The 240,842-nt window shown below is 44.9% G+C and overlaps 3 protein-coding genes and 2 long non-coding RNA genes across 7 annotated transcripts; 3 read left to right on the forward strand and 2 right to left on the reverse strand.

The window, feature by feature from the left end:
- Nucleotides 1–3,260: 3,260 nt before the first annotated feature.
- LOC127594601 (uncharacterized) lies at nucleotides 3,261–4,469 on the reverse strand. Its single transcript, XM_052056483.1, has 2 exons — nucleotides 4,300–4,469; nucleotides 3,261–4,222 (listed from the first exon to the last, which is right to left on the reverse strand). The coding sequence occupies exons 1-2, from the start codon at nucleotides 4,319–4,321 to the stop codon at nucleotides 3,420–3,422; spliced, it is 825 nt and encodes a 274-aa protein (XP_051912443.1). The 5' UTR covers nucleotides 4,322–4,469; the 3' UTR covers nucleotides 3,261–3,419.
- A 23,615-nt stretch (nucleotides 4,470–28,084) lies between these two features.
- On the forward strand, nucleotides 28,085–54,247 carry LOC127594590 (tubulin--tyrosine ligase-like protein 12). The gene is made up of 14 exons (XM_052056453.1): nucleotides 28,085–28,318; nucleotides 28,759–28,919; nucleotides 32,190–32,388; nucleotides 33,287–33,446; nucleotides 34,225–34,358; nucleotides 34,484–34,560; nucleotides 34,682–34,798; nucleotides 35,878–36,066; nucleotides 37,521–37,632; nucleotides 37,750–37,901; nucleotides 38,071–38,152; nucleotides 38,237–38,305; nucleotides 43,555–43,693; nucleotides 53,990–54,247. Exons 1-14 carry the CDS (start codon nucleotides 28,175–28,177, stop codon nucleotides 54,139–54,141), a joined length of 1,887 nt encoding a protein of 628 aa, XP_051912413.1. The 5' UTR covers nucleotides 28,085–28,174; the 3' UTR covers nucleotides 54,142–54,247.
- Nucleotides 54,248–67,272: 13,025 nt separating this feature from the next.
- Nucleotides 67,273–80,452, forward strand: LOC127594605 (uncharacterized). 2 transcript variants are annotated; one of them, XR_007960836.1, is made up of 3 exons: nucleotides 67,273–67,580; nucleotides 79,886–80,053; nucleotides 80,374–80,452. It is a non-coding gene; the product is annotated as an uncharacterized LOC127594605 (long non-coding RNA). The 2 variants fall into 2 exon arrangements; XR_007960837.1 differs by having other exon boundaries at nucleotides 67,274–67,588; nucleotides 79,893–80,053.
- Nucleotides 80,453–85,008: 4,556 nt separating this feature from the next.
- Nucleotides 85,009–204,212, reverse strand: LOC127594583 (transmembrane protein 94-like). Of its 2 annotated transcripts, none has more exons than XM_052056427.1 (32): nucleotides 203,969–204,212; nucleotides 197,228–197,377; nucleotides 191,724–191,843; nucleotides 190,539–190,666; nucleotides 188,850–188,986; nucleotides 180,539–180,744; nucleotides 172,722–172,873; nucleotides 162,295–162,397; nucleotides 162,121–162,207; nucleotides 160,540–160,656; nucleotides 143,801–143,857; nucleotides 135,574–135,678; nucleotides 124,597–124,770; nucleotides 120,870–121,088; nucleotides 120,413–120,725; nucleotides 120,124–120,297; nucleotides 111,066–111,168; nucleotides 108,989–109,197; nucleotides 104,702–104,883; nucleotides 102,135–102,267; nucleotides 101,905–102,023; nucleotides 101,143–101,242; nucleotides 96,657–96,765; nucleotides 95,485–95,671; nucleotides 95,294–95,371; nucleotides 95,123–95,208; nucleotides 94,941–95,022; nucleotides 91,770–91,933; nucleotides 91,310–91,404; nucleotides 88,829–88,922; nucleotides 86,711–86,881; nucleotides 85,009–86,325 (listed from the first exon to the last, which is right to left on the reverse strand). In XM_052056427.1, exons 2-32 carry the CDS (start codon nucleotides 197,249–197,251, stop codon nucleotides 86,253–86,255), a joined length of 4,101 nt encoding a protein of 1,366 aa, XP_051912387.1. In that variant the 5' UTR covers nucleotides 197,252–197,377; nucleotides 203,969–204,212; the 3' UTR covers nucleotides 85,009–86,252. The 2 variants fall into 2 exon arrangements, with proteins under 2 accessions (XP_051912387.1, XP_051912388.1); XM_052056428.1 differs by having other exon boundaries at nucleotides 101,905–102,020; nucleotides 203,969–204,211.
- Nucleotides 147,770–159,193, forward strand: LOC127594617 (uncharacterized). Its single transcript, XR_007960852.1, has 2 exons — nucleotides 147,770–147,985; nucleotides 159,139–159,193. It is a non-coding gene; the product is annotated as an uncharacterized LOC127594617 (long non-coding RNA).
- Nucleotides 204,213–240,842: the final 36,630 nt, after the last annotated feature.

Here is a 240,842-nt window from a genome sequence, read left to right on the forward strand (position 1 = left end):
GCAGCCTAATCATCCTATCAGTCTAATTTTCACAAAATAAATATTTCAAAAACAAAATAAAGCAGGTAAATCTTGAATTTACGGTGGCGCGTGATTACGTCACCAGAAGTTGTTAGCACTCAGCAGGCTGCAATTGCAGCTTGTAATAAAAGCTGTTGCACTTTATCTTTTATCGTCATTATTCTCATTCAGAGTTTGCTTCGTGACAGAAAGAGACTCGAGCGACTGGTCAGGAAGGCCAGTTCTGTCCTGGGTTGCTCCCTTGACACTCTGGAGGAGGTGGGCAACAGAAGGATGCTAACTAAGCTAAAAGCTATGATGGCCAGTCCCTCCCACCCCCTCCAGCCCGCCCTGACAGCACTTGGTAGCTCCTTCAGCCAGAGACTGTTACACCCGCGCTGCAAGAAGGAGAGATACCGACGCTCGTTCCTACCGACTGCTGTCAGGCTGATGAATAAAAAATAACAATCATAATAATAATAATAATTAAATTATGTGAAGTAAAATTGTAAATAGTACTGCGATTTATCCATTGTGTTCATATTGTATTTAATTGAAAGATGTTTGTTGTTTTTTTTTTCTCTTTCTCCTTTCTTCTTTCTACATACATTCTTGCTGCTGGAGGCTGTAAATTTCCCCAGTGTGGGACGAATAAAGGATATCTTATCTTACAGTTCACCGAGGGCACGGGCAAAGAATATGAACACTGTGTGTGTGTGCGTGTGTGTGCGTGTGTGTGTGTGTGTGTGTGTATGTGTGTGTGTGTGTGTGTGTGTGTGTGTGTGTGTGCGCGCGCGCGTGCCGGTAAGGGTAGATCCCGTGAGGTTAGTTGATCGAAAAGTAGATCTTCGGTCCAAAACGTTTGGGCACCCCTGAACTAGGAGATCCGGAGATCCGAGTTCCTCGGTCGGAAAAAAACGCCACTGAGTTCACCGACTTTCACGTGAGGTCACTTGACAACGATGATTCCATGGAGACGTGAAAAAGGGCCATTGATGTAAATTGCGTTTTTTGTGGAAACAAACTTTTTCAACACAACTTATCCTGAACAGAGTCGCGGTGGCTGCTGACTTCGGGCGGAAGGCGAACTTCACTGCAAACTAGTCGCCAGTCAGTCGCAGGGAACAAACATAAAGAGACGAACACACCCACATCCACACCGTCACAAAGGGGGAACTGATTCAGTGTTGCCCACTCACAAGTTATGCCACTACTTTACACCCTCAGCTACAATTCAACACCCTCTCTGGATCTCCTCATGGGTATTTTGGAAAGATTTCAGTAAATTTGTCGATACATTTCTTTACAAAGACTTGTCTTTAAAAAAAAAGCAAGTACTGTATGTGGAAGATGCTTTTTTTCGGCTTTTTTTCATAATTAATTTGTGAATTTTTGTTGTTCTTGATGTTGTACACTTGTATACTGCTACTTAAAGTTCTGTATTTGATGATCATTGTACACCAGGGGTCCCCAAACAATGTCAAATGTGGTCAAGGTCAAATGTGCCATCCGGCCGCGCTGGCCCTCTAACCCTCCTGTTGTCCTCAGGTCAAAATGACCCATCACTGTGTTAAAAACGCCCCAAAAAAACCCTAAATTATAAATTTTTAACTTGAAATTTTATGACTTTTCCTAGATTGTCCCCAACTGCAAAAAAATTGAAATGGAAGCTGTATAAAAAAAAGTACAAAGGTGGTCTTCGGGGCAAAATGACCCATGACGCAAATAGGGTTGAAATCAAGGTCACAAAGTTATTTACACACCATAGAATGTTTCAGTGTTTTAGTTGTGTCTCAGATCAATTAGTAGAACACGTGAACAAGACGGTAGCAGACATAAACAAGACAAGATAGGTGGCGTTCTCGTAGATGGCAGAACTCTTTTTTTGTGGCTTTCAAGGGGCTATAAAGAGAGAGAGTTGTTTAGTTATTATTTATTTCCTGTTTTTTCTGTGAAGAACTCAGAGAGGGTTATTTAGTTATTATTTATTTCCTAAATAGTGTTATTATTTGTTTCCTGACTTTTTTTCTGTAAAGAACCTGGAAAGCGTTATTTGGTTATGTGTGGCTTTCTGGGAAACAATAAAATTTTTAAGCTCCCCTACGATCGTTGATGTTATAAACTTGACACCGGCCCCCCATTAGAGAAGGGAAAAGTTATGTGACCCTCACAGGAAAAAGTTTGGGGACCCCTGTAGTACACTGTCTTGTACTTACTGTAGTTTTTGCCATGAAAAAAAGATTAAAACAAAGTAGGAAAAGACAGATTGAATTGAAAAGACAGTGAATTGCAAAACATAACTTACAATAGTATACATAAATATTATGCGTTATTTATTATTAATTTAATTATTGGATATAACGTGACAAGTGATTTGTACTGACTGGGTGAAGATACGTCGTTATCTACATTTGTCAAAGGAATTATATGCTTTGAAAACCACACGTTAATTGATTTATACAAATTATTAAAACTATAAAGATGTTTGATGTCGTCACAGGTCGGCCATCTTGGGACGGGACTGCTAGAATCGAGCGATGAGTGGTGATCGTCACCCATAACGTTTAAGTCAACGGAACACGGACTTTAAAATAAAACATTGCTCAACGCTACTGTGGTGTCTTCGATCACGAGGCAGACACACGCGTGTTCTGTAGTATATTATTGACCGTGAGTTTTATCTTGATATGTGTTTGTGAAACATATAGCCAACAGAGGGCGCTGTAGGATTAGAGTGGATAGCATATGACAAGGCTTCCGGTAACCAGGGGGGTTCACCTGAGATCACCATACGTGCTGGATAATAAAGTTGAGCTCAGGCTCATTTGTTCATAAAATGATGGCTAAAAATTTAAAAGAAGAACAACACAAGTTGCATGCATCAGCAACGTGGCGAAAGAGACTGAACATTCTAGAACATTCTCACACATGCGCAGTCGATGGCTATGCAAGGTACGGCAAGTCTGTGCATCCAAACAACATACATACAAGTACAGTATAACTATCGTGCAGTGGTTATTAACCCGGGTTCGGTATCAGGGGTTCGACAGAGCTATGCCATAGAGGTTAAGACAAATCCGACTCACCAAGTTATGACTTCCCCGCTTGGTTCATTTTGTGCACAAATAAAAAACGTATACTTATTCTTAGACTAATTGTGTTTAATGTTTTGTGTTATTACTAAATGCAGTTTTTTATGCCTTGAATTTGTAAAAACAGAAAATTATATATATATATATTACATTATTAAAAATCCTCGTCTCACCGCCCCTCGGGTGGTGTCCGTCCCTCATTCAGCTCAGGTCCTCTACCAGAGGCCAGGAAGCTTGAAGGTTCTGCGCAGTATCCTTGCTGTTCCCAGCACTGCACATTTCTGGACTGAGATGTCCGATGTTGTTCCCGGGATCTGTTGCAACCACTCATCTAGTTTGGGGGTCACTGCCCAGAGTGCTCTGACCACCACAGGCACGACTGTGGTTGTGGTCGAGGACAGAGCGGTCCTCACCACCAACCTCAAGCTGTGGTGGGAGCCCCCGAGCCAGCCACAGGGCCATCGGTTTTCCCTCATGGAGTGTGCAGAAGTTTCGGACAGTCTTGGGCACTTTGCTCATGAAGGAAGTGTGACCGTACACCGCCTGTTGTGGGTGGCCACACTTTCCGCACGTTGTGGCTTTCCGCTCTGTCGACTGCTCCCGCCCCTCGGTCTGGTGTTTGTGTTGCCGCCACGCAGTGGTACGGGGAGTTTTTAGCGGCAGCGCAGACAACTGCTTTTGCAGCCATGTCGAAATGCTCACCGCACTGTCCTCCCCGCAATCCTCGTTTAATTGGCAGAAATAGCTGCCTTTGTGAAAAGCATGCCCCCCCCCCGCCAAAGTACGAGCCTGGCCACACCACAGGCAGTCCTCCCTAGGTTCGCTGCCCCATGTGAATCGTTCGTTGGCATCGAGTAGCTGCTGGTCCTGCAGGGCTCTGCTTTTCCTCCTGCGAACGGTACACCTGGCAGGCGTATCACCGCTGCCGTCGGGCTCGCCGCTGGCACGGCACCTCCTCCTCCTCCTCCTGCTCGTGACCAGACCACCGCACGTATCGCATCTTCCTCGCCACTCCAAGCAAACGATGGGGGTGCTCGCGGTTGCGGCAGACAATGAACTGCATCTTCCTCGGCGCTCCAGGCAAACGTCGGGGGCGCTCGCGGTTGCAGCAGACGATGAACTGCTGACCCCTGCAAAAACATCAAGCAAAGTTGGGTGGGCCGGAGGTCTTCCACCAAAGCGAAATTGAGCATTGCTTAGCACTTACCTTGCTGCTCCATGGACGCCATGTCTGGTTGGTGGGCTGGCTGCTGAGAGAAATGAAGCCGAGTGCAAGAAGTGGGAGCTATTTATTTAAAGTGCATGGGGAGGGGGGATGGTTAAGTGGTGCTTTTCAAGTGCTATCTCCCTCGATTGTTGGGGCAGCTGCCCTTGGTCGTTAGTTTGGGGGGGGGGGGGGGGGGTGGCGGGGGGCCATCTCCCTCGGCCGTCGGAGCAGCGGGGCCGTCGTCGGGGGGTGCCGGAAGCAAACGACGCAGTCGGGAAGGGGCAGGCCGGGGCTGAGCGTACGGCGGTAAGCGTGGGGGTGCGGGTCCGCTCTGTGGGAGGTCACATTGAATCGTCATGTTAAGTACCAGTCGGTTGGGTGCGAAAACAAAGCAAGAGTGAGCAGTGACAACAACGAAGCAACAAGTGTGAAGGTGGCATGGGCTGCCAGGTAGCTGTCAAGAGCAGCTCTCAAAAAGAAGGAGCAAGTGGAGAGCTTGACACCCGCCCGACGCCGACATCTCAGGCCTGCCGAAAAGGGACGGGGAGACGGCAGAACATAAAGGGAGATCACCTTTCTGGCCGTGTCCTGGCTCCTCTTCTCTTCCAGCCACTCCTCCACCGAACGACCCTCCGCCTGTGAGCAAAAGTGCTTGTTCCTGTAGCGGCTATGGCCAAACTCCTTGGTTTTGGGGTTGCCGCAGCGCTTGCAGCGGAAATGAGCGACCTTCGGCAGTCTCACCCGGTGCGCGACATTCCACGCGATTAGGCCCCCCTTGCCGGACGGCGGAGTCGGGGCCGGCGCCGAAGTGGAGGCTCCGGGACTGGCAGAGGCGGCCGGCGAAGGGGTGGAGGCGGCCGGCAAAGGGGTGGAGGCGGCCGGCAAAGGGGTGGAGCGCTCGTCTTGGAGCGCGGGCAGGGCCTTGAAAACATCCAGCAGGACGGGGCCCCTGTGAGTCACCGCTGTACCGGAGCTCTCCACCGGGTGCTCGTAAGCCGCCTCCCCCAGGGGCTGCTGATTCATCAGGGGCCTGGCCTCAGCCAGCGCGTCCGCAGTCGTCGCTTTGCTGTTGGGGGCTGGGATCACCACACACATTGCTTGCACGCTGTCGTGCTTGCTTCTCTGGTTGTGCCTGCAAAGAAAACAAACGAGGTTGGTTGGTTGTTGAAAAAGGCTCGTCGTCCTCGGCGCGGCGGCGAGCGAGCCTTACGCACCACTGAGTAAGGGTCCGGTGGTTAACCGCAAAAAGGTGGATGGGGGCTGCGGCCAGGAGCTGTCTGGTCCTGCACAGGTCTCTGATTCGGCCGTAGTCACGCATGACCAGGCCCCAGCGACTGATGCGCACACCGGCGAGGCTGTGGCCCTGGCTGTGGATGTTGGACAGGTCCGAGAAGATGGCCTCCACCAGCCTGCTGGCACCCGGAGCGCGTGCCACTTCATTCCCCTTCCCGATAAAGAGACTGCGCAGAGATCGTGTCATGTTAGAGGACCAGATACTTGGCAAAGCCGCCGTCGGCCGGCGATGAAATTTCACTCGTACCGTTTGGTAGCCTCCATGCTCGGCACATGGCGACCCTTGGAGGCCTTGAAGTGGCCCTGGACCAGCGGCTTACCGCGCGGCGGAAGGGCTGGCGGAGGAGCCTTGTCGTGGTCGGGCAGCTTCTCCCACAGGTCTTTTATCCGCAACACCTGAGACGGTCTCACGAACGCGTTGCCGCGCAGCTGCACCAGCGCGTCAGCCAGCCGGCAGACGTGCTGGTAGCCCCCATGGCCGTCCGGTCCCACGACATCCTCCTCCTCCTTCTCCTGGGTTCAATGAAGGGCTTGAGGCGCCGTACGCGCGACGGTGTGCGGAGACGGGTCAAAATCGAGACCGAGGGTCAGACGTACCTCTTGCGCCCCCCGCTCCTGCCCCGGCTCATCTCCTAGGAGAACCTCAGTCAGTGCCGACATGGCCAACAGGCAGTGGAATTCCAGCCCCTCGTCTTCCTCCTCCTCCTCCTCCTCTTCCTCCTGCTCGTTTGCCTGCCCGTCCGTCACATGGTCTTGCCAGTCGCCCGCGTCTTCCCCGTCCCCTCTCGGGCAGGATTGGAGCACGGCGCCGGTCTGCGCTAGCAGGTACTCCACCCCGATGAGCTCCCCTTGAATGAAAGTCGGGGTCAGCGCTCGGCACGTCAGAGGATGCGTGAGAATCTCTCTCAATCTCACCCGTGTATTTTCCCGGCACGGTGTAATTGCGCAAGGGGGGGGGGAGTTCTGGCGCATCCGCACCACCTCCTGGAAGGGATCCACCAAACGTGCGTTATAGCAGCGTACTTCCTCACTGCCGCCGCCCACCACGGCCGTCCTGCCCCTGTCCTCGTTCCACTGGATCAAGCCCTCCAGCAGGTACACCTGAAAGTGGAGGGCGTTGGCCGATGTGCCTGCAGAGTGTCGGAAATGAGAAGGAATTCAGACTTTGGCACGAACGCATGGGCAATATACGCACACGCTTTTAACTCACCCGGAATGAATCGGCACTGATGGAGGTGGAAGGACTCCAGGGAGGAGGACCCCCGCGCGCAGCGGAACACCGGGAGCGTGACCCCGCCTTTCGTGACCTCCCCGGTTTTGGTGTAGAGGGCCACACCCGGCGGGTCCTGGATGCAGCGCATGTGGCGACGCTGCGTCCTCCAGATCTCTGTCATACGCTCCCGGTTGATGAGAGGGTTGCCCATCGTGTCCTTGGCATCCCAAAAGTGGTCAAGCAAAATAAAATCAATGGAATAAAATCGAATAAAACCGCCTACTATGCTCTTCCCGGCGATGGAGCAACAGTCACGGTCGATGTACAACACCTCCGGGGTTGGCTTTCCCGCGTCCCCGTACCGCCGGACCAGTCCGTCCGCCATGGCCGAAAGGCCCTCTCCCTCCGCGGCCGTGAGCACGGACATGAGCACCTGCCCGTACTCATTGCCCACGTTGGTCACCCAGGCGGCCGTCCCGGCGGATTCCCCTGCCAGCTTCTTGGTCAACTGCGGGTGAGAAGGCAACACCCGTGTCATTTCAAGTGATTAATGAACTGTGACTTCATATGATTGATGAACTGCGCACCTTCTTGGTGGAGTCCATCATCAGGATGTTTCCAAAGATGGAGGAGAGACGGCCCTTGTTGTCCTCCAGGCGGGGGATCACGTCCCTCACGTAGGCCGCGAGGAACCAGGGCACGAGGGGGAGCGGGCGCATGGGCGGGATTTCGTCCCGCCCGCTGACCGGGACACCCAGCTGCGTGAGGATGGACAGGTAGCTGGTGCACCTGGCCATCCACTCCTCACTGTGGATCTCCATCAGCACACGGCGCAACAGGGTGGCACTGTTGCCCAGCGAGCGCGTCCTCATCAGAGAGATGACCGCTTTGTCGCAAGCCAGTCTAAAGAGGTGAGGAGAGAGGCGGGGAATCGTCAGTGCCGCACGCAAAATGGCAAATGAACGAGAAGGCCGACCGACCGGCTCTTCATCACTCACTGGTAAGTCAGGATTGCCGGGAAAAGCAACTGCTTGGAGATGTGCAGTTGCTTCCGGATGCTCTCTTCCCAGGCCGAGAACTTCCTGTTGCACTTGAGGCACTCGAGGCTCTCTGTGCCCATGAAGTACCAGCCCCTCAGATCCAGCACCCGGCGAACGGTCCTGTACAGCACCCCCCCCCCCGGTCAGGCGGTCATGGCCGCAACCGGAACCGGGGCAGGCCAGTTTCACCCCCCACATCTTGTACGCCGCCCACAAGAAGAACTTCGAGTGGAAGAACTGCCTGTTTGAAGCGGGGGGCTGCGTTAAATAGGCGGGCGGGCTCGGGGGCTCCCACCACAGCTTGAGGTTGGTGGTGAGGACCGCTCTACCACCGGCCGTTCTCTCGAACAGCGCTCGGCCTACCCACGCGTGCTCGCTCTCGGGTAGTGTGCCGAGCCAGCCCTTTGGGAGCACGCTCTGCTGCTTTGGCGCCGGCAGCTGTGGCAGCGTGTCGCCACGGGTCCAGACCACGGGGGGAGGGCGAGTTGCAGGGAAGGGCGCTGTGACGGCAGACGAAGTGGAAGCCTGGGACGACGACGCTGGCGCAACACGAGATGAAATAAAGTCACTTCTCACTTTAATTTTTTTTTCTGTGCATTTTTTTACAACTGACACGATAAAGTCACTCACGCTGCTGAGACTCCACCTCTATGGCAGCTGCAAAGAGGACGTAGTCCGATGGCTCAGACGGTGCAGACGGCCGCTCACTTGTGGCTGTACGGAGATGCAAATTGGCACAATTATGCGGCCGTTCGAGGTCAGTCGTTGGAGATACAGAGATGCAAATTGGCACAATACGGGGCCGTTTGGACCCATGAGTCGTTTACCTGGACGAGACCTTTTGTAATTTGCCTCATTGTCTCTCCCAACGATGTAGGAGTTCAGGGTGTGGAAGAAGGAGCCCGCCATACCAGCTTTCCCTGCGCGTATACGACAAACATACCTACACACAGAAACCACCAACAAAAATACACAAGTTAAGCAATGTCAAGTTTTCACCTTCCCATACATAACAAACACTATTTACGCTCGATGCCGCTCATCAGTTGACTCGTAGAGAGAACGGTAGGTTTCGTTGGGGAACTGTCCCATTGTCAGTAGTTGCTCATCCAGCTCCCTGACCAACGGTGCTCCCATGACCATCAGCCGATGCTGCACGACAGCGGCCATCTTCGGGAAGACGTGTGTGTGTACGATGCCAGGGAATCTTTATTCACGGCCAGGGGTGACTGCGACGTGTCGCCGTTTTCGCGCTCCTTCTGGTGGGAAGCCACGACCATGGCACAGTAGCCCACATCGTTCTCAAGGAGCCATTTGAATGTTTGGCCCCGGTACTGGCCAAACTGGAGCGTCGTCTCGCTGAGCACCAGTTGCCAGCACTCGGGGTCTCCGCCGCCTTGAACAACGCGGGCCACGGCCTCCTCCTTCACCACGGAAGCGCTCTTGCAGGTGGTAGCTGCGGGTTTCGCTCTATAACAATAAATAAGGTGTATTAGCCTACTTTGACGCTTTTGAAATGAAAGCGTGGACGTACCTACCTGTATGCTTGGGCCAGCTTTGTTGCCTGAGCCGTGCACTGCAGCCGTAAATGCTTCATACCAGGCGGCATGAACACTAAGTCGGGCTTGAAATCCATTGCCTACCACACACACACACCAGTTAGTCCCCCCCCCCCTCTCAATTATACATATCAGGTAAAAAAATGTTTGTAAAATGTATTCGACTGGGGTAATTGCTACATATGTGGCTTTTCTTTTTTTTAAGCCATCGCATTCTCACACACACCAGTATGCCCCCCCCCTCAATTATATATGCCCCCCACACTCAATTATACATATCAGGGCAAAAAAATGCCTGAAAAATGTGTTCGGCTCGGGTATTTGCGATATATGTGGCCTTTCTTTTTTTTGAAATCCATCGCATTCATTCGCGCATGAAAAAAACACCTCCTCCTTTTTATTTACTTTCAAACAGGTACATCGGTAATGTGTTCGGCTGGGGTAATTGTCTCGTCTTCTCCTTGAAAGTATTCCAGCGATATATATTAGTGTTGAAGTTACATGCCCGCCATTACAACTTTTGGAGGGGGAGAGAGCAGAAAATGTGAAAATACAGTAACTGAACATACGTTCGCCTATTTTTTACTATATATTCACGCCCGAAACAGACATACCCGAACGAAGCTGAAAGAGTATTCAAGCAAACTTACCAGAAAGTGTTTTGGTGAGTTCGACGACGATGTCAATACGCACCACCAGCACTGGAGCCCCACAGGGATGTGTCATCTCGCCACTGCTCTTCTCTCTCTACACAAACGATTGCACCTCAACAGATCCAGCTGTCAAACTCATAAAGTTCGCAGACGACACCACGGTCATCGGTCTCATCAAAGACGGCGACGAGTCTGCGTACCGCCAACAAGTGGAGCAGCTGGAGCTCTGGTGCGGCCGACACAACCTCGGGCTGAACACCCTCAAGACTGTAGAGATGATCGTGGACTTCAGGAAACATTCTTCTCCTCAGTTGCCCCTCACACTATCCAACTGCCCTGTGTCAACCGTTGAGACCTTCAAGTTCCTGGGAATCACAGTCTCCCAGGACATGAAGTGGGAAGTCAACACCATCTCCATCCTGAAAAGGGCCCGGCAGCGGATGTACTTCCTGAGGCTGCTGAGGAAGCATGGCCTGCCACAGGAGGTGCTACAACAGTTCTACACGGCAGTCATCGAATCAATCCTGTGTTCTTCCATCACGGTTTGGTTTGGGGCCGCCACAAAAAAGGACAAAATCCGACTTCAACGGACAGTTAGGACGGCAGAAAAAATCGTTGGCACCGCCCTACCCACTCTTGAGGACTTGCACACTGCAAGAATCAAGACAAGGGCACGGAAAATCCTCCTGGATCCCCCGCACCCTGCCCACCACCTTTTTCAGCCACTCCCCTCAGGCAGACGCGACAGATCCATGCGCACCAAATCCAGTAGACACTTAAACAGCTTCTTCCCTCTAGCCATTAACTCCTTAAACAGTCACTGACATAGTCACTCTTCTTGCACCACAAAATGGTACTACAAAACTACTGGTATACTCTAAAATGGTTCAATGATTTTGTTGTTTACGATGATACTAGTGCAGCGTGTTATACCGGAGACAAATTCCTTGTGTGTTCTACATACTTGGCCAATAAAGATGATTCTGATTCTGATTCTGATGTGAGTTTAATTTTACGCCTGTAAATCTCGAGCAAATGTGAGAAGAATGAATCGCGGAGCGAGCGAAAGTGGTGAGGACATGAGCCAATGGGAGAAGCTAATTTCACTCTATATTAGGATTAGCATTTCGTTGTCGTCAGTGATTGGCCCGAGAGCACGAAGAGGCTGTCGACCAACGGGAGGGGTACGTGTGTGTGTGTTGTCCCGTTCGTTGTCGTCGGCAATTGGCTGAGGGCCTGGGTTAGCAACTTGCGATTTGAACCAACCACTGAGAGAAATGGTCGCCCGAACATGGCGCTGCGGTAGCACGCCTAAACCAAAGGATTTATGCACACTTTCAACATGTATTTAGTTCAGTTTGACCTCCTGAATCCTAAATGAGCATTAATTTGACCACACAACTCATTCCTATGAAGTGTTAAGGAATTATTCCGCTAGAAGTAGTAGTAGAACATTGTTGATGAATTTCATCTTGCTATGAGAACTATTGACACTAGTCTCTGTCCTGAACATCTGCTTGTACTTAAAACAAAGAGTGTAGGGTCACGTTGGGGTCCTATTTCCCCTTGAGTGATTAACAGTCCCCTGGCCGTCTTCTTTTGCGTCCCCCACATCGTAAAAGTCCCTGAAGGCTGTCAAGTGCCTTCGAAGAGGAAACCTAATCTCAAGATTTGTGGACCAGCAGATATTCTCTGTACTTTGTCAAAATGCCAAGATCGAACTTTGCTTGACTTTCTTTGTTTCAGATTTTTACATAAGGGAAAGGACTGCCTGCCCCTAATTAACATAATTAACATATTATGCCTATATGTACGTGTGACTGAAGTTGCTCAGGGCTTCCTGATGAAATCTGAGACTCACAGGAGCCCGAATCGATTCGTGTTGCGTTGTAATAAACTGAAGAAAAGATTACGTGGTGTTGGGTCTTCTTCCACCTTATAGAGAGATAAAAGAAACTGTAACCAAGGAGGGCCAAGAGCAAATTGACAGCTCCCAATCCTCAACAGAAGATACATTGAAACTCAGAAAAATGCATTTAAGCAATAAAAACTCAATTTGAGTATCACGCCTAAACCAAAGGACTTATGCACACATTTCAACATGTATTTTGTTCAGGATGATCCCCTGAAGCCTAAATCACCATTCATTTGATCACACAACTCATTCATATGAAGATACATTGAAACTCAGAAAACGTGCTCAACTCGGCCTGAAAAAGCATTTAAAGCAGTAAAAACTCAAATTGAGTGTCACGCCTAAACCAAAGGACTTATGCACACACTTCAAGATGTATTTTGTTCAGGATGACCCCCTGAAGCCTAAATGAGCATTAATTTGACTACACAACTCATGCCTATGAAGATACATTGAAACTCAGAAAACGTGCTCAACTCGGCCTGAAAATGCATTTAAAGCAGTAAAAACTCAAATTGAGTGTCACGCCTAAACCAAAGGACTTATGCACACATTTAGTTATCCACAATTGGCATCCACAAATACTGTTCTTCCGACATCTCCTTTTCCACCATTATTTTTTAATAAGTAATAATTCTAATAATAATTTCCCGTGACTGTCCCAAGAGTAAATTTGTAAGTGCACGACAAGACATTCCTGCTTCTCAGCAAAAGATAGCAACATTCGTTGTTGACTTCGTGATGGAAGGAAGTTTCCTTTTGAAGGAACACGGAAAGTGATAGCGGCTTGTTTGACAGTAAATTGATGGTGTATACTGTAGCGATATTTGGATGGGGTGACGTTTTCTCGCGGATGACAAAATTAAAAGTTTGGATGTGCTTCACTTGGTTGTGAGCGGTAGCAAGGTGAATATTTTGGTTTGTCTGTAGGGTTGTGTCTTGCGAATATGTGTTGGATTAGTCTTTGCGTGTGGGTGTGTAGATAAGCGTGACTCTTGGCGCGACTCATGGAGTCTTGTTTGTTTTGTTTTCTGGCTTTTGCAGTGTAGAAGGTTTGTATGGCATCTATTATAATTAATGGTACTTGTAATTGTAACTGTTTTTATTATAATTCCTAACGCCACTTCAGCTTCATTATTTCAACCGCCGCTACATGAAGTATGTGTAAATCAGGTAAAGAAATAAAATGGTTGAGTATGGGTGTGGTCACACAGAGAGTTTTGGATACTTATAGTGGGTGAAAGGCAAGTGAAAATATTGATGGTGAGACGTAAGGTGATGATGGAAGTTGAGTATGTTGAGAATAAAGAAAGGCACAGGCAGGTGAGGTTTGACACGGTGATGCTACGAATGAGGAGGTCACCGTGTGTTTAGGTTGAAAAGGGCCGGAAGGTCACGAGATGCTTAGATGGTTGTTTGTAAGTCGTAAACACAATTTTTTGTTTGTGTTGAGTGGTCGTCAGTGGACGTGTGTGGGACGTTGTTAACTTTCTGGGAGGAGTTAGAATGTGTAAGTATACAGTGAAGGCCTTGATCTGGATGATTTGTGAATGTTAATGTCTGTGGGTTTCAATTATCTTATTTGTTTTATAAATGCTTCTGTTATGCTGCTAATTGCCAGAATGTTCCGATTATGTTCCAATGTTTTTTTAGATTACGTTCATAAGATGCACATTTCTCTTGAAACATGAGAAGAGCCATCACGGCTCCTGATGTGGGAGAAATGATGGTCTTGTCTCATGAAATTTTGTAAATTCAGTTACAACTTTACTATCCGTGGATTGTGTTGTGCCTTCCGTCATTATGAAATTTAATGACTAGAGTTGAAGCTATCGTCGAACATACAAATTCTTGTTGGTTTGAGTCATAAAAAAACCCGTCAGATTTTAAGACATGTCTCATTTGTGCATACACGGGCTGGAGTTCTAATTTCGTTCGTCACAAGAGCAAAATCTTCTAGCTTTAATCAGCATGTTTCAGGGTCACGTGTGAATAATTTACAATTGGCTTCGTTAACTTAGTATGACTGCACGTTTTAAGGTCAACAGTGGCATTTTTGAGAATCACGCACCCTAGGTGGTGTTGACCAAAGACAGTTGTGGCATAGATAAGCCTTTTGGGAGCCTTGAGCAGTGTATGGTGCGAACTCTGCATGCTGGAAGAGTGCTAGGAAAAAAAAAAAAGAAAAGGGGATGAGCTGTTGCACAATAGCATGACGTTTTTTTTGTCGCCTGGTTGGCATTTATTTTGTGTGTCTATGTTGTTGTGTCGATCCCCTTTAACGCTGGAAAAATGAACAGTGCTTAACCGTGCTACTTTGTTATTGCTTCCTGATGGGTGTTTGTTTGTTTGTTTGTTGGAATGTAAACAGGTAATAGTGATTTGAGAGGTTGTAGGGGGAAGTACAACAAACTCATCTCATCTTATCTCCCGTTTTGTGTGTGTGTTGATTTGTTTCATATTAATATTGCGATAACATGCATGACGGCCTGATTGGAAACTCTAAATTGTCCCTAGGTGTGAGCATGGGCTTGGGTGGTTGTGCCTGTGTCTGTGTGCCCTGTAATTGGTTGGCGACCGGTTCGGGTTGTCCCCCTCCTACTGCCCGGAGATGGCTGGAATAAGCTCCACTCACCCCCGCGTACCTCGTGAGGATAAAAGCGGATCGGACATTGAATGACTGAATGTATTGCTTCATATAGTGATGGGTCGTTTTTTTGGGTACACCTCGGTTTAACGGGCGAAGGGAGGAATCTAGATATAAACAAGCGCGTTTTGCGGGCTATATTTAGGTAGGTTTGTGCGACTTTCGGTTTGTGCACGAACTGTTTGAGCATATACGGGAGCATATTTATGCGTCGCTTTTCAAAGTTGGTGCCCCGTTACATTACGGCATCTCATCAGTTAATTGGCTTAAAACTGATTTGTATAGTTATTTTGCGGTTTGCTTTTGAACCTCTTTTTGGACACAGCGGGTGGGTCGTACATTTTCTGGTCAGCATGGTGGCCAACGGCCATCTTGATGTCCAAGTCGTCAGGGTCCATACTGTCAAGCGACTCGAGGTTTGACGTGCGATGCCTGCAGCAGGAGCTCATTTGGCTTTTCTTTCTAATGCTTGAAGGTCTTTTTGACAAGGACATGGAAAATTTCTTTTTTCTTTCTTTGTTAAGGTCGCGGTTGTTGTGAATGTGCCTTGTGAAGTGGAGTATGTTGTATAACACGTGAAGTATTGTTAATTCAGTGTGACGAATGTTGTTCGTTTTTGTATCAAGTTGTGATATTTACGCGGCTCACACGGCAGCAATTTATTTTTTTAGGGGGGACTTGCTGACTAACAGCAACATGATAACGTTTTGGGTTCAGTTCACTTCTGTCTTATATGCGGCAACAAATTGGGCAGTGAACCCAAACTTCTTTTTTGTGTCATGGATTATCTCACGCATTGGCAGGGGGAATGGCGTCTCTGGTTTGGAAACATGATACAACCTATGGTTTTAACCAATGTTGGAATACAGTACATTTTGAACTACATCTCCATTTCTGATAATGTAGATGGTTTTCGTTGAATTAATGAGGGGATGCCATATTGCCGGGGTTTGGTTGAGGCTTTTCCAAAATGGGTCGAAAATATAGTTATCCTCTGCTGAAAGTTGAGCTATAGTTCATTCTTTTGTTATTTTATTTTTATTTTATGTTACTGCGGATACAGTGTGATGCAGTAGTGTACTTCTACTGATTTTGAAGGCAAATGATGGTTATCGCGGACGAGAGTTTTTCATTTTCTGGTGTCTGCGCATTGGTATCACTGCTTTTGCCAGTAACTGTGTTTCCATCAACAGCGGAGGATATACAGGGGGCTGCGTTATCGTCGATGACGGAGAGTAGCCTTCTCCGGTTCCGGCGTGACGCCTCCTGGAGGGATGGCGATCCCACCTACATAGACGCATTTGGGGTTCCTTGTGGCGTGCCAGATGAGTATAAGTTGGTTAACCAGATTGCTGCTGGTTGGGAATCCATTTTCATTTGGGTTACCCCTAATAAGAATGTTGACAGGATCAACTACCTCCACTACAATGTCCAGAAGCTCGGAAATTTTACTGAGGAAGCCGTTTTGGCTATAAAAGAGGAATTGGCGGCCACCTCCCCGATGGCGTTTCAGAACCGCATCGCGGTTGATATGCTCTTGGCAGAGACCAATGGAGTATGTGCGATGTTTGGTGACCAGTGTTGTACGTTCATACCTAACAACACCGCGCCTGATGGCGCCCTCACCAAGGCCATTGAAGGCCTCCGCACCCTGAATCACCAAATAAGGGCCCATTCCGGCGTGAATACGTCCTTCTGGGCGGAGTGGTGGCATAAGGCCTTCGGAGAGTACAAGGATTTGGTGTTTTATGTACTAATCTCTTTTGCTCTTTTTGCAGCTGTCTTGACGTTGTGTGGATGCTGTTGCATTCCCTGTATCAGAGTGCTGCTTATCCGGCTTATTACTACAGCTGTCGCGCCCACGATGTCTAAAGTGAATGAGATGTATCCTCTGTTGTTGTTTGATGGCAGTGATTCTGAGGTTGTTTATGCCTCTTCGGGTGATGACGTGATTTCGCTTCGGCATCAGGGGGTCATGGATGGTTTTTAGTCGTTTTGCTCCCTGCCCCTAGGTGTAACTAAGTTTTGCGTGAGCGGCATGACTCCAATGAATAAAGTCCGTCGGGAAGGTTCTGTGTGATGATACGAGCAAATGTAGGATGAACAGGGGGGAATGTTGGATTTATTATTTTTTAGTAATCATACATTCGCGTATTATTCGATCGTCAATTTATGCTCGCAAAGAAGAATGCTTCTGCCTGTCATGATAGTTTGATTTTGCTTGCAAAGAAGAACGCTTATGCTTGTAATGATTAGTTGGTTTTGCCTGCAATGAAGAACGCTTATGCTTTCAATAAAGATATATCCTTTATTATTTACTCACATCTATAATCATTATATATTCTTCATTGAAAGCATAAGCGTTCTTCATTGCAGGCAAAACCAACTAATGATTGCAAGCATAAGCGTTCTTCTTTGCAAGCAAAATCAAACTATCATGACAGGCAGAAGCATTCTTCTTTGCGAGCATAAATTGACGATCGAATAATACGCGAATGTATGATTACTAAAAAATAATAAATCCAACATGTATTTAGTTCAGATGACCCCCTGTAGCCTAAATGAGCATTAATTTGATCACACAACTCATTCCTATTAAAAAACATTCAAACTCAGAAAACGAGCTCAGCTCAGACTGAAACTGCACTTAAAGCAATAAAAACTGAAATTGAGTATTCATGTTACCCGCGTTGAGTTATAATTAGTTCAAGAACAAAGAGTCATGGAATAATTGGCTGAAGAGTACAGTTATACAGTCATATACTGTATTTTCACGACTATAAGGCGCCATTAAAAGTCTTAAATTTTCTCCAAAATGGACAGGACGCCTTATGGTGCGGAGCGTCCTTTATATGCGCTGAGTTCCAAAATCTGACTGACAGCCGACACGCTGTTTATATAGAGAAAAGGCGGAAGTGACTGTGGCCAGACATGCGGGAGAGAGTCGGCCAATCAGGGAAGGGTGGGCGTGTATATATACATATATGGAGAGGGAGAGAGAGGGAGAGAGAGGACAGGCAAGCTAGTCCACCAATGGTGAAGGGTGGGCGTGTAAGTGGACGCCTCAAGCCAGTACCAACACTTGTATAGAGTGTGGCAATGTGCATTGTTGCAAAACAACTCCGGTTTTGGTTTCTAAGAACCCCTGAAAATAAATTAGACAAAAAGACACGCCTACGAAGCTCAGTTCAAACTTAAAGCCACCGGTTATGCTTTTGGCATGCTTGCCCATCTCACAGCAGCGGTGAAAAAAACAAGTCAAGCAAATGAACTCTGAGCTTGCCATTAATCCCGGAGGGTTGACTAAAGAACTCCAACCGCTGGACATTGGCATCAACCGGGCGTTCAAAGTAAAGTTGCAAACGGCATGGGAACAATGGATGATCGGTGGCAAACACAACTTTACAAACGTTGGCCTCAAGAGAGAAAAACGTGAGAACATTGTACGATGGCTAAATAAAATACACCCGAACTCAGTTCTGCTTTCGTTGCCTTTTTAAAAACGTGTTTTTATCTTATCTGTATGTCTTGGCATGCTACCGTATGCTTCAAGCTAACGTGTTAGAGTGCGCGCATGCATGCCGTATGTTTAAGCTGGCGTATGTTTTACCACTGTAAAACTGCGGCTATTCGTACGATGCGTCCTGTGTATGTGTAAAATACAGAAATGTCACGCATTAATGAGACTGCGGCCATTAGTACGATGCGTCGAATAGTCGTGAAAATACGGTAATTTGATCACACAACTCATTCCTATGAAGATACATTCAAAGTGATAAAACGTGCTCAGCTCGGCCTGAAAATGCATTTAAGCAATAAAAACTCAAATTGAGTGTCACGCCTAAACCAAAGGACTTATGCACACGTTTCAACATGTATTTTGTTCAGAATGACCTCCTGAAGCCTAAATAAGCATTAATTTGACCACACAACTCATTCCTATGAAGATACATTCAAACTCAGAAAACGTGCTCAGCTTGGCCTGAAAATGCATTTAAAGCAATAAAAACTCAAATTGAGTGTCACGCCTAAACCAAAGGACTTATGCACACGTTTCAACATGTATTTTGTTCAGAATGACCTCCTGAAGCCTAAATAAGCATTAATTTGACCACACAACTCATTCCTATGAAGATACATTCAAACTCAGAAAACGTGCTCAGCTTGGCCTGAAAATGCATTTTAAGCAATAAAACTCAAATTGAGTGTCACACCTAAACTAAAGGAATTATGAACACACTTCAACATGTATTTAGTTCAGGTTTACCTCCTGTAGCCTAAATGAACATTAATTTGATCACACAACTCATTCCTATGAAGATACATTCGAACTCAGAAAATGTGCTCAGCTCGGCCTGAAAATGCATTTAAGGCAAAAAAAACTCAAATTGAGTGTCACGCCTAAACCAAAACATTATTTAAACATTTCAACATGTATTTAGTTCAGGTTGACCTCCTGAAGCCTAAATGACCATTAATTTGATCACACAACTAATTTCTATGAAGATACATTCAAAGTCAAAAAACGTGCTCAGCTCGGCCTGAAAATGCATTTAAAGCAATAAAAACTCAAATTGAGTGTCATGCCTAGACCAAAGGACTTATGCACACATTTAAACAAGTATTTTGTTCAGGATGACCTCCTGAAGCCTAAATAAGTATTAATTTGATCACACAACTCATTCCTATGAAGATACATTCAAACTCAGAAAACGCACTCAGCTCGGCCTGAAAATAAATTTAAAGCAATAAAAACTCAAATTGAGTGTCACGCCTAAACCGGAGGACTTATGCACACATTTCAACATGTATTTTGTTCAGGATGACCTCCTGAAGCCTAAATAAGCATTAATTTGATCACACAACTCCTTCCTATGAAGATACATTCAAAGTGATAAAACGTGCTCAGCTCGGCCTGAAAATGCATTTAAACCCCAATACTGCTGCAAGGTAAAGGACCATGTGGAGGGCCATTTTAACCGAGCAGTTTCACATGAAGGTAAGTTTGTTAGACATAATTTGTGTGAGTCACAGTATAGATCATTTTTATTTGGATGGCTCCTAACCAATCACTCAGTGACCTGTTGTAGCTTATTATTTGTAAAGATTTTGTCTATGATTATTGTAAATGATTATTTAAAACGTTTAAGATCTATTTTCTATTGCAGGGTATACCATTCCTAGATGTGGGCTACAATGCTGGCCAAAACTGCACTTTCATTGCATCCCTCCCTAAACATTCACTGGCGTAGTCACTCTTCTTGTACAACAAATACTGCTACTGGTCACTCTAAAATGGTTCAACGATTTTCTGAACCAACTGTACAAACTGTCAAAGTATTGTATTCTACCACTGATCACTTTAGTTCTGCTTGATACTTTGCACATTGTCTCACAGTTGTCACTGGGTGGTACCACCGCACTACAGTTCACTAACATTACGAAATGTCCTTCCATACCTATTTGTCATTTCCTTGTTTACGATGATACTAATGCAGCGTGTTATACCGGAGACAAATTCCTTGTGTGTTCTACATATTTGGCCAATAAAGATGATTCTGATTCTGATCTATTGCAGTGGAATAATAATGCGCCGGGTACCTGTTAGAGGAATCTATGAGCAAAATTGTATCATGTTTAAAGTTTCATTTAATCTGGGCACATCGTATCCAGCACCCCCAAATGCCTGTGCACAAAGGTGGAGGGCTGTTTAAGTCCACAAGTAGCACGTCGATGCAGGTGGGCGATCATGGGGGACAGGGCGAAACTCGGTCACAAAAGGGAAATTAATAATTTGGGAACAGCGGTTGGACAATAAAAGACGAGTTGAGAACACCCGTCGCGCCCAGGCGACATTGGCCATCCGCAAAGTCTGCAACATGTCAATTCGATGTAGACCAGACAGAAAAGGCGCCAACGTAATGGTGGTTCAATGTTTAAATCAGGTAACCAATCACTACCGAGGGGCCGGACTGGGGGTGCGGTATGCAAATATCGGGGCAGTGTTTTCCTTGAATGTTATAATAAAAGTCTGAATTGGTGACAAGGGAGCTCGAGTGTGTGATCGCGGAGCAACTAAACCGTCGTTCGCTCTCAGAGATCCGCTCCCGCCGATATTGAAGACAATTTTCCTGTGTGCCGAGTTATTTCTTTAACTTTGTCCGAGAAAATCTCTGACAGTACCCTTCATAAGTCACCTTCGCATGTGTAAGGAAAAGCATCCTGCTTTGATGGTCTCTGCTGCTGCTAAGGCGCCTGTATCCCCACGACCCACCGCTGTCTCACCTTTTGCTGCCCCACCCACCGCTGCCCATCCCTCTGCTTCCCCACCCTCTGCTTGACCTTCTACCGCTGGACCTTCTACTGCTACGCCACCTGCTGATGCACCACTGTCTGTGCTGCCTGATGTGGCTGCATCATCCATTGCCCCATCTGTTGCCCCACTCTCCACTGCACCTCTTGCTACTGCGCCATGTGCTGCTGCATCCTCTGTTCTGCCTGTTTCTGCCCCACACAGTGCCTCGCCACCTAGAGTGCCCATACCGCAAGGTGAACGGATGAAAAAAATCTGTCATCGACAGATTACTCAAAAATGTTCCATCTGTCGTATTATGTTCAATAAGAAAAACATTAAAAGGCATATTGAAAGAAAGCACACTAAAAGGCAAAAGGATGTGACGGCAATGCACCACGTCGAGAATGAGTGCATTGATCCCATTAATGAAATATATGCTGTTTCAAAGTCTCACTGTGGTACTTGTAGTGGTATTTTGCAAATGCCCTTTTTTTAACCTTAACTGATGATTTACATTGTATATTGAGGAATGTTATTAGCTACCAACAGAAAAATATGTAACTTGTTTATCAAGCTTTATCATTTCTAAATGGTTTAAACGGAACTGGCATTTGATGCCTATTTGAATTCACAAAATGACCACACAGGCCACTTATGCAATTTCCACAAAATTGTCAATAGGATGTACTCAACGGCAAACCAGGATATTTTAAACATGAGTGCCTGAAGGTGCCTGTCTACTTGGACACAGAGGAACACCGGGATGTCCTTTGTAGACATCTGAGGGGCATCGTGGATCGAGAAGGAACTCCCAACAACATTGTGAATGAGGTGGACTTTTTGATGGATGTTCTATTCCCAGAGATAATGTTATCCCCAGTTGCTCCACACCTTCCAAATAGATACAAAAATATAGATTTTTTTGTATTTGTAGATAGAAATATTTTAGAAAATATTCACACAATGTACAAATCCTTTTCTCTTAAAAGGCTATTTATGGTCTCGCCATGACCCACAAGGTCTCAGTGACACATGCCGAATACTTATTTATTGTTGGACAAACGTTACACACAAAGTAAGAGTAATCTGTCTAATTCTCTTTCAACTAAAATGCAATTAAATCCTTACTCCCTTTCTCGTGTCCCAAATAATACATTTCAAAACATTTCAGTTTCTGTTGTATTTCATGTTTTACAACCTTATTTGAGTGAAAGATATGAATTCGAGCAGAGGATCGAAAAGGAGTTGTGACAACAAGGGAAGTGAGTGCGTGAGCAATAAAGTGCTTTTTCAAAAATACTTTTTGTGTTTTATTTTTGAATCCTACAGTGCTTTATAAATGGACATGGATCATTTAGGGAATATACTGTAGGTATACATTTTGGCAGGGATACAGAATCTGGTTTTATTTTATCTATTTTTTGTTAAACTTAAGAACAGTTCCATCAAGCTTGATACATGCTGGTTTGAAGTTGTGTGATATTAATATTTTCAGAATTTGTTTTATTTATTATAATGCATAAAAAGCCAGGTGTTTTGTAATTATTGTAATATATTAAAACCTTATGAATTATTGATTCTACTCGTCACACCTGTTATGTTAACCACGGAGTCTAAGAGCTACTAATTTTAGTTGTACAGTATTGCAAAGTCGGTCAACAAGTAAGTCAAAGTAATTCTATCTCAAATGAGTTTGATAAAAAAATATTAATAATCTTAAATAAATTTTTAAAGAAAGATAAAATAATTTAAATTCCCTATTACAATTAATGAACATTTCACTTTAATTTGCAGTCGTATATACTTTGGGACTTTATTTTGAAAATCCATTTGTCTATACTTACCACAGCCACACCGGCGTTTGTCTACCATTGCCTGAAGCTACCTCCTCCGAGTGTGCAGCTGGATACGATTGGAGTCAATGCGTGTATTGATGACGTACATGATGACGTTGGATGCCCGTGAAACGGAAACCACGTGACTGATTCAGGAAAATATTCGTTTGGTTTGAGTGTATTTCGACATAAAAGCGACAAATAATTATTTAACTTCCTTATTTCACATTTTCACTTGTTGCACAAGCACAACATAGACAAAGTAACACAGAACAATTCATGTTAAATCGCTCTTCAAAAATATAGATTTTTTGGATTCAGAGCATGATTCACACCCCACCATTTTTGTGCATGCACTAAGCATGTTATGCATTTTTCTGTCCACATAACGGCGTAGTCGAGGAATCTTGAAACCCTTTGTGTATGAAATATAGTACAGTAAATATTCTCTAGTACGGACTCGTGTTTGCACTGTCCAATTTGTCCTGAGAACAGAAATTCCTCATTTGGGAAATGAGCATGGTACATGTCCTTTATGAACCTGCAAATATGTTGACAAAATGCACGTGTAACAACACAATCAATAAAATACAAAAATATACTGTCGAAAAAAAGTTTATATAACAAAAACTGCAATACAGGCGTATCCCAAAAAAATCACAACAGTAAAATACGACTGTTTATTTTTTCTGTCTTGGAGAAAAAATGTGTAGTGTATTTTGCATTGTTTTGTTGGATGCATTCTTTGGTTTATGACAATGTTTGCCTGCGTGTCATACAGTTTTCTTGCTAGTTGCAAGTAATTGTCCCTTTGATCACTGATGTCTGGTAATTCTTGTGCATACTGAAGGATTTTTGTTGCTATTTGTATTGCTTCCTTGCTGGATAGTGGCTTGTCATCAGGAGTTGAGTCGATGCCTTCTTTTTTAGAGTTTCGTAAATTTGCGTCTTTCCGACTCCAAGTGTCTGCTGGATCTTTTTAACTTTGTGTCCAGCCTGCTCAAACGGATGCATTTCACTCGCTCCGCTCCAGTCGTTACAGTTCTACGTTTCGATGCGATGATCTACACGACGTAAGTGAATAAAGTTAAAATCTTTCACAATTACAGTAAAACGCACAGCAATAAAAACTCACTTACACGTCGTCGTTTAGGATCTGATGATTGAAAAACACGAAGCGAAAACTTGTTTCAGCGTTGTGTCTTTTCCGTCGCATCGGGTGGGCGTTCCGTGTATTTAAGCTCCCACGGCATTACACCTCCATCCGGGTTACGGGTAGTGGAATTTCCGCTTATGCAAGTTCCGGTAACGCGTAATATTGTAGTCAAAATGTTAATGCATAGGTTTTTATTCCGGGTGAAGGATATTCCTTTCCATCGAATTCCGGGGATGGGAATATTTATTCTACTGTATTTACCTGCAGGGTTTGACTGCTTTCTGGGGCTTCATTTTGCCATCACTATCTGAACGGGAGATGTTACTCAGCCACTTCACTTGCCTTTTTTTTATTCATTCATTCATTTTCCGAACCGCTTAATCCTCACTAGAGTCGCGGGGGATGCTGGAGCCTATCCCAGCCGTCGTCGGTCAGTAGGCGGGTGACACCCTGAACCAGTTGCCAGCCAATCGCAGGGCACACAGAGACGAACAACGATGCACACTCACACCTATGGTTAATTTAGCGTGTTCAATCAGCCTGCCATGCATGTTTTTGGAACGTGGGAGAAACCGGAGTACCCAGAGAACCCACGCAGGCACGGGGGAGAACATGCAAACTCCACACAGGGAGGCCGAAGCTGGAATTGAACCTCTGCACTGTGAAGTCGACCTGCTAACCACTGGACTACCGGGCCGCCGTTTTTTTTTTTTTTTTAACATTTCTTCTGCCTATTCGTAAGCAGAAAGAAGTATCGATCTTTTTCTGTCTTGGCATTGTTATAACATGGGGAGCGAGTAAAAAAATACAAAGCGGAACGCACATTTTCTCATTCTGATTGCTGTTCTACTTAGCATCGGCAATCTTCTAATTACGGCAGCTCAACGTGTCATTATAGCTGTCATTTTGGAGATTCAAGGGGGGGGGGGACAACAACATTGCCATATATTGACAAGAATATTCACCCAAAATCCATTAAATCACCTGTTCTTTTCAACTATCGTAAACAGAATGGGAAAATGTGATTTATTGACTTTTGTTGAATACTTTTGTCAATTTGTGACAATTTTTGTCAAGAAAAGGTTTCCTACTTCGCCATTATGACAGATGTGATGAAACTTTGAACTGTAGTAGTTGACTACAATTGCCAACAACTAAAGCAACCGGAATATCTATCTATCTATCTATCTATCTATCTATCTATCTATCTATCTATCTATCTATCTATCTATCTATCTATCTATCTATCTATCTATCTATCTATCTATCTATCTATCTATCTATCTATCTATCTATCTATCTATCTATCTATCTATCTATCTATCTATCTATCTATCTATCTATCTATCTATCTATCTATCTATCTATCTATCTATCTATCTATCTATCTATCTATCATTCATTATATTTATTGATTTATTTCTTTGTTGTGGGTGAATATTTCGTCACAGAAATGTCTCCGAATCCTTCAAAAGAGAGATACTGTATCAGTATATTTTTTGGATGTGGTCAGTTGTCAGCCTGGAAAATGTAATTTCTGGACGGTCCCACGTTGCCATTTTTTCCCAACCGGCAAAACGACGTCATTTGAAAGCGACTTAACGGCCATCCAGCCAAAGATTCTTCATGTAGGAAACAGTCCACTTTCCATGCTAACGTTGCGGCCATATTGGCAAGGACGACTCTCCCCTATAAACGACATGGACATTGAGAATATACATCGTAACTCGGTCATTGTCCCAACCAGTTTTCACGAGGTTTACTTGTTTAACAATGCCGAAACGGCCACTATTCTTACGGAACAACAAAAAAATACATATTTATTATTATTATTATTGTTTTAGTTATTACCATGATATTGGTGTGTGCTTCTTCAAGCGTTTTTACAGTAGCCGTCAAGCATTGTACGCAAGCGTATGCAGTACAATCTGTCGGGATCCTTGTTCTCATCATTGTTTCGCTGACGTTGGCCCCTTCTTGCTTAGCGTCACTGTAGGCATGTATCTTGTAGTGATGGGAATTCCGGCTCCTTTTAGAGAGCCGGCTCTTTTGGATCGGCTCCCTAAAAAGAGCCGGCCCTTTCGGCTCCCAAATGGCTCCTCAGATTTTTTGTTGCTTAAATTAATTTAATACCAAAAATAACGTAATATCATGTGTAAAATGAAGTACTAATGCAAAAAATGGACATTTTATCAAATATTTATTATTTATATGGCTTTATTTATATTCTTCTGAACATACTTGTTAAGGAATTATTCCGCTAGAAGTAGTAGTAGAACATTGTTGAGGAATTTCATCTTGCTAAGAGAACTATTGATACTTGTCTCTGTCCTGAACATCTGCTGTAGTACTTAAAACAAAGAATGTACTGTGATGTTTAGAGCCTATTTCCCTTTGGTTAATTAACAGCCACCCAAGGGGTTTCTTGCCTCCACCACCTCATAAAAGTCCCTGAAGGCTGTCAAGTGCCCTCAAAGAGGAACCCTAATCTCAAGATCTGTGACCAGCAGCAGTGGTCTATACTTTGTCATCATATCAAGATCGAACTTTGCTTGATCTTCCTTATCTCTGCTTTTTACTTGGTTATGGTGTTGTTCCTTCCTGTTGGTTGTGTTTGTTCAGACACTGAAAGAAACAATGTACAATGCGGTTGAAGGTATTTCCTGCTCACTGTTATTACAATCAACTTTAGTGCCCTCAACCCCCACCACTTCTGGGGCCCCCCTCCACGGAACATGTTTTAGAGGAGCTGTTATCTCAGGTATCTGTGTTCCTGCCATCGCACCAAATGGGGGGTAGTGGTGGTCTGGTCTCACCTCACTGCTACTGGCTTCCTCCGGCCACACCAGGTCAGATGACATGTTACTTTCTTTGTTTCTGGATTTGCATGAGAGGCGTACCTCCCCGCCTCTCATTATCATATCGTCTCTATATAATCTCATGTTTCTTCGGGGCTTCCTGATGAAATCTGAGACTCACAGGAGCCCGAATCGATTCGTGTTGCGTTGTGATAAACTGAAGAAAAGACTACGTGGTGTTGGGTCTTCTTCCACCTTATAGAGAGATAAAAGAACCTGTAACCAAGGAAGGGCCAAGAGCAAATTGACAGCTCCCATTCCTCAACAATACTCAACATGGAGTGCTACAAAAATAAAAACAAAGTACAAAGACCCATCTCAAAACAAGGTCGTCAAAAAGTTCCAATCTCTGAATGTGTATATTTATAAGCTTTTAACTATTTACAGTAAAACAACATAAGTAAGCTTTGAATACCACACAACAAATTATAAATTAAAATTTGTAAAACAAAAAGAAAAAAAGCAGCATCCAGGTAAAGGTTTTAGCTTGTCTTTAGCGAAGATTGGCATGAAAAAAACCCAAGTGCCTCAGCTTTGAGGGGTTGATCCTCTTTCTCCTCTCTGTTAATATTTGCCCTGTTTTGGAGAAGATTCTCTCTGAGGGGACAGATGTTGCAACAACACACAGCCAACACAAAATGGATGAAAATCCCTTGCAATCATTGCACCCAGTTCCTCATCAATTGTGTTCTGTTTTGCTGGTTTTATAGCTTTTTGCATAAAGTGGCTCATAGAGCTCTGGGTTGTACATCTAGGCAGTTGTGACATTGCAGCAGCAGCAACAGTTGCAGACACACTAGCACCTTCATTAATAGCTGGTTCCCTTGCTTGTCTTTTCTCTTCAAATTGTACTGCTGGGTGGATATTTCTGATGTGCATGTGCAGGTTATTTGTGGAGCCTGATCTATGGGATGTTTTAACGTTGCACAGTCCACACGCTGCCTTTGAACTATCAATTAAATTGAAATGAGTCCATATTTCACTGCGTTTCCTATCCATTTTCTCACCTTTCCACTGTGTTGTTTTTTTTCACTAACTAGCTCTCTCGTCTCCTCGTCTGTCTTGTTCGCGAGCTGCTCAGTGTGCTGTTGTGTGTGTCTCTTCTCTAACCCCGCCCCCTTCTCTAAACTGCAGTGCGCGCGCGTGTGTGTGTGTGTGTGTGCGTGAGTGCGTGCGGGCGTGCGTAACCCTCCCCTTCCGGGCGTGCGTAACCCTCCCCTTCCGGCTCCCCAATGAGGTGGGAGCCGGCTCCCATCGTTCACTTCAAAGAGCCGGCTCTCGGAGCCGGCTCGTTCGCGAACGACATCACTAGTATCTTGAGAGCGCTCACGGGTTATAGCTATAGCCATGAGTGGAATTAATTCCATCTACTTCCGGGTTCTCGTAAAGTGAACAAGTTCAACGATCTAAAATGTCAACGATTGCTGGAGAATCCTTACAAATGGACGAAGAGGAGGAATTTAAGAAATTTGTAATTTTATACCGCAACGCATTACAAGGGTCGGTAATACCTGAAACATACTGGAGGAGTCTCCATCATAAGCTCACCAACGAGGTCAGTGACCATTTTTTTCCGCTGGACCACACGTGGCATCGTCACCAATCAATAATTCACTGCACCGCTGGACTTTGTAGGCATTTGGCAACCGCTCAAAGGGGAAAAAATGCTGTTTTGTTTTGCGTGTTATAATCAAATATAAGCGTGAATGAAGAAAGACTTTGATACACGTTACGTGTGTTGGTCCACATCTGCTGGGTACCTGCAGCCTGGTTAACACTATGTGCAAAGCATTCTTATATGCGGACTCGTCCCCAGAACTCAGACTTTTGAGGAGCACGTGAAAAGCATGTGGAGGGAGGGAGGGGGGCATCTTGCCGAGAACCACCTGGCTCCTATGATCAATGGGACGCATAAATCTCCCAGGATAAAAGGGAGGTCAATTTAAAAAAAATTAAAATTTACTTTAGTAATACCATCCATTCTTTTCCTGTCAGATTTATGATGCTGGGGAGGTGTTTACAATAATCCAAATTCAAGAAAATTATGATGATAGTGGAAAGACTGGTGAGTGCACAGACAAGGACAAGCCTGGAACGATGCGCTCCGAAGTGGTTGTTTCCTGCCAGAGTGGACTGCAAGCTTCACAGCCAACAAGGTATGGCCGAGAAGTCTTGTTAGTTTACATACTGTACAGTGTACAGTATGTAAACTATGAGGCCTCATGAGGCGTGTCGACACAATGACACACTGTGTTGATACTGTACTGATACTGTGTCGCTGACCACTGCCACCTACTGGACCTTCAAAATCCCTGCAGCCAACCCACCTGACAGACTGAACAAGCTGATTTGATGATGACATGTATACAATGCACTACCTCACTCTACCCAATGACTGGTACTGAATGAGTTAAAAGCTCAGTGTAGCTACAAGTGCCATTGTTTATGCTGTTGTTTATGCCGTTTATATTGTCTATACTGTTCAGATTACATGTCCTTTTTTATATAGTGTAGCTGCTATCCTTTCTTAGCTGCGTGTGTTTAATGCACAGCATGTTTACATGCATGTATGCACTGAGGATTGAGAGGAAGAAATTTCATCTATGCTGCATGTCATACATAAAGCATATTTGACAAAGATGACATTGACCCTTGTCAATATCATTCACATTCATATTGTATCATTCAATGTGTTTCAATAATGTGAAATTCATGTGAATTAGTATGCTTGTGGGCTTTGTCTTCACAAATTTTGATTTAGAAAAATAAGATGCTCCAGTGTTTTAAATTTCAGTCTGTTGCATTTAATGCATGCTATTTCCCCTGTTGTGGAGAAGACACACACACAATGGAATAAGACATGTCAAAAATCCGAGAGGCACTTGGTGAGACAAGGAGATTTTAATGAATACCTTATTCTCCAAAAGGAGATCAAAATGGCTCTACGTGGCGGAAAATTTGTATTTGTCCGGAAGCTGCTCCATAATATGCACGTACTGTAGCAACGTCACTCGAGTGAAGCGCGTCTCAGCAGTCGATAGTCTGCTGCTCTCAGCTGTGCGCGCGAGCACGTACTTGCGGCGCCGACCCAACCCACGCTCCATATTAAGCTTTGAACTACAACAACAGCTAAACTAGCCTAGCCGATGTAATGATGGTCAGCAGACAAGGTTTACGTTTTATGTGACTTTTAATAGCAACGTGGCAGAGTCATCAAACTTCTCATATAATAATAGCCTATTATATGACAGCCGACATGACGCTGGTAGTCAGACGGACACATTTTTTCTGATAATCAGTGTGTTTTCCGTATTGCCCAAACATATATTTTTATTTGAACGAGGGTGAGGTCTAGCTCGTTTCGGCAAATGGCATCGTGTCGCCAGACGCACTTCCTTAGGATACACTGTGCGGGCTTTTGCTGCGTCAACGCCCCCTGCACTGAGTCGACGCCCCCTGGACTAAGTGCCGCAGCTTGGACTGTGCCAAGCAGCCGATGCAGTCTAAACTGCACCGGTGCAGTTCACGTGTCAATTAGCAGCCTGGACTGTGTCAACGCAACCGATGTGTCAATTAGCAGCCTGGACTGTGTCAACGCAGCCGATGCAGTCTAAACTGCGCCGGTGCAGTTCATGTGTCAATCACGTGACGTAATGAAGCGGCACATGCACCGATACGTGGTTTGCTCTGTGAGCCCGGCGCATGCATCAACGCATCGTGTCGCTGGACCCATCACTACTGTACCACATTCTTCCTCAACTGGAGGACCGCGATCCACGACCGGACCGCCGACCTCCTCTGTCCGGACCCTCGGCAATTTGTAAAAAATAATAAATTATAGCAGGGCATGTCGGCGATAACGATGCGCTGATTGGCTCCTCTGAACTTAAGGTGTGCCCATACATAAGCGGCAGCATATACGATGCGCTGATTGGCTCCTCTGAACTTAAGGTGTGTAATCATAAGCGTCAGCATATATGATGATTGTGTCAGGAAACAGACGCATGCGCAACGCCACAGTGTGCTCACAGCTTCAGCCGAGGAGAGCCGCACACAGACAATTAGACAAGACGAATCGCGGGAGGTTTCGATTGTGTGCAGTTTTGCTCCCATCTACCCGGGGATCTTTGCAGCTGTTTAACAGCAGAACACCGCACCATGGTAAATGAACATCCCAATGGCGTCCTCAAATAATATTTGCATGCCTCAGACATTACATTCACCTTTAGTGGAAGAACAGCACTGCACATTCCTGTGCTCCCTTGTGTCAGTATTTAAAATGGTTCTTAACTCCTCTTCTCATATATTTTTCAGTGATTTCAGAGGGTATGTGAAAAGGGGAATTGTCCAAATGAAAAGGATATTTTTCTTTTCATGTCTGTGTGTGCCCTGCGATTGGCTGGCAACCGATTCAGGGTGTCCCCCGCCTACTGCCCAGAGACAGCTGGGATAGGCTCCAGCACCCCCCGCGACCCTAGTGAGGATCAAGCGGTTCGGAAGATGAATGAATGAATGAATGTTTAGTATTTATTTTGGTAAAATGAGTGTTTTGTTTTTGTTAAATTAAGGGTAAAAAATGACAACTACTGTTTAACAAAGTTAAAGTAAAAATGTCTTATTTCCCTAAAAGGGCTATTTCTATTATTAAGCAGGCACAACATAACAAAATAAAAGAGTTCCTGTGCCTCAACACAATACCTCTCATTATTTGCTGTGTACTGACTAAGTGATAATTGTTATTTTCATTGGTTGGTTGTGAGGAGTGTTGATTTGTATAAGCTTGGCTTGACCATACTAAATGGTCATATAGCCCTGCTCCCCATAACCGCCGTGCATGGGACCGGACCTTGGTCTTATTAAAAAAAAAAAGTGGACCTACAGCATTTCTAGTTGAGGACCACTGCTGTACACCATGCCCCAAGTTACTATGCAGTGAGATCAGCACTATAGTAATTCTTGATTTTTTTTTCATTATGGTTAGTTTTCATTTCTTTTTTTTTAAAATTCAGTTCGTTCTAATCGTTTCTCAGAGTGGATCTGTCATCGCTATTCGTAAATTGTCAATTTCAAATAATGTTCTTGTTTTGCCAGGATGGAAATTAAAACTGTTTTAATCGGTTGAGCATCAAAATTTAAAAAAAAGAACTGAGGGTACAATAAGAGAAACAAATATTGGTAAACGTGGTCAAATTTGCAGATGATTTTTTTTTTTACCAATATGACAGCGTCTAGTATGTGGGGTTTTTTTTGTGTGTTTTTTTTAAATCGTGTAGTCCTACCCTAATATTTGTCGGGGGGGGGGGGTTTAGTGGCAAAATCATTTTTGTCCACGACCATATATTTTTAAATTTATTTATTTTGTTTGTTTGTCGAGAGTTTTCAAGTTTTTCATGAGCTTTTAATGAAAACACGTTTTGTGTCTACAGTATTTTCCTGGTCGACCACGCTTGGACGTATCGTGTTGATCACGCTCGTCAGCAGCTGCAGCAGATTCCTGGCTTGCTGTCCAGAATGGCGTCCCTCATGGGGCTGGATTTGAGTGCGAAGAAGAACGATGCTGATGGAGTTGACTTAGTGATGGAGCACATGTGGCTCTACAACCAGACATATCAACTTTCGCAAGGGGTACATCAAAAATCACACACATTATAGGTCCCCAATCTTTTTTGGCCCCACGGACCGTAAATCGGTATTTTAAGTAGAACTCCTTATACTGTCTTATTAAATGTTGCCTTATTTTTCTTGGAAGTCATAGGCTCCTCTTCTATCCCCTGACTGGGCCTTTTCCTCTTCCCAAAGAAACTTTCCTTGACCGAGAAAACCTCCTTGAACTGCGTCAAGAGTGACATACTGTAGACCAGGGGGTGTCATGGAAGTTGACATGTTTGAGCTGCCTTCGCTGGCCAATTAAAATGATGTGGCGGGCCAGATCTGGCCCCCGGGCCTTAAGTTTGACACGTGCAGTAGACGGATATCACAGAGAATCCGGTAATTTTTAAAAATAAAACAATTTAGATTCCAAAATAAAACAAAAAATTTAAGTTCGTTCTGTGCGGCCCGGTTGGGGACCACTGGTGTAACTGACGTCACTTGTGGTTACCGGTATTCTTTTCCATGTGTCCCATTTTAAATTCAGTACCTGCAATTTGGACTCTTTTGTGTTTTCACCTTAACTCTTGAAAAAAATGGGGGAAAAAAAGTGCCTCGGATTGAATATGTAGAGTCTGAAAAGACGTGTAAATATGTCTTAGGGAGTGAATGAGTTTGAAGTGTAGTAGTACAGCTAAATAATTCTTTCTTTTAGAAATAAAAGTTACTACTTGCATCTAGATGAAAACCTCGAACACTGAAGACAAACCATGATTTTGTTTGTACAAAAAGAGCGATCAGTCACTGCTTCCAAAACTGTCACTCATGTCAATATATGAAGGAATGCTGTTGATACGGTGCTGAGAATGTTCACTGTACTCTACGGGTTGAATGACATGCTTCTTTTATAATCCTAATATGCTGCGACGTTCAGTGTGCGGAGGAGAAGATTCCAGTGTGGTACATAATGGATGAGTTTGGTTCCCAAGTGCGTCACTCGGACCAACCCAGCTGTGGCATGGCTCCCTTTTTCTTTGCCGAGGCCCAAGCGGCCTTCACTGTCCTCTGGCCTCTCAGAGATCTGCAAAAGGGAGGTGATGGCAAACGCGTATCCGGGACACAATTAAAAAAACGACCGACCCATGAATAACAAAATTCCATGTTTAACAGATGCCCATTGAAATTAGGAGAAAAATATTTTATGCATTCTAGATTTAATTATTTATTTATTTATTGGTAATCGCCTGAATTGGTAATCTGCCTTTTTTTTTTCATTCCCCCCCTCCATGCAAAGCTTGTCTTTCCTGAGCTCGCGACTGTGACCAAAATGGTCTCACATTCCACACGTTTTTTTTTAGTGTGCGCAAAAATGAACTTCATCTGGTTGTGTTTGTGTGAGTGGCTAACAACACAGTCAGGCACGGTGCATGGGGGCGCACAAAAAAAAAAATCAAGCTCGTAGAAAAATCATAATAATAGGAATTATTATAATAACCGTATCTAATATTTATTATTTTTGTGAAAGTTTTTCAAACATTAATATTGACCAGTTATTTTCTCAAATCAAGCAAAACTGAACAATACTCAGGTATTGTTCATTTTTGTTCGGGGTGGTGTGGGGTTTGTGGTCACCGAAGGTTTGTGACCAACCTTCAGTTGGCCCTGAACACGGTTATTGTATTAGACGTTGTGGTTGAAAGTCATCCTTTGCTTCAGCCTTCAATTTGAACCCCAATTTCTCCATTTTGTAATCCGAAGATGCGTTGATTTCTGAAAATCACACCATCCAAAAGCCAAAAGTCAAATTCACCCAGAATATTCATGCACTTGTATTTTCTTGAAACCAACTACTGAACAATTTTAATTTTACAGATGAAATAACCCGTGACTTTGCATACAGCGAAGCGGACCCGCTGGTTCGACAGTGCCGTTTGTTCCCGTGGATATCGGCTGACCTTCAAGGGGTGTGTCCAAAAATCACGGAGCCAGCAGATTCATACTATGAGGTGAGGACCATGACTGTATTCAGACATAATTTTTTTATTTTTTATTTTGGGAAAATCTTCTTTTCTCCAAGTCCCATTCTGTTGAATTCTAGGTTCCTCACTGTTGCGTCTGTGCCATAATCTAGGCTGTTTTACGGGAGAATAAAGAGCAACTTCCTGTGGAAATTCATCCCCCCGCACCACCCGAGGGCCAAATCCTAAAGTTTGTATTTTCATAAGATAAGATATCCTTTATTTGTCCCACAATATGAGAACACGGTTTGATTTTTGTTCCCCCCCCCCCCCCCCCGGCCTTTGTTTTTTACGTGGTTGTTTGTCTCCAGGGTGTACTCTGAAATGTCGCAAGTGATTAATCACTTGACGCATGCTGGTTTTGAACTGACGGAGAATGAGGAGGAGGCGGATGTCATTTGGAGCTACAACCACATCAAAGAGTACAGGTGAGGAGAGTAGTTCCCCCGATTTCATTGTGTACCCCAAAAATAGAAACTGGTGTACATTCTGGCAATTGGAGGCATTTTTTTTAAGTTGACAAATTTGTGACACCAGTAGCATGAATGGCACAGCACAATGCGTCACAATACAATATCCTAGTTGTCAATGACGATTATGTCAAAGTGATACTTTCGAGAAGCTTTCTCAAAGCTCGTAATTCCATTTGTGGTTGACATGAAGTCAGCCGAAGTCATAGTCGAAAGGCTGATAAACCCTCAGATTCCGACATGATACACACATGGACAAAATCATTGGGACTGCTCCACTTCATGAAATAACAATCCATCGTGGTCACCGTAATCTGACTAGAGTAGTCATATAACTGTAATGAAAATTAGCCACCCGGCATTGCTTTTGAATTGGGGTTCAACAGGAAAAAATAAATCAACTGAATGAAACAGACCTGGGAAAAAAAATGATGGCCCCCCTCAACTTAATATTTTACCGTTAGAAGCAATCCTTAATGAACATTGCAGTTTCTCCAAAGGAATTGTTTTGGCATATCACTATTTTACACGCAACCACAATCACGGTTTGTTTAAATAAAGTGGTAAATAGATAAATAAAGTTCCAGCTCGGCCAAAATGTAAGGTTATAATGAACAAAAGGTTTTACTTTTTAGTTTGAAATAGTTAACATAAACTAGAATCTCGCAGCACATTGTGGCCAAAGCTGGAATTCTGGTCGGTTCTTGCGTCTTTTGCTGGCTGTAATTTGGAATTTTCAAAACATTCCTCAGTACCACCCTTTAAGTTTTTGACAAGTCCGAGTCAGCCAGCTGTGATCCCCAATGTGTCCGTACACACACATTTTAGTGCCAGGGCTGCGAGGGCCCTTTAATTGCTTTTTACTGATGTCAGATTCAAGTTTTTCAGTGATCATTGTGGTTTTTCTTTGGGTGTCAATAATATGTCGTGGGTTATTAAAGGGAAACTTTTGACATACTCTGTGACTGTTGGAGTGATACATTTTCTATTGAAGGGCTTCCACAAAGAGCCTTACCAATAACATTATTTCCTGACAGAAAGTTCAGCATGGAGCGACCTCATGTGATGCTGAATCAGTTCCCCTGTGAGAACCTCATCACTGTGAAGGACTGCCTTGCTGCCTTATCCCGGAGAGTGACGAGAGCTTCTGATGTGATACCGATAACCTTCAACCTCCATACAGAGCTTCCACAATTCATAAGGCACTATCAAGAGAGACAACAAAGGTTTTTTGTTATTTTTTAAATAGCAATCAAATACCAACCAAAAAAATGCAGTGTTTAAACATCAGAATCTTCAACAAACATCTATCATTTTGAAAAGTAAGACCAAGTAAACCTAACTAGCTTAATGCCAACATATATAGGAAATATTCTCTAGTACGGACTCGTGTTTGCGCTGTCCAATTTGTCCTGATAACAGAAATTCCTCATTTGGGAAATGAGGATGGTACATGTCCTTTATGAACCTGCAAGTATGTTGACAAAATGCACGTGTAACAACACAATCAATAAAATACAAAAATATACTGTCCAAAAACTGTTTATATAACAAAAACTGCAAGACAGGTGTATCCCAAAAAAGTCACAACAGTAAAATACATACAGTATGTTTATTTTTCTTCTGTCTTGGGGAAAAAAAACATGTATTTTGGATTGTTTTGTTGGATGCATTCTTTGGTTTATGACAATGTTTGCCTGCGTGTCATACAGTTTTCTTGCTAGTTGCAAGTAACTGTCCCGTTGATCCCGATGTCTGGCGATTCGTGTGCATACTAAAGAATTTTTGTTGCCATTTGCATTGCTTCCCTGCTGGATGGTGGCTTGTCATCCATCAGGAGTTGAATCGATGCCTTGTTTTTTAAAGTTTCGTAGATTTGCGTCTTTCCGACTCCAAGTGTCTGCTGGATCTTTTTAACTTTGTGTCCAGCCTCGCTCAAACGGATCCATTTCACTCGCTCCGCTCCAATCGTTACAGTTCTTCTACGTTTCGATGCGATGATCTACACGACGTAAGTGAATAAAGTTAAAATCTTTCGCAATGACAGTAAAACGCACGGCAGTAAAAAGTCGCTTACACGTCGTCGTTTAAATCTGATGATCGAAAAACGCGAAGAGAAAACTTGTTTCAGCGTTGTGTCTTTTCCGTCGCATAGGGTGGGCGTTGCGTGTATTTAAGCTCCCGCGGCATTACACTTCCATCCGGGTTACGGGTAGTGGAATTTCCGCTTACGCAAGTTCCGGTAACACGTAATATCATAGTCAAAATGTTAATGCTTAGGTTTCTATTCCGGGTGAAGGATATTCCTTTCCATAGAATTCTGGGGATGAGACTATTTACTGTAACGTGAAACGCTATTGACGGACGAAGGGAAATAAGTGTTGATGTTACAGCGATGATAACCTTCAAATACTCACATGCATGTAGAACTGCATTGTCTCCCTTTGGGCACGACAAGTTTTATTATCGGTTAGTTGGGGACCTTCTCTGTCTCGCCTTCTTGTGGTTATTTATTTGTGCTTCGACTCTGCCTAGGAGACTTAAGTGGAAGTAGAATATTTCATTCACAAGACTCTTCCTAGCCGCTGGCGAATAACAAATAGGCGGTGATATTTTATTTCTTTCTTTATTTGTTTATTGGTATTATTAAAACCAATCTGAGATTTGTTTTTGACATTAGGGGCCAAGATAACCACTGGATATGTAAGCCGTGGAATCTGGCCCGTGGAATGGACATACACATCACAAACAACCTGAACTACATAATCCGACAGCGAGAGAGTACACCAAAGGTATTGTTTGGCCCCAAAATGTTATAATACAGAATATATTTCAGCAGACCTTTATTGTTCTATTTATCCTTCATGTTGCAACCTTATGCTAAACTCATGAACCCCTTTCTGCTTCAGGTTGTGTGTAAATACATCGAGGACCCGGTGCTGTTCAAGAGGGAGGACGTTGGACTGGTCAAGTTTGACATCCGCTACATGTTGATGCTACGCTCTGTCAACCCGCTGCGTCTCTACGCCTACAATGTCTTCTGGTTGCGCTTTGCAAATAGGTATTGCGCCGCCATCATAAAAATATCGATATTTTTTTTCTAAAGCATACAAGTTAGAGAGTCAGATACTGAATCTGACAGATTTGAAGCAAGAAGGACGGTTGTATAGATCTCCTCTATCTGCATTTTGTCAAGCCATCACACACACATTCTTCCTCACTCTCTTCAGACCTTTCTCGCTGGATCATTTTGATGACTACCAGAAACATTTTACGGTCATGAACTATACGGAGGGTGTGCAGCTAAAGCAGGTACTTTTGATTGCAGTATCACCGTCTTGATGGCCAGTTTGTATGATTGGTTGGTATCAAAACTGAACCGATGTCTGTCACCAGATTCACTTTGATGAGTTCATCTTGTTGTTTGAAAAACAGTACCCCCAATATACCTGGAAGGAAGTGGAAGTAAGTGACTTCGATCTACTTGAGTCAATTATGATGGAATGTGAAAATCATTTTTTTCTCAATTTAACACTTAAAGTTCCTCCCTGTGTAGCTGGCTGCAAAACCATATTGAGCGAATGACAATTTTTTTCCCACTCAGTGACGATAGATGTGAAATGTGTTTGCACCTATCATTGCCCTGAGCCTTCCATTGTTAGTTTGGGCTCATATGCCAACCCTTAGCCTCAAACGAATTTTTTTGTCCAGCGACTTAAGATGAAATTTGTGCATTTGTGGCAGCTTTGAAGATCATGCTGAGACTCGATAAATGGTCAGTGAGAACCTTCCCCCACTGTTGGTCAATGGTGACCGTAGTTTTCAACCAGTTTCGCTCAATCTGTAAACACCTGTGTGTGTCACACTCCGAAACCTGTTGACCAACTTTGGTACAAAGGGGTGTTGACTGAGTGAAAATAAAGCAAAATGAAAAGAATGAACTTTTTTTTGATAAAGGCAATGCTATTTTTCTACACATTCATCTGCAAAAAAAAAGACTGAACCATATCTTCATGTCAATCATGAGAGGTGAGAGGACGCAGGCCACTTTTCACTCCGAGCTCTAAAATTCAGATCTTCCTTTTGATTTTTCTTTTGCCCTTCTGCTTGGACTGTGGGTACGTGATTAATACAACTTGAATCATCACTCGTCCAATCAATCCAACCCCATCGTGGCTTAGTCCACGGGCTAACGCCGGTAGCTTGTGCTAGCTTATGCTAACGTGCTGTCACCACTTTTCCTCCCCCCGACATGGGACGCAAAAACCTCTTCGACCCACCTGCTCTTAAGTCCATACTCCCGACGTTCTGCCACTATCCACTGGCAGGACTGCTCCAGTATTCTGTTGCGGAGCTTCTCCGGATCCGGTGGATTGCACCGGAGCCTCCGCCACCAGAGCTGCACCATCATCCGGACATCACTCGCCTGCCTCAACGTCGCTACATCCACTGCGGGTCGAACAGACATGTCGAGCTCAATCAACTCAATCTGGTCCACTTCTCGACACCCTCCCAGAAACTCCGGCCGCAACATCAACAATCATGCATTAGCCCGCCTGGCTAGGTCGGTGAGCAGCACTGCTGCCGTCAAACATGACACCTCTGCCATCAACTTTGGTCTGCTCAACATCCGCTCACTCACGAGCAAAGGACCCCTCATCCAAGACGTCCTCGTCGACCACCAACTCGACTTTCTCGTTTTAACAGAAACCTGGCAACAGACGATCAACTTTTCTGCTTTGAATGAATCAACTGCTGCCGGCTTTGTTTACATCTGCCGTCCCCGTTGCAACAGCCGTAGAGGAGGTCTAGCGGTTATCCACCGCGAGAAATGAAAAGTCCTGCCCGTCTCCGTTTCTGCATCAAGCTCTTTTGAATGCCTGGTTTTTTAAGCTCCCTGGACCCTCGCCAACCATCATCGCTACAGTTTATCGCTCCCCCTCCAAGCCACATAGTGATTTTATCAGTGAATTTTCCAGCCTAATCACACATCTATTCACTCTCTCGCCAAATTTAATGTTGCTGGGAGATTTCAATATTCACATGGACAACCTCAACCGGCCACTCACCAGAGACTTGGTATCCTCTCTAGAGAGCCTTGGGATACATTGTCTCATCGCCTTTCCCACCCACATCAAAGGCCGCATTTTGGACTTGGTTTGCTGCTCTGGTCTCTCCCCCTCCAAGCCCACTGCTGATGCTCTTCCTGTAACTGACCATTTCCTCCTCACTTTTAACACCATACTCCGCCTTTCTTCAATCAAAACCCCCTGCCTCAATTCTTTTTGTAACACCAAAAATATCAACATTGACACCTTTTGCTCCATTATCGACCGTTCCATGCCCCCAGACACTGTTTCAAACCCGGACGACCTCATCACCCATTACAACACCTGACTCACCAATATTCTCAACTCGCTCCCCTGAAAAAAAGGACTTCATTCTCCACATCTGCCCCCTGGTTTACACCTGCTCTTAGGTCCATCAAATCAAAAAGCCGCCAACTTGAGCGTCTCTACAAGAAAACCGGTCTCACCATCCATAAGGACATGTACACCACCCATATCACTCAATATAAGGACCTAATTGCACAAAGCAGATCCAACTATTACTCTAGCCTCATCCCCTCCAATGAAGGAAACTCAAGAACTCTCTTCTCTGTCATGAACAAAATCCTGCAGCCACCAACCCCCCCCCCCCCCCCCCCCCTCACCTGTACTCCACAGCAACTCACAATTCCATAATGGAGTACTTCAATGACAAAATCAAGATTCATCATCACCTCCATCAAAACCTGCCAGCTCCCTCCCAACCTGAACCTTCTTCTCCTTGCCATCCCTTTTCCAGTTTAATTGCACCCACGACTGCTAAAATATCCAACCTCATCCACAAATCCAAACCCACCACATGCTAGCTTGATCCCCTCCCTTCATCCCTCGTTAAATCCTGTCTTCCTTCCCTGCTTCCCCTCATATCTGCCATTATTCACTCCTCACTTTCTTCTGGAATTGTCCCATCACATTTCAAAACCGCTGCTGTTACCCCCATACTAAAAAAACATGGTTCAGACCCCAACAACTTCGATAACCTCCGCCCCATCTCCAACCTTCCATTTATCTCTAAAATCCGTGAAAAAACTGTTGCTGCTCAACTCCACTCCCACCTATCCCTCCACTCCCTCTATGAACCGTTTCAATTTGGTTTCCGCCCCCGCCACAGCACAGAGACCGGCCAAATCCGAATTGTAAATGATCTTCTTATAGCAGTTTGAGACTTGGTTTAGTCTCCATTCTCCTAGCCTTTGACACCATTTCTCACACTGTCCTCCTCAATAGACTCTCCTTCATTGGTCTCTCCCACACTCCCCTCAGTTGGTTCCACTCCTACCTCACACTTCAAAGCCCTCCCCAGTCACCACAGGTGTACCCCAGGTATCTGTCTTAGGGCCCCTTCTCTTCATCATCTACCTCCTGCCTCTTGGTCATATCCTCCGCAAATTTAATATCCACTTTCACTGCTTTGCTGATGACACCCAGCTCTACCTTTCCTGCAAACAAACTCCATACTCCCATCCCCCTCCCTCACCTCTTGCCTCTCCGAACTCAAAACATGGTTCACAACAAACTTTCTTAAATTCTAATAAAACTGAAATTCTCCTTCTTGGAACCAAATCCACTCAATCTAAAGTTAACAGTTTCTCCCTCAACATTGACAGTTCCTCAGTGTCCCCCTCCCCTCACGTTAAGAGTCATCCTTGATAGTATGCTCACCCTCCAGTCACATATCAACACCATCACCTGCACTGTTTATTTCCATCTCCGCAATATTAACAGACTTCGCCCTTCCCTCAACCCCCGCACCACTGCTATTCTTGTTCACAGTCTTGTGACATCCCGTTTAGATTACTGCAACGCTCTCCTCTTCGGCCTACCTCAAAAGTCTCTCCATAAAATCTAGCTGGTTCAAAACGCCTCTGCTCGCATCTTTCCAAAAACACCCTCCCAGCAGCACATCACCCCCATCCTTCAGCAACTCCACTGGCTCCCTGTCCAATACCGCATCAACTACAAACTGCTCCTGTGTACATATATGGCCATCCACAATCTGGCCCCTCCCTACCTGTCCGATCTACTCCAGGTGCATACCCCCACTTGCTCCCTCAGATCCTCGTCCTCCCTCCGCCTGTCAGTGCCTCCTGCCCGCCTCAGCACAATGGGAGCCAGAGCCTTCAGTCACGCTGCTCCAAAGAAAGCTCTGGAACAATCTGCCTCGGATCTCCAAAACTGTACACCTCTCTCCACTTTCAAGTCCCGTCTAAAAACACACTTGTTAAGGACTGCCTACAATACATAACTCTTCCAATTCCTTTGTTTTGTGATTTTATGTCCTGTTTTTATATAATATTTCTTTTATTCATTTTTACATTGTATTGTCAGTACAGTGTCCTTGGATGGCAGTATGGCATGAAAGGCACTTTTAAATAAAATGTATTATTATTATTATTATAACAACAGTGGTCCACAGCTTGATCTTTCTGGCACGCCATTTACTTTTATCACTTTTATTATTAACTTTTAGATGCACAACAGTCATTCTTTACTTGTTTACAAAGAGTAAGAGACCTGAAAAGTGGGACTTGCACCAATTCAGTGCATTCCCTGAAATGCTCGTACCCTATTTTCAGCTTTGGAGTATAAGGCCACCTTCAATGAACATCCTATTTTAACTGTTCTTATATTATCTGTGTTTTACTATTGGTCTTGGCTGTACAGTGTCCTTGAGTGTTGTGAAAGGCGCTTACAAATGTGATGTATTATTATTATTATAGCGCACACCACATTATAATGCGCATAGAATAGAAGCTACAGTAGTGGATGCAGTTATATTATGCATCCACTAGAGGGAGCTACATTAAAGGAATACAGTCAAACGTCGTTTTTCGACCCAAAATTTTGAGTTTTTTGTGCCTTGCATACCGAACAAGTTTCGGTTCTCGAACAAACTAAGCGCACTTGAATGCACCATTTGACTCCTCTCGCCTTCCTTACACGAGGAAGTGACGCTTCCTCGGGTAGACGAGGAAGTGACGCTTCCTCGGGTAGACGAGGAAGTGACGCTTCCTTGTGTAGACGAGGAAGTGACGCTTCCTCGGGTAGACGAGGAAGTGATGCTTCCTCGGGTAGACGAGGAAGAGACGCTTCCTCGTGTTGCTTTCCATTGTGAGCCAACATGTTCATTTAACATTTTTATTTTAAAAAGAGCACGGCTTTGGTTTTTGAACAATTCGGTTTTCGAACAGCCTTCTGGAAAGGATTATGGACGAAAACCAAGGTTTGACTGTACAATACAATTAGGTGCATCGGATTATAAGGTGCAGTGTTGGGTTTTGAGAAAATGGAATGCTTTTAGGTGTGCCTTATTAGTGCGGAAAATACGGTAATATAACTCTGCGTCAAATACCGATCAGTGGATTCCAAAAGCAGCTCAACGCACTGCTGATGAACAAAGTGCAATAACACGCGTCTTTCTCAAATAAGATCACACAAATATTTGGCAACTGCTTTCTTGAGCATCTTCTATCACCACTTTAAGTGACAGTGCAACATCGCCTGTCAATCAAGACCTCTTAATCATTTTTAATGCAACGCTGGCCGACAGTTGTAGGGCAGTCTTAAGTATGATTTTTATCCACCATGCTTCTTTTCCTCTTTCAGGCCCAATTGTTCGAAGCATTCAAGAGGCTCTTCCAGGCCGCTTCATCTCGACCTGCCCCGTATGGCATTTGTCCATACCCGTCTTCCCGTGCAATCTACGCGGCAGACCTCATGCTGAAGTGGAGAACAGAAGACAATGGCAAGTATTCCATCCATTCTGATGTCTTGTTGCTCCTTGGACTGATCCATGAGTTGGCCATTTGGCTTCATCTATATAGTCCATTCTCTATGAGTACCGGGCTTTCCGCACTATGAGGTGCTTTGGAGTGTAAGGCACACTTTCAATGAATGGCCCATTTTAAAACTGTTTTCGTATACAGTAAACATTCTCTAGTACGGACTCATGTTGCGCTGCCCAATCTGTCCTGATAACAGAAATTCCTCATTTGGGAAATGAGCCTTTATGAACCTGCAAGTATGTTGACAAAATGCATGTGTAACAACACAATCAATAAAATACAAAAATATACTGTCTATAAAAAGTTTATATAACAAAAACTGCAATAGAGGCGTATCCAAAAAAATCACAACAGTACAATAAGTACAGTATTTTAATGTTTATTTTTTTCTGTCTTGGGGAAAAAACGTGTCTATTTTGGATTGTTTTGTTGGATGCATTCTTTGGTTTATGACAATGTTTGCCTGCGTGTCATACAGTTTTCTTTCTAGTTGCAAGTAACTGTTCCATTGATCACTGATGTCTGGTGATTCTTGTGCATACTGAAGGATTTTTGTTGCCATTTGCATTGCTTCCTTGCTGGATGGTGGCTTATCATCAGGAGTTGAATCGATGCTTTGTTTTTTAAAGTTTCGTAGAATTGCATCTTTCCGACTCCAAGTGTCTGCTGGATGCTTTTTACTTTGTGTCCAGCCTCGCTCAAACAGATGCATTTCACTCGCTGCGCTAGTCATTACAGTTCTTCTAACATTTCAATGTCATGATCTAGACGCAAGTGAATGAAGTTAAAATCTTTCGCAATTGCAGTAAAACGCATGCCAATAAAAAGTCACTTACACGTCGTCGTTTCGAATCTGATGAATGAAAACGGCGAAGCGAACACGTTTCTTCCGTCGTGTCGAGTGGGTGCTGCTTTTTAAGCTAGTGCCGAGATCTATGAGACGTAAGTGAATAAAGTTAAAATCATTCACAATTACAAAAAAATGCACGCCAATAAACACTCACTTACACATCATCGTTTCGGATCTGATGAATGAAAACGGCGAAGCGTACACGTTTCTTCAGTTGTGTCGAGTGGGCACTGCATTTTGAGCTAGTGCCGTGATCTAGGGACATAAGTGAATAAAGTTAAAATCTTTCGCAATTACAGTAAAACGCACGGCAATAAAAAGGCACTTACCCGTCGTCTTTTCGGATCTGATGATAGAAAAAGGCGAAGTGAAAACGTGTCTTCTGTCGCATCGGGTGGGCGTTCCATGTATTTAAGCTCCCCCGGCCTTCCGTCTCCATCCGGGTTTCGGCTAGTAGAATTTCCGCTTACGTAAGTTCCGATAACATGTAATATCGTAATCAAAATGTTAATGCATAGGTTTTTATTCCGGGTGAATTTTCATAGAATTCCAGAGATGGGAGTGTTTACTGTATAGGACGCACCAAATTATAAGGTAGTGGCTGCGGTTATGTTATGCATACAGCTTTATATACAGTATATGTATATACAGTGATCTCTTGCTATTTCGCGATTCGTTTATCGAGGATTCGGTGCATCGCAGATTTTTTTCAAACATGTTCATTAAAAAAAAATTTTAAACAAATTTCCATATACCGGTACATGGAGTACAGTACTGTATATGTTGCTCTATGTAACTCACTGTTGTTTTACAGCTTCTCCCGGACTGTTTGCGGACTTAAAAAATATATATGCCTGTATATATACTGTATATACAGTATATATATTCACGGCTGCATAGCTCAGTTGGTAAGGCATCGGTTTGGCGTATGGGAGACGGTGGTCCTTGGGCAAGATCCTTCACGCTAATGACTACCTCATACAATGATGACAGACAATAAAACGAATGACATGCTCAGATGTCGCCCGACCAAACAAGGTCTGTGTCAGGTGCTGGGGAACCAGAGCACCTTGATAAAAAATGTGCTTCTCAAGCAAAGCAGAGATGGGCGAGATGTGATAACATGGCTCTGTTGGAATGCGACTACTCAAGCAACCCTAGTCAGAGGGGTTACATGCAGAGAATGTGGGCTAAATGGTTACTTTGAAACCCACAGTCACGGTTGACCACGAAACAACTAGTAGCTCAGTGTTCCAACATCCACAAACGGAAACTGCTGTCACAACTTGAGATTGATGAAGTACAACGCAGGTTCCATGGTGAAGGTCCCCAGGCTGCCAGATAAGAGGAAGAGGTAATTCCAGAGATTGGGAGGCAAGCCCCAATGAATGCAGATGATGAGATTGGGAGGCCAGCCCCAATGAATGAAATGCTGAGCGAGGCAGCAACTGACCCGAAGGCTAAGATCATGGCGAGAATGAAAGCTGGGCAACCTAGAAACCGATTACAACGTCTATGTGAAGTACCACCTGAAAGTCTAATGGAAAGTGTGAATGCAGTACTGAAGGCGATCCCGACCGTAGCGATCAGAGAAACCAATGAGGTGATATACACTTCAGCATCAGTAATCCTAGAGATGCTTGGCTATAAGAGCAACCATGGGAGCCATGAGATACGTTACCCACCATGGAAAAGACTGTTGGAGGCTAAGATCAAGGCGGCTCGGAAAGATGTGAGTCAATTGACGGAGGCCCAGAGAGGTGTGATGAAAAGGCCAATAACCAAGAGGTACATCTAGATGACCATACCATGAGCACTCGAAACTGCCAAACAAAGGCTCCAAACAAAGCCTTGTCCAGCTGCCTAAAGCAGTACACGAAAGAGAATGAGGCCAGATGAATAAACAGGCTGTTCGCAACACAACCTGCGAAAGTGTATGCTCAGTGGCAGGGTCCTAACAACAACAGAGCTGACCCACCAAGACTGGAAACTGAAAGGTATTGGAGAGGCATATGGGAGAAGGAGGTTGCACATAACAGCAGTGCACAATGGCTGGTGACCCTGAGAGAGGAGCACAGCAACCTCCCTGAACAGAACCCAGTTACCATAATAGTGGCAGACATACAGGAAAGAGTCTCAGATGAGAACTGGACAGCACCAGGCCCGGACATGGTCCACACCTAGTGGCTAAAGAAACTCACAGCACTCCATGAGCGCCAAGCAGCACAAATGAACCAGCTGCTGAGGGATGGGACTCGCCCAGGATGGCTAACCGAAGGGAGAACTATCCTGATCATGAAGGATCCCTCAAAGGGTGCAGCCGCATCCAACTATCGGACAATAACCTGTCTCTCCACAACATGGAAGCTCATGTCAGGCATCATTGCGGCTAAGATAAGTGGACACATGGATCAATACATGAGCGAAGCACAGAAGGGCATTGGTACACATACCAGAGGAGCCAAACATCAGCTCCTGGATGACAGAACAGTCGCACAAGACTGCAGTTCCCGACATACCAACCTGTGCACAGCCTGGATTGATGACAAGAAAGCCTATGACTCAATGCCACAAACATGGATCACTGAATGCTTGGAGTTGTATAAGGTGAACAGGACCCTAAGAGCCTTCGTTGCGAACTCGATGAGGATGTAGAAAACCACACTTGAAGCCAATGGCAAGCCACTTACCCAAGTGTCCATCAATGTGACATATACCAAGGTGATGCACTCTCCCCACTGCTGTTCTGCATAGGACTGAACCCCCTAAGCCATGTAATAGCCAAGACAGGCTATGGATACCGCCACAGAAATGGAGCTACGATCAGTCACCTCCTCTACATGGATGACATAAAGCTGTATGCTAAGAGCGAAAGGGACATAGACTCCCGGATCCACACAACCAGGATCTACAGCAGCGACATCGGGATGTCATTCGGGCTTGAGAAATGTAGTCGGATCTGTGACTAAGAGAGGAAAGGTCGTCCGTACTGAAGGGGTCTCACTCCCTGAAGGAACAATAGCAGACATTGAGGACAGCTACAAGTGCCTTGGTATACCGCAAGCCAATGGCAACCTCGAACTGGCAACAAGGAAAGCGGCTACGGCCAAATACCTCCAGCGAGTGAGGCAAGTCCTAAGAAGCAGCTCAATGGCAATAAACAGCTATGCCCTGCCAGTGATCAGATACCCTGCAGGTAAGGCCATAAGGTGGCCAAAGGAAGAGATTGAGACCACGGACGTTAAGACCCGAAAGCTCCTAACCATGCATGGAGTGTTCCATCCCAAATCCAGCACTCTGAGACTATACGCAAGCCGAAAGGAAGGAGGCCGGGGACTTGTGATTGTGAGAGCCACTGTCCAGGGTGAAACATCCACGCTCCATGAATACATCAAAAAGAAGAATCCAACGGATGACGTACTCAGAGAATGTCTCAGACAATGGGGAACAGAGGATGAGGCGCTGGAAGAGGGACCATCATGGGAGGACAAGCCCCTACACGGGATGTAGCACCGGACCATAACCGAAGTGGCCGATCTCAAGAAGTCCTATTAGTGGCTAGAGAGAGCTGGTCTGAAGGACAACACAGAGGCACTCATCCTGCCTGCCCAGGAGCAGGCCCTGAGCACCAGAGCCATTGACACCCAGATATACCACACCAGACAAGACCCAAGGTGTAGGTTGTGCAAAGAGGCACCTGAGACGATCCAACACATAACTGCAGGGTGTAAGATGCTGGCAGGGAAAGCCTACATGGAACGCCATAACCAGGTGGCTGGCATAGTCTACCGAGACATCTGTGCGGAGTATGGACTGGAAACCCCAAGGTCATCTTATCTTGTCGCGCCAGTACTGGATCCATTGCTTGGCAACATCATTAGTGTCTAAGAGGTCTTGATCTGTGCAGGTGGCCCCAGTTCACAATCCCGAAGAATGTGCTCCATTGTTTGTATTGGGTGGCCACACGGACATTCACTGCTGAGTGAGAGTCCCCATTTATAGGGTGTAACTACCAGCTCACAGTAAAAGAGGCCAAAAGAGAATATCTGTCGGACCTTATTCTAGCTAACCGTCACAACCCACACATCTGGCTCCCCTTGCGACTCTCTTCCCCCGCACTTCTTTCAGGAGGTTCTCCCGAGTGTTGCCGCATCGGTCTTGGATATCATCAACAGCAGCCTTTCTTCTGGTGTAGTTCCCCAACAGTTTAAACATGCTGTTGTCCAACCCTTGATCAAGAAACCTGGTCTTGATCCAGATGTGCTGTCAAGTTTCAGGCCCATTTCCAAACTGCCTTTCATTTCCAAAATTCTGGAAAAAGTGGTGCACATGCAGTTGAAACTTTTCTTGGATAAACATAACATCTCGGAGGTCTTCCAGTCAGGTTTCAAGACGATGCATAGCACGGAGTCAGCCCTGTTACGCATTTCTAATGATATCCTCCTGGCAAATGACTCTGGATACCACATGTGTCTAGTTTTATTGGACTTAACTGCAGCATTTGATACAGTGGATCACAGTATTCTGCTGACTCGTTTGCAGCACTTGGTGGGCATTGGCGGCAGTGCTCTTGAGTGGTTTAGGTCCTATCTAGCTGACAGAACCTTTTGTGTCAGCCTTGGCTGCTCTGAGTCACGCACTGCTCCCGTCATGTGGTGTTCCACAGGGCTCAATTCTGGGGCCTCTGCTTTTCTCGATGTATCTGCTCCCATTGGGTTCCATCTTAAGGAAACATGGTATTCCCTTCCACTGCTATGCAGATGACTGCCAGATCTATGTCCCATTGAGCAAGAAAGATGCCTTCTCATTAAGGCTACTCCTATCCTTTCTGGAAGAAATCAAAACCTGGATGGCACAAAATTTCTTGAAATTCAACGAAAAGAAGACAGAGGTGATATTGTTTGGTCCCAGTGGCCCTTGTACATTCCATCCTGTAGAGTTGGGCCCCCTGTCTCCTTATCTGAAATCAACGGTCTCAAACTTGGGCCTTAAACTGGACAGTGATTTCAAACTCGATCGGCAAATTGGTGCCGTTGTTGAATCCAGCTTCTTTCACCTTAGACAGCTGGCCAAAATAAAACCTCTCCTCTCACATGAACACTTTGAGACAGTAATTCATGCCACTGTCAATATCCCGGCTCGATTACTGCAATGCCCTTTACTTTGGAGTCAGCCAGTCCTCCATTAAGCGCCTTCAGCTGGTCCAGAATGCCGCTGCTCGCCTCTTGACTGGTACTCGTAAGAGGGAGCACATAACTCATACTCTGGCATCCCTTCACTGGCTCCCCATTCATTTTAGAGTTATTTTCAAGATCCTCCTCTTTGTTTTCAAATCTCTGAATAATCTCGCGCCATCTTACCTCTCTGAGCTCATCCGCCCCTACACACCTGCCGAAACACGGCCCCTCAGGTCTGTGGACCAGACATTATTAGAAGTACCAAGAACTAAACTGAGGCTCAGAGGGCATCGAGCCTTTTCTGTTGCTGGTCCCTCTCTCTGGAAGGACCTCCCACTGAACATTCGGCAAGCCTCCTCGCTGCCCATCTTCAAAGCCATCCTCAAAACTCACTTGTATTCTTTGGCATTCGACTCAGCATGACTTAGATTTGTTCTTGATTTTACTGTTTGGTGCTTTCTACCGCCTTTATTACCGATTTGTCTTACTGTTTATTGTGCATGTTAAATTGTTCCATGTACAGCACTTTGTATGCAGCGATGGGTGTTTGAAAGTGCTCTATAAATACTGTTGACTTGACTTGACAGTCTTGCCTACTCTGGTTCTTTTTCATTCATTCATCTTCCGAGCCACTTGATCCTCACTAGGGTCACGGGGGGTGCTGGAGCCTATCCCAGCTGTCTTCGGGCAGTAGGCGAGGGACACCCTGAATCGGTTGCCAGCCAATCGCAGGGCACACAGAAACGAACAACCATTCGCACTCACACTCACACCTAGGGACAATTTAGAGTGTTCAACCAGCCTGCCACGCATGTTTTTGGAATGTGGGAGGAAACCGGAGCACCCGGAGAAAACCCACGTAGGCCCGGGGAGAACATGCAAACTCCACACAGGGATACTCTGGTTCTTGCTTTATCTAATGTCACCCAGTTCTTTCTTGAGAGGGCAGTTCCACTTGGAAGATGTTCGTTTGGGCTTTGGATTGCACCATTTAGTGCAGAGCTGTCCCATTTACTCCATTTTTCGAACCTGTGGTTTGATGACTGCTCAGGATCTAAACTTTGGACGGTCATAAAGCTCTTTCTGGACTTCAGTCTTCTTATTGAGTCACTATGACCATAGAGGGGGGGTGTCTTGTGTCATTTCCTTGACTATGCTTTTGTGTCCTTGCATGAATGTCTCTATGTGTGGTGGTGGGATGCCCGCCAATCTGTAGAGTGCTGGCAGTGGTGTTGGTTTTAGTGTGCCAGTAATTATTCTGCATGTGTTGTTCAGCTCAGGATCTATTTTATGAGCATGACACGATCTTGCCCATGCTGCTGAGCAATATTCAGCAGTCGAGTAGAATAGTGCTAGAGCTTTTGTTCTCAGAGTTTTAGGATCTGTTCCCCAGTTAGAGTTAGCAAGTTTAGCTAAGAGGTTGTTTCTTGTGGTAACTTTTGACTTGAGTTTCCTTACATGTTCTGCGAAGGAGAGCGTTTGATCTAACGTGACTCCAAGATAGACGGGATAGTCAACATGCTCAAGTCTCTCATTATTCCAGTGGATGCTTAATTTTCTATTTGCCTGGTGGTTATTTAGGTGGAAAACACACACCTGCGTATTTCCTGGATTGGCATTAAGTGAGTTTTGTTTATAATACTCTGTTAGATGTTGAAGAGCAGCTGATAGTCGCCTTTCGGTGGTTTCAAATGAGCGTGATTGGGTGGCAATACACAAATCATCGGCATATATACATCTTTGGATGTTTACAAACTCTGGCTGGTCATTTGTGTAGATGTTAAAAAGTACTGGAGCCAGAACAGAGCCTTGTGGGAGACCATTTTTTTTGTGTCCGGTATCTACTTTTCTTGCCATCCATTTCTACAAAGTAGCGTCTGTTTGTAAGCAGTGATTGTATGATTTTCACAATCGTATTAGGAACAGCTTTGGCAAGTTTCAGGAGAAGGATTCTGTGATTTACTGTGTCGTATGCAGCAGTCAGGTCTACAAAAACTGCACCAGTAATTTGCTTGGCCTCAAAACCATCCTCGATGTACTGAGTGAGGTTTAATATCTGGCTACAGCATGATCGCCCTGGACGAAATCCAGCCCAAGGTCAAAATGGGAAACGCCTCCGAAGGTGGTGGAGAATGACAGAACGAAGATCCTGTGGGACCTATTTCCAGATCCAGACTGACGAGATGGTAATGGCGAACCAACCAGATATCGTGATCATAGATAAAGGGCAGAAGAAAGCCGTTGTAGTGGATGTAGCGGTCCCAAGTGATGGAAACATCAGAAAGAAGGAACACGAGAAACTCGAGAAATACCAAGGGCTCAGAGAGGAGCTGGAGAGAGCCTGGAAGTAAAGGTGACAGTCGTGCCTGTGGTGGTCGGAGCACTCGGGGCAGTGAGCCCCAAACTAGATGAGTGGTTGCAACAGATCCCGGGAACAACGTCGGACATATCAGTCCAGAAATGTGCAGTGCTGGGAACAGCATGGATACTGCGCAGAACCCTCAAGCTTCCTGGCCTCTGGTAGAGGACCCGAGCTGAATGAGGGACAGACACCACCCGAGGGGTGAGATGAGGATTTTATTTATATAAATAGTGGCATTATGCATCCACTAGATGGAGCTAAGCTAAAGTTTGGTTTGATTTGGTTTGGTTTGTTGGTTTATTGAACATAAAACATATACAGTAATAATTTGACAGAAAATAAGGTAGATAAAAAAGTAAAAAGAACAGTTATGTTCAAGGGAGTAGGAGGAAGTAAAAAACTTATCTAGTCCTACCCAGTTATGTGTTTATATCTAATACATTTTTTATATCAATCAGAAAAGAAGAAAGAAGTCTCCATTAAGGCTCATACTTTACCCGCAACCGTGATATTTTTACAACTTTTGGTTTCTATCGGGATTATATACATCCACACCCTGGCACTCTTGTGTCAATTTTCTCTTGTATTCATAATGGATATTTCAATACCTTTCTCTATTTATCAACTTAGTTCTGATTTATCATTATATTTAATGTTTTGAAGTTATCATTTTAACTCTGATTTATGTAGGTTGTTTGTACTATTTTTTTGAATTTGTTTTTGAACTCAGCAAGCGATTTAGTCATTTTTAGGTCCGTTTCGAGATTATTCCACAGATTAACACCTTTGATAGATACACTTCTTTGCTTGATGTTTGTTGTTGTTTTGAATTTTTTTAATAAGTTGGTACCTCTTAAATCATAGCTGCTTTCTCGAATTTCGAAAAACTTCTGAATGTTTTGTCAGAGCAGGTTATTGTGTGCTTTGTACATTAATTGGGCGATTTTAAAGTCAACCAGGTCATAAAATTTCATCGTATTTAATTAGATAAATAGTGGATTTGTGGGTTCCGTATATTTTGATCTATTAATAATTCGAATTGCTTTTTTTTGTAGTTTGAGAATAGGGAGTGTGTTTGTTTTGCAGGCATTTCCCCATATTTCCACACAGTAGGTCATATATGGTAATAATAATGACGTGTATAATGTGTACAAAGATCTCTTATTTAGCACTTCCTTGGTTTTGTAGAGGATCCCTACGGTTTTGGCTATTTTTCTTTTTACGTTATCGATATGTGACTTCCAACATAGTTTTGAGTCTATTACTAATCCGAGAAACTTGGTTTCATACGCTCTTTCTATCTCAATTGAGTTTACCATAATTTTAGCTTGGTGTTTGATTGGTCTTGTCCAAAAACGGAAATGGAATATAATACATCTTTATTTATAATAGCGCATTCACAACTGCTGCAGCTGCAATAAAGCACCTTCCAAAACATTTCAAATGCTATGTCTACGAAATCAGAATATTGGTCCATATATAAAATTAGGTTATAAGGCACAACTGTCAGCTTTTGAGAAAATTGAATGCTTTTAGGTGCTCCTTATCGTGCTGAAAATAAGGTATATATGCAGTAAATTCCCTTTTGAGGATCTGGCACAGGGTGTTGCCTCTGTGGGACAAGGTCAGACTACACTAAAGGCTGTTAGCTCATACTGAGTCACAGTCACTCAGTATGAGTAAGAGTCACTTTTATTTCATGAGCACCTTTGAGAAGTTTCATCGTTAAATGCATTCGTACGATCCAAAAGAGAAGCCCAATGACTGGATTTGTTCTTCCCACTTGTTGTATTTATGATGACATCTAAATCCAGTGAGAGAAAAGTATGTGCAACATTATGTAACAAATACTTGTCTTGTGTGGCAGGTCAGAGAGTCATGATTCCTCAAATTCTTGAGTTCAACTTCAGCCCCGACTGCACCCGGGCGTGCCTCTACCACCCAGATTTTTACAATCACATGTTCCAGACGCTCTTCTTGGACCGGCCTGAAGATTGCCCTGTGACACAGATTGCATGATCACCTTATTTCTTCTTCTCCACCGACTTCCTTTGTTTGTAAAGCTGGAGAAAGTTTGGTTCTTTGTGCTTTTGGAAAGTAAAAATACAAATGAGGGTTCAGGTTATTTGTGCTTCTCAAGTCAATCTTTGTGAATTTAATCAAGATGTACATGCACAGCATGCCCAACAGCAGATTCAGAGAGCGACAGATGAAATGTTTAGAACAGGAGTGCCCAACCTTTTTTGTTCCAAGGGCTCCTTTCAAGGAGCCAACCTCCGGAGAGCTACCAGTCCAGTGTCAACATCTGACCCCTCACACACACACACACACACACACACACACACACACACACACACACACACACACACACACACACATACACACACATTAAAACACTAAAAGCCCCAGGGCCAAGCCATTTGGCATTCCAACATAGAACCAAATATGAACCAAACAGAAAAAAAACCCGCTACCAAACATGTCGCTCTCTGTTTGAAAAAAGGAAATCACTTCCAACCTCAGTGGGCTGGCTTTGATCCCAATGTCATTTTGCAATCTCAGAATATCATCCTCAAGTGGGGCTTCCAAAGTCGAAAAGTGATTTGACTTTGGCGGCAATGTCACGCAATATTTGTCACGTTACGCACAAAGCAGGGAAAGGAACTGCTTCGTACATAACATAGCAAACAACAATAAGTGGATCCGCGAAAGAGCAGACACCGACAAGGACTTAGTCAAAACAAAAAAATATTTATTACAAACAAAAACCCCGCCAAATAAACAACAGAAAGCACTGGTAAAAAACGAGAACCAGGAAATAAAGGAAAACGCGACAACAGAAAATGCTTGCCAAAAAACGACAAGGAAGATATGTTAAATACAAATACTATTTAACGCACGCTAATAATAATGATTCCCTTGGGACGACGAAAATATAACTAACCGCGAATGGTCTCGAATTATATTTACGATCATGAGCAACAGCAGTGGCACGGCATGCAATATTCCGGCGATGAGTCGAGCACCGGAGCGCTTAGATATAGCAGGTGCAATCCCCGACAAAATAGGCAGCAGGTGTGCAGGCGGCAGAAATTAAACGCTCGCCACCTGATGGCAAATACGGAACATGACAATATTTGCATTAAATGGATAACACCATCCATCCATCCATCCATCCATTTTCTGGACCGCTTAATCCTCACTAGGGTCGCGGGGGGTGCTGGAGCCTATCCCAGCCGTCTTCGGGCAGTAGGCGGGGGACACCCTGGATCAGTTGCCAGCCAATCGCAGGGCACACAGAGACGAACAACCATCCACGCTCACATTCACACCTAGGGACAATTTAGAGCGTCCAATCAGCCTACCATGCATGTTTTTGGAATGTGGGAGGAAACCGGAGCACCCGGAGAAAACCCACGCCAATAGCTGACTATAGGCTCGATGGATGCAAAGTCAGTAAAATACCTGTCAAACTCTGACGAGATGCTGTGAATAATGTGCACTGTCAAGCTATGTCACACCTTTCCCTTGACGTAGTTCTCCTTGCATGTGAGGGAAGTTACACAGGTTACCAAGTCGCTGCCGGTTGGACATCAGCTTTAGCTTGCTTTTAAATGTGCTCACTGGACTCATCATGTTCATCTTTACCTTTACCCTGCAGCTCTAAATTCAATTCATTGAGCTGGCCAGTGAGATCAGTGAGGAAAGATAAATCTAAAAGCCGCTTTTTTTGTCCCGCTAACAAATCCTATGAAAGCATTAAAAATATCCTCACCCCTGGTGTGTACTTGTAATGGCAAAATGGTGAGTAGCTCTTCATTGGTACTTCATTGGTGGAAAATTGTAGTTCTTGGATCATTTCCTCTCAGCAAGTGGTGTTGTACGATGTATTGGGCACCCGTGCCTTGACATCAGAGGTAATTCGCTGACTAGCTTAGCGTTTAGCGCCCTTGTTTGCGCATGAGTGGTGATTCAGTCATCTGGTTACCCTCTGTGTCAATCAAGTAACGGGATTGATGATTGACTGATGTAGTACGCCCTGTGTATTTAGTGCCGTTGTTTGAATGGCATTCCCACCACCGAGTCATTTTCAACGCTTGTCGTATGAAAGCCCGGGAGCCGCATTGAACCAGCCAAAGAACCGCTGTAATCACGAGCTGCGTGCTCCTGTTAACAGCGGTCAGCAGCGTTTCCAACTCATCGGTAAGAAACGTCGCTCAATGATGTCATCAGTGCGTGTGATTGACTTTGGGGGGTGTTTTTTTTTCTTCTCTCATTTTCTTTTGTAATTTTTATTTGTTGATTTTTTTTTTCAGACAAATAAAAGTTTTACATTTACATCTAGCCCAGATTGCTAACCTGGCGCAATCAGCCAGCAGCAGCTTCATTTGGGGGTGGGGCCACAACAGCTCCTGCCGCTGCTCATTGAGAACAACGTGCTTTCACCACACAAACTCCAAAAGCCTCCAATAACACCAGAAAAAGTCGCTAAAAAATTAATTTTTTAAAAAAGTGACGAGTACACTTTTTTAAAAAATTAATTTTTTAATGTCGCACCCTGTACCTTTTTCAAGGCGCCATTATCTACATTGATTGAAAGTGACCAGTATTGGTAAGCCATTCCTACCACTCCTCAAGAGAAAAAAAACGAGGCCTGCTCGATATTTCAGCACGAGAACTTACTGCCACCTGGTGACCTGAAGCTAGAGCTGCAAGTGGCTTTTAACTGGAACTTGGCACAGAGCCAACATGATACCATAAATCGAAGAAAATAATGAGGCCAGGGGTGGTGGGCATGGCCAGTGAGGTTTTCGGTTTGTGTCACAGTGTGTGTTGTTGTGTGGATGCTGCTGTGGGTTACATCATCTTCAGGGATGGGACAAGCTTGACAGTGGAAAACAGTAGGTTCTTTTTGGATATACTGTAGCTAGTATTTTCCGTCACTTATGCTGACGTCATTGCCTGCAAATGAACTAGCCTTTCTTTCGTCGCTCCATTCTTATTCTTGGATGAATGAGCTGCTTTCTTGTGCTTTCTTGAGCTCGTTTTCCTGCTAACGCCTCAGTGCCATTGCACCACATTGAGTGTGTTGACAAAAATCTACCAAGCGTTCACGGTATCATATAATAATAATAATAATACATTTTATTTATAAGTGCCTTTCAAGACACCCAAGGACACTTTGCAATAACAAAAAACACAAAACAATACGGGTTGAGCAGCGGCAGCCAAAACGCGCCAGCGTTCACTCAACCCGAAGGTCAGAAAGAAACCACAAGGGAGGGAGAGAGGGAGAAAAAAACCCACGTTCGAACTACCCTCATTTTGAGGATAATTTGAGTGAGCCAAAAAAATTCCTGCACAAGCATATGACAGTTACAACAGGTCACAAGACATAAACAATGAAGACGGTGAATCAAGGGAATGTATGAGGGAGGGTGTAATGGTGGGGGACTAGCTTCCGTGCATATTTTAATCAGGGGAAGGTCGAGATAGCAGATGTTGTTTTGGTAGCAGGCTGCCCAAGAATTTAAGACAGCCTTGAGTCCGTGGCTTATGTCTCTTTAGTGGCGTCGATCAGCCAAATCCATGATTTCAGTCAGTAATTGAACACGGATTCCAGTTTTCCCCAAGTTGTTGTCCATCCTGCTGTGACGCTCTAAACCCGCAACAGTTTGTGGTTGAGCACAGTCTGAGTCTGAGTGTTGGACATCCGCGTTATGCCATCCTTAGACCGGCAGCCTCGTCCAATAGAGCCGCTCCCGTCGGTTGAATTTTTGATAGATCAGGAAACTCCTCACACCAAACAGCAGCATATCTGTTATCGGAAGGCCAAAAATGTAGATGTCGTCCAAATCCTCAATGGACAGTGTTGACAGGCGCACCATTCTCCGCTTCCTCCAAGGATGTAGGGTGTACCCAGCAGCAAAAGTCCCAGAGGGGCAAGTAGGCTCCCCACTGCCTGCTCTTCTCATCGAGAAAATGTTGTCAATGGCATCGAGAGACCAGCCAACCAATTCCACGTTTGTTTTTAGGATGAAAATATGACAGAAGGCTAGGAAAAGTCAGACAAAAGACAGCACAAGGACTGAGTGGCGAGCAGGGAGGTGTGGGGGACAGCGCAGAAAGCAAAAGCATCCGCCTTCGTCGAGAGCCAAGCAAGAAGGAGCCCACATATGCACACGGGAAAGGGGGTGTCCACTCGACATGGACGTCATGTAAGTCAAGCGGGACGAGGAATGGTGCCCTGAGGAAATCCACTGTTAGGACAGGTGACATATAAGGGGGAAATGAATTTTAGATTGAGTGCAGCACCTGGAAATAGAACTCAATTGGTGCACAGATGACAAGGTGCTTACACACACTGTAATCATTCACCTGCTGACGATGCAGGTCCAATTGCGGTGTTATGCTGCTCAAAGGACTCTCGGGCTTAGAGATTTCGGATTGGACCCCCAGCCCATATGATAAACTAGACAAAGATTATGCAAAAGGAGGTTTGTGGAAAGGAAACAACAGAAGTGTGACCTGTAATTACAACAGGTTGTTTTTTGGAAGTGGGACTAGAGTGCCAGTGGAGGCCTGGAAGTGAAAACTAATATTAAAAAAAAAAGACAATTACTTTGTCATCATTAAAAGGCACACTTTATGTTTGGAGGTGGAACTAGAGTGAGTGTGTACTTAATTTGATAGAATCGCAGATGCTTTTACCACAAGTCACATCATGAAGGGGCTGTGTTTTGCATGTGGCATCAACTTAAATGTTTGGTGTTCTTTCTCACTAATTTTCATTTGAAAGTTATTTTAGTACAGTTCAAGCCAGACCTGCATCACTCTGAAAAGTTTAGAAATTTAATAAGACTTTGCAGCGCACCGTGAGAGCAGCTGAGAAGATCTTTGGTGTCTCTCTCCCCCCACTCGTGGACATCTACTACTCCCGTCTGACCCGCCAAGCCATCTGGATCGCAGGTGACCCCCCCCCCCCCTCCCACCCATCCCACAGCCTCTTCAGCCTGCTGCCGTCGGGAAGGAGATTGCAATGTCTCCGTGCCAGAACCAGCAGGCTCAAAGACAGTTTCTTCCACCTCAGCTCAGGAGACTCAACTCCCTCCCTGCTCTGCCCGCACTCCCCACCCTGTGCCTCTGCCCGACCCCTGCCCCCTGTCACAGACTATGACCGTACCCTCATTATCCGACATCTGCATATTGCGTTTTGCATTATGCACAACCCTTCCGTGAGCCGTCACCTTACCGTGGTGGAGGGGTTTGTGTGTCCCAATGATCCAAGGAGCTAAGTTGTCTGGGGCTTTATACCCTTGGCAGGTTCACGCATGGCAAACAGGTCCTCGGTGAGGGACCAGACAAAGCACGGCTCACAAGCCCCTTATGATAAATAAAATCGATAGCACTCAGTTTCCCTTGGCCGGACCGGGGCCCCCCTCTGGAGCCAGGCTCGTTGGCGAGCGCCTGGTGGCCGGGCCTACACCAGTGGGGCCCGGCCAGGCTCAGCACGAAGAGGCAACATGGGTCCCCCTTCTCATGGTCTCACCACCCGTGGGAGGGGTCAAAGGGGTCGGGTGCAATGCGAGCTGGTTGGCAGCCAAAGGCGGGGACCCTGGCGGTCCGATCCTCGGCTGCAGAAGCTAGCTCTTGGGACATGAAATGTCACCTCTCTGGCAGGGAAGGAGCCCGAGCTTTTGTGTGAGGCAGAGAAGTTCTGAATGGATATAGTCAGACTTGCCTCCACACACAGCCTGGGTTCTGGTACCAGTTCTCTCAAGAGGGGTTGGACTCTCTTCCACTCTGGAGTTGCTCACGGTGAGAGGCGCAGAGCAGGTGTGGGCATGCTCATTGCCCCCCGGCTCAGTGCCTGTACATTGGGGTTCACACCGGTAGACTCGGGTAGGGGGAGGGGTCCTGACTGTTGTTTGTGCATATGCACCAAACGGCAGCTCAGCATACCCACCCTTTTTGGAGTCCTTGGAGGGTGTGCTGGAGAGTACTCCTGCTGGGGACTCCCTTGTTCTACTGGGAGATTTCAATGCTCACGTGGGCAATGACAGTGAGACCTGGAAGGGCGTGGTTGGGAGGAACGGCACCCCCGATCAGAACTCGAGTGATGTTTTGTTATTGGACTTCTGTGCTCGTCACGGATTGTCCATAACGAACACCTTGTTCAAACATAAGGGTGTCCATATGTGCACTTGGCACCAGGACACCCTAGGCCGTAGTTCGATGATCGACTTTGTGGTTGTATCATCAGATTTGCAGCCGCATGTTTTGGACACTCGGGTGAAGAGAGGGGTGGAGCTGTCAACTGATCACCACCTGGTGGTGAGTAGGCTCCGATGGTGGGGGAAGATGCCGGTCCATCCTGGCAGAACCAAACGTATTGTGAGGGTTTGTTGGCGGAATCCCGTCAGAAGGAGTTTCAACTCCCACCTCCGACAGAGCTTTTCCCATTTTCTGGGGGAGGCGGGGGACATTGAGTCAGAGCGGACCATGTTCCGTGCCTCTATTGTTGAGGCGGCCAGGGCAGACGGGGTGGTAGTCCCTCTTTTCCTTTCGGCCGTGGAACAGTGGACCAGCTCTACACCCTTAGCAGGGTCCTCGAGGGTATGTGAGAATTCGCCCAACCAGTCTACATGTGTTTTGTGGACTTGGAGAAGGCGTTTGACTGTGTCCCTCGGGGAGTTCTGTGGGGGGTGCTTCGTGGGTATGGGGTACCGAACCCCCTGATACGGGCTGTTCGGTCACTATACCACCGATGTATATATCTAAAACATGTCTCGGTTCACAATCTTGGAGCAGCTCTCCTACTGGCATGTAAACCGTTACAGATTCCGTGGCAATTCTGAAGAGACGGCGTTTGTCTCCTTGAATTTATTGGAAGGATGTCCCTTCTAATGGGTGCGGGGAGTGTTGGGATTGTATGATTGTGTTTTTCGACTGAGCCAGTAGAGGGTAATATAGCTCTACTTTTGTCTCAGAGTGAGTGACGTGGTCGGCCCTATAAAAAGGCACACTCCTTTTCTCTTCTTTCCTCTCTCCACCAGTTCAATAAAACACACCGATACATGGCTGATGGAAACACCTCGCTCAACTTGTCATTCTTGGATGCTAGGCAGAAGGATGCCAATCTGCACATGCTTTGAAGCGACTCTGCTAACAGGTTATGGGCCCAGACCAGCAGACACGAGAATCCTGAAAGTTTGACAAGAGGTGTGCGGCGCTAGCAAGATGGGGGGTAAGCTACCACGTGAAGCTAGATAGCGGAGAGCGCAAAATGGCGAACGTAACGAAGACAAAATTGCCCACTTTCGATGGAAGGGCAGAAGAGTACGAACTCTGGGAAGAAAGAATGCTATGTTGCATGCATAGTGTTGGATTAAAGGCCTATTGGGCACCAGTCAGCGGACGCTTATTGCGCGCTGGCGCCATTACTGGACAATGTAAGTTTGAGTCTCGTATTCAGAAATATCAAAGACAATGGTCGTGAAAGCCTGAAAGTACTGAGAGAGCACTACATCGGGAAAAGTAGACCACGCATCGTCTCCATGTACATTACACTGACGTCATTGAAGAAAGCGGACACAGAGACTATAACTGAGTATATTATAAGGGCGGAGCAAATCATTACAGCACTCAAGGGCGCAGGCGAGGCACCAAGTGAAGAGTTAATTATGGCGATGGTTATGAGAGGTCTACCGGAAAAATACAAGCCATTTACACTGATGGTCACTCATGGCCCAACTGACATGAAGCTAGCAGAGTTCAAAGCCAAACTGAGAAACTTTGAAGCTTCAGAGGATTCCGCACCAGCTGCAGAAGAAACTGAGGAGAGAGCACTTAAAGCCAAATTTGTGTCAAAGAAAAAGAGCAACCCCCCCGACAGATCTGATGTGCTGGAGGTGTGGCGAAAAAGGACATCGGAAGGATGAATGTTCGAAGAAGACCTGGTGCAGCTCCTGCAAAAGCTCAAGCCACGCAGAAAAAGCATGTAGGAAGAAAGAGAGGGGCTCTCGGTGTGCTCGTGCTTAAGATGGCCATGTATCAAATCGCAGGCAAAGCCATGAGCAAGGAGCTGAAGGAGGAGACTACAGTTTTCGAGCAGAGACTGTGTTTGCCAGCGGAGCAACAACCTAACCCAAGGGCTTATGGTGGACACAGGCGCGTCATCTCACATCATCAACGAAAGGAGCAGGTTCAAGACCTTTGACAACTCATTCAAGTCGGAGCGGCACAGCATGGAGTTGGCGGATGGGAAACACACTTTCGAGTTGGCTCAAGGCAGAGGAGACGCGCGGGTGTGTCTCAAGGACAGCAGCGGACGGAGATGTTCAGTGACATTAAAGAATGCACTTTATATCCCCTCCTTTCCTCAAGCAATATTTTCAGTGAAGTGTGCCACTGGCAGCGGTGCCAAGGTCATCTTCAAGTAAGGTAAAGACAGTCTTGTGGTACCTGACGGCACAAAGTTTGACATTCATGTGTACAAACGAATGTATTATCTACAAACTGAACGTGATGAAAGTGATGTGTGTAATGTCAGTTATGACATCAAACATGGCACAAAATCATGGGCCACTGCAATTACAATGACATTCTTCGGTTGCAGGGTGTGACAGTGGGTATGAATATCAAAGGTGACAAACGTAGACCTGACAAAGAATGTACTGTTTGCATTGAAGGCAAGTTTGCCCAGACGAGAAATAGAGATGCAGTTGAGAAAGTGAACACCCCACTTGACTTGGTTACAATTGACTTAGCCGTTTGCCCAGACCGGACCGGTGAGCAATGGATCTATTGACGGTTTCAAATATATGCAGTCTTTCACAGGTGTATGTACAGGGGCAGTTTTTACTTACTTTCTCAAATTGAAAAGTGATACAGTACAGGCAACAGAAAAGTTTTTGGCGGATGTAGCGCCTTACGGCACTGTAAAATGTATTCGGTCTGACAATGGAACCGAATTCACAAGCAGAAAGTACAACCCAGACACAAGAGGTTGGCCTAGACTCCATTACAGATGAGATGGGTGGAAAACCGCAGCTGGGTACCATGAACAGAGACATGGAAACAAATGTGTCACTGCCAAAAGAGGTTGTTGGCGAGAAGCACCCTTGAGTGACGCCACAAACCTCAAGGTATCCCAAAAGAGAGCGTAAACCCCCGAGTTACCTCTCTGATTATATTCAAGATGGTAGTAGTGATGAAGACGGCATGCTCACTAGTGTAGATTACTACTACAGCGTAGTTTGTGGGATGCCATTGACCTTCAAGGAGGCCATGGCATCCACTGAGTCAAGAAAATGGAAACAGGCAATGGATGAAGAGATGAAGTCCCTTGAAGAAAACCAGACATTTACCCTGAATAGCCTACCAGAAGGCAGGAAAACAGTGGGAGATTTATTCAATCAAGGAGAACAATGAAGGACATGACCATTATAAAGCAAGGTTTGTAGCTAAAGGCTATAGTCAGAGGACAGGCATAGACTATGGTGAGGCCTTCTCACCCACAGTAAATTTGACTAGTGTGAGAGTGGTCATGCAGAAGGCAGCCGAAGAAAATTTGACATTACATTCACATTACAAATGGACGTAAAAACGGCCTACCTGCATGCACCCATTGACCGAGACATTTACATGGAACAGCCAGAGGGTTATGAAAAAGTGGGAGCAAAGTTGGTGTGTAAACTGCAGAAGTCTATTTACGGTTTGAAACAGTCGGGCCGCAATTGGAATGAAATGCTTCACAAATGCTTGACTGACAATGGCTTTACACCGAACCCGGCTGACCATTGTGTAAATTTTGTGAAGCGTTCACACGTTTAAAGCTGCTTACTAAAGAGAAGCATGTTAACCCCAGTGCAGCCCCACTTCTGTTCACACGGCAGTTTCTGCGGCCGTGCAATTCGATAGTAATAATATGGAAATAAAACATGCGTAAAGTGTACTTCCTTTTCCCCACCTTTTTTTAAGCTGTTTTCAGGGGCTACACCGGTATAACTTTGTACGTGTGAACGCTCTGCGAGGGGCAGACCCGGTGCTACACCGCAGTAAGGGTTGTGGCTGAGTGGGCACGGCCTTCACTTCCTTTTGCAATGACATCAACATGCACATTCTAAGACATATCGATCCTCGTCACAGCTCTGTACTGTGTCGTGTCACATGCCCATGACACAACCGGGCCCTTCAAAAATCACCATGACGTCTCTGAATGTTACTAGAACATGTACAGATCCCCCCCAAAAACTGTGGCGCTAATAACACTGCAGACGTCCTTTTCATCTTTGGCCCAGAGAACACAATGACCAAAAACAATTTGAAATGAGGGCTCCTCAGACCACAGCCCACTAGGGTAAAAAAAAGTATTTTGTTTTTATTTACATTTTGCACAACATCCAAACTTTCGAATTGGGCTTTGTATATCTACTGTAGGTAAGGTATTCCTCGAAAAAAGGTGAGTGTGATGAGTTCAGGAAATGTTTTTGTAACAAGAATGTGGCGTGTGTGTCACTGTGGGTGTCACAGCAAAGTAGTAAACTGCAGAGTGCTCAAGCGACACTTCCTCCAGTGCAGGTGAACTCGCTCCCTGTCACTTGCCATGCTGACTGACGATGCCCTTCAACGGTTTTCCGTTTCCTAAGTCAAGTCAAGTCAACAGTATTTATAGAGCACTTTCAAACAGCCATCGCTGCATACAAAGTGCTGTACATGGAGCGATTTAACATATACAATAAACAGTAAGACGAATCAGTAATAAGTAATAAGTAATAAGGCGGTAGAAAGCACCAAGCAGTAAAATTAAGAGCAAATCTAAGTCATGCTGAGTCAAACGCCAAAGAATACAAGTGAGTTTTGAGGAGGGCTTTAAAGATGGGCAGCGAGGAGGCTTGCCGAATGTTCAGTGGGAGGTCATTCCAGAGAGATGGACCAGCAACAGAAAAGGCTCGATCCCCTCTGAGCCTCAGTTTAGTTCTTGGTACGTCTAGCAAAGACTGGTCCACAGACCTGAGGCGCCGGGCAGGGGTGTAGGGGCGTATGAGCTCAGAGAGGTAAGGTGGCGCGAGATTATTCAGAGATTTGAAAACAAAGAGGAGGATCTTAAAAATAATTCTAAAATGAATGGGGAGCCAGTGAAGGGATGCCAAAGTAGGAGTTATTTGCTCCCTCTTACGAGTACCAGTCAAGAGGCGAGCAGCGGCATTCTGTACCAGCTGAAGGCGCTTGATGGAGGACTGGCTGACTCCAAAGTACAGGGCGTTGCAGTAATCGAGCCGGGATGTGACAAAGGCATGAATTACTGTCTCAAAGTGTTCATGTGAGAGGAAAGGTTTTATTTTGGCCAGCTGTCTAAGGTGAAAGAAGCTGGATTTAACAACGGCACCAATTTGCCGATCGAGTTTGAAATCACTGTCCAATGTGGTGCTTGTCCAGGAAGTTGTTTGTACCAGAAGAAATAATCACCACTAGTAGCCTTATTGCCGTAAACGTATGACAGTGTCACCCGACAGCCTTTTGATGCCAACATTTCAGTCGTGACTGCCACCAGCTCGCTGCTGATGCCTCAAGGATGAGACAAAAGCAGTTTCAGCATTCGGTTGAGTGACTCTTTGCTTCACTCATCTGCCACTGTCGTGATGAGCAGCAACCAAGCTGCTGCTCATCACTCAAGCTGCTCAAGCTAAAAAACATGGTTGGCCAACTTTCCTTCACACTTGGTCTTTAATGTTAGCAGTCGCTTCACAGCGCGTGCAGATTGGCATCCTTCTGCCTAACATCCAAGAATGACACAATGAGTGAGGTGCTTCCATCAGCCATTTATTGGCGTGTTTTATTGAACAGGTGGAGAGAAGAAGAGAGAAAATGAAAAGGCGTGTCCCTATTATAGGGCCGACCACGTCACCCACCACGAACAAAAGTAGGGTTATATTGCCCTCTACTGGCTCAGTCGTAAAAGGCAATCATACAATCTTAACAGTTAAATTAATATAAACCTGTTTTTATACTTGCCTTTCTTCGTTAAAGACAACAAACTTGATCAAGCTGCATTTCAATGTTGGCATTTCGATATTAAAAAATTTAAACAATGACTTGTTTTCTCCTTTTAATATCCAATGACAAAAACAGCATTTCGACTACACTCGGAACCCAGAGAGCCACTGTCCTGCCTGTTTTAGAATGCAGGTACGTCCAAATATTAAATAAGTCTATTCATTAACTGTTAAGACAATTAACGAAAATAGAACTTGGCACAAGACACAAATGGAAATACTGTAGGCTTCTTTTTCGATTCCCGGAAGTTGTCACGGCAGCATTTCTCCCACTGACCAGAGGAGGACGACAACGTAACGCCTGAAGACCATATCGTGACCTGTTCTGTCACGCTCCATTTCGATCCTAAAATCCAACAAACGAACTAGAGGTATTGAAAATTGTTGGTACCCTCTCTTACAGAAATAAAGAATAATGAAACAAACACAAACAAGAAAACTCATAATATGAATGAAAATCAGAAATTGTTGTTGAATTCTGGTTTGAATAATAATCATACCTCCAACACTAGACTAATAATAATAATAATAATAATAATAAATATTAGTAGAATTCCCGCTTGGGCAACAAAATAAACTTGGGTCACAAATGCCCCACCACCAAAATAAACTAAAATCACTTTCCTTGTTTTTTGCTCACAATATGTGGTCACTAATTTACAAATACATCGGGCCAATGTACATATGTGTGACATCAGTGATTTCTTCACAGAAATAAAATCACAGAAGCTGACCAAAGTTGTAATGACAGCAGTTTATTCCCTGTAGACTGACAGCAAAATGGGGCTGATTGTCATGTATGTGAGCAAATGTACCATCTTTCAATCGAAAGCATGCTAACATAAACATGAGCCATTTCCACAATGAATTTTAAAAAAGTCGAACAAAACATGTAAAATATTCATTTAGAGCAGCAGATTAACTCAACACGCACAAAATAATGACTTGAGCCTCGCTACACTTTCATTCATTCAATCACTGAGTTTGCAATATTTTGTCCACAGGCGGCCCAGTGGTTAGCGCGTCAAACTCACAGTGCAGAGGTCATGGATTCGATTCCGGCTCTGCCTCCCTGTGTGGAGCTCTTCATGTTCTCCCCGGGCCTGCGTGGGTTTTCTCCAGGTACTCCGCTTCCTCCCACATTCCCCAACCGAGGGACACTTTAGAGTCTAAAGCAGTGGTCCCCAAACTACGGCCCGCGGGCACATTTAACCCGGCCCTCTAACCCTCCTGTTGTCCTCGGGTCAAAATGACCCATCACTGTGTTAAAAACGCCCCAAAAAAACCCTAAATGATAATTTTTTAACTTGAAATTTTATTACTTTTCCTAGATTGTCCCCAACTGCAGAAAAATTGAAATGTTTTTATTCACATTTCCATGGAAGCTGTACAAAAAAAAAAGTACAAAGGTGGTCTTCGGGGCAAGATGACCCATGACGCAAATAGGGTTGAAATCAAGGTCACAAAGTTATTTACTCAACATTGAATGTTTCAGTGTTTTAGTTGTGTCTCAGATCAATTAGTAGAACACGTGAACAAGACGGTAGCAGACATAAACAAGACAAGATAGGTGGCGTTCTCGTAGATGGCAGAACTCTTTTTTGTGGATTTCAAGGGGCTATAAAGAGACAGGGGCGGCCCGGTAGTCTAGTGGTTAGCACGTCGGCTTCACAGTGCAGAGGTACTGGGTTCGATTCCAGCTCCGGCCTCCCTGTGTGGAGTTTGCATGTTCTCCCCGGGCCTGCGTGGGTTTTCGCCGGGTGCTCCGGTTTCCTCCCACATTCCAAAAATATGCATGGCAGGCTGATTGAACACTCTAAATTGTCCCTAGGTGTGAGCGTGAGCGTGGATGGTTGTTCGTCTATGTGTGCCCTGCGATTGGCTGGCAACCGATTCAGGGTGTCCCCCGCCTACTGCCCGGAGACGGCTGGGATGGTCTCCAGCACCCCCGCGACCCTAGTGAGGATCGACCGGTACGGAAGATGAATGAATGAATATAAAGAGAGAGTTGTTTAGTTATTATTTATTTCCTGTTTTTTCTGTGAAGAACTCAGAGAGGGTTATTTAGTTATTATTTATTTCATTAATAGTGTTATTACCGGTATTTGTTTCCTGACTTTTTTTTCCTGTAAAGAACCACGAAAGGGTTATTTGGTTATGTGTGGCTTTCTGGGAAACAATAAATTTTTTAAGCTCCCCTACGATCGTTGATGTTACAAACTGACACCGGCCCCCCATCATAGAAGGGAAAAGTTATGTGGCCATCACAGGAAAAAGTTTGGGGACCTCTGGTCTAAAGTGTGAGTGTGGATGATTGTTCGTCTGTGTGTGCCCTGCGATTAGTTGGCAACCAGTTCAGGGTGTTACCCGCCAACGGCCCAAAGATGGCTGGAATAGGCTCCAGCATGCCTGTGAGATTAATGTGGCTAGTACTATGCATTTGGATTGTACAAATGTAGTTTAGCTACTTTCATCATTTTATTGTAGCTTAACCTGCCACATCTCTGATCCACTGGTTAAAGGACACTTTGATTCTCTCCTCTTTCATCTCAAACAGCTTCAAACAACAAAGCGTGTGATGGAAAAGTGGTTAGAATTGCATGACTGTCCGTGTTTTATGTTATGTGTTGTGTTTATTATTTTACTTTATGTTAACTGTTTTGTAAAGCGCTTTGTTACAGCTGCCGCTGTTGTGAAAGCGCTATATAAATCAGCATGTATTGTATTGTATTGTATTGTATTTGCCAAGGAGCTTGCCCAACATCGCCCTCCGAATTGATGTCTGAGCTGCACTGCCAATAGATCAGTGTCATGTGATATATGCATACACCAAGTCTGGCTGCACGCGCATCATGGGGGAATCCTTATGGGGCGGAGGTGGTATTTTGGTCATTTTCCCAGCCTGAAGGGCTGATAGACCATGCCCAAGCGTTGTTGAGCAAGAAAACAGAACAAAATCGTGGCATCCTTATGCTGTGCCGTGTGTTTTCAGAAATATAAAGAGCACTAAGAAAGAGATCTAGTCTTTTCTAGAATTCATGCTGGTAAACACCCCTTTCAGAAAAAAACGGCGAAAGTTATGGTTACAAGCTTTGACGTGAAAATTGGAGTGAGGAGGAAATTCTGAATGCTCGTCTTTGCAGTGCTCACTTCATATCTGGTAAGTACTTGGGAGTTAGATCTCCCATTTCAAATTATATTCTATGTTGTGAAAGCCCAGAATAATGTTCAGTGAGTGAAAGGAACAATTGAGTGAAAATAATGAAGTATATTCACTCAAGGATATGAGTGATATGAGCATGAGTGAAGTTTAGTGAGCCTTCATTTACAAGTTACTTGGAAGTCGTCTGAAAAATAATGTCCACTCATTTGATAATCACAAAACAAAACAAAAAGTCCACAGGTAAAAAACTTATATATATGTATGTGATATGATTTATTTTACAGATGATCAACCTGTACCCGTTAATTCTGCAGCTGCCGCCATCGCAACAGAGCAATGTCTGATCAACTTTTGATGAAATTTCTTCAGGTATGAGATCACTTGCTGACTCTTCATTCAAAGTTGTAACTGGCTTAAGCAGATTGTCTTCGGGGGCGGAATAGCATGACAGTGGAAAACAGGATGATCTAAATACAGGTACCGGTATATACGGTAGCTTGTATTTTCCACCTCTTGTATTGACATCATTGTCCGTGAATACTTGTTTCTCTTTCTCCACTCTGTTTTTTTGCGGAAAGATTCACCTGCTTGCTTCTGCCACGAATCTTCCTTTCATTGCCTCAAGTGCTAATGGCAACATGAAACATTTACCGAGCTTTTTTGATGCAAATAACATGCTTTAAGATATCACAGACACTTGGAGAAGGGTGTCCAGTCGATATGGATGACATGAAATTCTAGTGGACAAGGAACGTTGCCCTGAGGGATGACGCTGCGAAGAGGGGGACCGCTGATGTGAAACTAGTTTGAGTGTCGCAACTGGTAAATTTTCCCATATATGCAGTTGGAACGAGCAGATAATGGGGACACTGACAATGCATTTTATTTGTGCGTGGATTTTGCTTGTATCATGCTTTTGAAAGGACTTTAACAATTCTCATCAGCATCAGGACCAAGTTGGGGCTTTGGTATTTTGCTCAAGAACGCTTGGGCATGGTCACTCAGCCATTCAGGCTGGGAAAATGACCAAAATACCACCTCAGCTCCATAAGGATTCCAATTGTGCTCTAGTTAAGTTTCACTTCAGGTTTTTGTTATGGGACCAACTGATGTGTGTCAGGAAACTGGAGATTATTTTTTGGAAGCGATACCATACTGACTGTGGAGACTCAAGTTTGGCTTTGATGTTTTGCAACCCAAATTAGAGATTAGAGAAGAGCTGGTATCATCTAAGGGGCACTAATCAATACAAAAAATCCAGAACAAGAACAAACATTAAGCAAAGGTGTGTATCAGTAATTGGTGTCAATCTATGGAATAAGCTTGAAACGGATCTGAAAATGAGTAAATCGTTGGAGGAGTTCAAAAACAAATTCAAAAGATTAGTGCAAAATAACTACATGAATCTGAATTAAAATAGATACATTTGATATACTTATATAATATAGTAATATAACTGTTTGTTCTTGTTTTGGATTTTGATCAACTTAACAGTTGTATTCAAGGAATGCTAATTATAATGAATATCAGAAAATTGAAATACAAAAGAAGAAAGAATAACAATATATATACAAACCAGAAGGTGTAGAAATAGAATAGCATAGTATACACAAGGGTAAAAATATTTAATGATATGTAGTTTTTCATTTCTTTGTTTTGAAAAATGAACAATCAGTTACATAATAAGGGGTAGGACTAGATAAGTTACTTACTTCCTCCTACTCCTTTGAGCATATAACTGTGATGTGTTTTTTTTTTTCTCTTTTAACTATTTCCAATTTTCCTTTTATAATTTTGTTTGACCTTTGTCAACCTGTTATTGCGTGTACTATATATGCTCAATAAAATAAAACAAACAAACAAACAAACAAATTGTGTCACTACCTCAAAAAGATGAGATAAAATACATTTTTTGTGTCCATTTATTTTACATTGCGAAGCCTGTAGAGTTTGCAGCTTCACAACAGATCTCAGGAGGTTCTTTTTAAGGAAGTAACTAATGTGTGTCAGGATCTGATTGACGGTGGAAACCTGTAAGTGGGATTTTTTTTTTTTTTGGAAGAGAATTACGTAGTTTTGTTTTAATTAAAATCAGAAACCACTGTACTTACAAAAAGGCCGGAGCTGGAATCTAACTCTGTACCTTTGTACTGTGAGGCCATTGTGCCGCCTGAGACAGCGTTTTAAACTTTGAAACGTATTTCCCTGCAAATTTCTTCCAGTAAATTCGATGGGCTCTTGGTCATATGATCACAACAGGGGTGACCATAACATTGAATGTAGGTAAGTCATAGTCAGTCCGTAACAAATCCTGAGGGATTCACGTGGACAGTACATGCGTTTATAATTCACTGTAGTTTTATGACTTGCACCATTTTATTCTAGCGTAGCCTGCGAATTTGCCAAGAAGCTTGCCCCACACTGGTGAGCAGCATCAGCTGTCGCTGGCCTCCTTATTGAAGTCTGAGCTGCACTGTCAACATAACTGAAGAATAAATGAGGAGGCGAAATCAAGATGTAGTATCTGATGAAATAAATTCAAGAGCACACACAGTATGAGGCCCACTACATAGCAAATTAAAAAAACGAGACAAGACAATATTATCCTCGAGCACGAAATCAGTCTGTTGACACGCTGAGTTGCAGCTCTGCCAGTCTTGGACTCCGGTGAGGCCACGCCCCCAATGTCATTCATGAGATGAGCCATCAACACCAGCTGCAACGTGATGTCTTTGTAACAATTGCACACATGTACGCAATTTACACTCACATAGTCAAACAGGTTCAGTGTGTGTTCAACAGCCCCCACCCTTTAGGTTGGACACACCTATGTAGTAGATTTCCCAATAAATGAGGAGGTGAAAGGGGAGATCGTTAGGGTGACGTGCCGAGAACTGAAACCGAACGCTTCTCCTCGTTCCCTACTGGTACCACAAATGAGTCTCCTCCTTGTGTTTTATTCCTGAGTGTCAAATTGGATAAACCTGACAATACAGTACAGGTAGGTGACAAAATATAACAAAGTTAGGACTACAGTATTTACTACAAAATGACACGAGTAAAAGACCTGCTGGTTTCTTTCCACTCACTCACTGTCTCGAACTTGACCTCTCCTCGATCACCACACAAGACAGCGTTGCTCAGCTGATGTCGTGCAATGGATTTTTGATGCCAGCCACGGGACGCTTCAAAGTCTTCGATGCCCATAGTTAGTGTTATGGAATTCGCTTTCTCTCTTATTAGCGGTCCAGTTTGTGGAAAGATTTTAGCACGATAACAGTCAAGCCATACCAGGAAACGTGTATTTACTCGACTGTCCGTCGAGCCGCACACAATTTACTCTGAGCATGGAAATAGCGAGAATCGGATTGAGCAAGAATCGCTTTGTCGTTTTTCAAAGTCTCGTAGATTTGAGACTTTCCAACTCCAAACGTCTCATGAATGTTTCGTACTCTGAAACCTGCTTCGTTTAATCAGATACATTTCACTTTCTCTTAGCGGCGCGGACAGCCGGACACACTTATTCCGTCGTATCGAGCAGGAGTTGCTTGAGTTGGCGCTACTGCGGGCTTCCGTGTCATCTCCACCTCCCTCGCTGTGCTCTGCAACTTCAAGTAACTGCGACACCTGCTGTTGAAATGCCTCTCATTACAAATCCAAATTAAATGAATGCAATCATTTACATCGAACCTTAATTGTGTACCAACCTTCGGCGGGCTGGACTAAAAAGACCAACGGGCCGTAGTTTGCCCACCCCTGGGTTAGGTGCTCCTGCGGCATGATCTGAAATTTTTTTTAGGGGCCTCAACATATATCAGTCCATGTGAAAAGGGAAGCGTACAGACCTAGAGCCTGGTGAGACGCACGAAGGTCCTACTCAGGAAGCACTCCACAGTACTGGAGTTTTCTCTGCACCTGCGTTACCCACATTTCACTCCCACAGATAATGAATGAACTGTTGACCAAAGACGAGTATCAATTGGCCAAAAATGTGTGACACAAAGGAGTGGGTGAAATTTGATGAAGACTTCAGCGGAGTCCTTGAATTTATGCTAACAGGAACAGTGGAGCAAAAGATTAATTCTCTCACCGAAATCACGTAAAATATAGGGAAATCATGATTTGGGGCAGTGAAGAGGAAGGTAACCACTAAAGCAACAAAACAACCAAATAGGTGAAACAGGGAGATCCAGAACCTGAGGAAGGAAATCAAGAACCAAAGCAGGCATCCCTGAGGACAGAGAAAGGCTAAAAGATCACACAAGTAGGCTCTGAGAGCGAATCACTCAGGTAAAAAGGGCCGAAAGGACAAGTAAACTGAGGAAGGAGAAAGAGAACCCAAAGATCCATACAAGGAATTTTGTGGGTTAAGCAAAATTTGGAATCTGAGCAGCCCCAAAGGACAATATGGGGACATTCGCAGGGCAATACACAGTGACCTTCACAACAGTCCACCCCTGGGCAATAATCCAGAAATTGGCAGAGTAGAATCATCCACGACCACACATGCCAAAAATGAACAAATTTGGAAGCAAGTACAGGGAGTGGTTAAAAAAAGCACCGGCTGCTTCAGCCCCAGGCCAAAGCGACTCACCCCATAAGGTCCATAAAAATGCCCAAAGCTTCTCAAGTGACTACGGAAACTGATTCACAGGATCTGGAAAAATGGCATTGGACCATCAAAGTGGCAGAGAGCGGAGGAATGCTTTGTCCCAAAAGGCAGTCGTTTTTTATGTAGCACATTCCATACAGAAGGGAAATGAATCCCTTGAAGCATTTACAAACACAGCAGTTAACAACATTTACAGGCAAAGCAGAGAAAACATGAGTTTAGAAAAATTAAAACAAAAACTGTAGGGTTCTAAAATAACAAAAAGAAAACCTGATTTTTAATTGTTTACAGTACTTTAATCAAAGGAATGGGGTTCGTTTTAAATATGGATTTAAAACCATTTACACTTGGAGATGCCCTAATTCTGTGAGCAGCATAACAGCATAATGCAGCTTCACCATGTTTGCTTTGAACTCTGGATTCCATGAGTTGACCCAACTTGGCAGATCCCGGAGCCATGCTACGTTTCTATTCAAACGGCATTTCTTTAATGTATTCAGGACCCAAACCAGTCAGTGATTTGTAGACCAGTCGCAGCATTTTAAAATCTACTCTATTGTTAATTGGGAACCAGTAAAAACGTTTTAAGATGGATTGGAGTAATCTGTTCTGATCTCTTTGTTGTGGTCAGAACCCAAGCTGCAACATTCTGAATGAGCTGCAGCTGTTTGATGTTCTTTTGCGAGAGTCAAGTAAAAAGACTTACAATAATTAAGTCTACTGGAGATAAAAGCATGGATTAGTTTCCTCCTGGTCTGCTAGAAACCCGTCAGTCTTGATATCTTTTGGTAAAAGGCTGTTTTAGGGATGCATTTGATATGACTGTTGAAAGGCATATTTCAAGACTCTAACAGCACCCCAAGTCTTTCATGCCTAACCTGTTTTCTGAAGCTGTGCCATGACTGGTTGTTTCTAAGCAACTGCGATATAATTTTTAGTTGACAGCAAGAGGCAAAATGGCTGCCCCCTAACGTAGACTAAAAAAGGTGGATTTTATTGCTCAACTTATATTAGAAAAATGCAGTATAAATCATAATTCCATATTTAGACTGGTAGGGGTGCATGGAACTTCGACCGCCGGTGAGCTTGTCACTGGACCCGCTGCAGTTTGCCTATCAGCCTGGCATCGGCGTGGAAGACGCTATTATCTACCTCCTCCACTCAGTGCCGTCACACCTGGAGAAGGCTGGGAGCACTGTGAGAATCATGTTCTTTGATTTCCGGCTGCCGTACGTGAGGGTGCAGAGCTGTTAGTCGGAGAGGCTTCTCTGCAGCATTGGAGCGCCGCAGGGGACTGTTCTGGCTCCATTCCTGTTCATCCTCTACACCTCGGAATTCAGACACGCCACTCCAAACTGCCACCTTCAGAAGTTCTCTGATGACTCTGCGATTGTTGGCCTCATTACAGAGGGGGCCGATCTGGAGTACAAGGGACTGACGAAGGACTTTGTGGACTGGTGCCAGCAGAATCAGCTCCAAATCAACCCCAAGAAAACTAAGGAGTTGGTTGTGGATTTCTGCAGGAAACTGTCCTCACCAGCACCGATGAACATCCAGGGTATGGACATAGAGAGGGTGACCCTCCTACAAGTACCTAGGTGTTCTTCTAAACAACAAACTGGACTGGTTTGCTAACACGGACACCCTGATTAGGAAAGGACAGAGCAGACTCTTCCTACTCAGGAAACTGAGGTCTTTTGGGGTCCAGGGGTCGCTCCTTAAGACTTTCTATAACTCGGTGGTGGCCTCGGCCATCCATTATGGCATTGTCTGCTGGTCAGGCAGCATCTCGGCCCGGGACAGAAAGAGACTGGAGCGACTGGTCAGGAAAGCCAGTTCTGTCCTGGGCTGCTCCCTCGACACTCTGGAGGAGGTGGGCAACAGGAGGATGCTAAAAGCTATGATGGACAATCCCCCCCACCTCCTCCAGCTCGCCCTGACAGCACTAGGTAGCTCCTTCAGCCAGAGACTGCTACACCCGCGCTGCAAGAAGGAGAGATACTGCCGCTCGTTCGTACCGACTGCTGTCAGGCTGCTGAAAAGAAAAAAAAAATTAAATGACATGAAAAAAAATTGTAAATAGCACTGCAATCTTATCCATATTTGTATTTATATTGCACTTAATTGAATGGTGTTTGTTTGTTTTTTTTTCTTCTTTCTACCCACAATCTTGCTGCTGTAGACTGTAGATTTCCCCAGTGTGGAACAAATAAAGGATATCTTCTCTTAATATTGTAAAGAATATTTTTGGGCTGACTTCCCCTTTAAGAATCAAAATCAGATTTATTGGACAAGTATGTAAAACACAAGGAATTTACCTTCCTAGTTCCAAACCGTCCAGAGAAACAAACAAAAACAATGACCAACAGAGAGTGTTTATCTTCGATATGAAAGGAAGACAACAGGGGGAACAACAGACTCCAACCATTCCCCTTAAGGCAGGGGTGTCCAAAGTCTGTCCTAAAGGGTCAAAAAAGGTCCTGTCTATTTTCCAGCTGTCTCGCCCAGCGCTGCCTCTCACTCTTTGTAAAGTTGTGTTTGCCATCGATCATACATTGTTCCCATGCCATTCGCAACTTTACTTTGAACGCCCGGTTGATGCCGATGTCCAGCGGTTGGAATTCTTTAGTCAAGCCTCCGGGAATAACGGCAAGCTCAGAGTTGATTTGCTTGACTTGGTTTTTCACTGCTGCTGTGAGATGGGCACACAGGCCAAAAGCATAACCGATGGCTTGAAGTTTGAAATGAGCTTCGTAGGCGTGTCTCTTTGTAGAATTTATTATCGGGGGTTCTTAGAAACCAAAACCGAAGTTGTTTTGCAACAATGCACATTGCCACACTCTATACAGGTGTTGGTACCTGCTTGCGGCGTCCCTTTAGCGTCCACTTACACGCCCACCCTTCACTCATTGGCGGATTTCTATCCCGCATGCCTTTCCTCTCTCATGTCTGCCTTCTCTCTCTCTCTCTCTCTCTCTCTCTCCATATATGTATATATACACGTCCACCCTTCCCTGATTGGCCGACTTCTTTCCCGCATGTCTGTCCACAGTCACTTCCGCCTTTTCTCTATATAAACAGCGTGTCGGCTGTCAGTCAGGTTTTGGAACTCAGCGCATACACAAGAAGACGCTCCGCATCATAAGGCGTCCTGTTTATTTTGGAGAAAATTTAAGACTTTTAATGGCGCCTTATAGTCGTGAAAATACTGCATTTCTGGATTGTAAGACGAATAAAGGTTTTCTGAATCCTCAATCAATTTTTCAAAGCCGGCCTGCATTTTGAGAAGAAGCTCCCAAAACCATATCCACTTTGCGATTGAGTTCGGTGAATGCATGACTTTGAGTATTGATCATCCGCCCCACTTAAGAAAAGTCCAGAATGACGGGAAGCTTATTCCCTTCCAATGAAGCTGCCCCATTGTATGAATTTTGCCATACATCGGAAAACTGCCAACTCCAAACAGCAGGATATGTTAGGGTTTGGATGTGACCCCAATAGCATGACAACAGGCAGGTATCGTGGAAGCCAACACTTGCTGTAGTTTATTTAAAAGTCTTCACAAAATCACTCAGGGAGAAGCATGAGGAGTCCACAAGGAAATGTCCGCACAAGGAACAAGAAGCTGCAGGAGACGGCAACAGAGTCCACTGGTGTGGTGACGGCACGAACTTGCACTGGGGAATGGTCTGTGAGTCAATTTTGTACCAGTCCAAACGAGCAGATAGGCAACACGTGGGTGATGATCTGATGAGTCTCAGGTGTGATGTGCAGAGCACCCTGGCTGAGGAGGCTGTCTGGCTGGCCCCTCCCTAACAGTACCCCCTCCCCTATGGGAGCCACCCAGCGAACTGCCAGGCCTGCCGGGATGGGCGCGATGAAACTCAGTGATCAGGGCATGGTCCATAATGAGCCGGGAAGAGACCCAGCTCCGATCCTCTATGCCGTAGCCCTCCCAGTCAACCAGATACTGGAAACCGCGCCCCCGGCCCCGGACATCTAGCAGGATCGCCACGGACCGTCCACTGGGGGTGCCCGTCCACAAACACGGAGGGAGGCGGGGCCGGGGTCTGAGGCAACAGGGGGTCGACAGACACAGGTTTAACCCAAGACACATGAAAAACAGGATGGATCTTGATAGAGTGGGGGAGCTTCAGACACACTGCTGCAGGACCGAGCACCTTCTGGATTATATAGGGTCCAACAAACCGGGGGTTGAGTTTCTTGTCACCCGACTGAAGAGGAAGATCCTTGGATTACAGCCACACCTTCTGCCCAGGTCGGTAAGCCGGTGCTGAACGACGACGACGGTTGGCACCACGACTGGCAGGTTCCGTCGCACGGAGCAGAGCGGATCGGGTGACCTCCCAGACGTGACGACAGCAATCTAGGTGGTTCTGCACTGATGGAACTGCCACTTCAGACTCCTGTGCAGAGAAGATGGGTGGCTGGTACCCCAGAGATACCTCGAAGGGGTGAGAAGCCGGTGGTGGAGCAGACCAGGGAGTTGATAGCATATTCAACCCAGGGAAGAAACCGGCTCCAGGAGGCAGACTTATTCGCGGCCACACAACCAAGGGCAGACGCCACGCTCTGGTTCATCCTCTCAGTCTGTCCGTTAGTCTGGGGATGATATCCTGAGGAGAGACTAACAGAAGCGCCAAACCCCTTGGAAAAAGGCCTGCCATACACGGGAGACGAATTGGGGTCCTCGATCCGAGACAACATCCTTGGGAAGACCATGCAGGCGGAACACATGGGCCATGAGGAGCTCCGCAGTCTCGGAGGCCGACGGTAGTTTAGGCAGGGCCACCAGGTGAACTCCCTTGCTGAAACAGTCCACCACCGTTAGGATCATAGTGTTACCTTCAGAAGGGGGAAGTCCAGACACAAAGTCCACTGCCACATGGGACCTGGGCCGACTGGGCCTAGGAAGTGGCTGCAGCAGGCCTGCAGGTGCCTGGTGGGAAGCCTTGCTGCGAGCGCAGACAGTGCCGGCCGTGACAAATCTCTTAACGTCTCTCCTCATGGTGGGCCACCAAAACCCCAGAGCCAGGAAGGTGTAGGTACGATGGACACCTGGGTGGCAAGCAAACCAGCTAGCATGGCCCCACTGGAGTACCCGAGAGCGAACAATGTTCGGAACATACAGACGGCGAGGAGGGGCGTCGCTTGGAGCAGGATGAGAGCGTAAAGCACGCTTGACAGCAGCCTCCAGGTGCATAGTTACCGTGCCTATCACCCTTGTCTCAGGGAGGATAGGGAGGGGTTCCTCTGTAGCAGGCTCCTGTGGGTGTTGTCAGGAAAGGGCGTCTGCCTTAGAGTTGCGAGAACCAGGACGAAAGGTAAGTGTAAAGTCGAACCGACTGAGGAAGTTGGCCCACCGCGCTTGTCGACCGTTGAAGCGCTTGGTAGCCTGGATAAATGTCAGGTTCTTATGGTCCGTCCAGATGGTAAATGGCTGCTCTGCTCCCTCCAGCCAGTGGCGCCACTCCCCCAAAGCAGCAAACACTGCCAGCAACTCACGGTCCCCAATGTCGTAGTTCACCTCAGCAGGAAGGAATCGGCGGGAGTAGAACGCACAGGGGTGAACCTTTTGGTCAGTCTCCGACCGTTGAGAGAGCACAGCCCCCACCCCGGTGTCGGAGGCATCCACTTCCACAATGAACTGTTTTTTGGGGTCAGGATGGAGAAGGACGAGGACACGACAAGGGTTTTATTTATAATTTTATCTGTGGTTTTATTGTTCTTGTTTTGGTTGTAAAGCAGTGGTCCCCAAACTACGGCCCGCGGGCCCCAAAACGCCCCAAAAATCCCCTAAATGATAATTTTTTTAACTTGAAATCTTATGACTTTTCCTAGACTGGCCCCAACTACAGAACAATTGAAATGTTTTTATTCACATTTCCATGGAAGCTGTACAAAAAAAAGTATAAAGGTGGTCTTCGGGTCAAAATGACCCATGACGCAAATAGGGTTGAAATCAAGGTCACAAAGTTATTTACACACCATAGAATGTTTCAGTGTTTTAGTTGTGTCTCAGTTCAATTAGTAGAACACGTGAACAAGACAGTAGCAGACATAAACAAGACAAGATAGGTGGCGTTCTCGTAGATGGCAGAACTCTTTTTTTGTGGATTCCAAGGGGCTATAAAGGTGCTACAGATGACAGGACTCCGAATTCTCTCTGTGCTGACGCCATGAGTGTGCATTATGACATTGAAGAGGCTCTAGAGCGGATTTTTTCTGCTGTCCATTTATTTCCTGTTTTTTCTGTGAAGAACTCAGAGAGGGTTATTTAGTTATTATTTATTTCATTAATAGTGTTATTATTTGTTTCCTGACTTTTTTTCTGTAGAGAACCTGGAAAGGGTTATTTGGTTATGTGTGGCTTTCTGGAAAACACTAAATTTTTTAAGCTCCCCTACGATCGTCACACTTTTTCTGTTACAAACTGACACCGGCCCCCCCATCAGAGACTGCCCCGAGTGCTCCGACCACCACAGGCACAACTGTCACCTTTACCTTCCAGGCTCTTGGTATTTCTCCAGTTTCTCGTGTTCCTTCTTTCTGATGTTTCCATCACTTGGGAGCGCTACATCCACTACAACGGCTTTCCTCTGCCCTTTATCTATGATCACGATATCTGGTTGGTTCGCCATTACCATCTTGTCAGTCTGGATCTGGAAGTCCCACAGGATCTTTGCTCTGTCATTCTCCACCACCTTCGGAGGTGTTTCCCATTTTGACCTTGGGGTTTCCAGTCCATACTCCGAACAGATGTTTCGGTAGACTATGCCAGACACCTGGTTATGGCGTTCCATGTAGGCTTTCCCTGCCAGCGTCTTACACCCTGCAGTTATGTGTTGGATTGTCTCAGGTGCCTCTTTGCACAACCTACACCTTGGGTCTTGTCTGGTGTGGTATATCTGGGACTCAATGGCTCTGGTGCTCAGGGCCTGCTACTGAGAAGCCAGGATGAGTGCCTCTGTGCTATCCTTCAGGCCAGCCCTCTCTATCCACTAATAGGACTTCTTGAGATCAGCCACTTCAGTTATGGTCCGGTGGTACATCCCGTGTAGGGGCTTGTCCTCCCATGATGGTCCCTCTTCCAGCGGCTCATCCTCTGTTCCCCATTGTCTGAGACATTCTCTGAGTACGTCATCCGTTGGAGCCTTCTCCTTGATGTATTCATGGAGCTTGGATGTTTCATCCTGGACAGTGGCTCTCACACTCACTAGTCCCCGCCTCCTTCCTTTCGGCTTGCGTACAGTCTCAGGGTGCTGGATTTGGGATGGAACCCTCCATGCATGGTTAGGAGCTTTCGGGTCTTAACGTCCGTGGTCTGAATCTCTTCCTTTGGCCACCTTATTATTCCTGCAGGGTATCTGATCACTGGCAGGGCATAGCTGTTTATTGCCCGGGTCTCATTCTTGCCACTGAGCTGGCTTCTTAGGACTTGCCTCACTCGCTGGAGGTATTTGGCCATAGCCGCTTTCCTTGTTGCCAGTTCGAGGTTGCCATTGGCTTGTGGTATACCAAGGTACTTGTAGCTGTCCTCAATGTCTGCTATTGTTCCTTCGGGGAGTGAGACCCCTTCAGTGCGGACTACCTTTCCAGTCTTAGTCACCATCCGACTACATTTCTCAAGCCCGAATGACATCCCGATGTCGCTGCTGTAGATCCTTGGTCGTGTGGATCAGGGAATCTATGTGCCTTTCGCTCTTAGCATACAGCTTTATGTCATCCATGTAGTGGAGGTGACTGATTGCAGCTCAATTTCTGAGGTGGTATCCATAGCCTGTCTTGGTGATTAATTGGCTTAGGGGGTTCAGTCCTAACATATCAACCCAGCTCAAAACCCACCTATTCAGACTTGCCTACCCGCCTTAAATCTTTTCTTTATTTATTATTTTATCTGTGTTTTACTATTGGTCTTGGCTGTAAAGTGTCCTTGAGTGTTGTGAAAGGCGCTTACAAATGTGATGTATTATTATTATTATTATATGTTATACAGTGCTGTTCAAAATAATAGCAGTGCAATGTGACTAACCAGAATATCCCTGGTTTTCAGTATATTTCTTATTGTTACATGCCAGACAAGTTACCAGTAGGTGCAGTAGATTCTCAGATAACAAACAAGAAACAGCATTCATAATAGGCATGCTCCGAAGGCTGTGCAATTGGGCAAATAGTTCAAAGCGGTGTGTTCAAAAAAATAGCAGTGTGGCAACCAATCTCTGAGTTCATCAATTTTGGGGAAGAAAAAAAACAAAAACAGGTGTGAATCAGGTGGTGCCTTTTTAAGGATGATGAAGCCAGCAAAGGTTGAACATGCATTTGAGGAAAATGGGGACTCATTTTCACACTGCTCCGAAGAACGGCGTTCTTTGATTAAAAAGTTGATTGGAGAGGGAAGAACCTATAAAGAGGTACAAAAAATTGTTAGCTGTTCAGCTAAAATGATCTCCAATTCCTTAAAATGAGGGGAAAAACCAGAGACACGTGGAAGAAAACAGAAAACAACTATTAAACCCTGGAGCCCCCACAGGGTCAAATTTGGCCCCTATAAATTATGCTACTCAAATGCTACCCTTAAATCCCAAAGGGTCAAATTTGGACCTAATCGTAAATTAGGATTAAAGCATTAAATATTTGAAAAAACATACAGTATATTTTGGTGTTCAGTGAACATATAGCAGACATTGAATGTATAATTCATCATTTTTCAAAGAAGAAAAGGGGACTTGGGTTCTCCAGGGTTAAAATGGACCGGAGAATAACCAGAATGGCAAAGGCTCAGCCAATGATCAGCTCCAGGATGATCAAACACAGTCTGCAGTTACCTGTAAGTGCTGTGACAATTAGAAGACGTCTGGGTGAAGCAAATTGATTTTCAAGAATTCCACGCAAAGTCCCTCTGTTACAAAAAAGGCATGTGCTGAGGAGATTACAATTCGCCAAAGAACACGTGAACTGGCCTAAAGAAAAACCAAGGAACATTTTGTGGACCGATGAAAGTAAAATGGTCCTTTTTGGGTCCAGGAGCCACAGACCGTGTGTGAGACGACCCCCAAACTCTGAATTCAAACCTCAGTACACATTGAAGACAGTGCAGCATGGTGGTGCAAGTATCATGTTTCTCCTACTCTGGTGTTGGGCCCATTTATCGCATACCAGGGATCATGGATAAGTTTGTGTATGTCAAGATACTTGAAGAGGTTATGTTGCCTTCTGCTGAAGAGGACATGCCCTTGAAATGGGTGTTTCAACAAGACAATGACCACAAACACACCAGTGGACGAGCAAAGTCTTGGTTCAAAAACCAATAAAATTAATGTTATGGAGTGGCCAGCCCAATACCCAGATCTCAATCCAAACGAGAACTTGTGGGGTGATATAAAAAATGCTGTTTGTGAAGCAAAACCAAGAAATGTAAATGAATTGTGGAATGTTGTTAAGCAATCATGGAGTGATATTGCTATGCCGCGGATAAACCGCGTTTGGGGGATCAAAAAAAACGTAGACAAAAACAAGGTCTCCGTAGGAAAAAAGACAATTTAATGTCTCAATCGGAACCGAAATAAGGCGAGAACATAAAGGGCTGGTCCACAATAAGGACCAGGAGGCAAATCCAAACGAGTAACAAAAAGCGCTTGCACAAAAGAGCAAGGAAGAAAAATAAAGACTGCAAAATACGAACGAAAAACAATGTAACACCAGTACACGCACAAAAGCCAGATAATCAAAACAAAATAGTACTTACTCAAAAATGGGTACCGAGAACTATAACGCGAAATCACGACGAGGTCAAAAGCCAATAAGTCAAAGAACAGCGAAAACAGCAATGCAATAGACAATACTCCCACAACAGGTGAATGGCGGAGGAGTCCTTAAATGTTGAGTCTAATGATTACAGATTGGCAGCAGGTGTGCCAGAAAGTCCGCTCATGCCACCTGCTGGCCAGACCGCAAAACCGAAACGTGACAGAAATAAAAACTGAAAGGTTGACTCTATGCCACACAGATGTGAAGCAGTTATAAAAAACTGTGGTCATGCAACTAAATATTAGGATTGCTGAAACATTTTTTTGGGAAATACAAAATAGTTTTGAGTTTGTACAGTCAACAGCAGACATGCTATTTTTTTGAACACACCCCTTTGAACTATTTGCCCAATTGCACAGCCTTTGGAGCGTGCCTATTATGAATGCTGGGTCTTGTTTGTTTTCTGAGAATCTACCGCGCCTACTGGTAACTTGTCTGGCATGTAACAAAAAAAATATACTGAAAACCAGGGATATTCTGGTTAGTCACATCGCACTGCTATTATTTTGAACAGCACTGTATATATAATTTGCCAACAAAGAAATAGCCGGCGTATTTTATTGAAGGGGTTTGACGGCAGGTACTTTCAGAGGTTGAGGAAAACTTGCCGGACTGAAGAGAGCAGTTAATTATTTGCTGCAATATGGTTTGAACAGATTTCACAATTGTTTTGAAAAAAAATCAGATGGTATTGAGTCACGTCAGTGACGTCAAGTCGGTGATGGTTTCAACTATTGAACCAAATCTGTTGACATTTTTTGATCCTCTGTAGCAAATTCTATCATGGTAATGACATTATTCATGGGTTATTTTTAGTGTTGTATCATTTTGTAATTTTGCTGGTTCACATTGATGTTTAACTTGATGAATTCTGCTTTTTCACAAAAGAAGCAGGCTAATTCATTACATTTACCTGTTGAGATGGGTTCTGGTGGTATTTTTGGGGGGGATTTGTAAGCTTGTCGACCACAGCAAATAGAGTGCATGTGTTGTTTCGGTTCTTAATAGTGATTTCAGAAAAGCATTGTTTAGCGTTTACAAACGCTTTGTTAAAATAAAAACAACATTGTCAGTACAGGTCAAATTAGGAGTTTAGTTTTTCTCTCCTCATGCTATTCTTTTCTGAACTTTGATTTTAAGTCAATATGTTGGTAGTGGACCTCAAAGGTGTTTTAGGTTGACAAGAAACGGTCTTGATTTCAATAGGAATACCAGCATCCAGGACATTTGAGCTTTTCCAGGTGAATTTATCCACAAGTTCATTAACAGACTGCGTGCATTCACAGTTAGAGCCACAGCCGTGATTTTCATAAACACAAATTGCTTGTGCTGTCGTTTACACATATATTTTTTAATAAACACACTGGTTGCCTGAGATCTGTCATGTAAAAAACACACAGAAATTATTTAGATGAAATGTCAACACCTTTAGAGGTAATGAGATCAACAAGGTGACCTTGAGAATGTGTTGAACTTTTTACATGTGGTGACAGACCAAAAGTACCATGATTATAGTATAGGACACAGCATTTCTTCAAATGCAAAAAGAGGTTGCCTCAGCAAACACGTCAGTTTCAAACTCTCTCTATACTCAGCGGTGAATGTAAAAATCTTTTTCTCAGTGCTGGCAAATCGGATGACTGTATACATGATTGGAAACGGATATCTCTAAAATCGGGGGATCCCAGACATCCAGCGGTCCTGATTCAGTTGATTCACGAAGCTTCGTTGAGGAAAGGCAATCTGACATTAGTCTGGATGGACCTGGCCAATGCCTTGGGATCATTTCCCCATGATCCAATAAGTACAGAGTTGAAGTACGACCACATTCCAGACCACATCACACAATAATCAGCACTTACTTAGGATGCATCAACAACTCTACTCTATCATTCTTTAGATTAGTTTTGAAAACCCCCCAAATAAATCCCCCACTTGCCCACAGGAATAAAGAAGTTCAGAAGTGTGTTATCAAACCAGTAGACCATCACATTAATCAGTACCGCAGAAGTAGCACTGAGATTCAAAAAAAGCTTCCGACCCCTGATTTAGATGACGTTCATGTTTGCTCGTAGCTTTAATAATCATTGCATTTCATCCCTACTGTAATTTGTGTCTGATTATAAGACATTTGGGAATGATCAAACTGATATCCAACAATGTGATGGGCAATCAATAATAGCCCTGTGTTGTCTCAGAATTCCTCAGGACAACAAGTGACTCGGAAAAAAGGGACCACATTGGAATGTTCAAGTCCACCACAAAAGACAATGTCTTTAAGTTTTTAAGAACAATTCAAATCTGATGACAAACCTGTTATGCTGCACGGGTCCTCAGCAAAAGTGAAAAAAAGACAACAAAGAGATGTCGTTCAACTGATAGTTGCGTTATTAAAAAGGGGTCAGTGCCCTTCTTTGGCTTTACATGATTTGGAGTAGTACAACTGGTTTTAAATCCCAAATGTCATTGATCAGAATGGAGAGTTCATTCCGAGCTTTGTTTCAAACTGGAGCTTCTGTCTCTTCTGGTAGCGAACTCGCACCCTGAAATTGAAAAAAAGACAAAGCAAAAAACCTTAGACATTCAGTGGCAATGATGGCCAATTTTTAAGCAACTCTGATTGAATGAAATTAACATTGCATTGCTCGTGGTTAATCTAAGTGGTTTAATGGGCCGCTTTCTCGTCATGCCTTCATTTTTGTGTCACATTTTGTCTCATGGCCCCCGATATTCTAACACATTAGTGGACTCAGTAACTAAATCCTATTCCAACAAAATGAGTGACGTGTGATGTTACTTTGTTACTGCCTAAACATCATATATTACACTGGAAACAACAAACACAAAAAGTCACTTTAAAAACGGAAATGCAAAAATTCTTGTTCAAATCAGATATGCAGCACTCGGATGACAGTGTGTACTTCTTACCTTATCTCATGTAGCTTCACCACCTCATTGACTACCACCACCAGGAGAAGAGACAGCGAGACAAGCAGCCACCCAACCAGAGGTATGTCACGGAGACCAAAATTCAGGAGGCTGTCCTGGTCATGCCACAACTGGTAATCCACAGTGGCTTGGACAATCTGACTTAGCAGACTAAAGGAGGGTGGCAATCAGTTACATCATGAAACCCAAAATGCAGGGTTGTTGACCATCTCATTTTTTAAATGATAATGTGTGTAAAATATTCCAAAAATCTACCAAACAAGTTGTGAAACAACACTTTCTTCCTTTTTACATACAAGAGAATGGCATGTTTTCTTCAATTTGTTGTTCATTTTAAAGGTCGAGTGTGAAGTAATTTCTGAAAATCCCAAATGAAATATTTCAACGTCACTTGGAATCAAACTAAATACATTAAATAAACCTGAAAAAAGTATTTCTATTTCATAAATTCGACAACATAATCGTTTTTCCGAAGTGAAATCCTGCCGAGCGATAAAATGATCAAATGTGACGCCATTTCAGAGATAATAATAGCTGGGCTCAATATGGAACGTGTACAAAGCCAGTTAGAAATCGATTTAGAAAGCGATGTTTGACATTCATCTGAGCGGATCTAGGTGTTTGGAGAGTTGGACGAAGAGGAGGTTGTTGTCAAGATGTATGCGCCAGATGCTCGGGATGCAGAAAATGTTGTGCCCGAACATCCGGATGTGGAGTGAAGACATAACCCATCGGGATTGGAAGTATGGTAGGCTATTGAGGCTGCGATTATTTATTAGCCTAGCATTATTGTTTGCAATTTGATCCTGTGCCGTGCTGTACATTGTGCATGATAAGATCGCCTACTTGGTCCAAGAACAGTATTCTGTATTCCCGCCAGCACTGGGAGCACACGTCATAGTGGGTTGGTGTCCTACATTATCATTGCTAAATTCTGTTGCGTTGTAGGCCACTCCACACATTATATCGGCAGCATTGTTAGTTGCAAACCATGCCAGAGGATTCCCTCTGTGCACTCATGTAGTTTGAATATTTGAATGTAGTTTGAACCCTTTGGACATCTAAAATGAAGATAGATTTACTTTTCCTTTTTATTCATGCAGCAGGCACCCATTGAACCACGTGACCCGTTCGAAGCTGCTGTATTTGTCAGAGCATCTACCATTTTGGATGTGTCCATCGTATTGGCTACCTAATTGCCTGTAATACTTGTAAAATTGAGTTAGAATGACAAAATACAATCAAAAGTAAAGGTTTGGTATGAATAATGAATTCTGACTTGATGACCCTGAGCATAATTAGTTTATTCAAATATAATAAAATTAAACATTTTTGGACTAAATTGGAGGTAGAATACTTTCAGTGTCCTTTTTAAAAACTATATTTTTATAAACTTCACAGAAGTATGCTTAAAACTCATTCAGTACCAGCCAATTCTAGACCAAGTCTGAAATGACGTTTAAAAACGTCTTTGGGAGTGAATGAGTTAAGTATACTTGACTTGTACTGAAAAGTGTACAGAGATCCTTGTATAGTTTCAAACTGAATGTGTTCCAATTCAGTACAATTTATTCAAGTATATTTAATGACTTAAACTTCATATATACTACTTTTTCGTCAGAGGATATACCTCAAAGGAGTAGATTATTGAGTCATCTTGGAAAATTGCTTCACTTTGTCACATCCAATATGGCTGCGTTGTCGATGTACTCAAGTTGCGTCAATGTAAATGTACAAGAAATGTTGTCTATGAAATACTTGTCAGCAGCTGTCGTACAGGGCGGCAATGAAGATTATGGGGAGGGGGTTTGAGTGGCAGTGCTGCACGAATAGAGTATGCTAGCATCTAATACATGTAGCAATATAAGTACTATGTGCCATGTATGAATAAATATTGCCACCCTCACACCCCCAATGCATTTCACGTGCGTCACTTATGTCTGCAGTCTGTTAACGTAATAATCAATGTGTGAGAAGCGTTCCAATTGCAGGAATGTAAAGGAAGTAAAGAAATTGACGTGCGATTTTACAAAGTAGATCAACATTTCATAACTGAGTGTCATTTTCACGAATGATGCAAAGAAGACTATGACTTACACCACAGGTACAGTGAGACACCACCAGAAATTGCTAAAAGGACTCTTTCGCCACAGAGACTGGGAACGGTGGACATAGCTGAGCGAGATGACCACTGAAAGGAGAGGGAGAAAAAGACCAAACGATTGCTGATGCCACTTCCAAACACGACTTTAAAAAACAAAGTCTTGGCCGAATAAATGTTTTACCTGATAAAACATAAGTCATAACAATAAATCAGGTACGGCAATAATAATGAGCAATATCATGATCTCATGAGGAGATCCTTGTGAAAGGATAATTATAGTTTGTCGAGTTTTCATTTTGCACCTGTGTGTGTAACTTACAACAAATTTTGCACCAATTGCTACACCTAGAAATATATATATATATATATATATATATATATATATATATATATATATATATATATATATATATATATATATATATATATATATATATATATATATATATATATATATATATCTGTGCGGAGTATGGACTGGAAACCCCAAGGTCAAAAAGGGAAACACCTCCGAAGGTGGTGGAGAATGACAGAGCGAAGATCCTGTGGGACTTCCAGGTCCAGACTGACAATATGGTAATGGCGAACCAACCAGATATCGTGATCATAGATAAAGGGCAGAGGAAAGCCGTTATAGTGGATGTAGCAGTCCCAAGTGATGGAAACATCAGGAAGAAGGAACATGAGAAACTCGAGAAATACCAAGGGCTCAGAGAGGAGCTGGAGAGAGCCTGGAAGGTAAAGGTGACAGTCGTGCATGTGGTGGTCGGAGCACTCGGGGCAGTGACCCCCAAACTAGATGAGTGGTTGCAACAGATCCCGGGAACAACATCGGACATCTCAGTCCAGAAATGTGCAGTGCTGGGAACAGCAAGGATACTGCGCAGAACCCTCAAGCTTCCTGGCCTCTGGTAGAGGACCCGAGCTGAATGAGGGACGGACACCACCCGAAGGGTGAGATGAGGATTTTTTTTTTATATATATAAAAAATAAATCCTCATCTCACCCACTTGTCCTTCATATCCTTGTCTTTCATATTTATTTATTGGCTCTGGAATTAATGTTGTTAATTTACCCCCTACATGGATAAACTTTATATATATCTATATATATTTAATATTCTCATTAATAAAATAAGATAATTTATTCTATTATTCTCTTATTTTATTACCCCGCATATTCTTAGCTTTTATGAAATATTCTGGCTAATTTATAAATTGGTTGTTTTTAGTGAAGCACAGTTTCAGCTATGCTGTGTGAGAGCAAAGATGAAGGGGAAGCTTAGAAGACTGACAAGGCTGATACCATAGACTGGTGAAAGAAAATACGTTGTGGGGAACTGCCGTCATAACAAAATGACGAATAATTAATTTGCTGAAATTCATTTGGCTTTGTTGGATTAATTCAAAGGATGATGAGTTCTAATAAGGTCAATTATTAAACCGGACAGATTAATTACTAGGCAAAAGAAACCCATCTGCTAGCGGGTATAAAAATCACAGACGATATAAAATAGTTTGACAGTTAATTGGTGAATGCAGCTCAATTTAACGTCTCTGTGTGTGCCCTGCGATTGGCTGGCAACCGGTTCAGGGTGTCCCCTGCCTACTGCCCGAAGACAGATTGGATAGGCTCCAGTACCCGTCACGACCCTTGTGAGGATAATGTCAATTGGAAAATGGATGGATGCAGTCAAGAGGTTTTGAACATGGCTGTATGCATGACTGGTTCGCAGCTCGACGTCGACCAATGACAGCACGAGTGGATTTATTTCATGAGCTGATTGGCTGTGCATCTTCACTGCCCCGCTCAGCACCTTCTCTTGTATCTCATCACATGGTTATTTCTCTGATCAGTGTCTCATCATGTGGTTGACTCTTTGATCATTGTTTGTCAGCTGTGGACTCTCTAATCAGTGTCTCGTCACACTGTTGTGAACAGGCTAGAGAGAGAGCATGTGTGAGAGCGAAAGCAAGTCAGCGCGAGCGAGCAAGTGAGAGAGAAAGAAAGGGGGTGATTGGGCTTATCTGAAAAAAGCAGCACTTTTCTCTTTGTCTCTTCCTCATCAATACAGATAAATTGTCTTATCATCTAAACATCGGCTGCACGGGGATAGCTGGCCAGCAGCTAGCTGTCAGAGCAGCGTAAAGTGAGAGTAACACATTGCATTGAGTGATGTTAAATGGTTAATCAAGCTTTGATGAGCAGTTAGGACGTGTGTTCACAATAGAGAGAAACAAGGGGAAAAAAGTAGGAACATGCATGACATTTGGAATTTGACTCCTTAGTATGACAAGTCATTGCCCAAAGTCATTGTAAGGAGGTTCTAACTTTGTTCATACATTCATACAAATATGAATGTATGAACGAATCACAGATTTGTACATCAAACATTAATACTTGATGACTTGGAACTGAAACAAAGTGTGATGTGATGTTAATGCTGTTGCCACACTGAAAGTGTGAGGACCAACCTTTATGTAAGACCAGAAACCCAGTCATGACTTTTTGTGTCAGCAGCAGGCCATTTGACAGATCACTGAACCAATGTGGAGCATGGTTTGAAGAGCTAAAGGAATCCAAACAACCAATGAATTTAATATATTTGCAATTGATACGAACGCACTGGCTAGTACATTTTATTTTGGTGTCAATTGATGCAGATATGATACCCTTTATAGTTGCATTTATGACAATGATTACCATGTCATTCAAAAACTTGTAATTACACAGTCTGAATTGAATGTCTGCTCAGGGTAGATGGACTTAGCATATTATTTTTATCATCACAGTCAAATGATTTACAGTATTTTTACACTTTTAAAGGAGTACTCAATCCATTGGCAATGTAAATATTGTTGCAATACACCATGGAGAACAAGAACAGTGACAAATTAACTGTCGGTTAATAATTGAATTTTTGACAACTCTTACCTGGCTATGAGTATATGCAGGCATTTTCCAGTGCCGTTGTCAAACGTGGTTAAGTTTGCACTTCTCAGACAGACCTCTTGGAGTGTGAATCCAAAGGCCAACAAATAGGCACACAACGTCACGCCAAATTTCAAAACAAAGCATCCAAGGAAGTAGTTTTGAGTCTAACACAAGGAAACAATAGGAAATGTTGAAATGCAAGGAAAAACGACTTAAAAGTATTTTTTTCCACCAGTGAAAACAGCTCACAGGTCAAGTATCTTAAACATGTTTGAGGGATGCACTTCTGAGAAACAATCCAAAAAAAATGTTTACAGCAAAAAATGGATGCATGGCTTGAGGAGCCAACGATGAGAAAAAAGGAGCGTCAGCGCAGTGCACCGATGCAGATGTTGAACTGGGCATCGCGAAATTGAAGTGGATTACGCGGGACAGGAGATGTGAGCCAATCTCTCTTTCGTCAATGGATTCTTCCTTTCATAGCTTTGCTGCTGTGAATTGGGAATGTTAGACTAAGACTAATAAATGGTTTCTCATCTTATCTTAAACTTTGCTTTGCTGCTTCCTGTTGCATTATGGCACCACTTTCTTATACACTTTGAGTCTTTCTTCTGATGGACCAGTCCAAGTAATTTTTTAATTACTCAACCAAATATTGGATCAGTATTGCTCAGCGAGCACCGTAGCTAACTGCTCAGCTGGTTACATTCCATTACAGCATTAATAAATTATTTTATATGTATTTTTATTCCTCAAAACATTACATACCACCACCTTCCTGAGCCTTATAATGGTGGAGGGTTTTTTTGCGTCCCAATGCTCCGAGGAGCCAAGTTGTCGAAGGCTTTTGACCGTGACAGGGTCAATCATGGTAAAAAGGTCCTAGGTGAAGGACCAGACAAAGCAGAGCCCTGGCTCAGTGACCCCAAATGGATGATTAAAAACATTGGTCCACGTTTTCCCATGTCCGAATACGAGTCATCGGGGACTCTTTCTGGAACCTGGGCTGGAGGTGGGGTGTGTGCTGGCAAGTGCCGAATGGCCCTGGAGCCCGCCCGAGCAGAGCCTGAAAAGGCAACGTGGGTCCCCCTTCCCATGAGCTCACCAAAAGTGGGAGGAGCCTAAGGGGTTGGGTGCCCTATGAGAGGGCCGGTGAAAAAAATGTGTTGACCTTGGCGATCTGATCCCGAGCAACATAAGTTAGCTCGAGGGACATGGAATAGTACCTCACTGGAAGCGAAGGAACTCCAGCTGATGTGTGAGGGAGAGAAATTCTGACTAGACAGTCTGGTTCATCTCCGGAACAGATTGGGGTTGGACTTTCTTCTCTAAGTTTAGACTCTCCAGCACCAATCAAAGGTTCCCTGTGCTCTTTACATTATATAACAACGACTGTATAGAAGTCCACCCTAATAATTACATCATCACATTTTCAGTGACACTGCCTTCCTGGGCTTGCTGCACAAAGATGACAGTTCAGCAGTTTACCATTCTGAGATCAGTACTTTTGTTCAGTAGTGTGACTATCTGACGCTTAATGTAAAGAACATTGAAGGTGATGGTGTTCAATTTTAAAGCTGTGGACGACTTGAGGGCGGTGTTCATCCACAATGAACCCATCATGCAGGTCCGTACTTAGAAGTACTTGGGAGTACATATTGATGATACACTCAGCTGCAAGGACTCATATTAAGTGCCTCTGCTCCAGACTGCAACATAGACTTTACTTTCTGCGCAAACAGTTTTTGGTTTGGGCAGAAAATCAATGCGTTCTATCAAACCACACTGGAGACTATTACTATTGCTAGTACTATAAACTACAAAATCACAACCTGGTACGGCCACCTATCTGTCCAGTTGAAGACACAGATTAATCGTCTGGTACAACATGCCATGAACAATCAACGTTCTCTCAAAACTACTGAAGAACAATCCATTATGAGACAGGCTCGAAAAGTACTGTCTGACTAAACTCACATTCTCAGCTTCTTCCTTCTGAAAGGAGATTTAGAGTTCCTCAGAGTGGGCTGAATCGTTATAAAGATTATTTTATTAATCCGTCTATTAAGATCATAAATGCAAATATGTAGGTAAGTGTGTAAATGGACTAAAACTATAGTTACCAGGGATTTTTTTTAAATGACCTTTGATTTATGTGCAATCAGTTTCTTGTGTGGTGTGTGTGGCCCCGGTGGTTATATTAAGCTGCTGATTGTAACCTGCAGAAGCAGTTGAGTGTCCATGGCAAATTTCCAATTGGGGACAATAAAGTACAGTGGTAGCTCTACTTATGAACGTTCGAATTCAAATTCAAAATTTTGTTACAAAATGTCTCAACAGGAAAATATTGCCTCTTGTTACGAAAGAAAGTTCAAAATACAAAAAATATAGTGTGGTCTGATACTCGCAGCTCCGTGTTTTCTGAATGCAACATACTTATAACTGCTTTGCCATTGGCTATGACCGAGGATCATGCTGGCATCTGATTGGCTAAGAGGGACTTCTACCGTATGTGTCTTTGTGTGTAGATAGACAGATATGTGTCTGTGCAGCATCCTCGTCATTCACTCCTCAGGCCACGAGGTGTTCCGATAGTTTGACGTCAATGTGAATCACCCAGAAAAAGTGTTCACCAGTCGGGCGAAGGACGCAGTTAAAAGTTAAATGACCATTGTTTTTATTCTTTATTCTTTATTTTTTGCATTATGCACAACTCTCATTTATTTTGTAATAATCTAACTGTAACATGTATTTGTTACATATTTTGATGCATTTTTATGCTGTATGAAACACTTATGTCAGATTTTTTTGGGGGGGGGTTGCGGGGGGTTGGAACGAATTAGGACATTTACATGGAAAAATGCGTCTCCACTTACAAAATTTTCTCATTAAGAAATTTCTTCCAGAACCAATTAATTTCGGAAGTAGAGGTACCACTGTACATTAAATGAAAATGAAATCAAATAATCCTTAAACACAGAAAATCAATTTCATTTCCTGCAGTAGGAGTGACACCACATATTTTCTGTTTGACTTGCAACAGCATTTACTAGCCAGCTGCACACACCGGAATTGGTAATTTGTGTTGAACCAACTCGGTTTAAAGTGGTCAGCATGAGACAAAAATCCCTAAAATGTTACAATTGCTCATCCCCCACTTTGAGAGCCTACCTTCTTTGGAATGGCATCAAGATTCTTGCCTGTGGCAACGGTCATGACTGAACTATCTCGAGGCTTTCCCAGAAGTGACAAGCTGTCAAAAGAAGATCAACTGATAATTCTGTTTTTTTTTTTTTTTTTTTTTAAATAGACATGTCAAAATAGTAATCTGAAGTCTTGTCAGGGGGTTCTACCTTAGCAGTGGGAAACTGAAGCATGAGAGCCAGAGGATGTCCGTGATGTTCATGGGAGGAGGGAGCTGAGCTAAACAGGCTAAAAACTGCAGAAAAAAACAACAGCTAATTTAAAGTGAACCCATATTTATTGTTTCGCAAAACAAAAGTATGTCAGGTCTCTCCGCTGACCTGTATGATTACCAGACTGAGCTGGCACTGCAGCAGAAAAAGGAAACACTTGCGAATGCCATATGTTGTATGCCGTGCCTGCAACAAATTCAAACCGAAGCCAAAACAGTCCAAATAAATGTAAAGCACTTGTCAAACCTTATTGTGTGTGCATGCGTGTGTGTGTGTGTGTGTGTGTGTGTGAGATGCACCTGTTCTATGAGCTTGGTCATGCTGACACTCTCTCCTTGGTGAAAGGCCACAGAGCAGCCAAGACTATTGAGTTGCCCCGACAGTCTCAGAGGAGACAGACCTTCAGAGCTCCTGTTGAATGCACTCCTGGTGAGACTGAAGGTTTCCCATGAACACTGGGATGGGTAAAGTGGATCCAGAGCAATACTATCAGAGGGAGAGCATACATTATACTGTTAACATGATAACAGTACTGTTTAACACATGTCAGAAAGTTGCATTGTTAAGATCAACCCTCCTATTATCCAAACTTCATATAGTCATGCCTGTTTTGACACAATATAAACACTCTCAATACTTATTTAATAGTTTTTAACTAATTTTTAGAGTTAAGATGTGCTGTTAAGTGGCATGCAAGGTATTTTCATGTCAGGGATGGGCAAGTTAAATGTGAGAGGGATCTAGAATTTTTCAGCAAGGATACCTGGGTGCCAAGGAGGACCATGGACCCAGTGATGACTTAAAAGCCATTTTAAATATAGACTAATACAGCTATGCTTACAAAATACATGCTGATAATACATTTTTCAATTCATGTATAAATGATCAACTGTCCGATCCCAACAGCAATGGGTCTGAGCAAAGGCAAAATAATAATATAAGCACATACCGTCCTTTTTTTTTTCCTGTGCAAAGGGCTCCCTTGCATAAAGTTACCATTCAAGGATGGCACAAAATTGCTGAACAAGAAACCAACATTACACTATTATGAGATACTTCGTTTGTTCTGCATATCATTCCAGATTCGCAAAAACAAAAAACAAAAAACAACAACAACAATTATTTGGCCCACTCACATTGCAATCAAGGCAATGTACGCGCAACTAAAAAACATATGCCATCTGGTGGTAATTGATTATATAATATACTGACTATATAAAAAAACACGGACAGTTCACCGCTGCATATGTGCAGTTTTCGGGAATTTTTTGTCCCAATTGCCCCATGTTTCTCATGGAAAAGGTATTTTGAATGTTTATCAGTGGACCACCAGTTGCCTATCCCTGTTTCGTGTATGCATGGACGTGAGGAAGTTGAAGGACAACTAAATCTTTCTCTCTCCCATGAACTTGGAAACACAATCATTTGTAGCATTTCGTGAAGCCAAACATCAACCCTTGTGTTCTCATACCTGAGGTCACTCTGCAGAAAAAGACGGCTGTTGCGGAAATTGGCAGCGCTTCCCAAACAGCATGTGACCTCCCGGTTCTCCTGCATGATCTTTATCATTTCGCACATAGCTGGAAAGAAATCAGAAACGTAATGGCAACCAGTCAATATTCATTGTTTTGTTGGAATTTATTTTGGGTGAACAATAACAGGACAAAATTTACACGACCCAATGTTTATGGAACAATAAATAATCATGTATTAGTATCTACAAAAAGTTTTATCTACTAATTGTTGGTTGGCTACATTATCGTAATCTACATGTGTTCACTATGATGATGAAACAACTTTTATCTTATAGTTCACCATCACGGTGAACAAGAATGTGAGCGTGTCACCAACGTTGTGCCTACAGGCGCCAGGCAGACCAAAAGCGCAGCACACAGGCCTGCTATTAAAAAAACAAAAACAAAACAATCAGCTACCATGTGCTGTGATTTTCTGGGAATGTTGCAGCCTAAAAACTTTTTTACCGATAATTTTATTTTGGAAATGTGGATCAAACAGCTAGCCATATGCATTAATCAGTGTTCGAGTAACTTACAATTTCTAAAATAAGCAATGTGCAATATGTGCCCAGCCCAACACATGAACGAGGACATATTTTAGACCTAGTTCTTGCTTATGGTCTACCGGTGTCAAACTTGGAAGTCTTTGAAAATGGGAATTCATATCACATGGCAGTTTTATTTGATGTCGTTTTATCGCGTGCTGCTGTTAAATTTGAGTGCAAGTGCCGGATTTTTAACCCTCTCACTGCTAGTCGGTTCTCTGATGCCTTTAATAACGTTGCGTACCTTCATCTAACACAGAGGAACTCATCTCTATATTGGATTTGGTGGCTCCTTTAAAAACTGTGCTGTCAAAACCTAAACCCAACCCTTGGTTGAACGACAGAACTAGCGCAGCTAAGCAGGGGTGTCGTAAAGCTGAACTGATGTAGAAAAAAGAAAAGTTGCTGGTCTCTTATCAAATCTCGGAAGACAGCCGGCGTAACTACCAGATTACAGTTAGAGGTCAAAAGGGAATATTTATCAAACCTAATAAAATGTGCTATTTAAAACTATTTATTCGGTACTCTTTTTTACAAATACCACATTCGACCCCTCTGTCCATGTTCAATGTTCAGCAGTGTTAAATTATTTTGAAGTTGTCTCCTTGACTTTTTATAGGATGTGGTTCGCCAGACTAAGCCTCTGGCTCCCCTTGTGTCTCTCTTCCTCCACATTTCTTAAAGGAGGTACTCCAGAGTATTGGTACATCGATCGTGGCCATTATCTTCTGGTATAGTTTCCCAACAGTTTAAACATGCTGTGGTCCAATCCTTGATCAAGAAACCTGGCCTTGATCAAGATGTGCTGTCAAATTTTAGGCCCATTTCCAAACTGCCTTTCATTTTAAAATTTCTGGAAAAAATGGTGCACATGCAGTTAAAATCGTTCTTGGATTTACGTAACATCTTGGAAGTCTTCCAGTCAGGTTTCACGATGATGTATAGGACAGAGTCAGCCCTGTTTCATGTTATTAATGACACCCTCCTGCCAAATGACACAGAAGACGATGTGTGTCTGGTTTTATTGGATTTAAGTGCAGCATTTGATACTGTGGATCACAGTATCCTGTTGACTCGTTCGCAGCACTTGGTGGGCATTGGCGGTTGTGCCCTTGAGTAGTTTAGGTTTGATTTAACTGACAGAACCTTTTGTGTTAGCCTTGGCTGCTCTGAGTCACGTACTGCCCAACTGTTGTGTGGTGTTCTCCAGGGCTGAATTCTGGGGCCTCCGCTGTTCTCACAGTATCTGCCCGTAATAGGTTCCATCTTAAGCAGCGGTCTTAAACTCAGGTCCTGGAGGTCCGCTGTCCTGCATGTTTTTGAAGTCTCCCTGGTGCAACACACCTGAGACTTGGAAAACATGCAGGACAGTGGCCCTCCAGGACCTGAGTTTGAGACCCCTGATCTTAAGGAAACATGAAATTTCCTTCCACGGCTATGCGGATGACTGTCAGATCAAAGTCCCACTGAGCAAAAAAGACACTTTCTCCATTGAGGCCACTTTTATCCTGCCTTGAGGAAATCAAGACCTAGATGGCACTAAATCTCTAGAATTTCAATGAAAAGAAGACAGAAGTGATTGTGTTTGGTCAAAGTGGCCATGTACATGTACCAAGAGACTTGGGCCATAAGGCTCCTGATCTTAAGCCAACAGTCTCAAACCTGGGTCTTAAACTGGACAGTGATTTAAATTGGACCGGAAAATTAGTGCCGTTGTTAAATTCAGCTTCTTCCATCTTAGGCAGCGGGCTAAAGTAAAACCTCTCCTTTCTCATGAGCACTTTGAAACAGTAATTCATGCCATTGTCACATCCTGGCTGGATTACTGTAATGAACTTTACTTTGGAGTCAACCAATTCTACATAAAGCGTCTCCAGTTGGTCCAGAATGATGCTGCTCACCTCTTGACTGGTGATCACATAACTCCAACAATGGCATCCCTTCACTGGCTCCCTATAAATTTTAGAGTTCTTTTTAAGATCCTTTTATTTGTTTTCAAATATTTAAATGGCCTTGCTCCACCTTACCTCTCCGAACTCCTTCACCCCAACACACCTGCCTGGTGCCTCAGGTCTGCGGACCAGAGATTATATGAGGTACCAAGAACTAAGCGGAGGCTCATCGGGGATCGAGCCTTTTCCGTTGCTGGTCCCTCACTTTGGAATGACCTCCCACTGAACATATGGCAAGCCCGCTTGCTGCCCATCTTTAAAACTCGTCGTTGAGTTGAGATGAGAACTGAGGCCAGCCAGGTCTGGAGTTCTTTGGGTGTTGTTTTCAGTTCTTTTGCAACCTCCTGGATGAGTTGTCATCAGACTCTTGGAGTAATTTTAGCTGGTCGACCACTCATAGGAATGGTGCCCAGTGATCCCAGTTTTATCCATTTGTGGATTATAATCCTGACAGTGGTTTGCTTCAGCCACAGAGTCTTGAAAATGTCTTTGTAACCTTTTCCAGATGGATAGAGTTCAATAACCTTTTTTTCTAATTTCTTTTTGAAATGTTTTGGATCATGGCATGATGCGTTTTTTTGAGATCATGTCGCCTACTTCACAGATTCTATTTATGTGATTTCTTGACTCAACAAATGTGGTGCTAGTGTGCTGTCTGTGAAATTGAACTGAGCTTTCCCAAAATTGTCATTGGTCAGTTACTTTGGAACTTAACCGTGGGGCCAATTACCTCTTTACATAGGGAAAGGTATTAATTTGTGTGTGTGTGTGTGTGTGTGTGTGTGTGTGTTGGATTCACCTGGCGCTTTAAGAGGGCGGGGCTGCCACTGACAGGCGACCGTTCGCGCTAAGTATAAAAAGCAGAATCGCATTATGTTGCGTTAGTGAATACACTCGCTTCTTCGTCGGCATGGCCCAATGGTAAGCTACGCTTGTACTTTTATTTAACAGAAATCTAAAGTTAGCTTTAGATTGATCATGACCGGTTGCTTTGTTTGTCTGCTTTGCATTATGTCCGTTGTGCTTTGTTTGTAATCAGTCAGTTACCGCTCGCAATCGGCAATGTAAACGGCGTGGGCTAAAGTGTTGTTAAAACAGTGGTGTCTTTATTTAACTCATTATGCATAGTTTTCATGTTTGTCTAGCTGTAATTTGGTTTTGAGCGAAGTACATCACGTTGCAGCTGGGCTTAATCATGCCGGCGCTCTACTTCCGGTTTGGACCGTTGGGAGTTGTAGCTCTTTTGTTCGTGTCGACTTGATATGTTTGTGATATATGGTTTCTTACGTTTAAAATGATACATAGTGAGATCACGGTTGATTAAAATATTTATTAAATGTATTGTTAAAATAAAATAATTAATGTAAATTCTATACTTATTTACACTGTAATGCTGAAAGAAAGACATATTCTGCATTTATGTGTGCTTATCAAGATATATTCTGCATTTGTGTGCTTTAGATTATTACCTGCTTCTGATACTGCTACTGCAACTGCTTTCATTTCATCTACATCTACTTTTGCTGCAAAATGTCCAAATAAATGTATTAAGACAGTACAGAAAGAGTGATCCTTCCATGCTGGCCGACGATCCCTTTTCAGAGGGCCGTGAAAAACGGAATTAACTGAACTGAACTGTGTGTGTGTGTGTGTGTGTGTGTGGGGGGGGGGGGGGGGGGGTTATAAATGAAATTGGTATTTAGAAACTGCATTTCCTTGGGTAGTCTCTGTGTGATATCAAAATTGGTTTAATGAACTGAAAGCTTTGTATGTGATAAATATGAATGGATTACAGAAATCATAAAGGGGACAAATATAAATTCACAGTACATAACGAAAAAAGAGAAACAGAAAAATGAGAACATAATGTACCTCGACTGAAGTACAGAAGTTCATGTTTGTTTTATTTTCCAGAGCTACCCAATCATTGGAAGATGACTCACTGTCAGGGGTGCAGTCAGTAAAGAGTGGCACCAATAGAGGCACGTTGTCTATGTTCTTCAAATGAGGTCGAACCTGGTGAATACCACGTGGAAGCTTTGCCTAAAGACAAGTCACGAATGAGAAACGGGACAGCAAAAATCCTTGTGTAATAACTATTAACAACTACCGTATTTTCCACAGTAAAAGGAGCGCCTAAAAGCCTTCCATTTTCTTATAAACTCACAGCGTGCGTTAAAATCCGATGCACCTTGTGTATGGTCATTACGGTCATAGGCCGACCCTAAAATGGCTTCTTGTTAGAGACATGCTTACAACGCAGAGTTCAAACTTAAGGCGATCGGGTTCGCAGTTGAAGACGGAAATAGAGCAGCGGCAAGAGAGTTCAACATTAACGAGTCAATGTTATAACTTGCTGTTGGTTAAGTGAACTGTGTCGCTATATAAATCAGGTTGTAGTGTAGTGTTCGGTTGGCATTTCCTTGAGCATATCTCTATCTAGTGGATGAATTGTACATTGCGTCTTAAAATGCAGTATGTCCAAAAGATGCAAAAAAAATTCCAAAATCGGCCATTCATTGAAGGTGTGCCTCATAATCCAGTTTGCCTTTTAGTGTGGAAGATAAGGTATTTCATAAAAATGGGTCAGATGGAATTCATTTCTCCATTTGATTGGATAAGCTGCAGAAACTAGTTATTCGTGACGGTTTGAAAATATATATTTTTGGTACTTGTTAATTGTGTTAATTAAAGATGATTGTTACCCGATTGCAATCTTCCAGAAAGCTGGGCACATCGCTGTCTGTGGGCTGGAAACTTGCCAGGTCCGGATGGACCTCCTCCTCTGCCAACAATGGACCTTCTGCTTCATCTGGAGAATCTGCTTTAATTTTTAATTTATGCATTATGTATTTTAAAGTGACACTCAGAAATACCCTTGAGGAAATCGACAAGATAAACACATTTTCCACATGAATAACAACTAAATTGGCACCTTGGTTCAAGTCTTCATGGAGGGAAACATGACAGGGGCTGGAGGGAGCCCCTTCACATGAACCATCACCATTCGAAGTCAGTGAGATATGACAGTTCCAACCAGTCTCCAATCCCATCTTCTCTGCAAAGACCTGCACACACCAAATTGCATGAAGAATCACACTGCGTGATTTTTTTTTTTTTGTTATTAAACGTTTTATTACTTTTTTTTTTTAAACAGAAAAAAAGGAAAACATGGTCACGTGTTTAAATACATAGAACATCTTCAGTTCCGGGCATCAAAATAGAACATACATCACATAAACATCCCAGTGAAACGGGTTACAACTCCTGCACTCCCACATATGCAATGTCCTGAACACTGTGCCATATGAGTACGAAAATACTGAAATAAAATAATAATAATAAACAAAAATAAACCAAATTGAGTGGAATGGGGCCAGTAGGGTAAGTTAACTATCTGTTCAAGCACTTCCTTAGGTTTCCGTAAACTTTATCCAGGTATCCCATAACGTCTCAAATTTCTCTCGCTCGCCTCGAACAATAAATGTCAGCTAATCCATTTCAAAAATTACCCCAACCACCTTAATCCACTCCTTTACTGTTGGGGGATCTTTTGTCAGCCATCTTCTTGTGATTGCTTTTTTGCTTGCTAACAACAAGATGTTGTAGGTGTATTTCTGGGCAAAGTTAATGGTGAAGTCAGGTTCCAGTCCCAAGTACAGGGCTTCAAAAGTCGGAGGGACCACTGTTCCCATAATCCTACCCATAGTCATCCTCATCTCTTCCCAGTCATTGGAGATGACCCTGATGGTTAAAAACAATTCCGGGAAAGAGGTAGCTGGTTTTCCCAGAAATATTAATATATCGTCCGCAAATAGGGCTAACTTGTGAGTATCCTGTCCAACGGATATCCCCTCGATCTCGTCTTTCTGCCTTATCCACTGACTTAGGGGCTCTATAAAATAGGGCAGCCCTGTCGGCATTCCCTTTCTAGACCAAAAAAGTCAGTCGATCCTCCATGTATCCTTACTTTTGCTATTGGCATATCGTATATATAGCCTACGTAGTTCTTATAAAATTGTCTTTAAATTTAAATCTCCGTCGTACTTTATATAGATATGACCAGTTGACACAGTCAAAGGGCTTTTCCGCATCCAAACCCAGCAAAACGGCTTCTAAATCATGTGCCTTTATGTGAGCAATTATGTATAAGGATCTTCTGACGTTATCCATAGTCTGTCTTTGCCTAATAAAGCCGGTCTGATCTAAGTGTACGATATCTGGAAGTACCAATTCCAGACGCCTTGCTAAAATTGATGTAAAAAGTTGGTTCAAGATACGAATTGGACAGAAATTTGTCTGTTTTGTCCTTCCCATCTTTTGGTATCAAAGCAATGTTTGCCTCTCTCCAAGAAGGGGGGATGGCTCCATTTGCCAGGACCCATTGGCATGTTCTCGGTAGTAGTGGAGATAAAATATCACTCTAAGTCTTGTACCACTCAGAGGGGAAGCCATCTGTGTCTGGGCATTTTTTCGGCTTTAGTCGGGAAATAGCCTTCTGTAATTCACTCAAAAACACTTCAGCCATGAGAACTTCATTTTGATCTCCTGAGACCAATGGGAGGTTGAGTGATTCCAAAATAGCATCAGGAGCCTTTGAGAATCGAGATCTTTATAATAGTGTATCTTTCAAAGCAACTTTGGATATCCTTGAAGTCATGTTTCATTTGTCTGGTACATTGGTCCTTAATTTTATGTACCACCCTCTCTGCTTGTTGTTTCCTTAATTTATATGCCAGGATTCTCGTTGCTTTACTGCCCAGGTCATAGTAATTCCGTTTTAAGAAAATAATTTTTTTCTGAATGTCTATATCATAGATATGTTTTATCTGATTTTTAAATGCCTTAATTTCTTGGACCACCTCCGACTGAGCATTTTATTTGTGTTGTCTCTCTAATTGCTGCAATGATTTTTTCTGTCTGGATTTCTTTTGCGAAGCCAATTTTGAAATAATTTTCCCTCTCAAAACTGCCTTGCCTGCATCCCACACCATAATTGGGGACATTGCTCCGTTATCATTTTCTGACAAAAATAGTGAGATTTCCTCTTTTATTTCCTCCCTCCTCTTTCCCTTAAGTGCATTTAAGTTAAGCCTCCATGCACAAGGACCTTTATTATATTTTACTTGCAAATCCAAATAAACTGGGCTATGATCCGATAGGTCCATTCTTCCAATTTTACATGTTTTTATTAGGCCGAGATCTTTACTGTACATGAAAAAGTAATAAATCCTTGAATAAGTATTATGTGGCGCTGAGTAAAAAGTGTAATCTCTCATAGTTGGGTTAAGCTCTCTCCATACACTTATCTTTCGCCATTTTGCCCAGAAATTTGCTTCTGGATTCTAGGATTTAGGATACCTTTCTATTCCCTTGTTCTGTACTCACAAATGATGAAATTACAATATAAATTCTGTAGGATACAACACCTGTTGACAACAAACATTCCAAGAGCTGTCAAGAAAGACCCTTAGACATGAAGTGAGCTTGAGTTCTTTTTACCTTGCTACGAAGTTCGTCCTCCATGGAAAAGTACACAAATCGAATGCATGCAGTTATCAGAGCATCAATGAGCCGGATAGTGTCCAGCCGGGCCTGGAACTGGGATGACACCATGCCCATGAAGATTTGTCCACTCAAGGCTTGCACGCCATCGTCACATTCCATTCCTTCACCTATCCCTTCTATTAAAAAAAGGGAAAATTGTATTACACAGGGTACATAATTATTCGGCATATACAGTGGTACCTCAACTTACGAATGTCTCTTCATATGAAATGTTCTAGTTACGAAATGTCTCAACAGGAGAATATTGCCTATTATTATGAAATAAATTTCATGATAAGAAAAGTAAGAATACAGTTGGCCTGCCGCTCACAGCTCCGAGTTTCCTGAATGAAACATACTTATAGCTGCTCTGCCATTACCGAGCATCATTCTGGCAACCCATTGGGTAAGAGGGACTTCTCCCGTATGTGTCTGTGTGTAGATAGAGAGATGCGTGTCCATGCAGGTGTTCCGATAGTTTTACGTAAATGTGAATCATCCAGGAAAAGTGTTCACCAGTCGCGCGATCGCTCACTATGCGATCCTTGGACCTTTGCCTTGGAGATTTGTCGAAGGATTGTTAAAAGCAAACATCGTTGGATCAGTTCCTTGCATAACGCCAGGCAAAAAAACACTTCCGAGAGAGAACATGGACTAAACAGGGCAAAAAACAGAAATGACCATAATTTAAATTCTTTATTCTCTGTTTTTTACATTACAATTCATTACAATTTATTGTGCAAAAATCTAATTGTAACATGTATTTGTTACATATTTTGATGCATATTTATGCTTTAGGAAACATTTATGTCTGAATTTGGGGGGAGCTCGCCACAAATTAGGGCATTTACATGGAAAAAGCATCTCGACTTACATTTTCGAGTTAAGAAATTTCTTCCAGAACCAATAAATTTTGTAAGTACAGGTACATCTGAAAATTCATTCAGTTGACTTGACCAATGTCAAAACAAGCAATCCACTAATTTGTTGTGTACAAGTAGTAATGCGATAAGATGATTAAACATTTTTGTGGTTTCACTGTCATAACAACTCTCTAAGGGAAGACATAACTCCAAAGTGGCCAGTAACAAAAATGAGTTTGACACTCCTGGACAGGCCTTCATGATGGAGACCACAAAATTTGTAAATTTCCACGAAACCCATTCAGGCCTGGCAAAATTTTCATTATTTTACTAGTCTATTGTGTAAGTCTTGGAAAATGCCTCATTAGTACCCCCTAAAAATAATTAACAAAGCAGCCACGTTTGTACTTTTGAACTAGATCTACGAAATTTTGCTGGTGCATATAACAGTCCAAGACTTACAAAAAGGTTTCTTGGAACCCTATGCTAAACCTAGCAGGAAGTCCGCCATTGACTTAAACATCCATTATTGCCATGACTGCAACCAAACTGCTGTAACTTGACCCACACAACACCTTCTTCACCAAGAAAACAACACTTCTTTTGAAGGCCGAAACATGCACAAAAGTCATAACATTTTGAAAACACATAAGGCCCAGCAACATCATCAATAAATTATTGGGTTAATTTGTGATATTTAAAATATAGCTCAACAATACACCACACAAATTTTTAGCGAAGCAGCTCTGGTTGTACGTGTCACTGAGATCGACAAGATTTTGGAGTTGAATTTTGGACTTTACAAGTTTTTCACGGTGAAAATAGCTCAGATTGAACGTTTCACCAAGATCGACAAAAAGTTAGAGGCATATGTAACAGCCCAAGACCGAAAGAAAAAACCCTCCAAACAAAATTCAACAAGCCTTTTTAAATTTATTTTAAACTTTTCCTCATTCTAGACCTTTTATAGAAATCATATTTTATCAAGCTACTTTTTCATTTTATGTTCTTGATTTTCGAAAAAAAAATCCAGTTTATATGTGCCAGTATCCCAACGTGCCAATACCACAACGTGGCCAGTGCTACAAGGGCCTTTCACAGCTGCTCGCAGCTCTAATTGTAGTCTTAGGTTTAGTTTAAAATTTATTGCGCTTCAGATTCAAATCAATGAATTTAAATGTAATTGTCCAATTCAGATTCATTTCTTTCAATATAATGATTTAATTAATAATTCAGTTATGTAATTCAAATCCGTTCTTTTTTTCCCCCAATGCAGTTATTCAAGTTCAGCGATTCAAATTCAAATGAATTTTTCAGATTCGGCTCCTGGTGACAAATATTTCAGGCCATATAGGTTTGTTTTACTACTGTACTTTTGTATTTTAAACTATTTGGATCTGATTACATACGGTTGAGTCAAGAGAAGGTTTATAGAGCTAAAACATATTTTCCGTCCACATACTTCACCACATAACCCGGATTCCTCATCCAAATAGAAAGGACAGATAGGTGGACCACATGCATTTTTTACAGCATGTTTATTGTTATAACAAATGGTCATTTTATTCGTGCACATTTGGTCTTAACTCCTACCTCTCAGTTGCTTTCTTATCTTTGTTCCCTTTCTTCTTCACCCCGGCACAAATATGGTGGAGAATCGTCATGAAGGTACGCATCGAGACACTATCCTTATTTCGAATACCCAAAGCAGTAACAACATATGTGGGAATTCATACAAACAGTCTATATTTTTTTTTCTCTGTCTCCTTTCTTCTTTGTACATACATTCTTGCTGCTGGAGGCTGTAAATTTCCCCAGTGTGGGACGAATAAAGGATATCTTATCTTATCTTAAAATGCCCGAAGTCCAAAGTTACCACTTTTCAGGATAGTCAAATTTACCACTTTATTTGTTGGTCAAATATGTGCTTTCAAAGTTGATCGAAGAGCTTGTAGTGTTTGCAGGTTGTTCGCTCCCCTTAATGTTACTTAATAAGTACTTATTGTGAACTGATCTTGCTACTTGTTAGTTTCGGTGCACTACTGCTGTTAATTGTTTTGTCTGACACTAATCTGAATTTCTTGTTCTTGAGTTAAAGGTGATCTTATAAATCCGCATAAAATTACATCTATTCCGGTGTTATTTCTTGCGAAATATATGTGTTGAGTGACCAACTGTAGCCTATATTTAGGGTTTGCAGTTTAACGGTTTTATCTGTAATGGTCATCTAATGCAATCAATACTTACTGTACTGTAATTAGATTTACAGAATTCATTTTAGAATTAAATGCGTGTATTGGTAATGTGGCCTACACCATTTGGATAGTTGACTGAAAATAAATAAATAAAAACATGTTCAGTAGTTGAAACCAACCAGAATTGCAGAAAATTTGACCCCGCATTTGAAGACATTTGTTGAAAGAAACCCAGCATTATAGTTGATTTGACCAAGCTTCTTGGGGACAACATGTAACATATACATGTACCGTGTCTTCCGGACTATAAGTTGCAGTTTTTTTTTCATAGTTTGGGGTGCGACTTATACTCTGGAGTGACTTATGTGTGAAATTATTAACACATGATTATGTCATTTCACATGTTATTTTCATATTAAACCACAAGAGGGCGCTCTCTGCACGTGTTGATAAATTGACGATGAGTCTGACGTAAGAGACGTAGAAGAGGAAGCATCTACGTCCCGAGTTGGGGGAGTTGTTTAAAAGTGACACAGGATGAAGATTTCATTGGATTTAGTGATTTGGAGTGAAACTGATAGCTTTGTAAACGTGTTAGCATGTTCTTTATGCTAGAGTTATCTGAATAACCCTTAATATGTTACGTCGTTACTGACATTGCCAGGCATGTAACATTAGTATACCGTACACTTATTCAGCCTGTTGTTCTCTATTTTATTTTTATTTTAAATTGCCTTTCAAGGTGACGTATGTTTTTGGTGTTGGATTTTATCAAATAAATTTCCCCCCCAAAATGCGACTTATATTCTAGTGCGACTTATGTGTTTTTTCCTTTTTAATTATAATTATGCATGTTTTGCCTAGTTGAAACAATCCAGCAATGTAACTGATTTACTCTTCATTTTAATCCCCTAAAAACCTCTTTATACTCCTGTGTACCCGTGGGCGACAAGGTCCGCATTAGAACACGTGACCGACGCATTGTGCTGCGTAGCATGTCTCAGACATGTCTGAAAAAAAACATCCAGTATGTAAAATTGGTCATATAGTTAAGACCATGAGAGTGACCGACACTCCCACTTCATGAGTTACTGGTAACTCATAATGTACTTTGCACCCCTGCTAGAACTCATCAGTTCCAACGCAACTTGCCCAACTGGTATTGGGGTGCTCAAGATACATACCGTCTGAGCTCCAACTGTTCCTGCTGGAAGGATGCTTGTTAGGGGTGGATGAGGACAGCTCCAGGCCTGAAAATAGACAGGGACCAGATGCCAACTCCACACACTTGCCATTCAACTGGCTCGACAATGAACCTTGCATGGGTTTATATGCAAAGGCTGAGCAGTAACCAGACAGACAGGCACGCTGGTAGAAGTCCAGAATCTTTTTTCTAGAAAGCAGAAATGGGACAAGATCGGATGGATAAATCAGGATTTAATGCTCTAAATTCATCTACCTGTATTTTACGTGCCTCCAAGTAATATTGGTTGGCTTAAAAATATACAACCACAGCTATTTAGTTTTTAGGAAATTGTTCTCAAAAGAATAAGTACAGGGGTAGGGAAGTACGGGTCCTCGAGAGCCATATCCTGCATGTTTTAGATCACTACTGACTCCGGTCCACCTGATTCAAACGATCAGTTCTGTAGAAGCCTGATCAATTGAATCAGGTGTGTTGGAGCCCCTCTTTTTAAAAAGGGGGACCGGAGGGTGTGTTCCAACTACAGAGGGATCACACTCCTATTCAGGGGTGCTGAAGAGGAGGGTCCGTCAGGAAGTCGAGCCTCAGATTGAGGAGGAGCAGTGTGGTTTTCGTCCCGGCCGTGGAACAGTGGACCAGCTCTACACCCTTAGCAGGAGTCCTCGAGGGTATGTGGGAATTCGCCTAACCAGTCTACATGTGTTTTGTGGACTTGGAGAAGGCGTTTGACCGTGTCCCTCGGGGAGTTCTGTGGGGGGTACTTTGAGGGTATGGGGTACCGAACCCCCTGATACGGGCTGTTCGGTCACTATACCACCGATGTCAGAGTTTGGTTCGCATTGCCGGCAGTAAGTCGGAATCGTTTCCAGTGGCGGTAGGACTCCGCCAAGTCTGCCCTTTGTCACCTTTATGGAAAGAATTTCTAGGAGCAGCCGAAGCGATGAGGGGGTCCGTTTTGGGGGCCTCAGTATTGCATCCCTGCTTTTTGCAGATGATGTGGTGCTGTTGGCTCCTTCAAACAGGGCTCTCCAACTCTCACTGGAGCGTTTCGCAGCCGAGTGTGAAGCGGTCGGGATGAAGATCCACACCTCCAAATCTGAAACCATGGTCCTCAGTCTGAAAAGGGTGGAGTGCACCCTCCGGGTCGGGGGGGAGATCTTTCCCCAAGTGGAGGAGTTTAAGTATCTTGGGGTCTTGTTCACGAGTGAGGGCAGGAGGGAGCGAGAGATCAACAGGCGGATCGGTGAAGCGTCTGCTGTGATGCGGATATGGTATCAGTCTGTCGTGGTGAAGAAGGAGCTGAGCCAAAGGGCGAAGCTCTCAATTTACCGGTCGATCTACGTTCCAACCCTCATCTATGGTCACGAGCTATGGGTCGTGACCAAAAGAACAAGATCCCGGATAAAAGCGGCCGAAATGAGTTTTCTCCGCAGGGTGTCCGGGCTCTCCCTTAGAGATAAGGTGAGAAGCTCAGTCATCCGGGAGGGGCTCAGAGTCGAGCCGCTTCTCCTCCACATCGAGAGGAGCCAGATGAGGTGGCTTGGGCATCTGATCCGATGCCTCCTGAACGCCGCCCTGATGAGGTGTTCCGGGCATGTCCCACCGGGAGGAGTCCCCGAGGAAGACCCAGGACACTCTGGAGAGACTATGTCACCCAGCTTGACTGGGAACGACTCGGGATCCTCCGGGGAGAGCTGGAAGAAGTAGCTAGGGAGAGGGAAGTCTGGGCTTCCCTGCTAAAGCTGTTGCCCCCGCGACCCGGCCCCGGATAAGCGGTAGATGATGGATGGATGGATGGATGGATGGATGGATGGGTGTTGGAGTCATTAGTCTTCTAAAACTGGCAGGATATGGCTCTCGAGGTGCCATAGTTCCCCACCCTGGAATAAGCAGGATATTAAACTAAAATGAGTACCATGTATTGATCTTTCAAAATCACCTCACCTTAAAAAGACAAACACATAAGTCAAAAAAAGCAAAAAACAAACAAAAAAAACTACACAGCTTTCTCAGTGCGCTTTTTAATACTTATACAAAGAAAAAAATTCAACGTGTACCTGTCAGAACCTAAAAGAGGGTAAATATCAGCACCATCCCAAAAGTCAGTGCTGGCCTCCAAGATGAGATCAGCTGAGCCATGTGACAACATCTGGACACTCTCTGAAAACAAAGAGGATCGAACAACATCGGCATTTGCAAATATACATAGTCAGGCAAGTCTTCTTTTTACTGAAATCTGAACAATTTTGGTGCGCGATGATGAGCCCATTGGCGGTTGAGGAGAAAGTATTGCGACAATTAATAGCATATTTTGACCACAGGTATCACATGGCATGACAGTGCTACTGTTTTCTCCCCGCTACGCATGATCTCATGGGTGCACATACTATACAGCAGCGGACCCGAACCATTTTTCATGTCAGACATTTTCAGGGACCGGCCTTTAAGGCTGGACAAATAAAATAATATGATATGACCTGTGTGAAAACTGCGTCGACCTCACAGTGCAGAGGTTTTGGGTTCGATCCCAGCTCCGACCTTCCTGTGTGCAGTTTGCATGTTCTCCCCGTGCCTGCGTGGGTTTTCTCTGGGTAATCCGACTTCCCATTCCAAAAACATGCATAGCAGGCTGATTGAACACTTGAAATTGTCCTGAGGTGTGAGTGTGAGCGTGGATGGTTGTTCGTGTCTGTGTATCCTGCTATTAGCTGGTGTTAAGGAATTTATTCCTCACTGTGATTTTCTAGCTCCTCTCTGTTGTTGAATCTGTTTAAACACTTGAAAGAATTACTGTGATTACAATCACCTTTAGTGCCCCTTGACCCTCCCCACTTTTAGGACCCGTCCAGAGGACATGTTTAACATCAAAAGAGGAACCGTTATCTCAAGTATCTGTGTTGCAGCCATCACATCAAAGCTCAGACCGAAGACAATAGGGGGTGGTGGTGGTGGAGCCTTGTGGGGATATAGCGGATCAGAAAATGGTTAGATGGATGGATGGACCTCCGTGAAAACTGGTATTTTCAAAACATAATAATAGACACGAAACATGACACGAAGAATGTCCTAACTGGCCGCAACACGTCACGTGAGTTGCTACGCATTGGAGCAGCAACAGTAAAGTCAACATTTCTCTCGTGTGAAGCTTTCCCACATTTGAAAGTAAAGAACAGAGCGAAACATGGTGGCAGCGCGTGTGTAGAAATTGGCGACGTGAAGAGGGGGCTGGACGAAACGCTAGCTCGTTAGCACGGAAGCTAACCGCAGACGTTAGCACGGAAGCTAACTGCGAAAAGTCGCTACGCAGCTGGAACCCACGACCAGAGACCAACCAACAAAACGCCAGCGAGCGTGAGGGAGCCGTAAACCCACTTGCCACGTTAGAAACACCCAGCAGCAAGCCTACTGGACACGTCACAAACTAGCATACAACCGGGTAGCAACGAGACCCGACAAAATGCCACCCAAACAGAAGCAAGACACAAAGCAGGAAGATGATTCCCTGACCCTCACTCAAGTAAATGAATTACTCCAGCAACAAAAAGAACTTCTTACGGCGCTCTTGCAACAACAACAGGAAAATTTCAAAGGATTTGTCAAGATGATAATAGACTCAACAAACTCACGACTTGACACTTTTACCAGGGAAGTCCAAGAAATAAAAACCAGCATCAACTTTACCCAAAAAGAGGTAGACGACATTAAAAAAAATCTAATCTGTCAAACTGGCCATTCCAAAGACATGCAAACAGAATTCTACAAAGTATGTGACGGCATGCTTGTATTAACAGACAAGGTGGACTACTTGGAAGGACAGTCAAGAAGAAACAACTTAGTAATTGATGGAATTGAGGAAAAACCGGGAGAAACGTGGACTGAAACAGAGGAAAAAGTTAAAAAAATCCTTAAGGAGAAACTGCTGATACAGGGGCAAATTGAGGTGGAGAGAGCTCACCGCACAGGAAGACAAGAGCCTGGAAGACCTCGACCAAGGCCAGTTGTGGTGAAATTTCCAAGATACAAGGACAGATCAAGGATCCTACAAAAAGCAAAATACTTAAAAGGCTCCAACATCTACATCAACGAAGACTTTACAGATGCTGTACGACAAAAAAGAAAAGAGCTCCTCCCAAAATTAAAAGCTGCACGTGACAGAGGGGAAACTGCCTACTTAAGACATAACAAACTTAGTGTCCACCCCCGCACCAGTACTCCAACACAACAGGCTCGAGTTCAACACCATCAAGCAGCATACTGAGAAATTTTCACCACCCGACAATAAAAATTCTGACCCTACTGAAGCAGGAAATTCACATACCAAAAAACATGGACTTCAAATCCTTTGATGACCCTTCCAACCCTTTGATGACTTCCAACCCTACTGACCACAAGACGTTTGACACTGAGAACAACTTGGACCCGGACAATAACTTTTTCAAGACCGACCGACCGCGAGGGAGCCAGCGACGACCGACCGTGAGGGAGCCACTGATGACCGCGAGGAAGCCAGCGACGACTGCAGGGAAGCCAGCGACCGTGATGAAGCCGGGAGACAACCAGCCTGCGACCACCGTGAGGGAGCCAACGACGACCGCAAGGGAGCCAGAGACGACCGAGAGGAAACCAGCGACGACTGCAGGGGAGCCAGTGACCGCGAGGGAGCCGGGAGACAGCGAGCCTGAGGCAGCCGGGAGACAACAGCCAGCGCGCGTGAGAGAGCCGGGAGGCAGCCAGCCGGCGAGCATGAGGGAGTCGGCGACGACCGCAAGGGAGCCAGCGACCACGAGGGACCCAGTGATGACGGCGAGAGAGCGAGCGACGACAGCGAGGGAACCAACGACGGCCGTGAGGGAGCCAACGACGACCACGTGGGAGCGGGAAATTCACATCCCAAAAACATGAACTTCCAACCCTTTGAAGATATTGACTATAAGCCATTCGATCCCGAGAACAATTTGGACCCAGACAATAACTTCTTTAACAACAAACAAAGGTTAACAAACTCTGACTATTACCTGGATGAACAATTCAACACTAATATAAAATTGGAAAATGCACTTTCGGTAATACACTTAAACAGTAGAAGTCTCTATAAAAACTTCACAAAAATTAAAGAATACCTGACTAAATTCAATAAATTTAAAATAATTGCCCTATCAGAAACTTGGCTTGATGAAGATAAAACAACTGAAATGGAAATAGAAGGTTATGAAATGTTTGCAACTAATAGAGAAAACAAAAAAGGAGGGGGGGGTTGCAATATATGTAGACAAAGCACTTAAATGCAGTAAAATCGAGAGATTGACAAAAACAATAGAAAACCTAATGGAATGTCTAACCATTGAAATACACAATAAAAAGGCATCAAATATCATCATAAGCTGCATCTATAGGACACCAGGAACATGTATTGACACATCCAATAAAAAACTAACAGATATGCTCAGTTACTACAACGATAAGAAAACACGAATAATATGTGGTGACTTTAACATTGACTTATTAAACCCAAATAGACACAAAAAAAAACCAACTGACTTCATAAATACTATGTACAGCAATAGCTTTTTCCCAGTAATCCTGAAACCTAGCAGAATAACAGTTGACACGGCCACATTGAAAGATAACATATTTATAAATAAGATTGATTATAAAATGGAAAGTGGACTTCTCATTAATGACATAAGTGACCATCTACCTGTTTTTGCAGTTTTTCATAATTATTTCGATAGAAAAGCTAAATCAACAACTCGTATAACAGAAATAAGACTAAGGACCCAACGTTCCATCGATGCCTTTAAGCAAGACCTAGAAAAACAAAACTGGACCGAGGTCTACTCAAACGAAGACCCAAATACAGCGTTTGAAGTATTTCAGTCTACCATAATCTCCTTATATGATAAACATTTTCCATTAACTAAAGTCTCCAAAAAGTATTAAGACCCAAGTAAGCCATGGATAACGAAAGGCATAGAAAACGCATGTAAAAAGAAAAACAATTTATATAAATTGTTTTTAAAATTCAGAACTGAAGAAGCAGAAAAAAATATAAGACCTATAAAAATAAACTAGTAAATATTATAAGAACCAGTAAAAGAGATCATTATTTTTCACTATTAGAGCAGAATAAAGGTAACACACAAGAAATATGGAAAATACTTAACCAAGTAATCAGAAATGGTCCTAAAAAATTTGATTGTCCAGAGTATTTTATCAAAGGTAAAAATACTATTTTGGAAAAAACTGCAGAAATAGCAACTGAATTTAATGAGTATTTTGTCAACATCGGCAGTAACCTAGCAAAACAAATTCCTGATCCAACAAACCTGCTTGAAATAGATAGATACGTAGAAAAAAACCTCCTCCACGATGTTCCTTACTGCTGTAAAACAAGGAGAAGTATCAAATATTATAAAAACTTAAAAATAAAAAGTCAACTGATTGCTTTAATATTGATATGACAATATATGTCATCTTATATATAAATGATATCTGCAAGGTCTCAAAACTATTTAAATGTTTCCTATTTGCTGATGATACAACTTTCTACTGTTCTGGAATAAATCTGAAACAGCTCCTGATAACCGTAGAAAACAAATTAAAAAACTGGTTCGACAGAAATAAATTTTCACTTAATCTGAAAAAATCGAAGTTAATTGTTTTTGGCACAAGACCAATCAAACACCAAGCTAAAATTATGGTAAACTCAATTGAAATAGAAAGAGCGTATGAAACCAAGTTTCTCGGATTAGTAATAGACTCAAAACTATGTTGGAAACCACATATCGATAACGTAAAAAGAAAAATAGCCAAGACCGTAGGGATCCTCTACAAAACCAAGGAAGTGCTAAATAAGAGATCTTTGTACACATTATACACTTCATTATTATTACCATATATGACCTACTGTGTGGAAATATGGGGAAATGACTGCAAAACAAACACACTCCCTATTCTCAAACTACAAAAAAAGCAATTCGAATTATTAATAGATCAAAATATACGGAACCCACAAATCCACTATTTATCAAATTAAATACGATGAAATTTTATGACCTGGTTGACTTTAAAATCGCCCAATTAATGTACAAAGCACACAATAACCTGCTCTGCCAAAACATTCAGAAGTTTTTCGAAATTCGAGTAAGCAACTATGAATTAAGAGGTACCAACTTATTCAAAAAACTCAAAACAAGAACAAACATTAAGCAAAGAAGTGTATCTAGCAAAGGTGTAAATCTGTGGAATAATCTCGAAACGGACCTAAAAATGAGTAAATCGCTTGCTGAGTTCAAAAACAAATTCAAAAAAATAGTACAAACAACCTACATCAATCAGAGTAAAAATGATAAATTCTAAACATTAAATATAATGATAAATCAGAACTAAGTAGATAAATAAAGAAAGGTATTGAAATAACCATTATGAATACTAGAGAAAATTGACACAAGAGTGCCAGGGTGAGGATGTATATAATCCCGATACAAACCAAAAGTTGTAAAAATATCACGGTTAAGGGTAAAGTATGAGCCTTAAAAACACTCTCTGGTTGCTATAGTAATATTAAATGTGCCTTCAAAATGAGATACAACGCAGATACAAAGTGCATGAAAAATACGACTCACCATCGCCGCATATTATGCAGAGTGGGCTCAGTGTGTGGGAATCTCCCGTTGAGATAAATCCGTATTGTACGTCGGACTCCTGATACTGTCTATTAAATGTAGCCTTCTTTTTCTTGCAAGTCGTATCTCCTGGCTGTACCTTTTCCCCTTCCCAAAGAAACTTTCCAAAGACGTTTGGGTCGGGTGCAATGTGAGCTGGGCGGCAGCCAAAGGCGGGGACCCTGGCGGTCCGATCCTCGGCTGCAGAAGCTTGCTCTTGGGACATGGAATGTCACCTCTCTGGCAGGGAAGGAGCCCGAGCTGGTGTGTGAGGCAGAGAATTTCCGACTGGATATAGTCGGACTTGCCTCCACACACAGCCTGGGTTCTGGTACCAGTTCTCTCGAGAGGGGTTGGACTCTCTTCCACTCTGGAGTTGCTCATGGTGAGAGGCGCAGAGCAGGTGTGGGCATACTCATCGCCCCCCGGCTCAGTGCCTGTACATTGGAGTTCACACCGGTAGACGAGAGGGTTGCCTCCCTCCGCCTTCGGGTGGGTGGACGGGTCCTGACTGTTGTTTGTGCATATGCACCAAACAGCAGCTCAGCATACCCACCCTTTTTGGAGTCCCTGGAGGGTGTGCTGGAGAGTACTCCTGCTGGGGACTCCCTTGTTCTGCTGGGGGACTTCAATGCTCACGTGGGCAATGACAGTGAGACCTGGAGGGGCGTGATTGGGAGGAACGCCCCCCCCGATCAGAACCCGAGTGGTGTTTTGTTATTGGACTTCTGTGATCGTCACGGATTGTCCATAACGAACACCTTGTTCAAACATAAGAGTGTCCATATGTGCACTTGGCACCAGGACACCCTAGGCCGCAGTTCGATGATCGACTTTGTAGTTGTATCATCGGATTTGCGGCCGCATGTTCTGGACACTCGGGTGAAGAGAGGGGCGGAGCTGTCAACTGATCACCACCTGGTGGTGAGTAGGCTCCGATGGTGGGGGAAGATGCCGGTCCGTCCTGGCAGACCCAAACGTATTGTGAGGGTTTGTTGGGAGCGTCTGGCGGAATCCCCTGTCAGAAGGAGTTTCAACTCCCACCTTCGACAGAGCTTTTTCCATGTTCCGGGGGAGGCAGGGGACATTGAGCCCGAGTGGACCATGTTCCGTGCCTCTATTGTTGAGGCGGCCAATCTGAGTTGTGGCCGTAAGGTGGTTGGTGCCTGTCGTGGCGGCAACCCCCGTACTCGCTGGTGGACACCAGCAGTAAGGGATGCCGTCAAGCTGAAGAAGGAGTCCTATCGAGCCTTTATGGCCTGTGGGACCCCAGAGGCAGCTGACGGGTATCGATTGGCCAAGCGGGCCGCGGCTTCGGTGGTCGCCGAGGCAAAAACCCGAGCGTGGGAAGAGTTCGGTGAGGCCATGGAAGCCGACTTCCGGACGGCTTCCGAGGAAATTCTGGTCCACCATCCGACGTCTCAGGAGGGGGAAGCAGTGCACCACTAACACTGTGTACAGTGGGGATGGGGCGCTGCTGACTTCGACTCGGGACGTTGTGAACCGGTGGGCAGAGTACTTCGAAGACCTCCTCAACTCCACCAACACGCCTTCCTTGGAGGAAGCAGAGCCTTGGGACTCTGAGGTGGGCTCTCCTATCTCTGTGGTTGAAGTCACCGATGTGGTTAAAAAGCTCCTCGGGGGCAAGGCCCCGGGGGTGGATGAGATCCGCCCGGAGTTCCTCAGGGCTCTGGATGTTGTGGGGCTGTCCTGGTTGACACGCCTCTGCAACATCGCGTGGACAACAGGGAGAGTGCCTCTGGATTGGCAGACCGGGGTGGTAGTCCCTCTTTTTAAAAAGGGGGACCGGAGGGTGTGTTCCAACTACAGAGGGATCACACTCCTCAGCCTCCCTGGTAAGGTCTATTCAGGGGTGCTGGAGAGGAGGGTCCGTCAGGAAGTCGAGCCTCAGATTGAGGAGGAGCAGTGTGGTTTTCGTCCCGGCCGTGGAACAGTGGACCAGCTCTACACCCTTAGCAGGGTCCTTGAGGGTATGTGGGAATTCGCCCAACCAGTCTACATGTGTTTTGTGGACTTGGAGAAGGCGTTTGACCGTGTCCCTCGGGGAGTTCTGTGGGGGGTGCTTCGTGGGTATGGGGTACCGAACCCCCTGATACGGGCTGTTCGGTCACTATACCACCGATGTCAGAGTTTGGTTCGCATTGCCGGCAGTAAGTCGGAATCGTTTCCAGTGGAGGTAGGACTCCGCCAAGGCTGCCCTTTGTCGCTGATTCTGTTCATAACTTTTATGGACAGAATTTCTAGGCGCAGCCGAAGCGTTGAGGGGGTCCGTTTTGGGGGCCTCAGTATTGCATCCCTGCTTTTTGCAGATGATGTGGTGCTGTTGTCTCCTTCAAACGGGGCTCTCCAACTCTCACTGGAGCGTTTCGCAGCCGAGTGTGAAGCGGTTGGGATGAAAATCAGCACCTCCAAATCTGAAACCATGGTCCTCAGTCGGAAAAGGGTGGAGTGCCCCCTCCGGGTCGGGGAGGAGATCTTACCCCAAGTGGAGGAGTTCAAGTATCTTGGGGTCTTGTTCACGAGTGGGGGTAGGAGGGAGCGGGAGATCGACAGGCGAATCGGTGCAGCGTCTGCTGTGATGCGGACGTTGTATCGGTCTGTCGTGGTGAAGAAGGAGCTGAGCCAAAAGGCGAAGCTCTCAATTTACCGGTCGATCTACGTCCCAACCCTCACCTATGGTCACGAGCTATGGGTCGTGACCGAAAGAACGAGATCCCGGATACAAGCGGCTGAAATGAGTTTTCTCCGCAGGGTGTCCGGGCTCTCCCTTAGAGATAAGGTGAGAAGCTCAGTCATCCGGGAGAGGCTCAGAGTCGAGCCGCTTCTCCTCCACATCGAGAGGAGCCAGATGAGGTGGCTTGGGCATCTGATTCGGATGCCTCCTAAGCGCCTCCCCGGTGAGGTGTTCCGGTCATGTCCCACCGGGAGGAGACCCCGAGGAAGACCCAGGACACGCTGGAGAGACTATGTCACCCAGCTTGCCTGGGAACGACTCGGGATCCCCCGGGGAGAGCTGGAAGAAGTAGCTAGGGAGAGGGAAGTCTGGGCTTCCCTGCTAAAGCTGTTGCCCCCGCGACCCGGCCCCGGATAAGCGGTGGATGATGGATGGATGGATGGATGGTTTCTTTTTTACTAATTTTGCTCGCTCCTGGGTTTCATTTTAGCTGTAACCTATCACATAACCAAGAAGGGTGCCTTGACCCGCGTCATGAGTGACATACAGGCGGATGTAACAGAGAAGCCGCTAATTTTTCAAAATAAAACATCTTTCAGATTCCGAAATGTATGAAACGAAGGAATGTAAGTTCTTTCTTCTTTTTGTGCGGCCTGGTACCAAATGACCTGTTAATGGCCTGCGGCGCGCGGGTTGGGGACCTCTGCTGTACAGTATTCATAATCTGATTGAAAGCTGTCAAAAAGAAGCACTCACCTGAGGAAGAGTCTCGTACAAAAAGAGATATCAGGTGGGAGATAGGGGGCTGACGTTTGGTGATGTAATGCAAACGGCGCGAAGGCACATCTTTTGTAAGTTCGCTAGTCGGCAATTGGTAAAGAGCCAAGTGGCTCTCCTGTTCAAACATCTCCCTTGCACCAGGAGTGAAACCTGACACACACAAAACAGTGTACATATAGTATTATGCCAAAATTTGACATTTTTTGTTCAGATGTATGGATTTTCAAAGCAGATTCAAAGTTGGGGAGGGGGGGGGATTGTTTACCTATGAGCCTGGAAAGCTCACAGAGCCCCCAAGGAACACAAACGGGTTGCATACTGCCATGGCTCTCTTGCAGTGCCAAGTTAGACAAATGATCTGAGAAGCAGCAGAGCTGTTGAGTGACATTATTGTTGCAGAGGTTGAGCATGATGTTGAGGCCGAGCGGCTTCAGCGAAGGCAAGTGACACTGCCACGATAGGTCATCAAACTGAATGCTTGCTGGATTTTGCTGGTCTTGAGAAAGACTCAACATCTCCAGGTGGTAGTCACACACATAATCGTCTGCCTCAGTTTCTTGGCAATCCAAAAGAAATTCCTGGAGAAGGTGAAACAGAAGGCACATATACACTATGACCATGATGATGACTAATTAGGTGTTTGAGTGCCACAATATATTTTAGCTAACCATCTTGAATATATATAAAACAGTAGAGTTTTAGTTTTGATTTTAAAATTTCACCTGGGTTTGGTCCTCGGCTCCCTCTGTATGACGACTGAAGCTCACATTAGACCCAGAGTTGTGTTTGATCCGACTATTTACAGGTTGGCAGGAACGCTCGTACATTAGTGTGTCTGTTGAATGAGCCATATCATATGGCGTCTCTCTGGGCTCAGATATTTCCCCAATTTGGGTGGTGGGGTCCTCCGGTAAACAAAGGAGAGCATCCACCTCTTGGTTCTGTTCAGCAGTTAAACACAGGAATAAATTCAACCTTTTCAACAATCACAGGAAGTATCACGCCTACTTAATTTATCATTGTTTTTTTGGGGGGAAAAATGTTTATTATTAGGGCAGGAGGATAGAAACCACTGAATATTTTCTTCTCCCTATACACTTAACTTGCAGCTTATGTTCCAAACAACACTGCACAATTTCCCTGGAACTCATTACGCTGATACACTCACAGATCATATGACACAGCTAATGGCTAACAAAATGGAGGAATCGGATGAAACCATGTTGCGTGGAGTGATGGAAGGAAAATCTGATTCAGAACTACTAGATGCAAGCCTTGACAAAAATGTGGTTTTGTGGAAATTGTGAGAAGAGGAATTTGCATTCTACCTAAATGCTTCACCCATAGCCCGTCCAGCATATTTTTGAGGATGCTCAAGCACTCCTAAAGATATATAGCATTCCTGAAAAATCTTTGTGTGTGTATATATATATATTCTAAACTGCATGTTGTTTATAAGAAACTAGAAAGTTGTGAAAAACACACAAGTACATGATACAATACACCCCTTCTGCTTCAAAAAAATGGTTTGATCCACTTCACCCCTCCCACCTCTGCTTTAGACGTCCAAGTGCCAAGCACCCGCCATGCCAACACATTATCATCCTTACTAGGTTGCTTTCCGTTTGCTGCATTTACCATTTGAACAAGTTGCTAGGTAGGTTGCTAACTTTTTTTGTTTGTTTTTTTGTTTGTTTTCGAGCTAGGAACAACTACAGGTGTTGGAACAGCAGATCTACCACTTTTTAATGTGATGCCCTTTGCCACTTTTTGATTGGAATGAGATAAACATGCATATTTGATGTGCATGTGTTAATAATCGAGGCAATCGTGCTACCGTTGTCGAGAAAACTGAACTGTGTATGTGTGTGTGAGTGTGTATGTGTGTGTATGTGCGTGTATGTGCGTGTGTGCAAAGACAGATGCCTCATGAATAGCGTATTGGCCTGAATATAAGACGGTATTTTTTTGCATTGAAACAAGACTGAAAAAGTGGGGGTTGTCTTATATTCGGAGTCTAGACATTATACCCATTCATGACGCTAGACGGCGCCAGATATCATTGAAGCGAATGCTGAACTTGACTCCCCAGGCCAAAGTGAACCCCTGTCCCTAAGAATAAAAATAAAAATAGCGATAGCACGAAGGAGAAAAATAAAAAACAGTAAGAAAGAAAAGAGAAGAACATAATAGAAGAGATAACAGAAAATGGAGAAACGTAGCAACAATCTGGAGAAAAGTGTGTTCGAAGATCGGCCAGGTTAACCGGCAGCTGAGGAGAAGCTATGATGTAATTTACATTTCAAAAACTAGAAGCCATTCATTTATGAATGTGATTGCACTTCAGTTTACATAATTAAATGTTCAGATATTAAGATTTGAATGAGGCAAAACAACATGTTTTTTCTCTCAAATATATTATTATAATCATTTGTTTCAGATGTACTGTAATTATTTTCTGTATAAAAAATAATTTGGTGTTTAATTTTGGTGTTTTCAAACTTGAGGCTTGAAAAAGAGGGGGTCATCTTATAATCAGGGCCATCTTATATTTGGGCCTACACGGTATATGAATGCTTTTTTTGCAAAAAAATTGCCAAGTTAAGGTGAGAGTAGGCCTATAAGTTTAGTATAAATGTTCTGTCCTTGGGAGCATCTGGTGGAATCCCCTGTCAGAAGGAGTTTAAACTCCAACCTCTGGCAGAGCTTTTCTCACGTCCTGAGGGAGGCAGGGGACATTGAGTCCGAGTGGACCATGTTCCATGCTTCTATTGTTGATGCGGCCAACTTGAGTTGTGGCCGTAAGGTGGTTGGTGCCTGTCGTGGCGGCAACCCCCTTACGTGCTAGTGGACACCGGCAATAAGGCATGCTGTCAAGCTGAAGAAGGAGTCTTATCGGGCCTTTATGGCCTGTAGGAGCCCAGAGGCAGCTGATGGGTATCGACTGGCTAAGCGGAACGTAGTTTCAACGGTCGCCAAGGCAAAAACTCGGGTGTGGGAAGAGTTCGGTGAGGCACCGTCCGACGTCCCTCTCTCTGGAATGACCACTCACTGAACATTCGTCAAGCCCCCTCGGTGCCCATCTTTAAAACGCGCCTTTTCTTCAGCATGACTCAGATTTGATCTTAAGTTTTACTGTTTGGTGCTTCTACCATCTTTGTTGCTGATTTATTGCTTTACTGTTGAATGTTAGTTGCTCCATGTACAGCACTTTGTATGCAGCAATGGCTGTTTGAAAGTGCTCTATAAATACAGTTGAGTTGAGAGTTGAGTTGAGTCTCAGGAAAGGGAAGCAGTACACCATTAACACTGTGTACATTGGCAATGGGGCGCTCAACTCGGGACGTTGTGATTCGGGGGACAGAATACTTCGAAGACCTCCTCAACTCCACAAACAGTCCCTCCTGAGAGGAAGCAGAGTCTGGGGACTCGAGGTGGGCTCTACTATCTCTTGAGGTCACCAGTGCGGTTAAAAAGCTCCTCAGTGGCAAAGCCCCAGGTGTGGATCAGATCCGCCCGGAATTCCTCAAGGTTTTGTATGTTGTCGGGCTGTCTTGTTTGACACGCCTCTGCAAAATCGTGTTGTCATCGGGGAGAGTGCCTCTGGATTGCCAGACCGGGGTAGTGGTCCTTCTTTTTAAAAAGGGGGACCGGAGGGTATGTTCTGACTCCAGAGGTTTCCAATGCTTTGTAATGGTGTTCTTTTTTTGGGGTATTATTTTAATTTTTTTATCACCAACGTTTAAGATTACAAATTCCATCACATCAGTGAAACATGCCACAAAGTGCACTTGCTGTTTTGCCACATGAGGCTGAAAGCTTTTTAAACAATGCCTGCAAGTTTTAAGGCATACAGTTAGGCATACACTTCTGTACTGTCATACTGTATAAAGCCACTTGTTGATTCTCATGCATGCAGAAGACCTCTGCAGGTGCCTTATGAAAGCCCTTCGTAAAGGTAAACTGATATTCGTAAGGTACACTAACTTTACCTTCATGGTAAGGAAGCCATGTCAGATTAAAGTACCGGTAAGTAAAATTAACCCAATTGGTCTTTTGAAAAAGGTACGCGTGACAATGATGACGCAACAGTGCGTCTGAAATGCTCCTATACTTTCAACATGCCTTTTTTGACACATTCTCTTCCCGCTTGGTCAATCACACATGCCAAATAAACTTTTGAATGTATGGACAAAGTGAAGAAGAAAATGCAAAATGCCAGTCGAGCTCAGGTTAAAATGTTTTTCATTCATTTGCTGTGCGCAATTGAGCATGCACAAAGCCTTAGAGGTAGAACAATTGTTATGATGGATTATTCATAAAGATTGACATGCGCTTGTGTTTAGGGTAGGGGTCTGGGTTCAAAAACATGTTTTTGCCCTGGGGTTTATAACCATGATGTTCCACCTCTGGACGGTCGTGTTCATCTCTCGGTCATTCGGAAAGTACCTTATCCCTGTCTTCATCTGTCTCCACTTTGCAGTAGGAGTTCACTGACAGGCCATCCATTAGATCCTCCTGGCTGGTTTGAGGTGGCTCCACTCTTCCACTGAAGAACAGTACAGTCTCAGGGCTTGGATTCGGCCATGACAGTATTCCCTGTTTATCCACACAGCACAATACCTGCACACAGACATGTCAGCAAAAAAAAGTATGTGAACCGTTTGAAATTACTTTACCTTTATTTCTGCATGAAATGGTCAGAACGTGATCTTTAATTGTATTAAACGGGTGCTCAAATTCCAGTAAAATGATATCAAATACAGAGTGAGGGATGAAGCAAATCACAGGGCCCAAAATTAAGGACTATCAACATCAAGAGGCACTCAGGAGTCAATCTGGTGTCCGATGGTTGAGTTGTTACTTTGGCTACTAATTGCTAACTTGATTGACTGTTCAATAGTTGTAAACAAGTCAAGGAAGTCATGAGATACGCCAAATTCCTTGCTCCTCATTCTTGGCGAAGAATCAAAATTTTCACTTGAAACATTTCGCCTGCTCATGACTGCGGCAACTGCGTTGACTATACAGTGAAACCTCGGTTTTCGAACGTCTCTTTTCTCGACCAAATTTATTTTCGAACAAAAAATTCGAGTTTTTTATGCCTCGGATGACGACCGAATTTCCATCCATTCATCCATCCATTTTCTGAACCGCTTAATCCTCACTAGGGTCACGGGGGGTGCTGGAGCCTATCCCAGCCGTCTTCGGGCAGTAGGCGGGGGACACCCTGGATCAGTTGCCAGCCAATCGCAGGGCACACAGAGACGAACAACCATCCACGCTCACAATCACACCTAGGGACAATTTAGAGCGTCCAATTAGCCTCCCATGCATGTTTTTGGAATGTGGGAGGAAACCGGAGCACCCGGAGAAAACCCACGCAGGCCCGGGGAGAACATGCAAACTCCACACAGGGAGGCCGGAGCTGGAATCGAACTCGGTACCTCTGCACTGTGAAGCCGACGTGCTAACCACTGGACTACCGGGCCGACCGAATTTCAGTTCTAGAAAAAACTGAGCGCACTTGAATGCATCACTTGACTCCTCTCGCCTTCCTTACACGAGGAAGTGATGCTTCCTCGAGTAGACGAGGAAGTGACGCTTCCTCGTGTAGCGTGCCATTGTAAACAGACGTGTTCAATAAAGCTTTTTTTTTTATGAGTCGTTTCAGTTTTCGAACAAATCAGTTTTCGAACAGCCTTTGAGGTGGATGTCTGAAAGTACTTTTATGATGCCTGTCCTCCTTGATGCCTCTCACTTCGTGCACCGGTATGTTGAAATCTCAGTCCTTTCTCGTATCAGTGGTTGGACGTGATGTCTGTTTGACTTTTTATTCCTCTTCGGTCAAATGCAACAGACAAAAAATGTTTTCATTTTGCGTTCGCTTTCTGTGCAATGTGAAAGGCATGACAGGGCCATAATCCATAGCTGTTAATGTTAGTTCGACTGGTTCGCATGTGTGCCTCGCAGTGAAGAGGTGCAGGGTTCGATTTCAGGCTCCAAACTTCCTTTGTGGAGTTGGCATGTACTCAAATTGTCCTCAGGCGTGTTTGTGAGCATGAATGGTTGTTTGTTTACTGGGTTGGAAAGCTGACAGAGGACAGAGTCCCAGTGCAGTTGCACAAAAAGCTTGCCACTACACACACACACACACACACACACACACACACACACACACACACACACACACACACACACACACACACACACACAGTCTAACTGCACTACAACGTACCTGGAGGGAGATAAAAAAATCGCTAAGTCATAATGGTCGTCCTTTCTCCAGTTCAGGATGTGTCGGGCCCCAAAGCCATTTATGTTCATGTTTCAATATGTTGGCCTTGACCTCCGCCATGATTTCTTTGCCATTACGGATGACCGTCAAAATTAATTGATTTTGATAAATTAATTAATTAATTGATTTAATTGATTTTGCCAGTTAATAGTCTCGGCCAGAAGTTCAATAATGTGCGAGTTGATCAGTAGCGTTTTTAAGCAACGGAGGGGAATTCTGCATTGTACGTTTTGTATAAGCAATGACGCGGTGGCTGTTGTCACAAAGGCTTTTTCACTATTTTGTGGGAAAAATCTGGTCATTCTAAGGAAGTTCACATGATAAAGGTGTTCATTGTCAGCAAATTTGACAAATGGAAAATGAAATACGTGAGAGGGGCCAAAGGGGTCGGGTGCAATGTGAGCTGGGCGGCAGCCAAAGGCGGGGACCCTGGCGGTCCGATCCTCGGCTGCAGAAGCTAGCTCTTGGGACATGGAATGTCACCTCTCTGGCAGGGAAGGAGCCCGAGCTGGTGTGTGAGGCAGAGAATTTCCGACTGGATATAGTCGGACTTGCCTCCACACACAGCCTGGGTTCTGGTACCAGTTCTCTCGAGAGGGGTTGGACTCTCTTCCACTCTGGAGTTCCTCACGGTGAGAGGCGCAGAGCAGGTGTGGGCATACTCATTGCCCCCCGGCTCAGTGCCTGTACATTGGGGTTCACACCGGTAGACGAGAGGGTTGCCTCCCTCCGCCTTCGAGTGGGTGGACGGGTCCTGACTGTTGTTTGTGCATATGCACCAAACAGCAGCTCAGCATACCCACCCTTTTTGGAGTCCTTGGAGGGTGTGCTGGAGAGTACTCCGGCTGGGGACTCCCTTGTTCTGCTGGGGGACTTCAATGCTCACGTGGGCAATGACAGTGAGACCTGGAGGGGCGTGATTGGGAGGAACGGCCCCCCCGATCAGAACCCGAGTGGTGTTTTGTTATTGGACTTCTGTGCTCGTCACGGATTGTCCATAACGAACACCTTGTTCAAGCATAAGGGTGTCCATATGTACACTTGGCAACAGGACACCCTAGGCCGCAATTCGATGATCGACTTTGTAGTTGTAGCATCGGATTTGCGGCCTCATGTTCTGGACACTCGGGTGAAGAGAGGGGCGGAGCTGTCAACTGATCACCACTTGGTGGTGAGTAGGCTCCGATGGTGGGGGAAGATGCCGGTCCGTCCTGGCAGACCCAAACGTATAGTGAGGGTTTGTTGTGAGCGTCTGGCGGAATCCCCTGTCAGAAGGAGTTTCAACTCCCACCTCCGACAGAGCTTTTCCCATGTTCCGGGGGAGGCGGGGGACATTGAGCCCGAGTGGACCATGTTCCGTGCCTCTATTGTTGAGGCGGCCAATCTGAGTTGTGGCCGTAAGGTGGTTGGGGCCTGTTGTGGCGGCAACCCCCGTACTCGCTGGTGGACACCAGCAGTAAGGGATGCCGTCAAGCTGAAGAAGGAGTCCTATCGAGCCTTTATGGCCTGTGGGACCCCAGAGGCAGCTGACGGGTATCAGAGGCAGGACCGCGGCTTCGGTGGTCGCCGAGGCAAAAACCCGAGCGTGGGAAGATTTCGATGAGGCCATGGAAGCCGACTTCCGGACGGCTTCGAGGAAATTCTGGTCCACCATCCGACGTCTCAGGAGGGGGAAGCAGTGCACCACTAACACTGTGTACAGCGGGGATGGGGCGCTGCTGACTTCGACTCGGGACGTTGTGAACCGGTGGGCAGAGTACTTCGAAGACCTCCTCAACTCCACCAACACGCCTTCCTTGGAGGAAGCAGAGCCTGAGGACTCTGAGGTGGGCTCTCCTATCTCTGTGGTTGAAGTCACCGATGTGGTTAAAAAGCTCCTCTGTGGCAAGGCCCCAGGGGTGGATGAGATCCGCCCGGAGTTCCTCAAGGTTCTGGATGTTGTGGGGCTGTCCTGGTTGACACGCCTCTGCAACATCGCGTGGTCAACGGGGAGAGTGCCTCTGGATTGGCAGACCGGGGTGGTAGTCCCTATTTTTAAAAAGGGGGACCGGAGGGTGTGTTCCAACTACAGAGGGATCACACTCCTCAGCCTCCCTGGTAAGGTCTATTCAGGGGTGCTGGAGAGGAGGGTCCGTCAGGAAGTCGAGCCTCAGATTGAGGAGGAGCAGTGTGGTTTTCGTCCCGGCCGTGGAACAGTGGACCAGTTCTACACCCTTAGCAGGGTTCTCGAGTGTATGTGGGAACTCTTCCAACCAGTCTACATGTGTTTTGTGGACTTGGAGAAGGCGTTTGACCGTGTCCCTCTGGGAGTTCTGTGGAGGGTGCTTCGTGAGTATGGGGTACCGAACCCCCTGATACGGGCTGTTCGGTCACTATACCACCGATGTCAGAGTTTGGTTCGCATTGCCGGCAGTAAGTGGGAATCGTTTCCAGTGGGCGTAGGACTCCGCCAAGGCTGCCCTTTGTCGCCGATTCAGTTCATAACTGTCTGCTGTGATGTGGACGTTGTATCGGTCTGTCATGGTGAAGAAGGAGCTGAGCCAAAGGGTGAAGCTCTCAATTTACCGGTCGATCTACGTCCCAACCCTCACCTATGGTCACGAGTTGTGGGTCGTGACCGAAAGAACGAGATCCCGGATACAAGCGGCTGAAATGAGTTTTCTCCGCAGGGTGTCCGGGCTCATCCATGTCTTTGCACGGGGTTCCCTCTATGACATGTTATTTGCCTTGGCTCGAGTCTCTCAAACATTCCACGAAATCTGGTCATTAGAAGAAGCACTCAGACCCCTTTAATCGCTGCTCTATTTCCGTCTTCAACTGCGAACCCGATCGCCTTAAGTTTGAACTCTGCGTTGTAAGCATGTCTCTAACAAGGAGCCATTTTAGGGTCAACATATGACCGTAATGACCATACACAAGGCGCATCGGATTTTAAGGCGCGCTGTGAGCTTTTAAGAAAATGGAAGGCTTTTAGGCGCTCCTTTTACTGCGGAAAATACGGTAGTTGTTAATAGTTATTACATAATTATTTTTGCTGTCCCATTTCTCATTCGTCACTTGTCTTTAGGCAAAGCTTCCACGTGGCATTCTCCAGGTTCGACCTCATTTGAAGAACATAGACAACGTGCCTCTATTGGTGCCACTCTTTTCTGACTGCACCTCTGACAGTAAGTCATCTTCCAATGATTGGGTAGCTCTGGAAAATAAAACAAACATGAACTTCTGTACTTCAGTCGAGGTACATTATGTTCTCATTTTTCTGTTTCTCTTTTTTCGTTATGTACTGTACTGTGAATTTGTATTTGTCCCATTCATGATTTCTGTGATCCATTCATATTTATCACATACACAACTTTTAGTTCATCAAACCAATTTTGATATCACAGAGACTACCCAAGGAAATAAAAAAATGCAGTTCCTAAATACCAATTTCATTTATCCCCCCCCCCCCCCCCCCCACACACACACACACACACAAATCCAAAACTACCATTCCCTATGTCGGTAATTGCCCCCCACGGTTAAGTTCCAAAGTAACTGACCAATGACAATTTTGGGAAAGCTCAGTTCAATTTCACAGACAACACACTAGCACCACATTTGTTGAGTCAAGAAATCACATAAATAGAATCTGTGAAGTAGGCGACATGATCTCAAAAAAACGCATCATGCCATGATCCAAAACATTTCAAAAAGAAATTAGAAAAAAAGGTTATTGAACTCTATCCATCTGGAAAAGGTTACAAAGACATTTTCAAGACTCCGGGGCTGAAGCAAACCACTGTCAGGATTATAATCCACAAATGGATAAAACTGGGAACACTGGGCACCATTCCTATGAGTGGTCGACCAGCTAAAATTAATCCAAGAGTCTGACGACAACTCATCCAGGAGGTTGCAAAAGAACTGAAAACAACACCTAAAGAACTCCAGACCTGGCTGGCCTCAGTTCTCATCTCAACTCAACGACGAGTTTTAAAGATGGGCAGCAAGCGGGCTTGCCATATGTTCAGTGGGAGGTCATTCCAAAGTGAGGGACCAGCAACGGAAAAGGCTCGATCCCGGAAGAGCCTCCGCTTAGTTCTTGGTACCTATTATAATCTCTGGTCCGCAGACCTGAGGCACCAGGCGGGTGTGTAGGGGTGGAGGAGTTCGGAGAGGTAAGGTGGAGCAAGGCCATTTAAAGATTTGAAAACAAATAAAGGGATCTTAAAAAGTACTCTAAAATTTATAGGGAGCCAGTGAAGGGATGCCATAGTTGTAGTTATGTGGTCACCAGTCAAGAGGTGAGCAGCAGCATTCTGGACCACCTGGAGACGCTTTATGGAGAATTGGTTGACTCCAGAGTAAAGTTCATTTCAGTAATCCAGCCAAAATGTGACAATGGCATTAATTACTGTGCTCATGAGAAAGGAGAGGTTTTACTTTAGCCTGCTGCCTAAGATGGAAGAAGCTGGATTTAACAACGGCACAAATTTTCCAGTCCAATTTAAATCACTGTCCAGTTTAACACCCAGGTTTGAGACTGTTGGCTTAAGATCAGGAGCCATAGGACCCAAGTCTCTAGGATGCGATGTACACGGCCACTTTGACCAATCACAATAACTTCTTCTTCTATAATAATTTATAATAATCTAATAATAATAATCTATAATAATTTATTATTTTCATTGAAATTCTAGGGATTTAGTTCCATCTCTTAGGTCTTGAGATGGGATTCATCTCAAGGCAGGATGAAAGTGGCCTCAATGGAGAAAGTGTCTTTTTTGCTCAGTGGGACTTAGATCTGACAGTCATCCGCATAGCAGTGGAAGGAAATCTCATGTTTCCTTAAGATCAGGGGTCTCAAACTAAGGTCTGTTGCAACAGGGACACTTGGAAAACATGCAGGGCAGCGGCCCTCCAGGCCCTGAGTTTGACACCTATGACGTAGGGCAGGGGTGTCCAAACTTTTTGCCAAGGGGGCCAGATTTTATGTGGTAAAGTGTCGGGGGGCCGACCTTGACTGACATTCTTTACATTGAACAACAATATTGTTCAACAAATTTTAGTAAGCCAGTCTGTTTCACATTTCCATTTTTATTTTAATTTCAACAATCTTAAGAATTTCTTTTGGTTCATTTGAAACAGGTATATCACATGCAACTGCTTATTCACTTGACTTTTTCTTAAACAGAAGTCTCCTGAGTGCAAATTGATTGATTTGAAACATAAAATGTATCACCATGACTTTTCAATAGTCACAAAACCTTTGACTCGAACAACAGGGAAATGAACAAGCAATACACATATCCACAACTGCAAGGATCATTTGAAATATGACATATCAGTCAATATAAACACGGAGTGATGTCTTGTTAACTCGTGAGTGATGCCCTCTAGTGTCTAAATGCTATTACTCATTTAGTGAATGCTATTACTCATTTAGCCACTAGAGGGAAGCAGTACTCTATGAAACATCACTCACCAGTCTACGAGACCTCAGTCAATGCAACACGTTGTTCCATTGCGCCCAACCTGCGGGCCAGACGGCACTGATTTTATGACAGGGGCCGAGGGCCGGATGAAATTCGACCGCGGGCCGGATTTGGCCCCCGGGCCGGACTTTGGACATACCTGACGTAGGGTGTCCAACATTGCCCCCTTGCTGATAACAACCGTTTGCTAAATCATTTTTAAACTGGGAACGCTGTCTTCGCTTCATGCTCTAACATGACGTCTGATGAGCAATCAGACACATTGGTGAATTTTTTCAATACTGAAGGCTTTCTGTACTTGCTTATTAACAACGTTCTTGCCATCCAGTCTTTCCGTCGGGCACCCTTGCATAGCCGGTGACTTTCCACAAACCTTAAAGCGCCCCTTTGCAAACACGTGTTCTCTCTTGCTGGTTGAACTTTGTCATGAAATGTGCCTTATCACCTGGTTAATTCCTCATCCATTGACCTCCGTCTTCTTGTGGTTGACACTATCCGCCACTCCCTTTCTGCTGTCTGTCTGCGTGCTTCACTTCCTTGCCGTTGTCTACAGTCACGTCTATGTCAACAGCATCTAGTCATGATCTGTCTTCTTTGTGTCTCCGTGGATCACACTGTGCCAATGATTGCGGCTCCATGTAGCCAAAGCGGGGACCACAACATCAAATGGCCCTGACACACAAGGCGCCTGCCAAAGAGAGGCTGAAACATGACAGAAACTGGACCAACTGGGACTATTAACGTCGAACTGTTGCGCACACAAAAACACAGTGTTTGTCAGACTTCAATCCCAATGTTCAATAATCCGAAAACATCCAAATAAGTGACCCCATCCCACCCCCCTACCCCCAAATGTCCAAAGTGATTTGTGGGAGACCTGCTCTTAGCTGCTGCACGTATCAGGACCCGACTCAGCACAGGAACCTCCCCCCATAATGGCATAATTGTAAACAAGGGAGAAGGTGGGCAACCTATGTAACATGACCAACTAAATCCTTAATCTATGATTTCACAGCAAGCGTGTACAGGCACCATTCCAGTTCTCAATATATGTATAGAGCTAAATGCTGAGCCAAATGAGAAAAAACAATTTGGCATTGCTGGACCCAGGTTGACTAATTATTTTCTGTTAGAAGAAAACAATTCTTGGCCCCCCGCCCCACACCACCACTCTCTGCCACCACGATTATTATCATTTGTCTTTAAAATTGTTATAACTCAAGACTCGGACTCAAGGCTGTCTGAAATTGTTTTGCAGCCTGCTAAAAACAACATCTGCTACAGTGAAACTCCTCTAGAACGAAACCTACATGGGTGAAAATACCCCCTTATGTGAAAAAATCTTAATGCATTAACACAATTCCCATTCTCCTGCCCCCCATACGACGAACCCCCCCCCATTGAATTATACGAAATTATTTTCTCTGCTCCAACCTCGCAAAGACATTCACGACAACGAAGTCTTATCTAATAGCGACCTCTACTGCTTCATTCGAAAAAAGGCAACAGCAACCACCACAGTGGTTTACATAGTGAACAATGTTTATTTTGGTCACAGCTGCGAGTTTCTTGGACTCAACATACTCATAGCTGCTTTGCCCTTTGCTGACCGAGCATAATCCTGGCCTTCGATTGGCCAAGAGAGACCTCACTGTCTATGTGTGTAGATACTGAAGCCAGATCCGTATCATACGATTAGCTGTTCAGAGTAAATTGCTTTTGGCTCGACGGACATTCAAATAAACGAACGTTTCCTCAAATGCTTTACTGGTTATCATGCTAAAAACACCCACGGAAGGCTGTGTCGTCCTCGATGGCCATAGTTAGCTCTCGAAGCCTAAAAACCTTACGCTAACTGGAGCGCTAATGAGAGAGAAGCGCTCCAGTTAGCGTAAGGTTTTTAGCCTTCGAGAGCTAACTATGTCCTAAAAGTTCATTGCATGCCAGGAAGTATTTGTTATTGTTAGATTCAGACGACAATGGAAGTTGCATTGCTAAAATGGCTACAAAACGGACCTTTGGATGTCAAGCAGCGAAGACGAAGAAGAGCTCTGATGCTGGAAGACAGGGTAAAAGCGATCAAAATGAAAGACGGAGCAAGCAAAATAAGACATTATCCAAGAAATTGATGTAAGTGAAAGTGAATGCTAATCGTGAATTTCACAATTTCCTTCCCTTTTTTCTTTCTACACTGACAATATGAAGTGTCAAATAAGTGTGTGCTCATACTTGCATACTTGGAATAAAAATAGACTACACATACGTTTGAGTGTGCGTGTAGACATAAGTTTATGTAAGTGAGTGTTTGTGTGCTCACATCTGAGATCAAATTTGCTACGGTGAAAAACCCCTTCTTGTGAGAAATTTCTTGCTGCGATTTTGTTGTAGAGGAGTTTCACTGTATCTCGACCTTCCCCTGATGAAAGTACGCATGGAAGCTAGTGCCATACCATCACCCCCTCCTTCTCGGCCATAGACTGATAAGCCAGGACTGTCTCCATGAGAAGACCTTGACGTGGCACGTCAAGGTCTGCGGCCTGACACGCACAAACAACCAGACAATCACTCGCGCATACACTTGTATCACCACCTTCATTGTTCATGTCTTGTGCCCTGTTGTAACTGCCATACACTTGTGCAGGAGTTTTTTTGCCTCACTCAAATTATCCTCAAAATGAGAATAGTTCGAGCGTGTGTTTTTTTTCTCCCCCTTTCCCTCCCTTGTGGTTTCTTTCTGACTTTTTGTGATTGTAAAGTGTCCTTGGGTGTCTTGAAAGGCGCTTATAAATAAAATGTATTATTCTTATTATTATAAGTACATTACATTGTATCTTTATGAACATTAAAGAAAATAAAATTGAAATAAAGTTCAACTTGGAGCAAAGAATAACTTTATTAACATTGTTTTGTAGCGCTTTTGCTAAATTAAGGATCAAGTACTTTTGTTGGAACTGTATCAAGTACTTCTGAGAAAATTAAGGATCGAGCACTTTTGAAAGAATCGAGTACGCTGATCTTCGATGATGATCGGGGATTAGTTACTTTTGTAATAAAGTATCGAGTGCTTCTGCTAAATTAAGGATCGAGTACTTTTGTTTGGAATGATATCAAGTACTTTTGAAAAGAAAAGGATCGAGCACTTTTGAAAGAATCAAGTACACTGATCTACGATCGGGATCAGGTGCTTCTGTAAAAGAGTATCGAGTGCTTCTGCTAAATTAAGGATCAGGTATTTTTGTTTGAGTAAGTATCAAATACCTTTGAGAAAATAAAAGTTCGAACATATTACCAAAATGGAGGGAGAGTTTGTTAGGGAAAGTGAATGGTTCAATTTGCAACAAATACCAAACCATTCTGAATGTTATTGTCCCAGGTCTTAAGATTGCAAGGCAAAGTTTGAAGTCAATCAAATGAATCCCATCAGAATCCCACCCTGTAAATGGGCAAAAATGGGTTATTTGAAAATACATATTTGATTTCTGTTTGTTTGATCACATTACTGCAATTGGCTTTTTGGGCGCAATTCGGGGAGCAATATTGTGACTCCAAATTTCAGTTGGTGCAAAGTTTGGCAAGATTTAAGAGAAGAGTGTGTGTGAGGGTGTATAGAGGGTTATAGTATATACAGGTACATAGTGAAATAGTACTTACAGTGACAGACCCAAGCGTGTGTAAAAGGCTGGAGGTGTAGCAAAGAGTCTGAGACTCTCCCTTCAGTACACCAACGAGGTGTCTCCACACACAAAGCATCATGTCCTGCACACATGAACACACATGTAAATAACTGGTGTCATCTCAATGTAGGCGCAGGTCCTTATGAACAGCTTTAAAACGGAGCTTTTTGGATCAAATAATTTGAAATAGTGACATTAACAGATGTATCTACACACATAACTCAGCAAAGTTCCTGTGAACTGGGTTTTTCTTTTTTGTCACACTGCAGTGTTGGTTAACAAGCCAGCTAATAAAAAAATAAAAACATTCATTAAAAAAAAAAATCGTCATGTTTATAAAATGAGGCTACAAAATTTGAGACTTCTCCCAATTGTCGGATGCTATGGCTGTGTCCTCTGAATGTGCCAAAAAAGCATCCTGCGCACCCTTACCAGTCAAACAAATGTTTGTCTAATATTGAGTCACAGGCTGAAAAACATGTGCCCCTATGTTAAAGAGAGTTAACATTCCCTCGAATGTGGATCCACACCAAAATAGAGCAAAGTGATGACTGGAAAGTTTATTTCCTTGTCACTTGTCCATTTACAAGCTAGCGAGCTCGCTCGGTCTTTCGCCCATGGGCTGATAAATAGTTAACTTTCCTTGAAATGCCTCAGTTGTACAGACCCATGAATTGGATGACCCCGCTGGCGGTCTCACAGACCAATTCGTCACTGGCTTGATACGTGTGTGGATCCACACAACAGAGACATCCATCCATCCATTATTTATTTTATTATTTATTTTTATAATAAATAAGTAATAATAAATAAAATTAGTTATTTATTAACTTATTTATTTTATGATGGCGCCCCCTGAGTGGCTGCCTCTCCAGCAGTGCATATCCCTGTTTGAGTTTCTTTTCGTCCTTTTACTTTATTTATTTCTTCTTCCCATTTTGTTTTGCATGGTTTTGTACCCCAAACCTATGGGGGTGGGGGGCAGCTTCATTTCTGCTCATCTTCTTTATTTGCTTTAATCTTTTTACGTATCCTGTGAACGGAGATCCCGATAGCACACGCAACTCCATTGTTTACAGTAAGGACCAGCTGTTGGCATGGCGGGCTCACAGCGGGCTACTGGCCGCTGACAAACCGGATATCCCACGCGAGTTGAAGAGGAGGACACGAGGGTGTCGAGCCGGGAAGGACCGCCGCACAAGGAGGAGAAAGTACAGACATGTTTTCCCGTCCGTCATCATGGGGAATGTAAGATCGCTCCCTAACAAGATGGATGAGCTGGCGGCGCTAACGCGACATCAAATGGAGTACCGCGAGGCTAGCCTAATGCTACTCACGGAGTCGTGGCTAACAGCGATCACTCCGGACACACATGCCGAGTTGGAAGGCTTCCAACTCATACGTGCCGACAGGAATGAAGGGAGTGGAAAGAGAAAAGGTGGGGGACTGGCTGTTTTTGTGAATGATAATTGGTGCAATCGGGGGCATATTACGATCAAAGACAAACTCTGCAGCCGGGACATTGAGCTGCTAGCCATTAGCCCCAGGCCCCATTATCTCCCGAGGGAATTCTCACGCGTCATAGCTGTGACAGTGTACATCCCCCCGTCGGCTCATGGAGATGCAGCGTGTGATGCCCTGATGACTGTCGTGAGCAGGCTGCAAACACAGTCCCCCAACGCCCTGCCGATCATCTCTGGGGACTTCAACCATGTCTCTCTGTCGTCCTCCTTTTCAACCTTCACGCAATATGTAACCTGTGCCACTAGAGACAATAAAATTTTGGACTTGTTTTATGCCAATACCAAGGAGGCATACAAACCCCTCCCCCTGCCCCCTCTTGGAAGAGCAGACCACAACTTGGTATTTCTCGAGCCTGTGTACAAAACCCTGGTGCACAGGCAACCAACTGTGACCAGAATGGTCAGGAAATGGTCAACGGAAGCTGAGGATGCTCTGCGGGACTGCTTCAAGGCAACCAAATGGGAACTCTTCAGCAAGTTTCATGGGGACGACATTGATGCACTCACTGACACCATTACGGACTACATAAACTTCTGTGAGGAGAACACCGTACCCACCAGAACTGTGCGGTGTTTTTCCAAAAACAAACCATGGATTAATCCCGACATAAAGGCCCTCCTGGAGGAGAAGAAGAGAGCTTTTATGTCGAGAAACAGAGAGGAGCTGAAGGCTGTGCAGATTCAGCTGAGAAGAAAGATCAGGGAGTGGAAGAAGATATACAGGATGAAATTGGAGGACCAGTTACAGGCCAGCAATGTCACTGGTTTCTGGAGGGGCCTGAAAACCATCTCAGGCCATGACAGCCCAAAGACTTTGACTGAGAAGGACAAGGACTAGGCTGATGGACTGAACAGTTTTTTCAACCGTTTCGACCAGTCGTCTGTCCCTTCCCCCAACCACCAACTGCAACCACTCTCACACTGAGGACTTCTTCTCCTCCCCCTCCTCTTTCGACCAGCTCTCATCAACCCAGTCTGTCACCTGGTTCCTGCCTGTCCGTCACAACAGAGCAGGAGAGGAACCAACTGAGGAAGATGAATGTGAGGAAGGCAGCAGGTCCAGACAAGATCAGTTCCCGGCTCCTCAGGACCTGCTCTGACCAGCTGTGTGACATTGTCCAGCACATGTTCAACCTGAACCTGAAGCTGGGCAGAGCTCCACAGCTGTGGAAAACTTCGTGCCTGGTCCCAGTGCCCAGTGCCCACCCTAAGGAGCTGAACAGTTACAGACCGGTGGCGCTGACGTCTCACCTGATGAAGACGCTGGAGAGACATGTCCTCGCCCACCTTCGACCGCTGGTGAGCCCGGCACTGGACCCGCTGCAGTTTGCCTATCAGCCTGACATCGGCGTGGAAGACGCCATTATCTACCTCCTCCACTTAGTGCTGTAACACTTGGAAAAGGCTGGGAGGACTGTGAGAATCATGTTCTTTGATTTCTCCAGTGCCTTCAACACCATCCAGCCCAACTTACTGGGAGGCAAACTGCAGAACGCCGGTGTGGACGACCATCTCATAGCATGGATCATAGACTACCTCACAAATCGGCCGCGGTACATGAGGTTGCAGAGCTGTGAGTCGGACAGGCTTCTCTGCAGCACTGGAGCACCGCAGGGGACTGTACTGGCTCCATTCCTGTTCATCCTCTACACCTCGGACTTCAGACACACCACTCCAAACTGCCACCTTCAGAAGTTCTCAGATGACTCTGCGATTGTTGGCCTCATTACAGAGGGGGACGATCGGGAGTACAGGGGACTGATGAAAGACGTTGTGGACTGGTTCCAGCAAAACCTCCTCCAGATTAACCCGAGGAAAACTAAGGAGTTGGTTGTGGATTTCTGCAGGAAACAGTCCTCACCAGCACCGATGAACATCCAGGGTATGGACATAGAGAGGGTGACCTCCTACAAGTACCTAGGTGTTCTTCTGAACAACAAACTGGACGGGTCTACAAACACGGACACCCTGATTCGGAAAGGACAGAGCCGACTCTTCCTACTCAGGAAACTGAGGTCTTTTGGGGTTCAGGGGTCGCTCCATAAGACTTTCTATAACTCGGTGGTGGCCTCGGCCATCCATTATGGCATTGTCTGCTGGTCAGGCAGCATCTCAGCCCGGGACAGAAAGAGACTGGAGTGACTGGTCAGGAAGGCCAGTTCTGTCCTGGGATGCTCCCTTGACACTCTGGAGGAGGTGGGCAACAGAAGGATGCTAACTAAGCTAAAAGCTATGATGGACAGTACCTCCCACCCTCTCCAGCCTGCCCTGACAGCACTAGGTAGCTCCTTCAGCCAGAGACTGTTACACCCGCGCTGTATGAAGGAGAGCATAATGACGCTCGTTCCTACCGACTGCTGTCAGGCTGCTGAATAAAAATAACAACAATAATAATAATAATAATAATTAAATGATGTGATGTGTGTGATGTGAAAAACAATTGTAAATAGCACTGCGATTTATCCATTTTGTATTTATATTGCACTTAATTGAACGGTGTTTGTGTTTTCTTCTTTCTTCTTTCTACCCACATTCTTGCTGCTGGAGGCTGTAAACTTCCCCAGTGTGGGACAAATAAAGGATATCTTTATCGTAATCATATAAACAGTTTTATCAGTGTATCTGTAGCCCATATAACACAACACATCATGCTTCAACAAAGTGACACTTTTTAGCATAGCTTGCTGACTACATGCTGTAGAGTTAGAACTGGAATTGTACTCATAATTGGAACGAAGTTGCTTTGCATTAATGTAGGCTGCAAAATTCGGTGTGGGGGTGACTCAAAACCAGAAAGCCCAAGCGCGTACCATGTCCCAAAAATCTGGACAACTAAAATCGTAAATAACAGTTTAATGCCAAATCTCCAAAATTCTGGACTAAGTAGCAGTGACAAGACTTTTTGCTTACATAAAAAGAAAAAGAACTTGTTTGTGAAATGAATACCAAGATTATCCTCAGCTTTTTTTTAACAATTCACAGTACATGTCACTTAAAATTGAGAGGTTCGCCAATTACTGTGCACTGGTATTTCTAATAGCGTACAACTACAGTCTCCTCAACAACAGTAATGAACTGAGAGAGAAAACTATGAGCAAAATTGTATCATGTTTCAAGGTTCATTTAATTTGGGCACGACTAGACGTTTGGGTGCCTATCCAGCGCCCCCAAATGCCTGTGCGCAAAGGTGCCGGCAGTCTGGGCGGAGGACTTTTGAAGTCCACAACGCCTAACGCGCCCAGGCGACATTTGTCGTCTGCCAAGTCTGCAACTTGTTGATTCATTGTAGACCAGACAGAAAGTACCGGTGGTTTAAAGCTTAAGTCAAGTCAAGTCAACAGTATTTATAGAGCACTTTCAAACAGCCATCGCTGCATACAAAGTGCTGTACATGGAGCAATTTAACATGCACAATAAACAGTAAGACAAATCGGTAATAAAGGCAGTAGAAAGTACCAAACAGTAAAATCAATAACAAATCTAAGTCATGCTGAGTCGAATGCCAAAGAATACAAGTGAGTTTTGAGGAGGGCTTTGAAGATGGGCAGCGAGGAGGCTTGCCGAATATTCAGTGGGAGGTCATTCCAGAGAGCGAGGAGGCTTGCCGAATATTCAGTGGGAGGTCATTCCAGAGAGAGGGACCAGCAACAGAAAAGGCTCGATCCCCTCTGAGCCCGAGTTTAGTTCTTGGTACTTCTAATAATGTCTGGTCCACAGGCAGGTGTGTAGGGGCGGATGAGCTCAGAGAGGTAAGGTGGCGCGAGATTCAGAGATTTGAAAACAAATAAGAGGATCTTGAAAATAACTCTAAAATGTATGGGGAGCCAGTGAAGGGATGCCAGAGGAGGAGTTATGTGCTCCCTCTTACGAGTACCAGTCAAGAGCCGAGCAGCGGCATTCTGGACCAGCTGAAGGCGCTTAATGTAGACGCCAAAGTAAAGGGCATTGCAGTAACATGTAAAATGTGACAAAGGCATGCATTACTGTCTCAAATTACTGTCTTAAATCAAGGTAACCAATCACTACCAAGGGGCCGGACCGGGGGTGCGGTAAATATCAGGGGCTGTATTTTGCAAATGTAACAATAAAAGTTCAAACTGGCGGACAAGGAACTCTGAGAGTGATTACCGGGGCAACAACCGTCATTCGCCCTCAGAGATCCCTCCTGCCGTTAATGAATACATTTTTCCCTGTGTGCCGAGTCATTTCTTTAACTTTGTCCGAGAAAAATTCTGACATGAACACAGTATGTGGCCGGTCTAAGATCTGGTTTAATAATAATACATTTTAAAAAATTATATTATCGGCATTTTAAACAAGTTTCAGTTCATACAGTGCATTTTGTATGACCAAAAATGTATTTTGGATATATTTAACCACCTGTGCAAGAGATGTAGCATGGCAGCACACAGTGGTGCAATCCAAATAAAGCTGAAGTCCTGCCTTTGCCACATTTTGATGACGATTGTTCAGTGATAAGTGGTAAATAAAAGTGGCCCTAACACTGAATGCAGCAGCACACCCCTGTGAACAGATACAATGTCAGAGCACACACTGTCATATGTGATGCATTGTGACCGACTGCAAAGATAATTTGAAAACCAAGCAGTGGCTTATTCTGAGAGCAGAGAGCTCAGAGGTCTATGTGGTAAAACAACATGATCGACAGTATCAAAGGTTTTGCACCAGTGGTTCTTAACCTTGTTAGAGGTATCGAACCTAACCAATTCATATGCTGGTTCACTGAACCCTTCATTAGTGAAAAATAAAAATGTGATTTTTTTTTTACAAATTCAAGACATTAAAAAAACACATTTATTAAAAACAAATAAAAGGAAATAAAATTACATGGCGTAAGTATAGGGTTTTTTTTGTATGACGTTCTATCATGGTAGTCACGCGGTGACTATTGAGCGAACTAAATTTCCCACAGCACTGATTGGACAAAGTGAACATCTGCAGCCAGCGATGGCCAAGCAAGCGTTTCAAAACTAATGGACATTTTAAGTCAGGTGTGTCTTCATGGCAGAGGCTCCGTCGAACCCCATAGACCGATTCACCAAACCCCTAGGGTTCGATAAAACCCAGGTTAAGAACCACTGTTTTGGACAAATCTATAAAAAGAGCAGCCCAATGTTTCCTGCCAAATGCTACAGAAAGGTCATTTACCACTTTTAGCGCAGCTGTGACAGTGCTATGACCTTTTCTGAAAACCGATGATAAAATATCATTGATGTATAAAAAATCCATGGGCTGATCACTTCTGAGAGATTTTTCTCTAATTGCAGTCAGTTAATAATGGGAGAACAAAAGCAGACTTCCAAATTTTGGGAATTTCTTTAGTGAACAATGTTCGGTTAAAAGTATATGCAAGTGGCTCTGCTATAAAATCAGCAACTAGCTTTAAGAAACCCCTTGCTGTGCAAGATGTTTGTCAGGCCTTAAATCTTGCACAGCAACGGGAACAAAACGGAATGACTGACCAGTATATCAATGGTCCCCAAGCTCCGGTCGTGGACCAGTACTGGTTCGTGGGTCATTTGGTACTGGGCCACACAGGAAGAATAAATAATTTACATGACTTCCGTTTTATTCATTTCGGAATAAAAGATGATTTATTTTGAAAAATTACCGGATCCTCTATTACATCCGTCTACAGCCCGTCACTCTTGACGCGGGTGAAGACGCGCGCTTCTCGGTCACATGATAGGTTACCGCTAAAATGAATCCCAGGAGCTAGCAAAATGAGTAAAAAACTAAAGTCTTTGGAAAGTTTCTTTGGGAAAGGGGAAAGGCCCAGCCAGGAGACAGAAAACAAATAACATGAGCATTTAGCTTCATTGCACTAATGCTCAACGCAGATAAAAACATTTGATCGCCGTGAAGAGTTTTCACAAGGGGCGCTGTCTTGGCTTGGACTGGATATTTGGCGTTGGTCCGTGTTGTATTCAAAATGATCAGTCTTGTATTTCCTTTTTTATTGAGTTTACATACATCTTAGCACACAGTATTACAGTATTAGATGTCAGCTTTTCTTCCAAATTTCTACCAAATTTAAATAACAAATGGGAAAAAAAACAAGAATAAAACATCACCATTTATTTCATGCAATTGAAAGAAAATTGGGAATTACATGGGACCAATTTTTTTTAAACAATTTACAGTTGTTCCCGACTATTAATAATAATAATAATACAAATAGCACCCTGGCACGCAGATAAATTGCAAAAATCTGTGTCCAATTGATGCCCAATTGTTTTTAAGTTATGCACCGTGATGTTATTGGTCCGGCGTACTTGGTAATCGATTTTCCTCCAATGTGGCCCCTCAGTCAAAAAATTGTGTAACAGAATCGGATGTATGTATCGTCATATTCACACTTTAATGTTGTTGATAAAACCTAAATATTGATATTTACAGCCAAAAAAAATGCATTGGTCTCACTTTTGCCATACTTTTGGAGACAAGTTTGCATTTTATTTATTGATCCATTTATTTGTTTTAGTTTTACATGATTATTGGGGAGGATTTACATCCAAACAATTGATCAAAAGAGACCATCTATATAAAAAAAATTGTGAAACAAAGCACAGAGCAAGATCAGTGAGCACAATGACAGGTAGGTAAGGGTGACATTTGGAGGTGATGGAGGTTAGTTTTAGAAAACAAAAGGTTATATACCTGGGAGGAAACCACTTCAGTGAAGCTGCTTAGAGTGTCCTCAGAGAATTTGGCAAGCTAGGGATAAAAAGGAAAGCAGAGTTAAAACTCTGGAGTAAGCATATTCTAAGGAAACGTGTTTATCTTGTATTTCCAGCGTCCTGTCTGTAACCCAGTCCGAGTTTATAACACTAAAACATACTAATGACAATCAAACATCATGTGCCTCATTATGTAAATTCCCAAACAGAAATGTAACATGTGACATTTAAATAAAACTAAACATTTAAATAAAACCTGCAGGTTGAGGCCATAGCGAACCAAAAAGAAAGACAGGAATACATTGTCACATTATTAAGATGACGATCATTTTTATCAACCCAAATTTCGTGATATGCATTCAATTCCGGATATCCGTGAAAGGGGAAATATCTATCCATTCTTTGTATCCTCACTTGTGTCATTGATGAGATGGAGCCTATCCAGGTTTCAGGTCAGTTAAGTTTATTTATTCAGACATACAGTATTTTACACAAGGTCATTTACTCAAAAATCATAGTGGATGCAATGTTGTCTGAAATGGAAAGAGCTTATTACGACTGTCCCTATCCATACAGTAATAATATCATTGCTGCTAAATTGGAAATGGGCTGTCACTCTTAGAGCACTTTACTACCCTGCGTACTCAAATCACGTCACATGGCTACCTTATACACCTACTGATGACGCAGCATCAGGAGCAACTTTGGGTTCACTTCCTTGCTTGAAACACCAACCTTTGGGTTGGGAAACAACCCCTGTAGCACTGAGGCATACCACCCCTGCTCTGTCGAAGAACAAAAACTCTAAATTGTGTCTGCATTGTCTACATTATCAAATTTAAATATGCAGCAGAAAAAATCAATTGTTGCCAACAAGTCATGGTCACTATGTCATGATAGCATACATCTTATATATATATATATATATATATATATATAGATATAGATATATATATATCTATATATATATATTGCGCGTCGTCCCGCACGCGGTCTGTCCTTCCGTCTGTCCCTTTTCAAAACGTACCTACTTCACCGCGCCGCTGCGTGCCGCCAATGCGCCGCTCAGGCAGTGGCTCACTACGATCGCGCGGGCATCTTAGCGAAAAAATGTCATCTACCCACAAGCATTGCAATGAAATTGTTAGTTATTTAGTAGAGCTAAACATCTCTTTATTTTCGCGATAAGCAATGAAGATGAACAAAAAGTTGAACCAAGCAACAACACTTTTGTGGCCCGAAGGCCCACCTTACCAGCCTTCCGCAGGAACTAGCTGATGAGCCGCCCGGAGGGCGGCGAACCACCACCTTACCAGCCTTCCGCAGGAACTAGCTGATGAGCCGCCCGGAGGGCGGCGAACCAGCTAGTTGTGTCATAAAATCATCGTGTGTATCATTGGACCAGGGGTAAGGCCACAATTCAACACTGACGAGACTCTACCAGTTATTGTGTGCTGTTGCCAAGAGCAAGGCCTGACTGCACAATTTGTCGTGGAAGTGGGACAGCAGGCAGTAGGGAAAAATTTTTGGGCACACATGCAGGACCATGACACACAGGTGAGGATGCTAGTTGTTCCTGCGGAGTCAAGCTCCTCAACTTTCTCGTGAAGAAATTTCTTCCAGAACATAATTTCATAAGTAGAGGTGCCACTGTACAGGGCTTGTCATGGTTCTGTTTGTGGCAGGTGGCACTGTAGGGTTCCGCCTGCAGCTGCACAACTGTTGTTCATGGTACCTTTAGTTTGTTTGCTTAACTCATTCAGTACCAGCCAATTCTGGACCAAGTCTGAAAAGACATTTAAAAACATCTTTGGAAGTGAATGAGTTAAAATGACTCCCGGCGTGACCACTCAGTGTCGGGTCATTGTTGCTGTTTGTTTATTGCTGTGTGCACGTGTCATGTTTTGTTTTCTATATTGTTTTTTTTTAATTTTATTTAGCTTCTCCAGTGTATTCCTGTTTGCATTTTTTGTTCAACACATTTTGCTCAGCCACCCTGCTCCTCCCTACCTGCCTGCTTCTTGGGTCCTCTGCACTACCACCATGCAAAACATGACAGGGCTCATATTATGTTATTAAGGTACACTAACGTATTGTACTGATTTGTTAATTTTCACCATGTCCTACATGGGTTCACATTGTGCGCCTTCAGTGGAAAGTAAGGTCCTTGTTACAATGATGACATCCACGGTGGTTGGCTTGGTTTTTGTCTTTTTTTTTTTTTAATCTGGAATGCTCCTACAATGCTGTCATCTTCCAGGGCATCAACCAAATACCGTATTTTCACGACCATTCGGCGCACCGTATGCTTGGGCGCAGTCTCATTAATGGGTGCTATTTCTGTATTTTACACATAGACAAAACACACTGTATTATTGGCCGCAGTTTTAAAGTGGTGAAACATAGACCAGCTTAAACATACGGCATCCATGCGCGCACGCTAAGAACACGTTAGCTTGAAGCATACGGTAGCATGCCAAGACATACAGATACAAGCTAAAAACACGTTTTAAAAAGGCAACGGAAGCAAAACTGAGTTCCGTTGTATTTTATTTATCCATCGTACAATGTACTCACATTTTTCGATCAATCATCACCCAGAAATTCATCAAAGTCCTCATCCTCTGTATCAGAATTGAACAATTGTGCAAGTACCGGTAATCCATCAAAAACGCTGCGTTCCCTCTCGTTGTCAGAGTCACTCTCATTGCCATGTGGCTCCACAGAAATTATGCCGGCTTTGCCAAAAACTCGAATAACAGTGCAAGCAGACACGTTCGTCCAAGCAGCCACAATCCATTCGCAAATTGTGGCGTAACTCGCCACAATTTGCCTCTCACTTGCCTCTCACTCTTTGTAAAGTTGTGTATGCCATCGATCATCCATTATTCCCATGCTGTTCGCAACTTTACTTTGAACGCCCGGTCGCAACTTTACTTTGAACGCCCGGTTGATGCCGATGTCCAGCGGTTGGAGTTCTTTAGTCAAGCCTCCGGGAATAACGGCAAGCCCAGAGTTCATTTGCTCGTCTTGATTTTTCACCGCTGCTGTGAGATGGGCACACATGCCAAAGGCATAACCGATGGCTAGAAGTTAAAACTGAGCTTCGTAGGCGTGTCTCGTTGTAGAATTTATTTTCGGGGGTTCTTAGAAACCAAAACCGAAGTTGTTTTGCAACAATGCACATAGCCACAATCTATACAGGTGTTGGTACCTGCTTGGAGCGTCCCTTTAGCGTCCACTTACACGCCCACCCTTCACTCATTGGCGGACTTCTTCCCGCATGCCTGTCCTCTCTCTCTCTCTCTCTCTCTCTCTCTCTCTCTCTCTCTCTCTCTCTCTCTCTCTCTCTCTCTCCTCTCTCTCTCTCTCTCTCTCTCTCTCTCTCTCTCTCTCTCTCTCTCTCTCTCTCTCTCTCTCTCTCTCTCTCTCTCTCTCTCTCTCTCTCTCTCTCTCTCTCTCTCTCTCTCTCTCTCTCTCTCTCTCTCTCTCTCTCTCTCTCTCTCTCTCTCTCTCTCTCTCTCTCTCTCTCTCTCTCTCTCTCTCTCTCTCTCTCTCTCTCTCTCTCTCTCTCTCTCTCTCTCTCTCTCTCTCTCTCTCTCTCTCTCTCTCTCTCTCTCTCTCTCTCGGATTTATTATTTTTTAGTAATCATACATTCGCGTATTATTCGATCGTCAATTTATGCTCGCAAAGAAGAATGCTTCTGCCTGTCATGATAGTTTGCTTGCAAAGAAGAATGCTTATGCTTGCAATCATTAGTTGGCTTTGCCTGCAATAAAGAACGCTTATGCTTTCAATAAAGATATATCCTTTATTATTTACTCACATCTATAATCATTATGTATTCTTCATTATATGCTCACTTTTGCTTGCTCTACGGTGTGGAAGGTTAGGGTCGCAACCACCTTTCGAGGACGTGGTTGGAAGAGATAACTGTTAAGGCTAAACAGTGAGCAAGGGTGAACCGTGAATGGAGACATCAACACCAGCTGCAACGGGATGTTTATGTGACATTTGCACACATGTACGTAAATTGCACTCACATACACACACACATAGTTAAACAAGTTCAGTGTGTGTTCAACAGCCCCCACCCTTTAGGTTGGACACACCTATGTAGTAGCTTTCCCAATAAATGACGAGGTGAAGGGGGAGATCGTTAGGGTTAGGTGCCGAGAACTGAAACCGAACGCTTCTCCTCGTTCCCTCCTGGTACCAGAATCGAGTCTCCTGTCTCCTCCTTTTGGTTATTCCTGAGTGTCAATTTGGACCAACCTGACATTTTTGGGGGCTCGTCCGGGATCGCAACATACCTGACGCTGAGTCGACGGCCAGGAAGACCGTGGCCACGGCAAAGACACCCTTTCTGGGACTGGGTTTCGGCTCCTCGTCTGGGGGCTGAGGGTTGAAGCGAATCCCAGAGGAGAGAGGACTACTCCTGGTGGTAAGTAGGGCGGCGGTGTCCTGTACGTACTTAAACTCCGCATCAATACTCTAGGTGAGTGTTTGCACGCCGGGTTTGTAAAGACGGAGGTCGGGGTGGTCTTTAAACCTGTTTTTAATTGAAACCCTCACAGGACAGGTGTTGTAGTTTGCGAGCCTAACCTTCTTCTTTTCAAAGTTTGTGACATCCGAATACCTAGACTACATCTGGTTGGAGAACCTATTTGAGCCTGAGAGGGTTTGTTGGGAAGGGACTCTTTCAACGGTGATTGAGTGTTTGCGCGCCGGCAAAAAAGGACGTGGTCTTTTTAAGCCGCAAAGCACTGAGCCATACTAGTCCCTATCAGGCATACAGACCGGCAAGTCTCATAAACTGGTGAGGGCGACGGTGTCCTGCACGTGCTTAAACTCCGTGTGTAAATAATGTGTATTAAACTCCGGGTATAAATAATGTGTATATAGTGCGTTACCTCTGGTCAAGGTAGTCGGATAAAAGCAAATTAAATGTGCATAAATGAATGACTGTAACTGTGTGAGTGGAGGTTCGCTACCTCATCTGAACAGGACATTTGTTGTGGCAACTGTCTGAGGAAGCAGATGCAAGAATTTCCCGCCACCTTGGTGGTAGAAGGTTGGAAATTACCTCAGTCGGAGAAATTGCCACCCTGTTCAAGGGAATAGTCCGCCAAGTTACCCTAGGTAAATCGCTGACTCTAAACAAAACTTCTCAAATTCTCAAAGTTCCACCCCCAAATTCGCAATGGGGGTTCCATAATAGTAAGACCGTGGAGAGAGGTGATCCCAAAAAGAAGTTAACATGTAAGGACTGGAGATTCGTAGAGAGCCAATGTCCTTCGAAGATAAAGCATTTAGATACGTGGATAGAAAAATACAAATTCGCTGGACAGCTGACTATACAAACGTTGATGCGCCTGCAGAATGATATTAGATCAATGTGCAAGAATGACAAAACGAAAATGGATAAGGATGGGTTTGGAGACATTGATTTCTGGGTGTCCTTGGCTGAAAAGAGGCGGAAAGTGAAAGTAAAGAGGGGTTTAGAGAAAGTGGAAAGAGGGGATTGTGTAAGTGAGTTTGAAAAGAATGAGGGAGACGTTATGTTTCACAGGAAAGAAGAAGATGAATCGGGTCCGGTAGGTATACTGACAGGGGGAAAACGGAAAGTAGAAAGGGAGAATGCATTGGAGCAGAAAGAAGAAAGAGAAAATGCGTTGGAGATGGCATCCACAAATACTGTTGTTACACCACCGTTATATCCGACTCTTCTGACATCTCCTCCTTTTCCACCATCCCCTCCACCCTCTTACAGAAGGGGCCATCCGATGGCCACCAGGGGAAAAGGAGATTTGGGAGTGGAATTTTCAAAAAGTTGGGGTAGTGATTTTTCCCCTGTTGCGACAAAAGTTGACTCATCCGGAAGCGAGGTACGAGATGCTTTTCCCATGATTGAAGTTGCAAATCCAGACATAAGAGATGAGTCGCCTGTCATTCTTGTTTATAGAACATGGACACAAGAAGATGTAAAAAAAGCCATAGATGGCATTACATCACATAAAATTGATGTGGTACAATTCGTCCAGGAAATGGAGGATCTGCGAAAATCATATCATCTAAATGGAGCTGAGGTGCAACAAGTTTGGATGGCGGCTTGTTTGACAGTAAATTGATGGTGTATACTGTATCGATATTTGGATGGGGTGAAGTCTTCTTGCGGATGACAAAATTAAAAGTTTGGATATGCTTAATTTGGTTGAGAGCTGTAGCAAGGTGAATATTTTGGTTTGTCTGTAGGGTTGTGTCTGCGAATATGTGTTGGATCAGTCTTTGCGTGTGGGTGTGTAGATAAGCGTGACTCTTGGCGCGACTCATGCTGTGTACATACATCTACTGATGCCTAGTCTGGACACATCATCAGTGATGTTCCTGGATTCATTGGACGTTTCGGGTCTTTCAACTATCAGACGCCCTCCTCCAGGTGACCCAGCCGGGGTTGATCAAGTCCCGGCCTGTGTCCAGACAGCTAGCTAGCTACCATGACTCCATGGATCTCCTCTTTTGAGCCACAGCCATCTTGAGGCTCTTTCTGCCGCTTCAGTGGTATTGCGGATGGCTCTCCTTTTCCTCTCTCCATTGATGCCTAAACTACAGTAGGCTCTGGCCAAGGAACGGGCTGCGAATCCTCTGCAACCAACCTCCACAGGGAAACACCTTGCTCTCCAACCAGCCAGCTGGCAGTCGCTGACCAGTCCTGCGTACTTGGAGAGCTTCCTCTCAAAGGCTTCTTCCAAGCGATCTTCCCACGGCACTGTCAGCTCCAGCAGCACTGCTTGTTTGGTGGACTCCGATACGAGGACAATGTCAGGTCGTAGGGTGGTAACTACAATATGGCTGGGGAACTTCAGCTTTTTTTTCAAGATCCACCAACAACTGCCAGTCTCTCGCAGATGTCAGGATGCCTGCAGATGATGTTCTGCTGGCCGCGGAAGGCTTGTCCCCAGCTCTGACAAAGGTGATGGTTTTGTTGGAGGGGCGGAACTGTTTAGCCCATGCCAGCCCTGCGGTAATGGCTTCCGCGATAGTCTTAAGGACTTGATCATGCCTCCACCTGTACCGTCCATCTCCAAGTGCCCTTGTGCAGCCACTGAGGATGTGTTCCAGGGTTCCTCGCTTGGAGCACAGTGGGCATGCCGGTGTCTCTGCTATGCCCCATGTGTGCAGATTTGATGGGCTTGGGAGCACATCATAAACTGCCTGGATGAGGAATTTAATGCGTTGAGGCTCTGCTTTCCAAAGCTCAGCCCAGGTCACTTTCCTCTCAACTGCGTTCTCCCATCTTGTCCACGCACCCTGTTGTTTCATTCCCACAGCCTTGCAGGTTCTACTGTCCTCCACTGCTGCTCTCACCTCGTCCTGGACAAGACGTCGCCCCTCCTTCCCCTTGGTGTTCAGCTGGGGAGATGGAAAGGATCCTAGCCCAGCTCGACCTCGTGTGACCACTCCAGTCAAGCACCTGTGCCGGAGCCTTGCATCTGCCTCTTCAACCGCTTCCTCTGCCCTCCATTTCCTGCCAGTCCTCACTTGGATCCCAGCCTTAGCCACCTTCGGATCTCTTGAGTCCTTGTATTGAACCACTTCTCTGGCTCTGGTGACCTTAAATTCCTCCTCCAAGGATTTGAAGGGCAGTTGCAGTTTGTTGCTGTTTCCGTAGAGAGCGATGCTGCTCAGGCTCTTTGGAAGTCCTAGCCATCTCCGGAGGTGGCTGCTGACCTTCCTCTCTAAGGTCTCAACTGTCGAGATGGGGACGGAGTAGACCAGGAGGGGCCACAGGATCCTGGGAAGAATGCCGTGCTGGTATACCCAGGCTTTAAACTTCCCCGGTAGGCCTGACTTGTCCACTGATTTCAGCCAGCCATCCAACTCCGTGCATGTCGACTGGATAGATTTTGTGTCTCTCAGAGAGCAGTCGAAAACCTTCCCTAGGCTCTTGACCGGCTTCTCTGAGATTGATGGAATGGCTGTGCCTGATATGGTGAACCGGAACTTGTTTTCCACCTTCCCTTTCCTTAGCACCATAGATCTTGATTTGGCGGGTTTGAAACGCATCCGGGCCCACGCCACCAGCTTTTCAAGACCCTTCAGAATCCACCGGCAGCCTGGGACTGATTCTGTCGTGACTGTGAGGTCATCCATGAATGCCCTGATGGGTGGTTGCCGTTGTCCGGAGTTCGTGCGGGGCCCTCTGCACTCTGGCTCAGCAGATTTTGTGAGCATGTTCATGGCTAGCGAGAACAGTGTCACAGAGATAGTACACCCTGTGATGATGCCGATCTCCACCTTGTGCCAACTGGATGTCATTGCTCCTGAAGAGATCCTCATCCTGAAATTGCTGTAATAATCAGCGATGAGATCTCTGCATCTGCTGGGTACATGATGCTTTGTCAGAGTGAGCTGGACGAGCTTGTGTAGAATGGAGCCGAATGCATTTGCCAGGTCAAGCCACAGCACTGATAGGTTACCTTTGTTCTCTCTGGCCTCCCGAATAAGCTGTGTGACCACACCGGTATGTTCCAAACATCCTGAAATTCCTGAGATGCCACCTTTCTGGACAGATGTATCGATGTAGGAGTTCTTTGCCAGGTAGGTACACAGCCGCTTGGAAACAACACTGAAGAAAACCTTTGCCTCAACACACAGCAGGGAGATGATGCGGAACTGGTCTAGCTGAGTGGAGTTTTCCTCCTTCGGGATCCATAACCCTTCAGCCATTCTCCATTGTTCAGGGATCCTTCCCCTTCTCCAGAAGACTCGCAGGATTGTCCACAGACGCAGCAGGAGTTTGGGACAGTTCTTGTACACTTTGTATGAAGTGCCACTCGGTCCTGGAGCAGAGCTCGCCCTTGCTCTGCGGACAACCTCCCTGACTTCCTTTAGCTGCAGCTCCGACATGTCGAACTGCTCTTCAGGTTCAGCGGGGTCTATGAGGATGTTGCATTCTCCCAGCTCCTGCTCTCTTGCGGGGTCGCTGTACGTCTGCTTCAGATGTTGGTTTATGATTTCCTGCGAGGAGACCAGATTGCCACTCCGCTTCTGCCCCAGCAAATCCTTCGTGAACTTGAAGGGGTTAGCGATGAAAGCAGCACGCTTCCGTGCCCACTCGCGTCGCCGCCTCCGGTGCCACTCTGCACGGCGGAGAACTCTAATCTTTTTCCGTAGGATGCACATTAGCTGGGCCAGGCCAGTGCGTTCCTCTTGTCCTGCCGCCTTGTACTGGGACTTCAGCGTTTTCATCTCCTGCCTGATGTTGTGGATCCTTAACGCTCTTTGATTCTTTGCGTACGTTGTTCCCGGGCTTTTCTTCTCCTCCTCGCCAAACCTTTCTGCTGCGAAGCTGACAATGACTGCTGTCATAGCTTGTAGCTTCCCGTCGGCGTGTCCCTTCGCCATAGCCTCCAGAATTTGGTCGACATCGTCGTCGAATTGCTTCCAGAGAGAGGTCATGCTAGCTGCAGGCCATTTGATCCGCCTCGTTTCAGACTTGATGCTCGAGGGATTAGTTTGCAACACGTGGAGGTTCTGGGCACTGTGGGGTGACTCCGGGCCTGGCACCTCCTGCGTCTCACCAGGTGTAACACCTGTGCGTTGTGTTGTTTCTGCTCCCAACGGGCACTTCATCCTCGCTCGGTGGATCTTCAAGCCATGGATGTTCTTGCAGACTTTGCCGCATGTACACGTTTTACTCAAAGTCGATTGTCCGTTGCCTGGGTCTGTGTAGGCGTTGTGTCCGTCCGACTGGGGTGCTCATCCTCCCCCCCTCTCGGGCACCCCTGGGGGTATTTTTCCATTGAGTTCATCGTAGCTTGGTTGGGTCCCTCCTCTCAGAGGATGCAGATTGGGTTGCTGACCCGTTCTGCCCCGGTTGCCGTCTCTCCGGGCTGTCACTGAATCTCCAGTCGTCACCACGCTCTTCATGGTTGTCATCCAGTCTTTGAAGGCCTTGATCTGGATGATTTGTGAATGTTAATGTCTGTGGGTTTCAATTATCTTATTTGTTTTATAAATGCTTCTGTTATGCTGCTAATTGCCAGAATGTTCTGATTATGTTCCAATGTTTTTTTAGATTACGTTCATAAGATGCACATTTCTCTTGAAACATGAGAAGAGCCATCACGGCTCCTGATGTGGGAGAAATGATGGTCTTGTCTCATGAAATTTTGTAAATTCAGTTACAACTTTACTCTCCGTGGATAGTGTTGTGCCTTCCGTCATTATGAAATTTAATGACTAGAGTTGAAGCTATCGTCGAACATACAAATTCTTGTTGGTTTGAGTCATAAAAAAACCCGTCAGATTTTAAGACATGTCTCATTTGTGCATACACGGGCTGGATTTCTAATTTCGTTCGTCACAAGAGCAAAATCTTCCAGCTTTAATCAGCATGTTTCAGGGTCACGTGTGAATAATTTACAATTGGCTTCGTTAACTTAGTATGACTGCACGTTTTAAGGTCAACAGTGGCATTTTTGAGAATCACGCACCCTAGGTGGTGTTTACCAAAGACAGTTGTGGCATAGATAAGCCTTTTGGGAGCCTTGAGCAGTGTATGGTGCGAACTCTGCATGCTGGAAGAGTGCTAGGAAAAAAAAAAAAAAAGAAAAGGGGATGAGCTGTTGCACACTAGCATGACGTTTTTTTTGTCGCCTGGTTGGCATTTATTTTGTGTGTCTATGTTGTCATGTCGATCCCCTTTAACGCTGGAAAAATGCACAGTGCTTAACCGTGCTACTTTGTTATTGCTTCCTGATGGGTGTTTGTTTGTTTGTTTGTTTGTTGGAATGTAAACAGGTAATAGTGATTTCAGAGGTTGTAGGAGGAAGTACAACAAACTCGTCTCATCTTATCTCCTGTTTTGTGTGTGTGTTGATTTGTTTCATATTAATATTGCGATAACATGCATGACGGGCTGATTGGAAACTCTAAATTGTCCCTAGGTGTGAGCATGGGCTTGGGTGGTTGTGCTTGTGTCTGTGTGCCCTGTAATTGGTTGGCGACCGGTTCAGGTTGTCCCCCTCCGACTGCCCGGAGATGGCTGGAATAAGCTCCACCCACCCCCGCGAACCTCGTGAGGGTACGGCGGATCGGGGAATGGATGATTGAGTGAATTGCTTAATATAGTACTGGGTTGTTTTTTGTGTACCGGTAAATCTCGGTTTAACGGGCGAAGGGAGGAATCTAGATATAAACAAGCGTGTTTTGCGGGCTATATTTAGGTAGGTTTGTGCACGAACTGTTTGAGCATATACGGGAGCATATTTATGCGTCGCTTTTCAAAATTTGTGCCCCGTTACATTACGGCATCTCATCAGTTTATTGGCTTAAAACTGATTTGTATAGTTATTTTGCGGTTTGCTTTTGAACCTCTTTTTGGACACAGCGGGTGGGTCGCACATTTTCTGGTCAGCATGGTGGCCAACGGCCACCTTGATGTCCAAGTCGTCAGGGTGCATACTGTCGAGCGACTCGAGATTTGACGTGCGATGCCTGCAGCAGGAGCTCATTTGGCTTTTGTTTCTAATGCTTGAAGGTCTTTTTGACGAGGACATGGGAAATTTCTTTTTACCTTCTTTGTTAAGGTCGCAGTTGTTGTGAATGCGCCTTGTGAATTGGAGTATGTTGTATAACACGTGAAGTATTGTTAATTCAGTGTGACAAATGTTGTTCGTTGTTGTATCAAGTTGTGATATTTGCGCGGCTCATACGGCAGCGATTTACATTTTTTTAGGGGGGACTTGCTGACTAACATCAACATGATAACGTTTTGGGTTCAGTTCACTTCTGTTTTATATGCGGCAACAAATTGGGCAGTGAACCCAAACTTATTTTTTGTGTCATGGATTATCTCACGCATTGGCAGGGGGAATGGTGTCTCTGGTTCAGAAACATGATACAACCTATGGTTTTAACCAATGTTGGAATACGGTACATTTTGAACTACATCTCCATTTCAGATAATGTACATGGTTTTCGTTGAATTAATGAGGGGATGCCATATTGCCGGGGTTTGGTTGAGGCTTTTCCAAAAGGGGTCGAAAATTGATAAAATAGAATGCATGTTTCACATTTTATTTGAGACACTATTGCTCCTGCCATCCACAATCTGCAGGATTGGTAGCAAGTCTGAAAGTACATGGTTAAAATTCAATTAAAGAAATTGAATTGAAATTGAATTGACTTATATGTTAATATTACGAGAATTGTGCTTTCTTCTTTGTTTGAAATATTGTTTGGGAGACCATATAAATTACTGATAATTTCTACAAAATTGTGAACTAGGAAATGAAGCTGATTCGGTTGACAATATGTGAGAACGTTTAGAAAAATAAATGAATTGAGATTGCCGTAGGACGATTGTGCTTTTTCACAGCAGGTTCCAGCAAAAATGGCTCTGATTCGAAACATGAAAAAGAAACATTGTGTTTCCTTGAAGTGTTGATGACCACACCGTTTGATGGACATTGTAAAAAGGTCATCTCGACAGAAACATCCACTGAGGAAGGTGAGCGAAGTCCGGTGACGCGATGGGCACAGTATTTTAGTTACTGGGAACATCAAACGACCGGCGGAAGAAGTTTCAAGACACCTTTGCACTCAATTACTGTGTGTTTCTGTCGACATGCTCGAATATCAGTGGTGGCATGTCATTTCCTGTTATATGATCACACAAGGTCGACTGTTCTCCTTTTTTTTAATATGGTATTTGTGCTCTCCTTTAGCACATGTGAAAGGAGATGTATTTTCTAATAATAACCTACATTTTGCGAATAGCTCTAGATCAGGGGTGTCAAACTCATCTTTGTCACAGGCCGCTTTGGGGTTACACCTTCCTTCGGTGGGCCGGTACGACGGTGAAATTTGATTAAATGGTTATATTTTATTAATTGTACAACTCAACTCAACTGTGTTTATAGAGCAACTTGAATCAACCATCGCTGTATACAAAGATATGTAGATGGAGTGGATATATCAGAAATACTATGATGTTAATTATTTACTAACAATTACATATGAATGAATTCTGCCAATTCTGAAGCCAGTCATATTTTGTTCAATTATTGTTTGGTTGAGTGTTTTAACAGGTAACAAAATTATCACAAAATCTCGACATTATTCATATAGAATTTTGGCATTTCAGTACAGATTTTAGCAGGGTTTATGGAGGTTGATGCGCGTCAATTGCTTTCACGGGCCACATAATGGGTTTCGACTTTGACACCTTTGATCTAGATGATCTTGGGAAGTGAAATGAAAAACACATTTCGGCACAAATTGTTGTATACATTTTTGTTTTGGTGGCAAAAGTATTTTATTTAAATCAATCTAGTCGATCTCATTATGAAAATAAAAATAAAAATTGAGAAGTGAACACACGATGAGTGATAGAAAAGAGCACAACTTGTTTTATTTGGGTTTGTTTTGGAGGTTGAAGTGATTTGTGTACTGTGCTCCTCTGGTGATGTTGCTTGGCTGATATTGAATTTATTACCATTTATTGATTTCTTTCTAGTTCAAATGGTGCATTAATTTGGTCGTAATGGTTCAGATATGGATTTTAAATACATTTCTTAGGTGATTTTATGCATTTAGGATCTTCTCTTTGGTGGTAAAAGGAAAAAGGAAAACAACCCGACAGTAATCCGACAGTAATATAGTTATTCTCTGCTGAAAGTTGAGCTATATTTCATTCTTTTGTTATTTTATTTTTATTTTATGTTACTGCGGATACAGTGTGATGCAGTACTGTACTTCTACTGATTTTGATGGCAAATGGTTATCGCGGACGAGAGTTTTTCATGTTCTGGTGTCTGCGCATTGGTATCACTGCTTTTGCCAGTAACTGTGTTTCCATCAACAGCGGAGGATATACAGGGGGCTGCGTTATTGTCGATGACGGAGAGTAGCCTTCTCCGGTTCCGGCGTGACGCCTCCTGGAGGGATGGCGATCCCACCTACATAGACGCATTTGGGGTTCCTCGTGGCGTGCCAGATGAGTATAAGTTGGTTAACCAGATTGCTGCCGGTTGGGAATCCATTTTCATTTGGGTTACCCCTAATAAGAATGTTGACAGGATCAACTACCTCCACTACAATGTCCAGAAGCTCGGAAATTTTACTGAGGAAGCCGTTTTGGCTATAAAAGAGCAATTGGCGGCCACCTCCCTGATGGCGTTTCAGAACCGCATCGCGGTTGATATGCTCTTGGCAGAGTCCAATGGAGTATGTGCGATGTTTGGTGATCAGTGTTGTACGTTCATACCTAACAACACCGCGCCTGATGGCGCCCTCACCAAGGCCATTGAAGGCCTCCGCACCCTGAATCGCCAAATAAGGGCCCATTCCGGCGTGAATACGTCCTTCTGGGCGGAGTGGTGGCATAAGGCCTTCGGAGAGTACAAGGATTTGGTGTTTTATGTACTAATCTCTTTTGCTCTTTTTGCAGCTGTCTTGACGTTGTGTGGATGCTGTTGCATTCCCTGTAGCAGAGTGCTGCTTATCCGGCTTATTACTACAACTGTCGCGCCCACGACGTCTAAAGTGAATGAGATGTATCCTCTGTTGTTGTTTGTGGCAGTGATTCTGGGGTTGATTATGCCTCTTCGGGTGATGACATGGTTTCGCTTCGGCATCAGGGGGTCATGGATGGTTTTTAGTCGTTTTGCTCCCTGTTTGCGTGTGCGGCATGACTCCACTGAATAAAGTCCGTCGGGAAGGTTCTGTGTGACGATACGAGCAAATGTAGGATGAACAGGGGGGAATGTTGGATTTATTGTTTTTTAGTAATCATACATTCGCGTATTATTCGATCGTCAATTTATGCTCGCAAAGAAGAATGCTTCTGCCTGTCATGATAGTTTGATTTTGCTTGCAAAGAAGAACGCTTATGCTTGCAATCATTAGTTGGCTTTGCCTGCAATGAAGAACGCTTATGCTTTCAATAAAGAAATATCCTTTATTATTTACTCACATCTATAATCATTATATATTCTTCATTATATGCTCACTTTTGCTTGCTCTACTGTGTGAAAGGTTAGGGTCGCAACCACCTTTCCGAGGACGTGGTTGGGAAGAGATAACTGTTAAGACTAAACAGTGAGCAAGGGTGAACAGTGAATGGAGACATCAACACCAGCTGCAACGTTTATGTGACATTTGCACACATGTACGTAAATTGCACTCACATACACACACACATAGTTAAACAAGTTCAGTGTGTGTTCAACAGCCCCCACCCTTTAGGTTGGACACACCTATGTAGTAGCTTTCCCAATAAATGAGGAGGTGAAGGGGGAGATTGTTAGGGTTACGTGCCGAGAACTGAAACCGAACGCTTCTCCTCGTTCCCTCCTGGTACCAGCATCGAGTCTCCTGTCTCCTCCTTTTGGTTATTCCTGAGTGTCAAATTGAACCAACCCGACACTCGCTCTCTCTCTCCATATATGTACATATACACGCCCACCCTTCACTGATTGGTCGACTTATTTGCCACATGCCTGTCCACAGTCACTTCGGCCTTTTCTCTATATAAACAGCGTGTCGGCTGACAGTCAGGTTGTGGAACTCAGCGCATACACAAGACGCTCCACATCATAAGGCGTCCTGTCCATTTTGGAGAAAATTTAAGACTTTTAATGGCGCCTTATAGTCGTGAAAATACGGTAACAGAGCCCAAGTCTTTTTTATTTAATTTGTATTGATGTAACCCAGAAATTCATTGTTCTACATTTCTATTCAAATGTTCTATATCAAACTCATTTCAGTCATGGGCCAATTTGGAGTTATGTCTTCCCTCGGGGGGCCGTTATGAAACTACAAAATCATTATTTGGACGCAACAAATTAATAGATTACTAGTTTTGAAATCAGTCAAGTCAATTATAATAGTTGTTCAAGTGAATTAAAACAAAATTATTGCACTATCTCAACGTTATTTACTACACATGGCAAATTTGACATGTCGGAACAGATTTTAGGAAGTTGACACATGATTTGCTTTTGCAGGCCACATAAAATGACCTGGCGGGCCGGATCTTGCCCCCTGGCCTTGAGTTTGATAGAAAGACAGAGACAGAGAGAGAGAGAGACATAGAGAGAGACAGAGACAGAGACAGAGACAGAGAGAGAGAGAGAGAGAGAGAGAGAAGACAAATAAAGTGAATGAAGTGTTGAAAATGAAATATCTATTATGAAAAATGAACATGTTTTCAAGTGGAAACCATGAAAATGTAACATTCATGGCACTTAATTTTCCACACGATGGCATTTTTCCAAAGTTACGATTACTATTTATTTATTTTTACAATACCACACGAATATGGCATCATTTCTAGTGTTTGTGTTTATTTGTCTATATGTGCCTTATATATCCTTATATATTGCCTGGTGACCAGTTCTGGCCTCTCGCCCAAACTCAGCTGAGATAGGCCCCGGCACACCTGTGGCCTTTATGAGGAAGTGGGACAAAGAACTGATAGATGGGTCGAGCAGAGGGCTGTGGCTTGAGAAAATGGGGGCATGAACTATTCGCACATCATTTAAAAAATGCAGGCATGCTTGCAGAGCTTGCAGTGTATTTGCATTACGCGTTTATCTTTGAATTTAAAAAAAGGCAACATTATATGTGCTGTTAATTGAAAAGACTGGTGGGAAGGAAAGATTCAGACCAACTTCAAAAGTGTTCGTGAAAGTTTGTGAATTCCTCACCAATCCTGCTGGAGAGACGTGGCTGAACTCAGCAAGGACCCTGGCTTCTCCAAAGGCGTTGACCAGCACCCACATGACAGGGAATAGCAGGGGTAAGACGGGCAGAACAGCCATCAACTGAAAATACAATTATTTTCACTTATTACGCAAATAAAATTCATCAATATGACATGGAGGATATTGTTAAATTGCTTCATTTTAATGACTTGATTCATTTTTAATATGACTATTTTTAAATACCAATGTATGTACCGTATTTTCACGACTATAAGGGGCCATTAAAAGTGTTAAATTTTCTCCAAAATGGACAGGACGCCTTATGATGCGGAGCGTCTTGTGTATGCGCTGAGTTCCAAAACCTGACTGACAGCCGACATGCTGTTTATATAGAGAAAAGGCGGAAGTGACTGTGGACAGGCATGCAGCAAAGAAGTCGGCCAATCAGTGAAGGGTGGGCATGTATATATACATATATGGAGAGAGAGAGAGAGAGAAGCCAGACGTGAGAGAGGACAGGCATGCTCTCAAACTTCAAGCCATCGGTTATGTTTTTGGCATGCGTGCCCATCTCACAGCAGCGGTGAAAAACCAAGTCAAGCAAATGAACTTTGAGCTTGCCCTTATTCCTGGAGGTTTGACTAAAGAACTCCAACCGCTGGACATCGGCATCAACCGGGCGTTCAAAGTAAAGTTGCGAACGGCATGGGAACAATGGATTGTTGATGCCAAACACAACTTTACAAAGAGTGAGAGGCAGCGCTGGGCGAGTTACGCCACAATTTGCGAATCGTTTGTGGCTGCTTGGACGAACATGTCTGCTTGCACTGTTGTTCGAGTTTTTGGCAAAGTCGGCATCATTTCTGTGGAGCCACATGGCAATGAGAGTGACTGACAATGAGAGGGAACGCGGCGTTTTTGATGGATTACGGTACTTGCACAATTGATCAATTCTTTCTACACACACACGCGCTGCCACCATGTTTCGCTCTATTCTTTACTTTCAAATGTGGGAAAGCTTCACACGAGAGAAATGTTGACTTTGCTGTTGCTGCTCCTTCTTTCCGCTCGGCAATGCGTAGCAACTCACATTTTAGCATGTGATGTGTTCAATGACAACTGGGATGTGCAGTCCTCTGATTCTGATACAGAGGATGAGGACTTTGATGGATTTCTGGGTGATGATTGATCGAAAAACGTGAGTACATTGTACGATGGCTAAATAAAATACAACGGAACTCAGTTTTGCTTCCGTTGCCTTTTTAAAAACGTGTTTTTAGCTTTTATCTGTATGTCTTGGCATGCTACCGTATGCTTCACGCTAACGTGTTTTTAGCGTGCGCGCATGCATGCCATATGCTGGCGTATGTTTTGCCACTTTAAAACTGCGCCCAATGATACAGTGTGTGTTGTCTATGTGTAAAATACAGAAATAGCACTCATTAATGAGACTGCGCCCAACCATACGGTGAAACGAATGGTCGTGAAAATACGGTACATGACAAAGCAAGTTGAGAAGGGAAGTAATGAACACCAAAGGGATTTCCAGGAATAGGTTGGAAACATTTTAATTTTGAAAATTACCTGAAGCTGCAAAAAATTGTAGCTGACGGGGGTGAGGTTGGGTGCATCACAAAGGTAGCGGATGCTGTTCACCAGCAGGAACGTAACCTATAAGAAGAAAGGAAAAAAAATACCTTCAAATGCTTTTAGAAATGGATATTAAAATGTTTTCAAAGAACTGTTGATTTTACTCACCAGCACAATAGGACAGACAAGCTTGGTAATGACGGACTGCACTGTAAACCTTTCATTGTCCAACACTGTAATTGGTCGGGATTCTGAAAAGTCCAAACTATTCCTTTTGAAATGGAAAATGGGAGAGAACAAATCAATTTAAAACACTTCAAATCCCTGCGTCTTTCGCCAACCCGAATGAGAATGTGTGTGTGTGTGTGTGTGTGTATATATATATATATATATATATAAGATAAGATAAGATAAGAAAACCTTTATTAGTGTCACAATGGAGAAATTCCCAATTCACAGCAGCAAAGTTATGAAAGGAAGAAGGAGAACAACAAAATATAGGAGCTGCTGGAAAGGCAGCCACTCTCGCGGCGCCATTTTGAAGTCAAAATAACAAAGATAACACAAGACAACACATAGGACACAGACAGTCGTTCAATCTTAACCAATTTTCTGCATACACTTTGTTGTCTGAAGCAGTTCTAGATGAAAGAGGAGAGGATATATATATTATATATCCCCGGGCCTGCGTGGGTTTTCTCCGGGTGCTCCGGTTTCCTCCCACATTCCAAAAACATGCGTAGCAGGCTGATTGAACACTCTAAATTGTCCCTAGGTGTGAGTGTGAGTGCGAATGGTTGTTCGTTTCTGTGTGCCCTGCGATTGGCTGGCAACCGCTTCAGGGTGTCCCCCGCCTACTGCCCGAAGACAGCTGGGATAGGCTCCAGCGACCCTAGTGAGGATCGAGCGGCTCGGAAGATGAATGAATGAATATATATATAAGTTCCTCGTCTCACCCCTCGGGTGGTGTTCGTCCTACATTCAGCCCGGGTCCTCTACCAGAGGCCAGGAAGCTTGAGGGTTCTGCGCAGTATCCTTGCTGTTCCCAGCACTGCACATTTCTGGACTGAGATGACCGATGTTATTCCCGGAATCTGTTGCAACCATTCATCTAGTTTGGGGGTCATTGCCCCGAGTGCTCCGACCACCACAGGCACGACTGTCACCTTTACCTTCCAGGCTCTCTCCAGCTCCTCTCTGAGCCCTTGGTATCGAGTTTCTCATGTTCCTTCTTTCTGATGTTTCCATCACTTGGGACTGCTACATCCACTACAATGGCTTTCCTTTGCCCTTTATCTATGATCACGATATCTGTTTGGTTCGCCATTACCATCTTGTCAGTCTGGATCTGGAAGTCCCACAGGATCTTCGCACTGTCATTCTCCACCACCTTTGAAGGTGTTTCCCATTTTGACCTTGGGGTTTCCAGTCCATACTCCGCACAGGCGTTCCATGTAGGTTTTCCCTGCCAGCATCTCACACCCTGCAGTTATGTGTTGGATTGTCTCAGTTGCCTCTTTGCACAACCTACACCTTGGGTCTTGTCTGGTATACCACACCATTTGGGCCTCTATGGCTCTGGTGACTGCCTCTGTGCCGTTCTTCGGGCCAGCCCTCTCTAGCCACTGATAGGACTTCTTGAGATTAGCCACTTCAGTAATGGTCCAGTGCTACATCCCGTGTAGGGGTTTGTCCTCCCATGATGGTCCCTCTTCCAGCACCTTATCCTCTGTTCCCCATTGTCTGAGACATTCTCTGAGTACGTCATCCGTTGGAACCTTCTCCTTGATGTATTCATGGAGCTTGGATAGTTCATCCTGGACAGTGGCTTTCACACTCACTAGTCCACGGCCTCCTTCCTTTCGGCTTACGTACAGTCTCAGGGTGCTGGATTTGGGATGGAACCCTTCATGCATGGTTAGGAACTTTCGGGTCTTAACGTCCGTGGTCTGAGTCTCTTCCTCTGGCCACCTTATTATTCCTGCAGGGTATCTGATCACTGGCAGGGCATAGCTGTTTATTGCCTGGGTCTTATTCTTGCCATTGAGCTGGATTCTTAGGACGTGCCTCACTCACTGGAGGTATTTTGGCCGTTCTTCTCATCGTCGGCTCCTCAATCCATGCAACCATCCAGCCGCAGACTGTCCATCAGTACCGACCTTTTCGCTGAACAGAGCGGGGCTGTGAAATTGCTGCCTACTTCAGGCACAAGACACAAGCGCCTCGGGTATGTCCAGCAACGGCAGTCAAATGGTGCCGACATTTCTCCCAATCAAGAAATCAGTGCAACCACTAAGCACAGATTCTTCTTCTTTGACGAATGCCATGGCCCAAATTGCTGAAAACAGTTTTGTGGATCAGGGAGTCTAATTCCCTTTCGCTCTTAGCTACAGCTTTATGTCATCCATGTAGAGGAGAGAACACTGGATGGTGTTATGTGCTCATTTTCTGCCTCAAGCGGGATTCGAATCCCCGTCTCCCGTATGCCTATCTCAGCCGTCTTCGGCAATAGTCGACCCTGGACCGGTTGCCAGCCTTACCAACTGAGCTATCTATCTCTCTCTCTCTCGCTCTCTCGCTCCTCTATTCACGTTTTATTTTGCAAGTGCAAAATTTTCATGTGCACCACTTTTCCAGAATTTTAAAAGAAGGTAGCTTGGAAATGGGTCTAAAATCTAACATTATGTCTTAATAAAGGCCTGACTTCTTGAACAAGGGTTGCACCACAGCATGTTTATAACAGAAGACAGATCACTGTTGATAATGTCCAAGACCGATATACCAATACTCGGGAGAACATTCTTAAAGAAAGGTGGAGGAACAGTCATAACAACATAATTTACAAATAGGAAACCAAAAGAAAAACTGTGGAGGATTTTTTTTGTGCTGAGAGACTGATCTTCACTATAAATTAATTTTACATGTTCGTTAACTTTGGAGTTGTTGATGGTGTAATGGTACACTCGATTGACTTGTGTGTGGGCAGGCTGGGGATTGACTCCCACTCAGTGACGGTATGGATATGGGTGTGAATGGATCTTTGTCTCGATATGTGCCCTGTGACTGGTTGGAGATGCTCAGTACACAAGTTTACATAAAATGTTACAACCTGCCAGGGTAGGAGCTATAATTTATCAAATTTACATGTAAATTATCAGGAATACTGTCTATGCTGCCCCTTTGAAATAAATACCGGTACATCAATAAATAAATAATATACACGGCAAGCAAGTTATTTAAATAGGCACAGATAGAATCGGTTATTATTATTTATTTTTATTTTTTTTTACTTGCTGATCAGCCCCTAAAACCTACCGTATTTTCACGACTATAAGGCGCCATTAAAAGTCTTACATTTTCTCCAAAATGGACAGGACGCCTTATGACGCGGAGCGTCTTGTGTACGCGCTGAGTTCCAAAACCTGACTGACAGCCGACATGCTGTTTATATAGAGAAAAGGCGGAAGTGACTGTGACAGGCATGCGGCAAAGAAGTCGGCCAATCAGTGAAGGGTGGGCCTGTATATATATACATATATGGAGAGAGAGAGAGAGCGAGAAGGCAGACGTGAGAGAGGACAGGCATGCGGGGGAGAAGTCCGCTAATGAGTGACGGGTGGGTGTGTAAGTGGACGCTAAAGGGACGCTACAAGCAGGTACCAACACCTGTATAGATTGTGGCTATGTGCATTGTTGCAAATCAACTTCGGTTTTGGTTTCTAAGAACCCCCGAAAATGAATTCTACAGAGAGACACGCCTACGAAGCTCAGTTCAAACTTCAAGCCATCGATTATACTTTTGGCATGCGTGCCCATCTCACAGCAGCGGTGAAAAACCAAGTCACGAGCAAATGAACTCTGAGCTTGCCGCTATTCCCGGAGGCTTGACTAAAGAACTCCAACCGCTGGACATCGGCATCTACCGGGCGTTCAAAGCAAAGTTGCGAGCGGCATGGGAACAATGGATAATCGATGGCAAACACAACTTTACAAAGAGTGAGAAGCAGCGCCGGCCGAGTTACGCCAAAATTTGCGAATGGATTGTGGCTGCTTGGACGACGAACGTGTCTGCTTGCACTGTTGTTCGGGTTTTTGGCAAAGCTGGCATCATTTCGGTGGAGCCACATGGCAATGAGAGTGACTCTGACAACGAGAGGGAACACAGCGTTTTTGATGGCCGGTAATCCTCTGTTCAATTCTGATACAGAGGATGAGGACTTTGATGGATTTCTGGGTGATGATTGATCGAAAAACGTGAGTACATTGTACGATGGCTAAATGAAATACAACGGAACTCAGTTTTGCTTCCGTTGCCTTTTTAACAACGTGTTTTTAGCTTGTATCTGGATGTCTTGGCATGCTACCTTATGCTTCAAGCTAACGTGTGTTTAGCGTGCGCGCATGCATGCCGTATGTTTGTTTGTTTGTTTATTGAACATAAAACATACAGTAATAATTTGACAGAAAATAAGGTAGATAAAAAAGTAAAAAGAAAGAAATCAGTCTTCATTCAACACAGTTATTATGTTCAAGGGAGTAGGATGAAGTAAAAAAAACTTATCTAGTCCTACCCCGTTATGTGTTTATATCTACTAAATCATTTTTATATCAATCAGAAAAGAAAAAGTAAGAAGAAGTCTCCATTAAGGCTCATACTTTACCCTTAACCGTGATAGTTTCACAACTTTTGGTTTGTATCAGGATTATATACATCCTCACCCTGGCACTCTTGTGTCAATTTTCTCTTGTATTCATAATGGATATTTCAATACCTTTCTCTATTTATCAACTTAGTTCTGATTTATCATTATATTTAATGTTTAGAATTTATCATTTTAACTCTGATTGATGTAGGTTGTTTGTACTATTTTTTTGAATTTGTTTTTGAAATCAGCAAGCGATTTACTCATTTTTAGGTCCGTTTCGAGATTATTCCACATATTAACACCTTTGCTAGATACAGTTCTTTGCTTGATGTTTGTTCTTGTTTTGAGTTTTTTGAATAAGTTGGTACCTCTTAATTCATAGTTGCTTTCTCGAATTTCAAAAAACTTCTGAATGTTTTGGCAGAGCAGGTTATTGTGTGCTTTGTACATTAATTGGGCGATTTTAAAGTCAACCAGGTCATAAAATTTCATCCTATTTAATTTGATAAATAGTGGATTTGTGGGTTCCGTATATTTTGATCTATTAATAATTCGAATTGCTTTTTTTTGTAGTTTGAGAATAGGGAGTGTGTTTGTTTTGCAGGCATTTCCCCATATTTCCACACAGTAGGTCATGTATGGTAATAATAATGAAGTGTATAATGTGTACAAAGATCTCTTATTTAGCACTTAGGTGGTTTTGTAGAGGATCCCTACGGTCTTGGCTGTTTTTCTTTTTACGTTATCGATATGTGGTTTCCAACATAGTTTTGAGTCTATTACTAATCCGAGAAACTTGGTTTCATACGCTCTTTCTATTTCAATTGAGTTTACCATAATTTTAGCTTGGTGTTTGATTGGTCTTGTGCCAAAAACAATTAACTTCGATTTTTTCAGATTAAGTGACAATTTATTTCTTACGAACCAGTTTTTTAATTTGTTTAATTCGTTTTCTATGGTTGTCAGGAGCTGTTTCAGATTTATTCCAGAACAGTAGAAAGTTGTATCATCAGCAAATAGGACACATTTAAATAGTTTTGAGACCTTGCAGATATCATTTATATATAAGATGAATAGTTTTGGACCAAGCACTGACCCCTGAGGAACTCCGTGAGTGATTTTCAGTTGATTCGTTTTTTTATTGTTGAGTTGCACGTACTGATATGTTTTCTAAATAACTTTTTATCCATTTATAAGCGACACCTCTAATGCCATATCTTTCTAGTTTTTTCAATAATATACTGTGATCTATTGTGTCAAAAGCTTTTTTTAGATGTAGGAAAACCCCAACAGTAAATTCTTTGTCGTCTATATTAGTGGCTATTGCTTCCACAAACTCCATAACTGCCATTGAGGTGGTCCGTTTTTCCCTGAAGCCATATTGATTCTCACTTAACAGCGCATGCTTTTGTATAAAACTATCAAGTCTGCGAGAAAATAGTGTTAATATTTTTGAAAATTGTGGTAGTAGTGATATTGGTCTATAATTTGTAAACAGATGTTTTTCTCCACTTTTATAGATTGGAATAACTTTAGCAATTTTCATTTTTGATGGAAAGATACCAGCTTTGAATGACAGGTTGCATATGTGCGTGAAAGGTCGCACTACATATTCTATAATCTGCTTGATTATTGTCATATCAATATTAAAGCAATCAGTTGACTTTTTATTTTTAAGTTTTTATAATATTTGATACTTCTTCTTGTTTTACTGCAGTAAGGAACATCGTGGAGGAGTTTTTTCTACGTATCTATCTATTTCAAACAGGGTTGTTGGATCAGGAATTTGTTTTAGTAGGTTACTGCCGATGTTGACAAAATACTCATTAAATTCAGTTGCTATTTCTGCAGTTTTTTCCAAAATAGTATTTTTGCCTTTGATAAAATTTTGGATAACCCATTTTTTTAGGACTATTTCTGATTACTTGGTTAAGTATTTTCCATATTTCTTGTGTGTTACCTTTATTCTGCTCTAATAGTGAATGATAATGATCTCTTTTACTGGTTCTTATATTTACTAGTTTATTTTTATAGGTCTTATATTTTTTTTCTGCTTCTTCAGTTCTGAATTTTAAAAACAATTTATATAATTTTTTTTTCTTTTTACATGCGTTTTCTATGCCTTTCGTTATCCATGGCTTACTTGGGTCTTACTACTTTTTGGAGACTTTAGTTAATGGAAAATGTTTATCATATAAGGAGATTATGGTAGACTGAAATACTTCAAACGCTGTATTTGGGTCTTCGTTTGAGTAGACCTCGGTCCAGTTTTGGTTTTGTAGGTCTTGCTTAAAGGCATCGATGGAACGTTGGGTTCTTAGTCTTATTTCTGTTACACGAGTTGTTGATTTAGCTTTTCTATCGAAATAATTATGAAAAACTGCAAAAACTGGTAGGTGGTCACTTATGTCATTAATGAGAAGTCCACTTTCCATCTTATGATCAATCTTATTTATAAATATGTTATCTATTAATGTGGCCGTGTCAACTGTTTTTCTGCTAGGTTTCAGGATTACTGGGAAAAAGCTGTTGAAGTCAGTTGTTTTTTTGTGTCTATTTGGGTTTAATAAGTCAATGTTAAAGTCACCACATATTATTCGTGTTTTCTTATCGTTGTAGTAACTGAGAATATCTGTTAGTTTGTTATTGAATGTGTCAATACATGTTCCAGGTGACCTATAGATGCAACTTATGATGATATTTGATGCCTTTTTATTGTGTATTTCAATGGTTAGACATTCCATTAGGTTTTCTATTGTGTTTGTCAATCTCTCGATTTTACTGCATTTAAGTGCTTTGTCTACATATATTGCAACCCCCCCCCCCCCTGCTTTTTTGTTTTCTCTATTAGTTGCAAACATTTCATAACCTTCTATTTCCATTTCAGTTGTTTTATCTTCATCAAGCCAAGTTTCTGATATGGCAATTATTTTAAATTTATTGAATTTAGTCAGGTATTCTTTAATTTTTGTGAAGTTTTTATAGAGACTTCTACTCTTTAAGTGTATTACCGAAAGTGCATTTTCCAATTTTATATTAGTGTTGAATTGTTCATCCAGGTAATACAGTGCACTCCGCTTAATAGAACACCGGTTAATAGAGTAATCCGCTTAATAGAGCAAAAGGCTCTGGAACGGATTTGCCTAATGCAATTTCCTATAAAGATACTCCGCTTAGTAGAACAGATCTCCGCTTAATAGAACAGGCCGTAAGCAATGAACATTGTAAACTAGTGGTTTTCGAAGTGTAGCTATCGCGATACTGTACCACTATCGCGAGAAAACGCGGTAGTTCTAGCCGTATTCAGTAATAGGTAGCACGCGTCACTCCACACATAGACACACGCACGTCACAATGGCTTCAACTTCATTCAAGAAACGAGAGAGAGACGAAGTGTAGCTATCGCGATACTGTACCACTATCGCGAGAAAACGCGGTAGTTCTAGCCGTATACAGTAACAGGTAGCACGCGTCATTCCACACATAGACACACGGACGTCACAATGGCTTCAACTTCATTCAAGAGACGAGAGACAGACGAAGTGTAGCTATCGCGATACTGTACCACTATCGCGAGAAAACGCGGTAGTTCTAGCCGTATACAGTAACAGGTAGCACGCGTCACTCCACACATAGACACACGCACGTCACAATGGCTTCAACTTCATTCAAGAGACGAGAGAGAGACGAAGTGTAGCTATCGCGATACTGTACCACTATCGCGAGAAAACGCGGTAGTTCTAGCCGTATACAGTAACAGGTAGCACGCGTCACTCCACACATAGACACACGCACGTCACAATGGCTTCAACTTCATTCAAGAGACGAGGGCTATCACCTGCGGATAAGAAGGACATACTCAGACGATACGATGCATTGCCGGTACGCCCGCGGTTTCCAGGACTTCCCTCTTATCCAGCGCATTGAGAGGGAAGTCAACCGCAAAATTACGGACTCCTGTTTCCAGACAAAAGTAACGAAATTTTTCTCGTGATTTGAGATGTTTGACTGAAGTTGATTAAAGTTGTTGTTTTGTTGTTTGATTAAAGATATGGACGTCCACAGTCGAAATATCTCTTCTAACTCGTCAGCAGGGGTTTTTCTGCATGCATAACTTGGTCGTCGACGTGTCTGAAGGTGTACCTAATACCTAATAAAGTACCTAATAAAGTGTCTCCGGTTAATAGAAACTCCGCTTAGTAGAACAGAAGCGCTTCGGCCCAATGGTGTTCTATTAAGCGGAGTGCACTGTAGTCAGAGTTTGTTAACCTTTGTTTGTTGTTGAAGAAGTTATTGTCTGGGTCCAAATTGTTCTCGGGATCGAATGGCTTTTTGGGATGTGAATTTCCCGCTCCCACACGGTCGTCGATGGCTCCCTCACGGCCGTCGTTGGTTCCCTCGCTGTCGTCGCTCGCTCTCTCGCCGTCACTGGCTCCCTTGCGGTCGTCGGCGACTCCCTCACGCTCGCCGGCTGGCTGCCTCCCGGCTCTCTCACGCGCGCTGGCTGGTTGTCTCCCGGCTGCCTCAGGCTCCCCGTCTCCCGGCTCCCTCGCGGTCACAGGCTCCCCTGCAGTCGTCGCTGGTTTCCTCTCGGTCGTCTCTGGCTCCCTTGCGGTCGTCGTTGGCTCCCTCACGGTGGTCGCAGGCTGGTTGTCTCCAGGCTTCCTCACGGTCACTGGCTTCCCTGCAGTCGTCGCTGGCTTCCTCGCGGTCATCACTGGCTCCCTCACGGTCGGTCGTTGCTGGCTGCCTCGCGGTCGGTCGGTCTTGAAAAAGTTATTGTCCGGGTCCAAGTTGTTCTCAGGGTCAAACGTCTTGTGGTCAGTAGGGTTGGAAGTCATCAAAGGGTTGGAAGGGTCATCAAAGGATTCAAAGTCCATGTTTTTTGGTATGTGAATTTCCTGCTTCAGTAGGGTCAGAGTTTTTATTGTCGGGTAGTGAAAAATTCTCAGTATGCTGCTTGATGGTGTTGAACTCGAGCCTGTTGTGTTGGAGTACTGGTGCAGGGGTGGACAATAAGTTTGTTATGTCTTATGTAGGCAGTTTCCCCTCTGTCACGTGCAGCTTTTAATTTTGGGAGGAGCTCTTTTCTTTTTTGTCGTACGGCATCTGTAAAATCTTCGTTAATGTAATGTTTAAGATGGCCTATGTTTTACCACTTTAAAACTGCGCCCAATAATACAGTGCGTTTTGTCTATGTGTAAAATACAGAAATAGCACCCATTGATGAGACTGCGCCCAACCATACGATGCGCCGAATGGTCATGAAAATACGGTAATCGTGTAAAGCCTAAAAACAAATCCTAAGTGTGGAAATTTACCCGCTACTCTGTATAATATGCTGTCGTCAAACAGATTCCTGGTACCTCCAAAATCATCACTTTTCAGGAGACCCCAAAAACTATGTTTTTTTCGTCAAGATCAAATAATTTTCAACACTTAAGATTCGTCGACTGGCAACAGGTTAGCATGTCGGCCTCACAGTGCAGAGGTGCAGGGTTTGCATCTGGCTCCGGCGTCCGTGTGGAGTTTGCATGACCTCCCCATGCCTGTGGGGTTTTTCGCCGGGTACTCGGGTTAAACCCAAGTTTCAAAAACATGCATGGCAGGTTAATGGAACACTCTAAATTGTCCCTAGATGCGAGTCCGGATGGTTGTCCGTCGATGTGTGAGCTGCGATTGGCTGGCAGCAGTTCAGGGTGTACACAGCCTTATGCCTTCAGACTTTCTCCAGTGTTTGGTGCAGGAACATGATGGTACTGAATATTTAGTTTGGGCTAAAAATCAGGATTCTGTTTTGGTACCAGTATTCCGTGCAACATTTGGGATGTGGCCTATTATTTAAGCATAATACTTTATATGACGTGACACAACGGACATCCAGGGATACAAATAGATTTTTTTCATAGATGTAAAACAATCAAATGTATGAGAGATCAAGGTTCCTACCTGACTATGTCTAAAACTGGAGTCCTGACTACTCTGAAGAGACGATGTTGTTGTGGGTTCTGGGGTCTGACTTTCTCATTTGCCCGTGTGGAAGGAGAAGGAGAGGATGGGGGGAACAAATCTCCAGGTTCCAAAACGATGTGTTCATCATCCTAAACAGAAAAAAATGTCTGATCAAAATACTGGTTACATTTTGAAAGAAATTCTGTGGAGTGGTACAGATTGAGAGAATAAGGTAGATTTTTTAGTCACATGTGCCTTGAGAATATACACGTTTAATATGTTCTGGTACCATGCTTGATGAAAAAGAGTTAGAAGAATTCAAAAGTTTGTGCATCATGATTTCACACTTGCATAAAATTTATTGCGGTGCTCCTTCTGGTGTACCTTCTTTGGCCACTGGTGGGCAGTATCACACAGTCATGCAGGGACTAACGAATAAGAAAATCTCCACAATCACTGTGACTCAGTAAACTGATGTAATATCAGTTGTTCGCAGGGGCTAAAGGGTATTGTATAGAGTACAGTCGGTCTACATGTGTTACTTCATTGTTTGTGTTCAAATGGCAGTTGCATCAAGGGCTTTTTATGGCACACTAATCAATGCGAAATACGTCATCAGGCGCCGACAGGTATGGCAGCCTCGGTCACACACTCCCTAGTATTATCCCTGTTTTTGTCATTTTCGTTTGTTTTTGGCGACCCTGAGCGGCTTACTTACACGAGGGAAAAGTTGCTGCGCATTGGGGAGTCTACGCTCGGTCTTTTTTCACCAGCACACGAAAATCCACAAGGTTTTTCGGAGCTAATCGCGAGCGGAGCGGCTGCGCTGTACGGAGCATGGAAACGCCGCCGGAGGAGGGGGAAGCGAGCCGGCGTGCTCGTCAAGCTCCGGCAGCGCGGATTTCAAACCCCGCTCCCATCGATCCATCTTGCTAATCTACGATCTGTGCCAAACAAGATGGATGAACTTCTTCTCCTCACAAAGACCAACAAAACATTTGCACGTTCTGCTGCGCTCTGCTTCACTGAAACCTGGCTCAGTGACCGCCATCCAGATCCCGCGCTACATCTACCCGGCTTCCGCCTTCTCCGAGCCGACCGCGACACAGAGCTATCAGGGAAATCAAAAGGTGGTGGGATTTGCTTCTATATCAATGAAGAATGGTGCACTGATGTCACGAAGCTCGACGCACACTGAAGCCCGGACCTGGAGTCACTGTCTTTAAACTGCAAGCCATTCTACTCGCCACGTGAGTTCACCTCCTTTTTACTAGTCGGTGTTTACATTGCGCCACAAGCTAACGCTAACACGGCGATACAAACGCTCGCCGAACAAGTAAACAAACTCGAACTAAAATACCCAGAGTCACCCCTGATCATTTTGGGCGATTTTAATAGAGCACATCTTAACCATGAACTTCCCAGATACAATAAGCACATCGACTGTTTCACCAGAGAAGGCAACATTCTAGACCACTGCTATACAACAACCAAAAATGCATACCGATCGGTCGCCCGTGCAGCATTGGGTCTTTCTGACCACAATTTAATCCACTTAATACCTACATACAGACAGAAACTGAAATGTGTTAAACCGGTTGTTAAGACTGTGAAAAAATGGACAGATGAAGCAAAGCTAGCTCTACAAGAATGCTTAGACTGCACTGATTGGGGCGTCTTTGAAACTTCAACGGGCACACTGGATGAATACACAGACACTGTCACATCATACATCAGTTTCTGTGAGGACATGTACCAATGAAGTCCTTCCGCTCCTTCAACAATAACAAGCCATGGTTTACTCCCACAGACCCAAACGTATAGTGAGGGTTTGTTGGGAGCGTCTGGCGGAATCCACTGTCAGAAGGAGCTTCAACTCCCACCTCCGACAGAGCTTTTCCCATATTCCGGGGGAGGCGGGGGACATTGAGCCCGAGTGGACCATGTTCCGTGCCTCTATTGTTGAGGCGGCCAATCTGAGTTGTGGCCGTAAGGTGGTTGGTGCCCGTCATGGCGGCAACCCCCGTACTCGCTGGTGGACACCTGCATTAAGGGATGCCGTCAAGCTGAAGGAGTCCTATCGAGCCTTTATGGCCTGTGGCACCCCAGAGGCAGCTGACGGGTATCGATTGGCCAAGCGGGCCGCGGCTTCGGTGGTCGCCGAGGCAAAAACCAGAGCGTGGGAAGAGTTCGGTGAGGCCATGGAAGCCGACTTCCGGACGGCTTCGAGGAAATTCTGGTCCACCATCCGACGTCTCAGAGGGGGAAGCAGTGCACCACTAACACTGTATACAGTGGGGATGGGGCGCTGCTGACTTCGACTCGGGACGTTGTGAACCGGTGGGCAGAGTACTTCGAAGACCTCCTCAACTCCACCAACACGCCTTCCTTGGAGGAAGCAGAGCCTGGGGATTCTGAGGTGGGCTTTCCTATCTCTGTGGTTGAAGTCACCGATGTGGTTAAAAAGCTCCTCGGTGGCAAGGCCCCAGGGGTGGATGAGATCCGCCCGGAGTTCCTCAAGGCTCTGGATGTTGTGGGGCTGTCCTGGTTGATACGCCTCTGCAACATCGCGTGGACAACAGGGAGAGTGCCTCTGGATTGGCAGACCGGGGTGGTAGTCCCTCTTTTTAAAAAGGGGGACCGGAGGGTGTGTTCCAACTACAGAGGGATCACACTCCTCAGCCTCCCTGGTAAGGTCTATTCAGGGGTGCTGGAGAGGAGGGTCCGTCAGGAAGTCGAGCCTCAGATTGAGGAGGAGCAGGGTGGTTTTCGTCCCGGCCGTGGAACAGTGGACCAGCCCTACACCCTTAGCAGGGTCCTTGAGGGTATGTGGGAATTCGCCCAACCAGTCTACATGTGTTTTGTGGACTTGGAGAAGGCGTTTGACCGTGTCCCTCGGGGAGTTCTGTGGGGAGTGCTTCGTGGGTATGGGGTACCGAACCCCCTGATACGGGCTGTTCGGTCACTATACCACCGATGTCAGAGTTTGGTTCGCATTGCCGGCAGTAAGTCGGAATCGTTTCCAGTGGAGGTAGGACTCCGCCAAGGCTGCCCTTTGTCGCCGATTCTGTTCATAACTGTCTGCTGTGATGCGGACGTTGTATCGGTCTGTCGTGGTGAAGAAGGAGCTGAGCCAAAAGGCGAAGCTCTCAATTTACCAGTCGATCTACGTCCCAACCCTCACCTATGGTCACGAGTTGTGGGTCGTGACCGAAAGAACGAGATCCCGAATACAAGCGGCTGAAATGAGTTTTCTCCGCAGGGTGTCCGGGCTCTTCCTTAGAGATAAGGTGAGAAGCTCAGTCATCCGGGAGGGGCTCAGAGTCGAGCCGCTTCTCCTCCACATCGAGAGGAGCCAGATGAGGTAGCTTGGGCATCTGATTCGGATGCCTCCTGAGCGCCTCCCCAGTGAGGTGTTCCGGTCATGTCCCACCGGGAGGAGACCCAGAGGAAGACCCAGGACACGCTGGAGAGACTATGTCACCCAGCTTGCCTGGGAACGACTCGGGATCCCCCGGGGAGAGCTGGAAGAAGTAGCTAGGGAGAGGGAAGTCTGGGCTTCCCTGCTAAAGCTGTTGCCCCCGCGACCCGGCCCCGGATAAGCGGTAGATGATGGATGGATGGATGGATGGTTTACTCCCAAACTCAGGCAACTCAGGAAAGAGAAAGAGGCCGCATTTCGAGAGTGGAGATCGGGCACTGTACAAACATGCCCGAAACCAATTGACAAAGGAAATTAACATCGCAAAGAGAAGCTATGCAGAGAGGCTGAAAAAACAGTTCTCTGCTAACGACTCTGCATCTGTATGGAATGGCCTGAAAGCAATCACTAACTATAGAATGCCATCCCCCCAAACAGTGAACAATAAGGGTCTTGCTAATGAACTTAACATGTTTTTCTGCCGATTTGAAAAGGACACCCCCATTTCCCACACACACCCACCTCTACCAGAAACCACTCTACCTACCCCCGCCCCCCACCCTCTTTTTCTCCACTACAGATCCACGAACAGGACGTGAGACGGCTCTTCAAGCAGCAAAAGATCAAGAAAGCTCCGGGGCCCGACAAAGTGTCCCCCTCCTGCTTGAAAGTCTGCGCTGACCACCTGGCTCCGGTCTTCACACAAATCTTCAACAGATCCCTGGAGCTGTGTGAGGTCCCATCCTGCTTCAAACAGTCTACCATCATCCCAGTTCCCAAGAAATCGGCAACATCGGAACTGAACGACTATAGGCCTGTCGCCTTGACGTCTGTGGTCATGAAGTCCTTTGAACGCCTTGTGCTGAACCACCTAAAGAACGTCACTGGACCCCTGCTGGACCCTCTCCAGTTTGCCTACCGGGCAAACAGGTCTGTGGAAGACGCAGTCAACATAGGTCTGCACTACATCCTCAAGCACCTCGACAGCACAGGGACCTACGCAAGGATTCTATTTGTGGATTTCAGCTCTGCATTCAACACCATCAACTCCTCACCCCCAAACTTCTTCACCTCGGTGTGTACCCTACGATCTGCCAGTGGATCCTCAGCTGACGGGACGGACACAACAGGTGAGACTGGGAGCAACAACATCATCAACACGCACCACCAGCACTGGAGCCCCACAGGGATGTGTCCTCTCTCCACTGCTCTTCTCCCTCTACACAAACGATTGCACCTCAACAAATCCAGCTGTCAAACACAAAGTTCGCAGACGACACCACGGTCATCGATCTCATCAAAGACGGCAATAAAGATGCTTCTGATTCTGAACAGCGACTGCAGTTTGTCAATAACTGGCCCTCTTTCTGCGGTGGATTCGACCTGCTGAAGATAAGATAAGAAAACCTTTATTAGTCTAGCAATGGAGAAATTCCCAATTCACAGCAGCAAGTTATGAAAGGAAGAAGTAGAACAACAAAATATAGGAGCTGCTGGAAAGGCAGCCATTCTTGCTGCGCCATTTTGAAGTCAAAATAACAAAACACATAGGACACAGACAGCCGTGCAATCTTCACCACTTTTCTGCATACACTTTGTTGTCTGAAGCAGTTATAGATGAAAGAAGAGAGGATCAAAATGTCCTTTCACCAGTGGATCAGAGACGTCATGCTGAAAATGTGCACACGCCTGCTACATGCTAAGTTTTGAAAGCAAACACAAAGCTGTAGTAGTGCATTGACGAAAAGAGATTAGTTCACTTCTCCTGTCCCATGTAATCCGCTTCAAACTGGATGGACGGCCTAACTGAAAAGGTGCCATCACTCTTTCTGGAAACACAGATTACTTTTTGAGCCTGAATCACCCAGTAAAAGTGTTGACCAGTCAGGCGATCGCTCACGATGCTGATGTTTGCCTTGGAAATAGTCAAAGGAGTGTTAAAAGCCGACAAGAGCAAACGTCCTTGGATCAGTTCTTTACAAAATGCCAGGCAAAAAAACTCTTTTGAGAGAGAACATGAACTATTGAGTGCAAAAAAAACGATGAGGACGCAGTTAAAAGTTAAATTACTATTTTGTATTCTTTATTCTTCCTTTTTTTACATCATGCAAAACTCTCATTTATTGTGCAATAATCTAATTGTAACATGTATTTATTACATCTTTCGATGAATTTTTATGCTTCATAAATCATTTATGTCTGAATTTGGGGTCTACAATTCAGTTGCATACATTTGGTGGTAAATTGCTCCCATTGGGTTCCATCTTAAGGAAACATGGTATTCCCTTCCACTGCTATGCAGATGACTGCCAGATCTATGTCCCACTGAGCAAGAAAGACCTTCTCATTAAGGCCACTCCTATCCTGTCTGGAAGAAATCAAAACCTGGATGGCACAAAATTTCTTGAAATTCAATGAAAAGAAGACAGAGGTGATATTGTTTGGTCCCAGTGGCCCTTGTACATCCCATCCTGTAGACTTGGGCCCCCCGTCTCCTTATTTTAAGTCAACAGTCTCAAACCTGGGCCTTAAACTGGACAGTGATTTCAAACTTGATCGGCAAATTGGTTCCGTTGTCAAATCCAGCTTCTTTCACCTTAGAGAGCCGGCCAAAATAAAACCTCTCCTCTCACATGAACACTTTGAGACAGTAATTCATGCCTTTGTCACATCCCGGCTCGATTACTGCAATGCCCTTTACTTTGGCGTCTGCCAGTCCCCCATTTAGGCTCAGAGGGGATCGAGCCTTTTCTGTTGCTGGTCCTTCTCTCTGGAATGACCTCCCACTGAACATTCAGCTAGCCTCCTCGCTGCCCATCTTCAAAACCCTCCTCAAAACTCACTTGTATTCTTTGGCATTCGACTGAGCATGACTTAGATTTGTTGTTGGCTTTACTGTTTGGTGCTTTCTACCGCCTTTATTACCGATTTGTCTTACCGTTTATTGTGCATGTTAAATTGCTCCATGTACAGCACTTTGTATGCAGCGATGGCTGTTTGAAAGTGCTCTATAAATACAGTTGACTTGACTTGGCTTGACATATACATCCATTATTCTGCTTGGCTCTCGACGAAGGCGGACGCTTTTTGCTCAACTCCTGCCCTCCCCTCCACCCTCTCCTTGCTCTCAACTCAGTCTACGTGCTGTCTTTGTCTAACTTTTCCTAGCCTCCTACCGTATTTTCATCCTAAGAACAAACCATGGAATTGGTTGGCTGGTCTCTCGATGCAATCGACAAACTTTTTTGCGCCGAAAAGAGCAATCAGTGGGGGGTCTACTTGCCCCTCGGGGACATTTGCTGCCGGGTACGTCCTAGATCCCTGGAGAAAGTGGAGAATGGTGTGCCTGTCAATACTGCCCGTTGAGGATATGGAAGACATCTACATTATTGGCCTTCTGATAACAGGTATGCTGCTGTTTGGTGTTAGCGGTTTCCTGTTCTATCGCAAAATTCAACCGACGGGAGCGGCTTTATTGGAAGTGAAGAAGCTGCCGGTCTTTCTGGATGGTCTAGCGCGAATGTCCAACACTCAGACTCAAGCGGTGACTGAGCTCAACCGCAATATGGATGCGGTTTTGGAGCGTCTTTGTAAGATGGAGATCAACGTGGAGAAGTTGGAATTCACGCTTCAGAAAGAAATTGTGTATTTGGCTTATCGGCGCCAGTGAAGACATACAGGCCACAGACTCAAGGCTGTCTGAAATTGTTGGCGGCCGTCCCCAAAACAAACAATGCTATCTGGACCCTTTCCCCTGGAAGGAAGTACGCATGGAAGCTCGTGACCCCGCCATCACCCCCTCCTTCTCGGCCATGGACTGATGAGCCAGGACTGTCTCCATGAGCAGACCTTGACGAAGCAGCTGCGGCTTGATACGCACACACAACCAGACAATCACACGCGCAACACACCGTTGTCATCACCGCCTTCATTGTTCCTGGTTTTTCCCCGCGACGAGAACTGATCTGCTGAGCGCTGAAAAGGACTGGCAGCTCGCCAGTCAGGCCGCGTCGCCCCCCCCCCTGCCCCCCACCCCCCATTCATCCGCCCCCTCATTACATGTCATGTCTTGTGAGTTGTTGTAACTGTCATATGCTTTTGACGTGCTGGGTCTTTTTTTCCTAGACTTAGGTTATCCTCAGAAGAGGATAGTTCGAGCATGTTTTTTTTTCCCTCTTCTTCCCCAGTGTTTTACTTTCTCAACTAAGATCTCGGGGCTATGTACATAGCGAGTACGGACAGGCCCTTTGCACTGTATTTCATGTTCGTCATTGTTTTTCATGTTTCTTGTGCAGAGCGTGCCTGTTAAGTGAATTTTTTGTTGCACGAACATGTAATGACAAAGGCCAATCCAAGAATGTATAAATTAATTCCAACAATGTCCACCACTAACCTTTATTCCTCTGAGAGATGTGAATGCCTCTTGCCCAGGTCTGAGAACAATTATATCTCCTTCCACAAGCAGACTGACAGGCAGATTCACCAACTGGGAGTCACGATATGTCCAGTGAAGGGACCACGACGGTGACGAGGGCGTATATAGATCAGGGTAAAGACATGGTGGCCACCGCACTTCGCCTACCCAACCGGAAAGGTAATCTGCAGTAGATGAACAGAAGACGAAAATTAAACGGGCATCACTTTCAGTAAGTTTCACGGTTTGAATAATTGAGGTAGAAGTTGTAAAGTTTTTCACTCATTTTATACCAGTTTGCAACTAGCTTGAATTTCATAACTTTGTTCGGTAAAAAATCCCCCAGTTTAATTTGCATGGATATCTACACAAACTCCTCCCCTAACTATTGGGCTATCAGGTGAAATTTTCGGATAAAGGTACATTTTATATATCCATCTATACATATATATACTGTATATATACAGTAATCCCTCATTTATCGCAGTTAATGGGGACCAAAACCACCCGTGACAAACGAAAATCCGTGAAGTAGCAACCAATATATTTATATATATATAATTTTTTTTTTTTTTAATTGCCCACGTGGGCCTTTGAGCTTGAGCAGAGCACACTAACACACGCACACACACACACAATCCAGTGATGCCTCGTGTGCAGCAGACGTGTTTGTTTTTATGATTAGTCAATTTAGGATGGAGAGACAATTAAGGATGGAGAGACCTGCTTTTGTTCTAATAAGTCTCCTTCACCCCACACACACACAGGCCAGCGATTCAGCTTGTGCAGCAGACATGTTTTTGATTAGTCAATTAAGACAATTAAGGATGAAAGAGACCTGCTTTTGTTCTTATAAGCTTGTGTATATATATATATATATTTTTTTTTTTTTTAATGAATGTATGAAAAAATCCGTGATGCACCGAAGCCGCGATAAACGAACCGTGAAATAGCGAGGGATCACTGTATGTATATATAAAAAAAAAAAAATCCTCATCTCACCCCTCGGGTGGTGTCCGTCCCTCATTCAGCTCGGGTCCTCTACCAGAGGCCAGGAAGCTTGAGGGTTCTGCGCAGTATCCTTGCTGTTCCCAGCACTGCACATTTCTGGACTGAGATGTCCGATGTTGTTCCCGGGATCTGTTGCAACCACTCATCTAGTTTGGGGGTCACTGCCCCGAGTGCTCCGACCACCACAGGCACGACTGTCACCTTTACCTTCCAGGCTCTCTCCAGCTCCTCTCTGAGCCCTTGGTATTTCTCGAGTTTCTCATGTTCCTTCTTCCTGATGTTTCCATCACTTGGGACCGCTACATCCACTACAACGGCTTTCCTCTGCCCTTTATCTATGATCACGATATCTGGTTGGTTCGCCATTACCATCTTGTCAGTCTGGATCTGGAAGTCCCACAGGATCTTCGCTCTGTCATTCTCCACCACCTTCGGAGGTGTTTCCCATTTTGACCTTGGGGTTTCCAGTCCATACTCCGCACAGATGTTTCGGTAGACTATGCCAGCCACCTGGTTATGGCGTTCCATGTAGGCTTTCCCTGCCAGCATCTTACACCCTGCAGTTATGTGTTGGATCGTCTCAGGTGCCTCTTTGCACAACCTACACCTTGGGTCTTGTCTGGTGTGGTATATCTGGGCCTCGATGGCTCTGGTGCTCAAGGCCTGCTCCTGAGCAGCCAGGATGAGTGCCTCTGTGCTGTCCTTCAGGCCAGCCCTCTCTAGCCACTGATAGGACTTCTTGAGATCAGCCACTTCAGTTATGGTCTGGTGGTACATCCCGTGTAGGGGCTTGTCCTCCCATGATGGTCCCTCTTCCAGCGCCTCATCTTCTGTTCCCCATTGTCTGACACATTCTCTGAGTACGTCATCCGTTGGAGCCTTGTCCTTGATGTATTCATGGAGCTTGGATGTTTCATCCTGGACAGTGGCTCTCACACTCACTAGTCCCCGGCCTCCATCCTTTCGGCTTGCGTACAGTCTCAGGGTGCTGGATTTGGGATGGAACCCTCCATGCATGGTTAGGAGCTTTCGAGTCTTAACATCCGTGGTCTGAATCTCTTCCTTTGGCCACCTTATTATTCCTGCAGGGTATCTGATCACTGGCAGGGCATAGCTGTTTATTGCCCGGGTCTTATTCTTGCCATTGAGCTGGCTTCTTAGGACTTGCCTCAATCGCTGGAGGTATTTGGCCGTAGCCGCTTTCCTTGTTGCCAGTTCGAGGTTGCCATTGGCTTGTGGTATACCAAGGTACTTGTAGCTGTCCTCAATGTCTGCTATTGTTCCTTCAGGGAGTGAGACCCCTTCAGTGCGGACTACCTTTCCTCTCTTAGTCACCATCCGACTACATTTCTCAAGCCCGAATGACATCCCGATGTCGCTGCTGTAGATCCTGGTTGTGTGGATCAGGGAATCTATGTCCCTTTCGCTCTTAGCATACAGCTTTATGTCATCCATGTAGAGGAGGTGACTGATTGTAGCTCCATTTCTGAGGCGGTATCCATAGCCTGTCTTGGTGATTACTTGGCTTAGGGGGTTCAGTCCTATGCAGAACAGCAGTGGGGATAGTGCATCACCTTGGTATATGCCACATTTGATGGACACTTGGGTAAGTGGCTTGCCATTGGCTTCAAGTGTGGTTTTCCACATCCTCATCGAGTTCGCAACGAAGGCTCTTAGGGTCCTGTTCACCTTATACAACTCCAAGCATTCAGTGATCCATGTATGTGGCATCGAGTCATAGGCTTTCCTGTAATCAATCCAAGCTGTGCACAGGTTGGTACGTCGGGACCTGCAGTCTTGTGCGACTGTTCTGTCAACCAGGAGCTGATGTTTGGCTCCTCTGGTATCTCTACCAATGCCCTTCTGTGCTTCGTTCATGTATTGATCCATGTGTCCACTTATCTTAGACGCAATGATGCCTGACATGAGCTTCCATGTTGTGGAGAGACAGGTTATTGGCCGATAGTTGGATGCGGCTGCACCCTTTGAGGGATCCTTCATGATCAGGATGGTTCGCCCTTCGGTTAGCCATTCTGGGTGAGTCCCATCCCTCAGCAGCTGGTTCATTTGTACTGCTAGGCGCTCATGGAGTGCTGTGAGTTTCTTTAGCCAGTAGATGTGGACCATGTCCGGGTCTGGTGCTGTCCAGTTCTTCATATCTGAGACTCTTTCCTGTATGTCTGCCACTGTTATGGTAACCGGGTTCTGTTCAGGGAGGTTGCTGTACTCCTCTCTCAGGGTCACCAGCCATTGTGCACTGCTGTTATGTGCAACCTCCTTCTCCCATATGCCTTTCCAGTACCTTTCAGTTTCCAGTCTTGGTGGGTCAGCTCTGTTGTTAGGACCCTGCCACTGAGCGTACACTTTCGCAGGTTGTGTTGCGAACAGCCTGTTTATTCGTCTGGCCTCATTCTCTTTCGTGTACCGCTTTAGGCGACTGGACAAGGCTTGGAGCCTTTGTTTGGCAGTTTCGAGTGCTTCAGGTATGGTCATCTGGATGTACCTCTCGGGTATCGGCCTTTTCATCACACCTCTCTGGGCCTCCGTTAATTGACTCACATCTTTCCGGGCCGCCTTGATCTTAGCCTCCAACCGTCTTTTCCATGGTGGGTAACGTATCTCATGGCTACCATGGTTGCTCTTATAGCCCAGAGTCTCCAGGATCACTGATGCTGAAGCGTATATCAGCTCATTGGTTTCTGTGATCGTTACGGTAGGGATCGCCCTCAGTGCTGCATTCACACTTTCTATGAGACTTTCAGATGGTACTTCACATAGCCGTAGTAATCGGTTTCTAGGTTGCCCCGCTTTCATTCTCGCCATGATCTTAGCTTTCAGGTCAGTTGCTGCCTCGCTCAGCATTTCATTCATTGGGGCTGGCCACCCAATCTCATCATCTGCATTCATTGGGGGTTGCCTCCCAATCTCTTGTATGACCTCCTCCTCTGATCTGGCAGCCTGGGGCCCTTCACCATGGAACCTGCATTGTACCTCATCAATCTCAAGTTGTGACAGCAGTTGCCGTTTGTGGATGTTGGAACACTGAGCTACTAGTTGTTTCGCGGTCAACCGTGACTGTGGGTTTCGAAGTAACCATTTAGCCCACATTCTCTGCATGTAACCCCTCTGACTAGGGTTGCTTGAGTAGTAGCATTCCAACAGAGCCATGTTATCGTATCTCGCCCATCTCCGCTTTGTTCCAGTAGCCCATTTTTCATCAAGGTGCTCTGGTTCCCCAGCACCTGACGCAGACCTTGTTTGGCCGGGCGACGTCTGAGCCGGCATGTCATTCGTTTTATTGTCTCTCATCATTGTATGAGGTAGGCATTAGCGTGAAGGATCTTGCCCAAGGACCCACACTGGATGGTGTTATGTGCTCATTTTTGCCCCAAGCGGGATTCGAACCACCGTCTCCCGTATGCCAAACCGATGCCTTACCAACTGAGCTATCCAGCCGCTATACATTTTTTCTGACATGTTTCCTAACAAATATATATATATATATATATACACTGTATATATATATACTGTATATATACTGTACACACACATGCATACATATACATACATACATTTATATACATATACACTGGTGCCTTTACTTCCGAAATTAATTGATTAGGAAGAAATTTCTTAACTAGAACATTTCATAAGTAGAGACGCGTTTTTGATGTAAATACCCGAATTCATTCCAAGACCCCCAAAATTCTGACATGTTTCCTAACAAATAGATGTTTCAATTTGATTGTTGCACAATAAATGAGAGTTGTGCATAGTATAAAATACAAAGAATAAAGAATAAAATGGTCCTTTAAATTTTAATTGCATCCTCATAATTTTTTGCCCTCTTCAGTTCATATTCTCTCTCAGAAGTGTTTTTTTTGTCTGGCATTTTGTAAGAACTGATCCGAGGACGTTCGGTTTTGTCGGCTTTTAACAATCCTTCGAAAATGTCCAAGGCAAACATTGGCATAGTGAGCGATCGCTCGACTGGTGAACACTTTTTCTGGGTGATTCACATTTACGTAAAACTATCAGAACACCTCATGGCCCGAGGGTCGAATGATGAGGACGCTGCATAGACACATATCTATTTATTTATTTTACACACATAGAAACACGCTTATTCTTAGCGAAGATGCCTGGATGATGCTTGGTAATAGCCAATAGCGGAGCAGCTCTAAGGATGTTGCCTTCAGGAAACTCGGAGTTGCGAGTAGCAGGCCATACTGTATTTTTAGCTTTCGTATCTTTGAATTATTTTGTGACAAGAGGCAATATTTTCCTGTTGAGACGTTTCGTAACTTCAAAATTTCGTATGAAGAGATATTCGTAAATAGAGGTACCACTGTACATACATACACGCGCACGCGCACACGCACACACACACACACGTACGTACGTACGTACATACATACATATATATGTATATATATGTATATTAGAGCTGTCAAACGATTAAAATACTTAATTAAAAATGCAACTGTCATAATTAACTCAAATGAACAAAAAAATTAATCGTGATTACGCACACATTTTTTATTGTTTCTGAATTTCCTTTTACATTTTTTGTCCTATTTTTCCCCATTTTAATGCTCTCATCAACTTGGAATCATGAATCAGTTTTCTATGTGCCAAATGCAAATATTTACTGAAATAACAATTTCAATTTTCAATTTTACATGAACATTTTTCACATGGAGCAGTTGTTCACACAATCTCTCACACAATAGTACTGTCCATCAAGAACAGTGAAAAAAATATATTTTGTCACACAACAGCTGCTTTAACAGCTTTTTTTATTAAATCAAAACAGAGCAATATAACATTATAAAGTGCACATCTAAGGTAAACTAGTACTCAGCCTATAGTGGATTTAAACCATGGTTGCATACTTCATTTTTCTCAAGTTTGCTTTCAACACAGCAGTCTGTTTCTGTATGTTTGTTGGAGAATAACGAGACCCCGGACATCAGTGTTCGTTATGTGGCGCTGTATTAAAAACTACCGGCCGTACAAACAAGCGCAAGCACTTCCCCCGTGCTGCTGGGGATAACCATTCTGAAAGGAGGGGGGTTTCACTCCCCGTAGTCACTTTTGGCTATTGTGGTAAAGTGAGGTAGTGCATTGTGTAATACGCAATATGCAGATGTCGGATAATGAGGGGAGGGTCATAGTCTGTAACAGGAGGCAGGGGTCGGGCAGAGGGTGGGGAGTGCGGGCAGAGCAGGGAGGGAGTTGAGTCTCCTGACCGCCCGGTGGAAGAAACTGTCTGAGCCTGGTGGTTCTGGCACGGTGACTTAGCAATCTCCTTCCTTGCCATTATGATATTTACATTTAAATAACAACAACAATAATAATAATAATAATAATAATAATAATAAAATTATGTGAAAGACAATTGTAAATAGCACTGTGATTTATCCATTTTGTGTTTATATTGAACTTAATTGAATGGTGTTTGTTGTTGTTTTTTTCTTCTTTCTACCTACATTCTTGCTGCTGGAGGCTGTAAATTTCCCCAGTGTGGGACAAATAAAGGATATCTTATTTATATGAACAAGGACGGAGGGACGATGACAGAAGGATTACCAGGTCGCGGATCGAGGACAGACCGGCAAAATATGGTCAAGTGCCTATCGCTGATTTTGCATTTGCACTATTTCTCTTGTTGAACACATCAAATGTTTTCGTATTATTTTGCTCCTAAAAACTAATGAGATAAAATACACTTCCTATTTGAGAGGAGTATTTCTTTATTTCACGTGTAGAATTGTGGTCACTTTCATTTTTACAAATGTTGGGTGTTTTGGACTGGCTTGTTTGTTGTTAATTTATTGGCCAATGTCAGGCAATGAAGCAATGTTTAAAAAGAGTTCCATAGATAGAAATTAACTATTTTAAGTCGACACAATAGTTTATAAGTTTATTAAAAGGAAATCACTGCCTGCCTTAGTGGGAATCCGACGCGGAGGCATGCAACGCAGTTTTGCAACCTGTGAACTATCGTAGCTCACGCGTACCGTTTTAAAATGTTTCTTTGTGACTGCCATCTGTGAATTGTACATGAAACACACTTTGCCCGACAATAATAATAATAAAGGCAACATCGCAACAGCTCTGATTGAAAGCTGCAATTAGACTGCTGAGTGCAAGCAACTTCTGGTGACGCAGGGTTTATTTTATTTTATTTTTTAAATACTTTTTGTGAAAGTACGACTGATAGGATGATTCGGGTGCAGTGTGCATGAAAAAAAATATGACTAACATGCACAGAGACACACAAATGTTTGTGTTTTTTACACGACGCCCCTCGCGATCTACGTAATGCGCACCCCTGTGCTATCCATCCATCCATCCATCCATTTTCTGATCCGATTTATCCTCACAAGGGTCACGGAGCGTGCCGGTGCCTATCTCAGCTGTCTCCGGGCAGTAGGCGGGGGACACTCAGACCAGGTAAATTGAGTTTATGATAATAATAATAATACATTTTATTTGTAAGCGCCTTTCACAACATTCAAGGACACTTTACAACCAAGAGCAAATAATAAAACTACAGATAAAATTATAAACAGAAAAAGAGAAAGATTTAAGGTGGATATGCAAGTCTGAATAGGTGGGTTTTGAATGTGGGAAGAGTCTCAATATTACGAATATTGGGTGGAAGTTCCAGAGTTTGGGCGCAAAGCGGCTGAAGGCTCTGCACCCCTTTGTACTGAGACGGGCAGAGGGTAGAGAGAAGTAGAGGGAGTATGAGGACCTGAGTGAGCGATAGGAAATGGAAATTTGAAGATCTGACAGACAGGGGGTGGGGGGGGGGGGGGGGGGGTTATGGATGGCTTTGAATGTATAGGGAAGTATTTTGAAATTAATTCTAAGTCGGAGGATGGGGGTGATATGATGGAAGAAGGGGGTTCTCGTGATGATCCGGGCTGCTGGATTCTGAGTTATGGAGGAATTTGTAATGGACACCGAAGAGAAGTGAATTCCAAAAGTTTGAGACCCCTGCTTTAGAGGAAGAGCCAAGGGAGAGGCGAGTGTGGGCATCTGTGGTTAGGTTGCTGCTCCTGCATCCTGACCACCGATAAGCAGAAGAGGGATGATGGAGGGACGGATGGATTATTATTTGGGTGTGGAAATGACTATGATTGCCTGCCAGGGTGTACCCCACCTCTCACCTGAAGTTGGCTGGTGTAAATTCCAGCTCAACCACAACTCTCATGAAGACAATCCTTGTTAAAAATTTAAAAATGAGACGTGAAAAGGCCCGACTCACCACTGAGCTGTGTGATGATGCCTTTAAGGCGCCGAACCATTTCACTCCTTTTGAGCCTCTCCTGTCTTCTGACCAGCATCAGATTCAACAGCAAAAGGATAAGGAGGGCAGCTGCATTCACCAGCTCGCTGCCAGAACTGAAAAGGTCAAGCAATTTCATGATCATCTTACTTGAAGCATCAAATTCATGTTGTTTATTTTACAGCTAATGAAAGTGAGGATTTCACGGTAACTGTCGTTACCGGTAGCGTGTCTTTTCCGTGGCGTCATTTCGACGGTACGAAAAATAGTTTAACCAAAAAAAGTCACCGTACACGAATTGACTGTACGTGATCGAATCTCTCCTGAGGAGGGGATCGGCGAACTGTCGTGTAGCCAGCAGAACTCGATCCGCTTCTTCAGCCAAACCCCGATAATCGCCAGTCGTCAGCCAAGCCGAGTTAGCCAACACCACGCGCATTGGCCCTGGTAGTTGGCATAGGAAAATGCACGGGAAAAGAAATCCGCCTTCATTCGAGCCTAACAGCGACAGCATTTTGTCCATCAGATCCACTGCCGTGCCATCGCCCAGCCCGGGAAGGGAAAGGAGTCCGTCTGCTCTTTCCGAGTCCGACAAACTGAACCTCCTGAGCAGAAGCTGTTTGAGCGCATCGTATTTCCCGCCTTGTGGGGGCGCCCGCAAGAGCTGTATCGCATGACGTGTAATCTGCTGGTCAAGGGACGCCACGACCATGTAATATTACGGCTCATCGGTAGTGATTCCCCGTAGGTGGAAAAGCGCTTCCACATGCTGAAACCACGAAGCCGGGTCGCTCTGCCAGAACTCCGGTAGGCTCGCGGCAGAGGCGGCGGCTGCAAGTTGCGGGAGTTGGGGCGACGTGGCCGAGATTGACACCTCTTTAACCGAAACATTTTAACGTCAGTGTCACCAATGTGGCAGTCAAATTGATTATTAATTGATTATTAAGAAACCATAGTACATGTTTTTTTAAATAGAGGAAGGAATGCTCTTCAATAATGTATTGTGACAAATCTTTGCAAATCTTTGCTTGTGTCATGTGAGGGGTAAGAAGATTTTATAAGATCCAATTGTTGTTGTGACCCTGAAGTGATCAAATCCACTCTCCTCTAACTCCTCATGGCAGCGCTGTGCGACACTAAACATTCACTTCAATCAACATTCTCGCTTCTTTCATCTCAAACTGCTTCAATCAACAAAGCGTATGAGGGAAAAGTGGTTAACATTGCAAGGCTGTCTGTGTTTTTATGTTGTGTTTATTATTTACTTTATGTTAAGTGTTTCGTAAAGCGCTTTGTTACAGGCGCAGCTGTTGTGAAAGCGCTATATAAAGCCGGATGGATTGTATTGTATTCATTTTAAATCCATCCATCCATTTTCCGATCCGCTTATCCTCACAAGGGTTGCGGGGTGTGCTAGAGTCTATCCCAGCTGTCTTGGGGCAGTAGGCGGGTTACACCCTGAACTGGTTGCCAGCCAATGGCAGGACACACATAAACATACACCCATTAAGTCTCACACTCACAGCTAGGGACAATTTAGAGTGTTCCATTAACCTGCCATGCATGTTTTTGGAATGTGGGAGGAAACCGCAGTACACAGTTGTGCACAGTTGCACAACTTAAATGAATCAGATCAGGCATACAAACGTTCAAATACGGGGGAACTACCTGCCCTTTGGTTGACTGCCATAACAACACAGGAGTCCAAGTGCCACCATAACAGTGAGAGCAGCCCCTGGCCAGTGGAGACAGGAATGGCGGTTTTCATGGTAGAAGAAGCTGTTCACCCACTGTTCCTGTGAAAACATGGGATGGTTACAGGTAAAATTAAGCTGTGTTCAGAGGTTTACGGATTGGGCGTGAATGACATATGGTCTTTGACTGATTTATTGGTGTTATGATGATACAAATGTCATCTTCAAAAACAAGAATTCAGTTCACTTTCTATGATATTGTGGGTTAAACTGCCAATTCTAAAGTTAAAAACAATAAAACACAACCTAGGTTCTGCAGAGGGGTGGCAGGATATTTGATGTTTGCTAGGGCTACAAATTTTTAATCAACTCATTGTTTTATTAAAAGGGCAGTTTGAAAAACATATGCAGATGAAATGTGGATAAATGAACTCAAACATAAAGCACAGGATAACTGAACATAATATAAATGGCAATAAAATGGGAACCAAAAAAAAAAGTAAAAAGTCAAGATACTAAAAATAAGGCCTAAAGTGTCAAAGAATAGCAACACTAATCAAAAATAGTGACCAAGCAATGGCTCAGAACTCCAAAAACTTTTAAGTTTGAAAAGACTGAAGTCAAGCCACCACCCAAAACGATATTGCTTAACATTTTTTTGGAGGGGCGGGGTAATTATTTTTGGAAACTTTAATATACAAAGTTAAACTGACCCAGAAACTTAACTGCTGTTCTTAAAAAATGTTCTCTCATCATGACACATTAAAGTGGAGTTTTAAGTTTTGTTGGGGTTTTTTTGTTTTTGTTTTTCTCTACAACGAAACCTACATGGGCGAAAATACCCCCTATTGGAATAAAAATAAAGAGTACACATATGTTTGTGTGTGTGTGTGTGTGTGTGTGTGTGGCGTGTGTTTTTACATGTGAGATCAAATTTGCTCCAGTGAAAAATCACCTGTTGTGAAAAATTTCTTGCAAACATGGTTTCGTTGTAGAGGAGTTTCACTGTAATTTCATCGGGTCTTGATTGAACCGTTAGCTTCCGCTTAAACTTGTATGACAATTAATGCTCAAAACACATCACATTGCACATCCAACATTATGGCAACAGTTGAAATTAACAAATTGGAAGATGACCGAAATAAATATGTCCATGTACCTGTGCAGAACTCCGCCTGCGTGTTGTCTTCTGGTGCTGGTCCAGTAGGCTGCTAAGCTGATCCCTGAGTTTCCCCAAAGCTTGGTGAGTCAACAAGCCCAAAGCAACGGGATCTTCCTCCTAGAACACGACACAGAGTTTTACACCAGGGGATAAACAAACCTTTCTGAAGCTGAGAGCTACTTCTTGGCTGCTGATTAGTGTGAATGGCTACCAGTTTGATAAAAACTTTTTAAAATAACACATTTGCTCATATTATATTACGGGGTTTTTTTTAGGTCCCAAGCAGTAACCGCTGCAAGATCCCTATTGTTTGTGTAGGTTAATTATTATTGTGAATCACATGATCCAAGGACAAAAGCTGCATGAAAAATCAAACTTTCACACTCATGGGTCCTGGTGATTAAAAAAAAAAAGTTATTATGCACAAATACAAAAGAAATGGCTCTGTACCACACCTTGAATTGTACTCCAATCCCAGTGCGTTTGACCTAGAGATCGGAAAATTAAGAGGAACATGAAGCACTTCGAGATGTACAAAAAAGTTCATTGCCGCCTATGTGCTAAAATGAACAGGAAGAGAAGCTATGATTTTTTTAATGTCCAATTTTAGGACATTTTTACATGTAAAAAGGGGTCATAGTGCTATGACTTCTGTGGCCTTGTCCTCGAGCAGGGGTACCCAAATCCAGTCTCCAAGAGCCGCTATCCCTCCTCCTGCACACCTGATTCTCTGAGAGACAGAGAGAGATGATTTGCTTTCGCAGGCCACATGAAATGACCTGGCCCCCTGGCAGAGAGAGCGAGAGCGAGAGCGAGAGCGAGAGAGAGAGCGAGAGAGAGAGCGAGAGAGAGATTGTCGGGAAAAAAAAGCAGCACATCTCTCTTCGCCTCCTCCTCATTAATACCGATGAATTGTCTTGGCAGAAAGACATCGGCTACGTGGGGATAGCTGGCCAGGAGTTAGCTGGAGGCTAACGGTATAGATCGAGTATATACATCCATCCATCTTCTACCTCTTATCCGGGGCCGGGTTGCGTGGGCAACAGCTTTAGCAGGGAAGCCCAGACTTCCCTATCCCTAGCTACTTCTTCCAGCTCTCCCCGGGGGATCCCAAGGCGTTCCCAGGCCAGCTGGGTGACATAGTCTCTCCAGCGTGTCCTGGGCCTTCCTCGGGGTCTCCTCCCGGTGGGACATGCCCAGAACACCTCACCAGGGAGCCGTTCAGGAGGCATCCGAATCTGATGCCCAAGCCACCTCATCTGGTTCCTCTTGATGTGGAGGAGAAGCGGCTCTACTCCAAGCCCCTCCCGGATGACCGAGCTTCTCACCTTATCTCTAAGGGAGAGCCCGGACACCCTGCGGAGAAAACTCATTTCGGCCGCTTGTATCCGGGATCTAGTTCTTTCGGTCACGACCCATAACTCGTGACCATAGATGAGGGTTGGAATGTAGATCGACCGGTAAATTGAGAGCTTCGCCCTTTGCCTCAGCTCCTTCTTCACCACGACAGACTGATACAACGTCTGCATCACAACAGACGCTGCACCTATCCGCCTGTCGATCTCTCGCTCCCTCCTGCCCTCACTCGTGAACAAGACCCCAAGATACTTAAACTCCTCCACTTGGGGCAAGATCTCCCACCCGACCCGGAGGGGGCACTCCACCCTTTTCCTACCGAGGACCGTGGTTTCAGATTTGGAGGTGTTGATCTTCATCCCATTCAACCCGCCACAGAACTCCCCGAGGGACACGGTCAAACGCCTTCTCCAGGTCCACAAAACACATGTAGACTGGTTGGGCGAATTCCCACATACCCTCGAGGACCCTGCTAAGGGTGTAGAACTGGTCCACTGTTCGACGGCCGGGACGAAAACTACAATGCTCCTCCTCAATCTGAGGCTCGACTTCCTGACGGACCCTCCTCTCCAGCACCCTTGAATAAACCTTACCAGGGAGGCTGAGGAGTGGGATCCCTCTGTAGTTGGAACACACGCTCCGGTCCCCCTTTTTAAAAAGGGGGACTGCCACCCTGGTCTGCCAATCCAGAGGCACTCTCCCCGTTGACCACGCGATGTTGCAGAGGCGTGTCAACCAGGACAGCCCCACAACATCCAGAGCCTTGAGGAACTCCGGGCGGATCTCATCCACCCCTGGGGCCCTGCCACTGAGAAGCTTTTTAACCACATCGGTGACTTTAACCACAGAGATAAGAGAGCCCACCTCAGGGTCCTCAGACTCTGCTTCCTCCAAGGAAGACGTGTTGGTGGAGTTGAGGAGGTCTTCGAAGTACTCTGCCCACCGGTTCACAAGGTCCCAAGTCGAGGTCAGCAGTGCCCCATCCCCACAGTACAGAGTGTTTGTGGTGCACTGCTTCCCCCTCCTGAGACGTCGGATGGTGGAACAGAATTTCCTCGAAGCCGTCCGGAAGTCGGCTTCCATGGCCTCACCGAACTCGTCCCACACTCGGGTTTTTGCCTCGGCGACCATCGAAACTGCGTTCCGCCTGGCCAGTCGATACCCGTCAGCTGCCTCTGGGGTCCCACAGGCCATAAAGGCTCGATAGGACTCCTTCTTCAGCTTGACGGCATCCCTTACTGCTGGTGTCCACTAGCGAGTACGAGGGTTGCTGCCACGACAGGCACCAACCACCTTACGGCCACACAGATTGGCCGCCTCAACAATAGAGGCACGGAACATGGTCCACTCGGACTCAATCTCCCCTGCCTCCCCCCGGAACATGGGAAATGCTCTGTCGGAGGTGGGAGTTGAAACTCCTTCTGACAGGGGATTCCGCCAGACGCTCCCAACAAACCCTCACAATACGTTTGGGTCTGGCAGGATGGACCGGCATCTTCCCCCACCATCTGAGCCTACTCACCACCAGGTGGTGATCAGTTGACAGCTCAGCCCCTCTCTTCACCAGAGTGTCCAAAACATGCGGCCGCAAATCCGATGATACAACCACAAAGTCGATCATCAAACTACGGCCTCGGGTGTCCTGGTGCCAAGTGCACATATGGACACCCTTATGTTTGAACAAGGTGTTCGTTCCTCCCAATCACGCCCTTCCAGGTCTCACTGTCATTGCCCACGTGAGCATTGAAATCTCGCAGTAGAACAAGGGAGTCCCCAGCAGGAGTACTCTCCAGCACACCCTCCAACGACTCCAAAAAGGGTGGGTGTATGCTGAGCTGCCGTTTGGTGCATATGCACAACAACAGTCAGGACTCGTCCCCCCACCCGAAGGTGGAGGGAGGCAACCCTCTCGTCTACCGGTGTGAACCCCAATGTACAGGCACTGAGCCGGGGGGCAATGAGCATGCCCACACCTGCTCTGCGTCTCTCACCGTGAGCAACTCCAGAGTGGAAGAGAGTCCAACCCCTCGAGAGAGAACTGGTACCAGAACCCAGGCTGTGTGTGGAGGCAAGTCCGACTATATCCAGTCGGAACTTCTCTGCCTCACACAACACCTTCCCTGCCAGAGAGGTGACATTCCATGTCCCAAGAGCTAGCTTCTGCAGCCGAGGATCGGACCACCAGGGTCCCTGCCTTTGGCTGCCGCCCAGCTCGCATTGCACCCGACCCCTTTGACCCCTCCCACGGGTATTGAGACCATGAGATGGGGGACCCACGTTGCCTCTTCGGGCTGAGCCGGGCCGCGCCGGGCCCCATTGGTGTAGGCCCGGCCACCAGGCGCTCGCCAACGAGCCCCACCTCCAGGCCTGGCTCCAGACGGGGGCCCCGGTGACCCGCGTCCGGGCAAGGGAAACTGAGTGCCATCGATTTTATTTATCATAATGGGCTTTGTGAGCCGTGCTTTGTCTGGTCCCTCACCTAGGACCTGTTTGCCATGGGTGACCCTGCCAGGGGCATAAAGCCCCAGACAACTTAGCTCCTAGGATCATTGGACACACAAACCCTTCCAACAAGGTAATGTGACAGCTCACGGAGAGGTGATAGACAAACTCAAAGTTATCATGTTTAAAAGTTTCATTTGTATGCTTGATTGACCTCAAACGCATGTGTTTTGAGCACACAGGAAAAAGAGCCAACTTGAGCTGAATGAAACTGAGGGCTTGTTAACCGATAGTACAAACAGGAAGGTTCAACTTCGGGTGGGCAGAACGATAAGATGTCCTTGAGTTTGTGCTGTGTCTCAATTCATGCAAAATATACCCATTGAATTAACAGGGTCTCCATTGTTTTGTACCAAGAGATACTTTGACCTGAGGGGCGTATTAGTGGGCTGGGCTGAGAGGCGTGACATGTAAATGAAGAATGTGTAATTTGCATACATAATCAATAAGAAGCTTGCAGAAGCTGCAGAGGTCAGGTGTCAGTTAAGAAGCGCGCACGGAGTGGCTTCACAGAAAACTTTGCATCCTGTCGGCAGTGATAGTCGATCTGTTCCTGAGTCTGTTTGTTCAACTATCCGAGCGAACATCTCTGACAGCCGTCAGAGCATAAAGTGAGAGCCGCCTTCGATGCCACCAATACAACTCTCTGCGTCTCTCTAAGAAGGCAATGATGATGAATGTTAATTACTGTATCAGGTTTTATCATTAAAAGGCGTCCGCCTTCTTGACGAAGGCGGACGCTTTTTGCCCAGCTCCTGCCCTCAGCCCCACCCTCACCCTGCTCGCCACTTAGTCTTTGTCCAACTTTTTAGACTTTACCTTTTAAACTTTTTTTCCGTAGCCTCCTATCGTATTTTCATCCGAAGAACTAACCATGGAATTAGTTGGCTGGTCTCTCGATGCAATCGACAAAATTTTTTCGACGGAAAGAGCAGGCAGTGGGGAGCCTGCTTGCCCTCCGGGGACATTTGCTGACGGATACGCCCTGGATCCATGGAGAAAGTGGAGACCGGTGTGCCTGGCAATACTGTCCGTGGAGGATGTGGAAGACATCTACATTATTGGCCTTTTGATAAAACGTATGCTGCTGTTTGGTGTTGGCAGCTTTCTGTTCTATCGCAAATTTCAACCGACGGGAGCGGCTTTATTGGAAGTGAAGAAGCTGCCGGTCATTCTGGATGGTTTGGCGCGAATGTCCAACACTCAGACTCAAGCGGGGACTGAGCTCAACAGCAATATTGATGCGGTTTTGCTATCTCACTTCAAAACGGAATAAAGTACAATTCTGCACTGACTTCGTCCATTGCTGGGTTTCTGATATATAATAATTAACACATTTTTGAATTGTTGATTATGAGCATATGCGCCGCCCTGTCTGTCTGCTGACGTTTCTACGGATTTATTCATGAAATGAGGGCCAATCAACAAAGACAGTGTGATGTCGTCTGTTCAGAACACAAAAGTGATATTGTCAACCATTAACACACCGAGTGTTTGCATGGCTGCTTTTGCATGACTGAAACCTTTCGTGTAGTTAATCACCTGCAAATTCCAGGGTCCTTTAACGGTTTTATAAAAAGGAGCTCAGCTCAGGTAAACACCTCAGAACTTAAGTAGATATTGAACCAAGCAAATCAAGGTACCTGCTTCATATCCTTTGACCCCATGGGAACCGCGACCACTCCACATGCTCTGCTTCTCCACTGGTGTACACCACGTGACAGATTACTGTCTGTGCATGCCAGATCCAAATTTGGACAGAGGCCTCTCAGGTCGCTCCCGGTTCAGCGATGCTTTAGGAATGTGAAGGAAGAATTAGACATCAGGTACATTTATAGGAAAACAAACACACATACATAAACATACAGATAGAATCCCAACCATATCTTTTTTAATAAATTTTAACTTTTCTTATTAATCCCCTACTTATCTCTACATGTCTTTACCCGAACGTTTTATCTTTTCAATGAAGCCATTTTTTTTTACGACACAATGAATTCATAAAATAGAGATTGGCCATGTGTGATGTGTGTGCCAGGTTTCATGTTTTTGCGAATGAAATCAAAATGATGAGAAAAGATATAAGCGTTTGCATGTCTGACTATTTTACTACATATATGTGTAATCGATGCCATGCTAAGTTGCCGAGCAGATTCTTACTGCGCATTATTATTATTAGCGCAGGCGCTCTTGGGTAAACGTCGACCAAATCAGTGACATTTGGACGCTTTACACAGGGGTGTCTGAAGTCGGTCCTCAAGGGCCGTTGTCCTGCCTGTTTTCCAGCTCTCTCGGGAGCAACACACCTGATTCAAATAATCAGTGTCATTCAAATGCTGCTTCATCTGAATCAGGTGAGTTGCAGCTGGGAGAGCTGGAAAACAGGCAGGACGGCCGCCCTCCAGGCCTGGAGCTAGACATGCCTGCTTTACGATGACGGAATGATATAACTCCAACTTGATTCGTTGCCAGTGGAAAACCAAACACGTTCTTTGTGAGAACTTGTTAAGCACCAACTAAGAACAGTACTGGCGCCGAACAAACACAGTTTTATGGGTGGAAAAGTGGTAACGTGTACCTTCAAAGTTTGTCACACTTGATACGTACAACCAGCGCTGCTTCACTAAAAATTGTTCAGCCATTATTTCAAAATCGCTAAATAACCGACTAAAATATTGATGCTGTTGCTAGGCCTGATGTGCAAAGCTTCATTCGTTTTCATACATGTTCAGACCGTAAAAAGTACTGTTTTTTTTCCTTGGTGACATTGCCATGGTAACAGCTTTTGGCAAAAATTCAAACTTCGTGTTCCCACATCATGAAGGCCTAGAAACTCTTCAGAGTAAATATGAGGCAAATCTGGTCAACTCGTTGGGAGGAAAAAGGAGCAACATATTTATTTCCTTCAACCAGTAGGCGGCGCTGCCACTACGATATAAATGACTTGGTCCATGTCTTCAGCCCGAGACTCATCAAATGAATCAAATATTGACAAGATACGATCATATGAGTCAAGTTACAGCAGCTTTTGTCATCAATGCAACATCAAATATTACAAATATTTAATTTGTGTTGTCTTGAGAAACAGCACGCCACCACAGCATTAGCGTTCGGCAACAACTCACAAATTTCATCTTTTCAAATCATGAAGGCTTTTCCGAGCAAATTCAAAGTAGATCCGGAAGAAAAAAAACACAAGGAAAAACAAGGAAAGAAAAACTCAAATCATAAAACACTGATTTCATGTAGCCAGTAATACTACTGGGACGGCGGGACGGTTGGCTCAGAGCCCGGCGGCACCGCAGACTCCCAAACGGGCGGCGGCGGAGGCACGGCACGACACGCTCGACCACCAAGGCAGCGCGAGCAAACGATAGCCAGCCGGCGTGGTTGGGCGAGAGGACGCTTCGGAAAATTAGAACACACTCCCTGTTTTAAAATTACAAAAAAAAGCAATCAGAATAATGGACAGCCAGAGCTACCACCACTTGAGACCAGCCTGCTGAACGGCTAATCCGGCAGCAGTGGCGGAAAACTTCGAACACTGCGGCGGTGCCGTCAGGGGAGGCCACAGGCTCACTGCCACGTCACCAACTTCTGGGTTGGCACAAAGATCACAGCACACCTCATCAGCCGACTAGCAAGAAAACCCGAAAAAATGCCGCCCAAACGAGTACAAGATATTAAACAGGACGAAGAATTCATGACCCTTACGCAAGTCAACGAACTACTCACGCAACAAAAAGAACTGTTCACAGCACTTATTCAGCAACAACAAGAACACTTCAAAGGATTTGTAAAGATGATACTGGATTCAACAAACACACGACTCGACAATTTTTCCAGGGAAATTCAAGAACTGAAAACAAGTCTTAATTTTGCCCAAAAGGAGGTTGATGATATTAAAAAACAACAAACGAATGGAACTGACCATTGCAAAGCCATGCAAACTGAAATCTATAAAGTATGTGACAGTATGCTTGTTTTAACTGACAAGATGGACTACTAAGAGGGACAATCTAAAAGAAATAACTTGATAATCGATGGAATTGAAGAAAGGCAAGGAGAAACGTGGACCGAAACGGAGGAAAAAGTGCAGAAAATCTTCAAGGACCAACTGCAATTAAAGGAGACAATCGAGGTGGAAAGAGTCCACCGCACGGGGAGATCCGAATCGGGAAGACCTCGACCAAGACCAGTCGTGGTGAAGTTTGAAAAATATAAGGACAAAACAATGATACTACAGAGTGCAAAATACTTAAAAGGCACCAAAATTTACATTAATGAAGATTATACAGATACCGTACGTCAAAAAAGAAAAGAATTGCTTCCAAAACTAAAAGCGGCACGTGAAAGAGGGGAAATTGCCTACTTGAGGCACGACAAACTCATCGTCCACCCCCGCAACAGTACTCCAATTCAAAGGGCTCCACTTCAACATGCTGAGAGCTGATTACCACCAGACGAAACTTAATGACTAAATACATATAGGAAAAAACAACACAAACATGGACTTTAAAATCTTTGATTACGCTGAACATAAGACATTCGATCCAGAGAACAACTTGGATCCAGACAATAATTTCTTCAATCATAATCACAGCATCACAAACTCAAAGTATTATACTGATGAACAATTCAACTCAAATGTAGAACTGAAAAATACATTTTCAGTGATACATATAAATAGTAGAAGTCTATACAAAAATGTCACCAAAATCGGAGAATATTTAACTACATTTAATAAATTTACAATTATTGCCATATCAGAAACTTGGCTTGATGATGAAAAAACAAGTGAAATGAAAATTGATGGATATGAAATGTATGCAACTCATAGGGAAGACAAAAAAGGAGGGGGGTTGCAATATATGTAGATAAAACACTGAAATGCTGCAAAATTGAGAGCTTGACAAACACAACTGAGAATCTAATGGCATGTCTAACTTTGGAAATACACGTGAAAAATGCATCAAATGTTATTTTAAGTTGCGTTTATAGGACACCAGGATCTTGTCTAGACACATTTAATAAAAAACTGACAGATATGCTAAGTTGTTCTAATGACAAGAAAACACGAATAATATGTGGCGATTTTAACATCAACTTATTAAACCCAAATGGACACAAAAAAACAACAGATTTCATAAATACAATGTATAGCAACGGTCTATTCCCAGTCATTCTGAGACCCAGCAGAATAACAGTGGATACGGCCACATTGATAGATAACATATTTATAAATAAGATTGATCACAAAAAGGAAAGTGGACTTCTCATAACTGATATAAGTGACCATCTACCAGTCTTTGTAGTCCTACACAATTACTTTGCTAGAAAAACAAAACCAATAACCCATACATCAGAAATAAGACTCAGAACCCAACATTCCATTGCAGCTTTCAAGCTCGACCTAGACAAGCAAAATTGGTCTGAGGTCTACACAAATGATGATCCAAACACTGCGTTTGAAGCATTTCAGTCAACCATAACCTCCTTATACGATAAACATTTCCCAGTAATTAAAGTCACCAGAAAGTTCAATGGACAAAGTAAGCCATGGATAACAAAAGGCAAGAAAATGCATGTAAAAAGAAAAACAATCTATACAAATCGTTTCTAAAATCCAGAACCAATGAAGCTGAAACAAAATACAAGACTTATAAAAACAAATTAGTAAATATTATAAGAGCTAGTAAGAGAGACCATTTTCATGCATTATTAGAGCAAAATAAAAGCAATACTCAAGAAATCTGGAAGATCTTAAATCATGTAATTGGAAATAACTCCAAAAAAGTAGATTATCCAGAGTATTTTATGAAAGACAAAAATACCATTATTGAGGAAACGGCAGAAATAGCAAATGAATTTAATGAATATTTTATTAATATCGGCAGTAACTAAGCAAAACAAATTCCCTCTTTAGAAATACATAAACACATAGAAAAAAATCCTTCCACAATGTTTCTTACTGCTGTGAATCAAAATGAAATATTAAATATTGTAAAAACATATCAAAGCAAAAAGTCAACCGACTGTTTTGATATTGATATGTCAATAGTAAAACATATTATAGAACTTGTAGTGCGACCCTTTACATATATATGCAACCTGTCATTTAAAGTCGGTATTTTTCCATCAAAAATTAAAACAGCTAAAGTTCTTCCAATTTTTAAAAATGGTGAAAGACAATTCATAACAAATTATAGACCTATATCACTGTTACCACAATTTTCAAAAATATTAGAAAAATTATTTTCTCGCAGACTCGATAACTTCATTGATAAACACATGGTATTAAGTGAAAATCAATATGGCTTCAGAGAAAAACGGACCACCTTATTGGCAGCAATGGAGTTTGTGGAAGCAATAGCCACTAATATAGATAATAAAGAATACACGGTCGGGATTTTTCTAGATCTAAAAAAAGCTTTTGATACGGTAGACCATGCTATATTATTGAAAAAATTAGAGAGATATGGTATCAGAGGCACAGCACATAAATGGATTGAAAGTTATTTAGAAAACAGATATCAGTATGTGCAGTTCAAAAACAAAAAATCCAACTTGCTGAAGATTATCCATGGAGTGCCTCAGGGGTCAGTGATTGGACCAAAACTGTTCATTTTATATATTAATGATATCTGTAGTGTGTCAAAACAATTCAAATGCGTCCTTTTCGCTGATGATACAACCTTTTACTGCTCTGGAAAAAATATGAAACCACTCCTGACAAAAACAAATTATCTTTAAATTTAACAAAAACCAAACTAGTTGTTTTTGGCATAAGACCAATTAAAGACCAAATTAAAATAAAGATAAATTCAATTGAAATAGAACGAGTCTTTGAATATAAGTTTCTTGGACTAGTAATAGATACCAAACTATCCTGGAAGCCACACATAGATAACATAAAAAGAAAAGTATCCAAAACTATCGGGATACTCTACAAAACGAAGGATGTGTTGAATAAGAGCTCCGTGTATACATTATATTACTCATTATTACTACCATATCTGACCTACTGTGTAGAAATATGGGGAAAAGCCTGTAAAACGAACACACTCCCCGTTTTTAAAATTACAAAAAAAAGCAATCAGAATAATCAACAGGTCGAAATATATAGAACCCACAAATCCAATATTCATCAAATTAAACACAATGAAATTCTACGACCTAGTAGACTACAAAATTACTCAATCAATGTATAAAGCACATAACAACCTCCTTTGCCAAAATATCCAGCAGCTTTTTGAAATTAGAGAGAGCTGGTATCATCTAAGGGGCACTAATCAATACAAAAAATCCAGAACAAGAACAAACATTAAACAAAGGTGTGTATCAGTAATTGGTGTCAATCTATGGAATAAGCTTGAAACGGATCTGAAAATGAGCAAATCGTTGGAGGAGTTCAAAAACAAATTCAAAAGATTAGTGCAAAATAACTACATGAATCTGAATTAAAATAGATACATTTGATATACTTATAAAATATAGTAATATAACTGTTTGTTCTTGTTTTGGATTTTGATCAACTTAACAATTGTATTCAAGGAATGCCAATTATAATGAATATCAGAAAATCGAAATACAAAAGAAGAAAGAATAACTATATATATACAAACCAAAAGGTGTAGAAATAGAATAGCATAGTATACACAAGGGTAAAAACATTTAATGATAGGTAGTTTTTCATTTCTTTGTTTTGAAAAATGAACAATTCAGTTACATAATAAGGGGTAGGACTAGATAAGTTATTTACTTCTTCCTACTCCTTTGAGCATATAACTGTGATGTGTGTTTTTCTTTTTTCTCTTTTAACTATTTCTAATTTTCCTTTTATAATTTTGTTTGACCTTTGTCAACCTGTTATTGCGTGTACTATATATGCTCAATAAAACAAACAAACAAACAAACTACCACTCCGATGAAAAATAAGTTTGCAGATATCTTCAGAACGCGACTATTATATGCGTGAAATTCGGGATTTTCGAAAGTATGTGCAGAGGAATTATTAAGCATTTCCTCCTTTGTGGCAAAAGAATGGATAAATGCAAATTTTGATGCGTCGCTCCCATCATTCAGTATTTCGATCTCTCTGGCCTCCAAACTGGTATATTATGTTCATGATTGAGAGATACAATACGGCGTGACGACACGATTCGAAGCTCTGTTGTGTCGTGTAGTGGTCGACCGGAACAAGACGCAGTGGCAGTCAGCACAATAATGGCAATAGCACCGTCCTTGAGTCGTCGACAACTGCATTCACCTTGTTATGATATCTTATAACTACCCATTATTGTCAGGCAAAGATGTCATCAGCTAGGGTACCAAATCGCTATCTATGTGTACAGCAGCACTGTTTGGTGCGCCATGTTGCATACCTTTCTTCTTCTTTTTCTTCTTCTTCAGCCCAATCACAGTAGTCTACGGACTAATGCAAGTATTGGGCCCCGTCCAAATACCGAGGCAACAGTCACCGGTCCTGACTAAAGTGGACATCAAGTAGAAGTGCAAGGTGGTGATTGAGAGCGCAGGTTTGATAGAAGCGCCTGAAAGATGCAGGATTGGGACAGTGCGTGTTACGTCATCGCCTTGCGCCGCTGCTTGAAGACGTCATCAAACATGGCGCACCACTTTCACGAGAGAGAGAGAGAGAGAGAGAGAGAGAGAGAGAGAGAGAGAGAGATTGTGGAATATTGCCACATCTGTCAGGCCAATGCAATTAAACGTACCCTTGCGTAAAATCAGTAGTGATAGCAAAATGAAGCCCCATAAAGCAGTGAAGCCCTGCAGGGAAGGACTTCCACAAGCTTCGGGGCTTCAAGATGAATCATTTCCTCGACTACGTTATCATGTGGACAGGAAAATGTATCACATGCTTGGTGCATGCAATAAAATGGTGTGGTGTAAATCATGCTCAGGACACATAATAATATGTATTTGAGTAGTGTTTTTACATGCATTTTTCTGTGTTACTTTGTCTATGTTTGTGCTTATGCAACAAGTGAAAATGTGAAATAAGCAGGTAAAATAAAGTGCGTATTCGTTTTGATTTAAAAACAATATTTAATCCAAAGGTTTTGGACTCAGGTGGTTTCTTTTTTTGCAGAGAATTTCACCTGCTTTTGAACAAACTCTTTCACATGGTACTGATGAAGCAGGGGTGCATAGATATGTGATAGCAAGTTGGTATGAAGGGGAATCCATAGCGTTTCTTTGTCGCTTTTATTTCGAACACTCAAACCTCTCGTATGATTTCCTGAGTCAGTCACGTCGTACACCCCCTTCGCGGGGCTTCAAATGTCACCACTGACGTATTCAACACGCGCTTCGAATTCCCATTCATGAACCACTCATCTAGATTACTTGGCACACGCTTCAGGGATTCGACCCGTGGAGCACATCACTAAGGGTGTACCCGGCAGAAAATGTCCCCGAGGAGCAAGCAGGCTCCCCACTGCCTGCTCTTCTTGTCGAGAAAATTTTGTCGATTGCATCGTTAGACCAGCCAACCAATTCCATGGTTTGTTTTTCGGATGAAAATACGGCAGGAGGCTAGGCAAGTTAGACAAAGACAGCACATAGACTGTGTGGCAAGCAGGGGAGGGTGGGGGGAGGACAGGAGCAGAGCAAAAAAGTGTCCGTCTTCATCGAGAGCCAAGCAGAAAGCTGCAGTTCTCACAAGCATTTATTCACATGAAGACTCCACAGACAGAAACGCTGCTTCAGAGTGCGAGGACTGTCTTCTTGAGCCAGTTACAACTTTGGATGAAGAGTCAGCATGTGATCTCACTCCTGAAGAACTTTCATCGAAAGTTGGTCAGATCAACAAGTACAGGTTGATCGTCTGTAAAATAAATCATTTCACATGCATGCATGTAAAATGTGTACCTGTGGGCTTTTTTGTTTTGTTATTACCAAACTAGCTGGTTCGCCGCCCTCCGGGCGGCTCGTCAGCTAGTTCCTGTGGAAGGCTGGTAAGGTGGGCCTTTGGCCCACAATAGTGTTGTTGCTTGGTTCAACTTTTTGTTCATCTTCATTGCTTATCGCGAAAATAAAGAGATGTTTAGCTCTACTAAATAACTAACAATTTTATTGCAATGCTTGTGGGTAGACAACATTTTTTCGCTAAGATGCCCGCGCGATCGTAGTGAGCCACTGCCTGAGCGGCGCGCAGTGGCGGCGCGCAGTGGCGGCGCGCAGTGGCGGCGCGCAGTGGCGGCGCGGTGAAGTAGGTACGTTTTGAAAAGGGACAGACGGAAGGACAGACCGCGTGCGGGACGACGCGCAATATATATATAGATGAGTGGATGTGGTGTATTAACCATCATAGATTTTTATGTTGTTTGGACGCATTGACTTCCCGTACTTTGTATTGCCATCTACTGCTCATGCGTGAAATGTTACCTGGAATGCGAAGTCTCTTCCCCACGAGGTTAATGGCGGAACTCGACGGTCGAATAAATAATAGAAAACGCGTGTATGTGCATCGTCATTTCAAGACACAACATCTGGCGACTAGTGATGGGAATTCCGGCTCCTTTTAGAGAGCCGGCTCTTTTGGATCGGCTCCCTAAAAAGAGTCAGCTATTTCGGCTCCCAAATGGCTTTTTTTGTTGCTTAAATTAATTTAATACCAAAAATAACGTAATATTATGTGTAAAACGAAGTACTAATGCAAAATAAAAGACATTATATCAAATATTTATTATTTATATGGCTTTATTTATATTCTTCTGAACATACTCAACACGGAGTGCTACAAAAATAAAAACAAAGTACAAAGACGCTTCTCAAAACAAGGTCGTCAAAAAGTTCCAATCTCTGAATGTGTATATTTATAAGCTTTTAACTATTTACAGTAAAATATAAGTACGCTTTGAATACCACACAACAAATTATAAATTAAAATTTGTAAAACAAAAAGAAAAAAAGCAGCATCCAGGTAAAGGTTTTAGCTTGTCTTTAGCGAAGATTAGCATGAAGAAAAGACCTCAGTGCCTCAGCTTTGAGGCGTTGATCCTGTTTCTCCTCTCTGTTAATATTTGCCCTGTTTTGGAGAAGATTCTCTCTGAGGGGACAGATGTTGCAACAACACACAGCCAACACAAAATGGATGTGTCACGTCGCGTGCTCGCCGACAGGTGGCGGATTTTTCCCTCCGCCTGTTCGGTGCACCTGTTCTCTATCTCGGACTGATTGCCCTCCTATATTAATGAGACTCCGGCAGTTCTCCCACTGCCGGAGAATTCCTTACCGTGCCATTGCTCTCTATCGCTAATCTCGTCGCTTGACAATTTCTCGCTGCCCTATTGCCTTACGGCCTCTTCCTTCGCGGATTTCATATTGTGACCAAATTGTTATCGTCGGTTCTCCTATCTCGGTAGTTCCTCGCCCTTTATCGTTTCGCGAGCGTTTTCTGTTGTCTTCCTTATTTTTTCCTGGTCCTTATTTGACCAGCGTTTTCTGTTATCGTTTTCCCTGTTCGGGCTCCTTTTGTTTTTTATTAAAACCCTTTATTTCTTACAAGATTCCTTTCGTTGTCTGCTTTTTCCGGGGATCCACCTCATTTTTTCTGTTGTGCACGAGGTGATTTCTTATCGCCTCGGGCTCAACGTGACAGGATGAAAATCCCTTGCAATCATTTCACCCAGTTCCTCATCAATTGTGTTCTGTTTTGCTGGTTTTATAGCTGTTTGCATAAAGTGGCTCATAGAGCTCTGGGTTGTACATCTAGGCAGTTGTGACATTGCAGCAGCAGCAACAGTTGCAGACACACTAGCACCTTCATTAATAGCTGGTTCCCTTGCTTGTCTTTTCTCTTCAAATTGTACTGATGGGTGGACATTTCTGATGTGCCTGTGCAGGTTATTTGCGGAGCATGATCTATGGGATATTTTAACCTTGCACAGTCTACACGCTGCCTTTGAACTATCAGTTAAATTGAAACGAGTCCATATTTCACTGCGTTTCCTATCCATTTTCTCACCTTACCACATTCCACCGTGTTGTTTTTTTTTCACTAACTAGCTCTCGTCTCCTTGTCTGTCTTGTTCGCCTGCTGCTCAGTTTGCTGCTGTGTGTTTCTCTTCTCTAACCCCTCCCCCTTCTCTAAACTGCAGCGCGCGTGTGTGTGTGTGTATGTGTGTGTAACCCTCCCCTTCCGGGTCCCAATGAGGAGCCGGCTCCCACCTCGCTCCCAATGAGGTGGGAGCCGGCTCCCATCGTTCACTTCAAAGAGCCGGCCCTGGGAGCAGGTTCTAGGTGAGGGGCCAGACAAAGCACGGCTCAAAGATAGCAATGATGATTGAAATGATGATTGAAATAAATGGATCTAGGTTTCCCTTGCCCGGACGCGGGTCACCGGGGCCCCCCTCTGGAGCCAGGCCTGGAGGTGGGGCTCGTTGGCGGGCGCCTGGTGGCCGGGCCTACACCCATGGGGCCCGGCCGGGCACAGCCCGAAGAGGCAAAGTGGGCCCCCCTTCCCATGGGCTCACCGCCCATGAGAGGGGCCAAAGGGGTCGGGTGCAATGTGAGCCTGGCGGTCCGATCCTCGGCTGCAGAAGCTAGCTCTTGGGACATGGAATGTCACCTCTCTGGCAGGGAAGGAGCCCGAGCTGGTGTGTGAGGCAGAGAATTTCCGACTGGATATAGTCGGACTTGCCTCCACACACAGCCTGGGTTCTGGTACCAGTTCTCTCGAGACGGGATGGACTCTCTTGCACTCTGGAGTTGCTCACGGTGAGAGGCGCAGAGCAGGTGTGGGCATACTCATTGCCCCCCGGCTCAGTGCCTGTACAATGGGGTTCACACCGGTAGACGAGAGGGTTGCCTCCCTCCGCCTTCGGGTGGGTGGACGGGTCCTGACTGTTGTTTGTGCATATGCACCAAACAGCAGCTCAGCATACCCACCCTTTTTGGAGTCCTTGGAGGGTGTGCTGGAGAGTACTCCTGCTGGGGACTCCCTTGTTCTGCTGGGGGACTTCAATGCTCACGTGGGCAATGACAGTGATACCTGGAGGGGCGTGATTGGGAGGAACGGCCCCCCCCGATCAGAACCCGAGTGGTGTTTTGTTATTGGACTTCTGTGCTCGTCACGGATTGTCCATAACGAACACCTTGTTCAAACATAAGGGTGTCCATATGTGCACTTGGCACCAGGACTCCCTAGGCTGCAGTTCGATGAGCGACTTTGTAGTTGTATCATCGGATTTGCGGCCGCATGTTATGGACACTCGGGTGAAGAGAGGGGCGGAGCTGTCAACTGATCACCACTTGGTGGTGAGTAGGCTCCGATGGTGGGGGAAGATGCCGGTCCGTCCTGGCAGACCCAAACGTATAGTGAGGGTTTGTTGGGAGCGTCTGGCGGAATCCCCTGTCAGAATGAGTTTCAACTCCCACCTCCGACAGAGCTTTTCCCATGTTCTGGGGGGGGCGGGGGACATTGAGCCCGAGTGGACTATGTTCCGTGCCTCTATTGTTGAGGCGGCCAATCTGAGTTGTGGCCGTAAGGTGGTTGGTGCCTGTCGTGGCGGCAATCCCCATACTCGCTGGTGGATGTTACGAACTCGGGTAAACCGAGTTAGGGAGGGGGATCCAAAAAACGTAGACAAAAACAAGGTCTCCGATGTAAAGACAATTTAATGTCCAAATCGAATCGGAAATAAGCGAGAACATAAAGCGCTGGTCCACAATGAGGACCAGGAGGTAAATCAAAAACGACTAACAAAAGGAGCTTGCACAAAAGAGCAAGAAAAGCAAAGTAAAGCCACAAACTACGAACGAAAAACTATGTAACACTTTGTACACGCGAGAAAAGCCAGATCATCAAAACAAAATGGTACTTACACACAAACTTGGTACCGAGACTACACGCGAAAACACGACGAGGTCAAAAGCCACTAGTCAATGAGCAACGAGGTAAGCAATGCCATAAACAATACTCCCACAACAGGTGTCGAACGTAGGAGTCCTTAAATAGTGTCTCTATTGATTAATGATTGCCAGCAGGTGTGCTAGAGAGACCGCTCCTGCCACCTGCTGGCCAGACCGAAAAACCGAAATGTGACAGTACCCCCCCCTCAACGGACGCCTCCTGGCGGACCACCCGGCTTCGACGGGTGCGCTGCATGGAATGCCCGAAGCAGGGACGGGTCTAAGATCCAGGAGCCGGGGACCCACTGCCGATCCTCTGGGCCGTAGCCTTCCCAGTCAACCAAATACTGAAAACCCCTACCCCTGCGCCGAGAGTCCAAGATTTCACGCACGGTGTACACTGGTTCACCGTCAACGATTTGTGGAGGAGGCGGCGACGTGAGCGGAGGAGCCAGGGGACTGGTGGCCACCGGCTTCAACAGGGAAACATGGAACACGGGGTGGACCTTCATGGTGGGCGGCAGTCGGAGCTTGACGGAGACGGGGCTGAGGACCGAGTCCACCTCGAACGGTCCAGTGAAGCGTGGCCCCAACTTGCGCGATGTACCTGCGAGTCGTAGATCCTTAGTTGCCAGCCACACCTTCTGTCCCACCTGATAGCTGGGTGCTGGGCGTCGGCGACGGTCAGCGATCTGCCGGTTCCGCTGAGCCGTGCGTGAGAGTGCTGCTCTGGTCTCCTTCCATACGCAATGGGCCCGCCGTAGATGCAGCTGTATGGAAGGGAGTTCCACCTGACCCTCCTGAGAAGGAAACAGAGGAAGTTGATAACCATATGCTGCCATGAAAGGAGACCGACCGGTCGCTGATGAGACGAGGGTGTTGTGGGCGTATTCCACCCAAGGCAGGTGGACCGACCACGAGGAGGGGCGATCGAGGCAAACGCAGCGCAGAGCTGCCTCCAAATCTTGGTTCATGCGCTCCGTTTGACCATTGGACTGTGGGTGGTATCCGGAAGACAGACTCGCCGTGGCCCCCATGGCCTGGCAGAAACGTTTCCATACCCTGGAGATGAATTGAGGGCCCTGGTCTGACACAATGTCCACCGGAATTCCATGAAGACGGAAGACGTGTCTCACTAGGAGGTCGGCGGTTTCCTGAGCAGAGGGCAGTTTGGACAACGCAACAAAATGGGCAGATTTAGAGAAGCGGTCAACTATGGTGAGTATGACGGATTTTCCCCGGGAAGGAGGCAGGCCGGTGACAAAATCCAGGGAAATGTGGGACCATGGTCGAGAAGGGGTAGGCAGCGGTTGCAGCAAACCAGCCGGCAGTTGGTGGGATGCCTTACTGCATGCGCAGGTGGAACAGGCCTTGATATAGTCCTGGGTATCCTTGCGTAGCTCCGGCCACCAAAACCGCTGCGACACGAGGTCCAAGGTCCGGTTCACCCCTGGATGGCATGCCACCTTAGAAGTGTGCCCCCACTGTAACACCTCTGCGTGCAGAGGTGGGGGCACAAACAGTCTCCCGGTCGGACAACCAGCCGGGACTTGAACTCCGTTCTGGGCCTCCTTGACCTTACGTTCGACGGCCCACCTCAGTGCCCCCACGATACAATGGTCCGGAACAATGCTTTGGGGTTCGTTGTCCTTCTCCGCAGGGTCATGGATGCGGGAGAGTGCATCCGGTCTAATGTTCTTAGAGCCCGGGCAGTAGGTGAGCGTGAAGTTGAAGCGAGTGAGGAGAAGCGCCCACCGTGCTTGGCGGGAGTTTAGCCTCTTGGCTGACCGGATGTAGGCAAGGTTCTTGTGATCAGTGTACACCATGAATGGCTCTTCAGTGCCTTCGAGCCAATGTCGCCATTCTTGCAATGCCAATACGACGGCTAGCAGTTCACGGTTCCCCACGTCGTAGTTGGCTTCTGCTGGGCTGAGGCGACGAGAGAAAAAGGCGCAGGGGTGAAGTCTTTGGTTGACTGGGGATCGCTGCGATAAGACGGCCCCCACGCCGGACTCCGACGCGTCCACCTCAACGACGAACGGATAGGAGGGGTTAGGATGCTGTAATACTGGAGGGTTCGTGAAGGCTTTCTTTAATCCGGCGAACGCGTGGTCAGCATCAGTGTCCCACCTAAAGGGGATCTTGACAGAGGTTAACCGGGTCAGAGGCAGGGCTTTCTGGCTGTAGTTGCGAATGAAGCGACGGTAAAAATTAGCGAAACCTAGGAAACGTTGCAACTGCTTTCTATTGGTCGGAGTGGGCCAGTCTACTACGGCCTTAACTTTGGCTTCGTCAGCTCTCAGCTGACCCTTCTCGATAATAAAACCCAGAAAAGAGATGGACTCAATGTGAAACTCGCACTTTTCTGCTTTTACGAATAACCGGTTTTCTAGTAGACGCTGCAAAACCAGCCTGACATGGTGTTGATGTTCTGCTAGAGTCCGAGAAAAAATTAAGATGTCATCTAAATAAACAAAACAAAACAGGTTCAGAAAATCTCTTAATACGTCATTAATGAGACACTGAAATACCGCAGGCGCGTTCGTTAGCCCAAATGGCATGACCAGGTATTCGAAGTGCCCTAATGGGGTCTTGAATGCTGTTTTCCATTCGTCCCCCTCACGAATACGGACCAGATGGTAAGCGCTTCGTAAATCGAGTTTGGAGAATATAGTGGCGAATTGGAGGGGGGCAAACGCTGAATCTAATAACGGAAGTGGGTATTTGTTCTTGATGGTGATTTCGTTCAGGCCCCGATAATCAACACACGGGCGTAACGTCTTGTCTTTCTTCTCAATAAAGAAGAATCCGGCCCCCAGTGGGGATTTAGACGGCCGAATGAGGCCAGCCGCGAGTGAACTATCAATATATTCTCTCAGCGCCTCTTGTTCCGGCTGAGAGACCTGATATAAACGGGAATTCGGGAGTGGGGCATTATCTATCAGGTCGATGGCGCAGTCGTACGGCCGGTGAGGCGGCAATGACTGGGCACGGTCTTTACTAAACACTGGGCGCATGTCATGGTAAATACGCGGAACTTTGTCCAAACAAATAATTTCTGGTGGCTCGTTACGGGTCGGCCCTCTCTTTTCTGCCGCCGAGCGCAAACAGTGAGTATAGCAAAATGCGCTCCAACTCTCGATTGCCGGACGTTCCCAGGAAATGACAGGGTTGTGTTCGCGCAGCCACGGCAACCCCAACACTAACGGTACCGATCGAGACCGCATGAGATAGAATCTACGGTATTCAATGTGATTGCCTGATAATTTTAGTTTCACCGGCGCTGTGATCTCTTTCACTTCCGCCAGGAGTCGCCCGTCAAGATCGTGAACCCGCTTTGTCTCTCTTAGGACCTCAACCTGGCAACCCAGTTCCTTAGCTAGGCTGGGGTCTACAAAACAATTGTCCGCCCCAGAGTCCACCAAGACCCGAACAGAAATGACCCGTAACGGACCATAAAGAGTTCCGTCCAACTCGAGTCTTGGTGGATGTCCAGGATGGACCTCCTCCCGTCTCGACTCACGTGACGCAGTATCGGGCACAAACTCACAGTTTTCGGGGCGCCCGGAAGGGCGGGCCGGTGTCGAGGAATAGTTGGAAACCCGGTGTCCAGGTTGGCCGCAGTAGAAGCTGGCTCGATCCCGAATCCGCTGCTCTCTCTCCGCTGGTCCCAGGCGTCCGCCTCCCAGCTGCATGGGCTCCTCCTCTGCGTCGGCTGGATCGGAACACGAATGACGCTCGGGTCCGGGTGGTCGCCAGGACTCGTGCTCAGCCGGCCGACGACCCGTACGTCGGGGTGGAACACGGGTAGTTCCTCGCTCTTCCATACGTTCCCTCTCACGCTCTCGCATGCGGTTGTCCACAATGAGGGCCAAATCGATGAGCTCCTCCAAGTTGTTGCTATCGTCGCGGGTTGCCAGTTCGTCCTTTAACGCAGCACTTAACCCGCGGCGAAACAAACCACACAGGGCGCGGTCCCCGTAACCGCTACGGGCGGCCAAAATGCGAAATGAGATGGAATATTCGGCAACGGATTGTCGTCCTTGCCGAATAGCTAATAGCCGACCTTCGGCCTCCCTTCCCATAACCGGATGTTGAAATACGCGACGGAACGCGGCGACAAACTCTGGGTAGGAAGACCGAAGCCCGGGTTGAGCATTGCTGATCTCTACTGCCCAAGACGCCGCCTGACCAGTCAACAGGCTCATAATAAACGCCACCTTCGTGCTATCTCTTTCGTACGTAGCTGGTTGTTGGTCGAATATTAGAGAGCACTGGTGTAAAAATTGCTTGCAGAGAGCCTGCTCTCCCCCGTAGCGAGGGGGATGAGGGAGATTGGGCTCTCGCCCCATGATCAGGGAAGAGGGTTTCCCGGATGAAGCCGCCGGGACCCTTGGGGGTGGCGTTTCTCGGGGGGTCGCGTGTTCCCCTTGGGAACACAATATTTCCAGCCGCTGGGCTAGGACGGCGACTGCCTCCCGGAGCTCCGTGAGCTCCTGTTGTTGCTGGCCCACTAATTGCCCCTGGCTGGTTATGGCGGTCATGATCTTGTTAATGTCTACAGGATCTATTTTGGTGGGAGTATTCTGTTACGAACTCGGGTAAACCGAGTTAGGGAGGGGGATCCAAAAAACGTAGACAAAAACAAGGTCTCCGATGTAAAGACAATTTAATGTCCAAATCGAATCGGAAATATGCGAGAACATAAAGCGCTGGTCCACAATGAGGACCAGGAGGTAAATCAAAAACGACTAACAAAAGGAGCTTGCACAAAAGAGCAAGAAAAGGAAAGTAAAGCCACAAACTACGAACGAAAAACTATGTAACACTTTGTACACGCGAGAAAAGCCAGATCATCAAAACAAAATGGTACTTACACACAAACTTGGTACCGAGACTACACGCGAAAACACGACGAGGTCAAAAGCCACTAGTCAATGAGCAACGAGGTAAGCAATGCCATAAACAATACTCCCACAACAGGTGTCGAACGTAGGAGTCCTTAAATAGTGTCTCTATTGATTAATGATTGCCAGCAGGTGTGCTAGAGAGACCGCTCCTGCCACCTGCTGGCCAGACCGAAAAACCGAAATGTGACAGTGGACACCAGCAGTAAGGGATGCCGTCAAGCTGAAGAAGGAGTCCTATCGAGCCTTTATGGCCTGTGGGACCCCAGAGGCAGCTGACGGGTATCGACTGGCCAAGGGGACCGCAGCTTTGGTGGTCGCCGAGGGAAAAACCCGAGCGTGGGAAGAGTTCGGTGAGGCCATGGAAGCCGACTTCCGGACGGCTTCGAGGAAATTCTGGTCCACCATCCGACGTCTCAGGAGGGGGAAGCAGTGCACCACTAACCCTGTGTACAGTGGGGATGGGGTGCTGCTGACTTTGACTCGGGACGTTGTGAACCGGTGGGCAGAGTACTTCGAAGACCTCCTCAACTCCACCAACACGTCTTCCTTGGAGGAAGCAGAGCCCGGGGACTCTGAGGTGGGCTCTCCTATCTCTGTGGTTAAAGTCACCGATGTGGTTAAAAAGCTCCTCGGTGGCAAGGCCCCAGGGGTGGATGAGATCCGCCCGGAGTTCCTCAAGGCTCTGGATGTTGTGGGACTGTCCTGGTTGACACGCCTCTGCAACATCGCGTGGTCAACAGGGAGAGTGCCTCTGGATTGGCAGACCGGGGTGGTAGTCCCTCTTTTTAAAAGGGGGGACCGGAGGGTGTGTTCCAACTACAGAGGGATCACACTCCTCAGCCTCCCTGGTAAGGTCTATTCAGGGGTGCTGGAGAGGAGGGTCCGTCAGGAAGTCGAGCCTCGGATTGAGGAGGAGCAGTGTGGTTTTCGTCCCGGCCGTGGAACAGTGGACCAGCTCTATACCCTTAGCAGGGTCCTTGAGGGTATGTGGGAATTCGCCCAACCAGTCTACATGTGTTTTGTGGACCTGGAGAAGGCGTTTGACCGTGTCCCTCGGGGAGTTCTGTGGGGGCTGCTTCGTGGGTATGGGGTACCGAACCCCCTGATACGGGCTGTTCGGTCACTATACCACCGATGTCAGAGTTTGGTTCGCATTGCCGGCAGTAAGTCGGAATCGTTTCCAGTGAGGGTAGGACTCCGCCAAGGCTGCCCTTTGTCGCCGATTCTGTTCATAACCTTTATGGACAGAATTTCTAGGCGCAGCCGAAGCGTTGAGGGGGTCCGTTTTGGGGGCCTCAGTATTGCATCCCTGCTTTTTGCAGATGATGTGGTGCTGTTGGTCCTTCAAACGGGGCTCTCCAACTCTCACTGGAGCGTTTCGCAGCCGAGTGTGAAGCGGTTGGGATGAAAATCAGCACCTCCAAATCTGAAACCATGGTCCTCAGTCGGAAAAGTGTGGAGTGCCCTCTCCGGGTCGGGGAGGAGATCTTACCCCAAGTGGAGGAGTTCAAGTATCTTGGGGTCTTGTTCACGAGTGGGGGTAGGAGGGAGCGGGAGATCGACAGGCGGATCGGTGCAGCGTATGCTGTGATGTGGACGTTGTATCGGTCTGTCATGGTGAAGAAGGACCTGAGCCAAAGGTGTGAAACTCTCAATTTACCGGTCGATCTACGTCCCAACCCTCACCTATGGTCACGAGCTATGGGTTGTGACCGAAAGAACGAGATCCCGGATACAAGCAGCTGAAATGAGTTTTCTCCGCAGGGTGTCCGGGCTCTCCCTTAGAGATAAGGTGAGAAGCTCAGTCATCCGGGAGGGGCTCAGAGTCGAGCCGCTTCTCCTCCACATCGAGAGGAGCCAGATGAGGTGGCTTGGGCATCTGATTTGGATGCCTCCTGAGCGCCTCCCCGGTGAGGTGTTCCGGTCATGTCCCACCGGGAGGAGACCCCGAGGAAGACCCAGGACACGCTGGAGAGACTATGTCACCCAGCTTGCCTGGGAACGACTCGGGATCCCCCGGGGAGAGCTGGAAGAAGTAGCTAGGGAGAGGGAAGTCTGGGCTTCCCTGCTAAAGCTGTTGCCCCCGTGACCCGGCCCCGGATAAGCGGTAGATGATGGATGGATGGATGGATGGATGGATGGATTCTCGGTTCTTGTTTTCCTCTCTTGCCTTTTGTGCAAGCGCTTTTTGTGATTTGTTTTTGTGCTCCCTGGTCCTTGTTTTGACCAGCACTTTATGTTACTACTTTGTCAGTGCGAATTTGGTACATTAAATATTTTTTGCTTCGGAGACCTTGTCTGGCGTCTACACTTTTGGGTTCCAAAACTTGATTCGGTTAGTCCGAATTGTGACAACAAGACTTCAAAGTGCCATCAGTGTGGTAAAGTTGGTCACATTCAGAAAGCATGTTCGGCTCGGGCACCTGTATCTGACGATAAGAGCAAGAAAAGGGGGAAGAAGATAAGCAATGAGAGAAAATTTAGTAAAATGACTGGCTATGTGCAAACTGATGAAAAGAAAGATGATGATGTCTCCATGTTCCATGTCCACGTGTATAGTGCTAATGGCGGCCATAGACCATATAGGGTATTTTTGATGTAAATGGAAGGAAGGTTCCAATGGAAATTGACACGGGAGCAGGAGTCAGCATTATATCTGAAAATGTGAATGAACAATCATTCTCTCATATACCACTAGAGGGAAGTAGTGTAGCACTAAAAGGCTATTTAGGAGAGGTAATTCCTGTAAAAGGACAGTTCATGGCTAAAGTGAAGTATGAACATCCCAAATGGATCCCTGGAGTCGTGACACAACGGACTGGACCAATGTCATACCATGTGCAAGATGAAACTGATCAGGTATACAGGCGCCATGGAGACCAGCTGCGTCTTCGATACCCACCTGACATTTTAGATCCTGGACCTGAAAGTGCGAGTCAGTCAGCTGAGCAGGAGAAAGACTCTGACGAACCAGAGTCCACAACACCAGCATCACCAGCTTTTGCACCAGACCCGCCTGAACCACTTGTGCCAGAGACAGTAGCTTTGAGACATTCAGGACGTAAAGCACAACGCTCTTTACGTTACAGGGACAATGTCATACCATGTGCAAGGTGAAACTGATCAGGTATACAGGCGCCATGGAGACCAGCTGCGTCTTCGATACCCACCTGACATTTTAGATCCTGGACCTGAAAGTGCGACTCAGTCAGCTGAGCAGGAGAAAGACTTTGACGAACCGGAGTCCACAACACCTGCATCACCAGCTTTTGCACCAGACCCGCCTGAACCACTTGTGCCAGAGACAGTAGCTTTGAGACGTTCAGGACGTAAAGCACAACACCCTTTACGTTACAGGGATTGATTGTGATGTCGTAATTGAAAGATGTTCAAACTGAGTTTGTTTATTATTGAAGAAATGTTATGCAGTATGATGGATACGGAAATGTGAATTTGTTATGCATCTTTAAACTAAGGGGTGAGGTAATGTGGTGTATTAACCATCATAGATTTGTATGTTGTTTGGACGCATTGACCCGTACTTTGTATTGCCATCTACTCCGCATGTGTGAAATGTTACCTGGAATGCCAAGTCTCTTCCCCACGAGATTAATGGCGGAACTCAATGGTCGAATACATAATAAACGTGTGTGTGTGCCTCGTCATTTCAACATACAAGAGTGGACATTATTTTTCAGACGACTTACAAGCTCCTTGTAAATGAAGGCTCACTAAACTTTCTGCAGCTGTCATAGTATCTTCATGATCGGCGTTGATATCTGTGGAAAAAATATATACATTTATTTATATATGGTTGTGTGTGTTTATAAACTCAAACATATATACAAGATTTAAATTTGGTTTTCATACATCAGTCTATAACAGGGGTGTCAAACTCATTTTTGTCACAAGCCACATTTTAGTTACCGTTTCAGTTGGCATGAAACCATATAAAGAAGTCAAGAATAACTCTTGATTCAACTGTTGTTTTAGTGACTATCATGAGGGGTTTGGTAACAAGAAAACCCTTAGAATAGATCTCTTATTTATTACATATGACAATTTGACATTTTGGTAGACACTTTAGAAAGGATCATGGAAGTTGACATGTTTGAGCTTCTTTCGCGTGCCACATCAAATGATGTGGCGGGCCAGATTTGGCCCCCGGGCCTTGACTTTAACACCTGTCGTCTATAATATACTGTATTTTTCTTGTAATAAATTCATTTTCAAGACAAACTATAATTCTGCTGGGTTTTGCAGTTTTACCTAGCATGTTTTGAGTGTCCACTTGGTGAAACAGCTTCTGTATATGAAAATACAGATGGCACGAAATCTGGACTATCTTGTTCCATGGATGCTTTTCCTGTAAAATTTAAAAATTAAATGTAAGGATGTCAATGATAAATATCCAGTGAGAAAGATATATACACACACACACACACACACACACACACACACACACACACACACACATATGCACACACCTGTGTGTGTTGTGAAGCATGTTTTTATCATTTGGCGTGAGTATGGCTGTATATGTTTGTGTTTAACATGTGCATGAAGCAAGAGTTACTTCCCACACAAATTGTAAACAGGTTTGACTGTAAAGACTACATATCAACTACTTCACTCATGTTATACTTCATTATCTTCACTTATTTGTTATTGTCTGGTCAACTTCATTTCAGATTATCTACTTTTGGTTAACAAGGTACACATGGTATGTTATTTTCATTTATTTTGGCTTATTAATGTCCTGTCAAATAAATTTTTGTAATTTTGATTGTTGTTTGAAATGTGTTTTAGTTTTCACGGTGTTCCACGAATGAAACGTTTTTGGACATCAGTTCGAGGTGTCGTCCTTGACCGGGTAGATACGGTTTTTGTTCTTCTTCTACATGTTTGTGTGTGTAAATGAGAGGGACCCAAGTACAAGAGTGAGGTTATAGGGAGAAGAGAAAAAGAAGGTGGATGATGCACAAAAATACAAAAGTGGCAAGCGTGTGCACTAGCAATGGCCTAGATACCACTCATAACACGTGAATTATCTAGCACCCGCTTGCAGATAAGCAGAGCTCTTATATGCAGAAGGTGATTGCTGATCAGCTGCAGGTGTGGGAGCACCCTCCGGCCCAGCCCGGTAATTAAAGCGATAAAGACACAGAAGGTCCCTGGAAGTGACATGTTCCCCTTTACGTTGAGCCACATCCACGTCCACGTTGAGCCAAGCAATGTCCATGTCAGGCCGAGCCCTGTCCACATCCATCCGTCCCATGTTCCCGGTCACGGCGAGCTCCGTCCGCGTTAGGCCGTCCCATGTTCCCGAACTGCTCGAGCCCTGTCCATGTTGAGCCGAGCCACGTCCACGTGCCTGTTTGAATTCAGTCACATCCACGTTGAGCTGAGCCCAGCCATTTAGTGACTGTTTTGGGACTTCTGGGATCAGTCCCTTGGGGGCTTTCCATCAGGGAGTTCTGTTGGGGATGCTTCTGGAGTATGGGATACCAAACCCACTGATCCAGGTGGTTTGATTTCAATCCCACCGATGTCTCGAGTTTGGTTTGCATTGCTGGCAGTAAGTCAGAATCGTTTCGATTGACGGTTGGATGCTGCCAAGGCTGCCTTTTGTCACCGATCATGTTCACAACCTTTATGGATTAAATTTGTCAGCACAGCTGATGCGTTGAGGGGGTCCAGGATGGTGGCCTCAATATTGCACCTCTGCTTTTTGTAGATAATGTGGTGATGTCAGCTTCTTCAAGCAAGGCTCTCCGACACTTGCTGGAGCATTTCGCAACAGAATGTAAAGCAGTTGGGATGAAAATCGTCACCTCCAAATTGGAAACCATGGTCCTTTATCGGAAAAGTATGACATAGTGCCTTCTCTGGGTCGAGGATGACACTTACCTCGAATTGAGGAGTTTAAGTATCTTGGGGGGCGGCCCGGTAGTCCAGTGGTTAGCACGTCGGCTTCACAGTGCAGTGGTACCGGGTTCGATTCCAGCTCCGGCCTCCCTGTGTGGAGTTTGCATGTTCTCCCCGGGCCTGCGTGGGTTTTCTCCGGGTGCTCCGGTTTCCTCCCACATTCCAAAAACATGCGTGGCAGGCTGATTGAACACTCTAAATTGTCCCTAGGTGTGAGTGTGAGCGTGGATGGTTGTTCGTCTCTGTGTGCCCTGCGATTGTCTGGCAACCGATTCAGGGTGTCCCCGCCTACTGCCCGAAGACACCTGGGATAGGCTCCAACACCCCCCGCGACCCTCGTGAGGATCAAGCGGTTCGGAAGATGAATGAATGAATGAATGAAAGTATCTTGGGGTCTTGTTCATGAGTGAGTATCAGTCTGTCGTGGTGAAGAAGTAGCTGAGCCAAAGGGCGAAGCTCTCAATTTACCGGTCGATCTACATTCCAATACGCACCAATGGTCACGAGCTATGATGGACAGATGGATGCCCTTGATGAACTCGCCAAGGCTTGTAAATGCACAGTAATGAGTCGTCCACCAGTGGATAACAGAGTTCGTTCTCAAGATGAGTTTTGAGTTTTTGTTGTTTTTTTTTCAGTTTTATTTATTAAAATTAATAGAAAAAGAAGTGACACTTCACAAATTTTCGCGTCATCCACATGTACCATTTTACATCGGTGCTGCTCTGAAAACGAGCATTTGCAAATTTTTAAAACACCTCCCTGAGCAGGGTTACATTTGCTCCGGTTTAAGCTTTTTTTCAGGGGCTACACCAGTGTAACTTTGCACATGTGAACGTTCTACTGGGGCTGCCCTGCCGCAGGACCGGAGCAAATGTTGCCGTGTGAACACCCCGATTGTTGAAGGAGCGGAAGGACTTCGTTGGTACACGTGTCCTCACAGAAACTGATGTATGATGTTACAGTGTCTGTGTATTCATCCAGTGTGCCCGTTGAGGTTTCAAACACGCCCCAATCTGGGCAGTCTAAGTATTCTTGTAGAGCTAGCTTTGCTTCAACAGTCCATTTCTTCACAGTCTTAACAACCGGTTTAACACATTTGAGTTTCTGTCTGTGTGTAGGAATGAAGTGTATTAAATAGTGGTCAGAAACACCCAGTTCTGCACGGGCAATTGATCATTATGAACCTTTGAGTGTTGTATGGCAGTGGTCTAGAATGTTGCCTTCTCTGGTGAAACAGTCAATGTGCTTTATTCCTGGGAAGTTCACGGTTAAGATGTGCTCTATTAAAATCACCCAAAATTATAAGGGGTGACTCTGGATATTTTAGTTCGAGTTTGTTTACTTGTTCAGCTAGCGTTTGTATCGCTGTATTAGCCTTAGCTTGTAGCGCAATGTAAACGTACCGACGACGACAAAGGAGGTGAACTCACGTGGCGAGTAGAATGGCTTGGAGTTAAGAGACAGCAACTCCAAGTTCGGGCTGCAGTGTGCGTCGAGCTTCGTGACATCAGTGCACCATTCTTCGTTGATGTAGGAGCATATTCCACCACCTTTTGATTTCCCTGATAGCTCCGTGTCGCGATCGGCTCAGAGTAGGCGGAAGCCGGGTAGATGTAACGCGGAATCCGGGTGCCGGTCAGTGAAGCAGAGCGCAGAAGAACGTGTAAAGGTTTTGTTGGTCTTAGTGAGGAGAAGAAGTTCATCTATCTTGTTTGACAGAGAACATAGATTAGCAAGATGGATTGATGGGAGTGGGGTTCGAAATCTATGCTGACATAGCTTGACTACACGCCAACTCACTTCCCGCTTCTCCGACAGTGTTTCCACACTCCGTAAAGCGCAGCCGCTTCGCTCACTATTAGCTGCAAAAAACCTTGTGGATTTTCGTGTCCTGGTGAAAAAACTATGACTGCTGTGAATTCCCAGCAACTTTCTGGTTTACATCATGTAAGAATAATGTATGAAAACATTGATTATAAATGTGTCTCGTGGGTCAAGATTTCCTTACCAATCCCAGGACGGCCTCAGTCGAGACCGTTCCAGCAAAAGTAATATTTTTTCACAAGATCCCATCTTAGACAGGTCTCCACCGCAAATATCCGAGTTCGAGGTCATCGTGGTAAATCCAATTCATGTCGAATTCAGGTTTTAGGTGGAAAAAAGGAGAAAGGTCGCTTTTTACAGCGACACTGAGGGGATTTAACAAGGAAGCTCAAATGGGGAACCAAAAGGGATAAGAAAGAGTAACCGGGTGGAGGAAGCATCCTCGCTCATGGGGAAGTTCCCCCGGAGACCGAGGTATGTGCCGTTGGGCTCATCTCGCCCGCTAGCTCTCAATTCCTCGATCCCCTACTACCACGGATCCTCTTCTCCGGAGATTGAGATCTGTGCTAATGCCATTGGGCTTCGTCTCGCCCGCCGGCTCTCAGATCCTCAATTCACTCAGTTCTCCCATTCCCCCTGAGTTCCTCTAAGTCTTAGAAAAATGGAGTGAGACGATCCATCACGCGGGATCGCTCGCAATACATCTCCTTTTAAAGCGTCGGTCTCCGCAAGGGGCGTTTCCTAACCGAAAGTCACATGTTCGTTCTCGAATGTTATATCTCCTCCAAGGCATGGGTTTGTTGAGTCATGTTGATCTCATTTTCAGGTGATCACATGTGGTTCTAGAAAGTTCTGTCTCCTCCCAGGCAAGGAGGTGGGAGGTTCTGTCTCCTCCCAGACAAGGAGGTGGGAGGTTCTGTCTCCTCCCAGGCAAGGAGGTGGGAGGTTCTGTCTCCTCCCAGGCAAGGAGGAGGGAGCTCGGGCCACCTTCATCTGGTTTGAACCGGCTGGGGGGACCTCAGGTCCCAGGCGAGGTTGAATCAGGACAGGTTGCGCAATCCTTTCTGGTTTGAGCTGGTTGATATTCTGCTTGTGTCAACCGGGGACAGCTCCTGTGTGCTGGTTCAGCCTCCCAATAATAGACAGTCTCTTTGTGCAGCATTCTGCAGCTTGGTTATCAGGTATATACATCAACACAATACTTACTCTTTTTCTCCCGTAAGCAGTAGGTTCTTAAACCTTTAACATTTGTTGCACATCATATGATATTACTTGGAGATAAAGCAATAGTCACAAGGTAAAGTTCCTCACTCAAAGCGGTTTCATAAGCATTGCTTAGCAGTTGATTCATATCTTTGGTCCTCTAATTAATGTCATTTTAGTAATGACTTAAAAGTCAAAAAGAGAAAAGGAATGTCTTAATCCCTTAAGCGTTCTTTAAGCTTTGCTAAATCTTCATTATTTGCTGATCGCATAATTATCTCAGAAGGCTTTTTGAGGAGCATTGACTCTGGTATGTATTCTTAAACGATACTTGTTCTATTAATTTGTTTAAACTAATAATTCAGGATTTGCGGGGATGGCTCTTATGGCTTTTATTGTCACTCTGCTGTCCTCTAATGTTCGAATTAGGAATTTGTACCAGGACTTTAAACCATCCAAATCCTTCCTCTTGCCTTAAATGCTTAATTCTCCGCCTGACGAGATGCTTTACCTTGACACAACTCACCAGGCAGTCTCAGCGTTGCGCCGTGTACAAGCTCTGTCGGACCAATGGTCGGCCGACACCATCGGTCTGGACACAGAGGAGGTTTTGGTTGGAGTTGGGGATGGGGATGGGCACGGAGATGACATCGGGATCGCTGGTTCGGTTAGCCAGGCCCTCACGTGCCTGAGCCTCTGCCATCGTGGGGAACTGGATCGCATTGATCTCAATTCGAGAGAGAGCATCAGCGACATCATTCTTGGCACCCTTGACGTGGCGGAACTCCAAATCGCTCCAGGTAGTTCGTGGAGGCCTATGGAATGGTGGAGAGCAGTGGCTTGTGATCAGTGAAGACGATGACACGAACACCCTCGATGAAGTGGCGGAAGTGCTTCACACTGAGGTCGACAGCAAGGAGCTCGCGACCGTAGGTGCTGTGGCGTCGTTCAGCAGGCTGGAGGTTCTTCGAGAAGAAGGCGATCGGGCGGAAGTTACCATTGTGGCCGTCGTGGCCGGACCGCGCCAATAGCATCCTAGTCGGCGTCAACCATCAGAGACAACTGGTTGTCGGGGCTCGGGTGGGCAAGGAGCGTCGCGTCAGCATCGCGTTTGAAATCCGCCTGTTGCTCAGCGGAGAAGCGGCCGAACACCAACACTGTCAACAAGGTGACAGAGGAACTTCACCTCAGGCTGGCCAAAGATATATTTGTCAGCGTTGACGATGAATCCGTCCTCGTCCAGGAGGCGAAACACAGTTTCCAGGTGCTGCAGGTGCTCTTCTTCATTGCTGCTGGCGATGAGAATGTCGTCGATGTAGGCACAGCAGAAGTCGAGACCACGCAAGACAGAGTCGATGAAACGCATTTAAGTCTGCGCTGCGTTGCGGAGGCCGAAAGGCATTCGGAGAAACTCGACTGAGCCGAAGGGGGTGGTGATGGCCGTCTTGGGAATGTCTTTTGGGGTGACCGGTATTTGGTGATCGGCCCTCACCAGATCGATGGTTGAGAAGGTAGATTTCCCGTGAAGGAAGGACAAGCAGTCGTGGATGTTTTTGACTATGTGTGTGTATGTGAGTGCAATTTACGTACATGTGTGCAAATGTCACATAAACATCACGTTGCAGCTGGTGTTGATGTCTCCATTCACTGTTCAGCCTTGCTCACTGTTTAGTCTTAACAGTTATCTCTTCCCAACCACGTCCTCGGAAAGGTGGTTGCATCCCTAAACTTCCACACAGTGCACCAAGCATTCTTGATTATAAAAGTGAGTATATAATGGATAAAATGTGAGTACATAAAGAATGTATCTTTATCTAAAGCAGAAGCGTTCTTCATTGCAGGCAGAGTCAATTAATGATTGCAAGCATAAGCGTTCTTCTTTGCAAGCATAATCAATTTATCATGTCAGGCATAAGCGAATGTATGATGACTAAAAATAATCAATCCAACACTGAGTGTGAAGCGGTTGGGATCAGCACCTCCAAATCTGAAACCGTGGTTCTCAGTCGGAAAAGGGTGGAGTGCCCTCTCCGGGTCGGGGAGTTCAACAGCCCCCACCCTTTAGGTTGTACACACCTATGTAGTAGCTTTCCCAATAAATGAGGAGGTGAAGGGGGAGATCGGAGGGTTACGTGCTGAGAACTGAAACCGAACGCTTCTCCTCGTTCCCTCCTGGTACCAGAATCGAGTCTCCTGTCTCCTCCTTTTGCTTATTCCTGAGTGTCAAATTGGACCAACCTGACATTTTTGGGGGCTTGTCCGGGATCGCAATATACCTGACGCCTCCAGACGCTGAGTCGACGACCAGGAAGACCGTGGCCACGGCAAAGACACCCTTTCTCGGACTGGGTTTCGGCTCCTCGTCTGGGGTGGTGGTCCCTCTTTTTAAAAAGGGGGACCGGAGGGTGTGTTCCAACTATAGAGGGATCACGCTCCTCAGCCTCCCTGGTAAGGTCTATTTAGGGGTCCGTCAAGAAGTCGAGCCTCAGATTGAGATAAGATAAGATAAGATAAGATATCCTTTATTTGTCCCACAAGGGTTAGGGTTAGGGTTAGAGTTAGGGTTAGGGTTAGGGTTAGGGTTAGGGTTAGGGTTAGGGTTAGGGTTAGGGTTAGGGTTAGGGTTAGGGTTAGGGTTAGGGTTAGGGTTAGGGTTAGGGTTAGGGTTAGGGTTAGGGTTAGGGTTAGGGTTAGGGTTAGGGTTAGGGTTAGGGTTAGGGTTAGGGTTAGGGTTAGGGTTAGGGTTAGGGTTAGGGTTAGGGTTAGGGTTAGGGTTAGGGTTAGGGTTAGGGTTAGGGTTAGGGTTAGGGTTAGGGTTAGGGTTAGGGTTAGGGTTAGGGTTAGGGTTAGGGTTAGGGTTAGGGTTAGGGTTAGGGTTAGGGTTAGGGTTAGGGTTAGGGTTAGGGTTAGGGTTAGGGTTAGGGTTAGGGTTAGGGTTAGGGTTAGGGTTAGGGTTAGGGTTAGGGTTAGGGTTAGGGTTAGGGTTAGGGTTAGGGTTAGGGTTAGGGTTAGGGTTAGGGTTAGGGTTAGGGTTAGGGTTAGGGTTAGGGTTAGGGTTAGGGTTAGGGTTAGGGTTAGGGTTAGGGTTAGGGTTAGGGTTAGGGTTAGGGTTAGGGTTAGGGTTAGGGTTAGGGTTAGGGTTAGGGTTAGGGTTAGGGTTAGGGTTAGGGTTAGGGTTAGGGTTAGGGTTAGGGTTAGGGTTAGGGTTAGGGTTAGGGTTAGGGTTAGGGTTAGGGTTAGGGTTAGGGTTAGGGTTAGGGTTAGGGTTAGGGTTAGGGTTAGGGTTAGGGTTAGGGTTAGGGTTAGGGTTAGGGTTAGGGTTAGGGTTAGGGTTAGGGTTAGGGTTAGGGTTAGGGTTAGGGTTAGGGTTAGGGTTAGGGTTAGGGTTAGGGTTAGGGTTAGGGTTAGGGTTAGGGTTAGGGTTAGGGTTAGGGTTAGGGTTAGGGTTAGGGTTAGGGTTAGGGTTAGGGTTAGGGTTAGGGTTAGGGTTAGGGTTAGGGTTAGGGTTAGGGTTAGGGTTAGGGTTAGGGTTAGGGTTAGGGTTAGGGTTAGGGTTAGGGTTAGGGTTAGGGTTAGGGTTAGGGTTAGGGTTAGGGTTAGGGTTAGGGTTAGGGTTAGGGTTAGGGTTAGGGTTAGGGTTAGGGTTAGGGTTAGGGTTAGGGTTAGGGTTAGGGTTAGGGTTAGGGTTAGGGTTAGGGTTAGGGTTAGGGTTAGGGTTAGGGTTAGGGTTAGGGTTAGGGTTAGGGTTAGGGTTAGGGTTAGGGTTAGGGTTAGGGTTAGGGTTAGGGTTAGGGTTAGGGTTAGGGTTAGGGTTAGGGTTAGGGTTAGGGTTAGGGTTAGGGTTAGGGTTAGGGTTAGGGTTAGGGTTAGGGTTAGGGTTAGGGTTAGGGTTAGGGTTAGGGTTAGGGTTAGGGTTAGGGTTAGGGTTAGGGTTAGGGTTAGGGTTAGGGTTAGGGTTAGGGTTAGGGTTAGGGTTAGGGTTAGGGTTAGGGTTAGGGTTAGGGTTAGGGTTAGGGTTAGGGTTAGGGTTAGGGTTAGGGTTAGGGTTAGGGTTAGGGTTAGGGTTAGGGTTAGGGTTAGGGTTAGGGTTAGGGTTAGGGTTAGGGTTAGGGTTAGGGTTAGGGTTAGGGTTAGGGTTAGGGTTAGGGTTAGGGTTAGGGTTAGGGTTAGGGTTAGGGTTAGGGTTAGGGTTAGGGTTAGGGTTAGGGTTAGGGTTAGGGTTAGGGTTAGGGTTAGGGTTAGGGTTAGGGTTAGGGTTAGGGTTAGGGTTAGGGTTAGGGTTAGGGTTAGGGTTAGGGTTAGGGTTAGGGTTAGGGTTAGGGTTAGGGTTAGGGTTAGGGTTAGGGTTAGGGTTAGGGTTAGGGTTAGGGTTAGGGTTAGGGTTAGGGTTAGGGTTAGGGTTAGGGTTAGGGTTAGGGTTAGGGTTAGGGTTAGGGTTAGGGTTAGGGTTAGGGTTAGGGTTAGGGTTAGGGTTAGGGTTAGGGTTAGGGTTAGGGTTAGGGTTAGGGTTAGGGTTAGGGTTAGGGTTAGGGTTAGGGTTAGGGTTAGGGTTAGGGTTAGGGTTAGGGTTAGGGTTAGGGTTAGGGTTAGGGTTAGGGTTAGGGTTAGGGTTAGGGTTAGGGTTAGGGTTAGGGTTAGGGTTAGGGTTAGGGTTAGGGTTAGGGTTAGGGTTAGGGTTAGGGTTAGGGTTAGGGTTAGGGTTAGGGTTAGGGTTAGGGTTAGGGTTAGGGTTAGGGTTAGGGTTAGGGTTAGGGTTAGGGTTAGGGTTAGGGTTAGGGTTAGGGTTAGGGTTAGGGTTAGGGTTAGGGTTAGGGTTAGGGTTAGGGTTAGGGTTAGGGTTAGGGTTAGGGTTAGGGTTAGGGTTAGGGTTAGGGTTAGGGTTAGGGTTAGGGTTAGGGTTAGGGTTAGGGTTAGGGTTAGGGTTAGGGTTAGGGTTAGGGTTAGGGTTAGGGTTAGGGTTAGGGTTAGGGTTAGGGTTAGGGTTAGGGTTAGGGTTAGGGTTAGGGTTAGGGTTAGGGTTAGGGTTAGGGTTAGGGTTAGGGTTAGGGTTAGGGTTAGGGTTAGGGTTAGGGTTAGGGTTAGGGTTAGGGTTAGGGTTAGGGTTAGGGTTAGGGTTAGGGTTAGGGTTAGGGTTAGGGTTAGGGTTAGGGTTAGGGTTAGGGTTAGGGTTAGGGTTAGGGTTAGGGTTAGGGTTAGGGTTAGGGTTAGGGTTAGGGTTAGGGTTAGGGTTAGGGTTAGGGTTAGGGTTAGGGTTAGGGTTAGGGTTAGGGTTAGGGTTAGGGTTAGGGTTAGGGTTAGGGTTAGGGTTAGGGTTAGGGTTAGGGTTAGGGTTAGGGTTAGGGTTAGGGTTAGGGTTAGGGTTAGGGTTAGGGTTAGGGTTAGGGTTAGGGTTAGGGTTAGGGTTAGGGTTAGGGTTAGGGTTAGGGTTAGGGTTAGGGTTAGGGTTAGGGTTAGGGTTAGGGTTAGGGTTAGGGTTAGGGTTAGGGTTAGGGTTAGGGTTAGGGTTAGGGTTAGGGTTAGGGTTAGGGTTAGGGTTAGGGTTAGGGTTAGGGTTAGGGTTAGGGTTAGGGTTAGGGTTAGGGTTAGGGTTAGGGTTAGGGTTAGGGTTAGGGTTAGGGTTAGGGTTAGGGTTAGGGTTAGGGTTAGGGTTAGGGTTAGGGTTAGGGTTAGGGTTAGGGTTAGGGTTAGGGTTAGGGTTAGGGTTAGGGTTAGGGTTAGGGTTAGGGTTAGGGTTAGGGTTAGGGTTAGGGTTAGGGTTAGGGTTAGGGTTAGGGTTAGGGTTAGGGTTAGGGTTAGGGTTAGGGTTAGGGTTAGGGTTAGGGTTAGGGTTAGGGTTAGGGTTAGGGTTAGGGTTAGGGTTAGGGTTAGGGTTAGGGTTAGGGTTAGGGTTAGGGTTAGGGTTAGGGTTAGGGTTAGGGTTAGGGTTAGGGTTAGGGTTAGGGTTAGGGTTAGGGTTAGGGTTAGGGTTAGGGTTAGGGTTAGGGTTAGGGTTAGGGTTAGGGTTAGGGTTAGGGTTAGGGTTAGGGTTAGGGTTAGGGTTAGGGTTAGGGTTAGGGTTAGGGTTAGGGTTAGGGTTAGGGTTAGGGTTAGGGTTAGGGTTAGGGTTAGGGTTAGGGTTAGGGTTAGGGTTAGGGTTAGGGTTAGGGTTAGGGTTAGGGTTAGGGTTAGGGTTAGGGTTAGGGTTAGGGTTAGGGTTAGGGTTAGGGTTAGGGTTAGGGTTAGGGTTAGGGTTAGGGTTAGGGTTAGGGTTAGGGTTAGGGTTAGGGTTAGGGTTAGGGTTAGGGTTAGGGTTAGGGTTAGGGTTAGGGTTAGGGTTAGGGTTAGGGTTAGGGTTAGGGTTAGGGTTAGGGTTAGGGTTAGGGTTAGGGTTAGGGTTAGGGTTAGGGTTAGGGTTAGGGTTAGGGTTAGGGTTAGGGTTAGGGTTAGGGTTAGGGTTAGGGTTAGGGTTAGGGTTAGGGTTAGGGTTAGGGTTAGGGTTAGGGTTAGGGTTAGGGTTAGGGTTAGGGTTAGGGTTAGGGTTAGGGTTAGGGTTAGGGTTAGGGTTAGGGTTAGGGTTAGGGTTAGGGTTAGGGTTAGGGTTAGGGTTAGGGTTAGGGTTAGGGTTAGGGTTAGGGTTAGGGTTAGGGTTAGGGTTAGGGTTAGGGTTAGGGTTAGGGTTAGGGTTAGGGTTAGGGTTAGGGTTAGGGTTAGGGTTAGGGTTAGGGTTAGGGTTAGGGTTAGGGTTAGGGTTAGGGTTAGGGTTAGGGTTAGGGTTAGGGTTAGGGTTAGGGTTAGGGTTAGGGTTAGGGTTAGGGTTAGGGTTAGGGTTAGGGTTAGGGTTAGGGTTAGGGTTAGGGTTAGGGTTAGGGTTAGGGTTAGGGTTAGGGTTAGGGTTAGGGTTAGGGTTAGGGTTAGGGTTAGGGTTAGGGTTAGGGTTAGGGTTAGGGTTAGGGTTAGGGTTAGGGTTAGGGTTAGGGTTAGGGTTAGGGTTAGGGTTAGGGTTAGGGTTAGGGTTAGGGTTAGGGTTAGGGTTAGGGTTAGGGTTAGGGTTAGGGTTAGGGTTAGGGTTAGGGTTAGGGTTAGGGTTAGGGTTAGGGTTAGGGTTAGGGTTAGGGTTAGGGTTAGGGTTAGGGTTAGGGTTAGGGTTAGGGTTAGGGTTAGGGTTAGGGTTAGGGTTAGGGTTAGGGTTAGGGTTAGGGTTAGGGTTAGGGTTAGGGTTAGGGTTAGGGTTAGGGTTAGGGTTAGGGTTAGGGTTAGGGTTAGGGTTAGGGTTAGGGTTAGGGTTAGGGTTAGGGTTAGGGTTAGGGTTAGGGTTAGGGTTAGGGTTAGGGTTAGGGTTAGGGTTAGGGTTAGGGTTAGGGTTAGGGTTAGGGTTAGGGTTAGGGTTAGGGTTAGGGTTAGGGTTAGGGTTAGGGTTAGGGTTAGGGTTAGGGTTAGGGTTAGGGTTAGGGTTAGGGTTAGGGTTAGGGTTAGGGTTAGGGTTAGGGTTAGGGTTAGGGTTAGGGTTAGGGTTAGGGTTAGGGTTAGGGTTAGGGTTAGGGTTAGGGTTAGGGTTAGGGTTAGGGTTAGGGTTAGGGTTAGGGTTAGGGTTAGGGTTAGGGTTAGGGTTAGGGTTAGGGTTAGGGTTAGGGTTAGGGTTAGGGTTAGGGTTAGGGTTAGGGTTAGGGTTAGGGTTAGGGTTAGGGTTAGGGTTAGGGTTAGGGTTAGGGTTAGGGTTAGGGTTAGGGTTAGGGTTAGGGTTAGGGTTAGGGTTAGGGTTAGGGTTAGGGTTAGGGTTAGGGTTAGGGTTAGGGTTAGGGTTAGGGTTAGGGTTAGGGTTAGGGTTAGGGTTAGGGTTAGGGTTAGGGTTAGGGTTAGGGTTAGGGTTAGGGTTAGGGTTAGGGTTAGGGTTAGGGTTAGGGTTAGGGTTAGGGTTAGGGTTAGGGTTAGGGTTAGGGTTAGGGTTAGGGTTAGGGTTAGGGTTAGGGTTAGGGTTAGGGTTAGGGTTAGGGTTAGGGTTAGGGTTAGGGTTAGGGTTAGGGTTAGGGTTAGGGTTAGGGTTAGGGTTAGGGTTAGGGTTAGGGTTAGGGTTAGGGTTAGGGTTAGGGTTAGGGTTAGGGTTAGGGTTAGGGTTAGGGTTAGGGTTAGGGTTAGGGTTAGGGTTAGGGTTAGGGTTAGGGTTAGGGTTAGGGTTAGGGTTAGGGTTAGGGTTAGGGTTAGGGTTAGGGTTAGGGTTAGGGTTAGGGTTAGGGTTAGGGTTAGGGTTAGGGTTAGGGTTAGGGTTAGGGTTAGGGTTAGGGTTAGGGTTAGGGTTAGGGTTAGGGTTAGGGTTAGGGTTAGGGTTAGGGTTAGGGTTAGGGTTAGGGTTAGGGTTAGGGTTAGGGTTAGGGTTAGGGTTAGGGTTAGGGTTAGGGTTAGGGTTAGGGTTAGGGTTAGGGTTAGGGTTAGGGTTAGGGTTAGGGTTAGGGTTAGGGTTAGGGTTAGGGTTAGGGTTAGGGTTAGGGTTAGGGTTAGGGTTAGGGTTAGGGTTAGGGTTAGGGTTAGGGTTAGGGTTAGGGTTAGGGTTAGGGTTAGGGTTAGGGTTAGGGTTAGGGTTAGGGTTAGGGTTAGGGTTAGGGTTAGGGTTAGGGTTAGGGTTAGGGTTAGGGTTAGGGTTAGGGTTAGGGTTAGGGTTAGGGTTAGGGTTAGGGTTAGGGTTAGGGTTAGGGTTAGGGTTAGGGTTAGGGTTAGGGTTAGGGTTAGGGTTAGGGTTAGGGTTAGGGTTAGGGTTAGGGTTAGGGTTAGGGTTAGGGTTAGGGTTAGGGTTAGGGTTAGGGTTAGGGTTAGGGTTAGGGTTAGGGTTAGGGTTAGGGTTAGGGTTAGGGTTAGGGTTAGGGTTAGGGTTAGGGTTAGGGTTAGGGTTAGGGTTAGGGTTAGGGTTAGGGTTAGGGTTAGGGTTAGGGTTAGGGTTAGGGTTAGGGTTAGGGTTAGGGTTAGGGTTAGGGTTAGGGTTAGGGTTAGGGTTAGGGTTAGGGTTAGGGTTAGGGTTAGGGTTAGGGTTAGGGTTAGGGTTAGGGTTAGGGTTAGGGTTAGGGTTAGGGTTAGGGTTAGGGTTAGGGTTAGGGTTAGGGTTAGGGTTAGGGTTAGGGTTAGGGTTAGGGTTAGGGTTAGGGTTAGGGTTAGGGTTAGGGTTAGGGTTAGGGTTAGGGTTAGGGTTAGGGTTAGGGTTAGGGTTAGGGTTAGGGTTAGGGTTAGGGTTAGGGTTAGGGTTAGGGTTAGGGTTAGGGTTAGGGTTAGGGTTAGGGTTAGGGTTAGGGTTAGGGTTAGGGTTAGGGTTAGGGTTAGGGTTAGGGTTAGGGTTAGGGTTAGGGTTAGGGTTAGGGTTAGGGTTAGGGTTAGGGTTAGGGTTAGGGTTAGGGTTAGGGTTAGGGTTAGGGTTAGGGTTAGGGTTAGGGTTAGGGTTAGGGTTAGGGTTAGGGTTAGGGTTAGGGTTAGGGTTAGGGTTAGGGTTAGGGTTAGGGTTAGGGTTAGGGTTAGGGTTAGGGTTAGGGTTAGGGTTAGGGTTAGGGTTAGGGTTAGGGTTAGGGTTAGGGTTAGGGTTAGGGTTAGGGTTAGGGTTAGGGTTAGGGTTAGGGTTAGGGTTAGGGTTAGGGTTAGGGTTAGGGTTAGGGTTAGGGTTAGGGTTAGGGTTAGGGTTAGGGTTAGGGTTAGGGTTAGGGTTAGGGTTAGGGTTAGGGTTAGGGTTAGGGTTAGGGTTAGGGTTAGGGTTAGGGTTAGGGTTAGGGTTAGGGTTAGGGTTAGGGTTAGGGTTAGGGTTAGGGTTAGGGTTAGGGTTAGGGTTAGGGTTAGGGTTAGGGTTAGGGTTAGGGTTAGGGTTAGGGTTAGGGTTAGGGTTAGGGTTAGGGTTAGGGTTAGGGTTAGGGTTAGGGTTAGGGTTAGGGTTAGGGTTAGGGTTAGGGTTAGGGTTAGGGTTAGGGTTAGGGTTAGGGTTAGGGTTAGGGTTAGGGTTAGGGTTAGGGTTAGGGTTAGGGTTAGGGTTAGGGTTAGGGTTAGGGTTAGGGTTAGGGTTAGGGTTAGGGTTAGGGTTAGGGTTAGGGTTAGGGTTAGGGTTAGGGTTAGGGTTAGGGTTAGGGTTAGGGTTAGGGTTAGGGTTAGGGTTAGGGTTAGGGTTAGGGTTAGGGTTAGGGTTAGGGTTAGGGTTAGGGTTAGGGTTAGGGTTAGGGTTAGGGTTAGGGTTAGGGTTAGGGTTAGGGTTAGGGTTAGGGTTAGGGTTAGGGTTAGGGTTAGGGTTAGGGTTAGGGTTAGGGTTAGGGTTAGGGTTAGGGTTAGGGTTAGGGTTAGGGTTAGGGTTAGGGTTAGGGTTAGGGTTAGGGTTAGGGTTAGGGTTAGGGTTAGGGTTAGGGTTAGGGTTAGGGTTAGGGTTAGGGTTAGGGTTAGGGTTAGGGTTAGGGTTAGGGTTAGGGTTAGGGTTAGGGTTAGGGTTAGGGTTAGGGTTAGGGTTAGGGTTAGGGTTAGGGTTAGGGTTAGGGTTAGGGTTAGGGTTAGGGTTAGGGTTAGGGTTAGGGTTAGGGTTAGGGTTAGGGTTAGGGTTAGGGTTAGGGTTAGGGTTAGGGTTAGGGTTAGGGTTAGGGTTAGGGTTAGGGTTAGGGTTAGGGTTAGGGTTAGGGTTAGGGTTAGGGTTAGGGTTAGGGTTAGGGTTAGGGTTAGGGTTAGGGTTAGGGTTAGGGTTAGGGTTAGGGTTAGGGTTAGGGTTAGGGTTAGGGTTAGGGTTAGGGTTAGGGTTAGGGTTAGGGTTAGGGTTAGGGTTAGGGTTAGGGTTAGGGTTAGGGTTAGGGTTAGGGTTAGGGTTAGGGTTAGGGTTAGGGTTAGGGTTAGGGTTAGGGTTAGGGTTAGGGTTAGGGTTAGGGTTAGGGTTAGGGTTAGGGTTAGGGTTAGGGTTAGGGTTAGGGTTAGGGTTAGGGTTAGGGTTAGGGTTAGGGTTAGGGTTAGGGTTAGGGTTAGGGTTAGGGTTAGGGTTAGGGTTAGGGTTAGGGTTAGGGTTAGGGTTAGGGTTAGGGTTAGGGTTAGGGTTAGGGTTAGGGTTAGGGTTAGGGTTAGGGTTAGGGTTAGGGTTAGGGTTAGGGTTAGGGTTAGGGTTAGGGTTAGGGTTAGGGTTAGGGTTAGGGTTAGGGTTAGGGTTAGGGTTAGGGTTAGGGTTAGGGTTAGGGTTAGGGTTAGGGTTAGGGTTAGGGTTAGGGTTAGGGTTAGGGTTAGGGTTAGGGTTAGGGTTAGGGTTAGGGTTAGGGTTAGGGTTAGGGTTAGGGTTAGGGTTAGGGTTAGGGTTAGGGTTAGGGTTAGGGTTAGGGTTAGGGTTAGGGTTAGGGTTAGGGTTAGGGTTAGGGTTAGGGTTAGGGTTAGGGTTAGGGTTAGGGTTAGGGTTAGGGTTAGGGTTAGGGTTAGGGTTAGGGTTAGGGTTAGGGTTAGGGTTAGGGTTAGGGTTAGGGTTAGGGTTAGGGTTAGGGTTAGGGTTAGGGTTAGGGTTAGGGTTAGGGTTAGGGTTAGGGTTAGGGTTAGGGTTAGGGTTAGGGTTAGGGTTAGGGTTAGGGTTAGGGTTAGGGTTAGGGTTAGGGTTAGGGTTAGGGTTAGGGTTAGGGTTAGGGTTAGGGTTAGGGTTAGGGTTAGGGTTAGGGTTAGGGTTAGGGTTAGGGTTAGGGTTAGGGTTAGGGTTAGGGTTAGGGTTAGGGTTAGGGTTAGGGTTAGGGTTAGGGTTAGGGTTAGGGTTAGGGTTAGGGTTAGGGTTAGGGTTAGGGTTAGGGTTAGGGTTAGGGTTAGGGTTAGGGTTAGGGTTAGGGTTAGGGTTAGGGTTAGGGTTAGGGTTAGGGTTAGGGTTAGGGTTAGGGTTAGGGTTAGGGTTAGGGTTAGGGTTAGGGTTAGGGTTAGGGTTAGGGTTAGGGTTAGGGTTAGGGTTAGGGTTAGGGTTAGGGTTAGGGTTAGGGTTAGGGTTAGGGTTAGGGTTAGGGTTAGGGTTAGGGTTAGGGTTAGGGTTAGGGTTAGGGTTAGGGTTAGGGTTAGGGTTAGGGTTAGGGTTAGGGTTAGGGTTAGGGTTAGGGTTAGGGTTAGGGTTAGGGTTAGGGTTAGGGTTAGGGTTAGGGTTAGGGTTAGGGTTAGGGTTAGGGTTAGGGTTAGGGTTAGGGTTAGGGTTAGGGTTAGGGTTAGGGTTAGGGTTAGGGTTAGGGTTAGGGTTAGGGTTAGGGTTAGGGTTAGGGTTAGGGTTAGGGTTAGGGTTAGGGTTAGGGTTAGGGTTAGGGTTAGGGTTAGGGTTAGGGTTAGGGTTAGGGTTAGGGTTAGGGTTAGGGTTAGGGTTAGGGTTAGGGTTAGGGTTAGGGTTAGGGTTAGGGTTAGGGTTAGGGTTAGGGTTAGGGTTAGGGTTAGGGTTAGGGTTAGGGTTAGGGTTAGGGTTAGGGTTAGGGTTAGGGTTAGGGTTAGGGTTAGGGTTAGGGTTAGGGTTAGGGTTAGGGTTAGGGTTAGGGTTAGGGTTAGGGTTAGGGTTAGGGTTAGGGTTAGGGTTAGGGTTAGGGTTAGGGTTAGGGTTAGGGTTAGGGTTAGGGTTAGGGTTAGGGTTAGGGTTAGGGTTAGGGTTAGGGTTAGGGTTAGGGTTAGGGTTAGGGTTAGGGTTAGGGTTAGGGTTAGGGTTAGGGTTAGGGTTAGGGTTAGGGTTAGGGTTAGGGTTAGGGTTAGGGTTAGGGTTAGGGTTAGGGTTAGGGTTAGGGTTAGGGTTAGGGTTAGGGTTAGGGTTAGGGTTAGGGTTAGGGTTAGGGTTAGGGTTAGGGTTAGGGTTAGGGTTAGGGTTAGGGTTAGGGTTAGGGTTAGGGTTAGGGTTAGGGTTAGGGTTAGGGTTAGGGTTAGGGTTAGGGTTAGGGTTAGGGTTAGGGTTAGGGTTAGGGTTAGGGTTAGGGTTAGGGTTAGGGTTAGGGTTAGGGTTAGGGTTAGGGTTAGGGTTAGGGTTAGGGTTAGGGTTAGGGTTAGGGTTAGGGTTAGGGTTAGGGTTAGGGTTAGGGTTAGGGTTAGGGTTAGGGTTAGGGTTAGGGTTAGGGTTAGGGTTAGGGTTAGGGTTAGGGTTAGGGTTAGGGTTAGGGTTAGGGTTAGGGTTAGGGTTAGGGTTAGGGTTAGGGTTAGGGTTAGGGTTAGGGTTAGGGTTAGGGTTAGGGTTAGGGTTAGGGTTAGGGTTAGGGTTAGGGTTAGGGTTAGGGTTAGGGTTAGGGTTAGGGTTAGGGTTAGGGTTAGGGTTAGGGTTAGGGTTAGGGTTAGGGTTAGGGTTAGGGTTAGGGTTAGGGTTAGGGTTAGGGTTAGGGTTAGGGTTAGGGTTAGGGTTAGGGTTAGGGTTAGGGTTAGGGTTAGGGTTAGGGTTAGGGTTAGGGTTAGGGTTAGGGTTAGGGTTAGGGTTAGGGTTAGGGTTAGGGTTAGGGTTAGGGTTAGGGTTAGGGTTAGGGTTAGGGTTAGGGTTAGGGTTAGGGTTAGGGTTAGGGTTAGGGTTAGGGTTAGGGTTAGGGTTAGGGTTAGGGTTAGGGTTAGGGTTAGGGTTAGGGTTAGGGTTAGGGTTAGGGTTAGGGTTAGGGTTAGGGTTAGGGTTAGGGTTAGGGTTAGGGTTAGGGTTAGGGTTAGGGTTAGGGTTAGGGTTAGGGTTAGGGTTAGGGTTAGGGTTAGGGTTAGGGTTAGGGTTAGGGTTAGGGTTAGGGTTAGGGTTAGGGTTAGGGTTAGGGTTAGGGTTAGGGTTAGGGTTAGGGTTAGGGTTAGGGTTAGGGTTAGGGTTAGGGTTAGGGTTAGGGTTAGGGTTAGGGTTAGGGTTAGGGTTAGGGTTAGGGTTAGGGTTAGGGTTAGGGTTAGGGTTAGGGTTAGGGTTAGGGTTAGGGTTAGGGTTAGGGTTAGGGTTAGGGTTAGGGTTAGGGTTAGGGTTAGGGTTAGGGTTAGGGTTAGGGTTAGGGTTAGGGTTAGGGTTAGGGTTAGGGTTAGGGTTAGGGTTAGGGTTAGGGTTAGGGTTAGGGTTAGGGTTAGGGTTAGGGTTAGGGTTAGGGTTAGGGTTAGGGTTAGGGTTAGGGTTAGGGTTAGGGTTAGGGTTAGGGTTAGGGTTAGGGTTAGGGTTAGGGTTAGGGTTAGGGTTAGGGTTAGGGTTAGGGTTAGGGTTAGGGTTAGGGTTAGGGTTAGGGTTAGGGTTAGGGTTAGGGTTAGGGTTAGGGTTAGGGTTAGGGTTAGGGTTAGGGTTAGGGTTAGGGTTAGGGTTAGGGTTAGGGTTAGGGTTAGGGTTAGGGTTAGGGTTAGGGTTAGGGTTAGGGTTAGGGTTAGGGTTAGGGTTAGGGTTAGGGTTAGGGTTAGGGTTAGGGTTAGGGTTAGGGTTAGGGTTAGGGTTAGGGTTAGGGTTAGGGTTAGGGTTAGGGTTAGGGTTAGGGTTAGGGTTAGGGTTAGGGTTAGGGTTAGGGTTAGGGTTAGGGTTAGGGTTAGGGTTAGGGTTAGGGTTAGGGTTAGGGTTAGGGTTAGGGTTAGGGTTAGGGTTAGGGTTAGGGTTAGGGTTAGGGTTAGGGTTAGGGTTAGGGTTAGGGTTAGGGTTAGGGTTAGGGTTAGGGTTAGGGTTAGGGTTAGGGTTAGGGTTAGGGTTAGGGTTAGGGTTAGGGTTAGGGTTAGGGTTAGGGTTAGGGTTAGGGTTAGGGTTAGGGTTAGGGTTAGGGTTAGGGTTAGGGTTAGGGTTAGGGTTAGGGTTAGGGTTAGGGTTAGGGTTAGGGTTAGGGTTAGGGTTAGGGTTAGGGTTAGGGTTAGGGTTAGGGTTAGGGTTAGGGTTAGGGTTAGGGTTAGGGTTAGGGTTAGGGTTAGGGTTAGGGTTAGGGTTAGGGTTAGGGTTAGGGTTAGGGTTAGGGTTAGGGTTAGGGTTAGGGTTAGGGTTAGGGTTAGGGTTAGGGTTAGGGTTAGGGTTAGGGTTAGGGTTAGGGTTAGGGTTAGGGTTAGGGTTAGGGTTAGGGTTAGGGTTAGGGTTAGGGTTAGGGTTAGGGTTAGGGTTAGGGTTAGGGTTAGGGTTAGGGTTAGGGTTAGGGTTAGGGTTAGGGTTAGGGTTAGGGTTAGGGTTAGGGTTAGGGTTAGGGTTAGGGTTAGGGTTAGGGTTAGGGTTAGGGTTAGGGTTAGGGTTAGGGTTAGGGTTAGGGTTAGGGTTAGGGTTAGGGTTAGGGTTAGGGTTAGGGTTAGGGTTAGGGTTAGGGTTAGGGTTAGGGTTAGGGTTAGGGTTAGGGTTAGGGTTAGGGTTAGGGTTAGGGTTAGGGTTAGGGTTAGGGTTAGGGTTAGGGTTAGGGTTAGGGTTAGGGTTAGGGTTAGGGTTAGGGTTAGGGTTAGGGTTAGGGTTAGGGTTAGGGTTAGGGTTAGGGTTAGGGTTAGGGTTAGGGTTAGGGTTAGGGTTAGGGTTAGGGTTAGGGTTAGGGTTAGGGTTAGGGTTAGGGTTAGGGTTAGGGTTAGGGTTAGGGTTAGGGTTAGGGTTAGGGTTAGGGTTAGGGTTAGGGTTAGGGTTAGGGTTAGGGTTAGGGTTAGGGTTAGGGTTAGGGTTAGGGTTAGGGTTAGGGTTAGGGTTAGGGTTAGGGTTAGGGTTAGGGTTAGGGTTAGGGTTAGGGTTAGGGTTAGGGTTAGGGTTAGGGTTAGGGTTAGGGTTAGGGTTAGGGTTAGGGTTAGGGTTAGGGTTAGGGTTAGGGTTAGGGTTAGGGTTAGGGTTAGGGTTAGGGTTAGGGTTAGGGTTAGGGTTAGGGTTAGGGTTAGGGTTAGGGTTAGGGTTAGGGTTAGGGTTAGGGTTAGGGTTAGGGTTAGGGTTAGGGTTAGGGTTAGGGTTAGGGTTAGGGTTAGGGTTAGGGTTAGGGTTAGGGTTAGGGTTAGGGTTAGGGTTAGGGTTAGGGTTAGGGTTAGGGTTAGGGTTAGGGTTAGGGTTAGGGTTAGGGTTAGGGTTAGGGTTAGGGTTAGGGTTAGGGTTAGGGTTAGGGTTAGGGTTAGGGTTAGGGTTAGGGTTAGGGTTAGGGTTAGGGTTAGGGTTAGGGTTAGGGTTAGGGTTAGGGTTAGGGTTAGGGTTAGGGTTAGGGTTAGGGTTAGGGTTAGGGTTAGGGTTAGGGTTAGGGTTAGGGTTAGGGTTAGGGTTAGGGTTAGGGTTAGGGTTAGGGTTAGGGTTAGGGTTAGGGTTAGGGTTAGGGTTAGGGTTAGGGTTAGGGTTAGGGTTAGGGTTAGGGTTAGGGTTAGGGTTAGGGTTAGGGTTAGGGTTAGGGTTAGGGTTAGGGTTAGGGTTAGGGTTAGGGTTAGGGTTAGGGTTAGGGTTAGGGTTAGGGTTAGGGTTAGGGTTAGGGTTAGGGTTAGGGTTAGGGTTAGGGTTAGGGTTAGGGTTAGGGTTAGGGTTAGGGTTAGGGTTAGGGTTAGGGTTAGGGTTAGGGTTAGGGTTAGGGTTAGGGTTAGGGTTAGGGTTAGGGTTAGGGTTAGGGTTAGGGTTAGGGTTAGGGTTAGGGTTAGGGTTAGGGTTAGGGTTAGGGTTAGGGTTAGGGTTAGGGTTAGGGTTAGGGTTAGGGTTAGGGTTAGGGTTAGGGTTAGGGTTAGGGTTAGGGTTAGGGTTAGGGTTAGGGTTAGGGTTAGGGTTAGGGTTAGGGTTAGGGTTAGGGTTAGGGTTAGGGTTAGGGTTAGGGTTAGGGTTAGGGTTAGGGTTAGGGTTAGGGTTAGGGTTAGGGTTAGGGTTAGGGTTAGGGTTAGGGTTAGGGTTAGGGTTAGGGTTAGGGTTAGGGTTAGGGTTAGGGTTAGGGTTAGGGTTAGGGTTAGGGTTAGGGTTAGGGTTAGGGTTAGGGTTAGGGTTAGGGTTAGGGTTAGGGTTAGGGTTAGGGTTAGGGTTAGGGTTAGGGTTAGGGTTAGGGTTAGGGTTAGGGTTAGGGTTAGGGTTAGGGTTAGGGTTAGGGTTAGGGTTAGGGTTAGGGTTAGGGTTAGGGTTAGGGTTAGGGTTAGGGTTAGGGTTAGGGTTAGGGTTAGGGTTAGGGTTAGGGTTAGGGTTAGGGTTAGGGTTAGGGTTAGGGTTAGGGTTAGGGTTAGGGTTAGGGTTAGGGTTAGGGTTAGGGTTAGGGTTAGGGTTAGGGTTAGGGTTAGGGTTAGGGTTAGGGTTAGGGTTAGGGTTAGGGTTAGGGTTAGGGTTAGGGTTAGGGTTAGGGTTAGGGTTAGGGTTAGGGTTAGGGTTAGGGTTAGGGTTAGGGTTAGGGTTAGGGTTAGGGTTAGGGTTAGGGTTAGGGTTAGGGTTAGGGTTAGGGTTAGGGTTAGGGTTAGGGTTAGGGTTAGGGTTAGGGTTAGGGTTAGGGTTAGGGTTAGGGTTAGGGTTAGGGTTAGGGTTAGGGTTAGGGTTAGGGTTAGGGTTAGGGTTAGGGTTAGGGTTAGGGTTAGGGTTAGGGTTAGGGTTAGGGTTAGGGTTAGGGTTAGGGTTAGGGTTAGGGTTAGGGTTAGGGTTAGGGTTAGGGTTAGGGTTAGGGTTAGGGTTAGGGTTAGGGTTAGGGTTAGGGTTAGGGTTAGGGTTAGGGTTAGGGTTAGGGTTAGGGTAGGGTTAGGGTTAGGGTTA

The sequence above is a fragment of the Hippocampus zosterae genome, unplaced genomic scaffold (genome assembly GCF_025434085.1).
Source record: "Hippocampus zosterae strain Florida unplaced genomic scaffold, ASM2543408v3 HiC_scaffold_22, whole genome shotgun sequence".
Classification (NCBI taxonomy): domain Eukaryota; kingdom Metazoa; phylum Chordata; class Actinopteri; order Syngnathiformes; family Syngnathidae; genus Hippocampus; species Hippocampus zosterae.

Excerpts from the sequence above, each read along its gene's own strand:
- LOC127594583 (XM_052056427.1), bottom strand. The coding sequence starts at position 197,251 with ATGGGGTCAAAGGATATGAAGCAG. Across the intron at positions 190,667-191,723 it reads GCAGGCGGAGTTCTGCACAG|GAACAGTGGGTGAACAGCTT; the intron begins GTACATGGACAT and ends ATGTTTTCACAG. Across the intron at positions 102,268-104,701 it reads AGGACGAACTTCGTAGCAAG|GTCTTTGCAGAGAAGATGGG; the intron begins GTAAAAAGAACT and ends TGGTGTGTGCAG.
- LOC127594590 (XM_052056453.1), top strand. The coding sequence starts at position 28,175 with ATGTCAACGATTGCTGGAGAATCCTTACAAATGGACGAAGAGGAGGAA. Across the intron at positions 28,920-32,189 it reads CAAGCTTCACAGCCAACAAG|TATTTTCCTGGTCGACCACG; the intron begins GTATGGCCGAGA and ends TTGTGTCTACAG. Across the intron at positions 37,633-37,749 it reads AGCGAGAGAGTACACCAAAG|GTTGTGTGTAAATACATCGA; the intron begins GTATTGTTTGGC and ends TTTCTGCTTCAG.
- LOC127594601 (XM_052056483.1), bottom strand. The coding sequence starts at position 4,321 with ATGGCGTCCATGGAGCAGCAAG. Across the intron at positions 4,223-4,299 it reads GGCGTCCATGGAGCAGCAAG|GGGTCAGCAGTTCATCGTCT; the intron begins GTAAGTGCTAAG and ends ATGTTTTTGCAG.